At 48.7% G+C, this 288358-nt stretch overlaps 3 protein-coding genes across 3 annotated transcripts; 2 read left to right on the top strand and 1 right to left on the bottom strand.

The window, feature by feature from the left end:
- The first annotated feature begins 16509 nt into the window (after nucleotides 1-16509).
- On the top strand, nucleotides 16510-27154 carry LOC142301920 (interleukin-1 beta-like). The gene is made up of 4 exons (XM_075342965.1): nucleotides 16510-16695; nucleotides 20047-20217; nucleotides 23285-23424; nucleotides 26211-27154. The coding sequence occupies exons 1-4, from the start codon at nucleotides 16560-16562 to the stop codon at nucleotides 26421-26423; spliced, it is 660 nt and encodes a 219-aa protein (XP_075199080.1). The 5' UTR covers nucleotides 16510-16559; the 3' UTR covers nucleotides 26424-27154.
- A 33393-nt stretch (nucleotides 27155-60547) lies between these two features.
- Nucleotides 60548-141875, top strand: CKAP2L (cytoskeleton associated protein 2 like). The gene is made up of 9 exons (XM_075342963.1): nucleotides 60548-60626; nucleotides 65468-65534; nucleotides 78937-78997; nucleotides 81292-82343; nucleotides 102798-103005; nucleotides 103190-103345; nucleotides 106356-106419; nucleotides 106502-106667; nucleotides 140768-141875. Exons 1-9 carry the CDS (start codon nucleotides 60596-60598, stop codon nucleotides 141036-141038), a joined length of 2076 nt encoding a protein of 691 aa, XP_075199078.1. The 5' UTR covers nucleotides 60548-60595; the 3' UTR covers nucleotides 141039-141875.
- An 8606-nt stretch (nucleotides 141876-150481) lies between these two features.
- On the bottom strand, nucleotides 150482-273963 carry LOC142301918 (cytosolic purine 5'-nucleotidase-like). The gene is made up of 18 exons (XM_075342962.1): nucleotides 273743-273963; nucleotides 268670-268743; nucleotides 268040-268157; nucleotides 252801-252896; nucleotides 242978-243069; nucleotides 236270-236327; nucleotides 189817-189910; nucleotides 179591-179644; nucleotides 178564-178647; nucleotides 178443-178484; nucleotides 166464-166571; nucleotides 163205-163271; nucleotides 162911-163081; nucleotides 160964-161015; nucleotides 159926-159986; nucleotides 155134-155310; nucleotides 153464-153559; nucleotides 150482-151308 (listed from the first exon to the last, which is right to left on the bottom strand). Exons 1-18 carry the CDS (start codon nucleotides 273865-273867, stop codon nucleotides 151198-151200), a joined length of 1680 nt encoding a protein of 559 aa, XP_075199077.1. The 5' UTR covers nucleotides 273868-273963; the 3' UTR covers nucleotides 150482-151197.
- Nucleotides 273964-288358: the final 14395 nt, after the last annotated feature.

The following is a 288358-nucleotide window of genomic DNA, read 5'->3' as shown; positions in this document are numbered from 1 at the left end:
CAGTTCATGGTAAAACAAGCGGCAGTAGGGCGAGGGGGTTCAGACCGGGTCCCGCAGCCGCGATGACCGACCCACTAGGGGTATCGGGGCGTGGATCACTCACCCTCTCTTCCACCACTTCCTCCTCGTGTCTCCACACGGCCGCTATGACCTCCGCCATGTTGGTCTCCCACTCCTCCAGGAGGAGCTGCATCTTGACCTGCAGCCATTGTTGGAGCTGCGCGGTCCAGATCTCCACCCACGCCGCAGTTCCAGGCGCGGGAGCTACGGTGCTTCGGGACGACATGTACATCCTGCTGGCGGCCTCTCCCAGGAACAAGATAGCCGCAGAGTCCTGGCGTCCCTTTATAGCCGCGGCTACATGCGGCCAGTCGCCATTTCGTCCCCCCTAGTTTCTTTCTGGCCCCTCCTCTATCGGGGCGGGGTCTTGGCCTTCGCGCCTCCACTACTCGAGGAGACGCTCGAGCGGGAACTCTTCGCGCCCAAGATGGCGGCTTTTCAAATTTTCCGGCCGGACACCTCCGGCGGTAACAAGGCGCACCTCTACCCAACGGCAGAGCGGTAAGATCCTGTTCGTGACGCCAAGTTGTCGCGGGTGGAGGAGGGGACGCTGCGCTCTCCCACTGCTCGGGTCCGGCTGCCGCTGCTGCTGCGGCTGCTGCTGCTCGGTGGTGGCTCAAGCGGTGGGCCGGATCCCGGGGACTCGAGCGGCGCTCCTCGCCCGTGAGTGAAAAGGGGGGGGTTGGTTTTGGGGATATTGTCCGTGACGCCACCCACGGTTGTGGTGATTGTGTGGACACCACCGCTGCTCTGGATGGGGATCCCGGGAGCGGTGACAGGGAGCAGCTTTGGTTGTTAATTCTCCCCTCCGTGGGTAGGGGGTTGGTTGTCCCGGGGCCCGGTGATGGGGTAGGGATGGATGACAGGCGGGTTGCGGGGCTTGATGAGGTGCAGGGGCAGCGCTGTGCCGCACGGCACGGAGGTACTCACTCAGCCCAATGATGATGACACAGTTCACGGTAAAGCAAGCGGCTGGATGGACGGGTCCCTCGGACGGCTGCGGTGTTGTTGCTCCCTGCAGGTTAGCGGTGACTGTCTTTTCCCTGCACCTACTCTGTCTGTACGGTTTCGATGGGTTCCCACCGGTAACCCGCTCCCCGACTTGGATATGGGCCGGAGGAGCCCCTTTTGCCCGCAGGCGCTGGCCCTGAGAAACGGTTGCCTTGGCGGTGGCGGTGTCTCTCTCACTGGGATGGACTGTTGCCTTCTCTCTGGACTTGACTGTTTGGAAACCCGGAGGTCCCCTTCACTAACGGATTCGGCAAATTCACGGCGACTCCTAGCCTTGCCGGGGTCCGAAAGGCCCCTGCCACTGGTGCTGGCTTCTCTTTGTGTACTGGTCCGGTACCGCCGGGCCACCACCCGTCCACGGTCCTTACGGTAGACTCCAATCGGCCACTCCTGCAGACGGTCACCACCGTCCGCCAACCTTGCTGATCTGTCCGGGCCACACACCCGGACCAACTTCAGGCTCTTTAGCTGTCACTTTTCTCTTTCTACTTTCACTACTTGACTGCTCTCTTTCCTCTCCAAAACTAATCTGCCTGGTTTTCCCGCCTCCAGGACTGTGAACTCCTCGGTGGGCGGGACCAACCGCCTGGCCCACCCCCTGGTGTGGACATCAGCCCCTGGAGGAGGGCAACAAGGGTTTTGTGTCTGACCTTGATGTGCCTGCTGGGAGTGTGGGGTGTTGTTCTCTGTGGCCCCTGGCTTGTCCAGGGCGAAACATTCCTCCTTAGTTTAATGCAGACCGTCCTCGGGCTGCCCGTCCAACACCGGTTTTATTTTCACCAACTGGAAAATATGAAAAAGGTAAAAACGGTAACAGACTTACAATTATATTAACATCTTCCCACATCGGGAGGTACTCTTACTTAAACGTTACGGTAACGGTTACGGCTTCCGCTCTCACCCACCCAAGCAACCTGGCCCTGATGCTGCCCCTAAGCAAACAGGCAGCACCCCTTGACCCCAGTCCTGCACAAGTTGCCCGAGCGGGTTCTGTCCTTTCCAGGGGACCCACGTCCATGGGGAGCCCCTGGAACCCCCAGAGGATTGCCACCGGTTCCGGTGGTGGCTGGGCCCCAGCCTGCTCCACTGCGGGCCCTCCCTCCAATCTGCCTCTCTGGAGGCGGTAACGGTAGAAGCTGTAACAAAACATTATTTACAAGCCACAAGTTTGTGGTTGCCTTGCAAGTTCTCAGGCTTGTTCATAGAAGTTTCTATGCAAGGTGAAGGGGGTCCCAACGGGGACCAGTTGCCGGCTACGACCGGTTCCAAATCAAGTTGCAATCAGGTGACTTTCCATGGTTTCATTCACTTATCATTCATTTATCATTTTCAAAAACTTTCAACTTTTAAACACACACTGTTCATGGTCCCAACGGGGACGGTGACAACGGTACTCCGCTGCCCTTACTCCGACTCTTCGGTGTCTGCTGGGGGAGAGGGTGCGGCAGACACCCGGGCCTCCTGGCTGCCCCTCAGCTTGGCATCCAGCGCAAACCACCCCCTCTCCCCACAGTGCCGGGTATACTGCACCAAGTCGCCCCGCATCAGGTTGCGGCCTGGGTGCTCTTCTGGCAGGTGAGCATTAACATCCCGCTGGGCTATGAATACTTCAACCTCCAGGCCCGGTTCATAAATGAATCCATAGCCCCGGCGGACATCAAACCGCCTCACCTGCCCCTCATACAGCGGGCCCCGGACACGGAAGGTTGCTTGTCTCAGGCTCTCCTTCTCCCGGATTGTACGGGCCACCATCTCTGCCTTCTTCCTTTCCCTCTCTTCGATTTCCGGGCCCAACGGTACTGGCTCTCTATCCCAATATGGCGCTGCTGCGAGCTCCGGCGCACGGGTCGTGCCCCGCGAGACCTTTTGGACACTGCCCACTGCTGGTGATCTGGGCGGAAGGTCCCGCGGTGACTTGGCCTTGGACGCCGCCTTGCAGCGGCAACCCGGCGCAACCTCAGCCGAGGTGTGGGGGATGGGCACAGGGGCTTTCCTCTGCTGGGCCTTTGGCACGGAACGGGCTGTCGGCTCCGACTCGGGGAATCTCTCGGGGGGTGCCTCCTGTTCAGGCTTCGGGGCCTTCCATGGGAGCACCTCCGGTCGGCAACGGGCTCCGGCTACAGGTCGGTTCGCCTGGGCGGACATGCTGGGTATCGCTACCGGTTGCGGGGGTAGTGGGCCTAGTGGCGGGGCCACGACAGCCTGGACGGGTGGCGAGGGAGGCAGTAGGGCGAGGGGGTTCAGACCGGGTCCCGCAGCCGCGATGACCGACCCACTAGGGGTATCGGGGCGTGGATCACTCACCCTCTCTTCCACCACTTCCTCCTCGTGTCTCCACACGGCCGCTATGACCTCCGCCATGTTGGTCTCCCACTCCTCCAGGAGGAGCTGCATCTTGACCTGCAGCCATTGTTGGAGCTGCGCGGTCCAGATCTCCACCCACGCCGCAGTTCCAGGCGCGGGAGCTACGGTGCTTCGGGACGACATGTACATCCTGCTGGCGGCCTCTCCCAGGAACAAGATAGCCGCAGAGTCCTGGCGTCCCTTTATAGCCGCGGCTACATGCGGCCAGTCGCCATTTCGTCCCCCCTAGTTTCTTTCTGGCCCCTCCTCTATCGGGGCGGGGTCTTGGCCTTCGCGCCTCCACTACTCGAGGAGACGCTCGAGCGGGAATTCTTCGCGCCCAAGATGGCGGCTTTTCAAATTTTCCGGCCGGACACCTCCGGCGGTAACAAGGCGCACCTCTACCCAACGGCAGAGCGGTAAGATCCTGTTCGTGACGCCAAGTTGTCGCGGGTGGAGGAGGGGACGCTGCGCTCTCCCACTGCTCGGGTCCGGCTGCCGCTGCTGCTGCGGCTGCTGCTGCTCGGTGGTGGCTCAAGCGGTGGGCCGGATCCCGGGGACTCGAGCGGCGCTCCTCGCCCGTGAGTGAAAAGGGGGGGGTTCGTTTTGGGGATATTGTCCGTGACGCCACCCACGGTTGTGGTGATTGTGTGGACACCACCGCTGCTCTGGATGGGGATCCCGGGAGCGGTGACAGGGAGCAGCTTTGGTTGTTAATTCTCCCCTCCGTGGGTAGGGGGTTGGTTGTCCCGGGGCCCGGTGATGGGGTAGGGATGGATGACAGGCGGGTTGCGGGGCTTGATGAGGTGCAGGGGCAGCGCTGTGCCGCATGGCACGGAGGTACTCACTCAGCCCAATGATGATGACACAGTTCACGGTAAAGCAAGCGGCTGGATGGACGGGTCCCTCGGACGGCTGCGGTGTTGTTGCTCTCTGCAGGTTAGCGGTGACTGTCTTTTCCCTGCACCTACTCTGTCTGTACGGTTTCGATGGGTTCCCACCTGTAACCCGCTCCCCGACTTGGATATGGGCCGGAGGAGTCCCTTTTGCCCGCAGGCGGTGGCCCTGAGAAACGGTTGCCTTGGCGGTGGCGGTGTCTCTCTCACTGGGTTGGACTGTTGCCTTCTGTCGGGACTTGACTGTTTGGAAACCCGGAGGTCCCCTTCACTAACGGATTCGGCAAATTCACGGTGACTCCTAGCCTTGCCGGGGTCCGAAAGGCCCCTGCCACTGGTGCTGGCTTCTCTTTGTGTACCGGTCCGGTACCGCCGGGCCACCACCCGTCCACGGTCCTTAAGGTAGACTCCAATCGGCCACTCCTGCAGACGGTCACCACCGTCCGCCAACCTTGCTGATCTGTCCGGGCCACACACCCCGACCAACTTCAGGCTCTTTAGCTGTCACTTTTCTCTTTCTACTTTCACTACTCGACTGCTCTCTTTCCTCTCCAAAACTAATCTGCCTGGTTTTCACGCCTCCAGGACTGTGAACTCCTCGGTGGGCGGGACCAACCGCCTGGCCCACCCCCTGGTGTGGACATCAGCCCCTGGAGGAGGGCAACAAGGGTTTTGATGAAACTGTTGTCAACATACAAACATATCATTTGTGCAATTACAATACATAAACATCATTTTCTCAATGCCGGGATAACATCCAGAAATTGTTACATTACTAAATTTCTTGGAATTCTTCAAATTATCTTTGTGATATTACCATACAACCACTTATAAATTATAGGTCAGAATTCCCACTTCTTTTGACTTCCCGTATCCTAATATACTCATTCTCCTTGTGTGTCTATTGTCTTATGAATTATTGATAAATCTTTTCATATAAAAAATGAAACTAGAAAAATGCAGATTAATGTTCAGAAATGAAAGAAAGAAGAGGAAAGATACAAGCATAAAGAAGAGGAAATTAGAGAGAAGGGTGGAGAGGGGGGAAAGCAAGAAAAGCAAAGAAAAAAGGGGGGGGGGAATGAGACTCCCCACCGTTTCTCAGTTCAAAAAGCTCGCCAAACTCTCCACAAACTCTGGGGACTCCATGAACATAATCCATGGTCTCCAAACTGTAGTAAATTTTTCTGTGTTCCCATTTAGTTCTGCTGTCAGCTCCTCCATTCTCTGGAGGTTTGTCATTTCCTCCAACCAATCCAGCACCGTAGGGCATCTAGTCTGTTTCCAAAATCGTGGGATAATCATACGGGCAGCCGCCAGGCAAAATCGCAACATGTCCCTTTTTTGTGTTTTAATAGCTCCTGGGAGCATAGAAAGAAGAGCAACCTGGGGGGATTTTTCTACTTCACCTCCGCTCATCTTTTTGTACAGGTAGAACACTGAGTCCCAAAAGGGTTGCAGCTTAGTACAGCTCCACCATATGTGTAGCATTGTACCTGTGTCTGTGCCACACCTCCAGCACACATCAGACACAGAGGGAAATATAGCATGTAATTTAGTCGGGTAATGGTACCACCTTGTGAGAATTTTATAACTTTTCTCTTGAGCGGCGCACGCCAAGGAAAGCTTGTGGGTCCACAAGTACGCTCTGCTCCAATCGTCCTCTGGAATATCCTCTCCCAGTTCCTCTCCCCACCTACAGACAAAGTGAGGTTTATCCACCCTATTTCTCTGGTTCAGCATTTTATAAATGAGTGAGATGCCATGTCCAGGTGATGAGCCCTGTAAAAATATTTTCTCAAAAGGAGTAGGGGGTGTCCTCATCCTTCTCTCCCTGTCCTGGCACGAGAGGAAAGATTTCAACTGCATATATTCCATCCAGGAAATCTCTTTCCCTGTGGCCTGCATGGAAATATAAGTTGGTAGGGTGTGTCCCTGGAGCACGTGACAAAAACGAGTATCATCCGCCCGAGTAAATCCCCCGAATCTATGGGAGTGGAGTCCTGGGGGGAACTTCTTATTACCGAATACGGGGGTAAGTGGTCCCTGCTCCTGAGAGAGAGATCCCTTTTTTATCTCTCCATCCCACATCCCCATCGCTGTCCGCGTGAACTCCATTCCTTTCGCTATCTGGATCCTACTTTCTTTCTCTAACCATGGAAGTAAATGTAAGGGAGTTCCCAGCACATCCTGTTCAATCACCACCCATTGTTTCGAATTACCATGAAAATGCCAGTCCAGTAATCTCGTTAGGATAGCTGCCTTGTAATATAATTGAAAATTTGGGAGCCCCGCCCCCCCGTCACTTTTGTGTCTGGTCAGAGTTTTAATTCCTGTTCGGGGTCTCCTGTTCCCCCAGACAAACCCAGACAAGGCTGTCCGGATCTTGGAGAAGTAACTTAGCGGTAGCTGTATGGGTATTGTCTGAAACAGGAACAGGAACCTCGGTAACACATCCATTTTTATCGCGTTTATACGCCCAAACCACGTCAATCTCTTTTTGTCATATTTCTTTAAGTCCCTGATTGTCCTTTCTAATAAGGGGAAAAAATTGTGATGTACAATTTTTGCTGGATCCCTAGGTACCATAACTCCCAGATATTTTAAAACTGACGGTTGCCACTTAAAAGGGAAGTTTTGTGATACTCTCGCAAGGTCTTCTGCCGATAAAGTCACGTTCATGGCCTCTGATTTGGAAAAATTTACTTTGAAGTTGCTTAAGTTGCCAAACTCTTCGAACTCCTTGAGCAAGGACGGGAAGGATATGTGTGGTTGGGAAATGAACATGAGAAGGTCATCCGCGAATAGAGCCAGCTTACGGTTCTCCCCACCCGCCTCTATCCCGTGGATGCTTGTGTTGTTTCTCAGGGCGACCGCAAGGTGCTCCATGACTATGACGTATAAGAGGGGCGACAGTGGACATCCCTGTCTCGTTCCATTGTGGACCAGAAAGGATGATGATAGAAACCCATTTGTCCTCACTTTTGCTGAGGGTCTCGTATACAGGGACGCAATTCTGCCCAAAAATTTCTGACCCAAACCCACCTGTCTCAAGGCTGCCATCATAAAGCTCCAACTGACCCGGTCGAAGGCCTTCTCCGCGTCCACTGAAAGTAAACACATGGGGAGAGACTGAGCCCTCGACCGAGCCATCAGGAGGAACAATTTGTTGGTGTTGTCCCGTGCCTCCCGGCCTTTTACAAATCCCACCTGGTCCGTATGTATTATCCCAGGCAGGGACAGGGCAAGTCTGTTGGCAAGTGCTTTAGAGAAAAATTTCAAATCTAAATTAATCAGTGAGATGGGTCTGTAATTTGTAACCAGCAAGTGGTCCTTTCCCGGTTTGGGGATAACACATATGTGTGCTTCAAGAGACTGCGCTACCCACTGGGAGTTTTCAGATATGGAGTTAAATACTTTGGTCATGAACGGGGATAACTGAGTCTGAAAAATTTTATAGAACTTGGGGGTAAACCCGTCCGGACCTGGGCTTTTGCCTGAGGGAGAATCCCTGATAATAGATGCCACTTCTGTCTCTGTAAAGTCTGCTTCTAGGTTTTCAACCTCAGTATTGGGTATAGTCGGCAGGGCTGTTTTAAGTATGTAATCATTTATTTTAGTCTCCAAAGCTTGTTGTGGCATATCCCCAAATTTGCCCCTTATGTTGTAAAGGTCACTATAATATTTTTGAAACTGGTCCGCTATGTGGATTGGGTTCTGAGTCAAAAGGCCGTCCGATTTTTTGATCGTAGGGATGTGACTGGGGTCCCCCCTCGGATGTAATAACCTAGCTAGTGGTCTGCCACATTTGTCCGCATATTCATACATAAATCTTTTTAGTCTATTCCTGTGGCGCTCGTATTGTCGGTCCAGAATGGATTTAAGTTCCTCTCTGTTTTTAACTAGCTCTGTCAGTGTCACCGGGGATAATGTCTGCTTATGGATCTTCTCTAGGTCTGAAATATTCTGAAGTAGAGACAGAATAGTTTGGGCTCTCTCCCTCTTAATCCTAGCCCCATGTTTGATCAGAATCCCTCTCAACACACCCTTTAGTGTCTCCCATTGAACAGGTAGGGTAGTAGTGTCTCCTGAGTGTATCTCCAAGAATTCATCTATTGTGTTCTGCAGGTCTTTCAAGCATCCCTGGTCCCTCAGCAGACTATCATTCAACCGCCAAGACCATGGCCTCCCAGGCCCATCCGGCATAGTGAGGCTCAAAAATATGGGGGCATGATCTGACCAAGAGATACTGCCTATAGAGGCCTGTATCTGCCATGTCAGGGCCTTCTGACTTACAAGGAATAGGTCTATGCGGCTGTACGAAGAGTGAGCCGGGGAAAAATATGTGTAGTCACGGTCTACTGGGTGTAGTGTTCTCCATGCATCCACTAATCTGAGTTCCTGTATACAACGTTTAACCTTCGTTAGTTTCCTTATTGAGAGAAAGTTATGTCCCGACGTTGTGTCTACCTTAGGGTCCAAAGTGAAGTTTAAATCACCGCCTACGATCACGGTCCCTTCTGCGAATTCATCCAGTGATGACAGGAGAGAGGAGCAGGTCGTCGCCGGATCTCTATTCGGTAGATACCAATTGACAATGGTAAAGATGGATGAGTTAACATTAATTTTCAGGAATATAAATCTTCCCTCCGTGTCCACCCGTGTATCTAGAACTGTGTGCACTAGGGACTTATGGATGCCTATGGACACTCCCTTGGATTTTGACTCTGGGTTGGAACTGTGGACCCAGTTAGTGTAATATCTGTCTCTAAAGATGGGGAGGTGGCCCGTTTTAAAATGTGTTTCTTGGATCAATAGTATATGGACTCTTTTTTTGTGCATGTCAAAAAATATCTGGGAGCGTTTTTGCGGGACATTAAGTCCCCTCACATTTAGTGAACCCCAATTAATCTGCGTCATTCCAATGCGGAGGAACGGTGGGGACTCTAGGAATAGGTTCGGGGATTAGGGAGAGAGAGATGTGCAGGCAAGTAGGATAGGAAGAGCAGGGAAAGAGAAGAGGAAATAAAAGAGAAGAGGTAAGAAGGTTGAGAATACAAAAGAAACTACCAACAAAGCAGTAGAAACCAAAGGCAAGGAGGTCAGAGTGCCTCCCACCTGCAAGGTCACAACAAGACCCTAACGTCGGGTCTAAAAAGACTAAAAGTAACTGTATAGGTATGAGAATACCAAACTGTCTAACCTAGGGATGGTGAGACTACGCCACTCCTTTATGGCGTGTTATCCCAATCAGGGAGGGAACTTTCTACAAAGGAGCCCCCTGCCCCGGACTAACAATAAGCAATTATTCAACTTAGTTTGTCAGCCAGAGCCCTATATAATGTGAGGACACAAGGTCTAGAGAGAATAATGTGCTATACACAGTACGGGGGTGCCCCCCGCCCCCTCTTCCAGGAAGGCGGGAGGGAACCCCCCCCCCCTCATAATCAGAAAGACTTAATCCCCCTGGCAAAAAAATTATAGCAAAACTGGGAGGTACATTCTATTGAGAAACAACCCAATGAATTTTTGTTTATAAACCAATAACTCCTTAAACATCAGACTGGTCTTCCTCTTCGAGGGCCACGCATCCGATCCCCATCTGGGGCAGCACCCCATACCCCCATTGGAAACACCGGCCATTCCTCTATAGGCACCAACGGAATGTCCAGGGCTGCAGCAAACGATGGCATATCAGTCGGGTTCCTAAGAACATGCATTCTTCCCGCGTGTCGGACCTGCAGGCGGAAGGGAAATCCCCAGCTGTATTTATACTCATACGAACGGAGCATGTCCAGGAGAGGTTTCAGTGCTCTCCTTCTTTGTAAAGTGAAACGGGATAAGTCCTGCAGAATCTGGACTTGGCTCCCCTCGTATGATGGTGAAACTCCACTGCGCAACTTAAACAGGATGGCCTCTTTAAGGACATAACGGTGGACCCTACAAATCACATCTCGAGGTCTGTCATTCTGTGTAGGTCTAGGGCCAAGCGCTCTATGCACTCTGTCTAGCTCCAGGGGTTGGCTTGATGGTTCACCCAGGATCTCATTAAACATCACTTGGAGGGCTCTCTGGAGATCCTTAGGTTCAACAGACTCTGGTAAACCCCGGACCCTTAAATTGTTTCTCCGGCCCCTGTTTTCAGCATCGTCCATTGCTTCCACCATATATTGTATTTGGCGGGAGTGTTGATCCAAAATGGCCCCTTGTGCCTGAGTTTTGTCTTCTATATTCTGTATTTTAGCTGCCTGTATTTGGTTCTGAGTGTCCACTCTTTCCACCTCCCCCCTCAGGGCTGACAGCTCTGTGCGGTACGCCTGTTCCAGCCTTGCTATATATGTCTCCATATCTTCTCTGGTGGGCATAGAAGAGATGTGTGCCCGGATTTCATTAAGTTCTGTCAGCACTCCTGGTTCATGTGATCTTATTGTACTTGTGGCAGGCTCTAACTCTGCTTGCATTTCCATATCATACACACTTTGACTCAGGCTGTGTCTCACTGAAGATAGGAGATTTCCACTAGCAGGGCCCTGTTCCCCATTTGCAGCATTAACAGCCTCTGCTTGAGATTTATTATTGTCCTCCTTCTGTGACAGGGGTAAGGGCACCTCTCCCCCCTCCTGAGGCCTCCCCACTGCAGGTCTGCAATCAGCAATGGTGGGGGTTGTACCCATGCTCCCTGCTCCAGGGATCTCCTGTACCTGAGACCTTGTATACTGGCTGTCTGGGGTTATCAGCTGCCTCTCCTCCGCTGCCCGGGTGGTTTCCTCTCTCTGTCTCTGCTGCTGCTGGGGCTTCCCCTGCCTCTCCATCTTGGGAGATGTCTGCAGTGCTGTCCTCTGCTTCGGCCCGGTAAGGAAGCCTCTAATTCCCTTCTCCTCTGTCCGTGACGCTCCTCTGCTGGGCCCCTGGGAGCTCTCCCTTCTCCTGCGCTGCATATCCTTTTCTTCCAGGCTCTTGGGCTGGTTTAATTGTCAGTAATGTAGTCCGGTGGCAGGAGCTGAGACAAACACGTCCTCACTCCTCCATAGCCAGGACACGCCCCCTCGGCAACAAGGGTTTTGTGTCTGACCTTGATGTGCCTGCTGGGAGTGTGGGGTGTTGTGGTGTTGTTCTCTGTGGCCCCTGGCTTGTCCAGGGCGACACAAGAGCACCGTCGGTAAGAAGCATGACAATTGCAATATCAGGGACCGGAAGTGACTGGGCATAAGTGCTGGGAGACAGTGAGCAGGATAGCCTGGAGTTAGTGGGCGGGAGTAGAGATAGGGTGGGCGTGACCATCTTAGGTGGCTCAACGTTTCATTTTGCGATGCAGTGGAATAAATATTAATTTTCAAGTCAACGTGGTCATGGAGGTTTTTTATAATAGAAGCGGGGGTTAAGAATCATTTAATTATGAAAGGGGGGCTTTACCCCCAGCACCCTTCCGCATGGGGGTCTTACCACCAGACCCCTGATTCTATTATAAATAATTCCATCATCACGTGGACTTACACCTATTATTTTCGCTCCCGCCCACTAACTCTGGCTGATCCCCCCCCCCCCAGCTTCGCCCACTATCTCCGGGCAGTCATACCCAGTCACTTCCGGTCCCAGATACATAAAGTATGTCCAACTCCTTACAAAGATAAGTAATAACTTATTCAATCCAAGCAATAGGACCCCCACCATCATGAGAATGAGGATCAAGACACCCACCATCATGAGAATGAGAATCAGAGCACAGGTGAAGAGGAGAGATTAATTTCTCCATCTTGTCAATTGCCTGTGTCAGTGTATTTTGCACTGCACTCAGATGTCATCAGTGCAGTCTGATGTTTCACACGCACCCATAGACTTGTATGGGTGCACATGATTCGACATGTATTGCCAATCAGAGCATGGGGCGATTTTTTTTCTCATACTGAATTGGCATGTGAAAAAACACTGATCGGATAGCACTCTTGCGTATTATACAGTGGTGTGAGTCAGCCCTGACACAGACACCAGTCCGCCGCTCCACTCATTCTCTATAGGACTGCCAAAATAGCACATAGAGAATAAATGGAAAGGCACTCAAGCCTGTTGACTGCTGCTCCATTCTACGGCCAAGTTCACATGTCCAGTAATCATCCAGTGGAACAGATCCAGCAGCAATTCAGGCAAGAAAGTAGCGCAGACACAAGTTGTGTCCGTTTTCAAAAAGTAAACTTTTGCAGGATCAATTTTTTTAACATGGGAGTCTATAGAAAACAGATCATCACCTGATTGCCATTAAGCCATCCTTTTCTATTTCCTTTATAAGGGCTTGGTTCCACTTGCGTTTTGCACAGAAACATTGGATTGCACTCGCACCAGTGCAAAACTATGGGGCAGTGTCCATCTGCAATTGATTTCTCATGTCATATCTGCAGGAGAAATGAATTGCAGCATGCTGCATTTTGCAGAGAGTCTCGGCTCACGCACCCCTATACAAGTCTATGGGAGCGTGTGAAACATCACACTGCACTCGCATGTCATCTGAATGCAGTGCGATGTACGCAGAGACAGGCCGCGGAGGAGATGGAGAAAGTGCACCCTCCCTCTCCTCTGCAGCTGTGATCCGATCGCAATATTGGCTCACATTCGCAGAAGAGGGTCATTAACATATCTCTTCTGATGCTCTCGCATTGGAAGCTATGCGCAGGTAGTACCGAAGCCTAAATGATTTTTTTTTTTTCTTAAAATAGTAATCAGTTATTGGATCTCTTTTCCATAGACTCTGATGTTAAAAAAAATGGATCTTGCAAATATAATTTTTTTTCAAAACGATCAAGAAAGTTGTGTTTGAACTTTTTTGACCAACGGATCCGTTCTAACGGATCATTACTGGACATGTGAACTCAGCCTTATGGTGTTAGACCCTCAGAGATCAACGTATCATTTATTTTGTGGATAGGTGATAACTAGGGATGATCGAATACTTCAAATATTCGGCTTTGCGAATATTTGCCGAATAGGTCGCCGTTATTCGACTATTCGCGAATATTCGATGCACAATGTAAGTCTATGGGTAACACGAATAACAACTATTCGGAACTATTCGGGCTTCCCATAGACTTACATTGCGCATCGAATATTCACATAGCGGCGACCTATTCATCGGATATTCGCGAAGCCGAATATTTGAGGTATTCGATCACCCCTAGTGATAAATTCTTGTCTCCAGACAACCCCATTAAGTTTTTCTACTGTGCCCGACATTTCCCATTCCTTATGTAAAATTGGAGTCACAAACTACAGGAGTTATTACATCTCGGACAGTTTTATTGGGTTGGGTTAAAACAAAATCCAGAAATAATGATCCCCCAGTAGTGAATTCCCCACCTTTCTATTGAAATACTTCTCACATCCTAAAATTCGAGTTTCATGCGCACATGACAGAAGATCATAAGGAAGGGTGTGTGTGAGGGCGGAGGCAAAAAAACCCAAAACTCCTGCCTTACGTAAGACATTCACACTCTATAAAACAAGCTGTAAGGACAGGAAGGTCACGAAAGCTGATAATTCCAGCACCTGGAGATAAGATCTCCCCTGAGGCTTGTTTTCCAGTAACAGAGGTAATGGCTGACGTCCCTGTATTCCCAGCATCGTCTTGTCTATTGTGCACAATACATTGATTATTTTTTATCTCTACAGATACAATGGCAGAAGTTCCAGATTTCTGTGATCTCCCCATGGACATCAGGTAAATGCTGATTTCTTTTATCAGGGCCCCCTTATTTACTTTTAAATTTGCTGGAAACCATCATCAAGCAGGTTTACTGCTGTTGACAGATCTGATTCTGATTTGTCTATGATGTCTAAACTTAAAGCAATATTAATAAATACGCTCCTGCGTCTTTACAGCTTATGTGAAAATTATTTTCTAAATTCTTTTCACATTATTACCTTTTACAATAAAAATATATATTTTTTTATTATTTATATTATTATTTTTTAATTTTTTTTTTGTTTCTTTTGCTTTATAATCAATGTTTGCTTTTTTTTCAGTGAAAATTATGAAGAATTTTATGACAATGATGTCCACAATATAATGAAGGTAAATTACACTTCTTGTGAATTTATGTTTATGATGATTTAGAGATATTACAGTGAGCAGTTTTTGCTCTTATTTTATTCCGAGTATTATGGGGATTTTTTTGTTTGTTTTTTCACCCGATATACAATTCCTGAAATATACATTTTTTTTTATTACGTTCATTTAATATGCTATTTTTTATGGTCTTTACCAAGGAAAAGCTGGTGTTACTCACAGGGTAATTATACAGAGCAGCCTAAAGACCCGCCCTAGAGGATCCAGTGAGCCACGCCCCCTTGTAAAGACCATAACAATTAGCACTAAATAAGAGGCATAAATCACTGGAATATCATGGCAGAATTGATCTGTTTAGAAATCATTATTTTCAAGTACCCTATTATGATATTCTGCGCTAACAGAGGGAAGCCCCTTGTTCAGGACCTGCACCAATGAGCAAAGAATGTAAACTCTCAATCTCTAGAACAGGGGTCTCAAACTCAGATGGGTATATGGGCCGCACATAGAAAATAAATTATTTGGGCGGTCGCATTTCTTGCAAGTCACATTTTTATTGATACCATATATTTTTTCCTATATACCTTTTGGATCACTTTTTTGAATTTTCTCTTCGTTTTTTTTTTTATTTTTTTTAATGGCATTCACCGTATGGTTTTATAACCTGAATCGTTATGGATGTGGCGATAACATGCAATTTTTTGTTTATTATAGTTGATATTTAAAAAAGTATTTTAATGGTAAAAAAATCCATGATTTATGTACAATTATTTTTTTTTTACATTTTATCCCCTTCTTGTAAGTAATATAATTTTGCAATTTACCCCCTATAGTAATTTAGGCCACAATCTTGTAGCGATTTTTTCCCATGGAGTCCTCATCTTGTAGTAATGTCGCCATCCTAGTCCTGATCCTGCAGTAATGTCCTCATCCTGTAGCAATGTGCCCATCCTTCTACCCATCCTGTAGTAATGAGCCCATCCTTTTCCCCATCCAGTATAGTAGTAATGTGCCCATTCTTGTCCCAATCCTGTAGTAATGTGCCTATACTTGTCTCCGTCCTGTAGTAATGTGCCATCCTTGTCTCTATCCTGTAGAAATGTGCCATCTTTGTCCCCATCCTGTAGTAATGTGTCCATCCTTGTCCCCTTTTGTAATGTGCCCATCCTTGTCCCCATCCTGTAGAAATGTGCCCATCCTTGTCCCCATCCTGTAGTAATGTGCCCATCCTTGTCCCCTTCCAATAGTAATTTGCCCATCTTGTAGTAATCTGCCCATCCTTGTCACCCTTCCTATAGTAATATGCACCATCCTTGTCCCTGTACTAATGTGCCCATCCTCTTCTCCTTTCTCTAGTAATGTGCCCCATCTTTGTCCCCTTGTAATAATGTGCCCATTCTTGTGCCCATCTTATAGTAATGTCCCATCCTGTAGTAATTTTCCCTTATATGTAGTTCTTCGTATACACATTTTAAAAAAAAATCTTCTCACCTGTCCTTGGTTCCTTCGGTGTCCTCTTCTCTGCTTCTTGCAGCCCGCAGGCCCGTGGATCCCATGATGTTGATGATCGTGGGTAGTGCTGGGGGCTGCTGTGGTCAGCTCTTTATTTCATTTTAATGAACTGCTGGCACCGCGCAGAGGGAGGCTCCCTGCAGAACTATACTTAAGGCATCCGCTGACCAATCACAGGCAGCAGCTGGTATAGGTTTATGATGTCAGCTGCTGGCCTCTGACTGTCCGGCAGCTGCCATTGGATTAGGGCTGCAGAGAGCTTTGCGCGGCGCTAGCAGTTCATTCAAATGAAAAAAAGCGCTAACTAATGTGGCCCAAGCACCGGCCGCGATTGTCACAGGGTCCAAGGGTCTGCGGGTTGCAAGAAGAAGCCTGAGGGGCCACATGCAGCTCGTGGAGCGTATGTTTGAGACCCCTGGTCTAAACCCTGTAGATTCATGCTTTACATAGATTGCCAAAATTGCAAGGTTTGTCAAATCTGTGTGAGCCTCTAAGGACAGAATACATTGTCATGTCCCCAAGTATTACATATAACTACAGTTAATACGATGCAAATTAAATAAAGTAAACAGGCCCTTTAAGACCATTAACATGATGCAAATATGTCATTTTATTCTCAGGTCAAAAGGTATCCATACAGCCATGAAGGCCAGATAAACTATATTTCCAAAATAAAGCCGGCCATGGGAAAGCTAAAAAAATCATTGCATTTGATCACGAAAGTGAAAGCATTCTCCACAATTGTGAAGAAAAATGGAGGACTAGTAAACCAGCGCTATTTCTACGATGATGACTTGCTGACTCCAGTCCTGGTAAATGGTAAGATTATCTGAATATACATATATAATTCATACTCACACTGAGTTACTTAAAGGGAATCTGTCACCAGGTTTTTGCTACCTCACCTGAGAGCTAAATGTTCTTGGTGCAGAAATCCTGAATCCAACAATGTATCACTTAGATTACTGGGTGCAGTCATTCTGACACAATCATAATTTTTAGATTTAGACATGTAGCAGAGCTGAGAGAGCTAACCACGCCCACACCAGGCTCTCTATAGGGGTTGTACACAGACAGTGAAGTGTCAATCAAAGGAGGAGGCGTGGCGGACTGCAATGCATGTGACAATGATAAGAGTCCTGCTGCTTAAACAAACATAGTAACTAAGCAACAGATTGGACCTTAACAAGACAGGCATCACTGAATTATCTGTGTTAACCCTTGCAGCATGCTGGCTTCAGCTTACATAGCAAAAACCTGCTGATAGATTCCCTTTAAAACGCTTCTACCCACACAGTTTTCAAATTTTTGTTGCCTCAATTTTTCATCGCTGCTTTCCAAGACCCATAAAGAAAATGAAAGAAAACATTTTGTGGTGTGAATTTGAAAAAAAAACTCTTTTTTTTTTCTTGTTACTTAAAAAAAAAAAAAAAAAAAAAATTGTCACCATACTCTTAGACCCATTATTTTACTTATTTTTTTTTTTTTTCATCAATAGAGCTCCATGGACTTGTTTTTTTTTATAGGATGAACTGCAGTTTTATTTGATCTGTATTATTTTATGTGATGAATGCCAAAATAGGGTGATTTACATTTTTCATGTTTGTGGGTATTTTATATCTTCAAAATAGTTTGGGTTTTTTTCCATTTTTTTTTTTTGGTCACACCTGGACCTGCCAACGCATGATTGCTGGTAACATACACTGATAATCATATGTATTGCAGTGTATTTTGTTTTCATTGTACTAACATGGCAGACATAGGGGCTTTAGCAAGACCTCAGCTGCCAAAATAACCCATCCACAGCCCATGATCAGAGCTGGAAGGCTAATGTGGTGACGGAGGGTTCTCCCCTTTGTCATATTGCTTAGATGCTGCAATCATTACTGACTTTGGCATAAAAGGGTTACACTGTTACATTCTGTTTCAGCTTCCATTGCTGCAGTTAGAGGTGTGTGTGTCGGCTGAATAACACAGCCAGCATCTGCCGTGTACTGGAGAGTAGAGATCTAGGGTAAAAAAGCACAATAGGGATTTTTCTGATGATTCACAAAAAAAAATACAGGGTGCCTTCTCACCTGATTCAGCTGTGTGGTACACAACAATTGAGAATGTATAGTGGAGGCCGAATAGCCATGGGCAATGCCACCGTATAGACAAAATGAAATGGAGAAGTATGTTGTTTCTCTGTGCTGCCGTTAAAACCGGATAAGAAGAGTCAGAGATTCCGAGACATGTTCTGTATGGTTTATTATGTACGGGTTTCAAGGCTAACCAGCCACTTTATCATGATACAACCATAATGGTTGCATCCTGATGAAGAGGCTGAATAGCCTTGAAACACCAAGATAATAAATCATACAATACATATCTTGGAATGGTGGATCCTGATGAAGAGTCTTGATAGCCTTGAAACGCATAGATAATAAACCATACAGAACATATCTCAGAATGGTTGTATCCTGATGAAGAGGCTGGATAGCCTTGAAACGTGTAGATAAACTATACAGAACACATAGGAATGGTTTTATCCAGATGAAGAAACTGGATAGCCTTAAAATCCACAGATAATTAATGACATAGAACATATATCAGAATGGTTGCATCGTGATAATAAACCATATGGAACATACCTCAGAATGGTTGCATCTTGACGAAGAGGTTGGATAGCCTTGAAATATGTAGATAATAAGCCATACAGAACATATTTTGGAATGGTTTTATCCTGATGAAGAGGTTGTATAGCCTTGAAATGCGTAGATAATAAACCAGCCAGAACATACTGTATTTCGGAATTGGGCTCGATCGCCTTGAAACACATAGATAATAAACCATACAGAACATATCTTGAAATGGTTAAATGGTTGTATCCTAATGAAAAGGCTCGATAGCCTTGAAATGAGTAGATAATAAACCATACAGGACATATCTCAGAATGGTTGGATCCTGATGAAGAATGTTGATAGCCTTGAAACGCGTAGATAATAAACCATACAGAACATATATCGGAATGGTTGGATCCTGATGAAGAGGCTGGAAAGCCTTGAAACGAGTAGATAATAAATCTACACAGAACATATCTCAGAATGGTTGTATCCTGATGATGAGGCTTGATAACCTTGAAATGCGTAGATAATAAACCATACAGAAGACATAACGGAATGGTTGGATCCTAATTACGAGTCTTGATAGCCCTAAAATGTGTAGATAATAAATCATACAGAAGATATCTTGGAATGGTTGAATCCTGATGAAGAGTCTTGATAGCCTTGAGACACGTAGATAATAAATCATACAGAACATATCTCGGAATGGTTGTATCCTGATGATAAAGCTTGATAGCCTTATAGTGCGTAAATAATTAACCAGACAGAACATATCACGGAATGGTTGGATCCTGATGAAGAGTCTTGATAACCTTGAGACACTAGATAATAATTCATACAGAACATATATCAAAATGGTTGTATCCTAATGAAGAGGCTGAATATCCTGAAATGTGTAGACAATAAACCATACAGAACATATCTCGGAATGGTTGTATCCTGATGATGAGGCTTGATAGCCTTGTAATGCGTAAATAATTAACCAGATAGAGCATATCTTGGAATGGTGGTATCCCGATGAAGAGTCTTGATAGCCTTGATTCATGTAGATAAATATATATAATTATTATAAATAATAAACTATACAGAACATATCTCGAAATGGTTGAATCCTGATGAAGAGGCTCGATAGCCGTTAAACATATAAATAATAAACCAGACAGAACATATCTTGGAATTTCAGACTCTTCTACAGTTTCAATAGCAACACAGAGAAACCCCATACTACTCCATTTCAGCCCGAAACCTGCTCCATTGGCTCATTGTTCTTTATTGGGGGTATCTAAGCTTTAGGAGATGATGTGCAGCAGATGAACACTGCACCTGGGTTTGTACAAAACAGGCAAGAAGAGCTCCAGCATCAAGTATGGAAGAGGGATGAGATGCGACATGAATTTGTGATAACACAGATGAGCTGAAGATACAGAAATGCAGCCTAGTAGCCAACTGCAGATGATTTTTTTTTCTTCTATTGTGGTGACGTTTTTGTGTAGACCACAGATTAAGTGCATTTAACCCGGTCTCTTTTTTTTTTTTTTATTTTTTTTTTTTTTTTTTTTACCAGAAAACATTACCATCAATAAAGTCGAGGTGGAAGATGCCCCTAGAACTAGGTTCCTGCACAGAAAATCATCGCAGCACAATATTCGAGACTCAAAACAGAAGTCCTTGAAAATGGAAGGCAATGACTCTATTGTGGCCTTATTTTTGGAAGGGGAGAATGTGCAGCTGGAAGGTAAGTCATACTTCCCCTGACACTCTGTGGTCCATGTGCCCGCTGTAAAGCCGATCCATAAGTGCTCTTACCAATGTGGTCAGTGTAATTTACAGAAAGTTATATAAATATAAAATCTACGATGAAAAAGTAATAGCAAATATGAAAAAAATTAATGTTTTTTTACTCAATAGAATTAACACTCTCTCGACATCTGCTATACATGCACAGTGGATGTCAGCTGTCATGTATGCTGGGTGTTGCTGTATCATACAGATGGCACCTGCCTCTAACAGGAACAATATGGGACCAATTCTGATCGCTGCTGTTTGACTATATACAGTTAGGTCCAGAAATATTTGGACAGTGACACAATTTTCGCGAGTTGGGCTCTGCATGCCACCACATTGGATTTGAAATGAAATCTCTACAACAGAATTCAAGTGCAGATTGTAACGTTTAATTTGAAGGTTTGAACAAAAATATCTGATAGAAATTGTAGGAATCGTACAAATTGCTTTACAAACACTCCACATTTTAGGAGGTCAAAAGTAATTGGACAAATAAACCAAACCCAAACAAAATATTTTTATTTTCAATATTTTGTTGCAAATCCTTTGGAGGCAATCACTGCCTTAAGTCTGGAACCAATGGACATCACTAAACACTGGGTTTCCTTCTTTCTAAATGCTTTGCCAGGCCTTTACAGCCGCAGCCTTCAGGTCTTGCTTGTTTGTGGGTCTTTCTGTCTTAAGTCTGGATTTGAGCAAGTGAAATGCATGCTCAATTGGGTTAAGATCTGGTGATTGACTTGGCCATTGCAGAATGTTCCACTTTTTTGCACTCATGAACTCCTGGGTAGCTTTGGCTGTATGCTTGGGGTCATTGTCCATCTGTACTATGAAGCGCCGTCCGATCAACTGTGCGGCATTTGGCTGAATCTGGGCTGAAAGTATATCCCGGTATACTTCAGAATTCATCCGGCTACTCTTGTCTGCTGTTATGTCATCAATAAACACAAGTGACCCAGTGCCATTGAAAGCCATGCATGCCCATGCCATCACGTTGCCTCCACCATGTTTTACAGAGGATGTGGTGTGCCTTGGATCATGTGCCGTTCCCTTTCTTCTCCAAACTGTTTTCTTCCCATCATTCTGGTACAGGTTGATCTTTGTCTCATCTGTCCATAGAATACTTTTCCAGAACTGAGCTGGCTTCATGAGCTGTTTTTCAGCAAATGTAACTCTGGCCTGTCTATTTTTGGAATTGATGAATGGTTTGCATCTAGATGTGAACCCTTTGTATTTACTTTCATGGAGTCTTCTCTTTACTGTTGACTTAGAGACAGATACACCTACTTCACTGAGAGTGTTCTGGACTTCAGTTGATGTTGTGAACGGGTTCTTCTTCACCAAAGAAAGTATGCGGCGATCATCCACCACTGTTGTCATCCGTGGACGCCCAGGCCTTTTTGAGTTCCCAAGCTCACCAGTCAATTCCTTTTTTCTCAGAATGTACCCGACTGTTGATTTTGCTACTCCAAGCATGTCTGCTATCTCTCTGATGGATTTTTTTCTTTTTTTTCAGCCTCAGGATGTTCTGCTTCACCTCAATTGAGAGTTCCTTAGACCGCATGTTGTCTGGTCACAGCAACAGCTTCCAAATGCAAAACCACACACCTGTAATCAACCCCAGACCTTTTAACTACTTCATTGATTACAGGTTAACGAGGGAGACGTCTTCAGAGTTAATTGCAGCCCTTAGAGTCCCTTGTCCAATTACTTTTGGTCCCTTGAAAAAGAGGAGGCTATGCATTACAGAGCTATGATTCCTAAACCCTTTCTCCGATTTGGATGTGAAAACTCTCATATTGCAGCTGGGAGTGTGCACTTTCAGCCCATATTATATATATAATTGTATTTCTGAACATGTTTTTGTAAACAGCTAAAATAACAAAACTTGTGTCACTGTCCAAATATTTCTGGACCTAACTGTAAAGGGGTTGTCTACTACTTTTTTATTGATGGCTTATCCTTAAATAGGTCATCAATGTCTGATCAGCTAAGATGCAACACGCAGCACCCCCGCTGATCAGCTGTGTTCAGTGCCGGTGGTGGCAGGTGGACTGTAATGTTCAGTTACGGAGCTGTCCTGTCTCTTCTGATAGCGGCCATGGCCGGGTACTTCACATCTACCTTCCATTCAGATCAATAGTCGCTAGGGGAAATATCTCTACTGTCGCTCAGAGATTCTAAGGGCCCACAGATGTCTATGGGTGCCATACATGGACCCAAACATGCATGGATCTTTGGGAACTTCTAGTTAAATGTGTATTGGAGCATCCATCCTGAACTTCTCTCAACAGATGATGTTGGGTTATATGAGAATCGGGTAGTATTAATTTTAAGGCTAGGACACACGGCAAGTAAAACGGTCTGAGTGAAATGCGATACAAAAATTGCATTCCATTCGGACCCATGTTACTTTATGGGGCAGTCCCTATCTGCGATTATTTTCTCAGCCCTAATCAGACCGAGAAAACAGTCTCATCATGCTGCGGGTATAATCCGATCCATATTCACTCGCACCCATACAAGGTTATGGGTGCAAGTGAAACATTGCACTGCACTCGGATGACACCGGAGTGCAGTGCGATAATCGCATCAGCTGCCAATCAAGAAGATAGGGAGATTAAACCCTCCCTCTTCTCCTCAGTGCCCGCCCTATTTTCTGTAGCTGTGATCCGATCGCAGGATTGCATCACAGTGGCATCACACTTGGCTTACACTCTCAGCAGAGTGGGAGCTAGCTATCGCATCCAATGCACTTGAATTGGATGCCATACGCTTGTGTGGCCTTAGCCTTAATGCCCAACCCTTTTTGTTATTCAGGATAGAAGTCTCTGCCACAGTTGTCTGGCAGCAGCTCTCTCTGACTCTCCTTTGTAACAACATGTGGCTGTCCGGCTGAGAGCTCATGTGTTTGGGGTGTCAGGAGAGATACTTGAATGTTCTGCATAATCAGGAGTCAAAACTACCTTTTATACCGTGTACACAACCTAACAATGGTGTAATGTATTTCTTTGCAGTAAACCTAAAGGTGGAAACTTACCTCACAGAGAAACCTGATAAGGACAACCTGCCAGTCGCACTGGGGATTGTAGGCTCCAATCTTTATTTATGCTGTACTACAAATGAGGGGACCACAAATGGGGTGCTCAGGCTCACGGTGAGTATCTTAACCTAAAATATAATGAATTTGCTCTTCAGACACTACCTGTCACCTGTCTGGGCTCATCTATTTTACTAAATACTTACTCTTTCTATTAAATATCCACGCCTTTTTTTTTTATTTTTATAACTTCATGGTATTCCTCCATGTGTATGATTTCACAACTGAGAATTATCATTCCCTTTGTCAGAGTCTAATACTGTCTGCTCTGATATGACACTGGCTACACCAGTTTTTGAATTATTCATTACCGGGGGGAAAAAAAAATTATATATACAGTATATATATATATTATACTAGCTGTACTACCTGGCTTCGCCCGGGTTAATAACCGCTGTTAACAAAATAGAATATATTAACAAAAATGTATTCTGCACACAAAAACCAGAAAACAAATAGATAGAAATGTAAATTATTAAATTGTTGCCTATATTAACCAATCAGAGCTCAGATTAATTAACTGTAGCAAAATAGAAGCTAAGCTGTGATTGGTTGCTATTGGCAGCCTGATAAATCTCCAGGCAACAGAAAGCCCTCCCCCTGACAGTATATATTAGCTCACACATACACATATAGACAGGTCATGTGACTGACAGCTGCCGTATTTCCTATATGGTACATTTGTTGTTCTTGTAGTTTAGCTGCTTATTAATCAGATTTTTATTTTTGAAGGATAATACCAGACTTGTGTGTGTTTAGGGCGATTATGTGGTGAGGTTGGTGTATGTGTGGTGAAATGTGTGCTGAGGGTGGTATATGTGTTCAAGTACGTGGTAGTGTGTGGCGCATTGTGTGTGTGTGTGTTCATATCCCTGAGTGTGGTGAGTATCCCATGTCGGGGCCCCACCTTAGCAACTGTACGGTATATACTCTTTGGCGCCATCGCTCTCATTCTTTAAGTCCCCCTTGTTCACATCTGGAGCTGTCAATTTGTCCTCAACACTTTTCGTTTCACTTTTTCCCCATTATGTAGATAGGGGCAAAATTGATTGGTAAATTGGAATGCGCGGAGTTAAAATTTTGCCTCACAACATAGCACCCGGCGCTGCCCGGGATAGTAACTGTCTCTGTTTCTCTCCCATTCTCTGTCTGTCTGCACCTCTGTATATATCTCTCTGTCTCCCTCTATCTCTTTGTCTGTCTCTCTGTCTGTCTCTTTCCCTATCTCTTTCTCCGTATGTCTCAATCTCTTTCTCCGTCTGTCTCAATTTCTTTCCCTGTCTGTCTCTTTCCCTGTCTATCTCTTTCTCCGTATGTCTCAATCTCTTTCTCCGTCTGTCTCAATCTCTTTCCCTGTCTGTCACTTTCCCTGTCCCTTTCCCTGTCACTTTCCCTGTCTGTCACTTTCCCTGTCTGTCACTTTCCCTGTCTTTCCCTGTCTCTCTATCCCTCTCTTTCCCTGTCTGTCTCTTACCCTGTCCATGTCTGTTTCTTACTCTGTCTGTGTCTGCCTCTTTCCCTGTGTATGGCTCTTTCCCTGGCTGCATTGTGACATGCCTACATTCCATATAAGGGCGTGGCTGCGCATTCTTCTGAAGTTCTGGCTGCACTGTGGCTCCCAGCTCCATTCGCTTTAATGGAGGCAGGTTTTTTGGCGAATAACTGTAAAGCGTGGGGTTAAAATTTCCCCTCGAAACATAGCCTATGACGCTCTCGGGGTCCATACGTGTGAGTGTGCAAAATTTTGTGGCTGTAGCTGCGACGGTGCGGATGCCAATCCCGGACATACACACATACACACACACACACACACACACACACACACACACACATATATACACACACACATTCAGCTTTATAGATTTTATATATATATATATATATATATATATATATATATATATATATATATATATATATATATATACACACACACACACAGTTAGTGCATCCTTGAAATTTTTCCAAAATATTATAGTAATTACACATTTTCTTATACACATGTTTGTCTCCTTTGTGTGTATTGGACCAGCACAAAAAAAAAAAAACAGAAAAAAAGCAAATTGGACATAATTTCACAGAAAGTGCGAAAAATGGGAAGGACAAAATAGTTGGCACCTTCCCAAAACTGTGGGTAAAAGTTCACTTCAAGCATGTACTGTTTGTTCATACTCACCCGTGGCAAGTAACATCTGCGGGCAATATCAAAATCACATCTGAAACCAGATAAAATGGGGAGAAGTTGACTCAATCTTTCCATTGTGTGTCTATGTGTGATACGCTAAGCACGGAGAACTGTCTGAGGATTTGAGAACCAAAATTGTTAAAAAATATCAACAATCCCAAGTCAATTTCTAGAGATCTTGATGCTCCTTTGTCCACGGTGCACAACATAGTCAAGACCTTTGCAACCCACAGCACTGTATCTAATCTCCCTAGACAGCAGTGAAAAATTGATGGTCACAGGATAGTCTCGATGGTAGAGAAGACATAAAAAAAGATAGACTACAGTAAGCCAAAATCCTTCTGGGAAAGCTCCTTGTGGATGGATGAAGGTGCCAACAATTTTGTCCAGCTCGTTTTGGGGGTTTTCTGTGAAATTATGTCCAATTTGGCTTTTTTTTTTCTCTTCTTTTGTGTTGTTCCAATACACACAAAGTGAATAAATCTGCATAACAAAATATGTATAATTGCAAAGATAGAAATAGTTCACTTTCTGGAGCCAACACCTTAAAACATACAGTACATTGTGTGTCCTTTAGCTTTTAGATGCACCATAAATGTATGAAAAATGAAATACTCAGAATCTGAGCTAATTTTTTCATTTTGTTTCTTTAATCCAGGAAGTTGACGACATAAAATCAAAAGTCGATGATGACTTGTTACCCTTCATCTTCTACTACAGAAAAGTTGACAGCCACAACAATACCTTTGAATCGGCCGCCATCCCTGGATATTATTTAAGCACATCTCAAGATGAGGGTGAGAAATTACATGTAAGACCGGGGAGCGAAGTCTTCATCAGAGAGTTCAGACTGACGCCAAGTTTAATTTGAGTGCAATAACTCCTCCATCATTTCATTTCGGCTCCTCAAAAGCTAAGTCATCTGCGCCTCCACAACCATGTCAAGAGGGACATGTGGGAATTTCCCAAAACGCCTCCATAACATTGGCAACCATAGGAGAACAACTCAGTACAAGCTGACCCTTCCATGCACACCCCACTATAGGAGTGTGACACAATGCTACCATGTCTGCTGAGGAACTATTGCACTAAACCCAATGCCATATGTGTTTTATTGATTGAACTGTGCAATGTAGGCAACAGAGTGACAGTTTTATGTGTAGGCTATAAGATTATATTATATGGCACACTGCAAGGGGTTTAATTGTAAGGTATGGCACAGGGTACCTGTCACGTGGTGCGGGGCAGTAGCTGTGAGCAAGGCAGTCATCTCTGACAACTCAATACATTATATAAAGTCCTGGCTGGATGTGTTGTCTTGTAATATGTGGGCGCTACACCTTTGCAGGCCCCATAATGATCCATGACACCCACGTTGTGCAGCTCTGCTTATTAGCCAGAACTTAGGTCTGCTTCCACTGCATGCTGGGTCCTATCTGACCTCCTGAAAGGAAACTGTCTCTTTCCCTTCACGCTAGGCCCTCCCACTCTGGGCTAGTTTAAACATTAACTCTAACTCTCCCTACTGTCGTGCAGTATACAATCTATCACTAATAACACACGTCACAATACACATCACACATAATAACAATACTTGTGTCTTCAAGGGGGAATCTGGGCAGTACTGTATGTCCATCTTCTTATACACCATCCATCCTGAAGTATGCCCTGCTTCCATACTTCTGCTCACATTATTAGATTTAGAAGATCATTGTTCTGGGCAGCAGGACTGTCCTGATCGATATTACACAACTTAGAGGCACACCACACCATTAAGGTAGATGGGGCTCCTCATCCGCAATGCCTGCTGCGTGCTTTGAGAAGGTATCTCTCAGAATTTCTATGGTTTTCTCATAGGTAACAGAATAGGTTATATCATATCAAAGGGGGTTTAAAGGTTTAGAAACTAGAGAAACACACCTCTTTTTTCATTTTTTTTATTAAAAACAGCACCACTACTTACAGGTCCTGAGTGGTATTGCAGCTTAGTCACATTCTTTTCAATAGAGGAAAGCTGCAATACCAGGCAAGATCTGTAGTCAGGTGTGATGGTGTTTTTTGGAAATAACAGTATTTTTTTTTTTAAACTTCTGGACAATCCCTTTGACAAACACTTTCGTAAAGCTTTACTTCTCATTTAGAGAAGAAAAAAGAATAACTTGATAAAGAGGTTTTTTTTTATATATATATTTATGGCTGTATTTATATTATGTAAAAGGTTGCAATATTTTGTATTGTATTTAATGTTATTATTATTTATATTATTATATGGATGGTCATTTGTACAATTATTGTCATATTGTTTTTATGTTTTAAAAATGAAGAAATAAAACACTAAGATTTGATGGTTGCAATTATTTTATTTATAGTGTCTGGTGATTAAATATAGAGGCGTGCTAACATGCTAAGAGGGCGACTATTTGGGGGAACTATCGCCCTTGTGACTAGTCCCTGCACTCATTAGCATATCATAAGAGATCTTTAGAATTTTTCTAAAGATCTCTTATGATATGCTAATGAGTGCAGGGACTAGTCACAAGGGCGTTAGTTCCCCGAACTAGCCGCCCTCTTAGCATTGCTATGCTACTAGATGCAAGGACAGTTAGGCAGGAATTAGAAATATGCATCCAGAACTGCTCGTGGTTCACTTTAACAAATATATTCATTGTGTTATTTAAAATTTTTGATAATTTTTTTATATCACAATATTTAAAAAAAAAAAATAAATTGACACTTACCACTAAGCCTAATACTAGACTCATAGTTCCTGTTCTGTACAGAAAACTTTTCAGTCTTTTTAACATCACAGATAAGATTTCGACTGGTAACACATCTATATAGAGCAGATAATATAGAATACACAATATTTGATACCACAGCTCACCTCCATCCCCTCCTATACAATAACTGATGATACCCCTTTATACAATAGCTAATGCTAGATCATAATAGTTGATGTCACAGCTCACCTCCCCTACCTTTAAAATAACAGTTAACACCTCAATATACAGCAGATAACACAAAATTCACCATTCACAGTAGATGATTTCACAGCTCACCTTCTCCTCCTGTACAATTGTCAAGGGTGTGTGTCACGCTCCCCGTGTCCCAGCACCACTCCTTACCCACTGATCCACTCCATGTGTCCACCAGTCATGGGTGCCGCTCCCGCTCCTGCTCCCCTGAGTCCTGCTCCTGGTCTCAGGAGTCTGACTCTGAGTATTGGCCTCATGGTTCTGTATAGGACCAGGCCGCGCCCACTCTCCTGGTCTTATAGGCCCAGCACACCTGAAGCAGGAAATGACATAGGGCTGTGCTGGGTATATAAGACTGGCCTTTCCATGTGGGCGGGGCCTGATCAACGTGTCCGGAAGCTTGTCTTTTGAGCTAGGTGCTCAGGTCCCCTTGTGCTGTGCCCTGTTACTGTTTGTCTCTTGCTACCGGGTACCTGTGCCTGTTTCCAGTATTTTCCTAAAGAACTCCGTGACCCTGGTTACACCCGTCCCGGCCACGCCAGTGCTCCGGCTGCCGTGTACCCTGCACCCCGGTGGGGCACTCGGTCCAGAGGATCCACCTCCTGGGCTTACCAGTCCTCCCGGTCCTGACAGATTGATCAGGCCATGGATCCCGCTGGAGCGCAAACATCCGAGCTGGCTGAGCTGCGCCAGGAGCTGGCACAACAGCGTGAAACCCTGACCCGGATGCTGAAATTCCTGGCGTCCGTGGACCACCGGTTATATACGCTGCAGACCGCCGCCTCGTCTGAGTCCACGCAGCAACCAGTCTCTACGTCCGAACCCGTTGTCTCTGCGGCCTCGCAACTCCGCCTCGCGGCACCGCCTCGCTATGCTGGGGACCCCAAGAACTGCCGGGGGTTTTTGAACCAGTGCTCGCTGCACTTCAAATTACTCCCGCACCTCTTCGCTTCCGATCAAGCCAAGATAGCCTTTGTGATGTCCCACCTGGAAGGCGAGGCGTTGGCCTGGATAAATCCGTTGTGGGAGAACGAGGATCCGGTGACGACCGACATCCGGGAATTCCTTCAGGCTTTTCGAAGTACCTTTGATGAACCGGGACGCAGTACCGCGGTTACCTCCTCGCTCCTCCGGCTACGCCAAGGAACCCTGACGGTGGGCCAGTACGCCATCCAGTTTCGCACGCTTGCCTCCGAGCTAGGCTGGAACAACGAGGCATTGACGGCAGCCTTTTGGGAGGGCCTGTCAGGCCGTATTAAGGACGAATTAGCCGGTCGTGATGTTCCCCGTACCTTGGATGCTTTGGTATCCCTAGCCACCCGGATTGACCTCCGTTTCCAAGAGCGAACCAAGGAAGTATCCCGGGAGAAACGACCAATCCGTCACATCTCCGTTCCGCAGAGGTCTACCGTTCCCCCGCCACTGCCGTTCTGCGATTCTACTCCTGAACCTATGCAAATAGACCGGCTGAGCCAAGCCGAGCAACGCCGTGCAGAGCGACTCGCCCGGGGCCTGTGTTTCTACTGTGGAAGCTGTACACATCTGCTTCGTTCTTGCCCGGAGAGACCAGGTAGACCCCAAGTCCAAGGGATGGTGGGAACCGCCACCCTTGGTACCGGAATCCCTTCAGTCCCAGTTACACAGACTGTCCAGGTCACGACCGAGAAAACCCAGTTCACGGCAGAGGCTCACATTGATTCGGGAGCAGCGGGTAATTTCATCCTACAAGCTACCGTGGACCGTTATCGGATACCGGTCATCCCGCTTGCAAAACCCCTCTGGTTCGCCTCCGTGGACGGAAAACCACTATACGAACCTGTCCGGTACACCACCGAACCCGTGAGACTTTGTATTGGTGCCCTGCACACTGAGACTATCGCTTTATATGTCATCCCGAGAATGGCTCCCGCGCTCCTGCTGGGTCTGCCCTGGCTACATCTTCATGACCCTGACATTAGTTGGCGCTCTGGCGCAATCACTCGCTGGAGTCCCTCGTGCCATGATAACTGTCTACAGCCCGTTCCTCAGCCCCTGGCACCTGACCCTGTCATCTCGCAAGAAGGAGAGGAAAGGACGCAGTCCAGCGTTGTACCACAGATCCTGGCACTTATGCCTGTGGTGCCACCAGAACCCGAAGTGACGACGCACTCCAGCGTCGTTCCACCGTCCCTGACGGTTGAGACTCTGATGCCACCGGCTACCGGGGATGAGTCACTGTCCTGTGCCCGGTCCGAGACGCCCGGGCCGGTCCTCCACGATGCCAGTCCTGTTTCTGTCGATCCTCCTCTTCCCGTTGCCACTGCTGGTAGATCGGCTAAGCGCCGTACGGCTAAGAAGGCGGTACGGGGTCAGCGGTCCTTCCCCGCCTTTGCGTTAGGTCCCGGTCCGGTGTCTCGATCCGGGGTGCCCCTGGGGTTCTGTGCTCGGAGGGGGGGGCTTAGAGGGGGGGGTACTGTCACGCTCCCCGTGTCCCAGCACCACTCCTTACCCACTGATCCACTCCATGTGTCCACCAGTCATGGGTGCCGCTCCCGCTCCTGCTCCCCTGAGTCCTGCTCCTGGTCTCAGGAGTCTGACTCTGAGTATTGGCCTCATGGTTCTGTATAGGACCAGGCCGCGCCCACTCTCCTGGTCTTATAGGCCCAGCACACCTGAAGCAGGAAATGACATAGGGCTGTGCTGGGTATATAAGACTGGCCTTTCCATGTGGGCGGGGCCTGATCAACGTGTCCGGAAGCTTGTCTTTTGAGCTAGGTGCTCAGGTCCCCTTGTGCTGTGCCCTGTTACTGTTTGTCTCTTGCTACCGGGTACCTGTGCCTGTTTCCAGTATTTTCCTAAAGAACTCCGTGACCCTGGTTACACCCGTCCCGGCCACGCCAGTGCTCCGGCTGCCGTGTACCCTGCACCCCGGTGGGGCACTCGGTCCAGAGGATCCACCTCCTGGGCTTACCAGTCCTCCCGGTCCTGACAGTGTGTCACAGGTGACAGACAGTTATGTGGTTTCTGGCAATAGAAGGTCACAGAGTTTGGCTGCGCAAAAAGCTCCCTGACTAGATTTCCCTCTGGGTTTTCATCTCTTCCCCTTTAGGACCCAGAAAAGCTCTCCTTTCATACAGCTGCTAATTATCAATATTCACCTTGTGCTTAAATACACCCATCTTTACTGGCCTTGTGCTGGTGATATTATTCAGTTCTTTCAAGCTCTGGTTGCAAGCAGGTGGCTTGTACTCATCTGTGGTATCATTGCTGAAACTTTACTGAACTTCTACTGTGGATAAGTAGTTCATACACTTTAAACCTGTGTGTCCTCCTTGTGTCTTCTTTAGTGTTTAGATGGGATGACATAGAGCTCAATCCATCCTCTCCCTATTAGGGTCTAGCACTAGGGATAATTAGGATCAGGAATCCAGCTCAGCGCATAGGTGCGGAACCTATCTAAGGTGATGAGGGATCCCAGGGACCAGTGGTAGGTTTGGTCAGTGCTCACCATCTCCCCCTTCCCTAGACGCAGGGTTCTCCTTCTCTTCCCTTTTGCATTCGCTTGGTACTCCCCCGTACCTAGCGTGACCACAATGACTGATAACACTATTACTGTACAGTAGATAACACAGGATCACCTCCCCCTCCTGCACAACAGATGACACCTCTATATACAGTAGATGCTAGATAACAGTGCTGTCACAGCTCACCTTCTCCTCCCTTTTATAGTGTCTGATAACCCCTCTATATTCAGCTGATATCACAACACAGGACCTGCCACTGACAGTGATGTCACAGCTTAGTTTTGATGAGATGATGAGAATTTAGTTGAGTTTCTGCTCCAAAAACTCAGTGTAAATTGGGTTTCTTGACATTGATTTTCAGAGGGGGAAAGAAACTCACCAAACTCTTCTCAAAACTTAGTTATGCTGATGTAGTAATCTAAGTACCCCGTTAATTTTTTTGCAATCCTTTGCATTGATTCGGTATGACATTGTGGCCGTTCAACCAAAAAATGTTGGGTACCCCTGTTCTAGAACCATAGGGAGAATATCAGTGTAAGATGCCATAGGGAAGCACCATACCATGTGAAGACTATCAGCGGGAATGGTAGGAAGACATATCTGTTCTAAAAAACCCCCAAAATTATTGAGGTCAGAAAGCTAAAAGACAGTGCAATAAATACGATTTGCCGGCATGTGTGGGGTCTCTGTGACCGAGTTTATTAGGCAAGAAGCATAGAAAGCAAATAAAAAATGCACCCGCAGCTGAATCTGTGGGGAAATGTGCGTGGAAATAGGAAGTTACCCAAGCGGATTCCAGTCTCATAATGCCAGGGTATGGCTTTAGGCAATAAATGAAGAAATCCTAGAAGTGAGGACACAAAATGATGAAACCGCTGCTGACGTCAGAACCTGTTGTTTACAGCTCAGGTTATATAGGCAGCACTTATAGCGCCCCCTAATGGATGCCAGTGGAAAAATGGATGATACAGAATCTGCTGACATCTGCATTCTTCACGTCCGCTGTTCTGAATATTGCCGGCAGCACTTAGTTTTTCCAGCTGATGACAGGATCTGCCACAAAGGCTCGAAAGCAAATGTGAATGCAATCTTGCCGACACACAGGGGCGCATTTACCAAAACTGCACTAGAAAACTGAGGGGCCCAACATTAGGAATTACTTGCAATGTTTTGAAGAGTAAACTGGGACAGATATGACGCCATTAATTAGAATATGCTTCTAACTAAAGACGTTCCTGAGTCAAACAGAAGATGCGCTTTCTGGAACACTTAAAAAAAGCCACAAAAAGTTGGCGTTTCCTGTAGTTGTTTCCTCTTAAAAAACCTGGCAGATTCCTCCCAGTTTAGAGGAAACCTGTCGGCCATCTTTTAGACCCCATACTACTGTCCTCTGTGTAAAATCCTTGTAATGCTGATGACGTCCTTACCTTTGCTTTAGGCCCCCTTCACACGTCCGTGAAAATCACGCACGTGTTTCACGGACGTGTCAAGGGTGCGTGTTCCCCTCCGTGTGCCGTGTTTATGGCCCTACGTGTGTTCTCCATGTGTTATACGTAATAACACACGGAGAATGGAAAGCCCCGCCTTACCTTTTTCTTCCGGACCTGTCTGTGGTGCTGACTGACAGCGTCCAGCACAGGCCACACCCCGCTGACGCTGCTTCCGGCCCCCAGTGAAAAAGATGCGTTGTTCAAATTCACTGGGGGACGGATGCAGGTGAAAGCCGCGGCAGACACTGCAAGGCTGGTGGAGGTGAGTATGTGTTTTGGTTTTTTTTATTTTAAAATAGCACGTGTGTTTCTCCGGCGCGTGTCACGTGAGCCCGCATCTACACTACATCCGTGTGGTACGTGTGCGGACCACGTGACACCCGTGCTGCCGGAGAAACATGGACATGCATCCGTGTGGAGCACACGGGCTCATGTGTGCACCACACGGAGGCACGGGCCAATGGCTAAACATGTGGGTGCACAGAAACCCATTGATTTTAAAGGGTTTACGTGTGCCCGTGTCTCCAGTACATGCGGACACGGACCTAGCACGTACCGGAGACACGTGCGTGTGAAGGGGCCCTTATAAGCCTGTGTCTCCGGTTTATAGAACCTTAACAGTTGTGCCACGCACAGACTAGGGGTGGTCTGGCAGGAGGCCAAATACACAACAAAACAGGGGTAACACCACAACAAACAAGGGGTACACCGGGGACACTTTAACAACTGTGGGCTCTAGCACTCCTCACTTACCTGCCGCTGTATCCTGCACTCCTATCCAGTTCCTATACAGGTTCCTCGCCTATCGCCTAAGCTCTGAGACGTCTCTACAATAGTCCCTGGCTAGGGAGTGGGCAGGTGATGGACGCTAGCCTCACTGCTGTACTGAAAGAACACCCCAGAAAAGGAAGACAGACGGGGGAAAACACCATAACAGATTGCTGCAGTCAGCACCACGACTGCAGCCACACCAGCAACTTAGTTACGAGTTTAAGCAGCCCCTTCCAGCTCCAAGACCAGCATCCAAATGAATCAAGACTAACCGGCACCCTCTGCTGGTAGCAGATGGTATATAAGTGGAGTAGTTGTGGTCCAGACCGGAAACACCTGAGGTGAAACTAGGCCTGATTTCTGGCAAGGAATACTGCCATTAACCCTACAACTGTCAAAGGAAAAGAAAACCTGTTTAAATAGCAGAGTCTCACAGGGGAAAGTGAGACTCTAACCCAAAACCTGTCACTAAATTCAAAAAGCAAGAACCAACCGTGATAAGTTTACAGTGAATGTAGCTACTCTCTTCATATCAGAATTTTGGGCTGTAGACATGTATCACCTATAAAAATGTTGATTGTCTGTGATTTTTTGATTAGTTGTTCATAAAAAGTAAAGAAATGAAGTTGGCAACCCTGTTCCACTACAATCTGCATTGTCAAGCTGCCACCAGGGGGAGCTGGAGTTCTGCAGCAGAAGACACTACACGGAGAAACAAAAACCAGGAAGTGGATGCACAGTGTGTGCTCGTACACTGCCTCACAGCACAGCTGGGGAGCAGAGCTGCAGGGCGTGCGAGGAATGGTCAGACGGGCCGGGTCAAGCACAGTACGGGCAAAAGGAGGACCGGAGGAAAGAGCAGAAGCGGAGTCGAGGTTAGGCCGAGGTCAGTATCAGAGGAAGCAACCGAGTGGGGAGGTAGGAGAGGGGACAGAGGAATGGGGGAATGACTAGGGCATGGAATACAGACAGGGCACGGGGGCACAGGCACAGACGGATCAGGATAACACTTACAGGACCAGCAATCACAGACAAAGCAGCGCTAAGCTTATAGCCAGCGCTGGTTCACTGGAGATGTCAGTTTTTAAAGCATCCAAACTCCGGAAGTGAGGCTCGGGAGAAGGCTCTGCCACCTAGCCATGTGGACGGGGAGGCAGAACCGTGACATGCATATTCCCTATTCAGGATGCCCAAGAATCTAGTTACAGCTGTTTTTATTTTCATACCAGTTGGTTATTAAAGATATAGCTCCCAACCACCCAGGATCTGGCAGGGCAATCCCGATTTTAAGGGGCTGTTCTGAGAACTCAGGGTAATGTCTCGACTTTCACTCACTTTGTGCATCCAGTTGTCTTCACCACGTGTATTAATTGCTCCGTAGTTCCTCCTCCTTCCCTGAGTCCGGGGGAAGGTCCAGCAAGTCTCTGTTCTCTACACACGGTACATTAAAAAAACTCATTCCTCTCTTTTCATGAAGTCTGATTTCCCTGGGAATCGAAACACCAACCTGTCCCAGTGGCGGCAACAGCAAAGCTATGACCAGTGGCCGCACTGACAAGTATAGGAAAACTTTCTGTACTTAAATAGGATCTAAGGGGTAACATTTCTCCTTGTGGAGAGTGACATGCCTGGCATGACAGTGTAAGGAGGCTTATAGGCCATGCAATTCTCCTCAGGAAAATTAAATATACAAATTGCCTCTTCATAGAAAAAGAGGACTTCATCTCTAGTGCCTCCTATTAGAAGTAGCAATCTTAAAAGTCGTTATCGACCCTTAAATGAGCTTTGCCATGACTTAGGATAGAAGCCAAGCCAGAATCTCAATTTGCAGACATGGCATCTTAGGGTATTGTCCCTCATCAGTGCAAAGTATGACATCTGGTTTGGCTAGGTGAGAGGCTAAGACTGGGATCTAAGGAATAAGGTTTTTCCTTGTGGAGAGTGAAATGCCTGGTCTGGCATGCTAGCATGAGGAGACTTAAACGCCTTGCAATTCTATGATGGGAAATTAAATATTCAAATTGCATCTTCAGAGATGAAGAGGACTTGAACTCTTGTGCTTTTATCCTAAATCATATGGCAAGGATCGTTAAAGGTTCGATATTGACTTTTAGGAATGCTACTTTCAATAGGTGACACTAGAGTTTAAGTCCTATTCCTCTATGAAGAGACATTCTGCATATATAATTTCCGAGAGGAGCATTGCAGGAGTTTAAGTCTCCTCATACTGTCATACCATACTTGGCATGTCACTCTCCACAAGAAGAAGCCTTACTCCTTAGATCTCCAAAAGGATAAATCTTGCCCAATACTCAGAAGCCTCTGAAATAGTCAAATCAGATCTTATGCTTTGCTCTGATGAGGGGTCAACACCCTGAAATATGTGTCTGCAAATTGAGAAACATATGGGTTAATATTGACTTTTAGGATTGCTGCTTCCAATAGGTGACATTAGTGGTCAAGTCCTCTTCCACTCTGAAGAGGCAATTTGCATATTGTACATTGTATTCTGCTTCTTTACAGGCAGATTGTACTGGTACATAAGGATATATGTTTATATACCTGTGTATTAGAGGTAATATAAAAGTCAGAGATTTTTTATTCCTACAAAATTACTAAAACAATTACAATAATGACATTTTAAAAACACTTTTTGAAAGAAAATAAAAATAAATAATCATCAAAAATCAGCTAATAATAGAAATACCAGACATATTTGGTGTTGATTAAATCAATAAAAACAGTAATAAAAATGCAACACTCAGGCTGTTTTCACGGGTAGCGTAAATGCTGCATTTTTTTTTTGGTGGGGGGGGCTTGCTTTATTTCTGCTCATTTTCCGCAGCTGTCCGCACCGCACTACAAATAATAATGTACTCTGATTATTGTGGATTTTATACATTTTCTCCCTTATTTGGTACGTTTTGGTGCAGATTTGAAGCAGTGTTTTTAATGCTACTTTTTGAGTTGAGAAAAGTTCTGATGTTTTTTTTTTTCAAGCTCGGCATAAAAGTTATAAACAAAAAATTGCACCAAAACTGCACAGTTCAGCAGCGTCTTTAGCTTCACCGAGGGCGGAAATTTCATGAAATTTCATCCACTTTGCTTGGTACATTTAGGCCGTGTTCACATGTAGAGTAAATGCTGTACTTTTGTCTCTGTTTTTTTTTTTGTGCAGAATTTCTGCTGTGTTTAATTGTCGAAGCAGAGTGGATGTGATTTCATGAAATCTGCGCCCTCTATTTGTCTAAATACGCAGTTTTGGTGTGGTTTTTTTCTCTAGTGGTTTCTATGTGGAGCCTGAAGAATACTTTCACGTAGCGGTTGTGAACCAACTATGCCACAAACTGGGCTTCCCTGGAGGGGCGTAACTATGTGCCAACTTTCACCAGAGCCTCTAATGATGAGGATGGGCTCGGTTGCCGGAAGACACCAGGTACCATTTCAGGGCAGTTCCCCCCCCCCCCCACCGGTACTACAGCAGCTGACCCAAAGGTCAGGGACGCAGGTACAGAGGGCAGGCAGGATGGATGAGATAGTGAAGGCTGACTGACTGGAGTATGTACAGTAGACAGGCTGGACAAGCAGATAATGGAGGTAGGCAGGTTGGGTAAGCAGACAGGCAGGACGAAATCCAGAACATGGACAGTCAGGTCAGGTATACGTACTGTAGACGGGCTGGCAGAATGGCAGAACAGGTTCTGGATCCCAGGAAGGGTTCAGAATCAGGGTTTCACTAGTAGGGGCTCAGGTACACAGGAGTATGGATTCAGGATCACAATGGTACAGGTTCAGGTACACAGCAGTGTGGGTTCGGATTCACAGGAGTATACAGTACAGACCAAAAGTTTTGACACACCTCTCATTCAAAGAGTTTTCTTTATTTTCATGACTGTGAAAATTGTAGATTCACATTGAAGGCATCAAAACTATGAATTACCACATGTGGAATGAAATACTTAAGAAATAAGTGTGAAACAACTGAAAATATGTCTTATATTCTAGGTTCTTCAAAGTAGCCACCTTTTGCTTTCATTACTACTTTGCACACTCTTGGCATTCTCTTGATGAGCTTCAAGAGGTAGTCACCGGAAATGATCTTCCAACAGTCTTGAAGGAGTTCCCAGAGATGCTTAGCACTTGTTGGCCCTTTTGCCTTCACTCTGCGGTCCAGCTCACCCGAAACCATCTCGATTGGGTTCAGGTCTGGTGACTGTGGAGGCCAGATAATCTGGCGTAGCACCCCATCACTCTCCTTCTTAGTCAAATAGCCCTTACACAGTCTGGAGGTGTGTTTAGGGTCAATGTCCTGTTGAAAAATAAATGATTTTCCAACTAAATGCAAACCAGATGGAATAGCTTGCTGCTGCAAGATGCTGTGGTAGGCATGCTTGTTCTGTATGCCTTCAATTTTGAATAAATCCCCAACAGTGTCACCAGCAAAGCACCCCCACACCATCACACCTCCTCCTCCATGCTTCACGGTGGGAACCAGGCATGTAGAGTCCATCCGTTCACCTTTTCTACAAAGACACGGTGGTTGGATCCAAAAATCTCAAATTTGGACTCATCAGACCAAAGCACAGATTTCCACTGGTCTAATGTCCAGTCCGTGTGTTCTTTAGCCCAAACAAGTCTCTTCTGCTTGTTGCCTGTCCTTAGCAGTGGTTTCCTAGCAGCTATTTTACCATGAAGGCCTGCTGCACAAAGTCTCCTCTTAACAGTTGTTCTAGAGATGAGAAGGTGTGTCCAAACTTTTGGTCTGTACTGTAAGTTCAGATTAACGGGGCCAGACAAAGCTATTAGCAGGTGTGAGAGAACAGAATCCATTTTGTTCTTACAGAAACCATCTAGTTTTAAAACTGAATGATGTCATAGGGCTCAGCTAATAACGGATAGGTGGGCAGGTTTCACATTACTATACACACCCCTGCGGCTCTTATTGGTGTATAGTTCGGAGAAGTTATTTCTTTGTTTGAGGTACTATATAAACTGGTCACATGATGTAGTAAAGCAGAAACTTTCAGTACACAACAAAGCGAGTGTGCTGCAATGATTTCCCTAGCGTTAGTAAAACATTATAAATTTGGAGTTCCAATGGCATAGAAGGAGTGTATTTCACTCACAGAGGCACAGATACTAACTAGAAACTAAAGTTGCCCAGTCACTTCCCTAGCCATAGGATGGGGACACTTCCACTTTAAGAAGCGCACACATCATAAGGACGTTGGCAGGAGACCTACAAGACATGCAAGCCCTGGGAGCTGGGAGTTGGGACAGGAGGAACACATGGGTGGCTGCGGTGCTGAGTGCATTGACATCCATGCCAGGAGGGCAAAGCGGAGAAGTGCAGGGTTGTCGGCATTACAAACACGCATGTAAAAACCTGGAGTTGCTTTAAAGGCATCAAATAAACAAGGAAACGCTTTAAAAAATGCAGCAAAAATGTAATAACCAGAAAAGATTGTTATTGTGTAGTTTGGTGCCGACACCTGCAGAAAACATGAAGATAAAAATGCAGCAGTTACACTATGTGTGAACACGGCAATAAAGAAGGAACGAAAACAAGACCTCTTATAGTGAAGCTACAGAAAAATAAAAAAAATTCTAGCAGCTACAGCTCAGTATAAATAAACTAAAAATAAATCCATAGGTCCCATCCATCCTAGATACAGCGGGAAAGTCCTAGATTTGAGTCTACTACATGCTATCCCAGGCAGTCTGAAGAATGTCCTTCATTGCTGTAAGGAAGTAGATGGGATAGATGCACGTCTTATAGAGTGTCTGCAAGAGAACATCGCTATGTACTGCTCAGAAATGACAGAGAAAGGACAAGAAGGAACTTAAAGGGGTGGTTCACCCATTTTTTTTATTTTCTGTCGAAGTTCTACTTACAATTCTAGGCGTTTTCTCCATTGCCTTGTATTTCCATTTCTGGCACTGAGCGGCGCTATCCTGCATGCTCAGTGCCTGTCACATGACCCCCTGGAGCTGTGGCCGCCAGCATCCTCTGACGTCCCGGCATTTCCGGGCTCTCAAACAAGACGGGTACGTCACAGGATGCCGGCGCCACTCAGATTGAGTGACAGGGCTGTGGGCGGTGACTACCGCACGTCACAGCTCAGCATCGAGGGGAGGATCCGGAGGACGTCACTGTGGAGCCGGCTAAGCGTCCTGCAGATGGTGAGGCACGGGGCGCCAGTGTGCAGTGCAGGGGGGGGTCTTCAGCTGAAACCCCCCTGCACGTAAGTATGTGATCACACTGTCCACCCGCCCGCTCTGCTGCGATGTCAGGAGAGCGGCCGGTGTCGGGCAGTGTGATCGTGTGCTCCTCCCAGCAGCAAGACACTGACAGGCATGTCACCGCTGTGCTCTGCCATCTGTCCTGCTGCATGGGACCAACTATCTGCACTCTGTCACCTGCACCACAAGTCACAGAGTGGAGGCAGTTGGTGACAGAGCACCTCTGCCCCCCCCTCTGCTTTCCCCACTCTCTTCTCCCCCCCTCTCTCTTCTCCCCCCCTCTCTCTCTTCTCCCCCCCCTCTCTCTCTTCTCCCCCCCCTCTCTCTTCTCCCCCCTCTCTCTCTTCTCCCCCCTCTCTCTCGTCTCCCCCCTCTCTCTCTTCTCCCCCCTCTCTCGTCTCCCCCCTCTCTCTCGTCTCCCCCCCTCTCTCTCGTCTCCCCCTCTCTCTTCTCCCCACCTCTCTCTCTTCTCTCCCCCCTCGCTCTCTTCTCCCCCCATCTCTCTCTTCTCCCCCCCTCTCTCTCTTCTCCCCCCCTCTCTTTCGTCTCCCCCCCTCTCTCTCGTCTCCCCCCCTCTCTCTCGTCTCCCCCCTCTCTCTTCTCCCCCCTCTCTCTCTTCTCCCCCCTCTCTCTCTTCTCCCCCCTCTTTCTCTTCTCCCCCCCTCTCTCTCTTCTCCCCCCCCTCTCTCTTCTCCCCCCCTCTCTCTCTTCTCCCCCCCTCTCTCTCTTCTCTCCCCCCCTCTCTTCTCTCCCCCCTCTCTCTTCTCCCCCGCTCGCTCTCTTCTCCCCCCCCGCTCGCTCTCTTCTCCCCCCCCGCTCGCTCTCTTTTCCTCGCTCTCTCCTGGCATGGTCAGTACAGAAATCTCTCCATCGTGGAGGGGTGAGAGAGAGTAATAAACATGGAGTCCCTACTGTGTCTGTGTATTTATTTCTAATAAAGTATTTTTCTCTGTGTGATGTCTTTTTTTTTTTTTTAAACCCTTTGTTGTGTTGGAGATTCTTAATGGCCAGGTTAAACTTGGCCTGACATTAAGAATCTCGGGCTTTATACCAGCTGGTAAAACATAGCTGGTATTAACCCCTTATTACCCAGCGTGCCACCTGCCACCAGGGCCACTGGAAGAGTTGGATACAGCGCCTGAAGATGGCGCTTCTATGAAAGCGCCATTTTCTGGGGCAGCTGTGGACTGCAATTCGCAGTGGGGGGCCCAGAAAGTTTGGGCACCCTGCACTGTGGATTCCAATCCCCAGCTGCCTAGTTGTACCTGGCTGGACTCAAAAATTTGGTGAAGCCCACATCATTTTTTTTTTTTTTTAATTATTTCATGAAATTCATGAAAAAAAAGGGCTTCTCTATATTTTTGGTTCCCAGCCGGGTACAACTAGGCAGCTGGGGGTTGGGGGCAGCCCGTAGCTGCCTGCTGTACCTGGCTAGCATACAAAAATATGGCGAAGCCCACGTCATTTTCTTAAAAACGTTTTCAGGGAAAAACCTTTATAAAAAAAAAAATGCTTCCCTGCATTTCTATTGCCAGTGAAAGTAACACCAAGCAGCGGGGGCTAGCAGCCAGTAGCTGCTTTGGTTACCCATAGCAATATAAAATGCAGCGGGAGCCCACAAACAATGTGATTTTTTTGTTTTTTTATTTTTAATGAATTTTTTTTAAAAAAAAATCGGCATGGGCTTCGCCCATCGAGCACCAGAGCATTTTACTGCTCAATTCATCCCAAGTAATCAGATGACTCCAGTGTCGGCCGATTACTTGTTCTGTGTCCCCCTGCATCCATCGCAGCGTGTACGGGCTGTGAGGTCAGCGGAGTGGAGACAGTGACATGCTCTGCTCTGACACATAGTGTGCTGCATGTCACTATCTTTCTCCACTCTGGTACTTGTTGTGCAGGTGACCGGATGCTACATGTCACTAACTGTCTCCACTATGGGACTTGTTGTGCAGGTGAGAGTGTATACAGTTGGTACTATGCAGCAGAAATCACAGAGTGGGGCAGTTAGTGACATGTATCATCCGGTCACCTGCACAACAAGTCCCAGAGTGGAGACAGTGACATGCTCTGCTCTGACACATAGTGTGCTGCATGTCACTATCTTTCACCACTCTGGGACTTGTGCAGGTGACCGGATGATACATGTCACTAACTGCCCCACTCTGAGACTTGTTCAGGTGAGAGTGTATACAGTTGGAACAATGCAGCAGAAGTCACAGAGTGGAGCAAGTTAGTGACATGTATCATCCGGTCACCTGCACAACAAGTCCCAGAGTGGATACAGTGACATGCAGCACACTATGTGTCAGAGCAGAGCATGTCACCAACTTGCTCTGCTCTGTCACCTGCGGTGCTGCATGTCACGTTTTTGCCGCGATTCGGTGCCTTTTTTGCTGCATTTTTGCTCACTGCGTTTTTAATCAGTGCACAATGCCATTAAAGATTGTTGATGAAAAAAATAAAAAAGGTCTGATGTCATTTCCTTATTCAAAATATTCATTGTATGCAGGAGAGCAGACAGCAGCTGCAGAACTACAAGGCTCAGCATCCTCCATCCAGGACTGTATGCAGTTTTTTACCCAAAAAGAAAAAAAAAATGACATGGGCTTCGCCATATTTTTGTATGCTAGCCGGGTACAGCAGGCAGGTACGGGCTGCCCCCAACCCCCAGCTGCCTATTTGTACCCGGCTGGGAACCAAAAATATAGAGAAGCCCTTTTTTTTTTTAATTATTTCATGAATTTCATGAAATAATTAAAAAAAAAAATGACGTAAGCTTCGCCTAATTTTAGTGTCCAGCCGGGTACAACTAGGCAGCTGGGGATTGGAATCCACAGTGAAGGGTGCCCAAGCTTTCTGGGCACCCCCACTGCGAATTGCAGTCCGCAGCCACCCCGGAAAATGACGCTTTCATAGAAGCGCCATCTTCTGGCGCTGTATCCAACTCTTCCAGCTGCCCTGATGCCGGGTGGCTAGCTGGGTAATAATGGAGTTAGGGCTAGCTGTATATTATCAGCTAGCCCTAAGCCCGAAATTCATGGTGTCACGCCAATATTAGACATGGCCACCATGAATTTCTAGTAATGATAAAAACACAACACACAGAAAAATATTTTTATTAGAAATAAAACACAACACAATTAGTGACTCCATCTTTATTGAAATAAAGAACCCCCCTCCGCAGTAATCCTGGGTTAGGGTCCCGCGCCGTCCAATCAGGATCCAATATCATCTGATCGGTTTGCTGGAAGGCAAAGCGATCAGATGATGTGTCAGGTTAAACTACGTGAATCACATGACACATCAGCTGATTGTATAAAAGCCGATTATACAATCAGCTGAAGCATCAGTGCAAAAAAAAATAATAAATAAATAAATACACACGTCTATGCTGATTACCGGTAGCTCCTGCAGCGGAGTCTGATCCTGGCCCATCACTGCAGGAGCGGCCGGTAATCAGCTGATGAAGTCCCCTGACGGCAGGATCAGCTGATAGCCGGCCGGGCGCGAAAAAGCCGGCGACACCACGAGAATCGATCAGCTGATGCGTCAGGTTACTGCATCAGGTGATCCACCGCCAGGTCCTGCAAGCTTCGTGCGTGCCCCGGGGAGACTGCACACAGCCGAAGTGGCGGGACCGAGACAGGGGCTGGAAGCAGGCATGGCACCGGGACCCTGCAGACAGGTGAGTATGACATACACACACACATACACACTCACACACACACTGTATATACGCACACACACTGTACATACACTGTATATATGCGCACACACACTTTCTTCCCCTGGCTGTGTAGAGCTGCTGCTGTCTCTGTATGATTGATCTCAGTGCATCCACTGGGAAGAGGCAGGGAGGAGGGTTTGGGTGGGAGCAGAGTGGGTGTATTAGACACAATAGGTGTGTTAGATAAGCCAGACACCGCCCTAGAGCCACAAAGAATTCTGGGACTTGTAGGAACTGAACACAGGAAGTCAGAGGAGAGATTAACCCCATCAGAGCTGGAGCCAGCAATGACCGTGTGCTGCTAGTGCACAATAAAAGGTAATTTTGCTGAAAAAACATAATAGATGTGTTGAGGGGCACATATTAGCAAGATTTATCAGAAAAAAAAAAATCAGTTTTGGTAACTGGACAACTTCTTTAAGAGAGAAGTGCATGTTTCTTCAGGGGAGAGATTGGAGGAGATATCGAGTCAGGTGACAGCTGTGGTGCAGTTACTAATTATAAAAGGCTTTGGAGAGCCAAGAAGGGGTGTTGTTGGTGCCTGGACCTGTAGTAGGATGGTCGTGTGAGCAGTGGAGTGCATTTACAGCCACAGACCTGAGACTAGATTCTAGAGAAGATCCGAGATCAAATCTGAGAGTAGACCCAAGACCAGATCCTAGAGAAAATCCGAGACCGGTTTCGAGAAAACTCCTGTGACCAGATGCTAGAGAAGATTCAAGACCAGATCCAAGAGAAGACTCAAGATGTGTTTTGAGAGAAGACCTAAGGCCAGATCCTAGAGAAGATCTGAGACCAGATCTGAGAGAAGACGAGAGCCACAGTAATCATGGACCATGCTGCTTATAATGATGAGATCACATCACAATTAAATAGATATAATGGTAAACAGGAGAAAAACGGGTATATGCCGCGCTTAAAAACCACTGAGTTGGAAGTAATATAATATTTCTCTTTTATTTACAGCATTCCTACGCGTTTCAGAGACAACAGACCGTCTCCTTCTTCAGGGAAAAAAGAAATCATCTGTGATTTCTTTTTTCCCTGAAGAAGGAGACGGTCTGTTGTCTCTGAAACGCGTAGGAATGCTGTAAATAAAAGAGAAATATTATATTACTTCCAACTCAGTGGTTTTTAAGCGCGGCATATACCCGTTTTTCTCCTGTTTACCATTATATCTATATCGTGCTTATGGGGCCGCTGCTTGAACCACGCGGACACTCACATGCCTTTGAAGGAGTTGTGACTGGCACAACCCCACCAGGTGAGTGTTACTGTACCTTCTCTAACATCATATGTTATATCAGATAAGACCCTATTGCGCCCTTTTGTCTCCCCATTTTAGTTTCATCACAATTAAATAATCATAGTGTATATTTACCCTTATCTCGCAATCTCACATCTGAGATACGTGTAAAAATACAAGCTATACTTGAACAGGCAAAGTGAATGAATATCATAGATGCCAAAACATCAGAATTTTTTTACCAAAATTGATCCCATCATACCAGTTTTTTATGTTCTTCCAAAGATCCATAAAAGACTGGATAGACCACCCAGCAGACCGATAATGGCATCAGCGGCCTTTATCCTTTTACCCCTATATATCCTAAGAGAGATCCCCCTTACTCCTTTGGTCAAAAATACTCCATCTTTCATTCTAGACACAGTAGCATTTATTGATTTAAGGGTCTCGGACAGTTACCCAGAATTGCCATAATGGTAACTTTAGACATGAATTATATACCTCTATACACCACTACAAAAGTATGAAGGCGGTGAAACAGCTATTGGATCAGTCTGACAGTAAACCATCACTGATAACCTTCCTCATGGATCTCCTTAAAATAGTTTTGACAAAAAACAAATTTGTATACAAAGATGCACTTTACTTACACATAAAAGGGACAACCATGGGCTCTAATGTAGCACCACCATATGCCAACTACTACATGTCCTGGTTCAAAGAGCAGTTTTGGCGCAGATACATATACGATATTTTTTGTCTATCGGACATCACCAATGATCAGCTAGACTTAATTTGATTTGCCCGGGGTTGCAATTCATTATACACAGAGATTTACACAATCAACTTTATGGACACTGATTAAGAAGGAGATAGACTATTATTTATCCATTGATCTTTTTGTGAAAAGCCCTGACCAGAACAACTTAAGGTCCCGTCACACACAACGAGATCGCTAACGAGATCGTTGCTGCGTCACCATTTCTGTGACGCAGTAACGATCTTGCCAGCGATCTCGTTATGTGTGACACCTACCAGCGATCAGGCCCCTGCTGTGAGATCGCTAGTCCTTGCTGAAGGGTCCGGACCATTTTCTTCAAAGGTGATGTCCTACTGGGCAGGACACATCGCTGTGTTTGACACCTAACAATGACCTCCTATATAGGTCGCTCATCGCTATACAGGTTGCTCATCGTTACTGCATCGTTGGTAAGGTCTGACTGTGTGACATCTCACCAGCGACCTCCCAACGACTTACCAGTGATCCTTATCAGGTCGCATCGTTTTCGGGATCGCTGGTAAGTCGTTAAATGGGACGGGGGCTTTACTGCTTTATGATAGTTGTCACTCCACAGCGGTCAAAAAAGCTTTTCCAATTTCCCAGTTAAACCACATAAATAGGATAGTAAGCCAACCGGAGATCTGCGCGAAACGTCTCAATGAAATGGAAAATAAGTTCCTACAGAGAAGTTACCCATCATCTGTACTTAAACAATGACAACACAACACACGGTCAGGTCAACATCAGGATACATCCCATAGAATTCTTTTCATCCAGACCTTTCATCTTTTTTTCATAGAAATTATCAAACAGATCCGCAAACACTGGCCACTACTACAAAAAAAGTTACCTGGATATTGCAGAGTTCCAGACCCCCTCATTGCCTTGTTTTAGAAGACCGGCTAATTTACGGCATAAATTAGTCAGGTCAGATGAGGGATCAGCACTCAAGATACCAAGGCAACAATTCATACTCCAAAAGAAAGGGGATATTTCCATGTCTTCAATGTGCACAGTGCACTAACGTCTTAAGAGGAGATAAAATATTCCCCTCCCAAAGAGGGAAAGACATCTCGATCAAAGGCTTCTTTACCTGAGAGTCCCACTTTGTAGTGTACACAATATAATGTCCCTGTGGCAAGGTTTATGTAGGGCAAACAGCTCAATCTGTGAAAGATCGTATAGCCCAACATAAATCAGCCATACTCTACCGATGCCCTATCACTTTCACATGGCTGGCCACACGTTTTCTCAGTTACGATACCAGGCCCTGGAACAAATGGAAATCAGTAGAAGGGGTGGGAATCGGACCAAACAACTTACATATAGGGCGGCCTTTTGGATCCATTGTCTACAAAGCCTGGAACCAAAGGGACTCAATTTCAACTATGATGTTATGAGTTTTTATTAGTGCTGTTTTATATATTACTTTCTCTTTTTTTCCTAATATCAAAGAACATGAATCCACTACAGAGGGGCATTCATCATACAGCTCTTTCTGTTCAATTTCTCCTTTTATTACTTCTTCTTTTGCTTCATTATGTCTCTTTTTATGTTTTACTTCTTTTTTATCTTTCCTGTATTATTTTAATTCTCCTATTCATACTAATAGGTTTCTTCTTTATTATGGCATCCCTGATCGAGCAGTGATTACATTTCCATATAGCAGCCTTTTCTATATTAATGTCTCCTTTGGCTTCTCCTTTCCATGAGATCACAGTACAAGCTCCCTGCGTTCCACACTTGCATTCCAGCTGATATGACGTCACTTCCAGTCTACATCCGTCCAGGAGACAGGAGCGTTGTGCGTTCCACGGGTGCGTTTCAGCCAGCGATACTTCACCTCTGGTCCCACCCACCAGAGACAGCAGCACTATTCATATGCGCTCCACGTCTGTGTTCCAGCCACCGCAACATCACGTCCGGACTCCCAACATCACTTCCGGTCTCCAGTGGGTGTTGCCCCTAATCAATGCACACTTCCACTCCTGCTCCTTTCATAGCAACCGTTACCTGCTAGCTATTTAAACCTCATCAGGATGATCCACTATGGCGCACTTCACTAGGGCTATTATCTCCCTCACTCTCTCATGCTAGGTGCGGGGAAGTACCAAGCGTATGGCGAAAGGGAATGGAAACCATGTGGCTAGGTAGAGGGAAAATGGTGACCCCCCCACTGACCAAACATACTGCTAGTCCCTGGGGTCCCTTACCACCCTAGATACTGTAGGTTCCGCACCTATGCACCGAGCCGGATACCTGACCCTGGGTATCCCTAGTGCTGGGCCCTAAATAGGGAGCGGATGGGATGAGTGTCTCGTCAACCCCACTAAACAACTATAGAAGACACAAGGTAGACACAATCAGGTAGAAGTTCAGCAGAGCTTTCAGCAACAATATCACAGATGAGTACAAACACCTGCTTACAATCTCGGCTTGAAGGAACTGAAAATATCACCAGCACTATCCAAAGGAAGGAAGGAAGGGGTATTTAAACACCAAAGGAATACTGATAATCAACAGCTGGGTGGAAGGTGAGCTCCAGCTGGGTTCAAAAGAGAGAGAGATGAATCCAGCAGGAAAGCTACCTATACCATTGAATACTGATAGCAGAAACAATGGAAAGTCAGGGAGCATTCTGCACAGCCAAACGCTGTGACCTTCTATGGCCAGAAACCACATGACTGTCTGTCACACGTGACACTCCTGTGACACTCTTATGGCGCTGCATTCTGTTCTATTTAACTCCTGGCAATCCGGTAAGAATGTCACTTCTATTTACATTATACAAGTATTCTGTTGTTTGCTTTTTCCTTTTTTCTTCATTTTTTCCTCTTGTTTTCCCCTCTGTTTTCTTGCCTTTGCCTTTTGCACTTTTACTTTTTCTTACTGATTTCTAGCCTTAGTTCATAAGTTACTTTACATTTCAGCTGTATCTGCTTCCCTCTAGTGGTTTCTTTTCGAATTGCATTATCTCATTCGTATTGCACCACGTTTCTCTATAACATCAGCATTATACAGATACCAGTAACTATTTATATGATAGAGGTATAATGTATGCAACATACTCCTGGTGAGATTTTTTTGGGTATTCTAATTTTTCAATGTTTTCCTCAGCAACTCTAGTCAGAACTAAAGAATTTCTTGTCTGTATATTTGTTGTCTGTACATACGGTACATGTGATCACATTGCAATACAAACAGAATATTAATTGTTTTCTTCTACTGTTTGTAATTCTAATCTGATGAAGGTACAAGTTAAAGACCGAAACGTTACTGTTTATTTCATAGATTGCAATCACCAATAAATTAAGTTTTTTACTTTCATTACTGTGGGAGAGCCAAATTTATTTATTGTACAGATCCAAGAGAAGACCCGAGACCAGATCCTAGAGAAGACCTGAGACCAGATCATAGAGAAGACCCGAGAACAGGTCCATAGAGAAGACCCGAGATCAGATCCTAGAGAAGACCTGAGATCAGATCCTAGAGAAGACCCGAGTCCAGATCCTAGAGAAGACTCGAGACCAGATCCTAGAGAAGACCCGAGGCCTGATCTTAGAGAAGACCCAACACCAGATCCTAGAGAAGACCCGACACCAGATCCGAGACTAGATCATAGAGAAGACCCGAGACCAGATCTTAGAGAAGACCCGAGACCAGATCCTAGAGAAGACCTGAGACCAGATCCTAGAGAAGACCCGAGACAAGATCATAAAAAAGACCTGAGACCAGATCATAGAGAAGACCCGAGATCAGATTCTAGAGAAGACTTGAGATCAGATCATAGAGAAGACCCGAGATCAGATCATAGAAAAGACCCAAGATTAGATCCTAGAGAAGACCCGAGATCAGATCCTAGGGAAGACCTGAGACCAAATCCTAGAGAAGACCCGAGACCAGATCATAAAAAAGACCTGAGACGAGGTCCTACAGAAGACCTGAGACCAGATCATAGAGAAGACCCGAGATCAGATCCTAGAGAAGACTTGAGATCAGATCCTAGAGAAGACCCGAGATCAGATCCTAGAGAAGACTTGAGATCAGATCCTAGAGAAGACCCGAGAGCAGATCCTAGAGAAGACCCGAGACCAGATCCTACAGAAGACCCGAGATCAGATCCTAGAGAAGACCCGAGATCAGATCCTAGAGAAGACCCGACACCAGATCCTAGAGAAGACCCGACACCAGATCCTAGAGAAGACCCGAAACCAGATCCTAGAGAAGACCCGAGACCAAATCATAAAAAAGACCAGAGACGAGGTCCTACAGAAGACCTGAGATCAGATCATAGAGTAGACCCGAGATCAGATTCTAGAGAAGACCCGAGTCCAGATCCTAGAAAAGATCTGGACTGACCGGCCAGGCGGGTCAGATAGCACTATATACATGCATCATGTGACATGCACCCATATAGTGCTAACTGACCCGCCTGGCTTAGTGTTGTGCGTCATTTATAGGCCACAATTCAGACACTGTGCATCTCGCTTATCTGTGTGAGATGCACCTGTATAGTGCTGAATGGCCCGCCTGACCTGGGTTTCTGGCATCATCTATAGGTCACAGTTCAGACACTGTGTATCACACCTATCTATATGATGGGCTCCCAGTTCAAGCCTTATTAGTGTGCAAGTTTTTTGCTAAGCAGCTGCCCCCTCCCCTCTAGGTTGAATGCGTTGAGTGGCTGTGACATCAGCATCTTGCACCTGGGCTGCAGACGTCTTCAAGAGGAAGGTCTACCACATTCTGTTTGTGTGTACATCATCTGGTCTGGCATCTCTGGTAGGTGAATATACGGTACTAAGTGGGGACTGAGGCCGCACTTCAGAGTGCAAGGCAGTTAGCATGCTGAGGCTGCAGTCACTCACCAATTGAGATTTGCAGCCTAGTGGGTAGTATCACTGGCTCCCGTTAGGTTCTGTGTAACCTATAGAATAACAACGGTATTGGGTATAGTAGTGACACTGATGTCTCCTGGGTGGGGATATTAGGACTAAGACATCAGCGCCAGTAGCCGTTAATTAAGGAGAATCTGTCAGCAGATTTTTTTGCAGCATAATGTAGAGACAGAGACCCTGATTTCAGCGATGTGTCACTTACTGAGCTGTTTGCTGTCATTATGATAAAATCAACGTCTTCATTGCTGAAGATCTAGCAGTTATTTTAATATGGAGTTCTATACCCCGCCCACAGCACTGATTGGCAGCTTTCTGCCCATATACTGTGTACGCAGAAATCTGCTCATGAATATGCTGGACTACCTTGTAGCACGCCAAATAGTCCTCTAATGATAATCTACTGCCGATTAAACTGTGATTTTATCAAAACTACACTAAGCAGCCCAGTAAGTGACACATTGCTGGGATCAGGATCCGGATCCTTGTCTCTACATTATGCTGCTCTCAGATTAGGTGGCAAAAACCTGGTGACAGATTCCCTGTAATGATAAATATAAAAGGATAGTATATTTATAGCATTGTGTTTATATCCTCTTTATCTAAATTGCTGTATTTTCTTGTAATATAGTTTGTTTCTTGGCAAAAAGAAAACTATATCTAGTCAGGTCAACACGTTTATGCGAAGGTTCATTGTGGTAAATGATAGTGCCATCAGGAACAAGGAAAGGGAAGGGATTCCAGCAACTGGGATCTTCGTAAAATCAGCAAGAAATAACATAACACACCACAGTGTACATAGACACAACTCACACAATGAATGAGGATTAAATCTGAAACGCGTTTGCATGTACTGCTACTGGTTTTGGTTATGGATATTTGATCTACAATTTTATTTATGGATTCAATAAGTAAGGATTTTATGAGGATCCTCGTTGCTGGAATCCCTTCCCTTTCTATAGTTCGTGTCTTTGCCATCATTTTCACTACTCCTTGATCCAGAGCCAAAAACATCTTTTCTTCATCTGTGTCAAGTAAATAAAATGTTGTTGGTTCAACTCCCAGTCTCCTCATTGTCTGCGCTGTTGCACTTTCATACCTGTTTACACTACTACCAATGCCCTTCTGACATCTCCTCCTGACAATCTGAATTTTTAGATTTAGGCATGTAGCAGAGCTGAGAGAGCTGTCCCCACCCACACCAGGCTCTCAATAGAGATAGAACACGGACAGTCAGGTGTTATTCGCAGAAGGGGGCGTGCCTGACCGCCATGCACGTGACACTGTAGTCCAAGCAATGATTACTATTGTCGTGTCACCTCCAGAAGGCCAAACCTTACCCCTTAGATCCCAGTCTTAAGGGAGCTTTACACACAGCGACATCGCTAGCAATGTCGCTCGTGAAAGCACCCGTCCCCGTCGTTTGTGCGTCACGGGCAAATCGCTGCCCGTGGCGCACAATATCGTTAGTCCCTGTCACACTACTTACCTTCCTAGCGATGTCGCTGTGGGTGGCGAACTGCCTCTTTTCTAAGGGGGCGGTTCGTGCGGCGTCACAGCGACGTCACACAGCAGCCGTCCAATAGAAGCGGAGGGGTGGAGAGCAGCCACATGGAAGTCACGCCCACCTCGTTGCCGGAGGACGCAGGTACGGTGTTGTTCGTCGTTCCTGCGGTGTCACACATAGCGATGTGTGCTGCCTCAGGAACGACGAACAACCTGTGTCCTGCAACAGAAACGACATTTTGGAAATGGACGACGTGTCAACAATCAACAATTTGGTGAGTATTTTACATCGTTAGCGGTCGCTCGTACGTGTCACACGCAACAACGTCGCTAACGAGGCCAGATGTGTGTCACGAATTCCGTGACCCCAACGACATCTCATTAGTGATGTTGTTGCGTGTAACGGGGCCTTAAGTCAGTGTCCCCACAATCAGTATTTGCAGCATTTTGGACGCAGCATCCTTCAGCTGCATCCAAAACGCTGCGTTGTACAGTAGAAGAAATCCCGTGCCAACTGTGCTTCTTTTTTCCGCAGCAAACACTGAACTGTGGAGCGTCTTTCCAGTCCGCAGCATGTCAATTGTTCGCTGCGGATTTGCATGCATCCTCCGTAAGCGAGAGACGGTAGCGCACTGAACCCTGATCGTGGGTACAAGCAGCTGTGGTCTCCTGCGGAGGACACTTGCGGCCCTGCAGGTCAGGACCCGCTGTGTTCTGAACGCAAAGAGTCCTGATCGTGGGCACATACCCTTAACCTCTCACCTAGCAAAATCAGATCTCATACTTTGCACTGATGAGGGGCAATACCCTGAAACACTGTTGTTAAAGGGTCTATAATGACTTTTAGGATTGCTATTTCCAAAATTTGGCGCTAGAGATCAAGTCCTCTTTCCCTCTGAAGAGACAATTTTCACATCTGCTGCTTAAAGGGAAGCTGTCAGGTGTAATATGCGCCCAGTACCACGAGCAGTTCTGGGTGCATATTGCTGATCCCTGCCTAAAGGCCACTTTACACACAGAGATAAATCTTTGGCAGATCTGTGGTTGCAGTGAAATCATGGATCAAATGGAATCCATTTGTACACAGCCACAAACCTGGCACTGATTGTCCACAATTTCACTGCAACCACAGATCTGCCGCAGATTTATCTCTGCGTGTAAAGTGGCCTTAACCGTCCCTGTATACAGTAGCATAGATAAAGGGATATTTACAAAAAGTATTTCTAAAGATCTTTTACCGTATGCTAATGAGCGTGGGCACAAGCCACCTGGGCGTTAGTTCCCCGGCCACTCGCCCTCATTAGCATGTTAGCACGCCCTTGTGGATGTGCTATCATGCTCATGAATACGCAGCGTCACAGGATGATCACACTCACCTCTCTGCCGCTATCGTGTCGACGGGGAATTTTAGCTCAGTGGGCATGATCCCTAACTTTCGCCATGCACACTATGAAGCCGGGTCTACGCATCCTGGCTTCAAAATTAAGTAGTGCACATGACATGCGTGGGTTACACCCTCGCCTGTTAACCCCTTAGATCACGCTGTGAAACTCTGGTAGCGCGATCTAACGCACTCTGGCGGGGATCGCATCGCTCCCTGCCGCCATTGGCGGCTCCGTGACATGTTCACAGGGCGCCAATGGGTTGGCATGGCAGTGTGGGGTCAGATGATGACTCCTGTCGCTGCCATCACTCATTTTCTGTGAATATTTGCAGAGTGCTGCCTCTCACAGTAACACAGCAGTTCTCCTGATCAGAGGGATGCTGAAGCACTGCTCTAATCAGGAGAAGGGATCGTAGTGTACAGGCATAAAGTCTCCTAGGGGGACTAGTATATTCAATAAGAAATGTGAAATAAAAGGCTTTAAAAAATATGAAAAAAAAATCAAAGTTCAAATCACCACCCTTTTGACCCCATTGAAAATAACAGTAATAAAAAATGCACATATTTGGTATAGCCGCATTCAGAGGGCATATTGAGGGAAAAAAAAACATCAGAATTACATTTTTTTTGGTCGCCGCAACATTGCATTAAAGTGCAAAAACAGGCGATCAAAACATCACATCTACCCAAAAATGGTATACAGTCGTTCCTCGCTATATCGCGGTTCACTTATTGTGACTTCACCGTATTGCGGGTTTTTAAATATATATCTAATTCTGTATCACGGAATTTTCGCTATATTGCGGGATCTTGCGGTGTCCTGTACAGTGCTGTATTCCATTAGTGGATGAATACCGCACTGTACACAATGGAAATGCAGTACTGTACGCCACTACTTACTGTAAGAGCGTGGGAGTTTATACGAGTGTGGGAAGGGGTTACAAAACCTTAAAATATATATATAAATCATATAATAAATATAGCGCCGCTACTTCACAGCTTTTTACCTGTTGTGGGGGTCTCTGGAACGTAACTCCCGCGATAGGTGAGGAATCACTGTAATTCAAAATGTCAGCTCCAGACGCAGTAAATAAGGGATCGCTGAGCCCCAGATCCCGAAAAATAAGAGCGCTATGGGTCTAGGAAAATGGCGACAAGAGCGCAATTCTTTTTTATGGGGGGACAAATTCTGAATTTCTTTTCACCACTTACATAACAGTAAAGCTATACATGTTTGGTATCTACGAACTCGTACTGACCTGAGGAATCATACTGATGGTCAGTTGCACCATATAGTGAACATAACGAATAATAAAAAAAACAATAATGCAGTTGCAGTTTTCTTTGTAATTTCCCTGCACTTGGAATTTTTTTCCTGTTTTCTAGTACAATATGGGCATTCATATTAAAAAAAAATTACATTCCCAATATATATTGTGTGAGTATCGCACTAGCTTGCTAACTAATGCACTGTGCTTTGGCCTGACTGTGGATCCATATTGTAGCCGCTTGTGCAATGTATTGAAATTATTTATATAACCTTGGGGTAAAACTGTTTATTCTTTATGGGTAGATAAAAGGGTTTTTTGGATGCAGGAAAAGATGATTTTTACCTATATTTATTGAATATTCTTATCCCTTTGTGATACCCCCTGCTCTGTGGCCTCCCTTCCAACAGTCTCGCACCCCTACAATCTATTCTAAACTCTGCAGCCCGCTTAATCCACCTGTTCCCCCGCTACTCCCCAACCTCTTCTCTCTGCCAATCCCTTCACTGTCTTCCCATTGCCCAAAGACACCAGTTTAAAACCCTAACCATGACCTACAAAGCCATCCACAACCTGCCTCCTCTTTACATCTGTGACCTAGTCTCCCGGTACCTACCTGCACGTAACCTCCAATCCTCACAAGATCTCCTTCTCTACTCCTCTCATCTCCTCTTCCCACCATCGCATCCAAGATTTCACCCATGCCTCCCCCATACTCTAGAATGTGCTGCCACAACATATCAGACTCTCGCCTACCTTGACAAGCTTCAAAAGGAACCTGAAGACCCACCTCTACCGACAAGCCTACAACCTGCCATAACCCTCAGTCTGATATAACGCACACGACCTCCTCCATCCTCACCTACTGTATCCTCACCCATCCTTGTAGACTGTGAGCCCTCGAGGGCAGGGTCCTCTCTCCTCCTGAACCAGTCTGTGTCTTGTATTGTTTATGATCATTGTACTTGTCCCTATTATGTACACCCCTCTCACATGTAAATCGCCATGGAATAAATGGTGATATAATAATAAATTATATTAATAATTTGTAATTTTTGTGCTGTAAATATCAATTCTATTTAATTTTTTTTATTTAATATATTTTTAGGGGTTCCTTTATGGAATTAAATATATTAAAATAATAATAATAGTTTTATTCATGTATATAGCGCTATTAATTCCACAGCGCTTTACATACATTGGCAACACTGTCTCCATTGGGGCTCACAATCTAGAGTCCCTGTCTGTATGTCTTTGGAGTGTGGGAGGAAACCCACACAAACACGGGGAGAACATACAAACTCCTTCCAGATGGTGTCCTTGGTGGGATTTGAACCCAAGACCCCAGCGCTGCAAGACTGCAGCGCTAACCACTGAGACACCACAAGACTCAAGTGCTAACCACTGAGCCACCATGCCGCCCATAAATAAATAAGTTATCTATTTATAATAAGGAGCCTTATATTATACTTGTCACGCTCCCCGGGTCCCCTGCTCTGCTCCCCGGCTCACCTGCCACGCTCCCCGGCTTCCCTGCGTCGCTCCCCGGTTCCTCTGTCCGGCGTCCGCCGCTCCCCGGTCTCCAGCCTCCATTGCCTGCGGTCCCCAGGCGTCCTGGTCCCCGCTCCCGGCGCCCGTCGGCTACTCAGCCCCAGCCTGGCTCTCCTGTTTCCTGCTCACCGCTCCCTGCCCTGGCTTCTGGCACCCGGGCCTCGCGCATGCGCATTAGGGCGCGCGCGCGGTCATTGACCCTCTCTTAAAGGGCCAGCGTCCACTGACAGGAAATTGAACACACAGGTACAGGGTATAAAGGGGTTTAGTGTCCAAGTGGGCGGGGCCTGTTCTTCGTGTTTCCTAAGCTAGGAGTCAGGTCTCCTTGTGTCACTGTGATATACTCACCTATCTCTCTTCTAAAGCCGCTCCTGCCTCGCCATCCGGTCCTGCCGACTCCCGAACCCCGAACGCTGACTATCTGCCATCCCGTCAGTCCGTTCCATCTCTGATCCCTGTGGTGACCCGTCCTCTCGCTCCATCGGTTCCGGACTCTGCCTGACAACACCTCGGCCTCCGAACCTGAGCTCCGTCACCCGGACTACCATCTGTGACTCCGTGGTCCCAGGGACTTCACCATTCTACTCTGTTGCACGGACTGTCCTGCTACCTGTAGTGCTCCGGCTACCGGACTCCTTGCCTTCAGGAAGGTGTTCGGCCCAGTGGATCCACCTCCTGGGTCTGCCCGTCCATCTGGCCCTAACAATACTATATATATACTCTCTGATTTGGATGCAGCTTGTGCAATATTTAGTGAATCTTGGGGCATATGTGGGAGTCTGACGTTCTTGTGGGGTATTGATTTTTGTATAAATATTTATTCTACTTATAGATATTATTTATTTATGAGTGCTCAAGTGGATACTCCATGAGAGATTTTTTTTCTCCCATACCCATTGAATATTTATATCCCTTAAAGGAGTTGTCCGACATTAGCTTAACAAAAATTTTTGAGTTTATCTGTGCTGTATTGTCATATAAATCACACCTACATTGTTATTTTTTGTTTTCTAACTTTTGTTCCTCTTGAATTCACCCTTTATTCTCTGCAGCTCTTGTTTACATTCAGATCCAGCAAACTGACCACTTCCTGTGCAAAACCTCCCAGTCACAGCTGGCACTGCCCGGCCTCAGTGTCCTGCCTCGCCCCCTGCCCGCCCCCTGCACACACATTCCCTGTCAGTATTCTTCCCCAGCACCTGACCTGGTATCACTACAGCATTGCAAATAACAGCCCCACATCAGGCTCTGCACTGCACACATATGGCTCTGCACCGCACACATATGGCTCTGCACCGCACACGCCCACATATGGCTCTGTACCGCACACGCACACATATGGCTCTGCACCGCACACGCACACATATGGCTCTGCACCGCACACGCACACATATGGCTCTGTACCGCACACATATGGCTCTGCACCGCACACATATGGCTCTGTACCGCACACATATGGCTCTGCACCGCACACATATGGCTCTGTACCGCACACATATGGCTCTGCACCGCACACATATGGCTCTGCACCGCACACATATGGCTCTGTACCGCACATGCACACATATGGCTCTGCACCGCACACATATGGCTCTGTACCGCACATGCACACATATGGCTCTGTACCGCACATGCACACATATGGCTCTGCACACGCACACATATGGCTCTGTACCACACATGCACACATATGGCTCTGTACCGCACACGCACACATATGGCTCTTAATTAATAAATAATAATAATAATAATATGGCTCTGTACCACACACGCACACACATGGCTCTGAACACGCACACATATGGCTCTGCACACGCACACATATGGCTCTGCAACCCCCCCCATCCCCATGTGGAATACATACTCACCCGTCTTTGGTCCCCGCCGCTCCTGCACGTTCGCGCGCTGTCTGTGCTCTGGACATATCAGCACAGTAGTGACGTCACCGCTGTGCTGAAGAGAGCACAGACAGCGGGAGGGACAGTGATGAGAAGCAGCGCAGCTCTGCTTCTCATCAGCACTTTCAAATGTACCGGCATCTGTGATCTGTGATGCCGGTACATTTGAATGTGTGATCCTGAGCAGGGGCCTGGTGCTGGCGCTGACACCACGACAGCTGCCGCCAGGCCCCGCCCCCAGGTCACGGACCCCACAGCAGTGCAGGGGGAGGTTACTGGAGAGTAAAAGAGGTGCGGGGGAATGTGTGGGAGGGTGCAGGGAAGGGGGCGGGGCTCATCGCACTGTACAGCCCAGCAGGGCGGCGACATGCTGTTTCCACATTTGCATGTCAACATGGCCCTGCCCATGTTGACATGAAATGACCGGAAGCAGCAAAATCGCGGCAGGAGCGGTCACATGACCACTCTGAGCCGGGGGAGAGGGGCTGACAAGCAGGGCAGGTAAGTGCTCTCTATCTACTTACCTGCCCCAATGTAGCCCAATAGGGAAATAAAAAAAAAAGTCAAAATAAGCCGGATAACCCCTTTAATGTAGGTCATCAATTCCCCTGCGTTTATTTTGAGTAACTTTGTCATTGATTTTTAATGCAATAAACATTTGGTGTTGTATAGATACTTTTTAATTGATTCATTGTTAATAAAATAAAATATTTGGTATAATTACTCATTTTTCGCGTTGGCTGATTTAGTACAATATGGGGCAGAATGAATGGTGTCTTTCAAAAGTACAACTCTTCCTGCAAAAAAAAAAGGTCTCATAAAGCAATATTGACAGAAACATAAAAAAGCTTGGGCTCTTGGAAGAAAGGGAGGAAACAATGGAAAATCGCCGGGGGTGAAGGGGTTATTCCTATTCAATGTTCTGCTCCAGATCCAGTTTGTTAAAGAATAACCCCCTGAGTTATACTCACCTTCCCCAGGTCCACATGTGAATCTCAGCTCCCGGTGCCTGACACTGACATCTAGTCCACAGCCCAGAAGCCGATCAGTGAGCTCAGTGGCTCTGCAGGGGCTGTCTCCCGGACACACGCAGAGCTAAAAGACTCAGACTCAGCGCTGGACCTGGGGAAGGTGAGTACAGCCGGTTTATGTTGTAACAAATCAGAGCCAGGGAAAACCTGGTCTAAAAATAGACAACCCCTTTAATTTCTTTCTAGTTATTTCTTCTGCTCATTTCACTTAGGATTTTCCCATAAATTTACACTACATTAATATTCTATTCTTTGCACAATAGTATAATATTGTAGGGTATTATAACATTATCCATCTTCTATGAGGCAGAGCCACAGTAAGGGCATCATAGGTGTACAAACATGGCGGACACGGCCTCCTGCAGCTTTCACCATCCTCCGCGGCTGCCATGACAACGCTATTGCAGTTGGGGAGGGGGTCAGGAGGGGCAGCTTCCCGATTCCCCGCGGCACGTTGTACGCGGGTACCGGCTTGACACCGTTAATAACTTACCGGCACAAACCACGCCCCTTCACAATTACTATCCAATCAGGTGTAATTGTGAAATGCGACCAACAAGCTACGCTGTACATTCACATTGCAGTGGTCCAATCAAGAGCTCTGTTGTTTGTTATTATTGTCAATAAAGTTTAATTGAAAAAAAAAAAATAGCAAGAACGTGATTGGCTGCTCGTGTCTAGAACGCAGATCCTTATTGGCTGCTCAGTTTGAACCACGGCGGTTACGAAGAGAGTGAATTTCAGCCGCGACAGCAACACCCGAGAAATATAATGGAAGCGATGAAGAAGCTGACGGCACAAGGTGAGCGCAGTCACGTGGGGTGGAGTGCCCGGAGTCTGCCGTGCCCCGTCTCCCATAGTGCCCCATTACCCCCCTCCTCTCAGCCGCTATCCGCCGGACCTGCGCTGTCCTGAATGTAGAGTGGGCTCATAGTCACTGCTCCATGCATTGTCTATGGGACGGCAGGAACTGGCAGTGGTCAGCGTGTTCTCCCACAGTCCCATAGAGCATGCATGGAGCAGACGTCAGGCAAGACGGGGCAGAGCACAGCTGGGGTCACCGGGAGCCTCCGTGCTCAGGTTATCCTCTATGTTGGGAGTAACCCCCTTTATAGAGGTTTTCTGCTGTTCTATGACATGATCTGTGACCAGTTTAAAAACTAGTCCAAAGCTGTGGGGCATTTTATTCAGTATCTGTACAAGGGGGCGTGGCTCACAGGGTAATTATGCAGAGCTACCTAAAGACCCGCCCCTGAGGATCCTGGGAGCCACACCCCCGCTCCATTGAAAAAGCCAAGCCCACCATAGAGCAAGAATGGAGTGTCGGTCGCACATACAAACTACCCCTCCCATTTTTTTGGGGGGATAAAATTGCCCTGTTCTGCTAAGTGATGTGACGTGAGGGTCCGGCCTGCCCGAACCCGCACCAGTCTAGGAGTTATCACTTCATTTTTGAATAGATGATAACTCATCATTACCTGACAACCGCTATAAGGCTATCTGTATGTAAATACGCATGTTTTGGCAGGAAAAAAAGCAGCTGAAAAAAACACTTTGGGCTTTTTTTCCATGCTTCTTTTTGTGCGTTTTTTAGACAGGGCGACCGGGGGGGTTCAGGCACTGTACCCCCGCGATCACCGACACGTCACAGGCTGATCTTACAGCTGGGACCCGGCTCCAGGTTTTTGTCAGCTCTGGGCAAAAGAGTATCAGAGGGCCCCATGCACATGCAGACACGCACATACACAGATATGTATGCATATATACATATTTAAAGACAAAGTCACAAAAATATTAATGCCCTAAAAAAAGTGTCCCCTAAAAAGTAATAATGCCCCCTGTGCACCTTAACAGTCAAAATATCCTTAGTGCCTCTATAACAATAATGCTTCTTAAGGCTGGTTTCAGACGTCCGTGTTTTCGGTACGTGTGACATCCGTTTTTATCACTGATGTCACACGTACCCATGTTATTCTGTGATGTGCCTCACACGTCCGTGTTTGCACACGGACCGTGTGACCTTTCATGACCCCGCACGCACACACACAGGCATCACGGATGTCACACGGATCGCACAGTGATGTGATCCGTGTGACATCAGTGTAAAACATACCGGAGAAAATATGGGTCTTGTTAATAAAAAGATTTTCTTTATTTACCTCTCTCCGGCTCTGCTGCCTCCCGCTCCTTATCGCCACTCATACTCACTGAATATTCAGTGCCCTGTGGAGCTGGAAGCGGGGACAGCGCCTGGGGACTTCAGTGCCAGGGACCGCATTGCTGGGTAAGTATACAGGTGTGTGTGTGTGTGTGTGTGTGTGTGTATGTATGTATGTATGTGCTAAGTGTGTGTGTCTGTGTGTGCGTGGTGAGAACCTAGAAGCCTGAACATTGCGGGGACAGCATCGGGGACTCATCATAGTTCCCAGTGAACTCTGATGAACCCATGAAGCTGTAGCGCAGGGGTCATCAGAGTTCATTGGGAACTCTGATGACCACCTGGATGTCACTGTGCTTTGTGAATACTCACCTGTCCCCGCGGTCCTCGGCGGTGTTGTACCCAGTGCTGTACCCGCGATGCTCCGGCTTCCTGAGTGCGGTGAATAATCGATGAATATAATGAGTGGCGGTCAGGAGCGGGAGGCAGCAGAGACTGAGAAAGCAGGTAAATATGAAAAATCTTTTTATTTCACAGACCCGTGTTTTCTCCGGTACCTGTCACACGTATGCAAACACGGATGTCACACGAATGTCACACATGTGACCATAAGCATGCGTGTGACTGGTATCTGATTAAACACGGACATCTGAAACCAGCCTAAAGTGAACCTGTCAGGTCCCCTATGCACCTAGAACCACGAGCAGTTCTGGGTGCATATTGCTATTCACTGCCTAACCGTCCCTGTATACACTAGCATAGATAAAGGGATCTTTAGAAATAGTATTTCTAACGATCCTTTATGATATGCTAATGAGCGCAGGTGCACTATAATACTTTGATCTGCCCTACTCAGGGAAGATCAAAGTGCGCCTGTCCGGGACCTCAGTGCCGGCTTATGTGGATGATGTAGGACGCGTCATACACCCAGGCTTCAGACGAAGGAAGACCAAGATGGCCGAAAGAGGAGGCGCTGGACCCGGAGAACGGAGGCACCCATACGACCAGTCTACCGCACCGCCCTGCTAGGCGAGTATTATAAAGTCATTTTTACGTTCTTCACAGCGGCCTGGACTCTAAGGCTATGTGCGCACTTACCGGATTTTTCGCGGATTTTGCCGCGGATTTGCTGCATGTTTCGCTGCAGAAAATGTTCATAACATCTCTGCAGTGAATCACCAGCAAATCCTATGGAGAAAAAAAATCCTGTGCGCACTGGGCGGAATTTGACAGCTGCATGTTTTGCTGCGGGAATCCCGCAGCAAAAACAAGTGCATGTCACTTCTTTTCCGCACATCGCTGCGGGATTTCACTCCATTGACTCAATGTTAATCATGAAATCCCGCAGGGAATAACGCAGGCAGCAAATTCTGTGCGGTTCACTGCGTTTTCCTGCGTTATTCCCTGCGGTATTTTGCGGTTTACCTCCGGTAATGTACATCACTTGCTTGCGGTTTTGCAGGGAAGTGATGTCATTACAGGAACAGGAAGTCGTGCAGAGTAAACAAACACACAGATCACACACAGACATCACAGACATAGAACACATAGACACAGACACATAGAATACACATAGAAAGAAAACGGAAATATAGAAAAAAAAGAACGTGGGCTCCGCTGCATATTTACCTTCCAGCCGAGGTAAGCACACAGCGGCGGCCCGGTATTCTCAGGCTGGGGAGGGAGAGGGGCAGGGGTAATGTCCCCCGCCTCACTCCCCCTCCGGCAGCCGAGAATATCAGCCGCAGCTGCCCCGGCACTGTCGCATACATTATGCGGCACTGCCGGCGTGTCCTCGGCTCTTCTTGCCACCGTGTAGCAGTGGTGACAAGGTAATACAAGGGGTTAATGGTGATGGGGGATCACCGCCATTAACTCCAGGCTTGATCATGGCAGCGTCTATGTGACAGCTGACATGATCAACCCGTAAGTAAAGTGAAAAAAACACAGACACCGAAAAATCCTTTATTTTAAATAAAACCAACAAGCTTCGTTCACCATTTTATTAACCCCTCCCAAACAAAGCTCCGGCGTAATCCACACAGCTCCGGCTCTGGCGTCCTGCACTGCTGACATCCAGCCGCGACTGTCACAGACACAGGCTGAATGCAGCAGACAGCAGAGGTAATTACCGGTCATTTCCCACGGCCGGTAATGTGAACTCACTGCCGACCGTGGGAAATGCAGCGATCTGTCTATCCCTCTATCTATCTATCCCTCTGTCTGTCTATCTATCTATCCCTCTATCTATTCTTCTGTCTATCTACTATCAGAATTAAATGTATTTTTTTTTTTTTTTCTTCAATGTGCTTTATTGCATTGAATGCAATAAAGCACATCCCAACCCGCACGCGGCAATACCGCGGTAAAGCCGCGGCAAACCGCATGCGGTTTTCGGGTGCGGTTTCCCGCGGTTTTTTACCGCGGGTGCGGTAATCTTTGAGAGGATGCGGAATTTTCTCAAGAAAATTCCATTTCCCAGTGCGCACAGAGCCTTATACAGTATTCTAACATGCTGTGTATATATAAGAGCACACTGGTAATGGCCACAGCTTATAGTCACCAAATCTGGTGACAGGTTCCCTTTAACCCTCTAAATGCTGCGTTCAGGAGGCAGGGAGAAGAATCTGTTACTTCTCCCTGGTGATCGGGTCCCTTTAATGCAATCATAGGGACCTGATCACTGCCATGGTAACCCTGGGTCATCACCATGACGACCCCCAGGTTTCTAAGGTACGGATCACCTCACAGACCAGGGCACCTACGTCAAAGGAGCTCCCTCCAGCAACGTCCCGCGGTAAAGACCTCGAGGCTTAGGTACAGGAAACCCCAGTGATGTCACAAGGCGAACAGAGTTCATACTGGCGGATCTGCAGGAAACCTCAGTGATCCACCGGCATGAACTCGATTCACCTTGTGACATCACCAGATTTCTCTGCAGTAGGTCCCGCGGTACAGACCACGAGATGAGGCTGCAGGGAACCACGGTGACATCAAAAAAGCCATAAACACACAAAAAAAGCAACATGCGTTTTTCCTGCGTTTTTCACTGACTCCATTGGAGTCAATCCGGGGAAAAAACAGAAACAATTGACACGCTACTTATTTTTCAGCAACAAAAACTGCAAGGAAAAAAAAAGCAGCGTATGCACGGGAAGTCAGGATTCTCATAGACTTTGCTGGGAGGCTTTTTTCTTGCTTTTATTGACTAAAGAAGGAAAGAAAAACGCACCGAGGACAAGAGGCCTAATAATGGGAGCAATGTATATGAGAGGTAAAAGACGCTGTCATTCCATCCACATTGTTTAGCGCGGAAAAAAGGGCTATGGAGCGGCCATGTAGGCAGATTCCCTCAGGGTAATGATATTGTGAACCCCCGTATAACAGCAGATCTGAGCGAGGGGCTACAAAGCTCCTATAGAGTCTGGTGCTTTACATGATGTGTGTACAGACCGTATATATGACATCCGTCTCTGTCATTGCAGAAGAGCTCCGGTTGAAGCTCCATGAATACTTGGCTGCAAAAGGAAAGCTGAAGCCTCAAAACAGCAAGTAAGTGTGCGCTTATTGTGGCTATGAGGAGGGTGAGCTCATCATGGGGGATGTGCGCTTATAACAAGTCATCGCCTGTGCACTGAAGAAGCGATATCTTAAAGTGAACCTGTCACCTATAATATGCGTTCTGACCTATCAGCAGACGCATGTGTGCCCTAATTACACCTCCCTACCCATCCCTGTGCTGTAAAATTGTATAATATGAAAGTAATAAAAAACGTTTTATTGCCCTGCTATTTACATAGGAAATATGAAGGTATTTGGTCCCATAGGCGGCGCCTTGCCCCTGCATATTTTCCGTGATATCACGCCCCTGTGTCACGATACCATGGAGTCACATGAGCGACGTCCCCGTCGCTCATTCTATCCTGCGCGCTTTACGGCAGGCTTCTCTTCCGGGTTCTCCTTGTCAGTTTCAGACGCGCACTGCGTATGTGCAGTGCGCGTCTGAAGCCGGCGAGTGAACACCCGGGAAAGAAGCCTGCCACAATGCGCGCAGGATAGAATGAGTGACGGGGACGTCGCTCATGTGACTCCATGGTATCACGCCCACAGGGGCGTGATACCACGGAAAGTATGCAGACGCCCATAGGGCAAGGCGCCGCCCCTGTTACCAAATACCCTGTTATTTACATAGGAAATGTGAAGGTAATAAAACGTTTTTTATTACTTTCATATTATACAATTTTACAGCACAGGGATGTGTGGGGAGGTGTAATTAGGGCACTCATGTGTGCTGATAGGTCAGAACGCATATTGTAGGTGACAGGTTCCCTTTAATGGTCGGGGAGTGTCCGATGGTGGGAGCCGCACTGATCCGCAGAAGATCCTACAGTGGAGGCAGGTCACATGAGTGCGGCTTCCCGCCTGCTGGCGGCTGAGTGCGGCTTCCCGCCTGCTGGCGGCTGAGTGCTGCTATCCACCACTGATGGCATCTCAGCGCTTTGTCGTTTTTTTCATAGACCTATCCACTTGTGTAGGCGGGCACGTTTGGTCTGCAAAGTTCATCAAACTCGTACATGTAGGATTTGTTTGTTTTTGCATATCATCAGTCTGCAAAAAAAACAGAAATGTGAAATATATATTAGACAAACGCAGACATTATTATTATTATTTTTTATTATTATAGCGCAATTTATTCCATGGCGATTTACATGTGAAAAAGGGGCATACATTATAGCAGAAGTCTCAAGCCCGCGAGCCGCATGCGGTCCCTCAGGCTGCTTCGTGCGGCCCGCAGGCGCGTGTGCCACTGTTCACTATCGCGGCCGGTGCAGGGGCCGCAGCCAGTCTGTGCTTTATGTCAGATGAAATGTTTGCCCGGGGATGCGGCCCCTGCACCGGCCCCGATAGTCACCGGGGCACAGGCCTGCAGACAGCAAGAAGCAGAGATGAGGCAGCCGAGGGAACGCGGGACAGGTGAGAAGAATGGTGTGTTTTGTTTTTTGTGTATGTGAAGGACGGCACATTAACCCCTTAGCGACCTATGACGTACTGGGTACGTCATAGCTCCCTGGTACTTAAGGACCCATGATGTACCCAGTACGTAATGGCGAAATCGCAGCCCCGGTGGCTGCGATCGATGCAAATACCTTAGATTCGGGGAGGAGGGGATCTCTGCCTGACCTCAGGAGGGGTGGTGTCTCCTCCCCAGACCTACGGAGGCTGTGATTGGCTGAGCGGCGTTCGTCAGCCAATCACAGCCACTGTAATGTTTTAGCCATTGAAAATGGCTAAAACATTGAAATCCAGCCATGATCAGTGCAGCTGTAGCCCTGATCATTGGCTGGAGCTGGGTGACCTCTGTTTCACCCGCCCCCAGCTCTGATTGGAGAGACCGGCCTTGTGACCGATCCCTCCAATCACTGTGGATCTGGGTCCGGAGACCGCCCCCTCAGCTTCACTCCGGCATCTGTGGCAGCGGAGGAGAGTGACCGGTAAGTTATAGCCACTGCCCCCTTTCAGCCGCCGCCGTCACTGCCCCCTTTCAGGTGCCGCCGTCACTGCATCCTATTCGCCACTGACCCCTTTCAGGTGCTGCCGTCACTGCATCCTATTCGCCGCTACTGCCCGCTTTCAGCCGCCGCCGTCACTGCATCCGATCTGCCGCCGCCATCAGGATCCTTTTGAAGCCTTTTTTTTTTTTTTTTTTTTTTTTTTTTTTAAGGTGTTGGCTTTTCTTTCAATAAATTATCTAAGATTCAGAAATCCCCATGGCTGCTTCTACATAAATGCCCGACTTCCATGATATAATATCTCTGTAGAGTGAACTGTTTACACTTTCCATAAATTTCACCTAAAAGCCAAATATCCCTAAGTTTTTGTGAGTAGTATATATTTAAACATGTAATCCACAATGGCTGTGATGATGTTAAATGTTACCATGTGCACCTGGGGTATCTCTATGACTAAGGTCAGGGGTGACCCCCGGAAACACGTATAAGGCATTCATGATGAAGCAACACAAGTATCTTTTAATGGAGTTATAAATAAAGAAAATAATTTTTAAATTTACTCACGGAGGTCCCATCTTTGTTTTTCCTTTTTGTCCAAGGTAAGGATTTAATCAGCATTAAAGGGAATCTGTTAGCAAGTTTTGCTATGGAATCAGAAAGCAGCATAATGTACGTACTGAGACCCTGATTCCAGCAATGTGTCACTTACTGGGCTGCTTTGAAAAAATATAGAGGGCTGAGTTTCATATGGCCAAACATAGTTCCAAAAAAGATGACTAGTACACCCATATAAATAACAAATATTTATTACAAATAATTCACATATAAATAGGGGTACTGTAATTAGAAAAACTGGATTCATAAAAATACAAAACAGTGAAGGGTTAAAGAGCAGACAGAGATCACCCTTCCAGGGACCCAGACAGCATTAATCAAATGTTTTATAGGCTAAGGAGGAATAGGAAGATCTGTCCCTCAACTGTCTAAAGGCTTCCCGTTCGTACATCTTAACGGGCCAGAGCACCATATAGTGATATAATAGTGATTGTTGAGAATGATAGTAGTATAAATAAATAAGAAATAAACTTATTCTCTGTGAATGGGGACATCTGTTATAATATATGTCACTTTATGGATTATATGGAGTTCTAGTACGATGTATGTCACTATATGGAATCTATGGGTTATATTTTCCTGGTCATTCCTTACGTGATGAAATTGCTGTGTGTAAGAATGTCTATTGATCTGGTGACCCCATTCGGATCCACCTACATGTCCCTGATTCATTTGTGCCTGATTTTTGTTGTGGTACCGGCATATAAGGGTGTATGTGTTTCTATGGCCTGGGATCAGTGTTTGGTTCATCAAAATCCTCGGGTAGGATGACGTGACCTCAGGCCATTATGTATGAAACTCTGCATTCTGGTGCTGGTGCCTGGGCGCTAATCATGGGCACGTAGTGTGTGCCTTTATTATCTCTTATAACGATTAGGGACATGTGGTGGATCCGGGGAGTCCTTTGATGTTGTTATTTATATTTCTTTGTCGCTCCATTGGGAGACCCAGACAATTGGGTGTATAGCTACTGCCTCCGGAGGCCACACAAAGTATTACACTCAAAAGTGTAAGGCCCCTCCCCTTCTGGCTATACACCCCCAGTGGGATCACTGGCTCACCAGTTTTGTGCTTTGTGCGAAGGAGGTCAGACATCCACGCATAGCTCCACTGTTTAGTCAGCAGCAGCTGCTGACTATGTCGGATGGAAGAAAAGAGGGCCCATACTAGGGCCCCCAGCATGCTCCCTTCTCACCCCACTTTTGTCGGCGGTGTTTGTTAAGGTTGAGGTACCCATTGCGGGTACGGAGGCTGGAGCCCACATGCTGCTTTCCTTCCCCATCCCCTTTCGGCTCTGGGTGAAGTGGGATCTTACCGGTCTCCAGGCACTGAGGCCGTGCTCCATCCACAGCTCCTGGGAATCTGCTGGACATGGAGCGGAGTATCCTCAGGGACATGGCCCTGCTACGTTGAGGTACTCTGTGTCCCTGTGGGGACCGCGCACGGACACACGGCAGCATTGCTGGGTGTGTTAGTGCGCCAGGGACGGCGGCGCTGCCCGCACTAGTGCCATCGCACACTACAGCTTGCTGGGTGTGTTAGTGTATTAGGGGACTACCGCGCTAACCGCCGTTGCCATTTTTATTTCGGGCGCGGCTGGGACTTGTGGTGCGCCGGGGACTTCCGCGCCGACCAAGGCTTATATGCCGGCCGCGCTTATCACTCGAGTCCCCGGCTTGCGCGGCCTAGTCTCACTTCGTTTCCGCCCACAGACCTGCCAGTCAGGGTAGGGGCGTGACGCTGCACAGCACGGCAGCGCTGAGAGCTGAGAGCTGGAGTATGCTTTGCATACTCCACCCCTCTCACTGGATGCACGGTGAATCCGGCAGCGCTGAGAGCTGGAGTATGCTTTGCATACTCCACCCCTCTCACTGTGTGCACTGTGAAGCCGGATTCCCGCATTTTCTCAGGCACGCCCACGGCTTCCTCCTCTACACAGGACGCCGGCAGCCATTCTTGTCAGTGTTTTCTGTAGCGACAGAAGAGACAAGTTTAGGAATCCCTGGCAGGGATTCGGATAGTCACACAACCGCTGTCACCAGGCGTTAAGCAGCACCTGTGGGGCTGACTCCACTAGTGCCGAAGTGCACATATACATATATGCTTATTCACTATGCATTGCACTATTTAGCTGCATTTTTGTATATACCCTCCTTGATTGTGCGGAGGACATAACAGCATATTGTCTGTGTAAAACAGAGGTGCAGAAGCACATGTTTTCTATGCAGCCGGTACAGCATGTACGGCTATATGGCCGGCAGTGTACATAGACCCCCATTGTATACTACGGAGTCTCTGCTAATCGTCAGGACATGGGGACGGAGCCTGCAGTTTTTACTGACAGATTTTCTGAGACTATGGCTATGATACTAGAAGCCTTGCAGTCCAGACAAGTCTCTCAAATCCATGGCCACTGTTCATTCATTATCCATGGTCCCCCTCAGTGGGAACAACTTTGAGCTCCGAGGAGTCATGTGCTTCCCAGAGTGACGGCTCTGACACGGACGACAGTCCCAGATAGTCTGAGAGGCTCACTATGAGCGGCCATCGACTTCATCACACTAGTCAGGGTCCCAGCAAGCGGACTCTCTGTGTGATGTGGCGGAGGTAGCTGCTCAAGATCTAATCCTGAGACCGCTCTCAATCTGGATACACCTGATGGTGACTCCATAGTCAATAATCTCATAGCGTCCATCAATAGAATGTTAGTTATTTCTCCCCCAGCTCCTCCAGTGGAAGAGTCAGCTTCATAGCAGGAGAAATTCCATTCACGTATCCCAAGCGTAAATTAAATACTTTCCTTGACCACCCTGACTTTACACAGGCAGTCCAGGAACACCACGCTTATCCAGTTAAGCGCTTCTCCAAACGGCTGAGGATACACGTTATCCCTACCCCCTGTCGTGGGCAATGGCTGGACCCAGTGTCCCAAGGGGCATCCTCCAATCTCCAGCTTGCAGCTAGATCCATAGTTGCAGTGGAAGATGGGGCTGCACTTAAAGATGCCACTGACAGACAGAGGGATCTCTGGTCGAAATCCATCTATGAGGCTATCGGCGCGCTGTTAGCTCCAGCATTCGCAGCCGTAGAGGCACTCCAAGCTACTTCAGCTTGTCTTACACAGATGGACACGGTCACACGTACATCTGTTCCGCAAGTGTCATCCTTAACCGCTCAAATGTCTGCATTTGCGTCTTATGCGATTAATGCTGTCCTAGACTCTACGACCCGTACGGCAGTGGCGTCCGCTAACTCCGTGGTTTTACGCAGGGCCTGGGTGTTAACTGAATGGAAGGCAGATTCGGCTTCCAAAAAAGGGCTTAACCAGTTTGCCTTGTTCTGCTGACCGACTGTTTAGTGTGCGTGAGATGTAATCATTAAACAGTTCAAGAGTAAGGATTCTTCCTTACCTCAGCCCAGACAAAACAAACCCCAACATACCAAGGGACAGTCGGGGTTTTCGGTCTTTTCAAGGCTCGGGCAGGTCCCATTTCTCCTCGTCCAAAGAGGACTCAAAAGGATCAGAGGAGCTCAGTTTCTTGGCGGGCTCAGTCACGCCCAAAAAAGACAGCCTGAACACCCGCTTCCAAGAGGCTTCCTCATGACTTGCGGCCTCCTCTTTCCGCATCCTCGGTCGGTAGCAGGCTCTCCCGCCTTGGCGATATTTAGCTGTCACAGGTCAAAGACCGCTGGGTGAGAGACATTCTGTCTCACGGGTACAGGATAGAGTTCAGTTCTCGTCCTCCAACTCAATTCTTCAGAACTTCTCCACCTCCCGACCGAGCCGATGCTCTTCTGCAGGCGGTGGGCACTCTAAAGGCACAACGAGTGGTGACCCTCGTTCCTCTTCAGGAACAAGGTCACGGTTTTTACTCCGAATTATTTGCGGTGCCAAGAAAGGACGAGTATTTCCGTCCCGTTCTGGATCTAACACGGCTCAACCAGCTCGTGAACACCAGGCGGTTCCGGATGTAATCCCCCCGCTCCGTCATCGCCTCAATGTTTCAAGGAAATTTCCTAACATCGATAGACGTCAAGGATGCTTATCCCCACGTGCCGATTGATCCAGAGCTCCAGCGTTTCTACGCTTTGTTATAAGATGCGAACACCTTCAGTTCGTAACTCTGCCTTCCGGCTGGCGATAGCCCCACGGGTCTTCGCTAAGGTCATGGCAGCAGTAGTACCAGTCCTGCAATCTCAAGGTCACTCTGTGATCCCGTATTTGGGAGATCTACTGGTCAAGGCACCCTCTTAAGGAACATGCCAACACAGCCGAACGTTGCGCTGGAGACTCTCCAGAGTTTCGGGTGGATCATCAACTTTTCAAAGTCAGATCCGACCCCGGGCCAATCACTAACATATCTAGGCATGGAGTTTCATACTCTCTCAGCGATAGTGAAGCTTCCGCTAGACAAACAGCGTTCACTACAGACAAGGCTGCAATCTCTCCTTAGGATCAGTCGCACACATTGAGACGCCTCATGCACTTCTCACGTAAGATGGTAGCAATGGCGGCAGTCCCTTTCGCGCAGTTTCATCTGCGTCCACTACAATGGGACATTCTCCGCCAATGAGACGGGAGGTCGACGCCCATCGACAGAGACGTCTCCCTTTCTCAGGCGGCCAAAGAATCTCTACGGTGGTGGCTTCTTCCCACCTCATGGTCAGAAAAAAGGTCCTTCCTACCCCCATCCTGGGCGGTAGTTACGACAGGCACGAGTCTATCAGAGTGGGGAGCAGTTTTTCTCTACCACAGGGCTCAAGATACGTGGATTCAGCAAGAGTCCACCCTTCAGATCAATGTTCTGGGAATCAGAGCAGTGTATCTTGTCCTACAAGCCTTCCAGCAGTGGCTGAAAAGCAAGCACATCCGAATTCAGTCGGATATCTCCACAGCGGTGGCATACATCAACCACCACGGAAGAACACGCAGCCGGCAAGCCTTCCAGGAAGCCGGCGGATTCTGACGTGGGTGGAAGACACGGCATCCACCATATCCGCAGTTCACATCCCAGGCGTGGTAAACTAGGAAGCAGACTTCCTCAGTCGCCAGGGTATGGACGCAGGGGAATAGTTTCTTCACCCGGACGGGTTTCAGGAGATCTGTCGCCGCTGCGGGATGCCGGACGTCGACATAATGGCGTCACGGCACAACAACATTGTCCCGGCTTCATAGCACAGTCTCACGATCATCGAGCTCTGGCGGCGGACGCCTCAGTTCAACATTGGTCGCAGTCCCGGCTACCTTATGTGTCCCACCTCTGGCATTGTTGCCCAGAGTGCTGCGCAAGATCAAGTCCGACTGTCGCCGCGCCATCCTCGTCGCTCCAGATTGGCCGAGGAGGTCGGGGTTCCCGGATCTGTGGTACCTCACGGTAGGCCAACCGTGGACACTACCAGACCGACCAGACTTGCTGTTTCAAGGGCCCTTTTTTCCATCTGAACTCTGCGGCCCTGAACATGACGGTGTAGCCATTGAGTCCTGGATCCTAGCGTCTTCAGGATTATCTCAGGAGTGGTTGTCACCATGACGCAGGCCAAGAAACCAACGTCCGCCAAGATCTACCACAGATCGTGGAAGATATTCTTATCTTGGTGCTCTGCTCAAGGAGTTTCTCCCTGGCCATTTGCATCGCCTATTTTTCCTTCTTTCCTACAATCTTGGTTGGAAAATGGTTGGTCGCTCAGCTCCCTTAAAGGACAAGTCTCAGCGCTATCTGTATTTTTTCAGAAACGCCTAGCCGACTTCCGCAGGTACGCACGTTCCTGCAGGGAGTTTGTCTTCTCATCACTCCGTACAAGCGGCCGTTAGAGCTCTGGAGTCTGAACAAGGTTCTAATGACTCTCTTGAAGCCGCCTTTCGAGCCTTTGAAAGTTGTTTCCCTTTTCTGTCTTTCACAGAAAGTGGCCTTTCTAGTAGCGGTCACGTCTCTTCAGAGAGTGTCCGAGCTAGCAGCGCTGTCATGCAAATCTACATTCCTGGTCTTCACCAGGACAAGGGGGTTCGGCGTCCGATTCCGGACTTTCTCCCTAAGGTGGTATCCCACTTTCATCTCAATCAAGATATCACCTTACCTTCTTTGTGTCCTCATCCAGTCCATCAATTGGAAAAGGATTTGCATCTGTTGGATCTGGTGAGAGCACTCAGGATCTACATTCCCGCACGGCGCTCCTGTGCCGCCCGGATGCACTCTTTGTCCTTGTCGCTGGTCAGCGTAAAGGGTCGCAAGCTTCCAAATCCACCCTGACTCGGTGGATCAAGGAACCAATTCTTGAAACCTACCTGGTCGAGTCTGCACACTTTTACCAAGCATTATCAGGTGCATACCTACGCTTCGGCAGACGCCAGCCTAGGTAGACAAGTCCTTCAGGCGGCGGTTGCCCACCTGTACGAAAGGGCTGTTTGACGGCCCTACCACGAGGTATTCTTTTACCCACCCAGGGACTGCTTTTGGACGTCCCAATTGTCTGGGTCTCCCAATGGAGCGACAAAGAAGAAGGGAATTTTGTATACTTACCGTAAATTCCTTTTCTTCTAGCTCCAATTGGGAGACCCAGCACCCGCCCTGTTTTCTTAGGGTTTTTTTCGGTACACATGTTGTTCATGTGAATGGTTACAGTTCTCCGATGTTTCTTCGGATTGAATTGGTCTTTGAACCAGTTATTGGCTTTCCTCCTTCTTGCTTTTGCACTAAACTGGTGAGCCAGTGATCCCACTGGGGGTGTATAGCCAGAAGGGGAGGGGCCTTACACTTTTGAGTGTAATACTTTGTGTGGCCTCCGGAGGCAGTAGCTATACACCCAATTGTCTGGGTCTCCCAATTGGAGCTAGAAGAAAAGGAATTTACGGTAAGTATACAAAATTCCCTTCTTTTTTCATATATTCCTTATTGGCTTCCCCCACTGAGGGTATCACCGTAGAATAGTGGCTGACATCTTCACACTTAAAGATATCTATGATGGTCTCTCCCCCTTTTTTTTCCACCTGACTATAACGTAACTATGGGCAAATCCCTGTATTTATATCTGGACTTTACCAGAACTTAAGATGGCCGCGCGCATATTACGTGCCCTGATGATGACGTGACACCCTCTCCACACTATGGGCAAAAACCCGTTACTTACATGGGGACTTTGCCACTACCCAAGATGGCCGCGCGGGCTTCGCATGCCCTGTGCTGCCTGCAGACGCGCGCGCACTGAGGAGCTCCGGCCGGTGGGAAGTGACGTTCCCATTGTGAACGTCACTTCCGCCGGGAGACCCGGAAGTGACGCGCGCGGTGCGGGCACAGTCACAGCGCATGCGACAATTAGACGGCGGCTATCTGGAATCAATTATGGTGGGTATAAATACATGGGACACACCGCACTGGGTCACATCGCCCCCCGAAGAAGCACCACAAGCGAAACGCGTCGGGGCGTTTCTCCCCTTTTCCTGACCGGACCCTGGACACAGCCACCATATAGATACATAATATGGGTAAGCAGTCGTTCTAATCCATGTATAACTTACTGGCTCCTTTGTGTGTCATACTTTTTGGTGGGCCTCACTAAGAGACCTTACCACATGGGTTGCGCAGTATGTTTACCTATATAAAACATTTGATTAATGCTGTCTGGGTCCCTGGAAGGGTGATCTCTGTCTGCTCTTTAACCCTTCACTGTTTTGTATTTTTATGAATCCAGTTTTTCTAATTACAGTACCCCTATTTATATGTGAATTATTTGTAATAAATATTTGTTATTTATATGGGTGTACTAGTCATCTTTTTTGGAACTATGTTTGGCCATATGAAACTCAGCCCTCTATATTTTTTCATTGCGATTTTGAGTGGCCTTTTATATTGTACTGAACATCAATCTGTCTCCCTATCTATTTTTTTAATGGGCTGCTTTGTGCAGTTTTGCTAGAATCCCTGTTTTCTCTGCTGTAGAAGTAGCAGTGATCAAAATGCTGAGCTGTGTATAACCCCGCCCACACCACTGATTGGCAGATTCCTGTGTACACTATCAGCAAGCTGCCAATTAGTGGTGAGGGCAGGATTACACGGATTAGCTGGACTACTCTCCGCATCAGCTATAGTGATGATCTTCCGCTTATAAAACACTGATTTTGTTGAAACTACACTACACAGCCTAATAAGTGACACATCCCTGTAATCAGTGTGTCTGCCCCTACGTTATGCTGCTCTTAGGAATAAATAGTAAAAACGTGCTGAGAGATTCCCTTTAAAGAACCATCACACACATGCCATTAATTAGGGTTATACAATTCTAATCCTTGGTGTTCATAGATTGTGGTGAGGAATGTCTATTTGTGCATTTTACTCCTAAAAGGTTTGGTATTTTATCGGCACAGTTTCAGCAGGCCGCAGTGTGTATCTCAGACTTTCTTGGTTCATGATCGCCCTTATTTATTACCGTCCTTGGATTATAAGATGTACCCCACATTTAGAGGGGAAAGAAAAGGTTAAAAATAAAAATATGGGGTCCATGTTATAATTCGGTGGTGTCTTACTGGGGGTGGGGGCTGGCAGCGGTGATAGAGCGGGGTTAGAGGAGGCAGGGGTGGTGCTGGAGTAGGGCGATGCTGTGGGCGGTGTGGCGGGTGTCCATGATGCTCGCTGCGGGCACTGTGAGGCGGGAACATCCAGAAACTGATGGCGGTGCGGGCTTCAAAGAATTGGCGTATGTGCAGATTGAGCCATCAGCATAATGACAAGCGGAGATCTCGTCTGCGTACGTGCCACCTATGGGGGCCATTTTCCTTAAGTCCGCTGCTGGGAGATCAGTGGACCAGAGGTAGCACGTGCGCAGATGAAGTCTTGAGCTGAGAGCTCATACTGGGCTTGCGCCAACTCCAGGCGGCATTATTTGAAGCCTACATTTTCAGAATGGCCCCAGCCTCACCGTCCACAGTATAGCGCACAGCCCGCAGCATCGCCCCAGCCTCACCGTCCACAGTATAGCGCACAGCACGCAGCATCGCCCCTGCCTCACCGTCCACAGTATAGCGCACAGCCCGCAGCATCGCCCCAGCCTCACCGTCCACAGTATAGCGCACAGCCCGCAGCATCGCCCCTGCCTCACCGTCCACAGTATAGCGCACAGCCCGCAGCATCGCCCCTGCCTCACCGTCCACAGTATAGCGCACAGCCCGCAGCATCGCCCCTGCCTCACCGTCCACAGTATAGCGCACAGCCAGCAGCATCGCCCCTGCCTCACCGTCCACAGTATAGCGCACAGCCAGCAGCATCACCCCTGCCTCACCGTCCACAGTATAGCGCACAGTCCGCAGCATCGCCCCTGCCTCACCGTCCACAGTATAGCGCACAGCCAGCAGCATCGCCCCTGCCTCACCGTCCACAGTATAGCGCACAGCCAGCAGCATCGCCCCAGCCTCACCGCCCACAGTATTGCGCACAGCCAGCAGCATCGCCCCTGCCTCACCGTCCACAGTATAGCGCACAGCCCGCAGCATCGCCCCTGCCTCACCGTCCACAGTATAGCGCGCAGCTCGCCTCTGCCTCCTGTGACCATTCTCCACCACCCCCAGTAAGCTACATTTGGATTATAAGACGTACCCCTCGTTTTCTCCCAAATTCTTGGGAGGAAAAGTGTGTCTTCTAATCCAAAAAATACGGTATACCGTAATTGTTGGGAAACTCCTCTGTCTGTATACCCTGCGCACATAAGGGAGGGTTCATCTGTGATCCATAGAGAGGTTTTCTTTTACATGTAGACTGATCGATGCGGGGGATGATTTGTGGTCGCGCACAGTGGCTGCTCATGATGTGGGAATGTGCCCTTTGAGCAGACTCCTATCCCTCATTGATGGTGTATATGCTGTCGGGCTGCAGGTTACCTCCAAGCTATGTCATTTGTGGGTTCATGATGGCGAGATGATGCTGACTCCCTGTTGCAGTGGCCATTTCTCGTGTCCTGTTTCAGGGCAGTACAATACAGTGGAACCTTGGTTTACGAGAACAATCCGTTCTGGGAGTGTGCTTGTTAACCAAGTTACTTGTCTAGCAAAGCAAGATCTCCCATAGGAAATAATTGGAATGCAGACAATTCGTTCCACAACTTGTTCAATGTCCCATCCTGGTCCCCTATTGTGCCATTCCACACACGCACACACATATTATGCTCACATTACCTTCCGTTCCATCGCCGGCCTCCTGGTTCTTGTAGTCCGCAGGTACAGGATGTGTATCGGGTAACCATCGCGACCGATGCCGGAGCTTCGCTGCCAGAGCACTGACGTCAAAGGCAGGAGCCGCTTGCCTCTGATTGGTCAGCGCTGCTTTTGATTAGCGGCTGACAGCAGATGTCCCTCTATCGTCGCGATGGTTACCAAATACACATCCTGTTCCGGCGGACTACAAGAACCAGGAGGCCGGCGAGGGAACGGAAGGTAAGGTGAGCATATTATGTGTTTGTGTGGACTGCAAGAGCGGGTCAGAGCGCGGTGAAAGTACGGAACCGGAAGTGTGTGCGGTGAGTATTTGCTCGTAAACTGAGTTACAAATTTACAGCAAGCTTTGCTCGTATAGTGAAATATTCACACACGAGGTACTCGTAAACTGAGGTTTCGCTGTACTGGTTTTCCACTGGTTGGATCTGAAACCCCCAACGTTATCGGAGAAGTGTAATTACAAGAAAAGGCCGAGTGCCAACAGAAGAACACATTACCCCAGTGCGACCTATGCTGCGTCCTCCATTGATTTCTGATTCTCATCATTTCGTCGGTGATACATATAGTTAGGACCCGGGTGATGACCGCTCTCTGAATTCTTACCAGTGTTTATTTCCATGTCTTTGTGCAGGCCGTATCTAAAAGATTGCACCAATCTACAGAATAAGCGGCCACAAACGTCTTCTAAACAGGTATGTGAGCAATAATTTCAAGATTCTTTTTTTTTTTTTTCTTCAAAGACCCCATTCACATTGCATTCTTCTCTTCATTTAGTGGGCTCCTCGGGGCTTTTGTCCGAACCCCTCGCAAAACGGGTTTCAGACGTATGTGCCAATAGGGCCATTGACTATAATGGTGCAGACGGAATCGCCGTGTGCTCTGTTGTGCACCATTTTCGGGTGTGTACGGTTTCTGGAGGTGGACACTCAGTCATCTCTGGAAAGCGTATACTCCCGAAAATGGTGCACGACAGAGGTAGACCAATGATGCAGACAGTCAATAGCCCCGTGTGCCCCTGTTTACATCCGAAACCCGTTTTTTGGGGGGAATTTGGACGCACACCCTGACGGGACCACGGAACGGGAAGAGGAACGCAGTGTGAATGATGCCTAACACTGATGCCCACTATTCAGGAGAGGAAAGTCTTTTCAGTGTGACAATAAAAAAGAATCAGATCCCACTAATTTTAGTGAATCCACTGACATTGTAACCCTCTTTGTACAGCGGATGTGCACACTGCCTGTATGGAGCGGTCTTGGGAGCTGAGCACCCTCCGTACAATGCGGCTGCTGACTGTGTTATGCACCGAAGCCCAGGAGTAAGGTGCAGCAGTCTAACCTCTTGGTCAATCACTTAGAAAATCCACTCCTCATCATTGACATTGTAACCCCAACAAGGACAAGCTGTTGGATTATGGAAATCACAGGATGGATAGACGTGATGCTGATCTAAAAATGATGGAAAAATACAAATAATATTTTCAAGACATTATGATGGAGTATGAGCGCCACGTGCAGACATTTTCACCCTTACAACCTTGACTGCCATCAATGAGCTTTTTAATAGTTGTCTGAGAAATGTTCCGCTGAATGCTGTTAGGTAAATCATCAAGATCCGCCGCTGGCAGCTCTCTTTGCAATTACTGATGAATCACGTCCTAGGTGTGCTCGATAGGACACCAGTCCAGACACGCTGCAGGTCTTGGTAGCACGTTTTGGCCATGCAGGCTGCTCATAGTAGTACGAGTAACATGTAACGTGATGTTGCTGTATTGGAAAAAAACATCTGATAACCCTAGTTCCACCACCAATCATTGTAACACCGAGCTGATCGTGTAGTTAGAATGAAGACTAGAGGCAACTGGCTATTACACTGGCAGCTGCCAGCGGTGGATCTTGATGACTTGTCCCAAGTGCATTCAACACAGCAAAACATTTCTCAGACAACCATTAATAACCTCACTGATGGCAGCCACGGCGTCTAGGTGCAGGGAATTCTGCACGTGGCGCTCGTACTCCATTCTGAATAAATTTACATGTTTTGAAAATTCTACTCAGACAACCCCTTAATCCCTATGTTTCCTCATAATAACATAATAACACTTAGAGCTCGCTCACACCACTGTATACATCGGAGAAGGGCTATCCAATTTTTTTTTATTTATTATTTTTTTTTTTAAGCAGATAGCACTCTGACCAATGTTATCCAAAAGGGCAATGCTGATGCTCGATTTTGTTTTTTATTTTATTTTTTAATTTTATTTATTTATTTTTTGACTGAATAATTTGTCAGTAATAAAAATTAAATCAGACGAGACTCATTCAAGTTTGTTGGTCCGTAGAAATCATCAGACTGCACTTTGATGACATCTGAGTGCAATCCGATTTCCACAGACTCGCATAATGAAGATGTTCTACGATTCTCTCATCCGATCACACTAAGCTGACACGATGAACAAACTGAGATCCGAGTATGATTAGCATAATCATCCCAATTCTCTTGGATGAGAGAATCTATGGTCGGGTGACCCCCCCCCCCCCCGGCCTCATACTCTCCTCCGACGCCATTCCAGCAATGTCGGCACTAGTTCTCCCAGGGATCACCTGACATTGGCCACAAGGATTGTGGGACACAATAGTCAGCAGTGGATTCACTCTCTTCTCGTTTGCATAAATCAGACATTTGGCGGAAACGAGAGCTGCAGCTGCTTTATCACCCCTTACGGATGTTAGTTATGTCAAAAGGAGGGGAGAGTAAAGCCAGCAATGTTATGCGATCCCCGGGAGAGCTAGTGCCGACATTGCTGAAATGGTGTCTGCACAGGAGGAGAGTTGGGGGGGAACATTAATGGTAGTAAATGTATTGGGATGTTAAATTTATATTACATATACATTGTCTTATGTACATAAAGACAGAAAATGGAATTTGTGTGTGATTTATATGGCGTTTTGTTAGTGTGTGACACTAATAATTGTATTATTTTTAGATCAATGAGAAATCTGCTAATAAAAGGTCACATTTCCCTCTCGAATCAAATAAAAGCAAAACTTCAAACGTAGGATCCCATCCCCATAAATCGGGTACAGGGACAATCCCCAATCAGCAATCAGCCAACAGGACTGTGAATAAACCATTATCCAGAAACCCTCTGCCACCGAAAGCCAGTGTCCCAAGGGTGATCCCTCACCAGCGACACCAGACCGTAAGGACATTACACCCGCCATCCGTCCCCATCTCCCGTGCTAAGACTGATGAAGGCTCCGACGTCACATTAACCGTGGTAGTGACCAAAAATCAAGATGGGAACAAATCTGAAATCCATGTGATGGACAAGACTTCACTGACCATGAGAGGTCGGCATCCACCAGGGCCGGGCGCAGGTAAAACGTCCAAGAGCGGAGACCAGAGGAAAGCTCAATCCAACCAACTGGCCGTAAGTAAATCCGTCACACAGGCCTCCGGGGCGAAAAGTCTCCCTCATGATTGTAAGACCAGTAAGCCTGTGGCCAGCGGTGGACACATCCGTATAGTTTCTAGATTAAGCCTGCCTGGAGCTAAAAGTCAAAGTGCAAAAGAAAGAAGTTTCCTGATTAAGTCTTCACGCAAAGATGGCACAAAACAACCACTCAATGTGCGCAAGGATCAGCCGGAGGGTAATCGTCAGCAAACCACTCATTCTACCAAGCCCACCACAACGCAACCAGCGATCATGGCTCCTAAGAAAAAGAGGACCGCTCCTGGGCCTGCTCCTAAGATGAGGCCAGCCATCGTGGATTACTCCTTAATGAGACTTTCCAATACTCGAAAGAGTCAGCCTCTGACTAAGCAGGCAGGACCTCGGAGAAGCACAGTGACCACTGGATCCAACAAGGCGGTAGATGGATCTAAGGATCTGTACAGTAAAAAGGAAGGAGTCAAAGAGAAAAAGCAAGGTGTGACTGGTGCAACTAAGGGAACCACCACTAAGCCATCCAACCTGACGGCCCCCGACACCAGCAGCAGACCACAGACACCCTGCATGACTGCCGAAGACCGCAAGTAAGTGTCCTAAAATCTATACTCAAGGGGTTGTGTAGGAAGTAATCATGATTTCCCTCTACTCCCCATGCGGGTGGACGGTCATGTTGGCACATATATGCTATTTGTACACCGCGTGCAGAATTATTAGGCAAGTTGTATTTCTTTATCGCTCCATTGGGAGACCCAGACAATTGGGGTGTATAGCTTCTGCCTCCGGAGGCCACACAAAGTATTACACTTTAAAAAGTGTAACCCCTCCCCTCTGCTATACACCCTCCCGTGCATCACGGGCTCCTCAGTTTTATGCTTTGTGTGGAAGGAGGCACACATTCACGCAAGCTCCACGTTTTAGTCAGCAGCAGCTGCTGACTATATCGGATGGAAGAAAAGAGGGCCCATAACAGGGCCCCCGGCATGCTCCCTTCTCACCCCACTCTGAGTCGGCGGTGCTGTTAAGGTTGAGGTACCCATTGCGGGTACACAGGCAGGAGCCACATGCTGTTTTCCTTCCCCATCCCTTAGGGGCTCTGGGAGAAGTGGGATCCTATCCGGTCATCCAGACACTGGGACCGGTCTCCCTCCGCAGCCCCTGGGGGAATCTGCCGGACAGGAGACGGAGTATCGTCAGGGACATGGCCCTGCATCCACAGGTACTCTGTGTCCCCGTTGGGACGGCGCATAAAGCACCTTAGGCCCAGACGCTGCAGCGACTGCGGCGTGGGTATGGGTCCGGGACTACCGCGCCGACCGTGCACTGCCAGCCGGCCGCGGTTTTAACTTTAGTCCCCGGCTTTTGCGGCCTAGTATGGGATTCTCCCGCCCCCAGGCCTGCCAGTCAGGGAAAAGGGCGGGACGGTCGGTATGACGCCGACAGTGAGGGCTGGAGTACACTGAGCTGTCCTCCGCCCCCCTCACTACTCACGCTGGGGCACCAGATTCCACAGATGTACTTTTTCAGGCGGTGAACACTCTGAAGCCTCGATGTCACAAGGAGACTTCCTAGCATCACTTGACATCAAGGATGCTTATCTCCATGTGCCGATCGCACCCGAGCTTCAACGCTTTCTGCGTTTCGCCATCAGGGATGAACACTTTCAGTTCGTGGCACTGCCATTCGGCCTGGCGACAGCCCCACGGGTCTTCACCAAGGTCATGGCAGCAGTGGTGGCGGTCCTACAGGGCCACTCGGTGATCACTTACCTAGACGATCCTCTAGTCAAGACACCCTCCTGGGTGGCATGTCAACACAACCTGACCATTGCTCTGGAGACTCTCCAGGGGTTCGGGTGGATCATCAAAATTCCAAGGTCAAAACTGACATCGACCCAATCACTGACTTATCTCGGGATGGAGTTTTATACTCTCTCAGCGATAGTGAAGCTTCCGCTGCATAGTCAGCGTTCACTACAGACAGGGGTGCAATCTCTCCTTCGAGTCCAGTCACCCCTTGAGGCGCCTCATGCACTGTCCCAGGAAGATGGTGGCAGCAAGGGAGGCAGTTCCCTTGCGCAGTTTCGTCTGCGTCCGATTCTATCGGACACCGCAAATGGGACAGGAGGTCGACGTCCCTAGACAAGAACGTCTCTCTTTCCCTTGCAGCAAAACCTCTCTTCAGTGGTGTCTTCTTTCCACTTCTTGGGCGAAGGAAAAATCCTTCCGGCCCCCAGCCGGGGCTGGGGTCACGACGGACGCGAGTCTGTCAGGGTGGGGAACGGTCTTCCTCCACCACTCGGCTCAGGGAACCTGGACTCCGACAGAGTCCTCCCCTCGGTTCAATGTTCTGGAGATAAGGGCAGTGGATCTAGCCCTAAGGGTGTTCCAGCGGTAGCTGGACGGCAGGCAGATCCGAATTCAGTCGGACAACGCCAAGGCAGTTGCGTACATCAACCACCAGGGCGGCACACGCAGTCATCAAGCTTTCCGAGCAGTTCGGCGGATGCGGCTGTGGGCGGAAGCCACAGCCTCCAACATCTCCGCAGTTCACATCCCGGGCGTAGAAAACTGGGAAGCAGATTTTTCTCAGTCGCCAGGGCATGGACGCAGGGGAATGGTCTTCACCCGCACGTTTTTCTAGAGATCTGTTGCCGTTGGGGAACGCCGGACGTCGATCTAATGGCGTCTCAGCACTACAACAAAGTCCCGGCATTCATGGCTCGGTCCAAGGATCACAGAGCTCTGGCGGCAGACGCGCTAGTTCACGACTGGTCGCAGTTTCGACTGCCTTATGTATTTCCTCCTCTGGCACTACTGCCCAGAGTGTTACGCAAGATCAGGTCAGACTGTCGCCGCGCCATCCTCGTTGCTCCAGACTGGCCGAGGTGATCGTGGTACCCGGATCTGTGGCACCTCACGGTGGGTCAACCGTGGACTCTCCCAGACCGACCAGACTTGCTGCCTTAAGGGCCATATTTCCTTCTGAATTCTACGGCTCTAATCCTCACTGTGTGGTGGCTCCTAGCGTCATCAGGGATATCTCCAGATGTCATTGCCACCATGAGACAGGCCAGGAAACCAACGTCCGCCAAGATCTATCACAGGACTTGGAGGATCTTCTTATCCTGGTGCTCTGCTCAGGGTTTTACTCCCTGGCCATTTGCCTTGCAAAGGGTGGCCTTCCTAGTGGCAGTCACATCACTCAGAAGAGTATCTCAGCTGGCAGCGCTGTCATGCAAAGCCCCCTTCCTGGTGCTTCACCAGGATAGGGTGGTTCTACGTCCGGTCCCGGACTTTCTCCCTAAGGTATCCCCGTTTCGTCTTACCCTCTTTAAGTCCGCATCCAGTTCACCAATGTGAAAAGGACTTGCATTTATTAGATCTGGTGAGAGCACTCCGGCTCTACATTTCTCGCATGGCGCCCCTGCGCCGGTCTGATGCGCTCTTGTCCTTATCGCGGACCAGAGTAAGGGATTTCAGGTTTTCAAGTCAACCTTGGCTCGGTGAATCAAGGAACCGATTCTTGAAGCCTACCGTTCTTTTGGGCTTCCGATTCCTGCAGGGCTGAAGGCCCATTCTACCAGAGCCGTCGGTGTCCTGGGCATTGCGACACCAGGCTACGGCTCGGCAGGTGTGTCAGGCGGCTACATGGTCGAGTCTGCACACTTTCACGAAACACTATCAGGTGCATGCCGATGATTCGGCAGATGCCAGCCTAGGTAGGCGACTCCTTCAGGCAGCAGTTGCCCACCTGTAAGAGAGGGCCGTTTTTCGGCTCTTTTATCGAGGTATTCTTTTACCCACCCAGGGATTGCTTTTGGACATCCCAAATGTCTGGGTCTCCCAATGGAGCCACAAAGAAGAAGGGAATTTTGTTTACTTACCGTAAATTCCTTTTCTTCTAGCTCCTATTGGGAGACCCAGCACCCGCCCCTGTTCCCTTCGGGCTGTTGTTCTTTTGTGTACACATGTTGTTCATGTTCAATTGTTCTTTTGGTTCATGGTTTCAGTTCTCCGAACATCCTTCGGATTGAATTTACCTTAGACCAATTTATAAGTTTCCTCCTTCCTGCTTTTGCACCAAACTGAGGAGCCCGTGATGCACGGGAGGGTGTATAGCAGAGGGGAGGGGTTACACTTTTTAAAGTGTAATACTTTGTGTGGCCTCCGGAGGCAGAAGCTATACACCCCAATTGTCTGGGTCTCCCAATAGGAGCTAGAAGAAAAGGAATTTACGGTAAGTAAACAAAATTCCCTTCTTTAGAGGACTTTTTTTTTTTTTTTTTTTTTTTTTTTTTTTTTATTATTATTATTATTGATCAACAACTATGTTCTCAATCAACCCAAAAGACTCAAAAATATGAAAGCTTAATATTTTTAGAAGTTGGAGTTTTTTTTTGTTTTTTTTTTTTTTAGATTTGGCTATCTTAGGAGGATATCTGTTTTTGCAGGTGACTATTACTGTGCAGAATTATTAGGCAACCTAATAAAAACCAAATATATTCCCATCTCACTTGTTTATTTTCACCAGGTAAACCAATATAACTGCACAAAATTTAGAAATAAACATTTCTGACATGCAAAAACAAAACGCCAAAAAATTAGTGACCAATATAGCCACCTTTCTTTATGATGACACTCAACAGCCGACCATCCATAGATTCTGTCAGCTGCTTGATCTGTTTACGATCAACATTGTGTGCAGCAGCCACCACAGCCTCCAGACACTGTTCCCAGAGGTGTACTGTTTTCCCTCAAGGTAGATCTAACATTTTATGAGGGACCACAGGTTCTCTATGGGGTTCAGATCAGGTGAACAAGGGGGCCATGTCATTATTTTTTCATCTTTTAGACCTTTACTGGCCAGCCACGCTGTGGAGTAGTTGGATGCATGTGATGGAGCATTGTCCTGCATGAAAATCATGTTTCTTCGGCGCTCCATTGGGAGACCCAGACGATTGGGTGTATAGCTACTGCCTCCGGAGGCCACACAAAGCATTACACTAAAAAGTGTAAGGCCCCTCCCCTTCTGGCTATACACCCCCCGTGGGATCACGGGCTGCTCAGTTTTCAAGCTTTGTGCGAAGGAGGTCAGACATCCACGCATAGCTCCACTGTTTAGTCAGCAGTAGCTGCTGACTATATCGGATGGAAGAAAAGAGGGCCCATGCTAAAAAAGGGCCCCCAGCATGCTCCCTTCTCACCCCACTCTTGTTGGCGGTGTTTGTTAAGGTTGAGGTACCCATTGCGGGTACGGAGGCTGGAGCCCACATGCTGTTTTCCTTCCCCATCCCCCTGAGGGCTCTGGTGAAGTGGGATCTTACCGGCCTCCAGACTCTGAGGCCGGGCTCCATCCACAGACCCGGAGATCCTGCTGGATACGGAGCTGGGTACCGTCAGGGACAAGGCCCTGCAACATTCAGGTACTCTGTGTCCCCGTACAGACGGGCACAGACACACTCCAGCGTTGCTGGGTGTTCTAGTGCGCCGGGGACAGTAGCGCTGCGCGCTTAGGTTATACTCACTGCAGCTTAGCTGAGTGAGTTTATGTGTGGGGAACTACCGCGCCGGCCGCCATGGAGACTGCGGCGCGGCTGAGACTTGTGGTGCGCCGGGGACTTCGCGCCGACCGTGCTTTTACGACGGCAGCGCTTATAAATCTAGTCCCCGGCTTCTGCGGCCTAGTTACGTTTCGTTCCCGCCCCCAGCCCTGTCAGTCAGGGAAGGGGAGAGACGCTGTACAATAGTCAGCGCCGAGGGCTGGAGTCTTATTTACATACTCCAGCCCTCTCACTGGGCACAGTGGGACGCCAGTTTCCCGCTCTTTGTCTGCAGCACGCCCACGGCCCGCCCCTCTTCACAGGACGCCGGCAGCCATTCCTGCACGCAGTCTGAGCTGGAGAACGGACATAGCCCTGGGAGACCCAGACAGGGGATTCTGGCGACCACACAACCGCTGTTAAGCGGGCGGTAAGCAGCACCTAGGTGCTGACCTCACTAGTGCCACAGTGTTGTTTTGTGTACTTTTGTCTGTACCTATATATTGCACTGTACGGTCGCTTCTTGGCTTATACCCCTATATTGCTCTGAGGAGACAACAGCATGTCATCCGCAAAAAGCAAGGGTGCCAAGGCACGGGCTTTATATGCTGCCTGTACCGCATGTGGGGCTGATCTACCGGCAGGTTCCACTGACCCCCATTGTGTGCAATGTTCGGTCCCTGTGCCACTTCGTCAGCCGGAGTCTATGCTAGTAGTGGCCCAGGCAGAGACGCCTGTGAACCCTGCCCCGGTGACGGGGACAGAGTTTGCAGTTTTTGCTGATAAGATGTCTGTGACTATGACAAAAATTCTAGAAACTTTGCAGTCCAGGCCGGTCACTCAGACCATGGGCACTGCTGATTCAATGTTCCCCGGTCCCCCTCAGTTGGAACTAATCCGTGCTCCAAGGGGGTCCCAGGCATCACAGGCTGAAGGCTCTGACTCGGACGACAGTCCCAGGCAGCCTAAGCGAGCTCGCTGGGAGAGACCCTCGGCGTCATCACGCTGGTCAGGGTCTCAGCGAGAGGATTCTCTGTATGATGAGACAGAGCTAGGTGATCAGGAGTCTAATCCTGAGACTGCTCTCAACCTGGATACCCCTGATGGTGACGCCATGGTGAATGATCTTATAGCGGCCATCAATAGACTGCTGGATATTTCTCCTCCAGCGGAGGAGGCAGCAGCACAGCAGGAGAAATTCCATTTCAGGTATCCCAAACGTAAATTGAGTACTTTCCTGGACCACGCTGACTTCAGAGAAGCAGTCCAGAAACACCATGCTTATCCAGATAAGCGTTTCTCCAAACGTCTTAAGGATACACGTTATCCCTTTTCCCCTGACGTGGTCAAACGCTGGACCCAGTGTCCAAAGGTGGACCCCCCAATCTCCAGGCTTGCGGCTAGATCCATAGTTGCAGTGGAAGATGGGGCTTCACTTAAAGATGCCAATGACAGACAGATGGACCTTTGGTTGAAATCTGTCTATGAAGCTATCGGCGCGTCGTTTGCTCCAGCATTCGCAGCCGTGTGGGCACTCCAAGCTATTTCGGCTGGTCTGGCGCAGGTGGACTCTGTCATACGTCCATCAGTGCCGCAAGTGGCGTCCTTGACCTCGCAAATGTCTGCTTTTGCGACTTACGCTATCAATGCGGTCTTGGACTCTACCAGCCGTACGTCAATGGCGTCCGCCAACTCTGTGGTTTTACGCAGAGCCTTATGGTTAAAGGAATGGAAAGCAGATTCTGCTTCCAAAAAATGCTTAACCAGTTTGCCATTATCTCAAGACAGACTGTTTGGTGAGCAATTGGCGGAAATCATTAAACAGTCCAAGGGTAAGGACTCTTCCTTACCCCAGCCCAGATCAAGCAAACCTCAACAGTGGAGGGGACAGTCGAGGTTTCGGTCCTTTCGAGGTTCGGGCAGGGCCCAATTCTCCTCGTCCAAAAGGACTCAGAAGGAGCAGAGGAGCTCAGATTCCTGGCGGACTCACTCACGCCCAAAGAAAGCAGCCGGAGGAACCGCTTCCAAGCCGTCTGCCTCATGACTTTCGGCCTCCTCTCTCCGCATCCTCGGTCGGTGGCAGGCTCTCCCGCTTTTGCGGCATTTGGCTGCCACAGGTCAAAGACCGGTGGGTAACAGACATTTTGTCTCACGGGTACCGGATAGAGTTCAGTTCTCGTCCTCCGCCTCGGTTCTTCAGAACTTCCCCACATCCCGACCGAGCCGTTGCTCTTCTGCAGGCGGTGTGCTCTCTAAGGGCAGAAGGAGTGGTGATCCCTGTTCCTCTTCAGGAACGAGGTCAAGGTTTTTACTCCAATCTGTTTGTGGTGCCAAAAAAGGACGGCTCTTTCCGTCCTGTTCTGGACCTAAAACTGCTCAACAAGCACGTGAAAACCAGGCGGTTCCGGATGGAATCTCTCCGCTCCGTCATTGCCTCGATGTCTCAAGGAGATTTCCTAGCATCAATAGACATCAAAGATGCTTATCTCCACGTGCCGATTGCTCCAGAGCACCAGCGTTTTCTACGCTTCGTTATAGGAGACGAACACCTTCAGTTCGTAGCCCTGCCATTTGGTCTGGCGACAGCCCCACGGGTTTTCACCAAGGTCATGGCAGCAGTGGTAGCAGTCTTGCACTCTCAGGGACACTCGGTGATCCCTTACTTGGACGATCTACTTGTCAAGGCACCCTCTCAAGAGGCATGCCAACACAGCCTGAACGTTGCGCTGGAGACTCTCCAGACTTTCGGGTGGATCATCAACTTTTCAAAGTCAAATCTGTCACCGACCCAATCACTAACATATCTTGGCATGGAGTTTCATACTCTCTCAGCGATAGTGAAGCTTCCGATGGAAAAGCAGCGTTCACTACAGACAGGGGTGCACTCTCTCCTTCAAGGCCAGTCGCACCCCTTAAGACGCCTCATGCACTTCCTGGGGAAGATGGTGGCAGCAATGGAGGCAGTCCCGTTTGCGCAGTTTCATCTGCGCCCACTTCAATGGGACATTCTCCGCCAATGGGACGGGAAGTCGACGTCCTTAGACAGGAAAGTCTCCCTTTCCCAGACGGCCAAGGACTCTCTTCAATGGTGGCTTCTTCCCACCTCATTATCACAAGGAAGGTCCTTCCTACCCCCATCCTGGGCGGTGGTCACGACAGACGCGAGTCTGTCAGGGTGGGGAGCAGTTTTTCTCCACCACAGGGCTCAGGGTACGTGGACTCAGCAGGAGTCCACCCTTCAGATCAATGTTCTGGAAATCAGGGCAGTGTATCTTGCCCTACAAGCCTTCCAGCAGTGGCTGGAAGGAAAGCAGATCCGAATTCAGTCGGACAACTCCACAGCGGTGGCATACATCAACCACCAAGGCGGGACACGCAGTCGGCAAGCCTTCCAGGAAGTCCGGCGGATTCTGATGTGGGTGGAAGCCACGGCCTCCACCATATCCGCAGTTCACATCCCCGGCGTAGAAAACTGGGAAGCGGACTTCCTCAGTCGCCAGGGTATGGACGCAGGGGAATGGTCCCTTCACCCGGACGTGTTTCAGGAAATCTGTCGCCGCTGGGGAAGGCCGGACGTCGACCTAATGGCGTCCCGGCACAACAACAAGGTCCCAACTTTCATGGCACGGTCTCGCGATCACAGAGCTCTGGCGGCAGACGCCTTAGTGCAAGATTGGTCGCAGTTCCAGCTGCCCTATATGTTTCCCCCTCTGGCACTCTTGCCCAGAGTGCTACGCAAGATCAGGTCCGATTGCCGCCGCGTCCTGCTCGTCGCCCCAGACTGGCCGAGGAGGTCGTGGTATCCGGATCTGTGGCATCTCACGGTCGGCCAACCGTGGGCGCTACCAGACCGGCCAGACTTACTGTCACAAGGGCCGTTTTTCCATCTGAATTCTACGGCCCTGAACCTGACTGTGTGGCCATTGAGTCCTGGATACTAGCATCTTCAGGATTATTTCAAGGGGTCGTGGCCACCATGAGACAGGCTAGGAAGCCCACGTCTGCTAACATCTACCACAGAACGTGGAAGATTTTCTTATCCTGGTGCTCGGCACAGGGAGTGTCCCCCTGGCCATTTGCATTGCCTACTTTTCTTTCCTTCCTGCAATCTGGTTTGGAAAAAGGCTTATCGCTCGGCTCCCTTAAAGGGCAAGTCTCAGCGCTATCGGTATTTTTTCAAAAGCGTCTAGCACGACTTCCTCAGGTACGCACGTTCCTGCAGGGGGTTTGTCACATCGTCCCTCCGTACAAACGGCCGTTAGATCCATGGGATCTGAACAGGGTACTAGTTGCTCTCCAGAAGCCGCCCTTCGAGCCTCTGAAGGATGTTTCACTTTCTCGACTCTCACAGAAAGTGGCCTTTCTGGTAGCGGTCACGTCTCTTCGGAGGGTATCCGAGCTGGCAGCGCTGTCATCCAAAGCTCCCTTCCTGGTTTTTCACCAGGACAAGGTAGTGCTGCGCCCGATTCAGGAGTTTCTCCCTAAGGTGGTATCCTCTTTTCATCTCAATCAGGATATCTCCTTACTTTCCTTTTGTCCTCATCCAGTTCATCGGTATGAAAAGGATTTGCATTTGTTGGATCTCGTGAGAGCACTCAGAATCTACATTTCCCGCACGGCGCCCCTGCGCCGCTCGGATGCACTCTTTGTCCTTGTCGCTGGTAAGCGCAAAGGATCGCAGGCTTCCAAATCCACCCTGGCTCGATGGATCAAGGAACCAATTCTTGAAGCCTACCGTTCTGCTGGGCTTCCGGTTCCATCAGGGCTGAAGGCCCATTCTACCAGAGCCGTGGGTGCGTCCTGGGCATTACGACACCAGGCTACGGCTCAACAGGTGTGCCAGGCAGCTACATGGTCGAGTCTGCACACTTTCACCAAACATTATCAGGTGCATACCTACGCTTCGGCGGACGCCAGCCTAGGTAGAAGAGTCCTGCAGGCGGCGGTTGCCTCCTCGTAGGGGAGGGCTGTTTTGCAGCTCTAACTTGAGGTATTATTTTACCCACCCAGGGACTGCTTTTGGACGTCCCAATCGTCTGTGTCTCCCAATGGAGCGCCGAAGAAGAAGGGAATTTTGTTACTTACCGTAAATTCCTTTTCTTCTAGCTCCAATTGGGAGACCCAGCACCCGCCCTGTTTCCTTCGGGATTTTTGTTTTTTTCGAGTACACATGTTGTTCATGTTGAACGGTTTCAGTTCTCCGATGTTACTTCGGATTGAATTTGTTTAAACCAGTTATTGGCTTTCCTCCTTCTTGCTTTAGCACTAAAACTGAGCAGCCCGTGATCCCACGGGGGGTGTATAGCCAGAAGAGGAGGGGCCTTACACTTTTTAGTGTAATGCTTTGTGTGGCCTCCGGAGGCAGTAGCTATACACCCAATCGTCTGGGTCTCCCAATTGGAGCTAGAAGAAAAGGAATTTACGGTAAGTAACAAAATTCCCTTCTTTTCTTGAACGATACCTACTTCTTCCTGTACCATTGTTTGAAGAAGTTGTCTTCCAGAAACTGGCAGTAGGTCTGGGAGTTTCACTCCATCCTCAACCCGAAAAGGCCCCACAAGTTCATCTTTGATGATACCAGCACCCCACCTCCACCTTGCTGGCGTCTGAGTGGAGCTCTCTGCCCTTTACTGATCCAGCCTCTGGCCCATCCATCTGGCCCATCAAGAGTCACTCTCATTTCATCAGTCATAAAACCTTTGAAAAATCAGTCTTAAGATATTTCTTGGCCCAGTCTTGACGTTTTATCTTCTGTTTCTTGTTCAAAGGTGGTCGTTTTTCAGCTTTCCTTACCTTGGCCATGTCCTGAGTATGGCACATCTTGTGCTTTTTGATACTCCAGTAACGTTGCAGCACTGAAATATGGCCAAACTGGTGGCAAATGGCATCTTGGCAGCTTCACGCTTGATTTTCCTCAATTCATGGGCAGTTATTTTGCGCCTTGTTTGCCCCACACTCTTCTTGCGACCCTGTTGGCTATTTGCCATAAAACGCTTGTTTGCTCCAGGGCTGTGGAGTCGGAGTCGTGGAGTCGGAGTCGGAGCTCATTTTGGTGGAGTCGGAGTCGGAGTCGGTATAAAATGCACCGACTCCGACTCCTAAAATATATAATAAATTGGGGACAGGAGTGCAATGCAGAATGTGCTGAATATTTTACTAAATAATAACATTTAGTATAATGCTTATATTTAAGTGAAAAATGTATTGTAGTACAATGTGAACATCAGACATTTAATTGTTTTTATGATACAATAATCAAGATATTTGGATAGAACATAAAATATATTTATTGGAATACAACTTTAGAACACAAAAAACTGTAATAAATTGTAAATATGTAATACACTATGTAATATACAGTAGATTACATATATATCTTGTGTGTGTATATACACTGTATATACATATATATATATATACAGTGTATATACACACACAAGATATATATGTAATCTACTGTATATTACATAGTGTATTACATATTTACAATTTATTACAGTTTTCTTTTTCGCTCCTAATTGGGAGACCCAGACAGTGGGTGTATAGCTACTGCCTCTGGAGGCCGCACAAAGAACTACACTTAAAAGTGTAAGGCCCCTCCCCTTCTGGCTATACACCCTCCCGTAGGAGTACGGATTCCTCAGTTTTAGCTTTGTGCGCAAGGAGGTCAGACACGCACGCATAGCTCCATTGTTTTTAGTCAGCAGCAGCTGCTGACTATGTCGGATGGAAGAAAAGAGGGTCTATACAGACTCCCAGCATGCTCCCTTCTCACCCCACTTATGTCGGAGGTGTTTGTAAGGTTGAGGTACCCATTGCGGGTACGGCGGCAGGAGCCCACATGCTGATTCCTTCCCCATCCCTTTTTACAGGGCTCTGGGTGAAGTGGGATTTACCGGTCTCCAGGCACTGAGACCGGGCTCCATCTACAGCCCCTGGAGAAGATGCTGGATGGAGCGGAGTACATCAGGGACATGGCCCTGCTTCCTTAAGGTACTCTGTGTCCCCGTGCATTTGGCGCTCACACCGCAGCATGCTGGGTGTTGTAGTGCGCCGGGGGACATCAGCGCTGCGGCGCCTGTGCCATGGCCTCATTCAGCTTAGCTGAAGCAGGCACACTTATGGGAATCGGCCGCGCCGGCCGCTGGGACTGCGGCACGGCTGGCACTTGTAGTGCGCCGGGGACTTCAGCGCGGCCTGCGCTTTTACGGCGGCCGCGCTGATAACTACAGTCCCCGGCTTTTGCGGCCTGCTTCCGTTCGTTCCCGCCCCCAGACCTGCCAGTCAGGAGAGGGGCGGGACGCTGCCCACGTCTAGACTCGGTCGCGCCGGCCGCTGGAACAGCGGCGCGGCTGGCACTTGTAGTGCGCCGGGGACTTCAGCGCGGCCCGCGCTTTTACGGCGGCCGCGCTGATAACTCGAGTCCCCGGCTTTTGCGGCCTGCTTTCGTTCGTTCCCGCCCCCAGACCTGCCAGTCAGGAGAGGGGCGGGACGCTGGCCAGTGCATCAGCGCTGAGGGCTGGAGTCGTTTTTACATACTCCAGCCCTCACAGTCAGCACAGAGGGGACACTGTTCCCGCACTTTTGTTGGGGAACTCCCACGGACCGCCCCTCTCCACATAAGCCGGCAGCCATTCTTGCTGACACGCTGAGCTGCAGAGGGGAGCCGGGGAGACCCAGACAAGGCATTCTGCAGCCTCTTACCCGCTGTTCAGCGGGCGGTAAGCAGCCCTCAGGGCTCACCCCCTCTTGTGCTCGTAGTATTCTTAGTATTTTGTTGCTACAAATACTTGGTATTACATAGCGCTGGTCGCCCTTTGGCTATAGACTCTCTCACATGCAGAGAGCCAGCAGCATGTCGCCCGTAAAACGCAAGGGTGCCAAGGCACAGACATTATATGCTTCCTGCACCGCATGTGGGACTTTTCTACCGGCAGGCTCCACGGACCCCCATTGTGTGCAGTGCTCGGCCCCTGCGGCGCTTGCACAGTCGGGACCTCTGCTGGACGTGTCCCAGGGTGTACCACCTGTGAATGCTGTCCAGGTGACAGGAACTGAGTTTGCAGCTTTTGCTGACAGAATGTCTCTCACTATGTCACAAATTCTTGACACATTGCGAGCTAGGCCTGTACTTCAGACCACGGACACTGTGCATGTATTGCCCCCTGGTCCCCCTCAGCTCCTAGCTCCGGGACGGGCATCTACACCTCAGGGTGAAGACTCTGACTCGGACGATGGCCCCGGGCAGCCTAAGCGGGCTCGTTATGACGGGCCTTCACATTCATCTCAATGGTCTGGATCCCAGCGGGATGAATCTATGGGTGATGAGGCGGACGTAACTGATCAGGATTCTGATCCTGGGACCGCTCTCAATCTAGATACACCAGATGGTGACGCCATAGTTAATGATCTTATATTTAACATCAATAAGATGTTGAATATTTCCCCACCAGCTCCTCCTGTAGAGGAGTCAGCTTCGCAGCACGAGAGAATCCATTTCAGATACCCTAAGCGTACATTAAGCACTTTTCTGGACCACGCCGACTTCAGAGACGCAATCCAGAAACCCCACGCTTATCCTGAAAGGCGTTTTCCTAAACGACTTAAAGATACACGCTACCCTTTTCCCTCTGAAGTGGTCAAGGGTTGGACCCAGTGTCCAAAAGTGGATCCTCCAATTTCCAGGCTTGCAGCTAGATCCTTGGTTGCTGTTGAAGATGGAGCGGCACTTAAAGATGCCACTGACAGGCAGATGGAGCTCTGGCTGAAATCCATCTATGAAGCGATTGGAGCGTCATTAGCGCCTTCTTTTGCGGCCGTATGGGCACTCCAAGCTATCACGGCCGGGCTTGCGCGAGTCGACTCAGTCACACGTGCATTTGCCCCGCAGGTAGCACCATTGACCTCGCAAATGGCGGCATTCGCGTCGTACGCGATTAATGCTGTTCTGGACGCTACAAGCCGCACGGCAGTGGCGTCAGCCAACTCAGTTGTTTTGCGTAGGGCTCTGTGGTTGAGACATTGGAAAGCAGATTCTCATTCCAAGAAGTGCTTAACCAATTTGCCTTTTTCTCGTGACCGATTGTTTGGAGAGCGTTTGGATGAAATCATCAAACACTCCAAGGGTAAGGACTCTTCCTTACCGCAACACAGACAAAACAAGCCCCAACAGAGGAGGGGTCAGTCTGGTTATCGGTCCTTTCGAGGACAGGGCAGGTCCCAATTCGCCTCGTCAAAAAAGACTCAAAAGGACCAGAGACGTTCAAATTCTTGGAGGTCTCAGTCACGCCCAAAAAGACCAGCCGGAGGAACCGTTGCCAAAACGACGTCCTCCTGACTTGCGGTCTCCGATGCCCACACCCGCGGTCGGTGGGAGGCTGTCCCACTTTGGCGACATTTGGCTAGCAAACGTCAAGGACCGTTGGGTGAGAGATATTCTATCTCACGGGTACAGGATAGAGTTCAGTTCTCGTCCGCCAACTCGTTTCTTCCGAACTTCTCCACCACCAGACCGAGCCGATGCTCTGTTGCATGCGGTGGCCGCTCTAAAGGCGGAAGGGGTGGTGACCTCCGTCCCTCTTCAGGAACAGGGTCACGGTTTTTACTCCAATCTGTTTGTGGTCCCAAAAAAGGACGGATCGTATCGTCCCGTCCTGGATCTGAAGTTGCTCAACAGACACGTAAAAGTCAGGAGGTTCCGGATGGAATCCCTACGCTCCGTCATAGCCTCAATGTCTCAGGGAGATTTTCTAGCATCAATAGACATCAAAGATGCGTATCTCCACGTGCCGATTGCACCAGAGCATCAGCGTTTCCTACGTTTCGTCATACACGACGAGCACCTACAGTTCGTAGCGTTACCCTTCGGTCTGGCAACAGCCCCCCGGGTCTTCACCAAAGTCATGGCAGCAGTAGTAGCTGTTCTGCACTCGCAGGGTCACTCGGTCATCCCGTATCTAGACGACCTGCTTATAAAGGCATCCTCTCAAGAAGCATGCCAACACAGTCTGAAGGTGGCGCTAGACACTCTCCAGACTTTCGGGTGGATTATCAACTTTCCAAAGTCTCATCTAACCCCGACCCAATCTCTGACTTATCTTGGCATGGAGTTTCATACTCTATCAGCGATAGTGAGGCTTCCACTGGACAAGCAGTGCTCGCTACGGACTGGAGTGCAATCTCTCCTTCAGAGCCAGTCGCACTCACTGAGGCGCCTCATGCATTTCCTAGGAAAGATGGTAGCAGCAATGGAGGCAGTCCCGTTCGCGCAGTTTCATCTGCGCCCTCTCCAATGGGACATTCTGCGCCAATGGGATGGGAAATCGACGTCCCTCGACAGGACTGTCTCCCTCTCTCAGACTGCCAAGGACTCTCTACGTTGGTGGCTTCTCCCCAACTCATTGTCACAGGGAAAGTCGTTCCTTCCCCCGTCCTGGGCAGTGGTCACGACAGATGCGAGCCTATCAGGGTGGGGAGCGGTGTTTCTCCACCACAGGGCTCAGGGGACGTGGACTCAGGAAGAGTCCACCTTGCAGATCAATGTTCTGGAAATCAGAGCAATCTATCTTGCCCTGCGAGCCTTCCAACAATGGCTGGAAGGCAAGCAGATTCGGATTCAGTCGGACAATTCCACGGCGGTGGCGTACATCAACCACCAAGGGGGAACACGCAGTCGCCAAGCTTTTCAAGAAGTCCAGCGGATTTTGACGTGGGTGGAAAGCAGAGCGTCCACCATATCTGCAGTTCACATCCCAGGCGTGGAAAACTGGGAAGCGGACTTTCTCAGTCGCCAGGGCATGGACGCAGGAGAATGGTCCCTTCACCCGGACGTGTTTCAACAGATCTGTTGCCGCTGGGGGTCGCCGGACGTCGATCTGATGGCGTCACGACACAACAACAAGGTCCCAGTTTTCATGGCACGGTCTCACGATCACCGAGCGCTGGCGGCAGACGCCTTGGTTCAGGATTGGTCGCAATTCCGACTCCCCTATGTGTTCCCACCTCTAGCATTGTTACCCAGAGTTCTCCGGAAAATCAAGTCCGACTGCCAGCGAGCCATACTCGTCGCTCCAAATTGGCCAAGAAGGTCGTGGTACCCGGATCTGTGGCATCTCACGGTAGGCCAACCGTGGGCACTACCAGACCGTCCAGATCTGCTGTCTCAAGGGCCGTTTTTCCATCTGAATTCTGCGGCCCTGAACCTGACTGTGTGGCCATTGAGTCCTGGATCCTAGCGGCCTCAGGTTTATCTCAGGGAGTTGTTGCCACAATGAGACAGGCTAGAAAACCATCCTCAGCTAAGATCTATCACAGGACGTGGAAGATATTCTTAGCGTGGTGCTTGGCTCAAGGGTTTTCTCCCTGGCCATTTGCATTGCCAATTTTTCTTTCCTTCCTGCAGTCTGGGTTGGAAAAAGGTTTGTCCCTTAGCTCGCTTAAGGGTCAAGTCTCCGCGTTATCCGTATTCTTTCAGAAGCGCTTGGCACAGCTTTCTAAAGTACGCACGTTTCTCCAAGGAGTTTGTCATATCGTTCCTCCTTACAGACGGCCATTGGAACCCTGGGATCTGAACAAGGTTCTCCTTGCTCTTCAAAAGCCGCCTTTCGAGCCCTTGAAAGAGGTTCCCCTTTCTCGGCTTTCACAAAAGGTAGTTTTTCTTGTAGCGGTCACATCTCTTCGAAGAGTGTCCGAGCTGGCGGCGTTATCTTGCAAATCTCCCTTCCTGGTGTTTCACCAAGACAAGGTAGTACTGCGTCCAATTCCAGAGTTTTCTCCCAAGGTGGTTTCTTCCTTTCATCTCAATCAGGATATCACTTTGCCATCTTTGTGTCCGCATCCAGTTCACCAATTTGAAAAGGGTTTACATCTGTTGGACCTGGTGAGAGCACTCAGGATTTACATTTCTCGCACGGCGCCTCTACGCCGTTCGGATGCGCTCTTTGTCCTAGTCGCTGGTCAGCATAAGGGATCGCAAGCTTCCAAATCCACCCTGGCGCGGTGGATCAAGGAACCAATTCTTCACACATACCGTTCTGCTGGGCTTCAGATTCCATCTGGACTGAAGGCCCATTCTACCAGAGCCGTTGGTGCGTCCTGGGCGTTGAGGCATCAGGCTACGGCTCAGCAAGTGTGCCAGGCGGCTACCTGGTCGAGTCTGCACACGTTTACCAAACACTATCAAGTGCATACCTACGCTTCGGCAGACGCCAGCCTAGGTAGACGGGTCCTTCAGGCGGCGGTGGCCCACCTGTAGGAAGAGGCTGTATGACAGCCCGTTCATGTGGTATCTTTTTACCCACCCAGGGACTGCTTTTGGACGTCCCACTGTCTGGGTCTCCCAATTAGGAGCGAAAAAGAAGAAGGGAATTTTGTTTACTTACCGTAAATTCCTTTTCTTCTAGCTCCAATTGGGAGACCCAGCACCCGCCCTATCTGTTTTTAGGGTTTCGTTTTTTCGGGTGCACATGTTGTTCACGTTGTTTCTTAAGTTCTCCGATCTAGTTATCGGATTGAATTTGTTTTTGAAACTGTTATTGGCTTTCCTCCTTCTTGCTTTGGTACTAAAACTGAGGAATCCGTACTCCTACGGGAGGGTGTATAGCCAGAAGGGGAGGGGCCTTACACTTTTAAGTGTAGTTCTTTGTGCGGCCTCCAGAGGCAGTAGCTATACACCCACTGTCTGGGTCTCCCAATTGGAGCTAGAAGAAAAGGAATTTACGGTAAGTAAACAAAATTCCCTTCTTTTGTGTTCTAAAGTTGTATTCCAATAAATATATTTTATGTTCTATCCAAATATCTTGATTATTGTATCATAAAAATTATTAAATGTCTGATGTTCACATACACATATTCATGTACTACAATAAATTTTTCACCTAACTATAAGCAATATATGTAGGAGTCGGAGTCGGAGCCGGAGTCGGAGCCGGAGTCGGAGTCGGTGCAAGAGAATTTGAGGAGTCGGAGTCGGAGTCGAAGGTTTGGCTTACCGACTCCACAGCCCTGGTTTGCTCGGTGATCACGCTTCAAAAGTTTGGCAATTTCAAGACTGCTGCATCCCTCTGCAAAAGCTGAAAAATAAGGAGCGCTGATAGTGTAATACCAACAGATCAGTGAGGTAGATCAGGAAAAATACACTCGCCTGAAATGGTTGTGATAGTCACAACCACTGATAGAGCATAGGAGGATGGCGTCTGCTGCAGCCCCACGTGGATGTGCATACAAATCAGAGTGAAAAGGGGGTTAATGCCGCGCATCAGCCAAAATGAAGATGTAGCACGTTGATGTTATAAACGTATTCTTTTATTCCATCGGTCTACGCGTTTCGAGGATATACCTCTTCTTCAGGAGTGCATCAACATAGTAACTTACTACGTAGACCGATGGAATAAAAGAATACGTTTATAACATCAACGTGCTACATCTTCATTTTGGCTGATGCGCGGCATTAACCCCCTTTTCACTCTGATTTGTATGCACATCCCTCTGCAAGACCTCTCACAATTTTGGACTTTTCAGAGCCCGTCCTATCTCACTTTTGACCCATTTTGCCAAAGGAATGGAAGTTGCCTAATAATTAAGCGCACCTTATATAGGGTGTTGATGTCATTACACCGCACCCCTCCTCATTACAGAGATGCACATCACCTGATTTACTTAATTGGTAGTTGGCTCTCAAGCCTATACAGCTTGGAGTAGGACAACATGTATATAAAGCATCATGTGATCAAAATACTCATTTGCCTAATAATTCTGCACACAGTGTATATTTGCGGTCACGTACCGACTAGATTCTCATCCACTTATCAGTATTTTAGTGGAAGAGAGTCTAGTCGCTGCGTCCCTGAACTTCCCTTCTAATTCTTTATTTACCATGATTGCAACAATGATGCCCTATATCCTCTGTGACCACTGCAGCCAATCGCTGGCCTCAGTGATCTTGTTCCATATGCCTCTTTAGGCTAGAGATAGGCTGCAGTGGTCTTGTGATGTACCTCTGAAAACAAGTACCAGTGGAAAGATGGCGGCAGAGCGGCTGTAGTTAGTAATGCCTGTTTTATTAATAGTAATGAGCATACACATATTAGGCGTCCCCAACATCCTAGTCACATGCCATAGTTCTGTCACTTATGGCTAAAAATTAAATAATAACCATGGCTTAGGCTGAGTTCACAAGTCCTGTAATAATCCATTAGAACGGATCCAGCAAAAATCTATTGGCAAAAAAGTTCTGCAGACACAACTTTGTTGTCCGTTTTTAAAAAACTGTTGTCTGCTGGATCCGTTTTTTTTTTTTACATTGAAGTCTATGGAAAACGGATCCGTTAATTAGTTCTTAGCGGGGACAATTCCCCAGACTGTCATGTGTGTCCATATTTGTGCATATTTTGCAGTGTTTCAGAGCAAAGCATAACTGCTGCAAAAAATGCAGGTAGTGTTTGATTAATTCTGAGCCGTGGTCCGGACAACATGAATCCATTGTTCTTTACTCACCGTTCCCCGGTCCGTGTGTGAGTCTCCGCCACTGATGTGTATCTGCAGCGCTGATGTAACATTGACAGCACTGCAGACACTGAATGAGCTCAGCAGGCAGATGGCACGAGTGCTCAGACCAACTGAGCTCAGTAAGGAGATGGCACCAGCGGCTCGGACCAACCGAGGTCAGCAGGCAGATGGCACCAGCCGATCGGACCAACCGAGGTCAGCAGGCAGATGGCACCAGCCGATCGGACCAACCGAGGTCAGCAGGCAGATGGCACCAGCCGCTCGGACCAACGGAGGTCAGCAGGCAGATGGCACCAGCCGCTCGGACCAACCGAGGTCAGCAGGCAGATGGCACCAGCCGCTCTGACCAACCGAGGTCAGCAGGCAGATGGCACGAGCCGCTCTGACCAACCGAGGTCAGCAGGCAGATGGCACGAGCCGCTCGGACCAACCGAGGTCAGCAGGCAGATGGCACGAGCCGCTCGGACCAACCGAGGTCAGCAGGCAGATGGCACCAGCCGCTCGGACCAACCGAGGTCAGCAGGCAGATGGCACCAGCCGCTCGGACCAACCGAGGTCAGCAGGCAGATGGCACCAGCCGCTCGGACCAACCGAGGTCAGCAGGCAGATGGCACCAGCCGCTCAGTAAGGAGATGGCTCAAGTTGCTCGGACCAACCGAGCTCACTAATTGGCTGCAGCGCTGTCAACCATGATGGTCTACAGGAGGCTCAGTGTTAGACCTGGGGAGAGGGAGGAAACCATAGTCTGTTCTTTTTGCAGAAACTGCAGCCGGGAGGCAGGGAAAACTTTGTTAAGGTGACCAAACACATTAGAGTAACATCAGCCAAACCGGTGTATTACATGGTCAGCATGATGACTTCTTTTTGTTCTCAGGGCAAATGTAGCATTTCCCCTCTCCCCATTGTAATCCGATGTTCAGATATGAGACATTGATAAGATTTAACATCCCGATGTACAGACTGGTTGTAACATTCTTATTTTCCCTTTTATAAGGAGGCAGTTACAGGAGTGGCTAGCCTCCAAGGGGAAGTCCTACAAGAGGCCGCCCATGGCGTTGCCACCAAAGAGGCCACCCACAGCGAAAAAGCAAAACCCATGTAACCGTTCTCTGTGGGATGGTATCGAGGAAGAGGAGGAGCTGCTGGCTCTGTCAACCAAAATCGGCCAAACACTTAGCGAGTGTCTTCAACTCATTGAGAAGGTAAACGATCTCCACCAGGCCTTGTCTATGGGAATCCTGCCTACAACATCTCGTCAAAAAATAATGGGACCATTTGCTCTGTTACTGTGTTCTGATAATATTCTGGTAATATCTCCGCGCTCTTTACAGGGCATACCATGAATCTGTGTATCTCCTATATTCACTGATGCTGCTTTATTTGAAGGGATTTCCAGGAGACGATATTCGCGCAGCACTGGACAAGGTCCCTGAAGGAAAGAAGTTTGCAAAATACTGGGTGTGCGAGGCCAGGCTGCTGGAAAGGGAAGGCGTCTATGATGTCATTGACGTCTACAAACAGGGGGTGCAGTTTGGGGCCACGGTAAGTTCCAGCCACTATTGGACATTACACAGCGGTAAATCGCTTTGTTTAATCTAAACCCATTAGGACCATTTTTTTTTGTCTGCATTTTTGTTTTTTTTCCCCTCTCTAACAAGAACCCTAACTTTTTTTTTTTTTTTCCATCTTTCGGTCGAATTAACCAGCCCTGTATGAGGTACAGGGCTGTGTGATGCGGGCTTCAGAAACATGGCGCCGGAGATAAGCGCTGTGCGCAGAGGCCCACTCCGGCGCCGTGTTTCTGAAGATTAGATATTTACATACAGCCAGAGGGAGGGAGGGAGGAACAGGCAGCGCGGGGGGGCGGGGAACACGTGCATAACCCGCCCGGACATTAACAGAGAGGTGCACACGTCAATCAAAAAGTGCACGAAATTTCAAACTTTATAAAAGATGAATTTCACTGCCTAAACACCCGAGCTGCACCCTGATGGTATGTACACACTGTGCATGATAGTGCCAGTACTGCACTGGCTGCAGCTTATACACGAAAATCCTGATGATTGGTTCCCTTTAATGCCAGCAACTCACTTCAGTGTGTACATGGGGCCATGCACCCCAGTTACCTGCTGATGTCAGGTGTCATCTAATCCAAAATGAATATTCACTGTTCCCCATACGCAAGATTATGAGGGTTAGGAGCAGTGGATATTCATTCTCTTTAATAGCAGCCACCACTTTTCACTCCAGTCGCCGTTTTCCTGCAGCAGCGACCCTGCTCCTGCGTCCTGTGACCTGCTCCACCGCTGCCACGCCCACACAGCGAGCCAGGCGCATCCAGCCTAGAAGATGCACCCCATACATTCCTCCCAAATTTGGGGGGAGGAGGGGGATTGTCTTAAAGAAAATATGGTACTTGTGAACAAGAACACCATTTCAATTGCGGGGAAGAGGTGAAAAAGAAAAAAATGCAATTCACAATTGCTTTTGGGGTTCATCTGTTACTGACATAGCACATCATTGCCAGTATACGTTCAGTAACAACTTAGTAAAGTACACAGCAGCACTTGTTTTAGTGGAAAGATCTCGTTCTTTCACTTGTGAGAGCGGCTGCATAGGTTTGTGGATTCCACCCTGCATGCTGGAATCCCACAACCCAGAATCGGGGGGCATTAGGGCACTTATGAACTTTTTTAACACTAACATATTTACTATAATCCCCAATCTAGGGCTACCCACTCTCTCATTAAAGGGAATCTGTCACTACTTTGACCTTTCTAACTTATTAATATGGGCATACAGGTAATGGGATGCTGACCATAGTCTTACCTTTCTGCCTCATAGCACATGCCTTCTTGTTGAAAAATCATCTTTCATATCTTTATGCTATTTGAGTTCTTCCAGGCTATGGGGTGTTTGTTGCACGGAAGATAGCCTGCCTCCACACTTTATTAATGTTGTTTTTGCCGCCTACCTGTGACGTGTAGTTTCTGATCTGAAATACCGCCCCTGCTCTGTAAATGTCCTGACGTTAGCCTGTATTGTTCCACCCTCCAAAGGAAGTAGGGATAGCACTTTTCCACAGGGCGCCGGGGATCACTGGACGGAAAGTAGCAGTGACTCCCTGGTGCCTGCGCAGAACAGTTAATGAAGCCAATGCCCTTCGGAGGGCGGAACAATATAGGCTAACATCGGGACATTTACTGCACAGGCGCAGGATTTCAAGCTGTGACGCTAATAGGCGGCGAAAACTATGCTAATGAAGTGTGAAGGCAGGGTTAGGCTATGTGCGCACAGTGCGTTTTTCGCGCGTTTTTCGGGTGCGTTTTTGGCCTCAAAACTGCATGACTTTGCTTCCCCAGCAAAGTCTGAGTTTTCATTTTTGCTGTCCGCACACAACTTTTTTTTTTTAAGCTGCGTTTTTGAGCTTGAAAAAAAAAATGGAGATGTCAATTCTTTCCTGCGTTTTTCTGCGTTTTCCCCCCATGCAATGCATTGGAAAAACGCAGAGATCAAAACGCAGCCAAAAACGCACCAAATCGCGGTAAAAACGCATGCGTTTTTTGACGCGTTTTTTTTCGACGCGGGTGCGTTTTTGTGCGTTTTTAGTGGCCAAAACCGCACAAAAACGCAGCGTCAAAAAAACACACTGTGCGCACATAGCCTTATCTTCCGGGCAGCAAACTCCCCATAGCCTGGAATAACTCATTAGCATAAAGCAATAAAAGATGATATTTCAACTACATACAGGTAAGACTATTGTCAGTATCCTACTACCTGTATGCCCAAATTAACAGTTTAAGAAGGTCAAAGTTGTGACAGATTCCCTTTAAATAAAAATGGGCCGACCAAGAAAACATGTGATATGTCAAAAGTTTTAATCACTGAAGTTCCAGGTCCTAAAACCCCAACCTATGGCTAAAATGAAATGAGACCACCAAGCACTTCTCTCCTTGAGCGGATGAGGTTAGATGAAGATTGGCTTCTATGCTTTCTATGAAGCCATCCTTAGCTTTTACGACTTTCTGATACTCGGCTGAGCGTTTCTGCCCCTTTATTTGGGCCATTAGTGAGGATCTCAGCAGGTGGACCTGCATAGATTTAAAACATTCGTCAAAACTTATTTTTAAGTGCAGTTCCTCTTTTGAAGGCACCTTAAATTCCAAATTAGCTAAGAGCTAAGTGCCATCGAAGACATTGAGGTCTTGTATAGGCCTCACTCCTCTTACTGAACTATGTGGTTTTTGGGTTTTTTACTATAGGAGTTTTCTTATCTCATAAAGTGATGGTAGATCAGTAAGAGATGACATTGCTTTATGATCGGATGTGGTCTCCTAAGATTGGAGGGGCCATGTTCTGCTATAGACCCTTCCAATTCGTACCTCCGCCATGAGTGGAGCTTCGGACTAGGTCCATCCCCTTGGAGGAACGGGGAAGTAGTGCTAGATCGGCTCTGCATTACCTTTTATTCGTAGATGTGGAGTCGCACAGTTATATAGCGATGGTGTACAAGCCTAGGTGCACTAATATATATTAACTCTCTATTTCACAGCCAATTGATGAGCTGCGAGATGCTGTGTTTGACATCATGAAGAACATGAACAAGAAGACGAAAGGTGATTGATGTTCCTATATTGTTATTGTCCTACACTGAGGTGGGGGGATACCTATATAATGCTCTTGACTTGTGTTCCTTAGTGGTCACATTTGGACCTTTACCAGCTGAGGAGGAGAATGAAAACTATGAGCACATCCCATTATCTCCATATATACACTGTACAGAAGAGGCAAAGACCCCCTGCACAGGAACAGGTGTATGTGACCAAGGCTCTGCCGTGAAGCTCCAGGTTGCAATTTTTTCCAGGTAATGCCCATTCATCACACTGAGGACCACAGAAGAAGTGGGAGCAGGGTCAGAAAAGGCAAAACTTCCCTATATCTGACTCACTATAGCAGCTAAAGACTGCTGAAAGTCGGCCATTGAGTAGATGTGACCTGATATTGTGAGTCCCATATATCCTTGGCCGGTTTACAGACCGGATATTGCTTCACCAATGTCTCTTCAGTTCCAGCTAATCATTGTACAGTTCTGCCCATATCTACCGTGTTTCCTCGAAAATAGGACAGTCTTATAATTTCTTCAGCGCTCTATTGGGAGACCCAGACGATTGGGGTATAGCTACTGCCCTCCGGAGGCCACACAAAGCACTACACTAAAAAGTGCAAGGCCCCTCCCCTTCTGGCTATACCCCCCCGTGGTATCACGGGTTCTCCAGTTTTCAAGCTTTGTGCGAAGGAGGTCAGACATCCACGCATAGCTCCACAGATTTGAGTCAGCAGTAGCTGCTGACTATTTCGGATGGAAGAAAAGAGGGCCCATATAGGGCCCCCAGCATGCTCCCTTCTCACCCGTGGATGGTGTTGTAAGGTTGAGGTACCTATTGCTGGTACAGAGGCTGGAGCCCCACATGCTGTTTTCCTTCCACATCCCCTTGTAGGGCTCTGTGGAAGTGGGATCCTGCCGGCCTCTAAGCTCTGACGCCGGGCTCCATCCACAGACCCAGTTGCACCTGATGGATATGGAGCAGGAGTACATTCAGGGACATGGCCCTGCATCATACAGGTACTCTGTGTCCCCGGCAGGCACAGACACACTCCGGGCTGGCTGGGTGTTGTAGTGCGCCGGGGACCGTAACGATTGAGTTGGTGTTCCTGCAGTTTACTGGGGGACTTTTGTGTTGTGGGAACGCAGCGCCGACCCCCACTGGACCGGCGGCGCTGCTGTGACTTGTAGTGCGCCGGGGACACGCCGACCGCGCTTTTACGGCGGCGGCGTTTATAAATCCAGTCCCCGGCTTTTGCGGCCTAGCTCCGCTTCGTTCCCGCCCCCACCCTGTCAATCAGGGTAGGGGAGAGACGCTGTTTCGCAGCAGCGACGAGGGCTGGAGCCTGATTTACATGCTCCAGCCCTCTCACTAGGCACAGAGGGAAGCAGGCTTCCCGCTCTTAGTCAGGAACGCCCAGGGCCCGCCCCCCCTCCTCTCCCAGGACGCCGGCAGCCATTACATGCAGTCTGGCTGGAGGAAGGACGCAAGGCTCTGGGAGACCTGGACTAGGGGGCTTTTGGAGACCACACACCCGCTCTTAAGCGGGCGGTAAGCGGCATTTCAGCTGGCCCCTCTAGTGCCTCAGTGTGTATTGGTGTACTGTGTCACCAGATATATATATTTATTTATTTCTTGCACTGTGAGGTCGCTTCCTGGCTGGATACCCCAGATCGCTCTGAGGAGGCAGCAACATGTCATCCACAAAACGCAAGGCTGCCAAGGCTAGGGCTGTGTACACTGCGTGTGCTGCATGTGGGGCTGCTCTACCAGCAGGTTCCAAAGACCCCCATTGTGTGCAATGCTCCGATCCGGTGCTGCTTCGCCAGCCGGAGTCCGGAGGGGTAGTGACCCAGGCTGAGACGCTTGTAAGTCCTGCCCCGGTGTCAGGGACAGACTTTGCAGTTTTTGCTGACGGAATGTCTGTGACTATGGCAAAAATCCTTGAAACTTTGCAATCCATGACTGGGGCTCAGTCTATGGACACGGCGAGGTCTCTGTCCTCTAATCCCCCTCAGTTGGAATTAATCCAGACTGCAAGGGGGTCCCCGGCTTCCCAGGCTGAGTATTATGACTCAGATGATAGCCCCAGCCACCCTAAGCGAGCTCGCTGGGACAGACCCTCAACGTCATCACACTGCTCAGGGTCTCAGCGCAATCAGTCGCCCTGTGATGCGTCTGACGAGAGTGATCAGGAGTCTTATCCTGGAACCCCTCTCAATCTGGATACCCCGGATGGGGACGCCATGGTAAACGAGCTTATCTCAGCCATCAATAGACTGTTGGATATTTCTCCCCCAGCTCCTTCAGCAGAAGAGGCAGCTGCAGAGCAGGAGAAGTTTCGTTTCCTCTATCCCAAGCGTAAATTGAGTGCTTTCTTGGATCACTCTGACTTCAGAGAGTCAATCCAGAAACACGACGCTCATCCAGAAAGGCGTTTCTCTAAACGTTCTAAGGATACACGTTTTCCTTTCCCCCCTGATGTGGTCAAGCGCTGGACCCAGTGTCCAAAAGTAGACCCCCCGATTTCCAAACTTGCAGCTAGATCCATAGTTGCAGTGGAGGATGGCGCTTCACTTAAGGATGCCAATGACAGACAGATGGACCTTTGGTTAAAATCTGTCTATGAAGCTATCGGCGCGTCGTTTGCTCCAGCATTCGCAGCCGTATGGGCACTCCAAGCTATTTCAGCTGGTTTAGCAAAAGTGGATGCTATCATACATCCAGCGGTGCCGCAAGTGGCGTCCCTTACCTCGCAGATGTCTGCGTTTGCGTCTTACGCTATTAATGCGGTCCTAGAATCTACCAGCCGCACCTCAATGGCGTCCGCCAATTCGGTAGTTTTGCGCAGAGCCTTGTGGTTAAAGGACTGGAAAGCAGATGCTGGTTCCAAAAAATGTTTAACCAGCTTGCCTTTATCTAGAGATAGACTGTTTGGCGAGCCATTGGCTGACATCATTAAACAGTCCAAGGGTAAAGACTCTTCCTTACCCCAGCCCAGATCAAGCAAACCTCAGCAGAAAAAATGGCAGCAGAGGTTTCAGTCCTTTCGAGGTTCGGGCAAGACACAATTCTCCTCGTCCAAAGGGACTCAGAGGACGCAAAGAGTCTCAGATTCCTGGCGGGCTCACGCACGCCCCAAGAAAGCAAATGGAGGAACCGCTTCTAAAGCGGCTACCTCATGACTTTCAGCCCCCCCCCCCCCCCGCATCTCCGGTCGGGGGCAGGCTCTCCCGCTTTTCCGACATTTGGATGTCACAGGTCAAAGACCGGTGGGTGACAAACATTTTGTCTCGCGGGTACAGAATCGAGTTCAGTTCTCGTCCTCCAGCTCGGTTCTTCAGAACCTCCCCACATCCAGACCGAGCAGATGCCCTGCTGAAGGCGGTGGACTCCCTAAGAGCGGAAGGAGTAGTGATCCCTGTCCCTCCTCAGGAACAGGGTCGAGGGTTTTACTCCAATCTCTTTGTGGTTCCAAAAAAGGACGGCTCATTCCGTCCTGTTCTGGACCTAAAACTGCTCAACAAACATGTGCACGCCAGGCGGTTCCGGATGGAAACCCTACGATCTGTCATTGCCTCAATGTCTCGAGGAGACTTCCTTGCCTCAATAGACATCAAAGATGCTTATCTCCACGTGCCAATTGCTACAGAACATCAACGTTTTCTACGTTTTGTGATAGGAGACGACCATCTTCAGTTCGTAGCTCTGCCATTCGGTCTGGCGACAGCCCCACGGGTCTTCACCAAGGTCATGGCGGCAGTGGTAGCAGTCTTGCACTCTCAGGGACACTCGGTGATCCCTTACCTAGACGATCTACTGGTCAAGGCACCCTCTCAAGAGGCATGCCAACTCAGCCTGAATGCTACGCTGGAGACTCTACAGTCTTTCGGATGGATCATCAACTTTCCAAAGTCGATCCTGTCACCGACCCAATCACTCACGTATCTTGGCATGGAGTTCCATACTCTAGCAGCGATAGTGAAGCTTCCGCTGAACAAACAGCGATCACTTCAAACAGGGGTGCAATCTCTCCTTCAGGGTCAGTCGCACCCCTTGCGGCGCCTCATGCACTTCCTAGGGAAGATGGTGGCAGCCATGGAAGCAGTTCCCTTTGCGCAGTTTCATTTGCGCCCACTTCAATGGGACATTCTCCGCCAATGGGACGGAAAGTCAACGTCACTAGACAGGAAAGTCTCCCTCTCCCAGACGGCCAAGGACTCTCTACAATGGTGGCTCCTGCCCACCTCATTGTCTCAGGGAAGATCCTTCCTGCCCCCGTCCTGGGCAGTGGTCACGACAGATGCGAGTCTGTCAGGGTGGGGAGCAGTTTTTCTCCACCACAGGGCTCAGGGAACGTGGACTCCGCAGGAGTCCACCCTTCAGATCAATGTTCTGGAAATCAGGGCAGTGTATCTTGCCCTACTAGCCTTCCAACAGTGGCTGGAAGGAAAGCAGATCCGAATCCAGTCGGACAACTCCACAGCGGTGGCATACATCAACCACCAAGGAGGGACGCGCAGTCGGCAAGCCTTCCAAGAAGTCCGGCGCATTCTAATGTGGGTGGAAGACACAGCATCCACCATATCCGCGGTTCACATCCCAGGCGTCGAAAACTGGGAAGCAGACTTCCTCAGTCGCCAGGGCATGGACGCAGGGGAATGGTCCCTTCACCCGGACGCGTTTCAGGAAATCTGTCGCCGCTGGGGAGTGCCGGACGTCGACCTAATGGCGTCCCGGCACAACAACAAGGTCCCGGCATTTATGGCGAGGTCGCGCGATCAAAGAGCTCTGGCGGCAGACGCCTTAGTACAAGATTGGTCGCAGTTCCGGCTCCCATACGTATTCCCGCCTCTGGCACTCTTGCCCAGAGTCTTACGCAAGATCAGATCCGATTGCAGCCGCGTCATACTCGTCGCCCCAGACTGGCCGAGGAGATCGTGGTATCCGGATCTGTGGCATCTCACGGTCGGCCGACCGTGGTCACTTCCAGACCGACCAGACTTACTGTCCCAAGGGCCGTTTTTCCATCAGAATTCTGCGGCCCTGAACCTGACTGTGTGGCCATTGAGTCCTGGATCCTAGCGTCTGCAGGATTATCCCAAGGAGTTGTAGCCACAATGAGACAGGCTAGAAAGTCGACTTCTGCTAAGATCTACCACAGAACGTGGAAGATTTTCTTATCCTGGTGTTCCGCTCAGGGAGTGTCTCCCTGGCCATTTGCATTGGCCACTTTTCTTTCTTTCCTGCAATCGGGGTTAGAAAAGGGCTTGTCGCTCAGCTCCCTTAAAGGGCAAGTCTCGGCACTATCCGTGTTTTTTCAGAAGCGTCTAGCACGTCTTCCTAAGGTGCGCACGTTCCTGCAGGGGGTCTGTCATATTGTGCCCCCGTACAGGCGGCCGTTAGATCCATGGGATCTGAACAGGGTACTAGTTGCTCTCCAGAAGCCGCCTTTCGAGCCTCTGAAGGAAGTTTCCTTTTCTCGCCTGTCACAGAAAGTGGCGTTTCTTGTTGCGATCACATCGCTTCGGCGAGTGTCGGAGCTGGCAGCTCTGTCATCCAAGGCTCCCTTCCTGGTGTTCCACCAGGACAAGGTAGTGCTGCGCCCCATTCCGGAGTTTCTCCCTAAGGTCGTATCCTCGTTTCATCTTAATCAGGATATATCCTTGCCTTCCTTTTGTCCTCATCCGGTTCACCGGTATGAAAAGGACTTACGTTTGCTAGATCTGGTGAGAGCACTCAGAATCTACATTTCCCGCACGGCGCCCATGCGCCGTTCCGATGCACTTTTTGTCCTTGTCGCTGGTCCGCGCAAGGGGTTGCAGGCTTCTAAAGCCACCCTGGCTCGATGGATCAAAGAACCAATTCTAGAGGCCTACCGTTCTGCGGGGCTTCCGGTTCCTTCAGGGCTAAAAGCCCACTCAACCAGAGCCGTGGGTGCGTCCTGGGCATTACGACACCAGGCTTCGGCTCAACAAGTGTGCCAGGCAGCTACCTGGTCGAGTCTGCACACTTTCACCAAGCATTATCAGGTGCATACCTATGCTTCGGCGGATGCCAGCTTAGGTAGAAGAGTCCTGCAGGCGGCAGTGACACCCCCGTAGGGGAGGGCTGTTTTGCAGCTCTAACATGAGGTATTTCTTTACCCACCCAGGGACAGCTTTTGGACGTCCCAATCGTCTGGGTCTCCCAATAGAGCGCTGAAGAAGAAGGGAATTTTGTTACTTACCGTAAATTCCTTTTCTTCTAGCTCTTATTGGGAGACCCAGCACCCGCCCTGTTGTCCTTCGGGATTTTTTTGTTGTTTGCGGGTACACATGTTGTTCATGTTGAACGGTTTTTTCAGTTCTCCGACGTTATTCGGAGTTAATTTGTTTAAACCAGTTATTGGCTTCCTCCTTCTTGCTTTGGCACTAAAACTGGAGAACCCGTGATACCACGGGGGGGTATAGCCAGAAGGGGAGGGGCCTTGCACTTTTTAGTGTAGTGCTTTGTGTGGCCTCCGGAGGGCAGTAGCTATACCCCAATCGTCTGGGTCTCCCAATAAGAGCTAGAAGAAAAGGAATTTACGGTAAGTAACAAAATTCCCTTCATTTTTGCCCTGAAAAATGGGCTAGGGCTTATTTTTGAGGTAGGGTTTATTCTAGAGGAAACACAGGTTGGGGTTACGTTCCAGCGCAGGTCTTCCAGTTCGTGACCTAGTGAGCATGATTACGGGGTCTTCTGTCTTCTTTCTTCTCTTTTGGGGGTGTCCACTGTCTATAATAAAGTGTTCTTAAGTATTCTTTACAACTTTTTTTGCTGCATGGACACATCATTATTGAACCATGACTAAGGCTTACTTTCAGGGTAGGGCTTATGTTTATGCATTACTCCGAAAAGCAGGGCTGTGGAGTCGGTAAGCCAAACCTTCGACTCCGACTCCTCAATTTCTCTTCCACCGACTCCGACTCCTACATATATTGCTTCTAGTTAGGTGAAAAATTTATTGTAGTACATGAACATGTGTATGTGAACATCAGACAATTAATTATTTCTTCGGCGCTCCATTGGGAGACCCAGACGATTGGGTGTATAGCACTGCCTCCGGAGGCCACACAAAGCAATTACACTAAAAAGTGTAAGGCCCCTCCCCTTCTGGCTATACACCCCCAGTGGGATCACTGGCTCACCAGTTTTCTGCTTTGTGCGAAGGAGGTCAGACATCCACGCATAGCTCCACTGTTTAGTCAGCAGTAGCTGCTGACTATATCGGATGGAAGAAAAGAGGGCCCATATGGGGCCCCCAGCATGCTCCCTTTTTACCCCACTTGTGGTTTGTAAGGTTGAGGTACCCATTGCGGGTACGGAGGCTGGAGCCCACATGCTGTTTTCCTTCCCCATCCCCCTGGGGGGCTCTGAGGAAGTGGGATCTTACCGGCCACCAAGCCCTGAGGCCGGGCTCCATCCACAGACCCATAGAACCTGCTGGATGTGGAGCGGGAGTGCCGTTCAGGGACAAGGCCCTGCAACTTTCAGGTACTCTGTGTCCCCGTATGGCAGGCCACGCACACCCCAGGCTTGCTGGGTGTGCTAGTGCGCCGGGGACTGTAGAGCTGTGCGCTGGGCTTATAGTCCCCGCAGATTACTGGGGGACTTTATGTGTGTGGATCGCCGCGCCGACCGCCCCTGGAGCGGCGGCGCAGCTGCGACTTGTAGTGCGCCGGGGACGCGCCGACCGCGCTTTTACGGCGGCGGCGCTTCTAACTTTAGTCCCCGGTTTTTCTGCGGCCTAGCTCCGCTTCGTTAACGCCCCCCACCCTGTCAATCAGGGTAGGGGAGAGACGTTGTTCAATCGGCAGCGCCGAGGGCTGGAGCACGATTTACATGCTCCAGCCCTCTCACTGAGCACAGTAGGACACAGGCTTCGCGCTTTTTCTCTGTGCACGCCCTAGGCCCGCCCCCAGGCTTGCAGCTCCCCAGGACGCCGGCAGCCATTATACACATGCAGTCTGGCTGGAGAACGGACGCAGGCTCTGAGGGACCCAGGCTAGGGGTTTCTGGCGACCACACACCCGCGCTAAGCGGGCGGTAAGCAGCACATACGTGCGGCCCCACTAGTGCCACAGTGTTATATTTGTGTACTGCACTGTAAGGTCGCTTCTTGGCTGTACACCCTATATTGCTTTGAGGAGACAACAGCATGTCATCCGCAAAACGCAAGGGTGCCAAGGCACGGGCTGTATACACTGCTTGTACAGCATGTGGGGCTAATCTACCAGCAGGCTCCAACGACTCTCATTGTGTGCAATGTTCAGTCCCAGTGGCACTTCGTCAGCCAGAGCCTATTGTGGTGGTAGCCCAGGCAGAGACGCCTGTGAACCCTACCCCGGTGACGGGGACAGAATTTGCAGTCTTTGCTGATAAAATGTCTGTGACTATGACAAAAATCCTGGAGACCTTGCAGTCCAGGCCAGTTGCTCAGACCATGGACACCGCTGTGTCTATGTTCCCCGGCCCCCCTCAGCTGGAATTAATCCGTAATTCAAGGGGGTCCCAGGCATCACAGGCTGAGGGCTCTGACTCCGATGACAGTCCCAGTCCGCCTAAGCAAGCTCGCTGGGAGAGACCCTCCACGTCATCACGCGGATCAGGGTCTCAGCGAGAAGGGTCTCTATATGATGGCTCAGAGGTGGGTGATCAGGAGTCTTGTCCTGACGCCGCACTCAATTTGGATACGCCAGATGGTGACGCCATGGTAAATGACCTTATAGCGGCCATCAATAGGCTGTTGGATATTTCTCCCCCAGCCCCTTCTGCAGAGGAGGCAGCTGCACAGCAGGAGAAATTCCATTTCCTGTATCCCAAGCGTAAATTGAGTACTTTTCTGGACCACTCTGACTTCAGAGAATCCATCCAGAAACACAATACTTATCCGGACAAGCGTTTTTCTAAACGCCTTAAGGATACACGTTATCCTTTCTTCAGCGCTCTATTGGGAGACCCAGACGATTGGGGGTATAGCTACTGCCCTCTGGAGGCCACACAAAGCACTACATTAAAAGTGCAAGGCCCCTCCCCCTCTGGCTATACCCCCCCCGTGGTATCACGGGTTCTCCAGTTTTAGCTTTGTGTGCGAAGGAGGTCAGACATTCCATGCATAGCTCCACAGATTTTAGTCAGCAGTAGCTGCTGACTATTTCGGATGGAAGAAAAGAGGACACATATAGTGTCCCCAGCATGCTCCCTTCTCACCCCTGGATGGTGTTGTAAGGTTGAGGTACCTATTGCTGGTACAGGGCTGGAGCCCCACATGCTGTTTTCCTTCCACATCCCCTTGTAGGGCTCTGTGGAAGTGGGATCCTGCCGGCCTCTCAGCTCTGATGCCGGGCTCCATCCACAGACCCATTAGAACCTGATGGAGACGGAGCAGGAGTACGATCAGGGACAGGCCCTGCATCATACAGGTACTCTGTGTCCCCGGCAGGCACAGACACACTCCGGGCTGGCTGGGTGTTGTAGTGCGCTGGGGACCGCAACGTGGAGTTGGTGTCCCTACAGATTACTGGGGGATTGTTTGTGTTTGGGAACGCAGCGCCGACCCCCTCTGGACCGGGCGGCGCTGCTGTGACTTGTGGTGCGCCGGGGATCCGCCGTCCGCGCTTTTACGGCGGCGGCGGTTATAAATTTAGTCCCCGGCTTTTTGGGCCTAGGACGCCGGCAGCTCCGTTTCGTTCCCGCCCCCACCCTGTCATTCAGGGTAGGGGAGAGACGCTGTTCGCTAGCAGCGACGAGGGCTGGAGCCTGTTTTACATGCTCCAGCCCTCACACTATGCACAGAGGGAAGCAGGCTTCCCGCTCTTGGCCAGGAACGCCCAGGGCCCGCCCCCCTTCCTCTCTCGAGACGCCGGCAGCCATTACATGCATGCCTGGCTGGAGGAAGGACGCAAGGCTCTGGGAGACCTGGACTAGGGGCTATCTGGCGACCACACACCCGCTTTTTAAGCGGGCGGTAAGCGATTTTTCTGTGCTGGTCCCTCTAGTGCCTCACTGTGTGTCAGTGTACTGGGTACATATATATAGATATTGTATTTCTTGCACTGTGAGGTGCGCTTCTGGCTGCATATCCCAGATCGCTCTGTGGAAGCAGCAACATGTCATCCTCAAAACGCAAGGCGGCCAAGGCAAAAAGGGCTGTGTATACTGCGTGTGCTGCATGTGGGGCTAATCTACCAGTAGGCTCCGATGACCCCCATTGTGTGCAATGCTCCGACCCGGTGCTGCTTCGCCAGCCGGAGTCAGGAGAGGTAGTGACCCAGGCTGAGACGCTTGTAAGTTCTGCCCCGGTGACAGGGACGGACTTTGCAGTTTTTGCAGATAATATGTCTGTATCTATGGCAAAAATCCTTGAAACCTTGCAATCTATGCATGGGGCTCAGTCTCTGGGCACGGAGAGGCCTCTGTCCTCAGGTCCCCCTTACTTGGAATGTATCCAGCCCACAGGGGGGTCCCCGGCTTCACAGGCCGAGGATTATGACTCAGATGATGGCCCCAGCCACCCTAAGCGAGCTCGCTGGGAAAGACCCTCGACGTCTTCACACTGCTCAGGGTCTCAGCGCAATCAGTCTCCCTGTGATGTGTCGGATGAGAGTGATCAGGAATCCACTCCTGGAACCCCTCTCAACCTGGATACCCCGGATGGGGATGCCATGGTAAACGACCTTATCTCAGCCATCAATAGGCTGTTGGATATTTCTCCCCCAGCCCCTTCAGCAGAAGAGGCGGCTACGGAGCAGGAAAAGTTTCGTTTCCTTTATCCCAAGCGTAAATTGAGTGCTTTGTTAGATCACTCTGACTTCAGAGAATCAATCCAGAAGCACGACGCTCACCCAGAAAGGCGTTTCTCTAAACGATCTAAAGATACGCGTTTCCCTTTCCCCCCTGAGGTGGTCAAGCGCTGGACACAGTGTCCAAAGGTAGACCCCCCGATTTCCAAACTTGCAGCTAGATCCATAGTTGCAGTGGAGGATGGCGCTTCACTTAAAGATGCCAATGACAGACAGATGGACCTTTGGTTAAAATCTGTCTATGAAGCTATCGGCGCGTCGTTTGCTCCGGCATTCGCAGCCGTATGGGCACTCCAGGCTATTTCAGCTGGCTTAGCAAAAGTGGATGCTATCATGCATCCAGCAGTGCCGCAAGTGGCGCACCTTACCACGCAGATGTCGGCGTTTGCGTCTTACGCTATCAATGCGGTCCTAGAATCTACCAGTCGCACCTCAATGGCGTCCGCCAATTCGGTAGTTTTGCGCAGAGCCTTGTGGTTAAAGGACTGGAAAGCAGATGCTGGTTCCAAAAAATGTTTAACCAGTTTGCCTTTGTCTAGAGATAGACTGTTTGGCGAGCCATTGGCTGACATCATTAAGCAGTCCAAGGGTAAAGACTCCTCTTTACCACAACCCAGAACATCCAAACCTCAGCAGAAAAAGTGGCAGCAGAGGTTTCAGTCCTTTCGAGGTTCGGGCAAGATACCGTTTACCTCGTCCAAAGGGACTCAGAGGACGCAAAGAAACTCAGATTCGTGGCGGACTCACACACGCCCCAAGAAAGCAAATGGAGGTACCGCTTCCAAAGCGGCTACCTCATGATTTCCAGCCCCCCCCCTCCGCATCGCCGGTCGGGGGCAGGCTCTCCCGCTTTTCCGGCATTTGGATGTCACAGGTCAAAGACCGGTGGGTGACGGACATTTTGTCTCGCGGGTACAGAATCGAGTTCAATTCTCGTCCTCCAGCTCGGTTCTACAGAACCTCCCCACGTCCAGACCGAGCAGATGCTCTGCTGCAGGCGGTGGGCTCCCTAAGAGCGGAAGGAGTGATTATCCCAGTCCCTCCTCAGGAACAAGGGTAAGGATTTTACTCCAATCTCTTTGTGGTTCCAAAAAAGGACGGCTCGTTCCGTCCTGTTCTGGACCTAAAACGGCTCAACAAACATGTGCACGCCAGGAGGTTCCGGATGGAAACCCTCCGCTCTGTCATTGCCTCAATGTCCAGAGGAGACTTCCTTGCCTCAATAGACATCAAAGATGCTTATCTCCACGTGCCAATTGCTACAGAACATCAACGTTTTCTACGTTTTGTGATAGGAGACGACCATTTTCAGTTCGTAGCTCTTCCATTTGGTCTGGCGACAGCCCCACGGGTCTTCACCAAGGTCATGGCGGCGGTGGTAGCAGTTTTGCACTCTCAGGGACACTCGGTGATCCCTTACCTAGACGACTTATTGGTCAAAGCTCCCTCTCAGGAGGCATGTCAGCACAGCCTGAATGCTACGCTGGAGACTCTACAGTCTTTCGGATGGATCATCAACTTTCCAAAGTCGATCCTATCACCGACTCAGTCACTAACGTATCTTGGCATGGAGTTTCATACTCTAGCAGCGATAGTGAAGCTTCCGCTGGACAAGCAGCGGTCACTACAGACAGGGGTGCAATCTCTTCTGCAGGACCAGTTGCATCCCTTGCGGCGCCTCATGCATTTCCTAGGGAAGATGGTGGCAGCCATGGAAGCAGTTCCCTTTGCGCAGTTTCATCTGCGCCCACTTCAATGGGACATTCTCCGCCAATGGGACGGGAAGTCAACGTCCCTGGACAGGAAAGTCTCGCTTTCCCAGACGGCCAAAGACTCTCTACAATGGTGGCTCCTTCCCACCTCATTGTCTCAGGGAAGATCCTTCCTGCCCCCATCCTGGGCAGTAGTCACGACAGATGCGAGTCTGTCAGGGTGGGGAGCAGTATTTCTCCACCACAGGGCTCAGGGGACGTGGACTCCGCAGGAGTCCACCCTTCAGATCAATGTTCTGGAGATCAGAGCAGTGTATCTTGCTCTACTGGCCTTCCAACAGTGGCTGGAAGGAAAGCAGATCCGAATCCAATCGGACAACTCCACAGCGGTGGCATACATCAACCACCAAGGAGGGACGCGCAGTCGGCAAGCCTTCCAAGAAGTCCGGCGCATTCTAATGTGGGTGGAGGACAGAGCATCCACCATATCCGCGGTTCACATTCCAGGCGTAGAAAACTGGGAAGCAGACTTCCTCAGTCGCCAGGGCATGGACGCAGGGGAATGGTCCCTTCACCCGGACGTGTTTCAGGAAATCTGTCGCCGCTGGGGAGTGCCGGACGTCGATCTAATGGCGTCTCGGCACAACAACAAGGTCCCGGCATTCATGGCGAGGTCGCGCGATCAAAGAGCTCTGGCGGCAGACGCCTTGGTTCAAGATTGGTCGCAGTTTCAGCTCCCATACGTGTTTCCGCCTCTGGCGCTCTTGCCCAGAGTGCTACGCAAGATCAGATCCGAGTGCAGCCGCGTCATACTCGTCGCTCCAGACTGGCCGAGGAGGTCGTGGTATCCGGATCTGTGGCATCTCACGATCGGTCGACCGTGGTCACTGCCAGACCGACCAGACTTACTGTCCCAAGGGCCGTTTTTCCATCAGAATTCTGCGGCCCTGAACCTGACTGTGTGGCCATTGAGTCCTGGATCCTAGCATCTGCTGGATTATCTCAGGAAGTCGTTGCCACAATGAGACAAGCTAGAAAGTCGAATTCGGCTAAGATCTACCACAGAACGTGGAAGATTTTCTTGTCCTGGTGCTCTGCTCAGGGAGTGTCTCCCTGGCCATTTGCATTGCCCAAGTTTCTTTCCTTTCTGCAATCGGGGTTAGAAAAGGGCTTGTCGCTCAGCTCCCTTAAAAGGCAAGTTTCGGCACTATCCGTGTTTTTTCAGAAGCGTCTAGCACGTCTTCCTAAGGTGCGCACGTTCCTGCAGGGGGTCTGTCATATTGTGCCCCCGTACAAGCGACCGTTAGATCCATGGGATCTGAACAGGGTACTAGTTGCTCTCCAGAAGCCGCCCTTCGAGCCTCTGAAGGAAGTTTCCTTTTCTCGGCTGTCGCAGAAAGTGGCGTTTCTTGTTGCGATCACATCGCTTCGGCGAGTGTCTGAGCTGGCAGCTCTGTCATCTAAGGCTCCCTTCCTGGTGTTCCACCAGGACAAGGTTGTGCTGCGCCCCATTCCGGAGTTTCTTCCTAAGGTCGTATCCTCTTTTCATCTTAATCAGGATATTTCCTTGCCTTCTTTTTGCCCTCATCCGGTTCACCGGTATGAAAAGGCCTTACGTTTGCTAGATCTGGTGAGAGCACTCAGAATCTACATTTCCCGCACGGCGCCCATACGCCGTGCCGATGCACTTTTCGTCCTTGTCGCTGGTCCGCGCAAGGGGTTGCAGGCTTCTAAAGCCACCCTGGCTCGATGGATCAAAGAACCAATTCTAGAGGCCTACCGTTCTGCGGGGCTTCCGGTTCCTTCAGGGCTAAAAGCCCACTCCACCAGAGCCGTGGGTGCGTCCTGGGCATTACGCCACCAGGCTTCGGCTCAACAGGTGTGCCAGGCAGCTACCTGGTCCAGTCTGCACACTTTCACCAAGCATTATCAGGTGCATACCTATGCTTCGGCGGATGCCAGCTTAGGTAGAAGAGTCCTGCAGGCGGCAGTGACACCCCCGTAGGGGAGGGCTGTTTTGCAGCTCTAACATGAGGTATTTATTTACCCACCCAGGGACAGCTTTTGGACGTCCCAATCGTCTGGGTCTCCCAATAGAGCGCTGAAGAAGAAGGGAATTTTGTTACTTACCGTAAATTCCTTTTCTTCTAGCTCTTATTGGGAGACCCAGCACCCGCCCTGTTGTCCTTCGGGATGTTTTTTTGTTGTTTGCGGGTACACATGTTGTTCATGTTGAACGGTTTTTCAGTTCTCCGATGTTATTCGGAGTTAATTTGTTTAAACCAGTTATTGGCTTCCTCCTTCTTGCTTTGGCACTAAAACTGGAGAACCCGTGATACCACGGGGGGGGTATAGCCAGAGGGGGAGGGGCCTTGCACTTTTAATGTAGTGCTTTGTGTGGCCTCCAGAGGGCAGTAGCTATACCCCCAATCGTCTGGGTCTCCCAATAAGAGCTAGAAGAAAAGGAATTTACGGTAAGTAACAAAATTCCCTTCTTTCCCCCTGACGTGGTCAAACGCTGGACCCAGTGTCCAAAAGTGGACCCTCCAATATCCAGGCTTGCAGCTAGATCCATAGTTGCAGTGGAGGATGGGGCTTCACTTAAAGATGCCAATGACAGACAGATGGACCTTTGGTTGAAATCTGTCTATGAAGCTATCGGCGCGTCGTTTGCTCCAGCATTCGCGGCCGTGTGGGCGCTCCAAGCTATTTCAGCTGGTCTGGCACAGGTGGACTCTCTCATACGTCCAGCAGTGCCGCAAGTGGCGTCCCTAACTACGCAAATGTCTGCGTTTGCGACCTACGCTATCAATGCGGTACTGGACTCTACGAGCCGTACCTCAATGGCATCCGCCAACTCTGTAGTTTTGCGCAGAGCCTTGTGGTTAAAGGAATGGAAAGCAGATTCTGCTTCTAAAAAATGTTTAACCAGCTTGCCATTATCTGGAGACAGACTGTTTGGTGAGCAATTGGCGGAAATCATTAAACAGTCCAAAGGTAAGGACTCCTCCTTACCCCAGCCCAGATCAAGCAAACCTCCACAGAGGAAGTGGCAGTCAAAGTTTCGGTCCTTTCGAGGCTCGGGCAAGCCCCAATTCTCCTCGTCCAAAGGGACTCAGAAAGAGCAAAGGAGCTCTGATTCCTGGCGGGCTCACTCACGCCCCAAGAAAGCAACCGGAGGTACCGCTTCCAAGGCGGCTGCCTCATGACTTTCGGCCGCCTCCCTCCGCATCCTCGGTCGGTGGCAGGCTCTCCCGCTTTTGCGACATTTGGCTGCCACAGGTCAAAGACCGGTGGGTAACAGACATTTTGTCTCACGGGTACAGGATAGAGTTCAGTTCTCGTCCTCCGCCTCGGTTCTTCAGAACTTCCCCACATCCCGACCGAGCAGATGCCCTTCTGCAGGCGGTGAATTCTCTAAGAGCAGAAGGAGTGGTGGTCCCTGTTCCTCTTCAGGAACGAGGTCAAGGTTTTTACTCCAATCTCTTTGTGGTGCCAAAAAAGGACGGCTCATTCCGTCCTGTTCTGGACCTAAAACTGCTCAACAAGCATGTGAACGCCAGGCGGTTCCGGATGGAATCCCTCCGCTCAGTCATTGCCTCAATGTCTCAAGGAGATTTCCTAGCATCAATAGACATCAAGGATGCTTATCTCCACGTGCCGATTGCTACAGAGCACCAACGCTTTCTCCGCTTCGTGATAGGAGACGACCATCTTCAGTTCGTAGCTCTGCCATTTGGTCTGGCGACAGCCCCACGGGTGTTCACCAAGATCATGGCGGCAGTGGTAGCAGTCTTGCACTCTCAGGGACACTCTGTGATCCCTTACTTGGACGATCTACTGGTCAAGGCACCCTCTCAAGAGGCATGCCAACTCAGCTTGACTGTTGCACTGGAGACTCTCCAGACGTTCGGGTGGATCATCAACTTCTCAAAGTCAAATCTGTCACCGACCCAATCACTAACGTATCTTGGCATGGAGTTTCATACTCTCTCAGCGATAGTGAAGCTTCCGCTGGACAAGCAGCGGTCTCTACAGACTGGGGTGCAGGCTCTCCTTCAAAGTTAGTCGCACTCCTTAAGACGCCTCATGCACTTCCTCGGGAAGATGGTGGCGGCAATGGAGGCGGTTCCGTTTGCGCAGTTTCATCTGCGCCCACTTCAATGGGACATTCTCCGCCAATGGGACGGGAAGTCAAAATCCCTGGACAGGAAAGTCTCCCTTTCCCAGACGGCCAAGGACTCTCTGCAGTGGTGGCTTCTTCCCACCTCATTATCACAGGGAAGATCCTTCCTACCACCGTCTTGGGCGGTGGTCACGACAGACGCGAGTCTGTCAGGGTGGGGAGCAGTTTTTCTCCACCACAGGGCTCAGGGTACGTGGACTCAGCAGGAGTCCACCCTTCAGATCAATGTTCTGGAAATCAGAGCAGTGTATCTTGCCCTACTAGCCTTCCAGCAGTGGCTGGAAGGGAGGCAGATCCGAATTCAGTCGGACAACTCCACAGCGGTGGCATACATCAACCACCAAGGGGGGACACGCAGTCGGCAAGCCTTCCAGGAAGTCCGGCGGATTCTGATGTGGGTGGAAGCCACGGCCTCCACCATATCCGCAGTTCACATCCCCGGCGTAGAAAACTGGGAAGCAGACTTCCTCAGTCGCCAGGGCATGGACGCAGGGGAATGGTCCCTTCACCCAGACGTGTTTCAGGAAATCTGTCGCCGATGGGGAAGGCCGGACGTCGACCTCATGGCGTCCCGGCACAACAACAAGGTCCCAACCTTCATGGCACGGTCTCGCGATCAAAGAGCGCTGGCGGCAGACGCCCTAGTGCAAGATTGGTCGCAGTTCCGGCTCCCTTATGTGTTTCCACCTCTGGCACTCTTGCCCAGAGTGCTACGCAAGATCAGATCCGATTGCAGCCGCGTCATACTCGTCGCCCCAGACTGGCCGAGGAGGGCGTGGTATCCGGATCTGTGGCAGCTCACGGTCGGCCAACCGTGGGCACTACCAGACCGACCAGACTTACTGTCCCAAGGGCCGTTTTTCCATCGGAATTCTGCGGCCCTGAACCTGACTGTGTGGCCATTGAGTCCTGGATCCTAGCGTCTTCAGGATTATCCCAAGGGGTCGTTGCCACCATGAGACAGGCTAGGAAGCCCACGTCCGCTAAGATCTACCACAGAACGTGGAGGATATTCTTATCCTGGTGCTCTGCTCAGGGAGTGTCTCCCTGGCCATTTGCATTGCCTACCTTTCTTTCTTTCCTGCAATCTGGGTTAGAAAAAGGTTTGTCGCTCGGCTCCCTTAAAGGTCAGGTCTCGGCGCTATCCGTCTTTTTTCAGAGGCGTTTGGCACGCCTTCCTAAGGTGCGCACGTTCCTACAGGGGGTTTGCCATATCGTACCCCCGTACAAGCGGCCGTTAGATCCATGGGATCTGAACAGGGTACTAGTTGCCCTCCAGAAGCCGCCCTTCGAGCCTCTGAGGGAGGTTTCACTTTCTAGACTATCACAGAAAGTGGCTTTTCTGGTAGCGATCACATCTCTTCGGAGAGTGTCTGAGCTGGCAGCGCTATCATCCAAGGCTCCCTTCCTGGTCTTCCACCAGGACAAGGTAGTGCTGCGCCCCATTCAGGAGTTTCTCCCGAAGGTGGTATCCTCTTTTCATCTTAATCAGGATATCTCTTTGCCTTCGTTTTGTCCTCATGCAGTTCATCGGTATGAGAAGGATTTACATTTGTTAGATCTGGTGAGAGCACTCAGAATCTACATTTCCCGCACGGCGCCCTTGCGCCGTTCGGATGCACTCTTTGTCCTTGTCGCTGGTAAGCGCAAAGGGTCGCAGGCTTCTAAGGCCACCCTGGCTCGATGGATCAAAGAACCAATTCTTGAAGCCTACCGTTCTGCTGGGCTTCCGGTTCCATCAGGGCTGAAGGCCCATTCTACCAGAGCCGTGGGTGCGTCCTGGGCATTGCGACACCAGGCTACGGCTCAACAGGTGTGCCAGGCAGCTACCTGGTCGAGTCTGCACACTTTCACCAAACATTATCAGGTGCATACCTATGCTTCGGCGGACGCCAGCCTAGGTAGAAGAGTCCTGCAGGCGGCAGTTGCCTCCCTATAGGGGAGGGCTGTCTTGCAGCTCTAACATGAGGTATTCTTTACCCACCCAGGGACAGCTTTTGGACGTCCCAATCGTCTGGGTCTCCCAATGGAGCGCCGAAGAAGAAGGGAATTTTGTTACTTACCGTAAATTCCTTTTCTTCTAGCTCCTATTGGGAGACCCAGCACCCGCCCTGTTGTCCTTCGGGATTTTTGGTTGTTTTTCGGGTACACATGTTGTTCATGTTGAACGGTTTTCAGTTCTCCGACGTTACTTCGGAGTGAATTTGTTTAAACCAGTTATTGGCTTTCCTCCTTCTTGCTTTTGCACTAAAACTGGTGAGCCAGTGATCCCACTGGGGGTGTATAGCCAGAAGGGGAGGGGCCTTACACTTTTTAGTGTAATTGCTTTGTGTGGCCTCCGGAGGCAGTGCTATACACCCAATCGTCTGGGTCTCCCAATAGGAGCTAGAAGAAAAGGAATTTACGGTAAGTAACAAAATTCCCTTCTTTTATGATACAATAATCAAGATATTTGGATAGAACATAAAATATATTTATTGGAATACAATTTTAGAACACAAACTAATAAATTGTAAATATGTAATACACTATGTAATATACAGTAGATTACACATATATCTTGTGTGTGTATATGTATGTGTGTGTATGTATGTATGTATATATATATATATATATATATATATATATATATATAATTATATTACATATTATATTACATATTTACAATTTATTAGTTTTTTGTGTTCTACAGTTGTATTCCAATAAATATTTTATGTTCTATCCAAATATCTTGATTATTGTATCATAAAAACAATTAAATGTCTGATGTTCACATTGTACTACAATACATTTTTCACTTAAATATAAGCATTATACTAAATATTATTTAGTAAAATATTCAGCACATTCTGCATTGCACTGCTGTCCCCAATTTATTATATATTCTAGGAGTCTGAGTCGGTGCATTTTATACCATATACGGATAAGGCTGCACATCAAACTTAGATAATAGTATAATGCCTCAAGCATATGGGCAAATATTGAAAAATACAATGAAAAATGCTACTTGCTGACTTGAACATGTGAATAATGAATTGCATACCTGCCATGAATATTAGGAAAAGGAGATATTTAGCAATCGCATTGATCAATGTAACTGAGCCCCAAAACCTCGTCAAGGTATATCTCTATATTGGGGTCCCTAGCTCTGTGACCCTAACTGTGTGTCATCTCATTGCAATTAAAAACTGCTATGGGTGGAGAGGGGTAACTAAGGACTTTCTTATATAGGAGATGGAAAAAACATGGCCGAAAGGGGCGGAGCTGTGTTCACATTCAGAAAAAAAACTACATATAACTGAATAGGATAACTGAAGTGAGCACTAATATATATATTATGAGTGCAAGCCAAAAATTACATACTATATACGGATAAGGCTGCACATCAAACTTAGATAATAGTATACTGCCTCAAGCATATGGGCAAATATTGAAAAATACAATGAAAAATGCTACTTGCTGACTTGAACATGTGAATAATGAATTGCATACCTGCCATGAATATTAGGAAAAGGAGATATTTAGCAATCGCATTGATCAATGTAACTGAGCCCCAAAACCTCGTCAAGGTATATCTCTATATTGGGGTCCCTAGCTCTGTGACCCTAACTGTGTGTCATCTCATTGCAATTAAAAACTGCTATGGGTGGAGAGGGGTAACTAAGGACTTTCTTATATAGGAGATGGAAAAAACATGGCCAAAAGGGGCGGAGCTGTGTTCACATTCAGAAAAAAAAACTACATATAACTGAATAGGATAACTGAAGTGAGCACTAATATATATATTACTAGAAGGTGGCCCGATTCTACGCATCGGGTATTCTAGAATTTACGTATTGTGTAGTTCATGTATGATTTTTGTTATATATATATATATATATATATATATATATATATATATATATATATATATATATATATATAGATGTTGTTGTGTGTAGTTACCAAGTGTTTGTGTAGGGGCTGTACATGTTCTGGGTGTTGTCTGGGTGTGACGGGGGTGATAGCGGTGTTGTATGTGTGTTGCGTTGTTTGTGGAGCGCTGTGTGTCTGTAGCGTTGTGTGTGTGTGTTGCACGGTTTGTGTGTGTGTGGTGTGTTTTGGGGGGAGGTATGTGTTGTGCGGTATGTGCGTATATTTGTGTGTGCCGCGGTGTTTGTGTGTTGGGTGTTGTGTGTGTGCAGCGTTGTCTGTGTGTGTGGGTGTCTGTGTAGGGCAGTTGTTTGTGGTTCCCAGTGTGTGTGTGTGTGTGGTGTGTTGTGCAGTGCGCGCGCGTGTGTGTGTGTGTGTGTGTGTGTTGGGGGGAGGTGCGCACTCCCAAACGTGCTCCATCCCCCATGCAGCGCACTCCCCATCGTGCTCCATCCCCCATGCAGCGCACTCCCCATCGTGCTCCATCCCCTATGCTGCGCACTCCCAAACGTGCTCCATCCGCCATCCTGCGCACTCCCAAACGTGCTCCATCCGCCATGCTGCGCACTCCCAAACGTGCTCCATCCGCCTTACTCCGCACTCCCCATCGTGCTCCATCCCCGATGCTGCGCACCCCCCCATCATGCTCCATCCCCGATGCTGCGCACCCCCCCATCGTGCTCCATCCCCCATGCTGCACCAGCATCAGCCTCTCTGCCCCCAGCATCAGCCTCTCTCCTCCCAGCATCAGCCTCTCTCCTCCCAGCATCAGCCTCTCTCCTCCCAGCATCAGCCTCTCTCATCCTAGCATCAGCCTCTCCTCTCTGTCCCCAGCATCAGCCTCTCTCCTCCCAGCCTTCCTCCTCCCACCCTCCCCCAGCATCAGCCTCCCTCTCCCAGCCTCCCCCAGCATCAGCCTCTCTTCTCTCAGCCTACCTCTCCCAGCCTCCCTCCTCCCAGCCTCCCTTAGCATCAGCCTCCCTCTCCCAGCCTCCCCAAGCATCAGCCTCCACCAGCATCAGCCTCTCTCCTTCCAGCCTCCCCCAGCATCAGCCTCCGCCAGCATCAGCCTCTCTCCTTCCAGCCTCCTCCAGCATCAGCCTCCCTCTCCCAGCCTTCCCCAGGATCAGCCTCTCTCCTCCCAGCCTCCGTCCTCCCAGCCTTCCCCAGCATCAGCTTTCTCCTCCCAGCCTCCCTCAGCATCAGCCTTCCCCAGCATCAGCCTCTCTCCTCCCAGCATCAGCCTCTCTCCTTCCAGCCTCCCTCAGCATCAGCCTCCCCTTCCCAGCCTTCCCCAGGATCAGCCTCTCTCCTCCCAGCCTCCTTCCTCCCAGCCTCCCCCTCCCAGCCTCCCTCAGCATCAGCCTTCCGCTCCCAGTCTCCCCCAGCATCAGCCTCCCCAAGCATCAGCCTCCACCAGCATCAGCCTCTCTCCTTCCAGCCTCCCCCAGCATCAGCCTCCCCAAGCATCAGCCTCCACCAGCATCAGCCTCCCTCGTCCCAGCCTCCCCCAGCATCAGCCTCCCCCTCCCAGCCTCCCCCAGCATCAGCCTCTCTCCTCCCAGCATCAGCCTCTCTCCTCCCAGCATCAGCCTCTCTCCTCCCAGCATCAGCCTCTCTCCTCCCAGCATCAGCCTCTCTCCTCCCAGCATCAGCCTCTCCTCCCAGCATCAGCCTCTCCTCTCTGTCCCCAGCATCATCCTCTCTCCTCCCAGCCTTCCCCAGCATCAGCCTCTCTCCTCCCAGCCTCCCCCAGCATCAGCCTCTCTTCTTCCAGCCTCCCCCAGCATCAGCCTCTCTTCTTCCAGCCTCCCCCAGCATCAGCCTCTCTCCTTCCAGCCTCCCCCAGCATCAGCCTCCCTCTCCCAGCCTTCCCCAGGATCAGCCTCTCTCCTCCCAGCCTCCGTCCTGCCAGCCTTCCCCAGCATCAGCTTTCCCCTCCCAGCCTCCCTCAGCATCAGCCTTCCCCAGCATCAGCCTCTCTCCTCCCAGCCTCAGCCTCTCTCCTTTCAGCCTCCCTCAGCATCAGCCTCCCCTTCCCAGCCTTCCCCAGGATCAGCCTCTCTCCTCCCAGCCTCCTTCCTCCCAGCCTCCTTCAGCATCAGCCTTCCCCTCCCAGTCTCCCCCAGCATCAGCCTTCCCCTCCCAGCCTTCCCCATGATCAGCCTCTCTGCTCCCAGCCTCCTCCAGCACGCCGTGCTCCTCTGCCGACACTCACACACCCGATCGCATCCACTCACACACACCCGATCGCATCCACTCACACACACCCGATCGCATCCACTCACACACACCCGATCGCATCCACTCACACACACCCGATCGCATCCACTCACACACACCCGATCGCATCCACTCACACACACACACACTGACGATATCGCACATACGCGCTCACACTCACAACATCCGGAGATACCACATGCCTCTGGCCATGTGATCCTCCGTCAGGTCCTGGAAGGTCACAACAGCACAGTATCGAGGCCGAGAAGCAAGCGATATCGCCGGATGCTGTGAGTGTGTGGATGCGATGCGAGGTGTGTGTGAGAGTGAGTGTGATCTGATGTGTGTGTATGTTTGTGTGTGTGCTGTTATGTGTGTGCGTGTGGATCTTGCAGGACCTTGATGCGCTTGTAACTATGCGAGCATGGTTACCAACGTATCCACACCACTCCCGTGCGAGCGGGGGCCGGGGGGGGGGGGGGGGGGAGAGTACAGTACTCACCTCCGTGACAGCCGTGTCAGTTCGGGGAATGCGCGGGGGGGGGGGGGGGAGTACAGTACTCACCTCCGTGACAGCCGTGTCAGTTCGGGGAATGTGCGGGAGGAGGGGGCGGGGCCAGAGCTAGCGTGCATTGCGTGAGGGGGGCGGGGCGTGCCGTGGCCGAATTGCCAATGCCTGCAGGGTGCCGGGGCGAGAGGCCAATCTGTGGGGGGGGCGGAGCCTGGGCGAGCGGCTGGCCAATCCGTGTGGGGGCGCAGCCTGGGCGAGCGGCCAATCCGTGTGGGGGGCGGGGCCATGGCGAGCCCAGCGGCCAATCAGCTTTGTGTCACCGTAAGGACACAATTTTGGAGCATGACAGACAGACAGAATAAGGCAATTATATATATAGATGAGTGCAAGCCAAAAATTACATACTATATACGGATAAGGCTGCACATCAAACTTAGATAATAGTATAATGCCTCAAGCATATGGGCAAATATTGAAAAATACAATGAAAAATGCTACTTGCTGACTTGAACATGTGAATAATGAATTGCATACCTGCCATGAATATTAGGAAAAGGAGATATTTAGCAATCGCATTGATCAATGTAACTGAGCCCCAAAACCTCGTCAAGGTATATCTCTATATTGGGGTCCCTAGCTCTGTGACCCTAACTGTGTGTCATCTCATTGCAATTAAAAACTGCTATGGGTGGAGAGGGGTAACTAAGTCCTTAGTTACCCCTCTCCACCCATAGCAGTTTTTAATTGCAATGAGATGACACACAGTTAGGGTCACAGAGCTAGGGACCCCAATATAGAGATATACCTTGACGAGGTTTTGGGGCTCAGTTACATTGATCAATGCGATTGCTAAATATCTCCTTTTCCTAATATTCATGGCAGGTATGCAATTCATTATTCACATGTTCAAGTCAGCAAGTAGCATTTTTCATTGTATTTTTCAATATTTGCCCATATGCTTGAGGCATTATACTATTATCTAAGTTTGATGTGCAGCCCTATCCGTATATAGTATGTAATTTTTGGCTTGCACTCATAATATATATATTAGTGCTCACTTCAGTTATCCTATTCAGTTAGGTGCATTTTATACCGACTCCACCAAAATGAGCTCCGACTCCACAGCCCTGCCGAAAAGGACAAAAATTCCTGTGAGGGCTTATTTTCGGGCAAACACTGTAGTTGCTCTGGAATGATAAACTTTGGACCATACACTAATGGGCAGTACATGTAAAGTCCACATGTGTCTGCCTTTCATTACAGTAATCCAGAAGGGCAATGTACATGATTCTCCATAGACTTTGGGGTTGTTTGTGATCTTTGTTCTCCAGGGTTCTGTCAGGCGCTCTGCGGCAGGCAGCTAAAGAGGAATCTGCACTATCTATGAGAAGACAATGCCAAACCTCCATGTCTAGGACATGGAAACTTCACCATAACACTTCAGATATTGGATGAGCAAAGCTCCATTCACCCAAAACCCAGTGATGGTTAAGAAAATATCTTAATACTGCGGTGTCCCCTTCATTCATATTGGATTGAGGCTGGCAGTATGGCTCTGTAACACCCCGTTGTTGCCTCATCTAAGACACATGCCAATGTAGCTGCAGAAAGAAAAAAGGGAATGTATTTAAAGGGAATCTGTCATGTCCCGAAACTACCTGTAGATATACAGTCATGGCCAAAAGTTTTGAGAATGACACCAAAATTATATTTCTTCGGCGCTCCATTGGGAGACCCAGACGATTGGGTGTATAGCTACTGCCTCCGGAGGCCACACAAAGCATTACACTAAAAAGTGTAAGGCCCCTCCCCTTCTGGCTATACACCCCCCGTGGGATCACGGCTGCTCAGTTTTCAAGCTTTGTGCGAAGGAGGTCAGACATCCACGCATAGCTCCACTGTTTAGTCAGCAGTAGCTGCTGACTATATCGGATGGAAGAAAAGAGGGCCCATACTAAAGGGCCCCCAGCATGCTCCCTTCTCACCCCACTTTTGTTGGCGGTGTTTGTTAAGGTTGAGGTACCCATTGCGGGTACGGAGGCTGGAGCCCACATGCTGTTTTCCTTCTCCATCCCCCTGAGGGCTCTGGTGAAGTGGGATCTTACCGGCCTCCAGACTCTGAGGCCGGGCTCCATCCACAGACCCGGAGATCCTGCTGGATACGGAGCTGGGTACCATCAGGGACAAGGCCCTGCAACATTCAGGTACTCTGTGTCCCCGTGCAGACAGGCACAGACACACTCCAGCGTTGCTGGGTGTTCTAGTGCGCCGGGGACAGTAGCGCTGTGCGCCTGGGTTTTACTCACTGCAGCTTAGCTGAGTGAGTTTATGTGGGGAACTACCGCGCCGGCCGCCATGGAGACAGCGGCGCGGCTGAGACTTGTGGTGCGCCGGGGACTTTGCGCCGACCGTGCTTTTACGACGGCAGCGCTGATAAATCTAGTCCCCGGCTTCTGCGGCCTAGTTACGTTCGTTCCCCGCCCCCAGCCCTGTCAGTCAGGGCAGGGGAGAGACGCTGTACAGTAGTCAGCGCCGAGGGCTGGAGTCTTATTTACATACTCCAGCCCTCTCACTGGGCACAGTGGGACGCCAGTTCCCGCTCTTTGTCTGCAGCACGCCCACGGCCCGCCCCTCTTCACAGGACGCCGGCAGCCATTCCTGCACGCAGTCTGAGCTGGAGAACGGACATAGCCCTGGGAGACCCAGACAGGGGATTCTGGCGACCACACAACCGCTATTAAGCGGGCGGTAAGCAGCACCTAAGTGCTGTCCCCACTAGTGCCACAGTGTTATTTTGTGTACTTTTGTTTGTACATATATATATATATATATATATTGCACTGTACGGTCGCTTCTTGGCTTATACCCCTATATTGCTCTGAGGAGACAACAGCATGTCATCCGCAAAAAGCAAGGGTGCCAAGGCACGGGCTTCATATGCTGCCTGTAGCGCATGTGGGGCTGATCTACCGGCAGGTTCCACTGACCCCCATTGTGTGCAATGTTCGGTCCCTGTGCCACTTCGTCAGCCGGAGTCTATGCTAGTAGTGGCCCAGGCAGAGACGCCTGTGAACCCTGCCCCGGTGACGGGGACAGAGTTTGCAGTTTTTGCTGATAAGATGTCTGTGACTATGACAAAAATTCTAGAAACCTTGCAGTCCAGGTCGGTCACTCAGACCATGGGCACTGCTGATCAGGGCTGTGGAGTCGGTAAGCCAAACCTTCGACTCCGACTCCGACTCCGACTCCTCAAATTCTCTTGCACCGACTCCGACTCCGGCTCCGACTCCGGCTCCGACTCCGACTCCTACATATATTGCTTATAGTTAGGTGAAAAATTTATTGTAGTACATGAATATGTGTATGTGAACATCAGACATTTAATAATTTTTATGATACAATAATCAAGATATTTGGATAGAACATAAAATATATTTATTGGAATACAACTTTAGAACACAAAAAACTGTAATAAATTGTAAATATGTAATACACTATGTAATATACAGTAGATTACATATATATCTTGTGTGTGTATATACACTGTATATATATATATATGTATATACAGTGTATATACACACACAAGATATATATGTAATCTACTGTATATTACATAGTGTATTACATATTTACAATTTATTACAGTTTTTTGTGTTCTAAAGTTGTATTCCAATAAATATATTTTATGTTCTATCCAAATATCTTGATTATTGTATCATAAAAACAATTAAATGTCTGATGTTCACATTGTACTACAATACATTTTTCACTTAAATATAAGCATTATACTAAATGTTATTATTTAGTAAAATATTCAGCACATTCTGCATTGCACTCCTGTCCCCAATTTATTATATATTTTAGGAGTCGGAGTCGGTGCATTTTATACCGACTCCGACTCCGACTCCGACTCCACCAAAATGAGCTCCGACTCCGACTCCGACTCCACGACTCCGACTCCGACTCCACAGCCCTGCTGCTGATTCAATGTTCCCCGGTCCCCCTCAGTTGGAACTAATACGTGCTCCAAGGGGGTCCCAGGCATCACAGGCTGAAGGCTCTGACTCGGACGACAGTCCCAGGCAGCCTAAGCGAGCTCGCTGGGAGAGACACTCGGCGTCATCACGCTGGTCAGGGTCTCAGCGAGAGGATTCTCTGTATGATGAGACAGAACTAGGTGATCAGGAGTCTACTCCTGAGACTGCTCTCAACCTGGATACCCCTGATGGTGACGCCATGGTGAATGATCTTATAGCGGCCATCAATAGACTGCTGGATATTTCTCCTCCAGCGGAGGATGCAGCAGCACAGCAGGAGAAATTCCATTTTAGGTATCCCAAACGTAAATTGAGCTCTTTTCTGGACCACGCGGACTTCAGAGAAGCAGTCCAGAAACACCATGCTTCTCCAGATAAGCGTTTCTCCAAACGTCTTAAGGATACACGTTATCCCTTTCCCCCTGACGTGGTCAAACGCTGGACCCAGTGTCCAAAGGTGGACCCCCCAATCTCCAGGCTTGCGGCTAGATCCATAGTTGCAGTGGAAGATGGGGCTTCACTTAAAGATGCCAATGACAGACAGATGGACCTTTGGTTGAAATCTGTCTATGAAGCTATCGGTGCGTCGTTTGCTCCAGCATTCGCAGCCGTGTGGGCGCTCCAAGCTATTTCAGCTGGTCTAGCGCAGGTGGACTCGATCATACGTCCATCAGTGCCGCAAGTGGCGTCCTTGACCTCGCAAATGTCTGCGTTTGCGACTTACGCTATCAATGCGGTCTTGGACTCTACCAGCCGTACGTCAATGGCGTCCGCCAACTCGGTGGTTTTACGCAGAGCCTTATGGTTAAAAGAATGGAAAGCAGATTCTGCTTCCAAAAAATGCTTAACCAGTTTGCCATTATCTCAAGACAGGCTGTTTGGTGAGCAATTGGCGGAAATCATTAAACAGTCCAAGGGTAAGGACTCTTCCTTACCCCAGCCCAGATCAAACAAACCTCAGCAGTGGAAGGGACAGTCGAGGTTTCGGTCCTTTCGAGGTTCGGGCAGGACCCAATTCTCCTCGTCCAAAAGGACTCAGAAGGAGCAGAGGAGCTCAGATTCCTGGCGGACTCACTCACGTCCAAAGAAAGCAGCCGGAGGAACCGCTTCCAAGCCGGCTGCCTCATGACTTTCGGCCTCCTTTCTCCGCATCCTCGGTCGGTGGCAGGCTCTCCCGCTTTTGCGGCATTTGGCTGCCACAGGTCAAAGACCGGTGGGTAACAGACATTTTGTCTCACGGGTACCGGATAGAGTTCAGTTCTCGTCCTCCGCCTCGGTTCTTCAGAACTTCCCCACATCCCGACCGAGCCGATGCTCTTCGGCAAGCGGTGTGCTCTCTAAGGGCAGATGGAGTGGTAATCCCTGTTCCTCTTCTGGAAAGAGGTCAGGGTTTTTACTCCAATCTATTTGTGGTGCCAAAAAAGGACGGCTCTTTCCGTCCTGTTCTGGACCTAAAACTGCTCAACAAGCACGTGAAAACCAGGCGGTTCCGGATGGAATCCCTCCGCTCCGTCATTGCCTCGATGTCTCAAGGAGATTTCCTAGCATCAATAGACATCAAAGATGCTTATCTCCACGTGCCGATTGCCCCAGAGCACCAGCGTTTTCTACGCTTCGTTATAGGAGACGAACACTTTCAGTTCATAGCCCTGCCGTTTGGTCTGGCGACAGCCCCACGGGTTTTCACCAAGGTCATGGCAGCAGTGGTAGCAGTCTTGCACTCTCAGGGACACTCGGTGATCCCTTACTTGGACGATCTACTTGTCAAGGCACCCTCTCAAGAGGCATGCCAACACAGCCTGAACGTTGCGCTGGAGACTCTCCAGACTTTCGGGTGGATCATCAACTTTTCAAAGTCAAATCTGTCACCGACCCAATCACTAACATATCTTGGCATGGAGTTTCATACTCTCTCAGCGACAGTGAAGCTTCCGATGGACAAGCAGCGTTCACTACAGACAGGGGTGCACTCCCTCCTTCAGGGCCAGTCGCACCCCTTAAGACGCCTCATGCACTTCCTGGGGAAGATGGTGGCAGCAATGGAGGCAGTTCCGTTTGCGCAGTTTCATCTGCGCCCACTTCAATGGGACATTCTCCGCCAATGGGACGGGAAGTCGACGTCCTTGGACAGGAAAGTCTCCCTTTCCCAGACGGCCAAGGACTCTCTTCAATGGTGGCTTCTTCCCACCTCATTATCACAGGGAAGGTCCTTCCTACCCCCATCCTGGGCGGTGGTCACGACAGACGCGAGTCTGTCAGGGTGGGGAGCAGTTTTTCTCCACCACAGGGCTCAGGGTACGTGGACTCAGCAGGAGTCCACCCTTCAGATCAATGTTCTGGAAATCAGGGCAGTGTATCTTGCCCTACAAGCCTTTCAGCAGTGGCTGGAAGGAAAGCAGATCCGAATTCAGTCGGACAACTCCACAGCGGTGGCATACATCAACCACCAAGGCGGGACACGCAGTCGGCAAGCCTTCCAGGAAGTCCGGCGGATTCTGATGTGGGTGGAAGCCACGGCCTCCACCATATCCGCAGTTCACATTCCCGGCGTAGAAAACTGGGAAGCGGACTTCCTCAGTCGCCAGGGTATGGACGCAGGGGAATGGTCCCTTCACCCGGACGTGTTTCAGGAAATCTGTCGCCGCTGGGGAAGGCCGGACGTCGATCTAATGGCGTCCCGGCACAACAACAAGGTCCCAACTTTCATGGCACGGTCTCGCGATCACAGAGCTCTGGCGGCAGACGCCTTAGTGCAAGATTGGTCGCAGTTCCAACTGCCCTATGTGTTTCCCCCTCTGGCACTCTTGCCCAGAGTGCTACGCAAGATCAGGTCCGATTGCCGCCGCGCCCTGCTCGTCGCCCCAGACTGGCCGAGAAGGTCGTGGTATCCGGATCTGTGGCATCTCACGGTCGGCCAACCGTGGGCGCTACCAGACCGGCCAGACTTACTGTCACAAGGGCCGTTTTTCCATCTGAATTCTGCGGCCCTGAACCTGACTGTGTGGCCATTGAGTCCTGGATACTAGCATCTTCAGGATTATCTCAAGGGGTCGTGGCCACCATGAGACAGGCTAGGAAGCCCACGTCTGCTAAGATCTACCACAGAACGTGGAAGATTTTCTTATCCTGGTGCTCGGCACAGGGAGTGTCCCCCTGGCCATTTGCATTGCCTACTTTTCTTTCCTTCCTGCAATCTGGTTTGGAAAAAGGCTTATCGCTCGGCTCCCTTAAAGGGCAAGTCTCAGCGCTATCGGTATTTTTTCAAAAGCGTCTAGCACGACTTCCTCAGGTACGCACGTTCCTGCAGGGGGTTTGTCACATCGTCCCTCCGTACAAACGGCCGTTAGATCCATGGGATCTGAACAGGGTACTAGTTACTCTCCAGAAGCCGCCCTTCGAGCCTCTGAAAGATGTTTCACTTTCCCGGCTCTCACAGAAAGTGGCCTTTCTGGTAGCGGTCACGTCTCTTCGGAGGGTATCCGAGCTGGCAGCGCTGTCATCCAAAGCTCCCTTCCTGGTTTTTCACCAGGACAAGGTAGTGCTGCGCCCGATTCAGGAGTTTCTCCCTAAGGTGGTATCCTCTTTTCATCTCAATCAGGATATCTCCTTGCCTTCCTTTTGTCCTCATCCAGTTCATAGGTATGAAAAGGATTTGCATTTGTTGGATCTCGTGAGAGCACTCAGAATCTACATTTCCCGCACGGCGCCCCTGCGCCGCTCGGATGCACTCTTTGTCCTTGTCGCTGGTAAGCGCAAAGGATCGCAGGCTTCCAAATCCACCCTGGCTCGATGGATCAAGGAACCAATTCTTGAAGCCTACCGTTCTGCTGGGCTTCCGGTTCCATCAGGGCTGAAGGCCCATTCTACCAGAGCCGTGGGTGCGTCCTGGGCATTACGACACCAGGCTACGGCTCAACAGGTGTGCCAGGCAGCTACCTGGTCGAGTCTGCACACTTTCACCAAACATTATCAGGTGCATACCTACGCTTCGGCGGACGCCAGCCTAGGTAGAAGAGTCCTGCAGGCGGCGGTTGCCTCCTCGTAGGAGAGGGCTGTTTTGCAGCTCTAACTTGAGGTATTACTTTACCCACCCAGGGACTGCTTTTGGACGTCCCAATCGTCTGGGTCTCCCAATGGAGCGCCGAAGAAGAAGGGAATTTTGTTACTTACCGTAAATTCCTTTTCTTCTAGCTCCAATTGGGAGACCCAGCACCCGCCCTGTTTCCTTCGGGATTTTTGTTTTTTTCGGGTACACATGTTGTTCATGTTGAACGGTTTCAGTTCTCCGATGTTACTTCGGATTGAATTTGTTTAAACCAGTTATTGGCTTTCCTCCTTCTTGCTTTAGCACTAAAACTGAGCAGCCGTGATCCCACGGGGGGTGTATAGCCAGAAGGGGAGGGGCCTTACACTTTTTAGTGTAATGCTTTGTGTGGCCTCCGGAGGCAGTAGCTATACACCCAATCGTCTGGGTCTCCCAATTGGAGCTAGAAGAAAAGGAATTTACGGTAAGTAACAAAATTCCCTTCTTTCACATGATCTGTTGCCCTCTGGTTTTTAATTGTGTTTGTCTGATGTTTACATCACATACAGAAATATAATTGCAATCATATTATGAGACCAAAAGGTTCTATTGATAGTTAGAATGAGTTAATGCAGCAAGTCAACATTTGCAGTGTTGACCCTTCTTCTTCAGGACCTCTGCAATTCTCCCTGGCATGCTCTCAATCAACTTCTGGAGCAAATCCTGACTGATAGCTGTTTATTCTTGCATAAGCAATGCTTGCATTTTGCCAGAATTTGTTGGTTTTTGTTTGTCCACCCGTCTCTTTATGATTGCCCACAAGTTCTCAATGGGATTAAGATCTGGGGAGTTTCCAGACCATGGACCCAAAATCTCTATGTTTTGTTCCATGAGCCATTTAGTGATCACCTTTGCTTTATGGCAAGGTGCTCCATCATGCTGGAAAAGGCATTGTTGGGCGCCAAACTGCTCTTGGACAGTTGGGAGAAGTTGCTCTTGGAGGACATTCTGGTACCATTCTTTATTCATGGCTGTGTTTTTAGGCAAGACTGTGAGTGAGCCGATTCCCTTGGCTGAGAAGCAACCCCACACATGAATGGTTTCAGGATGCTTAACAGTTGGCATGAGACAAGACTGGTGGTAGCGCTCATCTCTTCTGCTCCTAATAAGCTGTTTTCCAGATGTTCCAAACAATCGAAAAGGGGATTCATCTGAGAAAACGACTTTACCCCAGTCCTCAGCAGTCCACTCCCTGTACCTTTTACAGAATATCAGTCGGTCCCGGATGTTTTTTCTGGAGAGAAGTGGCTTCTTTGCTGCCCTCCTTGAAACCAGGCCTTGCTCAAAGAGTCTCCGCCTCACAGTGCGTGCAGAAGCACTCACACCAGCCTGCTGCCATTGCTGAGCTAGTTCGGCACTGCTGGTAGTCCGATCCCGCAGCTGAAACAGTTTTAACATACGGTCCTGGCGTTTGCTGGTCCTTCTTGGGCGCCCTGGAGCCTTTTTGGCAACAATGGAAACTCTCTCCTTGAAGTTCTTGATGATGCGATAGATTGTTGACTGAGGTGCAATCTTTGTAGCTGCGAAACTCTTCCCTGTTAGGCCATTTTTGTGCAGAGCAATGATGGCTGCACGTGTTTCTTTAGAGATAACCATGGTTAACTGAAAAGAAACAATGATACCAAGCACCAGCCTCCTTTTAAAGTGTCCAGTGGTGTCATTCTTACTTAATCATGACTGATTGATCGCCAGCCCTGTCCTCATCAACACGCACACCTGTGTTAATGGAACAATCACTAAAACAATGTTAGCTGCTCCTTTTAAGGCAGGAATGCAATGATGTTGAAATGTGTTTTGGGGGTTAAAGTTCATTTTCTTAGCCAATATTGACTTTGCAAGTAATTGCTGTTAAGCTGATCACTCTTTATGACATTCTGGAGTATATGCAAATTGCCATTAGAAAACCTTAAGCAGTAGACTTTGTACAAATTAATATTTGTAACATTCTCAAAACTTTTGGCCATGACTGTAGAGTTAATCTGCACGTAAATCCTGCCGGACAGCTCCACGGGAGCAGCAGCTACAGGGAGAAAATTAACTTGTATCCTCCCTGCAGCCACTTGCTTCCAATCATCAGAGCGGTGCTAGGAGTGGTTACCATCTCTGTTCATTATACAGTGAGTGCACTGTAACCACTCTCTGACACTGTGATTGACAGCCTAATTGGCAGTGTGTGTGTGTGCATTGCTGATGGTCAGTCACCGTCTTGGGTTGGGATTATGGTGCACTCACTGTGTAGTGACTGTGACCACTCGGCACCGCCCCGATGAATCGAATCAAACAGCTACAGGGAGAATATAACTTGGTCCACTACTTGGACAACTCCTACCCCCTAAAAATAAATAAGCCTATACTCCTCTTCGGTCCAGCCTTAGTTCCAGCGATGTCTGAAGCCGCGTTCTTGACATCATGATACGCGAGCCCTGCAATTAATCAGCTCCCAGCCTCTGTCTCCCTGCCTTTCACACTTGAGCCGGATGTGAGCGCAGCGCTGACTTTCTGCTCAAACGTCTGAAGGCGGGGTGAAGGAAGCCGGTGCTGATTGATTGCAATGTCACATGGGTCCAGGGATTGCAGCTTCAGACATTGGTGGAATCGTGGCTGCACCGGAGGTGAGTATAGGCTTATTTATTTTTACGGGGGCGAACAAGGGGAAGTAGTGGACAACCCCTTAAATTTTGCAGCTGCTCTAGTAAGTCAGCCAGGATTTTACCGCTATTTACCTGACGGTTTAACCCTATATCTGCAGGTAAAAAGCAGTTTCCGAAATGACAGGTTCCCTTTTAAAATGTGGGGTGTCCAGCTTTGTGATGGATATGTGACCATATGTGTCTAGGTTTTCACGCTGTCCCTTATCTCCAAATAGCAAGAAGATGATCCCTGGAGAGGGGCAGGAGTGGAAGCGTCTTACCCCAGTGAGGAGGTCGGTGCGGATCCATCAGTCAGCGTCGCAGTACCCAGATGTGGTACAGGAACATGACACTGTGGTGTCCTCTTTGGAAGAGCTCCTAGACAAGGCTGATACGGATGCCTACTTGTACATGAGGAACGAGGCTCTGCCAGAGGAGGCAGACCACAATGTCATTAGCTTACCGAAGAAAGACCCCACAGAGGATCAACACGAAGCACCAGTGTGATGGCGGCCGCCGGGCCGTGACATCTACCCAGCAGCTACACATGACTGTGTACGTCAAGCCGTCAGTTCTCGGGACTGAACACTGTCCGCTTTCATGAAAAAGACAACTGCACAAATAGTATCAGGACTATGGGTGGTCTACTGCCATCTGCTGGCAGGGCCCTGAGCATGACGATACTATATACACTGTGCTGTCAGATGAAATATATACAGTATGTTTTAACACCCTAATATATTACATGTAGCAGATTTTGCTATTGATCTGTAAGGAACACTTTATTTTTTTATGTAAAGGCTCATTCAGACCTTCAGATATGCAGACTTTCCTGTATGATGTGTCCCTCCCTGTAATACATGCTGGATGTGAGGCCCGTGTGTCCCTGAGGCGGCTGTCGTTATAGCTTTAATATATCAGCTCAGCTTCATTCCTGGAGGGATTTCTCTGTCTACAGATGTATGGTGGAATCTCTCCTCCCATGTATTGACAGCCACTGATGAATGTGGGATTCTCCCTCTTCTCTCTGTACAGATTGGCAGGGATGGACTTTGGTTCCTACCTGCATACAGTACATGGCTGATATGATCTCCCCTTCCTTCCCCAGTAAAAGTCCTTGGCTAGTTCGTCCTCTTCTATCTTGATCGCTTTCCCCCCTCTCCATGCATTGGCTATAAATAAAAAGGCCAATATCTCTGGAGCCATATGGCATGTAGTTAAAAAAAAAAAAAAAAATACAAACCTGAGTACTTAGGAGAACAGTAAAAATAAAATATGAAACTAGACACACTTTACGTGTGACATGTTCAAATTAAAGGGAACCTATCAGATCCAATATGCACCCAGGACCACAAGCAGTTCGGTGCATATTGCTGATCCCCGCCTAACCGTCCCTGTATCAAGTATCATAGATAAAGGGATATTTAGAAAAATTATTTCTAAAGATCCTTTATGATATGCTAATGAGTGCAGGGACTAGTCGCAAGGGTGTTGCTTCTCTTGGCTAGTCGGCCCCCTTAGCATATAAGTACACCCCATGTGGACGTGATAACATGGTAATGCATGTGCAGCGACAGAGGATGGTCAATCACCTTTGCTGCCATCGAGTCCTCGATTTCAACTCCATGCGCATGATCCCGGACTTTTGGTCATGCGCACTGCATGGATTTGAAACCAGGACTTCTACACCTGATTTCATAGTGCCTACGACCGAAAGTCCGGGATCATGCGCATTGAGCCAAAAGGACTTGGACACGATGGCAGCAGAGAGGTGAGCGTGACCATCCTCTGAGACTACGCACTGATTAGCATGTTAGCACACCCACAGGGCGTGTACTTATATGCTAAGGGGGCCAACTAGCCAAGGGGAACTAACGCCCTTGCGACTAGTCCCTGCGCTCATTAGAATATGATAAAGAATCTTTAGAAATACTTTCTCTAAAGATCTCTTTATCTATGTTAGTGTATACAGGGACGGTTAGGCAGGGATTAGCGATATACACCCAGAACTGCTCGTGGGTCTGGGCGCATATTACACCTGACAGGTTCACTTTAAGTGAGCAAGTTTCAATTTCAGAACATTGGAGAACAAATAGTATTTGCTTGGTGTCGCTATTCTCCTAGACCCACAACATTATAATTTTTCATTGATGGATCCGTGTGATGGCTTGTTTTTGACTTTTTGGTTGTTTTTTTTTGTGAGGTTACCTGACATGTTTATTGATACCACTGTGAGGTACATACAACATTTAATGTCTTTCTATTGGATGTTTTGAGGGAGATGAGGCGACCAAAAAGAAAAACGCAATTCTGGTTTTCAATTTTTCTTTATGGTGTTTGCCATACAGGATTATTTTTTTATATTTTGATCAGACTTACAGGTGCGGCGATACCAAAGATGATTGTTTATTTATTTTTATTGTTTTTTTTTTTTATTTTTTTTTTGTTGGTTCTTAGAGGATTTGAACCTGCGACCACACTATTGCAGTATATAGGGAAAAACAAGGTCTCCTATGAAGCTCAGCCTATGGCTGGGCTTCACAGGAGTACCAAGATGTAACCATGAAGGCCTTTAGCAGGCGTCCAGTGGCCATGGTAGCTCAATCACATTATAGGGGGCTGATAGGGGGTTTTGTGTACCTGCACAGACAACCGGTCTATTTAAAAAGAGCCTGTCCGGTGCAATATGCACCCAGAACCACGAGCAATTCTGAGGGCATATTGATGTAGCATCAGCATGATCAGAAATATATTTTATTCCTTGCAGCTAGTCCCTGCGGTCATTATCATATCATAAAGGATGTTTAGAAATACTTTTTCTAAAGATCTCTTTATCTATGCTGCTAGCTAGATACAGGGACAGTTAGGCAGGGATTAGCAATATACACTAAGAACTGCTTGTGGTTCTGGGTGCATATTGCACCTGACAGGTTCCTTATAAAAACGATCAGAAATTGACAGCAGCATCTAAATGGTTAACGGCCAGATGTAGCTTCAACTGTGAGACATAGAAGACATCTACCGCGTGTGGAAGGTGGAATAAGCTCCTTATGACTAAGAACTTTATTTGATTTTAACTTTTAGTCCAAAACGCATCAAGTTACCCCATGTAGTAATGTTTTTTCATCCTTTATTTCAACATGTTAAAATCTGTACGGAGAAACCAAAGGTTTTTTTTTTTTTTTCATTTTACCTGGGATTGGTGCTGGGCCCGTTCCTTCACTCTTTAAGCTCCTGAGCACCCTCCACAGTTGTGGATTCCTGCCCAAGATGTTTATTCACGTCCTAATGTGGGAAGAGATTAAAATAAGAAGCTTTCCTTACCCCTGCTTCTTTGGTGGTTTCTCGAGACCAGAAGGGATGACATCCTGTCCATTGAGTCATTCGACTTCCTAACCCAGTGTCAATCCCAACTGGCCGGCAGCCAATCAATAGCCTTCAGTCACATGACTATACAGGTTCTCATCATTTCTGGTCCTGGGGAAAACCGGAGTAGTGTGTGCAGCGTCAGGGGGGTTCAGAGAGAGAACACTTTTTTTTTTTTTTTTTTTTTTTTTTTTTTTATTAACCATCCCTTGCCACTGTAAAAAAAAAAAAAAAAGTGGTGGAAAAATCCTTTTTATAAGGTAACTATCATTAAATAAATATGTATTTTGTAAACGATAGTTACCCTTTAAATGAAATATTGCCGCAGTTTGCACGTTGCATAATTTTTACATAATTGGATATGGAATGCAGCCATAGAAAAGGCTAACATTTTACAACTAGTATTTTTAAAATAAATCAACCAGGTTTTATTGCAATGTACCTGCATAATATTAGTTTTTCTTATTAAAAAGTAAAGCTCTGGTGACTTGAAAAAAATAAAATTCTACTTTTTTCAAACCTTAGGACTGTTTTCAGTTTTAATCTCCATTTTCTGATTTGCGGTTTGGCCTTTGTAGGAGATTGTGGCCAAATGCACCCAACAAGTTCACTATGTTTGCTAGAAAGGGGTGGAAATCATAGCTGAAATCTTCTCCGGTTTATTGCTGGAATAGATTTATGATGCTATTTTATTATATTTATTTATCTTATTTTTTTGGGGAGGGTTTATAAAGCCAGGGACGGTCCGGTGGGATGGAGGTGACCGGTAAATGATAAGAAATGATCTTTCACAGTTTACGGAAGACCTGGAGCAGAGGCGAGAAGCCACAGGAGATCAAATCTAATGGGGGATCAGTCGCTTATTATTATTATTATTCATTTATTATTCTAGCTCCATTTATTCCATGGCGCTTTACATGTGAAAGGGGTATACAAAATAGGGACAAGTACAATAATCATAAAACAATACGAGGCACAAACAGGTACAGTAGGACAGAGGTCCCTGCCCGCGAGGGCTCACAGTCTACAAAGGATGGGTGAGGGTAGAGCTGGTCGTGTGGCGCGGTATCAGACTGAGAGTTCCGGCAGGTTGTAGGCTCGTCGGAAGAGGTGGGTCTTCAGGTTCCTCTTGAAGCTTTTCACGGTAGGAGACAGTCTGATATGTTGTATATTTGATATTCGGGCGACCGGGAAAGTTTTTCTCCAGATAGTTCGCATGGATTGGATGTGAGGAGGAAAGTAGAGTTTCCGTCTGTCTGAGCTTTGGTCCAGCTGAAGAAGGTTGACTCCTGCTGCCCAAACCAATTTCAGCCAGGTATAGTTTACTCCAAACGTTTCAGAGAAAACACAATTTGAAGATCCGCCTCGGACTATAGGGAGACCTGACTAGTCCCGTGCTGTCTTTTCTCCCGCACCGCTCTAGATGATTGACTGGTCTCCCCTTCTGTGTGCACCACTAGATACTGGACGAGAAGAAGCAGCATTGGAGTACTCTGAACTCTTCTTTTGGTCTTCGGACGAATCTTCAAGCTATGTTGTCTCTGCAACCGACATAGGCTGTCACACTGTAGAGGGATCAGTATTCTCATTTTCACAAGGAAAGACTAGAAGCAATGGGATGAAACTGATGGGGAGGAGACACCGATTAGATTATAGAAATTTTTTTTTGACAGTGAGGGTGATCAACGAGTGGAACAGGCTGCCACGAGAGGTAGTGAGTTCTTCTTCAATGGAAGTCTTTAAAAAGAGGTTGGACGGACATCTGTCTGGGATGATTTAGTGAATCTTTCTTTGAGCAGGGGGTTGGACTAGATGACCCAGGAGGTCCCTTCCAACTCTAATATTCTATGATTCTATGACATTTCAGACTTGAAAGAGAACCTGCCATGGGATTTTTGCTAACTATAGTACAGACCAGGCCATATTGCCGCTTTTACACTGATTAAAATGATACCTGCGGTGAAGAAATCCACTTTGTAGGTTTTGTGTAATAACTGTTTGACATTTTCTTGTAACCATAGCTTTGTGCATTGGGGCGAGACTGTAGGCAGGGTCTTCAGCTTTTCATGGCCCCTTCGCTGTGTATGGTGTTTTATCTTCTTCCTTATTTAATGGGGTTCTACACTGCTTGGAGAACCCCCTCCTGATTCCACATTTCCACCAGGTAAAATAAAGCCTATTCTCACTTCCCGTCCCAGCGCCATTCCAGTGGTGGCGTGGTTCACGTTCCCAAAGCTCAAGTAACTTTTGAGGTCACACGGGAGCAATCAACACGAAGTTAGCGGCAGCCGCAGTTCACACTTATTGTTGGATAACTAGTTTGCCTAAGGGTATGTGCGCACGTTGCTTTTTACCTGCTTTTTACCTGCTTTTTCTTCTGCGCTGTTTAATGCCAAAATGGATGTGTTCTTCTATTCAAGCAAAGTCTATGGGAATTTGGGTTTCTTGTTCACACTATGCTGTTCAAAATGCTGCCTTTTTGTGGCAGAACTTTGGTCAAAAACTCAGCTTTTCAAAGAAGCAACATGTCAATTGTTTTTGCCATTTGAGTTTTGCACTGCAAAGCTGAGTTTTTGACCAAAATTCTGCCACAAAAAGGCAGCATTTTGAACAACATAGTGTGAACAAGAAACCCAAATTCCCATAGACTTTGCTTGAATAGAAGAACACATCCATTTTGGCATTAAACAGCGCAGCAAAAAAGCAGGTAAAAAGCAACGTGCGCACATACCCTAAAGGCGGGAAGAGAGAATCCGGCTCTGATTGGATGCGGCGCTCATGTGACATCACAACATCACGTGAGCCCCGCCACCGCTGGAACCACGCCGACCGCGGAGGTGAGTATAGACTTTTTCATTTTACCTTGGGCAAATGTAGAATAAGAAGGATTGTCCTGGTAGTGGGCTACCCCTTTCATTTTCCTGCACGTGTCGTCCTAGCTGCGGGCGGCCATTGCACATTGATCTCCTGGTGGTCTTCAGTAAAATTGCTCCAGTGACTGCGCATGCGCAGACTGAGATCTTTGCTCTTTGATCTTTATCTCCTAGAGATAAGGGTACGGTTCCATTTGCAAATAGCTTCTGATGCGAGAGCATTGGAAGCGATATGCTAATGACCCTCTGCTACGAGTGTCAGCCAAGCGTTATGTGATCTTACGATTGTATCACAGCTGTGGAGAAGAGTGAGGGAGCACTTTCTCCCCATCTCCTATGCTGCATGTCTCTGTGTACATCGCATTGTGGTCAGATGCATGCGAGTGCAGTGGGATGTTTCACACATCGCACTGTGGTCAGATGACATGCGAGTGCAGTGGGATGTTTCACACACCCCTATAGACTTGTATGGGGGTGCGTGAGCCGAGACTCGCTGTCAAATGCAGCATGCTGCGATCCATTCTGCATGCCGCTATGGCATGAGAAATCAATTACAGATGGACACTGCCCCCATGGTTTTGCACTACAGTGAGAGCAATCCAGTGTTTTTTCGGATTGCACTCGTCCCTGCAAAACGCAAGTGGAACAGAGAACTAAACCTGAGCATGCACCAGCGCCGTTTTACTGAAACCTTCCAGGAGATGAATGTGTGCAACTTTAACCCCTTAACGCCATGGCTATTATCTGTTTATGCGCTTTTATTTTTTCCAAGAGCACAACCTTTTTTTTCTTTTTCTTTTTCTCAGTATAGCCGTATGAGGTCTTGTTTTCTGCGGGACGAGTTGTATGTTTGAATTACACCATATTGTACTGAAAAACGGAAAACGTTGAAAAAAAAGTGCAATGCACAAGTTGTTTTGTTTTTTTTATTTACTGTGTTTTTGGTAAAACTATTTGGTAATACTGACATGGTAATATAATTCCCCAGGTCAGTACAAGTACGTGGATCCCAAACATGTATAGTTTGGTTTTTTTTTTATTAACCTTTTTACTTTTCGGAAACAGGCTTCTTTTTTGCACCCTGAGCTGACACTTTTTTTTTTTTTACCGAGACCATTTTGCGCAGATATGTTGGTTTTTTTTTTATAATTATTGTATCTTATTGCAATGTTGTGGTGGCCAAAAAACAAAAAAAAACCATTTTTTTTAATTATGCTGTTTAGGGATCGAATTAATTTATTGTATATTTTGATCGGACATTTTTGAGCAGAGCGATACCAAATATGTGTATTTTCTTTGTTTTATTTTCAAGGGGGTGGAATTATTTTTTTATTTTTTTTTCTCTCCTCTGTTTCGTAGCTATTAGCAGAGTATTAACACTTTTAAGGAGTTAACATTTCAGTGGTGGTCATGGATATATAATGGGGACATACAAAATAGTCATACAAAATCTTTTGAAGTTTTTTATTTTCAGACTCTACTACAATAAGTATTACATGCATTTAAACTCATTAATTATGCGTTGAAATATTACCTTCTACTATTGGTTTAACTAGAAATATAAAAAAAATCTAAAGATGTATAGAAAATGAACTTGTCCTGCATAATATAGAGGAGCTAAGTATAATGAACCCGTCATATTGATAATGGCATCTGATGTGCAGGCCCGATGTCTCCTGTATATGACTGTACTGTAGAGGTAGCTGTCAGTCACTAGTAGGACCGCCTACTGGACTCTTAAATACAAGCACTAGGGATTTCAATGAAAAAATACAAGTAAAATTGAATTTTTGATTACAATCTTATATCTTCTGCTCAGCGTCTCCTTCTCTATACCGTGCTGTCCACAGATCGCACTGCATGTAAACGTGGCAGATTCCCTTTAATGTTGTGTGCCACATTTCTGACTAGTGGTCCTGGGCTCTCTGCATCTGCTATCAGGCCGTGATTGAAGGATTATCTGAATATATTAAAGGCATCCGGGACTTATCTTTCCTTAAAATATCAACATGAAATTAGTAGAGGTCTGATATTCTGCACCCCCCTGTGGTCAGCTGTTATCCCCATCCACAGCTTATAGAAGTGTTAGATTCACCACTAAACGGCTGCTGCATTCCCTGCCTCTGCTTTTATACAGGCTGAGATCGTCTGTACTGATTAACTTCCATTCAAATCACAGCTACTTCACTGTACACGGAGCTGTGCTATTTTGGCTCCATATTGTGAATATCTGCCCATTGTAGGACCTGCAAACAGCAGTGGAGATGTCGCTCGTCAGACCCCATGCTATTAATTATTTGCACTAAAGATGCTCCTGGTCAACATCTTTAATTGGGTGGCAATTATATTACCTGTACAGGTTATTAATTATTTCTGCTGCTGAAAATGATTTAATGTAATTGTCAGGAGTGAGCAGCCCCGCTTTGGATTATCAGCGCCGTGAAGTTAACCTCCATTGCTGAGACTTTGTGTAAATGATCTATTTTTTTCGGCAACACTGCTATTAAAAAGCAATTATAGTCTTTCAGAGCCATGTACCACGCTGGACATAATTGTTAATAGGGGTCTCTAATTTGCTCTGCGACCACATGAGAAACAGACCTAAAATATGGAGCAGGAACGCACAGTGACCAGCACAGCACCAGCAGGAGAGGCTCTCCGCTGTCCAATTGTGGGCAGGGTTAGTCCCTTTGGCTCTGGGACCAAACCCTACAGAAGCACCTCACCGTCTGGACAGACAAAGAAGACCCAGGCTTTTGTTTCTTGACTGGCTGCACATTTACACAATGTCTTCCATCTTCTGAAGCCGGCGTGCATGACGCATTCTACGTCATCCACTCCAGGCCGGCATTGAGGTCCTGCGCAGGCGTACTTTGATCTGCCCTACTCAAGGCAGATCAAAGTATTGTAGTGTGCCTGCGCAGGACCTCAATACCAGCCTGGAGTGGATGATGTAGGACGCGTCATGCACCAGGCTTCACAAGAAGGAAGACGAAGATGGCCGAAATAGGACCTGCCCATCCCGGAAAATGGCGCCACCTATCTGACTGTTTTGCACCGGAGCGACCTTCTCAGTGAGTATCATAAAGTGATTTCTATGTTCTACAGCACAGCCTGTGCTCTTATATACAGCATTCTAACATGCTGTATAGAAGAGCCCAGTGGTAGCTGCAGCTTATAGGCCCCAAAACTGGTGACAGGTTCCCTTTAAAGGACCCTTCTAGTAATGTGCATGATTATGAAGAAGCGGAGATCTGGGGTTTTCACTTGTGGACCATGTCACTAAGCTTAAAGGGAACCTGGCACCAGATTTTGGCCTTCTAAACTAAAACTTAACACCTTAAGCAGCACCTGTGCTGCATTCTATAAAGGTGCACGTTACCTCCTGATTCCCCCCCCCCATAGTCCCCAAAAATACCTTTATAAAATCCCCCGCCATATATGTAAATTGTCCGGTCCAGTCCGTTGGGCGACCTATTCTGTATTTCTATTCCTCCTTTTGCACTAAAAAGGCTAAAGGAGGGACAGGAGGCGCAGATTAGGACGCCCATCAGACAATTTACATAACAGGAGGGAGATTTCATAAAGGTATTTTTGGGGGTTACAGGAGGATTTAGTGGATAACGTGCACCTTTATAGACTGCTGCAAAGGCGCTAGTTTTAGTTTAGAAGGCCAAAATCTGGTGACAGGTTCCCTTTAAGCTTAGTGACATGGTTCACAAGGGACAACCCCAGATCTCCGCTCCATCATTGTCATGCACATTAGAAGGGTAATTCTTGTAACACAGGATAGATAATAAATGTATGTTACTGACTATGATCCTCATACTGAGACCAGGGGCCCAAAGTCACACAGCTGGATGAGCGACCACCACTCCTATAAACAGTAAATGCAGCCGTGGCCGCACATGCTCCATCCCTTCTGATCCATTCACCCTCTTTCTTGTGATTAGTGGGGTTCTCACCTCCCATACATCTATCAACATGACTCAGGATAATCTATAGGTTTCCAATGCTACATGATTACATTTTCGGAGTTTGGAATCGCTAAGTGACTATACCTGTATCAGTGGTAACAACTCTTAAGGAAATTAAATTTTGGAAAAATTACACCTTGTAACGAGTCACGGACGTCTAATTAGGGCGGGTGACTTTTTTTTTTATGGAGGGCAATTATTTATCTGCAATGATATCAGTGCAACAAACAAATCTGCCATTTATCCTGCGCTCGTGCCCTTCTTGCTTGAAGACCAGGCGTTATATATTGTAAACCTGTGTTCTGTAAACTGAGTTCAATCCTGTAACAATTACAACTCCCAACATTTTTCTAAGCGCGGTGTGTGATATTGCTGCTCCAGCCATTATGAGTTGTATAGCGAGTATCTGATCCCACAATATGTGCGTGTGCCTCCGATGGCCGCTCAGGGCTAGTACAGCATGACACTCGGGGGTTTTCGCTCTGTTTCAGGCTTTAATGCCGGTGAGTCTTCAAGACTTATCCTGGCAGCGTTCACCAGCTGCAGCCAATCGTCCTGAACCTGGGTTGGAAAAAACAAACTGGTGGCAGGTTACTTTACCCAAAGACGGAGGCAGATTGTCTAATCCTGGTCACTATTTAGACACCGCAGATCAGTGGCTCACACTGATAAACTTGGTGTATCTTCATGCTGGGTCTGGACGGTGGCTTTGGATCCGATGCCGGTAACGTTTGCCGTCCGCACGGCTACATTGCAGCGTAATGCACATGATCGGGGTCTCATGGCCATATGCAATGTATCGCTCCGTGAAAAGCAAGTCATAAAAAGTCGGAACCAGTTGGATATTCAGTGACTTGCTTATATCCTGCCCCATTCGATTGCATTATGCAGCGATATGCAGCGGCGTACAGCAATGTATGGTGGCGGACAAAGTCACTGTGTATCCACAGCCCAAGACACATTTGATTAACTTTATCCCACCTCTAGGTTGGCTTACTTTGTGCCATCTTTTTGCACCTTAATTTTGGCACAATTTGGTGCAGATTGAAACATCTTAAGCCCCTTTCTAGCAAAGCTGCACCACTCCCCATGACCCCTTTGAGATACAGTGTAAATACATGTTAGAACTGTATCTACCAATTTGTGTCAAAATTTTCCAAAATTTTGCACATTTTCCTCCAAACTCAAGGCGCCCGCACAATAGTAAATCTGTCCCAATATCTGCATAGAAACCCGTTATCCATCCAAGAAAATAATTACCGTATTTTTCAGATAAGACGCATTTTTCCTCCCAAACATTTGGGAGGAAAACAAGGGGAGCATCCTAAAATCCGAAAATAACTTACCGGGAGGTGGACAATTGGCGGGGAGCTGTCGGTGCGTGCGAGCGGCTGCCTCTCTGTGCAGGTGGGCGGGCAGCCTGCTGGCTGCCACTCTGTGAGGGCCGCCGGCTGGCTATGCAGACTGCAGTGGCTGTGCTGGCAGCGGAAGCAGCGGTGGCTGTGCGGCGAGTGTCCCAGATGGTCTGTCCGCGGTCCGGGTTTTAAATGATGGTGCCCCGAGTCAGCGCGTGCACAGATGGCGCTCTTCGATGAGATCTCCATCTGTGCACACGCCGCTCCCGGCGCCATTTCTATGAAGCCCGGACTGCCGACAGAGCATCTGGGACACTCTCCGCACTTTCCTGCTCCACAACACAACCACCGCAGCTTCTGCTGCCAGCACTGACCCACTGCCGCCACTGACCTGCCGCCGCCAGCACTGACCCCCCACCGCTGCCGCCAGCACAGCCTTTGCCTCCTGTGACCCTGCTCCTTCACCGCTGCTGCCCCCCTCCGGTAAAAGTGTGTGTCTTAAAATCCGGTGCGTCTTATAAAATTAAAACTATGGTACATTATGCAATTTTTAGAATCAAAGTCAGTACCAGGCAAAGGCAAAGGTTGACATACATTTGACCCCCTCGGCACAGACTGGCACCGCCATGTATACATGAAAGACTGGGTATGCCGCCATCATGAACACATTGAACTCATAACTAGAGTCAATTTTATTTCTCTTTATACCCAGTTATCCATGTTGCTCAATACTCAATATTTTCTTATGCGGGCTTCACACGGTACGATCTATCGTGCGATTGCACGAGTGATCGTACCCGCCCCCGTCGTTTGTGTGTCACGGGTAAATCGCTGCCCGTGTCGCACAAAGTCGTTAAACCCCCGTCACATGTACTTACCTGCTGAGCGACCTCGCTGTGGGCGGCGAACATCCTCTTCCTGAAGGGTGAGGAACGTTCGGCGTCACAGCGACGTCACACAGCGGCCGCCCAATAGAAGCGGAGGGGCGGAGATGAGCGGGACGTAAACATTCCGCCCACCTCCTTCCTTCCGCATAGCCGGCGGGTGCCGCAGCACGCAGGTAAGCTGTGTTCATCATTCCCGGGGTGTCACACGTAGCGATGTGTGCTGCCCCGGGTAGGATGAACAATCTGCGCACATAAGATTAAACGATTTTTTAAAAATGAGCGACGTGTACACGATACACGATTTACAACCGATTAAGAGTCGCTCTTAGGTGTCACACAAGACGGTGTCGTGAACGATGCTGGATGTGCGTCACGAAAACCGTGATCCCGACGACATATCGCACGATAGATCGTCTCGTGTGACGCCCGCATTAGTTCTGACCACATCGAAGGTCATGGATGTCCTATACTCACATGTTCCCTTTTGATGTATTTCAGATGTTGACCGAGAACCTTGCTGGCATCTGCTCCGTCCACACTTACTTGGTCCATTGTGGATTCATGTGGCATCTGGAAATAATAATATATGAAGAGCTGTCAAGGTTGTGGTATTAAATTATTAATAACATAGATACCTAATGTACTACCATGTCCAGTATCCACTCCAGTCCTCAATCAGCCAAACCAAGGCGGTGTTGACTTTTGGACCTGGCATCCTTGGCACCTCTTGTACTTACCAGGCCCCACAGCGTCTGTGGTGATGGAGGACTGGCCGCTGGATCAGGGCAGTGTGAACCCTCTTGCATTAATTACTACACAAGATCACATTTCCTATTCTGACTTTATTTAAGTTTGCATTTCTGATACTGCCAAAATGCCTCGAAGATTTGTCTGAGTAGAATATTTTATTGGGTTATCCTAGTAATGCCCATCTTTAGTGACCATCCAATATTTAGTTTCTGCTACACACACAAAAAAAAAAAATTAAAGGGGCAATATGTAGGGTGCTGGCCTCCGAGAAAACCCCTCAGGGTTTGGATACCTATAGCCTGCCGGCAAGCATTGTCTTTCTGCATAAACTAGCTCATCCCAAAAGCATGGCAGATTACAGAACAGCTGGGGTCTCCCATTGCAGATTTTACATTGTGGCATAGGGTTTTTATTCTTTAAATTCTCCAGTGTGTAGTTATTATCATATATACATGTTATAGTGCTATGCTGCTAGCTGGGTGAGATTCCAGGTACAGTAGAGCAGGACTGTCACCAAAAGGCACCACGTAGCGGTTGGGTTAAAGGGGAAGTGACAGATGTGGGAAAAATGTTGGTTGGGAAGTCTCAAGAGGAGCCAGTGTAGAATAGGCTTGAAGTGTGAGAAGATGTGGTCTCGGTCCGACGGCCAATCAGGGAACCCTGAGGTAACCTTGAGCAGTCAGGAGCCTACGGCTCACCCTGGTAGCCTAAGAGAGTCATCCGGCTAGAGAGCTGCCGGGGCCCTGAATTGGACAAAAATAAACAGAGTCAGGGGGGAGGAGACACAGACCCCGAAGCTTGAGGACGAGACCCAAGATAGCGGAGGGCAACAGGTCGAGTAGTACCCCAAACTGAGAAGAAGGAAGGCCATGTCTGTCATAACGATGTGAAGAGTAAATGTGAACGTTTCTGGTTGGCTAAGTGAACTCTTGTGTTGCGTGTGTTACTGTATACGATGAGAACTGACGATGGGGTGATGGATACTGGCTTGAAAAAACCAGTAAGTGTCATGCACCCTACCCAAAGTCACATTTGCACACAGAGTCTCCTTGGGAAAGGAGGACCAGCACCTTCCTTTAGGGGGACACCATTCTGAGCTTTAATTTTGGAGTTTTCTCACACATATTGCTCCACTGACTGCTATGTGTCGCCATACAGTGTAGGCATACATCAGGTATTGGCCACCAAAAAAAAAAAGTACATCTCATGGTTTGTCTTTTTTTATGTCCTTGCCTGCTATAAGTGCGTGAATTTTTTCCCTTTCCAAGTTCGCGTCATGCTAACACCAAGTTCCCATATACTGAACCTTTTCCTGTCTTGATGTGGTGACTATATAACAACATGAATATCAGATACACGAGATGCACATGACCAGGTCTAGTCCAGATACAAACCAGTACGGGAAGAGCCCGGAACACGTAGCTGAAGGAATAATACAGGAGGTTCAGGAAGGAGGCAGCGTACAGATCAGCGTAACGTATCAGCTGGCTGGAGAAGAGTGTCTGCTGGGAGCCACTGCGGAACAGGCTGCCCATCTTCCCGTAACACAGGTCCATCTCTTGGGTAATTTTCTGTAGAGAACGTTACACTTTTACAAGAAAGGCGATCACTTTTGAGCTTCCAATATACATTATAAAGGACAAAAGTATTTGGACTCCCACACTACACCTAACAGGAGCTTTCCTGACCTACCATTCTAAATCACACGTGTTTACGGTACGTGTGGCGTTTGTTTTCACATGTACTGGAGACATGTGTCGCAGGTGGTGGGTGCGCTGCTCAACCGCGCTTGCGGCTCGGGTCCGGCTGCTGCTGCTGCTCGGTGGCTCGAGCGGTGGGCCAGATCCAGGGACTCGAGCGGCGCTCCTCGCCCGTGAGTGAAAGGGGTTGGTTTGGTGATTGAGTTCGTGACGCCACCCACGGGTCGTGGTGAGGTTGGGGCACCACCGCTGCTGGTGACGGGGATCCCGGGAGTGTTGTTAGGGAGCACCTGGGATGTTTTCCCCCTCCGTGGTTAGGGGTTGGTGGTCCCGGGGCCCGTTAAGGGGTGAAGGGAGGGATGCAGGGCAGGTGAGGTGCAGGGTCGCGGGGGAAGCGTGGTGCCGGACGGCACGGTGGTACTCACTCAGCCAAGGATGAACACAGTCTCCGGTAAAACAAATGGCTGAATGGACGGGTCCCGCAGCCGGCTGCTGTGGTTACTCCCGGACGGTTGGTGATGGCTGCCTTTCCCTGCACCCTTTGTGTGTCTTCGGTCCAGATGGCTTCCCACCGGTAACCCGCTCCCCAGCGTATAGATGCTGGAGGAGCCCTTTTGCCCGCAGGCTCTGGCCCTGGGAGCTCTAGCTCTGGCGGTAGCTTTATCTCCCTGTACGGTTTGGACGGTTGCCTTCAATCGGGTCTTTGATGCTAGGAAACCCCGGAGGTTCCCGTCGCTAACGGATTTGAACAGTTTCTCGGCGACTCCCAGCCTGGTCGGGGTCCGCAGGCCCTGCCGGTTTGGTGCTGGCTTCTCTTCGCTCCCTAACTGATCTCTCTTCCTTTCCCGCCTCCAGGCCTGTGAACTCCTCGGTGGGTGGAGCCAACCGCCTAGCTCCACCCCACCTGGTGTGGACATCAGCCCCTGGAGGTAGGCAACAAGGATTTGTGTGTGCGGCTGATGTGCCTAACCGGGGTGTGGGGTGTGTTCTTGCAGTACCTGTGACGACCTGGCTTGTCCAGGGCGCCACACATGTTCATATGGATCCTCGTTAAAATCTATGGTGATCTGCACACCTCCCATGTTTTCACACAAATTGGCCAATTTTATCTGCTAAAGGCTACTTTACACGCAGCGACATCGCTAGCACACGCCCCCGTCATTTGTGCATCACGAGCAAATCGCTGCCTGTGGAGCACAATATCGTTAGTCCCCTTCACATGGACTTACCGGCCTAGCGACATCGCTGTGACCGGCGAACCGCCTCCTTTCTAGGGGGGCAGTTTGTACGGCATCACAGCGATGTCACACGGCAGACGTCCAATAGAAGCGGAGGGGCGGAGAGCAGCCGAAAGAAAGTGACGCCCACCTCGTTGCCGGAGGACGCAGGTAAGGTGTTGTTCGTCGTTCCTGGGGTGTCACACATAGCGATGTGTGCTGCCTCAGGAACGACGAACAACCTGCGTCCTGCACCATCAACGATATTTGGGATTAGAACGACGTGTCAGCGATCAACGATAAGGTGAGTATTTTTGATCGTTAACAGTCGTTCGTAGCTGTCACACGCAACGACGTCGCTAACGAGGACGGATGTGCGTCACGAATTCCGTGACACCAATGATATCTCGTTAGTGATGTCGTTGCGTGTAAAGGCCCCTTAAATATATTATGTGGTTTTCTAAGCAGTAATGCATGTTCACATTGCTGTGTCCACTATTTGCATCCTTTAGCTTTTTCCCTTTTGCATGAGTGCAGCTGTTATTGTGATAATACCGTACTTTTCGTTTTATAAGACGCACTGGATTATAAGACACACCCCAAATTTAGAGGAAAAAAAAAAAAAAGGTAGAAAAAAAATGGGGTCCTTTTTAGAATCCGGTGGTGTCTTACCGGGGAAGTAGGACCTCAGCGGTGGTGGAGCAGGGGCACAGGAGGCAGAGGCGGTGCTGGAGTAGGGCGATGCTGCAGGCGCTGCGGCAGGTGTCCTAGATGCTCTCTTCGGGCGCTGTGAGGCAGGCAATATCCAGAAACTGTCGGCGGTGCGGGCTTCAAAGAAATGGAGCCCGGAGCCTGTGCGTGCACAGATTGCGCTATCGGCTCAATGATGAGCAGAGATCTCATCTGCGCACGCGCCATTTTTATTAAGTCCACTGCTGGGAGATCAATGGGCTTGAGGCGTTGCATGCATAGATGAGATCTTGAACCGAGAGCTCAATCTGCGCACACATTGACTCCGGGCCACTTTTGTTTGAAGTCCTCACCAGTGACATTTTCAGTATGGCCCCTGCCTCACCGCCCGCATCGAGCACCAGCACAGCGCCCGCAGTATTGTCCCTGCCTTCTGTGACCATTCTCCACCGCCTCCCCCGGTAAGCTACATTCGGCTTATAAGATGCACCCCTCATTTTCCTCCCAAATTTTTGAGAGGAAAGGTGCGTCTTATAATCTGAAAAATATGGTATATGTTATGTATGTGACTCGCCCACCCCAGGGCTATAGGACACCCGGTGCCGGGCCGGACTAGTCCGGGGGGGACGTCAGTGGTAGCTGGGCCCGACTCCGTACCCTGGTGGGGTCAATTAATATGGCGAATGCTTTGGGGGTGATTAAAGTTTATAATTCGTGACGCCACCTGTGGTTTGCGGCTATTAAGCCGCCGCTGCTGTATGAGGCCTCTGGGGTAATGGAACAGAAGCAATGGTGTTACTGCTCCCCACAGGTGGAGCTGGACCCCGGGGCACAGTTGGTGCTTGTAAGTGTCTATGCAGTGATGGAAGTCTATGCAATGATGGAAGTCTATGCAGTGGTGATATAGTGCAGGCGAAATAACAGAGGCAACACCAGGGGGTGTAGTTTCAAGTTGTTTACCTACAGTTCCTGGGTTGAAGCACACTGGTGCCTTTGGACTGCTGGAACCCACTGTCACGGACCTCCGCCGATCCCGGGTAGATCTAAGAATAAAAGCCGGTGCACCCCTCTATTGTGTTCCTTTCTTCAGCTGACTTCTAAGCCTTGCCTTTGCTGGATGAACCTGGCTCGGCCTCCACTACAGCCTCCGGGCCGGGGGCTTGCCTGTTGGTAATTTACCCCCTTTCTAGAGGTTCTGCTGTGGGCTGTGGCCCGGGGAGCTTGCAGCTTTCCCTGGGCCTCGGTTTTTACCTTTGGAATTGACTTCTCTTCCTCCAGTTTCTAGGGACCGTCCCCTGTATGCAGCTTGATCCCTCCACCTGATGACTTTGTGGAACAGGCCACCAGCTTGGAAGCTTTGCAGTGGCCCTGGAATCCCTTCTGTTGTTCTGCTGTGGTGTCACCTGAGCCTATCTGGGCCTCAGGGTCTTCACCAGGAACTCAGCTCTCTTCAGTCTTTTCTTGAGGTAACTACCTCCTTCTCCTCACAGTGTTCACTCTCTCACTCCCTGAGGTAAACTGAAACTAACTGATTCCTGCTTCTACTCTACTTTCTGCTGGCTCCTCCCACCCACCCAGTTTCTAGCCTCCACCCTATGGGAGAAGGGATGGGTCTTACGGCCCCTCCCAGCATGCAGCATGGGAGGGTAGCTGCCACTATCCCCGGTCCCTGTGTATGCCTAACAATGGGTGTAGTGCAGATTTGCCTGTGAACCGGCGTTTACTCCTTTCCTTACCCAGGATGGGACATCAGACCTCTGGCTGGGGTGCAATGTCTCTGTGGCGACGGAAGCCTCTGGGGCGCCACATATGCACCAATTCAGACCTTCAGGTTAGGAAGTGCCGGTAGTTTCTTTTTTTTTTTATGTTAGTAAAGGCAGACAGCATGGAGAGGGGCTGGAGGTTATACACCGAGTGGCCTGAGGTTATACACCGGGGGGCGGATGTTATACACTGGGGGGGCCGAAGGTTATACACCGGGGGGCTGGAGGTTATACACCGGGGGGCTGGAGGTTATACACCGGGGGGCGGATGTTATACACCGGGGAGGTGGGGGCGGAGGTTATACACCGGGGGGGCTGGAGGTTATACACCGGGGGGGACAGAGGTTATACACCGGGGGGGACAGAGGTTATACATCGGGGGGGACAGAGGTTATACACCGGGGGGGACAGAGGTTATACACCGGGGGGGACAGAGGTTATACACCGGGGGGCCGGAGGTTATACACCGGGGGGCCGGAGGCTATACACCGGCGGGCCGGAGGTTATACACCGGCGGGCCGGAGGTTATACACCGGGGGGCGGATGTTATACACCGGGGGGCGGATGTTATACACCGGGGAGGGGTGCCTGAGGTTATACACCGGGGGGGACAGAGGTTATACACCGGGGGGGTGGAGGTTATACACCGAGGAGCCAGAGGCTATACACCGGGGGGCCGGAGGTTATACACCAGGGGCAATGGGACTGAAGGTAAAACCTGAATTTGTCCTCATACTTTTGTCCTTGTATTGCATATATGAGACAGACAGACATTTACATATAACTGACTCACAGGCAGCAGAGGGGTCACATTACCTGAATCTTCCTCTGAATGGAGCTGATATTTGGTTGCTCACCGCTGCCGCTGTCTATGTGTCTGGATAAAACATGAATATACAAGTATTATTAGATAACTCGGCTGATTGTAGAAATTACGGCAAATTATTACCTGTGTATTCATACTAGAAACAATGCTCCTCTAATATACAGAGAGACGGTTTCTGCTCATCTGTCACCTGCTCATCTATCCCATGACTCCCCATGTCTCTATGTCAGCCTCGGGGCCTAGAAATAAGTCATCATTACTTAGTCAATGTCTTGGGAGATGTTTTCTATTTTATAATTCCAGTACTTTGCTTTATCTGCTGTTCTGTGATCCTGCAATATAACATCAGGTTACACAAGAAAAAGGTAAGGCCATTATTAGCCTAGTTTGTGTCTAAAGGGTAAATATTATCTTTAATGGGAATCCGCCATCTAATCTGAGAGCAGCATAATGTAGAGACAGAGACCCCGATTCCAGCGATGTGTCACTTACTGGGCTGCTTGCTGTAATTTTTATAAAATCTTAGTTTAAATCAGCAGTAGAATATTACTAGAGAACTAGTATCTACTGCCAGGTAGTCCTCCACATTCATGATCTGTATAACCCCTCCCCCACCACTGATTGGCAGCTTTCTCCCTATACAGAGTGTACACAGAAAGCTGTATAATGTGGTCTGTAATCATAAATTAGATAGGAGGAGCTCAGAAATTGTCAGATAAAAGTTACAAATCCTACAGTCGGAATAAGCTCACTGACAGATTCTCCGTTAACTCATTCTATAACCAGCAATAGATAGGGCAACCCAGATTCAATAACAGGCAAACCGTGCAATATTTTTAATAAAATGTAATTGCAAAAGTAATTTTCAGCCAAAAATATATGGTTTAATGGATAACCCAGTCAAAGCACTACAGTCTCACTATTGATCCTGAAGAGCCCTTTGAATAAGGTGATTTATGGCTGTATACCTACAATATATGCTGTAATATACAGGTGACACAGAGTGTATATCTAGACTGAAGACTTACTCGTACAGCTGACCAAGGAAGATGTCCAGACTCTTCAACTCATTGAAAAGCTCTGAAAAAAATATGATATTTTCAAAGGTAGGTACTGTGTTTCCCCTAAAATAAGCCCTAGCAGGAATTTTCGCCATTTTCGCCATTTAAATATAAACCCTACCCCCAAAATAAGCCATAGTCACAGTTCAATAATAAAGTGTCCATGCAGCTAAAAAAGTTAAAGAATATAGCAGGACACTTCAATGAAGAGAGAAGACACCCCCAAAAGAGAGAAGAAAGACCCCGCAATCGCACTCACCAGACCCTGAACAGCTACAGCTGTCAGGTGCCGACAGAGTATGGACTCTCCCACACTGATCTGCGTTGCTGTCAGGTACGCTCACGCACATGCATCAGGTGCGGGATCCCTCCGCTCTCACACACACACATCCGATCGCAGTAACATCACACACAGACAAAGACCTGTGGTGGAACGCATCGAGGACCTGTGGTGGAACGCATCGAGGACCTGTGGTGGAACGCATGAAGCAGGTCTTTGTTGCGTTTCACCGCAGGTCCTCGTGTTCCACAGAATCCCAGGTCCGCCTGCTGGCCGGAAGCAATACGGTATCACTGGATATGTGTGTGTGTGTGTGTGTGTGACGTTACCGTGATAGTCTCTGTGTGAGAGAGAGTGAAGGGATGCCAGCCGGAAGCAGGGAAGAACTGCTGTGGAAGGCAGGAGGACCTGGGAGCGAAACAGATGTCCGGGGTCTGGTGTGATTCTCCGCACACATCAGGTCCAGGATCCCTCTAGTCACACACACACACTCACATGAGGACCTGTGGTGGAACGCATCGAGGACCTGTGGTGGAACACATGAAGCAGGTCTTTGTTGCGTTCCACCGCAGGTCCTCGTGTTCCACAGAATCCCAGGTCCGCCTGCTGGCCGGAAGCAATACGGTATCACTGGATATATGTGTGTGTGTGTGTGTGTGTGTGTGTGACACGTTACCGTGATCGTCTCTGTGTGAGAGAGAGTGAAGGGATGCCAGCCGGGAGCAGGGAAGAACTGCTGTGGAAGGCAGGAGGACCTGGGAGCGAAACAGATGTCCGGGGTCTGGTGTGATTCTCCGCACACATCAGGTCCAGGATCCCTCTAGTCACACACACACACACTCACATGAGGACCTGTGGTGGAACGCATCGAGGACCTGTGGTGGAACGCAGAGGACCTGCAGTGGAGTGCATGAAGGAGCAGGCCTTTGATGCGTTCCACCACAGGATCTTGCGTTCAACAGTGTGCCAGGTCTCCCTGCCAGCCGAAAGCAGTACAGTACCACTGGATGTGTGTGTGGGTTGTTACTGTGATCGAATGTGTGTGTGTGTGTGTGTGTCGTGTGTGTGAGAGTGGCGGGATGTTAGCCGGACGCAGGGGAGAACCACTATGGAAAGCACGAGGACTGCTGAGAGTGCCCGCTGTGAAAGGCAGGAGGACCTCAGAGAGACAGAGATGTCCAGGGTCTGGTAAGTGTGATTCTCCTGAGGGCTATCTGCCTTATTTTGGGGGTAAACTTAACCTCAACCCGTATTTCCTCTAAAATAAGCCATACCCCAAAAATAAGCTCTAGCACTTTTTGGGGGCAAAAAATAATATAAAACACTGTCTTATTTTTGGGGAAACACAATACTTCTAAATATTTTACTGTGAAAAAAGATGCCTTGTCTTATGAAAGCTGGTCTTTAGTCTACAGCTAAGTCAGGGGATTCCATCTTCATAGACATGTGAATATTCTTGACTGGGTATAAGGACCAGGTACTCCTGTTCCTAGGATTCTGGGGGGGGCGCCAGCAGTTCTATTTGGCATATGTCATAACCAGATAATATACCAAACAGGTCGACTGAGCAAATAACCCCTTTAAATTGAATGTGCTAGATACATCTAAACCCCAGTCTATAGGCGAGTACCCACCACTCTTCTCATTCCAGATGTTCAGCTCTTTAGCCAGTTCGGGCACCACTAGAAATGTTCTCCATCCCTGCCTTTTTTTAGACTTCAAGATATCACCAAAGATGTGGTCCCCAACATACAGAATGTCTTTTCCTTTTACCCCAAGGAGATCACATACAATGTCCGAGGAGCCTGAAAAATAGAAAACTCGCCGATCACAATGTGCAGAGAAAACCACCTGAGTGTGAGCATCCGCCAATTACCCCAGTGATGCCCGCAGAGACATATTGGTTTAATAGAGGAAGGACCACCTACCCCCTGAATACACGGCACAGTGCTGGTGGGGGCCAGTGTACGTTCCAATTCGGAGCTTTCCATTATCCTAAAACTCAAAAGTTGAAATTATTAGAGCACTTCATTTACATGTAAGCACAGATTCATCAACATCGGCATTTTGTGTGCCAGCCTTCATGAACATTGCCCTGGAGTGCAATACAGTAAATTCATTAAGAGATGTAACCGGTGTAGAAGGCCAAATGAACCCCTTCTCAGAATAAGGCCAGGTATAGCTTGGCCCAGGCCAGAGTATACCCCGGGGATTAAGTATCCTTGGCCAATCTACACCTCAGGGTGTAAACTAGCCTAGGCCAAACTATATCCCTCCAGGTGGGAATATACCCATCTAACGTGGAACCCAGGTATAGTCTGGCCCAGGCCACAGTATATACCGGGGGATAAACTCTACACCTGGGGGTGTAAAATTGTTTTTTTTTGTTTATTTTTTTGTTTTGTCTCTATTTGGGGGTTTGCCTTGGTCTGTAGCCCTGCTTATTGTATCCGGAAGAGATTAGGACCCTGCTTCACCTTATAGGTGCTCTGGAGAAAAAAGATTCAATACCAAGGAGAGAACTCTGGCACACTACCCCAATAATTATAAGAGCAAACATTTCTGAATCAAAAAGGTTCTTTATTACATGAAAGTCCAATACAAGAAAGTCCAAAACAAAACGTTTCGACCTATAAGGTGATTGACACACAACTTTAATACAAAGTGGACGTTTCATTCCAGACCAGTCCTTTGAAGACACACAGGTACCAACCTGTACATTTTACAGCTATACACTACTATTACTGTCATGTACGTCCGCCGAAGAACGTCTTTGTCTTCACATATCTAACATTACTGACGCATAGGACATAACTGTATGCAACCCCTCTTAAAATACAGACCACGTTTAGTGACATTTAATCCAAGAGGTAGTTATATAACAACATACTCTCAAATGAGGATCACGAACGGAGATACACACTATACAGGTCCATTTGAATCTCATGATATTTTGTGGCTCCGAGTCCCCTTGTGATTAGCTGCCTTGCACCTCTGACCTTTGTCTTACCGCCTCGTGGTACACGCAGATAGTCCTTTGATGAAGACCTTATAGGTCGAAACGTTTTGTTTTGGACTTTCTTGTATTGGACTTTCATGTAATAAAGAACCTTTTTGATTCAGAAATTTTTGCTCTTATAATTATTGGGGTAGTGTGCCGGAGTTCTCTCCTTGGTGCTGCTTATTGTATCCAACCTTAATTTTTCAATTAAAAAGAGATTAAACATAAAATAGTACGGTGTTGTTCCATCAGTGCATAGTTAATGTTAGGTAATGTAATTTGTTATGTATGTTTCTCTATGCTCCGTATGACACCAAACAATTTTCCAATTTTGACAACCATGGAAGACCAACTGCATGACCAGCTTTTGAGATTCTATTCTTCAACACATCAAAAGTACCCCAGTGGATCTATGAACTACCTCCAGAGAAACGTGTCAAAGACATTTGATGAATCGAGGCAAAGCTCTATATAAAGTTGTCGCAGATTGGAGTGATTATTGGTAAAATCAGACAAGCCCATAACAGGCCCCTTAAAAATGAGAAAATTGTGGGAGGTCATCATAACAGAACCTCCTGCATTGTGATGGGATTGTAGGAAATTGGTGCAGTGTTGTATGTCCGCCACTCTGTATAGGGAGGTTGGGCAAAGTAAACATGAGTCACTTCTCTCCTCTATACTTCTGCTGCAGAACAGATTTTGTTCTTGAACTGTCCTGGCTATTTTCCACTCCTGGACTGGCTGGCCTCTGCAGCTTGACTCTTCTCAGAATACACACACTACACTTCACTACTCCTCCTTTGCAGAGACACAAAAACACTTATCTTTCCTTTTGCAGAGAGCAAATATACACTCATTGCTTCCCAGCATCCCCTGGGTTACTGCTGGATACTTCCAGTCTCCTGCTGCTGCCTTAGCTCTATAGTTGCTGTATGATTTTTAGAACATCTGTGCAGTTCCTACTTGTCACAGCAGCTTAGTTCTCATGTCTCTTAGGCTACTTTCACACATCAGTTTTTTTCCATCAGGTACAATCCGGAAAAACACGGGTAAAACGGATCCGGTACTGCATCCGTTTTATCCCCATAGATTTGCATTGTTACTGGATTGTACCTGATGGCTTTGCGTTGCATCCGTTTTTTTAAGGATACGGCAAAATTAGTTAAAGCGGTGGCCGGAGGCAACGTAGCTTGCAACGTTTTTTTGTCCGGCAAAAAAACCGCATCGCGACGCATCCGGCTGCTGCGGCGCATTTTTCAATCCATGCCTATGGACGCCGGATGCGGCGCGATTCGGAAAAAACGCATCCGGTCGCCACATGCGGTTTTTTCCACTGCGCATGCTCAGTAGCGTGCCGCAACCGGAAAAAAACGGACGGGCCGCATGTAAAAACTTATGCAAAGGATGCGGTGTTTTCGCCGCATCCGTTGCATAGGTTTCACAGCCGGATTGAGCCGCACTGCTCAAACCGGATGTGTGAAAGTAGCCTTATAGGGACAATATAGCATTGCACAATGGCCACCAGGAGCACAGCTATATGGGATTTAGTGGCAGCAGTCACACCTGGGTCTGTAGCCTGAGTAGGCCACAAAATAAGACACTGATATTATTAATGGCATGTAGTTGTTGGGGCCTGCTTCCAGATTATTAATTGAGCCCAAGAATCCAGCACCTCGGATGTTTTTCCGTGGAAGACCCCCACCCCCATTTTACATCTCTATGCCATAAGAAGTAATTCTTGCCTGTGCATACAAATGACCCATTCCCCAGTTGGTGCTTTGGTGACTGTGGGAGCGAGCTGAGTATGAAGTCTCATTGGCAGTGACTTATGGAAAAAAGCATTGAAATTAACTTTCTCCTAGAAGAAATTTGTCACTTATTGGAGGCACAAGCCACCATGTAAATCAATATGCAACCCTTTAAGAAGCCGTGAAACTTGGCTAGAGAAATTGGTCAAGCCAGACCGTTGGAGAGCAGGTTTTGCCGGCTGAATATTTAATTATGGATACAAACTAATTTACTCTGTTGAGATCAGATGTGAATAATAAGTTACCAAAAGCCACGTCACCCCTTTGAGAAACAGAACAGCTACAAGAGTAGATGACAAGTGGGAACCCACGTCCTCTGCACTAAGGCTGTGGCTCAAAAACTGCACTAAAAAATGTTGTCTCCATAATGGCTCATACCGTGTTGACTTGGCGAAGAACGGTTCCTTCTGCAAAGAAGAGCGGTTTCCTGGTATCCACAACAATCAGATCAAAGTAAGAGCGCCATATTTTCTTCTTGGGGTCATACTAGCCAAAGGAAGCAGAGAAATAGCAAGATTAATGTACACATTGATCCTACAGTAATCAGCATCATGTGCTCAGGACGAGACTATGAAACAAATCTAACAATGTGATTACACAAAAGAATATGAAGCGCCATATTATATGTCAGATTAGGGTTAGGTGACACAAGGTCGCAATGTCCTGCTGCCACCATGGCAAGTAATTATGGTAAGTAAGCCCAAGTGAAAATTAAGTAGGGTTACAATTCATGTGATGTCACGGCGCGGACTGGGGAATGTCCAACGTGAGGCCAAACACACAACTTAAATAGGGTAGCAAAACGACAAACAAGAGGTACATCGGGGACACTTTAACAACAGTAAACCCTAGCACTAGTGAGAGGAAAGAAGGACAACTCCTTCACTTACCTACCACTGTACCCTTCACTCCCAGCCAGTCCCTATACAGGTTCCTCACCTATCGCCAAGCAGGAACATGAAACCCTGAGTGAACCTACAATAGTCCTGGCTAAGGAATGGGTAGGTAAGGATTATTAGTCCCACCACTCCACTGAAACAACACACCAGACAAGGAAGACAGACAGACAGGAAAAAAACAACAATGAACTGATGCAGTCAGACCCAAGACTGCAGCAACCAAAGAAACTTCAAGAGAGGGCTCCACCAGCTCCTTTCACCTCCAGGCCCAGCATCCACATGAAAGAGAATAAACAGCACCCTCTGCTGGTAGCAGAGGGTATATAAAAGGGACTGGAAGTGGTCCAAACTAGAGACACAAGAGCTCATAATGAGACAGCTTGCAGGCAGGGAATACTGACATTAACCCTCTCTAACCCAAAGTAAAGGAAATACATTTAAATAGCAAAGTTTCACAAGGAAAAGTGAGACTCAGAACCTGTCACTAAACTTTAATAGCAGAGAGATAACTGTGACATGTGACCATTTAAACCAGGGCTAAATAGGACTTGTGGCCATCATAAGCATGGATATGTGAAGGAGGTCTTGCGGTGCATTTTCTGGAGATGTCTGAAATTATCTGCATGATATGACCATTTTGGCTAAAGTTACATGGCAACTTGTGGAGCCCATGACATAAGATTTGCAGTGGTGCATGGCGACATTTCAAGCAATGCTAGTGAAAGGGATCGCACAGAAATCCAGAATGGTATTTCATATATACCAACCTATGCTCCGACTCATTTTTTGGGGATTTTCAATAACTGAATTGGAGAATTAGGCGCCACTTTTCCATCTGGAAAAAAACTTGTCCAGACATATGGCGCAAGAGGAGGGATACACCAGGAAAGATGTAAAGGTAGGCCCTGACACTAGGGAGAGGGGTCACCACCTAACTCACCTGTGGCTAATCCCTTAGCTCCCCAACATCCCTAGATAGGTCCTTTTATCCGTGCGTTGTCATGTTCCTAGGCCCTGGCTGACTCTGGACTAGACCTGACTAGTGAGCAGGCCAGCAAAACATTAGTCTTACTACTAATATAAAGCAAGATGAGGAAGGAAAGACAAACAAGGGAGATGGATTCAATAAAAGGACTTCAATTCTTCTCCAGAGAGGTACTCCACTGGAGAGATAACCACAGCTTTCTCAAGAGACAACTCCTTCACAGGTCAGAATGGAATGAACTATAGCCGGCATATAAAAGAGTAAGGAGTGGGTTTATAAAGCAGAAGGTCGTGGCTGTAGCTGAGATTAATAACTACATGTCAATCACAGCAGGATAGAAAGAAACTTTAACCCCTTCAGCACCAAATTGAATGAAACACGCTCCTAATAAAGACAAATGATGAGCAGGCTTTAACCCCATCACGACCGAGGACATAAGGGGGCTTTACACGCTACAATATTGTTAACGTATTATCGTCGGGGTCTCGGTGTTTGTGACGCACATCCGGCGACGTTAACGACATTGCAGCGTGTGACACGTAAGAGCGACCTTAGTCGAACGCAAAAGTGGTCAAAATCATTCGCAACGGAGAGGTCGTCCTGAATCAAAAAAATCGTTAATTGCTTATTAGCGATGTTGTTCGTCGTTCCAGCGGCAGCACACATCGCTATGTGTGACACCGGAGGAGCGACGAACATCTCCTTACCTCCGTCCACCGGCAATGCGGAAGGAAGTGGGCGGGATGTTACGTCCCGCTCATCTCCGCCCCACCGCTTCTATTGGACGGCTGCCGTGTGACGTCGCTGTGATGCCACAAGAACCGCCCCCCTTAGAAAGGAGGCGGTTCGCCGGCCAGAGCGATGTCGCAGGGCAGGTAAGTCTGTGTGACGGGGTTAAGCGAGATTGTGCGGCACGGGCAGCGATTTGCCCGTGTCGCACAACCGACGGGGGCGGGAACACTCACTAGCGATATCAATACTGATATCGCAGCGTGTAAAGTACCCTATACTGGTATGTCCTAAATCATGTCGGGGTAATCATCGTGGGCTGCTGTGGTGAGCCGGGGGTGATCCCTGCTGATTTCAACAGCAGACATGTGCGGCTAACAGGCGCCCGTAGATCAGCGATGCACCCGCCCCTATTATCCCCTTAGATCGGTGTGACTATACAAATGCATTTTTTACATGTGGTTTTTTTTCAGGTTCTCAATGGAAGTCTATAGATAATAAAACACACCAACAATGCAAAATTCAACAATGTCTTTGGATACACAGTGGGCAGGAGTTTTTGTGAAATCCACTTTACTTGGACAGTTAGGACTGTGTTCACATGATGCAGTTGCAATGTGTGCGGTTTTTTTTTTTGGGGGGGGGGGTTTATGAACTATGCTTTTGTCATGATTTTTCAAAAACACTGTAAAAAGTAAAAATGTTCCAGCTTAAACAAAATACAATGCAAATGCTATGTCTGAACACAGCCTAAAACGCAGCATATTTTATGCACAAAAATTCAGTGGAAAAAAATGCCGTTTTTATGCCATGTGGGCACAATAAACATCACATGCTGTTGCCATCAGCGGTAAACAATAACTGCATAGTCCGTCAGGGATATAACCCGAGTTTCAGATAACTTCGGCAGCTGGTGTTTTTCTATTTCAACAAGTGACCTCCAACACAAATTATCCGTAATGTTCTGCCATTGTCTGAAATAGATCTACTGCCTGTATTTAAAGGGTCCAACAAACCAATTACCCGTAACCCTAGTGGATGTGACCTTCACGATGAAGCACTCCGATGAGAGCAGGAATCCTATTACAAACACTATAGTAATTGTTGTGGCATTACACGGGATTGTGGCGGCATCAGGGTAAGTGTCCGCAGCTGCCGCTTCATCCCGCATTGTTCCTATAATCTGGCACAATTGAAGATTCTTGCACATGATAATCTAATAACTAGCAGTTTGCCCCCGATTGGATGTGGCCCAAGTCCCCAATGACTCGGCAGAGGTGATTAAACCATTACACAGCCCAGGACAGCCAGATGAATGGGATTTATGGTAAGCTCATTCTAGCTATAGGTCATCACTAGTAATGACAGTGGATGGGGTGTCGCGGGAATCCAGCAGTGTTGTATTTCTGCCATCGACAGATCAGTGCCCCTTGTAGGTCCATTCTTTGTCAATACTTGTGATCTGTCTGTGCGACTCTGTGTACTTATATCAGCTGCTATGACCCCCATCTGATCTCAAAGCCCCTTGTATATGTAATCTACCCGCAGGTTGTAAGGGGTACTTCTCACATAGCAAGATCGCTAGCGAGATCGCTGCTGAGTCACGTTTTTTTGTGACGCAGCAGTGACCTCATTAGCGATCTCGCTGTGTGTGACACTGAGCAGCGATCTGGCCCCTGCTGTGAGATCGCTGCTCGTTACACACAACCCTGGTTCATTTTTTAGTTGTTGCTTTCGCTTCCACGTCGCTGCTGGCTGGGGGCTGGTCACTGGTCGCTGGTGAGATCTGCCTGTTTGACAGCTCACCAGCGACCAGGTAGCGACGCACCAGCGATCCTGACCAGGTCAGATCGCTGGTGAGATCGCTGGTGCGTCACTAAAGTGTGATGGTACCCTTAGACTACTGGAGTCCCAATGATCACATCTGAACCACGATCTTGTGATCATTGGATACAGCTGCACTCTCGAATGCTAACAATGAATAAGGACACTCTGGTATTCCATTACTGCTATAGGAATGTTTGAAAAAAAGAGATACTTAGCTTATGTATTGGCCAATTATTATTAATATTATTTATTATTATAGCGCCATTTATTCCATGGTCCTTTACATGTGAAAAGAGATATACATAGTATGGACAAGTACAATAATCATAAATAAAACAAGGCACAGACTGATACAGGAGGAGAGAGGACCCTGCTCACAAGGGATCACAGTCTACAAGAGGAAAGAGGCTCCTGCCCGCAAGGGATCATAGTCTACAAGAGGAAAGAGGACCCTGCCCCCGAGGGCTCACAGTCTACAGGAGGGGAGAGGACCCTGCCCCCGAGGGCTCACAGTCTACAGGAGGGGAGAGGACCCTGCCCGCAAGGGATGATAGTCTACAAGAGGAAAGAGAACCCTGCCCGCGAGGGCTCACGGTCTACAATGCATGTGAGCCCGGTGACCAGCGACAAGGTGATCTCTAATATACCAGAACCCTTACTTAAATGCCTCTATCTGGGATAAAAACCTACATGTCTAGGCAGCTAGGATCCAGCTATAAAGGAGGATGGACACAGCCTGGTTTTAGGGCGGAGTGCTCAGTCTGAAAAAAATGCACTACAAATATGTTCACACCTGTTGGATTTGCGGGTCAGTCGCTTTGACATATTTGTAGGTCATTTTTTTTTAATGAGCACTGAACCCTATAACCAGGCTGTGTCCTTCCTCTTTCATAGCTGGATCCTTTCTATCCAGACATGAATGTTTTTAACCCCGATAGAGGCATTTAAGATAGGTATGTTATAGATCACCTTGTCGTTGGTTATCGGGCTCACATGTGTTGGCCAATACATCAGCTAAATATCTCTTTTTAAAATATTCCTATAGCAGAAATGCAATACCAGAGTTCCGTTATTAATTGTTAGCATTCTAGAATGCAGCTGTATGTATTTTGTAGTTATATTGTGTTTTCAGCTAGCACCTGTTAACGTTCTCACTTGTTGGATGTGCAGGTCACTCTTTTTGACATACTTGTGATCATTGGGACTCCAGTGATCTTAGTGTGGGTAGATCATATATGTTATTTACGGAACAACACCTTTACAGGGGTTCTCTGAGAAATGTGCTAAAATAAATAATACACAGTTAAATATTAAACATGTTTCAAAATACCATTATATGGCAAAAAGGTATTAATTATCTACTGCACTCTGTTAGGATTCCAGGATGGCAGCTGCCATAGTTCACAACCCGTTCTAGAGTTCACGAGACAGAGGTCACATCAGAGCAGGATCCTCTGGTCGCTCACCCTGACAGGACACTGAGCAGAGCCAAACTAAAGGAGAAAATAAACCTCTTTATTTACCGGATTGACAATGAACAACCATCTCAGGCTCCCTGAATGTTTTAGTGCGTCTGTCTCGTGCTTCACGCAGTTTGTCCTACTGTCTGTTCTGCAAGTTGCCATTTTTAAAACTCTGGCAGAGTGCAATAGATAAAGAACACGTTTTTGCCATATAAAAGGTATTTAGAAAAACGTTTAGTATTTAAATGTGTATTATTTTATTTATTTTATTCCATTTCTAGGAAAACCCCTTTAATAGCCAGCTATGTCAAATATATGGGGTAACTACTTCTAATGGTAATTACCATCTGTCCGTTGAGGTTTCTGCAGTCCTTGAATAACAAGCAAATCCTCATTGTAAGGCCCCCTTCACACGTCCATCATTTTGGTATATATGACGTTTGTTTTCATAGGTACTGCAGACACAGACAGACGTAGATCCATTAAAATCAATGGGCCTGTGCCCACATCCTCTTTTCTCACAGACGCATGTACATGTGCTCTACACAGCGACATGTCAGTTTTTTTCTGGCAGCACGGGTGTCACATGGACCACACACTGATGTGATCTGTGTGACATGAGTGTGACATTTACTGGAGAAAACACATGTATTTGAAATAAAAAAAAAAATCTATACTCACCTGTCTCCAGCACTGCTGTCTCCTGCTTCCGGGCCCGCTCACTATACTCATGCATATTCACTGTACCATGGACTCAGAGGCAGCAGCACCAGGGACAGGTGAGTATAGAAGTTTCTGCTGTCTGGGTGTTATCACAGATAGCACACGGAGAGCACATTGACAGCACACGCTGAACACACAGACAAGGAATACGCAGACACGTGTGCACCAGACCACGGACCGTGAAAAATGTACATTTTTATCATGCACGTGTAAAGGGGGTCTAAAGGCCGCTTTACACGCTATGACATCGCTCAAGTGATCTCGTTGGGGGTCACGGAATTTGTGACGCACATCCGGTCGCTTTAGCGATGCCGTTGCGTGTGACACCTATGAGCGATTTTGCATCGTCGCAAAAACGTGAAAAATCGCTCATCGGTGACATGGGGGTCCATTCTCTAATATCGTTACTGCAGCAGTAACAAAGTTGTTCCTCGTTCCTGCGGTAGCACACATCGGTACGTGTGACACCGCAGGAACGAGAAAGCTCTCCTTACCTGCCTCCCGGCCACAATGCGGAAGGAAGGAGGTGGGCGGGATGTTCCTCCCGCTCATCTCCGCCCCTCCACTTCTATTGGGCGGCGGTTCAGTGAAGCTGCTGTGACGTCGCTGTGACGCTGAACGAACCGCCCCCTTAGAAAGGAGGCGGTTCGCCGGTCACAGAGACGTCGCAGGGAAGGTAAGTAGTGTGACGGGTCTGGGCGATGTTGTGCGGCACGGGCAGTGATTTGCCCATGTCGCACAACCGATGGGGGCGGGTACGCATGTGACGCCCTGGGCAAGCCAGGGGTCACAGGTCATAACACCACCACACCCTACACCCCAGATAGGAACACCAAGGCTAACCAAAAATCCTTGTTGCCTTCCTCCAGGAGCTGATGTCCACACCGGGGGGGTGGGCCAGGCGGTTGGCTCCACCCACCGAGGAGTTCACAGCCCTGGAGGCGGGAAAACCAGGCAGTTAAGCTAGGGAAGTGAAGGAGAAGGAAGCGTTAGAGGAGCTTGAGAGAGGAGTTAAAGTGGAAGACTAAGTGAGAGTAGTGACAGAAAAAGGAACAGTTAAGCAAGCCTGAAGTTGGTCCGGGTGTGTGCCCCGGACTGAGACAGCAAGGTCAGCAGACAGCGGTGACTGTCTGCAGGGGAGGCTGCTTGGAGGTTGCCGGAAGGACCGCGGACGGGTGGTGGCCCGGCGGTACCGGAGCGGTATACAAAGAGCAGTCAGCACCATTGGCAGGGGCCTTTCGGATCCCGGCAAGGCTAGGAGTCGCCGTGAATTTGCCAAATCCGTCAGTGAAGGGGACCTCTGGGTCTCCCAACAACCAAGTCCTGATTGAAGGCAACAGTCCAACCATTGGAGAGAGACACCGCCACTGCCAGGGCACCAGTTTCTCAGGGCCAGCGCCTGCAGGGCCCATATCCAAGCCGGGGAGCGGGTTACCGGTGGGAACCCATCGCAACCATCATCATCTTAGGTGCAGGAAAAGGGACCGTCACCGTCAACTACTGGGGAAAAGCAAGTGCAGCCGTCCGTGGGAACCGTCTTTCCAGCCGTGTGTTTTACCGAGAACTGTGTCATCGTCTCAGGCTGAGTGAGTACCACAGTGCCGTGAGGCACAGCGCTGCCCCCGCGTCCCTGCACCCCACCAAGCCCTGCATCACCCACCTCATCACTGGGCCCCGGGACAACCACCCCCTACCCACGGAGGGGAGAACTAACAACTTTGCTGCTCCCTGTCACGGCTCCCGGGATCCCCATACAGAGCAGCGGTGGTGTCCATACAATCACCACAACCGTGGGTGGCGTCACGGACAATAAACCATCCCAAAAACTAATCCCCTTTCACTCACGGGCGAGGAGCGCCGCTCGAGTCCCCGGGATCCGGCCCACTGAGCAGCAGCAGCAGGCCGCAGCAGCAGCGGCAGCCAGACCCGAGCAGTGGGAGAGCGCGGCGTCCCCTCCTCCGCCCGCGACACGCACGCTAGCGATATCGGTACCAATATCGCAGTGTGTAAAGCGGCCCTAACTCTATATTTACACAATCATACTTTCGGCTCATAGGAAAAAAACTGACAACACAGGGACAGAACTCACACGACCAAATTTTATTAAATTAGGCTGACGACAGAGTTTCCATGTGAAAAAAATTGCATGGTATTTCAGATGAGACTCGCCTATACAAATCTATAGGTGCACATTAAAAAAAAAGAATCCCATAAGGATAAACCATATAGATATGATTTGTAATTCTTAACACAGGAAACTGGATTTGGTCTTTTAAATTTCATTTATTGCTGATGTACAAAACAGATGTCACACGGATGACAATACAAATAAAAAGTCATCCATCCATGGATGTGTGAACTTAGCTCATATCTGATGAGTCCGTGTCAGGAGACCCATGGCAGGTCCGGATGTTGTGGTTCATATTCGGACGGTGAATATCAGATATGTGAAACCAGCCCTACGTCGGGGTCAGATGAGCATATGAAAAATCTCTTTGATGAAACTTGCACAATTTTCATCTATATTGTAATCTGTGTGTCCACTTTTAGTGCCCTCGTATCATCCCAATATTATCCATGCGTCTGTTTCTTACATCCGTATGACATACGTTTTTATACACCAATGTTTTAAAATGTACAGGGTCAAATACACTTTTTTATGTTAATAATGGCAATTTATTCATAAAAATCAGATGCTACAGATGATCCCTATAGGATCCAAGTAGATTTGGACACCCATAAACTTGTACAGGTGATTCTCTGTAACGCCCATACCGGCATCCCCGCGCTGTCCTGCCCCACTCCCCCCTGGCAGGGACGTCGGTTCTCTCACCTGCCTGGCCATCCTGCGGTGATCGCTCCGTCCTTGGATCATGCTCCTGTCTCCTGGGGCCTGCGCACAACACACAGGCCTCCTAAGAAATGCCCATTTTCTTAAAGGGCCAGTGCACCCTGACCGAAAGTGCCTCTCAGGTCAGCGGAAAGGTTTCAGGTGTTTAAGGCACTTTTAAGGGAGGTGCCTTGGCAATGAGTTCCTAACTTTGCTAGCTCTCAGGTCCCATTGTGCTCCTGCTGTCTTCATGCTGTGTTCTGCTGATGATTCGTCTCTGTGTTTCAGTGCTTTAACTGTCTGCTGCAGCAAGTATTCACCTACATGATACCCGCTGCTGCAAGTGTACTTATCGGCCACTTCTACCACATCCATCCAGCCAATCATACCGGGCAAATCCACGACTCCACCTGCTGTTGCTACAACCAGAAACTGTAGTGTATCTGTGGTGTCAACTTCCGAGGTATCGCAGATTCCCTGAGGCTGCCCTCTGCCGGCTGCTTACCAGTGCAGGTATTTGCTGCCACCTCCGGTGGCAGTAGTGAAGACTTGGCGGACAGTCCAGGTCACTCCTCCAGGTAAGTGAACGGTACTTTCGGTCCAGTGGAACCACTAATACCATACTCGCCATGCCAGCATAACTAATACCATACTCGCCTCGCCAGCCAGTCTCAACCAATATACGGAATAGAATAGTGCCATGCTGCAATTTTTTTTTACACGTCCACTCTCCAGGTCCACTCTCCAGGTCCACTCTCCAGGTCCACTCTCCAGGTCCACTCTCCAGGTCCACTCTCCAGGTCCACTCTCCACGTCCACTCTCCACGTCCACTCTCCACGTCCACTCTCCACGTCCACTCTCCACGTCCACTCTCCACGGACTCTCTCCATGGACTCTCTCCATGGACTCTCTCCATGTTCTGTCTCTTTGACCTCTCTGTATGTCCACTCTCCATGTCCACTCTCCATGTCCACCCTATATGGACTCTCTCCAGGTCCACTCTCAATGACCACTCTCAATGACCACTCTCAATGACCACTCTCAATGACCACTCTCAATGACCACTCTCAATGACCACTCTCAATGACCACTCTCCAGGTCCACTCTCCAGGTCCACTCTCCAGGTGAATAGAGCTGTCCTATAAACAGCCCTATTGATTCACATTAGTTGGTGTACTGTCTGTGTGCTATCTGATTTTTCCTCCGGCAGCACACGTCCATCTAATACTCTCATTAAAACGAGCCCTTATGGACCGATGTACGTGCCATGCAGGATCTGGAATAAACTGGCTCTGATGAGCACATTTTAATATCTGAATACTTTATTTTTCCTTCCTGTGTATGATAAATTCCCATGTAGTTATCTGCCCTAGTAAAGCATTTCTAGGGAAAGCTTTGGGTTATGAGTGATTTCCTGCCCTCCTTTGAAGTGGGAATTTACGGTAACTGAGGAGACATCCTTAAAATACGCAGATGTTTCAAATACTTGCACCTGTTGTTTTGTTGTAGGACATAATGCAATATCTATGCTGGTCCTCACCTGTCATGGAGATAGGATGCAGCTTCAATCTTATCTCCTCTGAGATGAAGATGGACACATTTACCCCGTGTGGCAAACTAAAGCCTGCTTTACACGTTGCAATCTCGCATACGATATCGTATGCGATTTGCAACGCCCCCATTGTATGTGCGGCACATTCAATTTGTTCAATGTGCCGCACAAACAATTAACCCCCGTCACACGTACTAACCTTCCATACGACCTCGATGTGGGCGTCGAATGTCCACTTCCTGGAGTGGGAGGGACGTTAGGCGTCACATCCACGTCACGCGGCAACCGGCCAATAGAAGCGGAGCTAAGCAGGACGTAAACATCTCGCCCACCTCCTTCCTTCCGCATTGCCGGCCGGGAGCCGCAGGACGCAGGTAAGATCTGTTCATCGTTCCCAGGGTGTCACACACTGCGATGTGTGCTACCCCGGGTACGATGAACAACCTGACGTGCAATTCTAGAGAAATGTACGACGTGCGTGCGATGAACGTTTTACCATTCAATCAAAATCGCACGTACCTGTCACACACTGCAATGTACCTTACAATGCCGGATGTGCGTCACTTACGACGTGAACCCGCCGTCACATTGTAAGATATATTGTAGCGTGTAAAGCGGGCTTTAGGCTCATCCACACACAGGCACAGAAGTGCAGCAAATGTTTCCAAATGTGTTTCATTTTCGGCTATTAGCCATAAGTCGCATGTGATTCACTTTCAGTAAGCTTCAACTAACCCCTTTACCCCCCCGGCGAGTTTTCCTTTTTTTGTTTTTTCCTCTCCTTCTTCTAAGAGCCATAACTTTTTATTATTTTTACGTCAATAGAGCCGTATGAGGGCTTGTTTCTTGGGGGACGAGTTGTACTTGTGAACTATATCAATCATTCTGCCCCCTATTATACTGGAAAATAGTAGTTGATTTCGCCCAGTACAGGTCGGGATCGGCCATCATTAATTCTCAACACCTGCTGCTACTGCAACCTATTGCAAAATTAACCTATTAAAAGACACTCAAAAGCCTGAGCATATAAACAGAAAGTTGTTTTTACACAGATATGCTCATGTTCATTCTTTTGAGCGCTTTTTCAGGTGGGTTTCGGAGTGGACACTCCTGAAAAAGCCATGGAGTGTACATACTCGTAAAGGTTTAGCTAATCGTTAACCAATCAAATTCATTTTAGCTTGATTAGCTGACTTCATATCTGCTGCAGACATCACATGCTGACCTCCTGACTTGCATGGAGGACATCCTGTAACTTCTCCAGAGACCTCCCTATAGATATTAGATGTAACCACATTATAATACCCCTCAGCTACTCATTCTATGGGGTTGTAGGCATCGGACTAACCTTATCTTGAATTCCATCATCAAACAGGTAGGACATGATGGCCTGGAGGAAGGAGACAGAATATGAGGCATTGTGCAGGATATGGGGCAAGCCTAGTGCTTCGAGGATCGGACATACTCACGTTGGTGTATTTGTAATCACTGTTTGTGGCAAGAAAAACTTTTCCCACCTCTCGTAAGCGATTCAGCAGCAAATGCATTCTCTCCTAGAAAAATCATGTATGGCAATCATACAACAAAATAACGATCTTGAGAAAGGATCACGAAACGCGCGTCGGGCCTGGACCGGGGACTACTTTATCCTGCTTATCGGCTTTGGGGGTATGTAATGTAACTGACCCGTGCACCTTGATATGATATCCATGGCGTTTTTCTTATTCTGTTATTACATGACATACGCTCTCAATGATGATGTGAACCACACATAGATGTGATTATTTAGACTAAGCAGGATTTTGTTATTATATGAGGCCCGAGTGGGGCAGGATATCTGAATATTTATTCATCCTGCTTTTCCTTTTGCCCTCGGACTATCATTAACATTTATACTATAGTATTCTTGTAGTGACCCGGTCCCCACCTTGATGAGGTTTACTCGCTCCTTGAACTTGTCTCTTTTTATTTTTGTGACATCTATATTGTGCCACGAGAGTGGCATATACTTTGTTATGTGTTTGTATGTTATTTACACTTTAATAAATCAATTTTGGATATATTATACTCCATTGTGTGTTTTTACACATAGTTGGTAACAAAATAATGATATCTAAGTAAAAAAAAATCTTTTTCCAATACCCTGTTAAAGAATAATGACTAAATAGAGGTGATGTTCTCTCATTCAAGACCCTCATCTAGCCAATGCTCATTCTGGAGGCGAACCATCTCCTAATAGTGGCTGCACCATATCCGTTTCCTATTAATATGAATGAGAGACGGATGTGCCGTACCCGGCCGCGGCCTCTATCAAACGAAGGGGCAGCTCTGGCACTGAATATTTTCAGCTGCCTGTTGCCACCACAGAGAGCATACTGTCTCTTTAAATCTTACAGCCTCATTAATGGACAATGCCTAATTTACGTGGTATTTTATATTAGGAAGAGAAACTGTCCCTGTTTTGTTTGTCCCTGTTTGAAAGGAAAAAAAACTTACGTCTTGGAGAACGTATTTATTCAGATCATTCAGAGTCCTTTCTTTCAGAACACCCTGGGAAATATAGAATAGGGAGAATTCAATAAATTACACAGTCATAACTCCATATTAATAAAAAATAATGGTAACAATGAAAAAGTACGGAAATTAAGTACTGATATCAAATATTTGCCGCAATTTCTATAATTTATCTTTTTTGTCCTTGCAGCCACCCTTAGGCTATGTGCCCACGCTACAGGATTTATCGCGGATTTGACGCGGATTTTGACGCGGATTTAGCGCGGATTTGCCGAAAATCTGCAGCACAGCTACTCCCCAGCCATTTCAATGGCATTTTGGAAATGCTGTGCCCATGCTGCGGATTTTTCCGCTGCGGATTTTGCCGCGGATTTTGATGCGGAACAAACTGCAGCATGTCAATTGTTTGGTGCGGATTTGGTGCGGATTTTCTGTTTTGAATGGGGAAAAAAAAAAAAATAAAATCCGCATCAAAATCCGCGGCAAATCCGCGGTAAATCCGCGGCAAATCCGCGGGTGCGGATTTGCCGCGAAAGTTGCGGATTTTCAGGCAAAAAAATCCGCAGGGACCTTTTACCGTGGACACATAGCCTTACTTTGGGCTCACATACAAATTTACCTTGTATAATGTAAGCTGTTGCTCTCTCTAGACACCTGTTTATTTCTGCCATGAGGTGGTCTGAGCATCTTGCCTCAGGTGACGGTCTGAGATGCCTCCCAATGGGTGACATTTTGCCACCCCTAGGAGTGCGATTTGGATGGTACTTTGAACCGGTTGTTAAACTGACAGCTGGTTAAGAGATTGATTCTGGTGCTATATTCGTCTACTGATGCTGTATTTATGTGTTGATACTGATAGTGTTTCTGATGTTATATTCATGAACTGATGATTATTCTATTACTACATTCGTGTACAAATAGTGGTGTTGTGCTTGTGTGCCACCCCCGTGTCAACAGCCGGGCTGCTCAAATCCGGATCCGCGGTGGCTCGAAGGGTCTCCGGACCTGGGGGTCATTCAACCACTCAAATGAAGGAGGTTTTTACAGGGGATTGTGTTAAGAGTTTGTGACGCCACCCGTGGTATGTGGTAATGAGGAGTACCACCGCTGCAGTTGGGAGTACCCGGAGGAGATAGAGTGGGGCAGCCAGGTGTTAGAACCCTCCACGGATAGGGGAAATGCCTCGGGACTCTGACTGTGTCTGGGGAGTGCCATTGGGTGCGAAGGGGGGTCACTTTCGTACTCACTCAGTCCGGTAAGCTGACATCGACTACTGGATAAACCAAAGTTCTGGATACCGCTGCCGCTGAGGGGAGCTAGTTCGGGTCCCGTCCCCAATGGTGCTGCTTGGTGATCGATGACCTTCCTCCTGGCACTGAGTTTACTTCTCTGTTGGTCCCAGTAGTATGGAACTAGTCGGGCCCCGCTCCCCACTATGGCTAAGTGTGGGAGCTTGCTCTCAGGGTTCACGCTTGGGATTTTCTGGACCAATTTGGTGGAAAGTCCTATCCCCCTCATTGCGCTAGTACCCCGATTTTGGAGTGGGTGGAGAGCGGATCTTGAAGGCTCCGATCTCGACGGCTAAATTGTCAAGTTGCCGGAAGCTACTCCCTGACCTAGGGTCCACGTACCCAATCGTGCCCTGGTCCCAGCCCGGTGATGGTGCAAGGCCGCCAGTTGTCCTCCTCAACAGTTCCGTGCCCCTTGCCACGATCCCCTGCTGGGGGTCCAGCTCCTTCTAGGCCCAGACCACCGTCTGCTACCTAGATGTTTCCAAGGAGCCTGGCTTCTGACCTCCTCTCTCCTTCACTTCCAACACTTCACTTACCTCTCCTACTACTGACACTCCTGACACTCCTGATCTCCCCTTAACCAAGCCCCCAAGTGGGCGACCCTATTCCACTCAAGGCTGTCCACTGGTGTGTCTGGTGGGTGTGGTGCAGAGTGTACCTAGGATTTTAATTAGCTGATGTAGGCAACACCATGTAGTTGGGGACCCATAACCAAGAAGGATATCGATATTGCTCGGGAGGGCAGATTGTACAATACCCTGTGATGACCTGATAGTCCAGGGGTGTCACACTTGTATTTACTGTATGTACTGAAGACGGTTCTGGTGCTGTATTCATGTACTGATGACGTTTCTGGTGCTGTATTCATGTACAGATGTTGCTTCTAGTGCTGTATTCATGAACTAATGATGGTTCTGGTATTCATGTATTGATAAGTTATGGTTCTGTCTTCATATATTGTTATTGGTTCTGATTATGTACACATGTAGGAGTTATTAACATGTGAGATGTCATGCTATGTTAATAAAACCTTATACTGTCTGACAAATTAAAGATGACTACATCTATAGTTGTGTTAGGAGCATTAAACCTTTGTATTTGAAGGCTCATCTCTGCCATTCTAGCTTTCCTGTGCTACAGGCTGAGATTTATAGGAGGTTGTGGTTTGTCAGGGCGGCATGGTCGCTCAGTGGTTAGCACTGCAGTCTTGCAGCGCTGGGTTCCTGGGTTTGAATCCCACCAAGGACATCATCTGCAAGGAGTTTGTATGTTCTCCCCGTGTTTGCGTGGGTTTCCTCCGGGTACTCCGGTTTCCTCCCACACTCCAAAGACATACAGATAGGGAATTTAGATTGTGAGCCCCAATGGGGACAGCATTCCTGATGTATGTAAAGCGCTGCGGAACATGTTAGCGCTATATAAAAAAAATAAAGAAGAAGATTTTTCTTATATGCTGCAATACAGTAGTATTTCATTATAGTTATAAATACATTTATAATATTATAAAAATTTGCATCAAAAACAATATTTTTTAGTCTATGAAAGCTTGATATCTATGCAATTATACCTACAGAATCACAGGTAATTTTTACCACACAATGAATAGTAAAAGCAAACCCCAAAAAAAAAAATAACAGAATTGCAATTATTCTATGCATATTTCTATATCATTGTGGTGGGTGGAAGCCATTTAAATGTTCACTTTGGGCAGAAGAAAAGCTAGACTCAGCACAGTATGGCGATATAGAAGAAGTCTAGTGAAGATTAGTTAAATGAGATGTTAAAGGCTGAACGGAGCCCACAGCGGAGCCATGGGCAAAGTGACTCATGACTGACTTTGAAGGGCAACGAGGGGTTAACACTGGTTGCAGGGAAAGAAAGCGCGGGCTGTGGGGGGTCAGAAGTTTAGGGGGCTGGGTTTAAGTGCTAGGGGTGGTCAGTTGGGAATATAGAATCAGTAGAAGGGGTGGGTACTATCAGAACAGCATGTGAAGCCAGCAGAAAAGGTGCTGAGCCCCCTTCACCTCGTCTCCTGCTGTGACTGTAATCATGGTGATTTAAAACTTCTGGAGCAGCTGCAGGGGGCTGCCAGCAGCGTGGATGGAGCTGCATCAGAGCACAGGTGCTGGAGATATTGGGAGGTTCGGCTGTGGGGGATGCTGCAGAAGATCCACTTCCCCAGTGGGCACGCAGGGCGAGTGTGCCTGACAGTCTGCCACCAGGAGCAGCTCCTGAGGTCTCAGTGGTGCCGCAAGAGCCCCCTCCCCGGGGACCCTCCCTGTCCATCTCTTCATCCTGTGCTTCTAGATGGAACAGGGGAGGAATCTTACAAGGCAGCCGGGACCTGCGGAGGTGGGCGGGGCCTCGGTGTATCATGTGACCGAGGCTCTGGCTCAAGCCTCTAGTGATCAGGGCTTCAACAAGATGGCGGCGGTCCTTCCCAGTGATATACCTGTGGGGGGACTGCTTGTGGTGGCAGCAACTGGACATCCGGAGAAACACTCAGAGACAGAGGTCATCAGGGCAGAGGGCAGCGTGGAGGTCGTCATCGGGGACAGAGGTCAGCGCAGAGGTCGTCATCGGGGACAGAGGTCAGCGCGGAGGTCGTCATCGGGGACAGGGGTCAGCGCGGAGGTTGTCATCGGAGACAGGGGTCAGCGCGGAGGTCGTCATCGGGGTCAGGGGTCGGCGCGGAGGTCGTCATCGGGGACAGAGGTCGGCGTGGAGGGAGTCATCGGGGACAGAGGTCGGCGCGGAGGTAGTCATCGGGGACAGAGGTCGGCGTGGAGGTCGTCATCGGGGACAGAGGTCAGCGCGGAGGTCGTCATCGGGGACAGAGGTCAGCGCGGAGGTCGTCATCGGGGGACAGAGGTCAGCGCGGAGGTCGGCATCGGGGGACAGAGGTCAGCGCGGAGGTCGGCATCGGGGGACAGAGGTCAGCGCGGAGGTCGGCATCGGGGGACAGAGGTCAGCGCAGAGGTCGGCATCGGGGACAGAGGTCAGCGCGGAGGTCATCATCTGGCTGGCGGTCAGCATGGAGGTTGTTTTCAGTGAGGTGGTCAGCGCGGAGGTCATCATCTGGCTGGCGGGCAGCAGGGAGGTTGTTTTCAGTGAGGTGGTCAGCACGGAGGTCATCATATGGCTGGCGGTCAGCATGGAGGTTGTTTTCAGTGAGGGGTTCAGCGCGGAGGTCATCATCTGGCTGGAGGTCAGCGTGGAGGTCGTTTTCAGTGTGGGGGTCAGTGCGGAGGTCATCATCTGGCTGGAGGTCAATGTGGAGGTCATTTTCAGCTCGGTAATGGTTATTGGTAAGGAGGTCGGCGCAGGGATCGGCATCTGGAAGGAGGTCAGCATTGAGGAGGAGGCTGTCGTCATCACAGTAGAGGTCGCCTTTATGTTGGAGGTCCGCAGCACGGAGGGGCTCGTCTTCGCGGATGAGGTCCGTGTCGAGGAAGAGGTCGTCATCTAGGAGGGGATGATCCACGTCCTGGGAGATCGTTCAACAGGTAGTCTGCTCCCTGGTGGTCCCGCTAGGTTTGAGCGCGGCGGCTTGCTGGGGTCTCCCTAAGCAAGCTGCTTAAGCGGCTTGAGTGCCTCAACATCCTGAGGAGAGTCATCGGCTGGAATCGGGTGTTCCGGCTGGTGGGTCCCATGCCCCCGCGCAGCCTGGTGAGTTTAATTATATGTTCTGTGTGTTCATCTAGTGCGATTTTCCTGGGTAGGTGTTTTATTAGGCCCAGGGGAAATGGCGGCGGTCTTAGTTTTAGCATGTTGGGGGGCCTCTGTGGGGTCAGTTAGTAGGGTCTGCAGCATGTTAGGGTTTGGGAAGGAGTTGCCGGAACGTGTGGAGGAGGCAAAGGTCGGGTCAATGGGGTCCCCCGTTTCTGTTTTGGGGGTCGGGCATTGAGGCAGGTCGCCGGTTGGTCATCAAGTTAGGCCACATCTTGTGGTGGGGGTCGCGGTGTCAGGGCAGATAGAGAAGGGTGAGTGTTTTAAACTTTCGATTTTGTTAACTGGCTTCAGGTGTTTGCCATTCTGCAAGCATCCAGGCACACACACAAAAAAAAAAAAAAAAAAAAAAAAGGGGGGGGCCTGAGAATTGTTCAGGGGTGTTCTGCTACAAGGAAGGTTCATTGGTTTTGTGGCGATCACACCCGGTGTCGAAATGATGGGCAGTTCAGGCAGTGGAAGGATGGGTGACACTGCATGAATCCTTGGGGGTCTTGTCGCGCGCGGGGATGGATCTGCGGCGGATCGGTGGTCACGGTGAAGTTGCGGACAATCAGTGCCAGATTTGTGGCTGTGTACAGATGGAGCGGTGTGTCCGGGGTTTCGCTGTGGCCGCGGATCTGCCGGGGATTTGTCCTTGTGTGTGAGGGGGCCTTACGGCTCGTTGAGATACCAGGGTTCAGGCTGCGGTGGGTTCTAGAATCATAATAATAATAATAGTAAATGTATATAAAATATAATAATAATTTTGGTGCGAGGTATCGTGCAGGTATTGGGCGGTTCAGTTTTATCTCTGCCATTTCTGGTTCTGGTGGTTTTTCTTCGTTAGGGGTAGTGCAGAAGAAGGAGCCGAATAAATTCCGGGTCACTTGTGAGTTATCGTTTCTGACATGCCATTCGTTGCCAGGGCGTCCTGACAGCATGCATTTGTTAGGTTGTTTTGGGGATGGTTCATATTTTGTGATCTGGTGTTTACTTATGATTTGCCCTATTTTCTTGTGCCTATTGGAAGGGTTTGGTTCATTTCTAGAATGGGGGGTTGCAGTATGGCTGGGTTGCGGATGATGTCTTACCTCAAAAAAAAAAAAAAAAAAAAAAAAAAATAAGACAACAACTTTCTGTACATGGGGCGGTCAGCTCCCCATTTTTTGCCATCTTTGCTAAGGGCTAGGGCATGGATAGTTCAGCAGTTTGCCAGGAGAGGAAGAAGGGCCCTGGCAATTGTCTGAACATCTTGGGAATCTCCATTGATTCTAGGAGGATGGAGAGCAGGGGGGGATTGAGTACAGGTTACGGGACAAGGAAGTGTCTTTCCTCACTGAAGTGCGCAAAGCGGGTTATATATTTAAAAAAATAAATAAGAAAAATCAAATGCAGTGGCAGACCTTTGGTTGTTGCTGGGCATGCTTTAATTTGCTTTTGCATGTGCCCATAGCCGGAATTTTTTTTCGGGTAGTGAGAAGGTGGCTATGGCGGGGGCAAGGCCCCCACGCTTTGTATACGGTTGCCGGAGGAATTCTTCAACGACCTGGCAGTGGGGGCCAGGATATATTTTCCTGGGTAGTTATAATGGATGGTCGTTAGGGTTTTGAAGCTTGTGGTCTATTTTGATTGTGAACTTTTACTGTAGCGGCAGGTTGGGTTAGTTGACAGAGCTTTCAGCAGGGCAAATGGGGGATGGACATAGAGCCACAATCTTGGGTGGAGGCAGTATTTTACCAAAAATCGGATTTTGTTCGAGTTTTTCTTGGTAGTGGCTAGTTCCAATTGGGGGGACTACTTCAGCAATAAAAACATCAGTTTTCGTTGCGTCAACAGGTGTTTTGGCAACTAATTTTTGGTGTTTCTCCTCCGTTAACAGGGCTATGGAGGCATTTTGGGTTACGGCGCCTTTTTGCTTTAGTACAAAGAAGTACAAAGATAGTGGCAGCGCAGGCACCAGGTGTTTGGAAATTAGCGTTAATGCTCTTTTTCAATGATAGTGGGATAGCTTTTGGTACCTGGCACTAGAGGCAGAGTCCACCAGCTGCAAGTGGCCGGAGGAGCTTTGTGAGGTGGTATTTGGGCACTAGGCTTATTATGCATTACAGTATCCTTTGCTGGGGGTACTAGGTTAGCATATGAGGCGGATTGGTGAGGCAACGGGGGATCGGAGTCAGGAATTCGGCACGGGGGAGTCTGAGGAGGATTTGGTAGGGGCACTGCTGTGTTGGTTACGTAGGGTGTCGGCTGAAGGAAGGTCTGAGGTTAATAATTTATGGCTCAGGACCAATACTGGTTGTAAGTTTCAATGTCTGGTTGATGTCATTAAACTGTTTAGTGCAAATTTTGAGGGATTTGTGGGATGAGTCCTTTAACTGGTGGAGGAAGGTTGAACTAGATGGACCTAGGTCTTTTTTCAACCTAAGTAACTATGTAACTGGACTGGTTAATTGCTTGGAACAGTGGGCACTGCCAAGACCAGTGAGTAATTCCCCCATTTGAGGTGAAGTGGTTTTCGGCTAGTTGTTCTTAGTTGCTCTTTGGGGAATTAGGGGAATTGGTGGCTCCATCGTCAAGTGGAGGTGGCATGTTGAGTCAGGTTGTTGTGGGGTTAACCTACCCCATGGAATGTTTGGTTGGAATGGTCAAACTGAATACATCTTAAATAAATATTAAAAAATGGGGGGGGTCAGGTTGTGAGCAGTAAAGAGGTTGATAAGGCGGTCGGTAGAGTGTTGCAGGGGGTATTTATTTTTGTTGGGGGGGTGATCGCTCAGACCCATTGGTGGCCTTGGGCCTCAACCAAGGTGGAAAAGTGGGGGACTTCCTGCAAAAGTATAATTTAAAAAAAAAAAAAAAAAAAAAAAAAAAGGAAAAATGTTCCCCCCCCCCCCGTTTTTTCTACGTTCTACTAGGCGGTGCACCACTGGTTGGATAATTGGGTCACTGCCCTGAATTCGGGGGGGGCTGATGGCAGATGAGGGGAGGAGTGAGTGCTAGCTGGGTTGGTTGAGAGATCACGTTCTAGTGCTTTGGATCTGGTTCCAGGTATGAGTGGTCTACGGTAACACTGGATTTTCACCATTTTAAGGTTGGATCCTGCCCCCGATGTGCTGGTGTTGCACACGGGTGAAAATGATGTGGGGATATCCCCCTATGGGGGATTAAATTGGAGTTATTTGCCAAGGTTTACTGCAGCTATGCTCCGCCTCCCCGAGAGGTGAAGATGATGCGGTCGGATATTGTGCCTACAAAACCTTACTGGTGGTTCGGTCGATAGAGGGGATCGACAGGACTGAAATTAAGGTGGATAGGGAAGTGGGGAGTTTCTTGGCTTGGAACGGACAGGTTGGCGCGGTGGATGCACCTGTGGTTAGCAGGTGTTCAGGAAGGTGGAGCGAGCGCTTTGTTGGTGGGGTGACTCGCATTATGAGGTCTCAGGTAATGCTCGTGGTGGCGGTAGTGAGGTGGGGTTCTTGGAGTTGGTGGTAAAATGGTGGTGGGGGGTTGTACATCAGGTGGATGGTAACCCCCCTTCTTTTATTTGGAATGGTAATTACCTGGCAGACTTTGGGGCTCTCCAGGGTGGGGTCCCCTGGGAGTCGGTGTTAGGGAAATGGTTTTCCGGTCATGGTGTCCCCGAGCTTGTGGTCGTTTGCGGCTGGGGACAACTCCGGATGGTTTATCAATTTTATGGGAACGTCCGCCAGGTTTTGGAGCTCCAAGAACCCTCCTCGCTTTAAAGAAAGATATTTATTTAATGTCATGTTTGTATAATAAAGGCCGATTTGGCCAAATTATCCAAGCGGGTGTCATGTCATCATTCAAAGGGGAATCTGTGGGATGAAGGGATTAGTGCATAGCGAGAAGGAAGCATCTACAATAGTACAGTCAAGATGTTACGTTAGTAGCTGGGAGCGCAGTGTGCTTAATTCTGGCAAACTTTCAAACATGACGCACTACATTTATTATGTGGTTTAGAAACTTTTTTTTCTCATGTCGGACAGGTTTGTTTGAATTTTGAGAGTAGGAAGGGGATCTAAATTGTGATTCTATGGGCTGCAATTGAGCCCAAATTTGGAGTCACTACGTAAAGAAAAGTAAACCTGTTAAAATAGTGTAAACTTAGACTACACAGTCCCTTTGATAAATATGGTGCTTTTTAAGACTGTCTAGTATAAATTACCACTTTACATGGGCCGATGTCAGAATAGTAATGAGCACTGATTGACCACACGCTGCGGACAAACAATGATGAGCACAGAAAGATTGCGGCTATGATCGTCCTGTCACCGTACAGTATCATGAGCAGGCATAAATATGTAATCACTTGAAAAACGAGCATGTTGCTTGTTCATTGAGCTATAGCCAGCATGTTTATACAGGCAGATTATCAGGGATGATCTCATGTAAAAGGAACATAAGGGACAAAGATAGAATAGAGAGTGAAGTTTAATTAATAACTACCACCCCCTCAAAAAAAAACATTTGTTATGGACACAGATCCCCCATTGATATTGATAATATCAGCCTAATATCCTGTCATTAGCCTGCATAATGACAGCCAAAGCTTTTCCACAGAAATTCCACCAACGCAGTAGACCAAGATCTAGGGGTTCCTCACGAAATTCACAATCAGAACTGTTCTTCATAGCTGTTTGCTAGACCTGGTGCTAATGCATCAAGCTGGCATGCAGCCGTGAGCCACACATCAAGGGCATGCAAGCCACATGTGGCTCCCAAGCTACAGGTTGGGGACCCCTGCTCTAACCCGTTAGTTTGTTTTCACCCAACAGAGCATGAACGCTGACTATATTATTATTTGGAGCTGTTTTATATACACCCAAGTTTACTGGGGGCTCAAATGATCCAGTGGTTCAGGCCTAGGTCCAAGCTTCCCTCCATGGTAGTAAAGGATAACATGGGGTATGATAACCTGGGATTGTTTTGGAAAACTAATGGAGATGCGCCTGTTCCCTACCAGATATCCTGGAACTTTACACAATGGGAAGATCTGATGGCTCAATTACTACGTGAGGCCCGGTCAGTGACTTCACCCATTGACTGTTCCACACCCATACAGAAGGCGTGGTGTAGTGAGAGCTCTTATCTAATCCATATCGGGCTCCTCATGATGTGTTTGTTGCTGACAGCCATGACGAGAAGATAACATTTGAGCCCTCCACACCCTTCCCATGAGCTCACCGAATCATGCATGTAGTCCATGGCGTCTCTCACATCCTGGAACATACTTTTGTAGGACATAAACAGATTGCCGTGTCGATATCCGGTGTCGTAACTACAAGAGAATTCACATACAAATCACTGGCATTTTAAAACATATAAAAATCTTGGGAATATTAATCCTGGGAATGGAATTCCATAATTCCATGAATTTTCCTTTTTGGTGTTGTAATTTCAATGTTGAGGAGTGTAATAAATTATCATAATTTGTATTAAAAAAAAAAAAATGGAGAAAAAAATGAAACAGTAAAAATTCTGTATTTGATTAATTTGCCTTAAACAAAAAAAATTAACAAAAAGAGATCAGAAAGTTTTGTTGACCACAAAGTGATATAACTACAGCTAGTACTGTAAAATAACAACTCTATTGACCTAATAATAAAAAAGTAATACAAAGCAAAAGCAAAGATGGCCGATTAGGACTCTTTTGCCCAAGGGTCAACATAAACCTAGAGTCCTGAGCTGCTGGGAGGAATGGGTAGGGGATTGCCAATAAGCCACTCTCCAAAAACCAGTCTTGTTTCCCTTGTGTGGATTGTACAGGAAGATGCTTCATTTATCAAATGTGTCGTACAGGAAAACGGTTTGTGCTAAACATTCATTTTACTTGAAATGTGTAGAAAATGACTGAGGCCCATCATTTGCTTCCCTGCCAAGAGAAGTAGTGTTGTGTGAGTATGTCCAACATGATGCATTTTGATAGAGGAAGCGTTATACGCACAGAGTAATTCACATGAACAAACATCTAGTCATCTTTTCAATCTTTGGATCTTCCCATCGTGACCCTAAAGCAGTATACAGTGCCTACAAGTAGTATTCAACCCCCTGCAGATTTATCAGGTTTACACATTCGGAATTAACTTGGCATTGTGACATTTGGACTGTAGATCAGCCTGGAAGTGTGAAATGCACTGCAGCAAAAAAGAATGTTATTTCTTTTTTTATTTTTTTTTTTAAATTGTGAAAGGTTTATTCAGAGGGTCATTTATTATTCAACCCATCAAACCACCAGAATTCTGTTTGGTTCCCCTAAAGTATTAAGAAGTATTTCAGGCACAAAGAACAATGAGCTTCACATGTTTGGATTAATTATCTCTTTTTCCAGCCTTTTCTGACTAATTAAGACCCTCCCCAAACTTGTGAAGAGCACTCATACTTGGTCAACATGGGAAAGACAAAGGAGCATTCCAAGGCCATCAGAGACAAGATCGTGGAGGGTCACAAGGCTGGCAAGGGGTACAAAACCATTTCCAAGGAGTTGGGCCTACCTGTCTCCACTGTTGGGAGCATCATCTGGAAGTGGAAGGCTTATGGAACTACTGTTAGCCTTCCACGGCCTGGACAGCCTTTGAAAGTTTCCACCCGTGCCGAGGCCAGGCTTGTCCGAAGAGTCAAGGCTAACCAGAGGACAACAAGGAAGGAGCTCCGGGAAGATCTCATGGCAGTGGGGACATTGGTTTCAGTCAATACCATAAGTAACGTACTCCACCGCAATGGTCTCCGTTCCAGACGAGCCCGTAAGGTACCTTTACTTTCAAAGCGTCATGTCAAGGCTCGTCTACAGTTTGCTCATGATCACTTGGAGGACTCTGAGACAGACTGGTTCAAGGTTCTCTGGTCTGATGAGACCAAGATCGAGATCTTTGGTGCCAACCACACACGTGACGTTTGGAGACTGGATGGCACTGCATACGACCCCAAGAATACCATCCCTACAGTCAAGCATGGTGGTGGCAGCATCATGCTGTGGGGCTGTTTCTCAGCCAAGGGGCCTGGCCATCTGGTCCGCATCCATGGGAAGATGGATAGCACGGCCTACCTGGAGATTTTGGCCAAGAACCTCTGCTCCTCCATCAAGAATCTTAACATGGGTCGTCATTTCATCTTCCAACAAGACAACGACCCAAAGCACACAGCCAAGAAAACCAAGGCCTGGTTAAAGAGGGAAAAAATCAAGGTGTTGCAGTGGCCTAGTCAGTCTCCTGACCTTAACCCAATTGAAAACTTGTGGAAGGAGCTCAAGATTAAAGTCCACATGAGACACCCAAAGAACCTAGATAACTTGGAGAAGATCTGCATGGAGGAGTTGGCCAAGATAACTCCAGAGACCTGTGCCGGCCTGATCAGGTCTTATAAAAGACGATTATTAGCTGTAATTGGAAACAAGGGTTATTCCACAAAATATTAAACCTAGGGGTTGAATAATAATTGACCCACACTTTTATGTTGAAAATGTATTAAAATTTAACTGAGCAACAAAACTTGTTGGTTTGTAAGATTTATGCATCTGTTAATAAATCCTGCTCTTGTTTGAAGTTTGCAGGCTCTAACTTATTTGCATCTTATCAAACCTGCTAAATCTGCAGGGGGTTGAAGACTACTTGTAGGCACTGTACATATTACATACATTGAAAAGAGACCTAGATCCATCAAGTTCAAACTTCTTCCACCATTATACATTCTTTTTCACTAAATCTAATATATAAAGCTGACTGTATGTGTGTGTGGTGTGTGTGTGGGTATGTATGTCCATGTATGTATGTATGTATGTATGTGTGTGTCCGCTAAAGGAATCTGCACCGTCACATTTACAATCATGAAATTTTGCAGAAACACTCCATGTGACTTAGGGGACGTCATAGACTATGTTTTGATGGGAAAATTTTCCCCTGTGCTTTACAGTTACTCTCCAAAAATCCTGCCTCCATTAAAGCCAATGGAGCTGCAAGCTACAGGTCGTTAATCGCAGCTCTGATTGGTTGCTATAGGCAACAAAGGACATTAATAGTATAAGAAGCTTATGTGTGAGGTAATATGATGTCGGTGGGGAGACGGATAGAGACAGGCAGAGAAAGAACAGACTGGGAAAGTGAAAGAGACAAACCTGGAACGAGACAGACAAACACAGACAAAGATAGAGAGAGACAGAAAGAGACAGAGAAACAGACAGACAGGTAGAGAGACAGGGAAAGAAAAAGACAGAGAGACAGACAAAGAGACAGACAAAGAGACAGACAAAGAGACAGACAAAGAGACAGACAAAGAGACAGACAAAGAGACAGACAATGAAAGATACACACAGACAGGGAAAGATGCAGACAGAGAGAGACAGGCAGAGACATACAGACAAAGTGACAGGCAAAGAAACAGACAAAGAAACAGACAGACACAGAAAGACACAGACAAAGAGACAGACAAGGAAAGACAGGGATAGAGACAGACAGGCAGAGAAAGAGATAGACAGGGAAAATGACAGACAAAGAGATAGAGAGAGAGACAGGGAAAGACACAGACAAAGATAGAGAGACATAGACAGACAAAGAGGGAGACAGAGACTGGGAGAGAAAAAGAGAGACAGTTACTATCCCGGGCAACACCGGGTAATACAGCTAGTTATCTATAATCCACAATGTTATGTGCACTGAGGAAATCATCCAGCTCTTTTTTAAAAGCTGTTATAGTATCTGCCATTACTGCCTCTTGTGGTCGGCATTCCACAGTCTGACTGCTCTAACTGTAAAGAACCCTTTCCTATTTAGCTGTTTGAATCTCCTTTCTTCTATCTTTAGCTATTGTCACCTTGTCCTTTAAATTGTCTTTTGGAAGGAATAAGTCTTGTGCCAGTCCTTTCTATTGACCACACATGTATTTATACATTGTAACATGGTGGCGGGCATGTATCATGGAGGTGATGAAGGGGTGGACATATCATTGGTGCAAGCTGGGCAGCTGAATAGGGGCCCAAGAGGTCAAGGGGACCATTTCTACCTCCAAAGCAGGTGGAATTGTGCCTTTTGATGAGTTTGTGAACTTAAAAGGGCCCAACATATTGTTCTTGCATAGGGGTCTTTTTTGTCTTTTTCCGCCAGCAATGTGTCACTGACAAACTCTCCCCTGTAAATAACCCCTTATTCAGTTGTGGGGCGACGGGCTGCTGCACGAGCCCCGGATCCGGCTGCCACTCGAGCCACAGCCACGATCCCAGATCCGAGAGTCTTCAGTAGCCCCCCCGCCGTGTTCTGTGCCCCCGTCAGCGACACGCCTCCTGCTGGATCCTAGGCACCATAGAAGCAGCATGTGAAAGTGAGTTCCTGCGCCCTGCGGGGCCCCCTCTGCTGTGTGTGCGCACCACTCCCACATGGCCCACAAAGCTGGCCATGCATCTATCTATCAAACCATCTATCTATCTATCTATCTATGGCTTGACATTTTGTGAATCCTGCAGAATATTCATTATTTCTGCATAAATTTGACCTAAAACTAGAGCTTTAAGTCACACAAGTCTTAACCCCTTCCTGACCTTGGACGTACTGGTATGTACTGGTAAGGCTGTGTGTAGGGCATTTGATGTGGGCTCACACACTGAGCCCGCATCTTTCTCTGCACATGTCGGCTCAACTGATATATATATCTATTCATTTATATAGCGCTATTAATTCCACAGCGCAACACAGTCCCCATTGGGGCTCACAATCTAAAGTATCTATCTGATCAGCCCTCATGTGCCTCTAACAGCTGCGGGCAGATTGGATATCCTCCTGCGGCTGTTAACTAGTTAAATCCCACAGATAAAACTCTGACAGCGGGATTTAACATGCTCCGGCAGGGAACACATCATTCCCTGCACCCATCACTGGCACCGGGGCGCCAATGGGTTGCCATGACAGCTGGGGGTCAGCTGATGACCCCTGTGTCTGTCATGAAGAAACGTCTTGTGAACACCGGCTGCGAGTGACATTCATAGGAGACTGTGATTTCTGCTGTACAGAGCGGGGCTGATGCTGATCCTGCTCTGTATAGCATAAGTGATCGGAAAATTGCAGCTTCAAGTCCCCTAACGGGACTATTAAATCCAGTATAAAGTGAGAAAAAAAGTTTTTTAAAAAAGATTAAAAAAAACCCAAAAATAACAAAAGTTCAGATCACTGCACTTTTGCTTCATTAAGACTAAAACAAAAAATACACATATTTGGTATCGCTGCATTCAGAAAAGTGCGATCAAAATATAAAATAAATTAATCCGATCGGTGATCAGCATAACAGAAAAAAAAATCCAAATGCCAAGATTATGGGTTTTTTTTTGCCACCGCTACATTATAATAAAATGCAATAAGAGGAGATCAAAGCATCACATCTACCCAAAAATGGTATCAGGAGGAACGTCAGCGCAGGACGCAAAAAATAAGCCCTCACACAGCTTCAGATCCCAAAAAATGAGAACACTACGGGTCTTGGAAAATGGCGCAAAAAGTGATATTTTTTTGTTTTTTACAAACTTCTGATTTTTTTTCACCAATTAAATAAAAGAAAAACTGTACATATTTGGTATCTATTATATAGTATAATGCACCCCTCAAAGTCCTGCATATATTATAATGCACCCATAGTCCTCCATATATTATAATGAACCCTATAGTCCTCCATATATTATAGTGCACCCCATAGTCCTCCATATATTATAGTGCACCCTATAGTCCTCCATATATTATAATGAACCCTATAGTCCTCCATATATTATAGTGCACCCCATAGTCCTCCATATATTATAGTGCACCCCATAGTCCTCCATATATTATAGTGCACCCCATAGTCCTCCATATATTATAGTGCACCCCATAGTCCTCCATATATTATAATGAACCCTATAGTCCTCCATATATTATAATGAACCCTATAGTCCTCCATATATTATAGTGCACCCTATAGTCCTCCATATATTATAATGAACCCTATAGTCCTCCATATATTATAATGAACCCTATAGTCCTCCATATATTATAGTGCACCCCATAGTCCTCCATATATTATAGTCCACCCCATAGTCCTCAATATATTATACTGCACCCCATAGTCCTCCATATATTATAATGCATCTCCCATAGTTTTTTATATATTATTATGCACCTCCATAATCCTCCATGTAGTATAATGTACCCCATAGTGCTCCACCATTGTATTCATTGATTAAAAAAAGAAACAACAAAACAACTTTAAAAGAAAATAACACAATAATCATATCCGGTGATCCACTTATAGGGCACGTACACCATCTTGGATGTAGTAATTGTCTACAACAGATAAATGTTGCATTAGTATTAGGCAATTATAATGACATCACAGGGCACATGACATCATAGACCTCGAATGACATCACAATGGGTATAGAATGTACAAAGTTCTGCATCTGATCCATCTTGTGCCACTAGGACCTGACAGCCGGAAGGAGATGAGTGCAGGTAGGTGGTAGTGATGAGCGAGTACTAAAAAGCTCGGGTGCTCGAAGCTCGGGCCGAGCCTCCCAAGATACTCGTGTACTCGGCCCGAGCAACGAGCCCAATGTTATCCTATGGGAGACCCGAGTATTTTTGTGAAATGACCTCCCGGCAGCATGGAGAAACCCTAAAAATGTCACAAAAGTCTCAGAAGAGTGCTCAAATGACATGGCAACAGCATGGGGAAGACCCCTTGAAGCATTTATCACTCAAAAGTCACAGCTGTGAACAATTTTGTCCGCGTTTTACGCCATTTTTACGGACTCACCAGAAAACCTTCCAAAATGACCCCAAAATGATTTTTCATGGCGGAAATGTTAAGGGCACATACCCAATAGTGAGATAGATCTGGTGTATGTTACTTTTTGAGATCAATACATGAAAGATTTTACGTGAAAACATTGTGTGGCACTCCGATGTCCCTGAGAAGAGACGTACATGAAGGCCTCTTGAGTCTAATGTGCCCATTTTGAGGAAGTGAGTCTTTGTAGTATTTTCCTTTGCCAGGGCAGTCCTAAATTGTGAGGTTCACCAATGCCCCTGCATACAGACGTGCATGAGGGCCTCAAAACATTAAGTGTCCATTGTCAGGAAGTGGGTGTATTATAGTATAGCCCTTAGGCAGGGCAGCCAAAAATTGGGAGGCTCCACATTGTCCCTGGGTAGAGACGTGCATGATGGCCTTTAAACCTGAAGTGCCCATTGTAAGGAAGTGGGTCTATTTCAGTATAGCCCTTTGCCAGGGCAGCCAAAAATTGGGAGGCTCCACATTGTCCCTGGGTAGAGACGTGCATGAGGGCCTCAAAACATTAAGTGTCCATTGTCAGGAAGTGGGTGTATTATAGTATAGCCCTTAGGCAGGGCAGCCAAAAATTGGGAGGCTCCACATTGTCCCTGGGTAGAGACGTGCATGAGGGCCTCAAAACATTAAGTGTCCATTGTCAGGAAGTGGGTGTATTATAGTATAGCCCTTAGGCAGGGCAGCCAAAAATTGGGAGGCTCCACATTGTCCCTGGGTAGAGACGTGCATGATGGCCTTTAAACCTGAAGTGCCCATTGTAAGGAAGTGGGTCTATTTCAGTATAGCCCTTTGCCAGGGCAGCCAAAAATTGGGAGGCTCCACATTGTCCCTGGGTAGAGACGTGCATGAGGGCCTCAAAACATTAAGTGTCCATTGTCAGGAAGTGGGTGTATTATAGTATAGCCCTTAGGCAGGGCAGCCAAAAATTGGGAGGCTCCACATTGTCCCTGGGTAGAGACGTGCATGAGGGCCTCAAAACATTAAGTGTCCATTGTCAGGAAGTGGGTGTATTATAGTATAGCCCTTAGGCAGGGCAGCCAAAAATTGGGAGGCTCCACATTGTCCCTGGGTAGAGACGTGCATGATGGCCTTTAAACCTGAAGTGCCCATTGTAAGGAAGTGGGTCTATTTCAGTATAGCCCTTTGCCAGGGCAGCCAAAAATTGGGAGGCTCCACATTGTCCCTGGGTAGAGACGTGCATGAGGGCCTCAAAACATTAAGTGTCCATTTTAAGGAAGTGGGTGTATTTCAGTATAGCCCTTAGGCAGGGCAGCCAAAAATTGGGAGGCTCCACGTTGTCCCTGGGTAGAGACGTGCATGAGGGCCTCAAAACATTGTTCCCATTGCAAAGGAGCGGGTCTCCTGTCGTTGTAATGTCCATTCTGCAAAGAATGGGCGAAAAAATTTACCACTGGGGGTATACCTGAAACAAAGACCTAACTATTGTAACGGTCATCATGATGGCGCATGAGGAGAAGGAGGAGCAGTCCAGCGATTATCCAAAGTCGAGAAGTGTACCCATGGGTGAGTGGAGGTACATGGCAAACTTTAAATTCCGCTCTCATTTGCTGGTGGTGTGGTGAAGTCTGGCCCAATCCAACCCTTGTTCATCTTTATCAGAGTCAGCCTGTCAGCATTTTCAGTTGACAGGCGGGTGCGTTTATCTGTAATGATTCCACCTGCGGCACTAAAAACACGCTCTGACAAAACGCTAGCAGCAGGGCAGGCCAGGACTTCCAAGGCGTAGAGAGCCAATTCATGCCACGTGTCCAGCTTGGATACCCAATAATTGTAAGGCACAGAGGAATGTCGGAGTACAGTTGTTCGATCTGCAAGGTACTCCTTCAGCATCTGGGCAAACTTAGGATTTCTTGTGGCACTACCCCGCACCTCAGGGGCTGTGGTACGTGAGGGGCTGAGAAAACTGTCCCACATCTTAAAGACTGTTCCCCTACCTCTGGCGGATTGGACTTGTGCCTCTCTCGGCTGTACGCCTCGGTTGTCCACTGATTCCTGACCTATGCCGCTAGCGTTTTGTGAGGGGAATGCTTTGCCTACTTCCGTGAGTATGGCCTTCCGAAACTGCTGCATTTTGGTTGACCTCTCATCCACGGGAATAAGAGACAAAAAGTTCTCCTTGTAGCGTGGGTCTAACAGTGTTACCAACCAGTAATGATTGTCGGCCAAGATGTTCTTAACGCGAGGGTCACGAGACAGGCAGCTTACCATAAAGTCAGCCATGTGCGCCAGACTCTTAACAGCCAGGACTTCAGTAGCCTGACCAACAAGATGACTGAACATGCTGTCCTCCTCCTCCTCCTCCTCCTCCTCCTCCTCATCTACCCTGTCCTCTGGCCAGCCACGCTGAATCGAGGATATGACTGGTGTGCATGTCATATCCTCAATTTGGCCGGAGAGTTGCTCCATGTCTTCATCCTCCTCCTCGTCATAGTCCTCCACTGCACGTTGTGATGAGACGAGGCTGGGCTGTGTGTTATCACCCACACCCACTACTGTTTCTTGCTGCAACTCATCGCGCTCCGCCTGCAATGCATCATGTTTGTTTTTCAAAAGGGACCGTTTTAGAAGGCAGAGTAGCGGTATGGTGACGCTAATAATGGCGTCATCACCACTCACCATCTTGGTGGAGTCCTCAAAGTTTTGGAGGATGGTACATAGGTCTGACATCCATCTCCACTCCTCAGGTGTTATGTGTGGAGTTTGACCCATTTCCCGACGGCTTAGGTGATGCAGGTACTCAACAACTGCCCTCTTCTGCTCACATATCCTGACCAACATGTGCAGAGTTGAATTCCAACGCGTGGGGACATCACACACCAGTCTGTGAGCCGGAAGATGCAAACGGCGCTGAAAGCCGGCAAGGCCGGCTGAAGCAGTAGGTGACTTTCGAAAATGTGCAGACAGGCGGCGAACTTTTACCAGCAGATCAGACAGCTCTGGGTATGACTTTATAAACCGCTGAACCACGAGGTTGAGCACATGGGCCACGCATGGAACATGTGTCAGCTGGCCTCGCCTCAAAGCCGCCACCAGGTTCCGGCCATTGTCACAAACGACCTTTCCTGGCTTTAGGTTCAGAGGTGTGAGCCAGTGATCTGCCTGCTGTTTCAGAGCTGTCCACAGCTCTTCTGCATTGTGGGGTTTGTCACCTATGCAGATTAGCTTCAGCACAGCCTGTTGCCGCTTCGCCGAGGCAGTGCTGCAGTGCTTCCAGCTTGTGACTGGTGTGGAGGGCACAGTGGATGAGGATGCGCAGGAGGAGGAGGAGGCTGAAGAGCATGACATTCCGGAGCTGTAGAGTGTGGGTGAAACACTGACTGAGGTAGGGCCTGCAAACCTTGGTGTGGGAAGGACGTGTTCCGTCCCTCGCTCAGACTGGGTCCCAGCTTCCACAATATTAACCCAGTGTGCCGTCAACGAGATGTAGCGGCCTTGCCCACAAGCACTTGTCCACGTGTCTGTGGTTAGGTGGACTTTGGGTGAAACAGCGTTGTTCAGGGCACGTGTGATGTTTTGTGACACGTGGTTATGCAACGCGGGGACGGCACACCGGGAGAAATAGTGGCGGCTGGGGACCGAGTAACGTGGGACAGCTGCCGCCATCAGGTCACGGAATGCTTCTGTCTCCACCAGCCTAAAAGGCAACATTTCCAGCGCAAGCAGTCGCGAAATGTTAGCATTTAGAACTGTGGCATGTGGGGTGTTGGCAGTGTATTTGCGCCTGCGTTCAAAGGTTTGCTGAATGGATAACTGAACGCTGCGCTGGGACAAGGACGTGCTTGATGATGGTGTTCTTTCTGCGTAGGCAACTGCAGGTGCAGGAGTGGAGGAGGCTTGTTCGCAGGCAGCATGGACAGAGGATTGGCTCGCATGCACAACCAGCGAAGACGTAGCAGTGACATCAGCAAGCACTGCTCCTCGACTCTGTTGTACTTCCCACAAAGTCGGGTGCTTGGCTGACATGTGCCTGATCATGCTGGTGGTGGTCAGGCTGCTAGTTTTGGTACCCCTGCTGATGCTGGCACGGCAGGTGTTGCAAATGGCCTTTTTTGAATCATCTGGATCCAACTTAAAAAACTGCCAGACTCGTGAAGACCTAACATTTGTACAGGCACCTTGTGTCGTCGTGTTGTTACGGGGAACGGTTGCCTGACTTCTGCCTGGGACCACCACCCTGCTTCTTACTGCCTGTTGTGATGCTACGCCTCCCTCCCCCTGTGCACTGCTGTCCTCGCTCTGCATATCCTCCTGCCAGGTTGGGTCAGTTACTGGATCATCCACCACGTCGTCTTCCTCTTCCGCACCCTGCTCCTCCTCCTGACTTGCTGACAATTGTGTCTCATCATCGTCCACCACTTGTTGAGACACGTTGCCAACTTCGTGAGAACGTGGCTGCTCAAATATTTGGCTATCTGTACAGACGATCTCCTCATGACCCACTTCAATATGAGCTGGCGAGAGGCCAGAATGTGTGAATGGAAACGTGAACAGCTCTTCCGAGTGTCCAAGTGTGGGATCATTAATGTCCGAGGAGGACGTGTACTCAGCCTGGTGGTAGGAAGGAGGATCAGGTTCAGAAATGTGCGGTGCAGTATCACGGCTACTGACACTTGACCGTGTGGAAGACAGAGTGTTTGTGGTGGTGCCAATCTGACTGGAAGCATTATCCGCTATCCAACTAACAACCTGTTGACACTGGTCTTGGTTCAAGAGCGGTGTACTGCTGCGGTCCCCAAGAATTTGGGACAGGACGTGCGAGCGACTAGATGTGGCCCTTTGTTGTGGCGAAATTAGAGCTTGCCCACGACCTCGGCCTCTGCCTGCACCACCATCACGTCCACTTCCTTGTTCCTTGCCAATGCCCTTGCGCATTTTGCAATGCTGTGCACTGCTGACGTGTATATTCACTACTTGTGCGTTATATCAAAGTTTCTGGAAATTGCACACCAGTGCACCTGTACGCTGCCACCAACAGGCACACACGTGCGGTTTTAAAAACCAAGCACGGACGCAATAATAACCTAACACAGGTTTTAGGAGCAAAAATTAAGAACTCTGACACTATCAGCCACTGCTGACTGACGTGTATTATACACTACACTTGTGCGTTATATAATAGTTTGGTAAACGCACACCAGTGCACCTGTACGCTGCCACCAACAGGCACACACGTGCGGTTTTAAAAACCAAGCACGGACGCAATAATAACCTAACACAGGTTTTAGGAGCAAAAATTAAGAACTCTGACACTATCAGCCACTGCTGACTGACGTGTATTATACACTACACTTGTGCGTTATATAATAGTTTGGTAAACGCACACCAGTGCACCTGTACGCTGCCACCAACAGGCACACACGTGCGGTTTTAAAAACCAAGCACGGACGCAATAATAACCTAACACAGGTTTTAGGAGCAAAAATTAAGAACTCTGACACTATCAGCCACTGCTGACTGACGTGTATTATACACTACACTTGTGCGTTATATAATAGTTTGGTAAACGCACACCAGTGCACCTGTACGCTGCCACCAACAGGCACACACGTGCGGTTTTAAAAACCAAGCACGGACGCAATAATAACCTAACACAGGTTTTAGGAGCAAAAATTAAGAACTCTGACACTATCAGCCACTGCTGACTGACGTGTATTATACACTACACTTGTGCGTTATATAATAGTTTGGTAAACGCACACCAGTGCACCTGTACGCTGCCACCAACAGGCACACACGTGCGGTTTTAAAAACCAAGCACGGACGCAATAATAACCTAACACAGGTTTTAGGAGCAAAAATTAAGAACTCTGACACTATCAGCCACTGCTGACTGACGTGTATTATACACTACACTTGTGCGTTATATAATAGTTTGGTAAACGCACACCAGTGCACCTGTACGCTGCCACCAACAGGCACACACGTGCGGTTTTAAAAACCAAGCACGGACGCAATAATAACCTAACACAGGTTTTAGGAGCAAAAATTAAGAACTCTGACACTATCAGCCACTGCTGACTGACGTGTATTATACACTACACTTGTGCGTTATATAATAGTTTGGTAAACGCACACCAGTGCACCTGTACGCTGCCACCAACAGGCACACACGTGCGGTTTTAAAAACCAAGCACGGACGCAATAATAACCTAACACAGGTTTTAGGAGCAAAAATTAAGAACTCTGACACTATCAGCCACTGCTGACTGACGTGTATTATACACTACACTTGTGCGTTATATAATAGTTTGGTAAACGCACACCAGTGCACCTGTACGCTGCCACCAACAGGCACACACGTGCGGTTTTAAAAACCAAGCACGGACGCAATAATAACCTAACACAGGTTTTAGGAGCAAAAATTAAGAACTCTGACACTATCAGCCACTGCTGACTGACGTGTATTATACACTACACTTGTGCGTTATATAATAGTTTGGTAAACGCACACCAGTGCACCTGTACGCTGCCACCAACAGGCACACACGTGCGGTTTTAAAAACCAAGCACGGACGCAATAATAACCTAACACAGGTTTTAGGAGCAAAAATTAAGAACTCTGACACTATCAGCCACTGCTGACTGACGTGTATTATACACTACACTTGTGCGTTATATAATAGTTTGGTAAACGCACACCAGTGCACCTGTACGCTGCCACCAACAGGCACACACGTGCGGTTTTAAAAACCAAGCACGGACGCAATAATAACCTAACACAGGTTTTAGGAGCAAAAATTAAGAACTCTGACACTATCAGCCACTGCTGACTGACGTGTATTATACACTACACTTGTGCGTTATATAATAGTTTGGTAAACGCACACCAGTGCACCTGTACGCTGCCACCAACAGGCACACACGTGCGGTTTTAAAAACCAAGCACGGACGCAATAATAACCTACTAACAGGTTTTTTTGGGGAGCGACAATTACAGTACAGACAAGTCAGACACTATCTGGACTGTTTTACACTGTGTACACCAGCCCCAGATATGAAGGCTGGTATACGGTCACCACTACCCTGCCTGCCTGCCTGCCTGTATACTGCTACAATAGTCCTGACAAGGACTCTTTTGGTCACTAGCCTGTATTCAGACCTGGCTATACCCTGCCTGTATATAGCAACAATAGTCCTGAGAAGGACTCTGCTACTGTACTCCGACCTGGCTATACCCTGCCTGCCTGTATACAACTAGAATAGTCCTGAGAAGGACTTTTGGTCACACTGTTTGCAGCCCTGCAACTGAAAAAGCTATAAAGGGCCGCAAAGCTTTCCCTGAATCAGCGACACTCTCCCTACACTCACTGTCAGAATAGCTGTGAGCAGAGCACAGCGCGCCGGCCGATATAAAGGCTCGGTGACGCTGTGCAGGCCGGCCAATCACTGCAATTCCACAACTAACAGGGCTGTGGCATTGCAGTGGTCTGCCAGCCAATCCCTGCATGAGGGCTGGCTCTCAAAAGAGCGCCAACATGCAGAAATGAAGACCACGAGTAAAGCACGAGTATCGCGAGATTACTCGGTCCCCGCCGAGCAGCCCGAGTACAGTGATACTCGTGCGAGTACCGAGTAGTGACAAGCATGCTCGCTCATCACTAGTAGGTGGCTCTTCACTTATCGGGGGAGGGGAAGGCAGCTGAAACCTATTGTAATCAGTTGTTATTGCTGTGGGAAGTAGCGACCCCTACAGGACACATGTGGTATTACGGCCCCTATAATAGGAGGGTGACTATGTAATATGAACGAAAAAAGTCTTCAGCTCACCTGCTGCCCGGACTGCTCAGCCTTGCGGGTGCCAGGATCCCACGGTCTATCCTGACCGGTAGCAGAGATGTGGGAAGGAGAGGGAGAGGGAGTGATCCAGCACAATTCCTCCTTGGTTTAAAACATTTAGGATCTTTATTGAAACTTCTTTAAAAACATGGTGAAGACCGAAAATAAGCTTGCATAGTAAAGGCGCAATTCATGAGGGCTTTACGCGTTTCGGACTGAAAATAAAACCAACTAGTCCTTAGTCATAAGTGTCTCATGAATCCAAAGAAGCTACTGAAATAGACTTACTCATTAAGTGAGGAAAAGGGAGGGGTGGAAAAATGTGTGGAAAAGTGTGTTAATTACCACAGGAAAAAGAGAGAAAAAAAAAAAAAGGGAGAGAAAAATAAGAAGAAAGTTGGAGAAGGAAAGGCAGATAAATAACAGGAAATTCTTAAGCTCTATACGATTGAAACTGCTGTTCCAGGTTATAATAAACATATAAACGATGAATCACACTATATTCAGTAAATACATATTCAATTATAAACGCAAAAAAAAAAAAAAAAACCCTAAAAATCCAGACGACTAATTAGAAAACCGTGCAAATAAATACAATAGTGTATAAACTTATACAGGGAGAATGTATGATATATAGAATGAAAAATGCCAAATCTTTGGCTAGTGTTATGCAGGGAGGTGGGGTGGGAGAAGGAAGGGGGGGGGGGGGGGACGGATGGGATGGGGGAGGGGGGGGGGAGGAAGGGGGGGGGAGAAGGCGAGGGATAATTCCATAATTACGGAATTATGAATTCGCCAGCTGAACCCTGGATATCGTTCATTTTATTATTTCTACTTATTTTTTATTCTTTATTTTTTATTTTTTATAATTTATTTGATCATTGGCTGCAAATTAACACATCTCTATGTGGATAACATTCATAGGGGATGTACAAGGTTGGAGGTTAAAAGCCCGAATTATTTCCCATTTATTATATTAAGGCTGTATTTTGGCATAAGGTTAGTATATTGGGGATCGCGATGATGGATATAATTAAATTATTCTCCTGCCTATTAGATATAGATTAAATATTATAATCTTTTCGTGAATATATTTTTTATTTTTTATTGTTGTCCCTCACATCCATAGCACTGATTATATAACCGTCGATTTTGTAATGGTTACTCCCAAATTAGATATCAAGAGATGGATGAATGAATGAGAGGCTGACGAGAAAAAAAAAACAAAAAAAAAAAAAAACATTCTTATTAGTGATTGGGATACATGCGCAAGTATTAGAATATAGGCTTAACGGCTTTGCATACCTCCTGTATGATAAAATTGGAGTTAAATTTAAGTGATAAAAGTGGGACCAAGTCTGGAATGTAAGGCGTAACCGTAGGGTGAATCTACCAAAAAAGTGGTCATAAATATCCCCATTTGCCTGGGAAATGCTAATGCTAGGTTTCCCTGTCCCTTCATATAAAATGTATTTATAGAATAATAAGTTTATAATGTAGCATGGAGTTGACGCAAAAAATATATATATATATATACCAGGACATTGATATAGATGTTAATTTCTATTTGGTGGTGAACCCAAAATTGAAATAAGATGTACTAGGTGAAGGAAGGGGGGGGGGGGGGGGAGGGGGAGGTGGGGGGGACCAGGGTGGGAGGGCGGCAACTAACCAATGGTACCAAATGGCACTGGAAAGCCTGAATTAATCAAGGGACATATATAATATATAATAATTCGCAAGTTTAATATTTATAATTAACTAGGATCCGAATATGGGGATAAACACAAAAACGATCTTAAAGAGCAGAAACATTAATATTAATGACTCTATTTATTTGGGGATCAGTATATATATATAAGTCTTGGGACACTGGGTGGGTAAAGACAGGTAGGGGGGGGGATCCTGGAAGGGGGGGGGGGTGGGTTGGAGGAGGGCCCCTATGGTGATTGGAGCTGGAAAATAGGGTCCACATAGATTTTAATGTATATGGTTAGAAAATGAAGCGCAAATCTGAACGGTAATTAAAACCGCTCGGATATCGTGAATTTAATTTCAAAATCCATTTTGCTTCAGCCATCAGCAGGGCTTTAAACCAATCGCCTCCTCGTGGGGGTCTGGGAATAAACTCCAAGCCTGTGATTTTCAAGGTGGTGAAATCTGCAGTATGGCATTCTATATAATGCCTAGTTAATCCTGACAAGGAGCGTTTCCTAACCAATGCGGCATAGTTTAGTGAAGTCCTATCCTGGGCGGCAATAGGAATACGGATATGCTCCGAAATCCTGGTTCTCAAGGCTCGAGAGGTGCACCCTACATAAAACTTATTACAGGAACCACACGTAGCGACATAGACTACATGCGTGGAGGCACAATTTATAAAGGATTTAATCGCAAAATTCACCCCATTGTTGTCTATGAAAGATTTATTGTTCTGCATAAATTTGCAGAGACCGCATCTGCTAGATCCACATTTAAAGGATCCTTGCATACTGAGCCAATTTTTATTCGATTTTCCAGTTTTATTGGGAGCATATCTGCTTGGGGCCACTAAATTCCCCACTGTACAAGCCCTCCTAGCCACTATGTTAACTCCAGATTGAAGGATGTTACTCAGAGTATTATCTTGACATAACAGGGGAATAAAACGTAGAATGGCATGTTTAATTTGAAAAAAATCCGAACTAAAGGGTGTGGAGAATGTTATACGGTTGGTGTTTTTAGGGGGTGACGGGTGATCAGCCAACAAAACGGACCTAGTTCGATTGTCAGCAATCGCACTAGCCCTTTTTATGATTGAATCTGAATAACCCCTTTTACTAAGTCTCCCTTTAATGCAGGTGGCCTCTTTCAGGTAAGTTTCATTCGTAGAGCATAAACGTTTGGCCCTTAAAAATTCACCGACTGGTAAATTTTTTTTTACCAGTCGGTGAATTTTTAAAAATCATAAAAAGGGCTAGTGCGATTGCTGACAATCGAACTAGGTCCGTTTTGTTGGCTGATCACCCGTCACCCCCTAAAAACACCAACCGTATAACATTCTCCACACCCTTTAGTTCGGATTTTTTTCAAATTAAACATGCCATTCTACGTTTTATTCCCCTGTTATGTCAAGATAATACTCTGAGTAACATCCTTCAATCTGGAGTTAACATAGTGGCTAGGAGGGCTTGTACAGTGGGGAATTTAGTGGCCCCAAGCAGATATGCTCCCAATAAAACTGGAAAATCGAATAAAAATTGGCTCAGTATGCAAGGATCCTTTAAATGTGGATCTAGCAGATGCGGTCTCTGCAAATTTATGCAGAACAATAAATCTTTCATAGACAACAATGGGGTGAATTTTGCGATTAAATCCTTTATAAATTGTGCCTCCACGCATGTAGTCTATGTCGCTACGTGTGGTTCCTGTAATAAGTTTTATGTAGGGTGCACCTCTCGAGCCTTGAGAACCAGGATTTCGGAGCATATCCGTATTCCTATTGCCGCCCAGGATAGGACTTCACTAAACTATGCCGCATTGGTTAGGAAACGCTCCTTGTCAGGATTAACTAGGCATTATATAGAATGCCATACTGCAGATTTCACCACCTTGAAAATCACAGGCTTGGAGTTTATTCCCAGACCCCCACGAGGAGGCGATTGGTTTAAAGCCCTGCTGATGGCTGAAGCAAAATGGATTTTGAAATTAAATTCACGATATCCGAGCGGTTTTAATTACCGTTCAGATTTGCGCTTCATTTTCTAACCATATACATTAAAATCTATGTGGACCCTATTTTCCAGCTCCAATCACCATAGGGGCCCTCCTCCAACCCACCCCCCCCCCCCTCCAGGATCCCCCCCCCTACCTGTCTTTACCCACCCAGTGTCCCAAGACTTATATATATATACTGATCCCCAAATAAATAGAGTCATTAATATTAATGTTTCTGCTCTTTAAGATCGTTTTTGTGTTTATCCCCATATTCGGATCCTAGTTAATTATAAATATTAAACTTGCGAATTATTATATATTATATATGTCCCTTGATTAATTCAGGCTTTCCAGTGCCATTTGGTACCATTGGTTAGTTGCCGCCCTCCCACCCTGGTCCCCCCACCTCCCCCTCCCCCCCCCCCCCTTCCTTCACCTAGTACATCTTATTTCAATTTTGGGTTCACCACCAAATAGAAATTAACATCTATATCAATGTCCTGGTATATATATATATATATATATTTTTTGCGTCAACTCCATGCTACATTATAAACTTATTATTCTATAAATACATTTTATATGAAGGGACAGGGAAACCTAGCATTAGCATTTCCCAGGCAAATGGGGATATTTATGACCACTTTTTTGGTAGATTCACCCTACGGTTACGCCTTACATTCCAGACTTGGTCCCACTTTTATCACTTAAATTTAACTCCAATTTTATCATACAGGAGGTATGCAAAGCCGTTAAGCCTATATTCTAATACTTGCGCATGTATCCCAATCACTAATAAGAATGTTTTTTTTTTTTTTGTTTTTTTTTTCTCGTCAGCCTCTCATTCATTCATCCATCTCTTGATATCTAATTTGGGAGTAACCATTACAAAATCGACGGTTATATAATCAGTGCTATGGATGTGAGGGACAACAATAAAAAATAAAAAATATATTCACGAAAAGATTATAATATTTAATCTATATCTAATAGGCAGGAGAATAATTTAATTATATCCATCATCGCGATCCCCAATATACTAACCTTATGCCAAAATACAGCCTTAATATAATAAATGGGAAATAATTCGGGCTTTTAACCTCCAACCTTGTACATCCCCTATGAATGTTATCCACATAGAGATGTGTTAATTTGCAGCCAATGATCAAATAAATTATAAAAAATAAAGAATAAAAAATAAGTAGAAATAATAAAATGAACGATATCCAGGGTTCAGCTGGCGAATTCATAATTCCGTAATTATGGAATTATCCCTCGCCTTCTCCCCCCCCCCCCTTCCTCCCCCCCCCCTCCCCCATCCCATCCGTCCCCCCCCCCCCCCTTCCTTCTCCCACCCCACCTCCCTGCATAACACTAGCCAAAGATTTGGCATTTTTCATTCTATATATCATACATTCTCCCTGTATAAGTTTATACACTATTGTATTTATTTGCACGGTTTTCTAATTAGTCATCTGGATTTTTAGGGTTTTTTTTTTTTTTTGCGTTTATAATTGAATATGTATTTACTGAATATAGTGTGATTCATCGTTTATATGTTTATTATAACCTGGAACAGCAGTTTCAATCGTATAGAGCTTAAGAATTTCCTGTTATTTATCTGCCTTTCCTTCTCCAACTTTCTTCTTATTTTTCTCTCCCTTTTTTTTTTTTTCTCTCTTTTTCCTGTGGTAATTAACACACTTTTCCACACATTTTTCCACCCCTCCCTTTTCCTCACTTAATGAGTAAGTCTATTTCAGTAGCTTCTTTGGATTCATGAGACACTTATGACTAAGGACTAGTTGGTTTTATTTTCAGTCCGAAACGCGTAAAGCCCTCATGAATTGCGCCTTTACTATGCAAGCTTATTTTCGGTCTTCACCATGTTTTTAAAGAAGTTTCAATAAAGATCCTAAATGTTTTAAACCAAGGAGGAATTGTGCTGGATCACTCCCTCTCCCTCTCCTTCCCACATCTCTGACTATGTAATATACAGTACATTTATGGGGTCTTCCAGAACATGCTAATTACACTGGCTCCCCACTATGGAGCCCACCCTCCACAACATCCATGTGTATATACATATATGTACACACATATAAATATATACACACAGATATAATACACAGACGGGTGGGGACAACTCCACGTGGCTCATTTTTGGGTAGTTTTGCCATTTTATGTAAACAAATGATGCATTTTGTAACTGAAATCGAGGTACAAATGCTATTACTCTCTGCTGTCAGCTCTTTTGTTAGTGTTGAATCAGTGGATGATCTGGGAGTTGTCATTTACTGTGGTTAGGAGCGGCAATTTGAGTTTTCCTTTAGTAAATAGGGCAATAGATAATATGGATTAAAATAGAAGGGTCCCTTTAAATGTGCATCTCATGATTTTAAAATGAGGCAGGGATTTTACCTATTTATTAAATTAACTTTTCCTTGATGTAGTAAACTTGATCCATAACCGCAGTGACCGTTCTGATGACATCACAGGTCACATGACATCACCAACATTCTGTGACATCACAATTACAATAGAATGTACAAAGTTCTAAACCAGAATCTTTTTGTGTTTTAGCCCCTGACGTCACGAAGGTGACAAGTCCAGATAAGTATCTTGTCTCTGTTTGTCTCTTGACCTGTTTGACTAGCTGGGACCCGGCAGGACCGACCTGGGTGGCCAGCTGGGACCCGGCAGGGCCGACCTGGTTGGCCAGCTGGGACCCGGCAGGGCCGACCTGGGTGGCCAGCTGGGACCCGGCAGGGCCGACCGGGTTGGCCAGCTGGGACCCGGCAGGGCCGACCGGGTTGGCCAGCTGGGACCCGGCAGGGCCGACTGGATTGGCCAGCTGGGACCCGGCAGGGCCGACCTGGTTGGCCAGCTGGGACCCGGCAGGGCCGACCTGGTTGGCCCGCTGGGACCCGGCAGGGCCGATCTGGTTGGCCCGCTGGGACCCGGCAGGGCCGACCTGGTTGCCCCGCTGGGACCCGGCAGGGCCGACGTGATTGGCCAGCTGGGACCCGGCAGGGCCGACCTGGTTGGCCAGCTGGGACCCGGCAGAGCCGACCTGGTTGGCCAGCTGGGACCCGGCAGGGCCGACCTGGTTGGCCAGCTGGGACCCGGCAGGGCCGACCTGGTTGGCCAGCTGGGACCCGGCAGGGCCGACGTGATTGGCCAGCTGGGACCCGGCAGGGCCGACCTGGTTGGCCAGCTGGGACCCGGCAGGGCCGACCTGGTTGGCCAGCTGGGACCAGGCAGGGCCGACCTGGTTGGCCAGCTGGGACCCGGCAGGGCCGACGTGGTTGGCCAGCTGGGACCCGGCAGGGCCAACCTGGTTGGCCAGCTGGGACCCGGCAGGGCCGACCTGGTTGGCCAGCTGGGACCCGGCAGGGCAGACCTCGTTGGGTAGCTGGGACCCGGCAGGGACGACCTGGTTGGGTATTTGGGATCCGGGAGGACCGGCGTGATTGGGCAGCTGGGACCCGGCAGGGCAGACCTGGTTGGGTAGCTGGGACCCGGCAGGGCCGACCTGGTTGGGTAGCTGGGATCCGGCAGGACCGGCGTGGTTGGGCAGCTGGGACCCGGCAGGACAGACCTGTTTGGCCAGCTGGGACCCTGCAGGGCCGACCTGTTTGGCCAGCTGGAACCCTGCAGGGCCGACCTGTTTGGCCAGCTGGGACCCTGCAGGGCCGACCTGTTTGGCCAGCTGGGACCCGGCAGGGCCGACTTGGTTGGCCAGCTGGGACCCGGAAGGGGCGACCTGGTTAGCAAGCTGGGACCTGGCAGGGCTCACCTGGTTGGCCAGCTGGGACCCGGCAGGGCCGACCTGGTTGGCCAGCTGGGACCCGGCAGGGCCGACCGGGTTGGCCAGCTGGGACCCGGCAGGGCCGACCTGACCTGGTTGGCCCGCTGGGACCCGGCAGGGCCGACCTGGTTGGGCAACTGGGACTCGGCTGGGTCGACCTGGTTGGGCAACTGGGACCCGGCAGGGTCGACCTGGTTGGCCAGCTGGGACCCGGCAGGGCCGACCTGGTTGGCCAGCTGGGACTCGGCAGGGCCGACCTGGTTGGCCAGCTGGGACCCGGCAGGGCCGACCTGGTTGGCCAGCTGGGACCCAGCAGGGCCGACCTGGTTGGGCAACTGGGACTCGGCTGGGTCGACCTGGTTGGGCAACTGTGAACCGGCAGGGTCGACCTGGTTGGCCAGCTGGGACCCGGCAGGGCCGATCTGTTTGGCCAGCTGGGACCCGGCAGGGCCGACCTTGTTGGGCAGCTGGGACCCGGCAGGGCCGACCTGGTTGGCCAGCTGGGACCCGGCAGGGCCGATCTGGTTGGCCAGCTGGGACCCGGCAGGGCCGACGTGGTTGACCAGCTGGGATCCGGCAGGGCCGACCTGGTTGGCCAGCTGGGACCCGGCAGGGCCGACCTGGTTGGCCAGCTGGGACCAGGCAGGGCCGACCTGGTTGGCCAGCTGGGACCCGGCAGGGCCGACGTGGTTGGCCAGCTGGGACCCGGCAGGGCCGACCTGGTTGGCCAGCTGGGACCCGGCAGGGCCGACCTGGTTGGCCAGCTGGGACCCGGCAGGGCCGACGTGGTTGGCCAGCTGGGACCCGGCAGGGCCGACCTGGTTGGCCAGCTGGGACCCGGCAGGGCCGACCTGGTTGGCCAGCTGGGACCCGGCAGGGCAGACCTCGTTGGGTAGCTGGGACCCGACAGGGCCGACCTGGTTGGGTATTTGGGATCCGGCAGGACCGGCGTGGTTGGGCAGCTGGGACCCGGCAGGGCAGACCTGTTTGACCAGATGGGACCCTGCAGGGCCGACCTGTTTGGCCAGCTGGGACCCGGCAGGGCCGACCTGGTTGGCCAGCTGGGACCCGGCAGGGCCGACCAGGTTGACCAGCTGGGACCCGGCAGGGCCGACCTGGTTGGCCAGCTGGGATCCGGCAGGGCCGACCTGGTTGGCCAGCTGGGACCCGGCAGGGCCGACCTGGTTGGCCAGCTGGGACCCGGCAGGGCCGACGTGGTTGGCCAGCTGGGACCCGGCAGGGCCGACCTGGTTGGCCAGCTGGGACCCGGCAGGGCCGACCTGGTTGGGCAACTGGGACCCGGCAGGGTCGACCTGGTTGGCCAGCTGGGACCCGGCAGGGCTGATCTGGGTGGCCAGCTGGGACCCGGCAGGGCCGACCTGGTTGGCCAGCTGGGACCCGGCAGGGCCGACCTGTTTGGCCAGCTGGGACCCTGCAGGGCCGACCTGTTTGGCCAGCTGGAACCCTGCAATGCCGACCTGTTTGGCCAGCTGGGACCCGGCAGGTTCGACTTGGTTGGCCAGCTGGGACCCGGAAGGGGCGACCTGGTTAGCAAGCTGGGACCCGGCAGGGCCGACCTGGTTGGCCAGCTGGGACCCGGCAGGGCCGACCTGGTTGGCCAGCTGGGACCAGGCAGGGCCGACCTGGTTGGCCAGCTGGGACCCGGCAGGGCCGACGTGGTTGGCCAGCTGGGACCCGGCAGGGCCGACCTGGTTGGCCAGCTGGGACCCGGCAGGGCCGACCTGGTTGGCCAGCTGGGACCAGGCAGACCGACCTGGTTGGCCAGCTGGGACCCGGCAGGGCCGACCTGGTTGGCCAGCTGGGACCCGGCAGGGCCGACCTGGTTGGCCAGCTGGGACCCGGCAGGGCCGACCTGGTTGGCCAGCTGGGACCCGGCAGGGCCGACGTGGTTGGCCAGCTGGGACCCGGCAGGGCCGACGTGGTTGGCCAGCTGGGACCCGGCAGGGCCGACCTGGTTGGCCAGCTGGGACCCGGCAGGGCCGACCTGGTTGGCCAGCTGGGACCCGTCAGGGCCGACCTGGTTGGCCAGCTGGGACCCGGCAGGGCAGACCTCGTTGGGTAGCTGGGACCCGGCAGGGCCGACCTGGTTGGGTATTTGGGATCCGGCAGGACCGGCGTGATTGGGCAGCTGGGACCCGGCAGGGTAGACCTGGTTGGGTAGCTGGGACCCGGCAGGGCCGACCTGGTTGGGTAGCTGGGATCCGGCAGGACCGGCGTGGTTGGGCAGCTGGGACCCGGCAGGACAGACCTGTTTGGCCAGCTGGGACCCAGCAGGGCCGACTTGGTTGGCCAGCTGGGACCCGGAAGGGGCGACCTGGTTAGCAAGCTGGGACCCGGCAGGGCCGACCTGGTTGGCCAGCTGGAACCCTGCAATGCCGACCTGTTTGGCCAGCTGGGACCCGGCAGGGCCGACTTGGTTGGCCAGCTGGGACCCGGAAGGGGCGACCTGGTTAGCAAGCTGGGACCCGGCAGGGCCGACCTGGTTGGCCAGCTGGGACCCGGCAGGGCCGACCTGGTTGGCCAGCTGGGACCAGGCAGGGCCGACCTGGTTGGCCAGCTGGGACCCGGCAGGGCCGACGTGGTTGGCCAGCTGGGACCCGGCAGGGCCGACCTGGTTGGCCAGCTGGGACCCGGCAGGGCCGACCTGGTTGGCCAGCTGGGACCAGGCAGGGCCGACCTGGTTGGCCAGCTGGGACCCGGCAGGGCCGACCTGGTTGGCCAGCTGGGACCCGGCAGGGCCGACCTGGTTGGCCAGCTGGGACCAGGCAGGGCCGACCTGGTTGGCCAGCTGGGACCCGGCAGGGCCGACGTGGTTGGCCAGCTGGGACCCGGCAGGGCCAACCTGGTTGGCCAGCTGGGACCCGGCAGGGCCGACCTGGTTGGCCAGCTGGGACCCGGCAGGGCAGACCTCGTTAGGTAGCTGGGACCCGGCAGGGCCTACCTGGTTGGGTATTTGAGATCCGGCAGGACCGGCGTGATTGGGCAGCTGGGACCCGGCAGGGCAGACCTGGTTGGCCAGCTGGGACCCGGCAGGGCCGACCTGGTTGGCCCGCTGGGACCCAGCAGGGCCAACCTGGTTGGGCAACTGGGACTCGGCTGGGTCGACCTGGTTGGGCAACTGGGACCCGGCAGGGTCGACCTGGTTGGCCAGCTGGGACCCGGCAGGGCCGACCTGGTTGGCCAGCTGGGACCCGGCAGGGCCGACCTGGTTGGCCAGCTGGGACCCGGCAGGGCCGACCTGGTTGGCCCGCTGGGACCCGGCAGGGCCGACCTGGTTGGCCCGCTGGGACTCGGCTGGGTCGACCTGGTTGGGCAACTGGGACCCGGCAGGGCCGACCTGGGTGGCCAGCTGGGACCCGGCAGGGCCGACCTGGGTGGCCAGCTGGGACCCGGCAGGGCCGACCTGGTTGGCCAGATGGGACCCGGCAGGGCCGACCTGGTTGGCCAGCTGGGACCCGGCAGGGCCGACGTGGTTGGCAAGCTGGGACCCGGCAGGGCCGACCTGGTTGGCCAGCTGGGACCCGGCAGGGCCGACCTGGTTGGCCAGCTGGGACCCGGCAGGGCCGACCTGGTTGGCCAGCTGGGACCCGGCAGGGCCGACGTGGTTGGCCAGCTGGGACTCGGCAGGGCCGACGTGGTTGGCCAGCTGGGACCCGGTAGGGCCGACCTGGTTGGCCAGCTGGGACCCGTCAGGGCCGACCTGGTTGGCCAGCTGGGACCCGGCAGGGCAGACCTCGTTGGGTAGCTGGGACCCGGCAGGGCCGACCTGGTTGGGTATTTGGGATCCGGCAGGACCGGCGTGATTGGGCAGCTGGGACCCGGCAGGGCCGACCTGGTTGGGCAACTGGGACTCGGCTGGGTCGACCTGGTTGGGCAACTGGGACCCGGCAGGGTCGACCTGGTTGGCCAGCTGGGACCCGGCAGGGCCGACCTGGGTGGCCAGCTGGGACCCGGCAGGGCCGACCTGGTTGGCCAGATGGGACCCGGCAGGGCCGACCTGGTTGGCCAGCTGGGACCCGGCAGGGCCGACGTGGTTGGCCAGCTGGGACCCGGCAGGGCCGACCTGGTTTGCCAGCTGGGACCAGGCAGGGCCGACGTGGTTGGCCAGCTGGGACCCGGCAGGGCCGACGTGGTTGGCCAGCTGGGACCCGGCAGGGCCGACCTGGTTGGCCAGCTGGGACCCGTCAGGGCCGACCTGGTTGGCCAGCTGGGACCCGGCAGGGCAGACCTCGTTGGGTAGCTGGGACCCGGCAGGGCCGACCTGGTTGGGTATTTGGGATCCGGCAGGACCGGCGTGATTGGGCAGCTGGGACCTGGCAGGGTAGACCTGGTTGGGTAGCTGGGACCCGGCAGGGCCGACCTGGTTGGGTAGCTGGGATCCGGCAGGACCGGCGTGATTGGGCAGCTGGGACCCGGCAGGACAGACCTGTTTGGCCAGCTGGGACCCTGCAGGGCTGACCTGTTTGGCCAGCTGGAACCCTGCAATGCCGACCTGTTTGGCCAGCTGGGACCCGGCAGGGCCGACTTGGTTGGCCAGCTGGGACCCGGAAGGGGCGACCTGGTTAGCAAGCTGGGACCCGGCAGGGCCCACCTGGTTGGCCAGCTGGGACCCGGCAGGGCCGACCTGGTTGGCCAGCTGGGACCCGGCAGGGCTGACCTGTTTGGCCAGAGCTGGGACCCGGCAGGGCCGACTTGGTTGGCCAGCTGGGACCCGGAAGGGGCGACCTGGTTGGCCAGCTGGGACCCGGCAGGGCCGATCTGGTTGGCCATCTGGGACCCGTCAGGGCCGACCTGATTGGACAGCTGGGACCCTGGCACAGGGGCTTTTCCTGCCTATGTCCACCCCTGATGTACAGCAATACAGCAATATGCAGCAGGACAGACGAGATCTAGGGAAATATCCGATCGCCAGAAATGGGGTCAGGAAGGAATTTTTTTCCCCCCTGAGGTAGAACGCTCCGGGGGGTTTCGTCGCCTTCCTCTGGATCTTTGGGTCCAGTGGCTTTCATCAGGTACATAATGTCCGCAGCAAGTTCTGTGGTCTCCATCGTGGCCAGACTTGAGAGTCACTGTGACCCTTGTGTAAATTATTAAAGGGCCGGTAATATTTTCATTACAATGTTGCTTATTGCTATTCAAATAAAATAAGAAAAAAATATTACATATAATATATTGTGTTGTGTGTTTTACTTGTCTGCACTTCACCCTACACAGTGACAATCGCTCAATACTCCTCAACTAGAGCCAGACATGGCTGCTAATCCGGCATCCAATAAAGTGTCTTATCTGGGACTACAGATTACAGGGGATTACAAGAAATCATGATGCCCCATAATAACAGAAATTCTAATTGCCCCCCAAGAAATAAAAAAAAAAAAAAAATATATATATATATACGGTATATATATATATATATATATATAATCCCCCCACAGTGAGTTTCTCCAGATGCGTAGTATAATGACCCTACTGTACCACTTCCCTCAACTGTCCGGAAAAGTATGGTGACCCCAACACAGTATTATCCCCAACAGCCCTCCATGCAGTACAATGGACCTGGATAAACTATAATGAATATAATGGCCCCCAACACAGACCTCATATAGCCCTCCATAAAGTATAAAGACTCCCTCATAGCCCTCCAAATAATATAATTCCCTATTTTCCACTGACGTCTATGGAGCCAGGTATCCGTATGAGACTGCAGGAGTCCTGTCTTATCACGTACATTTATTGTACATACATGTGCACTGCTCAGCTGTGACACAATCTAGTGCACTCTTATTTTTACCTCTGTATTAGTGCTTCATCATCCAGTGTGGAAATGTGATCTTGTGTACTTTAAAACCAGATGAAGACAATCACTGACGAGCAAAAGGGCAACAAAATTTTGACTTTCAGTCTCCATATCTCATCATCCACGACCGCTTTGAGTGTGAGACGACCTTTATTTTATAGACAATCATCTTGCCTATCTCATACATATTTCACTTGCAACTATTTGGCAAATAATTAATTATACAGATTCTTACACTGTTACTGCATTGTTATTGTTTTGCTCCTGGTAGAGGAAAAATCTTTTACTTCCTGTATACTACAAATTACAACCTGTTCTCAAATTCCATAATAGCTCAGTGTGTTATTGGGTTGATGCACAAGTAAAAGGTCACTGGTTCAAATCGAGGAGCAGCCATGAAGATTTCCCAAGAAAAGAGAAACAGCACCATCCAGGTCATCAATAGCAGTCTATGAGCCAAGAAAATTGCAAAACTGCATCATGTGAGGCCATGATAGCTGGAAGAACAAGAAATAAAGTCCGTCCATTCAAAAGCCAAGAGATGAAGTCCAGGCAAAATATCGGAGTCAACAAGTCAGCTCATCACTAGTTACGAGTACTGAGCACCCGAGCATGGTAGTACTCGCTCATCACTAGTTGCCAAGTACCGAGCACCCGAGCATCGTAGTGTGACGCTCATCACTAGTTCCGAGTATTGAGCACCCGATCATGGTAGTGTGACGCCCCTGGACTATCAGGTCGTAACAGGGTATTGCACAATCTGCCCTCCCGTGCAGTATTCACCTATTTCTTGGTTATGGGTCCCCAACTATATGGTGTTGCCTACATCAGCTAATCAAATCCTAGGTACACGCTACACTACACCCACGAAACACACCAGTGGACGGCTTGAGTGGAATAGAGTCGCCTACCTGGGGGGGTTGGAAAGGAGAGGTCAGGAGTGTCAGGAGAGTGAGAAGTTTGTTGAAGTGAAAGAGAGAGGAGGTCAGGAGCAGGGCTCCTAGGAAGCTATCTAGGTGGCAGACGGTGGTCTGGGCCTAGAGGAGCTGGACCCCCAGTTGCAGGGGATCGTGGCAAGGGGCACGGATCTGTCAAGGAGGACAGCCAGCGGGCTTGCACCATCACCGGGCTAGGACCAAGGCATGATGGGGTACGTGGACCCTAGGTCAGGGAGTAGCTTCAGGCAACCTGACAGTTTGCCCGACGAGAACGGAGCCTTCAAGATCCGCTCTCCACCCGCTCCAGAATCGGGGTACTAGCGCAACAAGAGGGATAGGACTTTCCACTCAAAACGGTCCAGAAAATCCCAAGCGTGAACCCTGAGAGCAAGCTCCCACACTTAGCCATACTGGGGAGTGGGACCCGGCAAGCTCCATACTACCGGGACCAACAGAGAAATAAACTTAGTGCCAGGAGGAAGGTCACGGATCACCAGGCAGCACCATTGGGGCAGGACCCGAACTAAGCTCCCCTCAGCGGCAGCGGTAACCAGAACTTTGGTTTATCCAGTTGTTAGTGCCAGCTTAATGGACTGAGTGAGTACGCAAGTGACCCCCCTTTGTATCCAACGGCACACCCCCTCACCATCACCGAACCCCGGGGTATTCCCCCCCTACCCATGGAGGGTTAGAACACCTGGCTGCCCGATTCCATCACCCCTGGGTGCTCCAAACTGCAGCGGTGGTACTCCTAGGTACCACATACCACAGGTGGCGTCACAAACTCTATAATCCCCTGTAATTATCCCCCCCCCTTCACTTGAGTGGCCGCACGACCCCCGGGTCCGGAGACGCTCGAGCCACTGAGAACCCGGATCTGAGCAGCTCGACTGCTGGCACGGGGGCGGCATGGTAGTGTTCACTCATCACTAGTTACAAGTACTGAGCACCCGAGCATGGTAGTGCTCGCTCATCACTAGTTACGTTTACCGAGCACCCGAGCATGGTAGTGCTCACTCACCATTAGTTATGAGTATAGAGTACCCGAACATGGTAGTGCCTACTCATCACTAGTTACAAGTACAGAGTACCTGAGCATGGTAGTGCTCGCTCATCACTAGTTACGAGTACCAAGCACCCGAGCATGGTAGAGCCCACTCATCACTAGTTACAAGCACCTGAGCATGGTAGTGCCCGCTCATCACTAGTTACGAGTACTGAGCACCCGAGCATGGTAGTGCCTGCTCATCACTAGTTACGAGTACTGAGCACCCAAGCATGGTAGTGCTCACTCATCACTAGTTACGAGTACCGAGCACCCGAGCATGGTAGTGCCCACTCATCACTAGTTACAAGTACCGAGCATGGTAGTGCTCACTCATCACTAGTTTTAAGTATTGATCCCCCGAGCATGGTAGTGCTCGCTCATCCCTAGTTACGAGTACTGAACACCCAAGCATGGTAGTTCCTGTGTCGCGGACAGGTGCCGCTTCCGCTGCGGCAAAGGGGGCTGCTCGAGGGTGCTCGGATCCGGGATCGTGTCTGGGGCTCGAGTGGCGACGGGACCCGGAGCTCCTGCAACCGCCCGTCCTCGCAACAGTGAAAAAGTGGGGTATTTACAGGGGAGATAGTTTCTGTCTGTGACGCCACCCGTGGGTCGCGGTGATGGGATGGTGGCACCGCCGCTGCCTGTTGGGGCCAGTGTCCGGGACCGGTGGTGTTGGGCAGCAAGGTGGTATCCCCTCCACGGGTAGGGTAGGTGTAGTCCCGGGGCCTGGGTGTAGGTAAGAAGCAGTGCTGGGGCGCCATCGGCAGGTTGGACCGGATGACACTGGTGTACTCACGATTAGGAATAATCCACACAGAGTCTGTACTGTAAACCAAGGCCGGATGCCGGTTGCCATTGGAGAGGTGTGCTGGTCCCGCACACGGATTAGCAAAGTAGGGACTCTTCCTCCTGCACTGGTGTCTTGTTGTGTGTCGATTAAACCCGCTTGGAAAGGGAGAAATCCGCTCCCCTGCAGCTTTGTACGTAGAGGGAGCCCTTGCCCGCATATTCTGACCGTGGGATTTTAAGGAGTTCTTGGCGGACACTATCCCCCGCGTTGGGCTTCCGGTTTGCTCTCTCTGGGCTTCTCTCTTTGGGAACAAGGCCTGGTACCTTGTACTGCTGGTCAATTAACAAGAGGCCTGAAGCTTGCCTCGTCCTAGGGTTCAGGTACCCCGCCTGTCCACGGTCTCCGGACCGGATTCCCGCTGTCGGTACCGGCGGGCTACAACCCTGCCCCGGTCCACTTCAGGTCTCCCGCGACCGGATCTCCGTCGCTTGTGGCCCTACACTGCCGTCTGCCACCTAATCGATTTTCCCGTGGTCCAAGGGCTCCAACCCTGACCACTCAACTCCTCTGTCAGACTCCTCACTGTTTGACCCTGTCTGACTCACTCCAACTCCACTCCACTCTCCACTGAACTCTAAGCTCAACTCCCTGGTTCCCACCCCTTGTCACCTCCTAGGTGGGCGTTCCCATCCGCCTGGTCCCGCCCACTGGTGTGTCCTGGCTGTCATGAGGGGGCGAATAGGCTTTTTGGCTGATGTTCCTGTGTGCGGGATGTGGTGTTAATTCCCAAGGAGGCGCCAATTCCTGTACCCGTGGTACAGTCATCTGTGACTACCTGGTTTTGCCAGGGCGTCACACTTGCTCATCATTAGTTACGATTATCGGGCGCCCGAGCATGGTAGTGCTCACTCATAACTAGTTACAAGTACCGAGCATGGTAGAGGATTTCAGATATGTAGCGCCCCTGAGGCTTCAGTCACCACAGGGTACTATGTGACGCCCTGGGCAAGCCAGGGGTCACAGGTCATAACACCACCACACCCTACACCCCAGATAGGTACACCAAAGCTAACCAAAAATCCTTGTTGCCTTCCTCCAGGGGCTATGTCCACACCAGGGGGTGGGCCAGGCGGTTGGCTCCGCCCACCGAGGAGTTCACAGCCCTGGAGGCGGGAGAACCAGGCAGTTCAGTTTAGGGAGTGGAAGGAGAAGGAGGACAGAGAGTAGTGACAGAAAAGGTGACAGTTGAGAAAGCCTGAAGTTGGTCCGGGTGTGTGCCCCGGACTGAGAACAGCAAGGTCAGCAGAAGCAGACGGCGGTGACTGTCTGCAGGAGAGGCTGCTTGGAGGTTGCCGAAAGGACCGTGGACGGGTGGTGGCCCGGCGGTACCGGAGCGGTATACGAAGAGCAGTCAGCACCATTGGCAGGGGCCTTTCGGATCCCGGCAAGGCTAGGAGTCGCCGTGAATTTGCCAAATCCGTCAGTGAAGGGGACCTCTGGGTCTCCCAACAACCAAGTCCCGATTGAAGGCAACAGTCCAACCGTTAGAGAGAGACACCGCCACCGCCAGGGCACCAGTTTCTCAGGGCCAGCGCCTGCGGGCAAAGTAGGGCTCCTCCGGCCCATATCCAAGTCGGGGAGCGGGTTACCGGTGGGAACCCATCGCTACCAACATCATCTTAGGTGCAGGAAAAGGGACCGTCACCGTCAACTACTGGGGAAAAGCAACTGCAGCCGTCCGTGGGAACCGTCTTTCCAGCCGTGTGTTTTACCGAGAACTGTGTCCCTGTCTCAGGCTGAGTGAGTACCACAGTGCCGCGAGGCACAGCGCTGCCCCCGCATCCCTGCACCCCGTCAAGCCCTGCACCGGCCCCACCATCCCTCATCACCCACCTCATCACTGGGCCCTGGGACAACTACCCCCTACCCACGGAGGGGAGAACCAACAACTTTGCTGCTCCCTGTCACCGCTCCCGGGATCCCCATACAGAGCAGCGGTGATGTCAACACAATCACCACAACCGTGGGTGGCGTCACGGACAATAAACAATCCCAAAAACCAATCCCTTTTCACTCACGGGTGAGGAGCGCCGCTCGAGTCCCCGGGATCCGGCCCATCACTCGAGCCACCGAGCAGCAGCAGGCCGCGGCAGCAGCGGCAGCCGGACCCGAGCAGTGGGAGAGCGCGGCGTCCCCTCCTCCGCCCGCGAGAACTTGGCGTCACGAACAGGATCTTACCGCTCTGCCGTTGGGTAGAGGTGCGCCTTGTTACCGCCGGAGGTGTCCGGCCGGAAAATTTCAGAAGCCGCCATCTTTGGCGCGAAAAGTTCCCGCTCGAGCGTCTTCTCGAGTAGTGGAGGCGCGAAGGCCAAAACCCCGCCCCGATAGAGGAGGGGCCGGAAAGAGGCGAAGGGGGACGAAATGGCGGCTGGCCGCATGTGAGCACGGCTATAGAAGCAGGGACGCCAGGACCCTGCGGCTATTGACTGGTTCCTGGAAGAGGCCGCTGCTAAAGATCCTGAGTCCGACCGACAACACCGTGGTCCCCGCGCCTGGCCCCGCAGCGTGGGTGTAAGTCCGGACCGTCCAGCTAAGCAGCCGTCTGCAGGTCCGCATGCAGCTCCTCCTGGAGGAGTGGGAGGCCGACATGGCGGAAGTGGTGGCGGCCATACGGAGACGCGAGGTGGAGGGAGTCTTGGAAGTTAGGGTAAGTGACCCACGCCCCTGTACCCCTAGTGGGTCGGTCATCGCGGCTGAGGGACCCGGTCCATACCCGCTCTCCCTGGTACCTCCCCCGCTACCCGTGTTGGCTGCTGCTGCCCGTCCACTAGGCCCGCTACCACCACCACCGGTAGCGGTACCCTGCCAATCCGCTCCGGCGGACCGACCTGCAGCCGAAGCCCGTGACCACCCTGATCCACTTCCAGGGAAGAAGCCGAAGGCTGAGCCCGTCAGCAAAGATGCACCGAAGGCACGGCGGGGATGCAGCCGCCAGGAGGCAGAGCAGGCCATGTCACAGCGGGGTCCCTCATTACTGAAGGTGTCGGTCGTAGCCGACACGGAGGGACTCTGGCTGGGTCCGTCCCCCGCACACGCTGAACCGGAGCAAACAGAAAGTGCTCCCGGCTGGGAGCGGCGGCAACGGCAGCTGCGTAGGGAGATCGATGCCCGAGAGGGGTGTAGAGCAGATGTGCATGCCCGCATGAATATGGAGGAAGATCACCCGCAGCGAGCTACCATCGGGGTCCACAGCGGTGCACCATGTGAAGGTGGCACTAGAGCCCCGCGATTGAAGACGGACTGCTAAGCCGGCGGTCCTCTGCCTAAAGTTGTCCCCGTTGGGACCACCAGTATGTGTGTTTAAAAGTTTGAAAAGTTTTGAAAAATGAGAATAATAACCGAAGATTGACCTGATTAGCCATGTGATTAAAACCGGTCGTTGCCGGCACTGTTGTCCCCGTGGGGACCATCTAGCTGCATAGAAACTTCTATGGACAGGCCCGAGAACTTGCAGGGCAACCACAAACATTAGTGGCATGTAAATAAAAATCTGTTGTTGCAGCTAACCGTCACCGCCTCCGGAGAGGCAGGTTGGAGGGAGGGCCCGCAGTGGAGCAGGCTGGGGCCCAGCCACCACAGGAACCGGTGGCTATCCTCTGGAGGGGAAGGACAGATCCCGCTCGGGTAACTGGTTCAGGACTGGGGTCAAGGGGTGCTGCCTGGGTTTTAGGGGCAGCATCAGGGCCAGGTTACTTGGGTGGGAGAGAGCGGCAGCCGCAACCGTTTGAAATGTTACGTAACATTTAAGAAATGAACCTCCCGATGTGGGATGAAGTTATTGTATTTGTATGTCATGTTTTTATATCTTTTCAGAAAAATAAAACCGGTGTTGGACGGGCAGCCCGCGGACGGTCTGCATTTTGCTAAGGGGGAATGTGATGCCCTGGGCAAGCCAGGGGTCACAGGTCATAACACCACCACACCCTACACCCCAGATAGGTACACCAAAGCTAACCAAAAATCCTTGTTGCCTTCCTCCAGGGGCTGATGCCCACACCAGGGGGTGGGCCAGGCGGTTGGCTCCGCCCACCGAGGAGTTCACAGCCCTGGAGGCGGGAGAACTAGGCAGTTCAGTTTAGGGAGTGGAAGGAGAAGGAGGACAGTGAGAGTAGTGACAGAAAAGGTGACAGTTGAGAAAGCCTGAAGTTGGTCCGGGTGTGTGCCCCGGACTGAGAACAGCAAGGTCAGCAGACGGCGGTGACTGTCTGCAGGAGAGGCTGCTTGGAGGTTGCCGAAAGGACCGTGGACGGGTGGTGGCCCGGCAGTACCGGAGCGGTATACGAAGAGCAGTCAGCACCATTGGCAGGGGCCTTTCGGATCCCGGCAAGGCTAGGAGTCGCCGTGAATTTGCCAAATCCGTCAGTGAAGGGGACCTCTGGGTCTCCCAACAACCAAGTCCCGATTGAAGGCAACAGTCCAACCGTTAGAGAGAGACACCGCCACCGCCAGGGCACCAGTTTCTCAGGGCCAGCGCCTGCGGGCAAAGTAGGGCTCCTCCGGCCCATATCCAAGTCGGGGAGCGGGTTACCGGTGGGAACCCATCGCTACCAACATCATCTTAGGTGCAGGAAAAGGGACCGTCACCGTCAACTACTGGGGAAAAGCAACTGCAGCCATCCGTGGGAACCGTCTTTCCAGCCGTGTGTTTTACCGAGAACTGTGTCCCTGTCTCAGGCTGAGTGAGTACCACAGTGCCGCGAGGCACAGCGCTGCCCCCGCATCCCTGCACCTCGTCAAGCCCTGCACCGGCCCCACCATCCCTCATCACCCAGCTCATCACTGGGACCCGGGACAACTACCCCCTACCCACGGAGGGGAGAACCAACAACTTTGCTGCTCCCTGTCACCGCTCCTGGGATCCCCATACAAAGCAGCGGTGGTGTCAACACAATCACCACAACCGTGGGTGGCGTCACGGACAATAAACAATCCCAAAAACCAATCCCTTTTCACTCACGGGCGAGGAGCGCCGCTCGAGTCCCCGGGATCCGGCCCATCGCTCGAGCCACCGAGCAGCAGCAGGCCGCGGCAGCAGCAGCAGCCGGACCCGAGCAGTGGGAGTGCGCGGCGTCCCCTCCTCCGCCCGCGACAACTACACCTCACCAGAGGTGCAGTATTCATCTTGGGTAAGGAGGAGGTCATTGCCGGTAATCTACCACATCCATCAAAATACACAAAATACCAGTAACGGCTCGCGCTGCCTGCCATACGGGACAGGACCGGAGCCCATCCAAGAATTCGGGTCCCAGCGTAGCTTCAAGCCCTTCCCACGCCTTAGCTGCACAGCAGCAGGAAACTACTACTCCCAACCTCCCTGTGGGCCTGAGCTCTGCCTGTGGAGAGCTGTACCAACCGAGCTGCACCACCATCGGCCCCCAGAGGAAAACTCTTGCAGCGGCAGCTCCTATTTTAGCCGCACACCACAGGTGGCGTCACGAATAACTACTATCCCCATCATCATCCCCCATTTCTTGACACCGCCGGGGTCACGGAACCGTGCCTAGCTGCTGTGACATCCCAAACCCCCTACACCTGCCCGGTGAGGAGTAACCCCCCAGACACCGTGGGCGCGTCAGATACATACGTACTTAAACCCTTAACCCCTTAACAACCGCGGGCAGTAATATTACATCCTAGCGGTCATAGTGTTACTGCCCGCAGTCTGTCGCCGGCAGCATGCCGCGATCGGCGCACATCTCAGCTGATTTTCACAGCTGAGATGTCTGCCTGCCAGGCACGAGCAGAATCGTTATCTGCTCATGCCGTTTAACCCCTTAAATAGCACTGTCAATATGTGACAGCGCCATTATAACGGCATCGGCGGTAAACATTTACTTACCGCCTGATACCGGAAGTCACGTGACATGATCACGTGACTTCCGGTGGTTGTAATGGTAGCACAGGGTCATGTGATGACTCCTGTAGCTAACATGAATTACTTTTGGATTCACTCGGCCCGGAGCCGAGTGAAGCAGAAAATTAGAATATCTGCTGTTTACAGCTGTATAGCTGTGATCAGCAGATATGGCAGAGCGATTGGATTGCTGATCGCTATAGCCCCCTAGGGGGACTAGTAAATTAAAAAAAAGGGAAAAAAAAGTTTTAAAAAATTTAAAAAAAAAAACCCCTAAAAAGTTCAAATCACTCCCCTTTCGCCCCATTGAAAATTAAAGGGTTAAAAAATAAAAAATATACACACATTTGGTATCGCTGCGTTCAGAAACGCCCGATAATATCAAAATATAAAATCAATTAATCTGAGCAGTAAACGGCGTAGCAGCAAAAAAATTCCAAACGCCAAAATTAAGTTTTTTGGTCGCCACAAATTTTGCGCAAAATGCAATAACAGGCGATCAAAACGTAGCATCTGCGCAAAAATGGTATTGTTAAAAACATCAGCTCGAGACGCAAAAACTAAGCCATCACTCAGCCATAGATCCCCAAAAATGAGAACACTACGGGTCACAGAATATGGCGTAAAACGTGCGCCACTTTTTTCGAACAAACTTCCGATTTTTTTTAACCCCTTAGATATAAGTAAACCTATACATGTTTGGTGTCTACGAACTCGCACTGACCTCAGGCATCACAATGACACATCAGTTTTACCATATAGTGAACACGGTGAATAAAATATCTCAAAAACAATAGTGCTATTGCACTTTTTTTTTTCAATTTTTCTGCATTTGGATTTTTTTTTGCCATTTTCCAGTACACTACATGGTAAAACTTATGATTTCCTTTAACAGTACAGCTCGTTCCACAAAAATGAGCCCTCACATGACCATATTGACTGAAAATAAAAAAGTTACGTCTCTCTGAAGAAGAATGGCAAAAAAAAAACAGAAAGTGAAAAATCGGCTGGTCGTGAAGGGGTAAAAGACCAAGCAGGGGCCTCCACACAGCCTGCTACGCACAGCAGGGGCCTCCACACAGTGTCCTACGCTATGCACAGCAGGGGCCTCCACACAGTGTCCTACGCTATGCACAGCAGGGGCCTCCACACAGTGTCCTACGCTATGCACAGCAGGGACCTCCACACAGTGTCCTACGCTATGCACAGCAGGGGCCTCCACACAGTGTCCTACGCACAGTAGGGGCCTCAATAAAGCCTCCTACACACAGCCTCCTACACACAGTAGGGGCCTCCACACAGAGTCCTACACACAGCAGGGGGTCCCTGTCGGGGGCGGGGGCCAACTTCCCCGTCGCGGGGGCTGCTCGGGGAGATCGCGCTCGGATCCGGTGCCTTCTCCTCAGTGGCTCGAGCGGGCCGAACCTGGGGCTCGAGCAGCGCTCCTCACCCACGAGTGAAAAGGGGGAGGAATTTGGATTTGGGATATATACAGAGTTTGTGACGCCACCCACGGGTTGTGGTGATGGTAGGCACCACCGCTGCTAGTGACGGGGTTCCCCGGGAGCGATGGCGGGGAGCAGCTAGGTGTTGATCCCTCCGTGGGTAGGGGCGGTTGGGCCCGGTAGGAGGTTGGGTTCCCGTAGGATGGGGTTTTCAGGGTTGCGGTGTAGCGTAGCGTGCTGCCGGATGGCACAGGTGTACTCACTCAGACACAGATGAACATAGTCTCTGGTAAACCAAACGGCTGGATGGACGGGGGCCCGCAGCCGGCTGCGGTGTTCTCCCTGGATGGGTTGATGGTGGCTGTCGTTTCCCTGCACCTGTGTTTTGTGTGTGGTGCCCCTGAGCCTTCCGTCGCCACAGAGACATTGCACCTCAGCCAGAGGTGTGATGTCCCATCCTAGGTAAGGACAAGGGTACAGGCAAATCTGCACAAACACTCATTGCTAGGCACATACAGGGACCAGAGATAGTGGCTGCTACCCCCGTGCTGTAGTCAGGGAGGCCGTAAGACCCATCTCTCCTCCCATGGGGTGGGGGCCTAGCAACAAGGAAAGTTTGAGGAGCCAACTAGAAAGTAAGAATAGAAACAGGAAGTTCAAGGTTAGTTAGTGAAGTGAGAGGGAGAAGGAGAGGGAGGTAGTTACCTCAGGAGAGTGAAGAGAAAGTGACAGAGAGAGAAGTTTCCTGGTGGAGATCCTGGGGCCCAGCTAGGCCCAGGTGACACCACAGACAGAGAAGAGAGGATCCCAGGGCCACGGAAGGGCATATTCGCTCGTGGCCTGCTCCACAGGAAGATCGGGTGGAGGGATCAGGCTGCATTCGGGGACGGTCCCCAGACAGAGGGAAGAAAGACATTTCCTCATAAAGTGACACCGAGGCCCAGGGTGGTTGCAAGCGCCCAGGGCCACAACCTGCAGTAGATCCCCTGGGAAGAGGGCAAGATTCCAGTCAGGCAAGCCCCTTGACCAGATTCTATGGTGGAGGCCAAGACAAGTTCATCTATCAAAGTCAAGGCTGTGAAGCCAGTCAAGGAAAGAGACATAAGAGTGGTGCACCGGTATTAACCCTAAGAATTACCTGGGATCAGCGGAGGTCCCTGACAGTCGATCCCAGCATACCATTGGGCAACTGGTTTGTCAACACCTGGACTCAGAAACAGTGAGTAAAAGACCTTGAAACTGCAACTCCTGGTGTCGCCTCCCTTTTGTTCTACACTGCACCGCAATTGCATAGACTTTCATAAGCACCAACAGTCGCCCCGGGATACCGCTTCACCAGTGGGGAGCAGAACCATCCCAGCTACCATTACATCAGCCCCTGAGGCCCTATCCAGCAGTGGCGGCTCCATAGCCGCAATACACAGGTGGCGTCACGAATACAGTATATATTTCCACAAACTTTATTATAATCACCATCCCCACAGCCGTCATATTAGTTGACCCCGCCAGGGTCACGGAGCCGGGCCCTGCCACCGCTGACTACCCCCGGACTAGTCCGGCCCGGCACCGGGTGTCCCAGAGCCCTGGGGTGGGCGAGTCATGTGTCTTGACTCTAATGCCTGAGGAATTTGGATTTGGGATATATACAGAGTTCGTGACGCCACCCACGAGTTGTGGTGATGGTGGGCACCACCGCTTCTAGTGACGGGGTACCCGGGAGCGATGGCGGGGAGCAGCTAGGTGTTGACCCCTCCGTGGGTAGGGGCGGTTGGTCCCGGGGCCCGGTAGGAGGTTGGGTTCCCGTAGGATGGGGTTTGCAGGGTGCAGGGTTGCGGTGCAGCGTAGCGCGGTGCCGGATGGCACTGGTGTACTCACTCAGACACAGATGGACAGAGTCTCTGGTAAACCAAACGGCTGGATGGACGGGGGCCCGTAGCCGGCTGCGGTGTTCTCCCTGGATGGGTTGATGGTGGCTGTCGTTTCCCTGCACCTGTGTTTTGTGTCTTGACTCCAATGCCTGAGCACCGGGAGTGCGCTCCCCGACGTATACGTGCCGGAGCAGCCCTTTTGCCCGCAGACGCTGACCCCTTGGATCTCTGGCCCTTGGCGGTGGCACTTATTCGGAACGGTTGGGCTGTTGCCTTCAATCGGGACTTGGGTGGGAATGAACCCCTGAGGTCTAGACCGCAATCAGAAAATTTGACTAGAGGTTGGCTTTAAGCCTAGTCGGGGTCTGAGTACCCTGCCTGGTGCTTGGCTCCAATCGGCTCCCCGGTTCGGTACCGGAGGGCCACCGCCCGACCCCGGTCCTACGGTTCCGCTGACCTTTGCCAACTCCTGCAGACGGCCACCACCGTCTCCCGACCTTGCTGGACGTGCCTGGGCTCCAACCCAGACACCCACAGTTTTCACTCCTCACTCACTCTACTGCCCACAACGGGACTCTCTGCCTGACTCTCTGACTGACTACTGTGTTTTCCCGCCTCCAGGTCTGTGAACTCCTTGGTGGGTGGGACCAACTGCCTGGCTCCGCCCCACCTGGTGTGGACATCAACCCTGGAGGGTGGCAATAAGGGTTTCATGTGTGAATGGTGTGACCTGTCCAGGGAAGGGGGGTGTATGATGTTGTGTAGTGACCTGTGACCCCTGGGGTCCAGGGCGTCACATCCCCACACAGCCTCCTACACACTGCAGGGGGTCGCCACACAGCCTCTTACGCACATAAGGGGGTCCCCACACAGCCTCTTACGCACAGAAGGGGGTCCCCACACAGCCTCCTACGCTACACACAGCAGGGGCCCCCACATTGTGGTGTGTCACAAGCCTAGGCATGGGAGTGCTGGCTAATGCAAGTACCTAAGTAATAGCAGTACATTATTGGGCAAACCACTATATGAAGCAAGGCCCACATATAAAAGAGACCCTGTAAACAAGACCAAACTGGCCGAAACGTCAAAATAATTGATAGTTTTTTCACCTGGTCCTATATTTTTTCTATTTAACCTCCTCCCGACCAGCCGGTTTTGCACTTTCCATTGTTTGTTTTTTTTTTCGCCACCCTTTTTTCAAGAGCTGTAACTTTTTTAATTTTCCGTCAATATAGCCATGTGATGGCTTGTTTTTTGCAGGACGAGTTCTACTTTTAAATCAAACCATGAGTTTTACAATATAGTGTACTGGAAAACTGTTAAAAAAATTCCAAATGCGGAATAATTGCAAAAAATGCGATTACACAATAGTTTTTGAGATATTTTATTCACTGTGTTCACTATATGGTAAAACTGATGTGTTGTTGTGATGCCTCAAGTTGGTGTGAGTTTGTAGACACCAAACATGTATAGGTTTACTTTTATCTAAGGGGTTGAAAGAAAACACCAGAATTTTGCCCAAAAAAGTGGCGCACGTTTTGCGCCATTTTCCAAGACGAGTAGCTTTCTTATTTTTCGGGATCTATGGCTCAGTGACAGCTTATTGTTTGTGTTTCAAGCTGACGTTTTCATGGTACCATTTTGCCCACATGCTACGTTTTGATCGCCAGTTATTGCATTTTGCGCAAAATTTGCAGGGACAAAAAGCCCTAATTTTGGCGTTAGTAATTTTTTTGCCGCTACACCATGTACCAATTAGGTTAATTGATTTTATATTTTGATAGATTGGGCATTTTTGAACGCGGCGAAACCAAATATGTGTATGTTTGTTATTTTTTTAACTCTTTCATTTTCAATGGGGCGAAAGAGGAGTGATTTGAACTTTTTTTTTTAAACTTTTTTCTATTTAACTAGTCCACCTAGGTGGCTATAAGGATCAGCAGTCTGATTGCTCATTCTCTTCTCCTGATCAGAGCAGCATCGCTCAGATTAGGAGAAATGATCATGACTTGTAACCTGCAGTACTCGGCTGCTGGTTACAGGACTTGAGTCATGTGAGCTACAGGAGTCATGACATGACCCTGTGCTACCATGACAACAATCGGATCCACGTGATCACGTCACATGACTTCTGGTGGTGGCTGGTGAGTAAAGCTTTAGCACGAACGCCACATTTTGCCAGCACCATTTAAGGGGTTAACAGGTATGGGTGGATAGCGATTCCACTCGTGCCTTGCAAGGCACACGTCAGCTGTACAAATCAGCTGACATGTGCGCGGATCCCCTCCGGCAGCCCACAGCAGCCGGTAGGGATTAACACTATGACCGATAGAACATAACTTTACTGTCCGCGGTCGTTAAGGGGTTAATCTATTAAAATGTCATCACGATTTGGCAAAATAGTGTGTGCAGTGTTTTTCCACAGATCCCATAGACATTAAAAATAAAAATAATATTATACTCACCTAATCCTGATTTATAGCACCGCAGCCGCCATCTCCTCTTCTATGGCGATCTGCAGAGGCAGTGCGATGCAATGATGTCACCGCGCTGTCCTCATGGACACACCAATGTTTGCTAGGACGTAGACCTGTAGTGGTCTGCGGCTTAGGAGACGGGCAGTGATAGAGCATAGAGCTCTGTGCTCCGTCACAGGACTGAACGGTACCTGGGGCAATGTGACGCCAACACAGTGCAATGTGGTGGTCGCAGAAAGCTTGGGACTCTGGGCAAGAAGTTAGGGGCCGCAGCACTGGATCTTTGATAGAGGTATAGATAGATAGATAACAGAATGATAGATAGATAGATACAGTCACATGTAAAAGTTTGGGCACCCCTATTAATGTTAACCTTTTTTCTTTATAACAATTAGGGTTTTTGCAACAGCTATTTCTGTTTCATATATCTAACAACTGATGGACTGAGTAATATTTCTGGATTGAAATGAGGTTTATTGTACTAACAGAAAATGTGCAATCCGCATTTAAACAAAATTTGACCGGTGCAAAAGTATGGGCACCCTTATCAATTTCTTGATTTGAACACTCCTAACTACTTTTTACTGACTTAGGGGTACTTCACACACAGCGAGATCGCTACTGAGATCGCTGCTGAGTCACGGTTTTTGTGACGCAGCAGTGACCTCATTAGCGATCTCGCTGTGTGTGACACTGAGCAGCGATCTGGCCCCTGCTGTGAGATCGCTGCTCGTTACACACAGCCCTGGTTCGTTTTTTTATTGTTGCTCTCCCACTGATAAGCACACATCGCTGTGTGTGACAGCGAGAGAGCAACAATCCTGAATGTGCAGGGAGCAGGAGCCGGCGTCTGACAGCCTGCGGTAAGCTGTAACCAAGATAAACATCGGGTAACCAAGGTGGTTACCCGATATTTATCTTCGTTACCAGCCTCCGCAGCTCTCACGCTGCCAGTGCCGGCTCCCTGCTCCCTGCACACTCTAAGCAGCGTGCGCTGGTAACTAAGGTAAACATCGGGTAACCATACCCGATGTTTACCTTAGTTACCAGTGTCCGCAGCTTCCAGACGCCGGCTCCGTGCAAGCGCAGCGTCGCTTGCACGTCGCTGCTGGCTGGGGGCTGGTCACTGGTCACTGGTGAGATCTGCCTGTTTGACAGCTCACCAGCGACCATGTAGCGATGCAGCAGCGATCCTGACAAGGTCAGATTGCTGGTGGGATCGCTGCTGTGTCGCTAAAGTGTGAAGGTACCCTTACTAAAGCACTAAATTGGTTTTGTAACCTCATTGAGCTTTGAACTTCATAGGCAGGTGTATCCAATCATGAGAAAAGGTATTTAAGGTGGCCACTTCCAAGTTGTTCTCCTATTTGAATCTCCTATGAAGAGTGGCATCATGGGCTCCTCAAAACAACTCTCAAATGTTCTGAAAACAAAGATTATTCAACATACCGTAGTTGTTCAGGGGAAGGATACAAAAAGTTGTCTCAGAGATTTAAACTGTCAGTTTCCACTGTGAGGAACATAGTAAGGAAATGGAAGAACACAGGTACAGTTCTTGTTAAGCCCAGAAGTGGCAGGCCAAGAAAAATATCAGAAAGGCAGAGAAGAAGAATGGTGAGAACAGTCAAGGGCAATCCACAGACCACCTCCAAAGACCTGCAGCATCATCTTGCTGCAGATGGTGTCAATGTGCATCGGTCAACAATACAGCGCACGTTGCACAAGGAGAAGTTGTATGGGAGAGTAATGCGAAAGAAGCCGTTTCTGCAAGCACGCCACAAACAGAGTCGCCTGAGGTATGCAAAAGCACATTTGGACAAGCCAGTTACATCTTGGAAGAAGGTCCTGGACTGATGAAACAAAGATTGAGTTGTTTGGTCATACATAAAGGCGTTATGCATGGAGGCAAAAAAACACGGCATTCCAAGAAAAGCACTTTCTACCCACAGTAAAATTTGGTGGAGGTTCCATCATGCTTTGGGGCTGTGTGGCCAATGCCGGCACCGGGAATCTTGTTAAAGTTGAAGGTCGCATGGTTTCAACTCAGTATCAACAGATTCTTGACAATAATGTGCAAGAATCAGTGACGAAGTTGAAGTTACGCAGGGGATGGATATTTCAGCGAGACAATGATCCAAAACACCGCTCCAAATCTACTCAGGCATTCATGCAGAGGAACAATTACAATGTTCTGGAATGGCCATCCCAGTCACCAGACCTGAATATCATTGAAAATCTGTGGGATGATTTGAAGCATGCTGTCCATGCTCGACGACCATCAAAATTTACTGAACTGGAATTGTTTTGTAAACAGGAATGGTCAAATATACCTTCATCCAGGATCTAGGAACTCATTAAAAGCTACAGGAAGCGACTAGATGCTGTTATTTTTGCAAAAGGAGGATCTACAAAATATTAATGTCACTTTTATGTTGAGGTGCCCATACTTTTGCACCGGTCAAATTTTGTTTAAATGCGGACTGCACATTTTCTGTTAGTACAATAAACCTCATTTCAATCCAGAAATATTACTCAGTCCATCAGTTATTAGATATATGAAACTGAAATAGCTGTTGCAAAAACCCAAATTGTTATAAAGAAAAAAGGTTAACATTAATAGGGGTGCCCAAACTTTTTCATATGACTGTAGATAGATAGATAGATGATAGAGGGATATATAGATAGAGGGATAGATACACAGTGTACAGGGCACACACACACACTTTATACATAACACATACAGACAGCACATAATACATTACAGATGACACACAGCACAGCACATTATATGCACATACAGTACATACAGTAGGAGTCTTCTTCCTTCCCAGCCTCCAGCAGAGGAGTGATCTGAAGTAGCAGCTTCTCTAGCCAGAGCAGTGCAGGTGCCCCTCCCCCCTCTCTCTATGGTGAAAACGTGGGAAGACAAGATGCAGAGCACAGAGCAGGGGAGGGCGCCCCCTGCTGGATCCTGGGCACCGCAAGAGCAGCAAGTGAAAGTGAGTTCCTGCTCCCTGCGGCGCCTCCTCTGCTGTCTGCCGGCCAGCACCCTGTGCGACCGACTGCACCATTCGCACGTAGGTAAAGCTGGCCATGGAGACATATTTTACATAGAAAAATGGACAAAAAATTCAGCCTCTAGATGTCTAGTAGAGACATCCCCCAAACTGCAGCAGTAATTGCAGCAAAAGGTGGTCCTACAAAGTATTGACTCAGGGGGGCTGAATACAAATGTACGTCACAATATTCAGATGTACATTTGTAAAATATTTAGAAAACAAGGAATCATTTCCTTTACTCTTCACAAATACTTTCTACTAAAGGCCTCGTCACATGCAGCGATATCGCTAGCGAGCGTACCTGCCCTCGTCGTTTGTGCGTCACGGGCAAATCACTGCCCGTGGCGCACAATATCGTTAGGAGCCGTCACACGGACTTACCTGCCTAGCGACGTCGCTGTTGCTGGCGAACCGCCTCTTTCTAAGGGGGCGGTTCGTGCGGCGTCACTATGCGGCCGCCCAATAGAATCCCGCCCACCTTCTTCCTTCCGCATTGCCGGCGGCTGCAGGTAAGCTGTAGTTCGATGTTCCCGAGTTGTCACACGTAGCGATGTGCGCTGCCTCGGGAACGACGAACAACCTGCGACCTCAACAATCAACGATTTTTTGAAAATGAACAACGTGTCAACGATCAACGATAAGGTGAGTACTTTTGATCGTTAACGGCTGTTCGTTGGTGTCACACGCAACAACGTCGCTAACGATGCCGGATGTGCATCATGGAATCTGTGACCCCGGCGATATATCGTTAGATACGTCGTTGCGTGTAACAGGGCCTTTATTGTTGGCATATCACATACAATCCCAATAAAATACATATCTTTGTGGGTGTAACATGAAAAATGTGGAAAACTTCATGGGGTATGAATACTTTTTTCAGCGCAAGGTATGTTTCAGTACAAAAGGTAAGGTCTGACTGATCGATTTGCTGAAAAATCAAGACGTATGACTCTAAAAAAGCTGTTGCTAGCGTGAAAATTGCAAGACTTCTACTTTTTATTTTTAATATAGATTCTGATATGGAAAAAAAACATTGGCCAAAATAAAAATAAAAAAAATACATATAACACAAAGACCTGGTTCACACAATAGGACATTTTCTGATGACACATTCACTTTAAGAAAAATTAGGCTTTAAGGATCTCCAGTATACAGTGGGAAATAAGATAGCGGTACTTACTTAACATATCGAGGGCAGTCAGTAAAAGAATCCACCAGACAAGCATACAGATAGGTTTCTGTGGAGAGAGACGGCACGGATCATCAGCATGTAAGAAAAAGAAGACGTAACTAATGTGGTTGCAGTAGAAATCAAAAACTGTAAAACTATTCAGATAAATATATTGTTGATCTGTGCCCTCGCCCCCCTCAAAAAAGAGATAAAAGTATCTAGAAATGGGGTTATTGTCGAAAAAATGTGTAGATTTGTTATTGCCGTGTACCAGTTCTTAGGTGCAAATTAAGGTAAGGCACAGAAGAACTGGTGTAAGCAACTAACTTCATACCAAGGTGTGCCAAATCTACTAAAGGCCTCCTTCACACGTCCGTGTTTCCGGTACGTCTGGTGTCCATTTTCACACATACCGGAGTCATGGACACACATTGTCCCATGATAATCAATAGATTTGCTCACAGGACATGGCCTGTTTGTCCTTGTGGAGCATGAACATGTCTGTATGCTCCACACGGCAACATGTTCGTTTTTGTCCGGCAGCATGGATGTCACATGGACTGCACACTGATGTGATCCTTGTGACATCAGTGTGACACGTATCTGAGGACACCTCAGTGAAATTAAATGGATTTTTATACTTACCTGTCTCCACACTGCTGTTGCTTCCGGGTCCCGCTCATTATGCCTCATGAATATCCCCTGTATTGACGGCAAACCCGGAAGCAAGTGTGACAGCAGCGCCGAAGACAAATAAGTATACAAGTTCATGCTGTTTGTGTGTTATTCGGATGTCACATGGATAGCACACAGACTGCACACTGATGTGATCCGTGTGACATCAATATCTGAGGACACCTCAGTGAAATTAAATGGATTTTTATACTTACCTGTCTCCAGCACTGCTGTTGCTTCCAGATCCCGCTCATTATGCCTCATGAATATTCACTGCACTGACTGCAAACCCGGAAGCAATTTTGACAGCAGCACTGGAGACAGGTAAGTATACAAGTTCATGCTGTCCGTTTCGGATGTCACACGGACAGCACACTAAAGCGGGCTTTACACACTGCGACATCGCTAGCATTTGCTGGCGATGTCGAGCGCGATAGCACCTGCCCCCGTCGTACGGCCGATATGTGGTGATCGCTGCCGTAGCGAACATTATCGCTACGGCAGCGTCACACACACATACCTGCTCTGCGACGTCGCTCTTGCCGGCAAACCGCCTCCTTTCTAAGGGGGCGGTTCATGCAGCGTCACAGCGACGTCACACGGCAGCCGTCCAATAGAAGCGGAGGGGCGGAGATGAGTGGGCCGGAACATCCCGCCCACCTCCTTTCTTCCGCATTGCCGGTGGGGGCAGGTAAGGAGATGTTCGTCGCTCCTGCGGTGTCGCAGACAGCGATGTGTGCTGCCGCAGGAGCAACGAACAACATCGCTAATAAGCAGAAAACGATTTTTTGTTTCAGGACGACCTCTCCGCGGCAAACGATTTTGACCGTTTTTGCGATCGTTTAAGGTCGCTCATAAGTGTCACACACTGCGATATCGTTAATGACGCCGGATGTACGTCACAAACACCGTGACCCTGACGATAATTCATTAATGATATCGTAGCGTGTTGAGCCCGCTTAACACACGGATAATTCGCAGAACTCCACAACAGACCATGTAAAAAGTTTGGGGTTTGCATGGATGTGTGATGGGACCAAAGAGTGAGGCACGGGGTTGAATTTTGTAATTTGTGTTTTTTTCTTTAGCTATAAAAACAGACCAATAGATTTGTTATGTAACAGACTTGTATTCCACATTGATTCCCTTTCTAGAATAGAAGAGAACAGAGAATTAAAAAATGCAGGTGTGAACAAAGCCCAATTTTTATGTTTCTCTGTAATGTCTTGGAATTCGGCAGTGGAAAACGATCTATTGTTTAAGGCCATGTATGCACATGGCCATGTAGAGCACAAAATTGTCTGGAATAGATAGCAGACACCATGTCGCATTTGCAGAGCCCTTGATGTGCCTAAACAGTGGAAACCCCCCACAAGTGAACCCATTTTTTGAAGCTAAACCCATCAATGAATTTATCTAGATATGTGGTGAGCATCTTAAACCCACAGAATTTTATAATGTTGAGCCATGAAAATGAAAAAATGTATTTCTACCATAAAAATGTTGTTTTAACGCCAATTGTTTTCTATTTTCACAAGGGTAACAATAGCAAATAGACTATACAATTTGTTGTGCAATTTCTCCTGAGTTTAGGGATACCCAATATGGGCTGGTAAACTACTGTTTGGGCACACGGCACAGCTCTGCAAGAAGGAGCGCTATTTCAATTTTGGAGCGCCATTTTGGCTAGAATAGATTGCAGACACCATGTTACATTTAAAGAGCCCCTGACATGCCAAAAGAGCAGAAACCCCCCACAAGTGAACCCATTCTGGAAACTAGACCAATTAAAGAATTAAATATGAGCTGAGCCTTACTACAATCTTTGGGAGGCAGAATGAACAAATCAACAGCAGTTGAAGAATTGGCTTTATCACTATTTTTTATGCTTTTCACCTTGCGGCATAAGTGAATGGGCGGCTTTATTTCTTATGTCAGTACGATTACAGCGATACCAGATTTATTTAGGGGGGTTTTTTTAGGTTTAGCTACTATCACACTAAAATGCTTTTTTACAAAATAACATTTTTTTGCATCACCGAGTTTTGAAGGCTATAATTTTATTTTTCTGCTAACAGGGCTTGCTGTTAGTAAGAGGAGTTGGAGTTTTTATTGACACCATTGTGGGCCATATAACATTTATTGATCGCTTTCTAGTCTGATTTTTGTGAAGCAGAATCAGGAAGAAACAGCAATGCAAGATTTTTTTTTTTTTTACACAATTCACCGTGCTGTAAAAGTGATAAAACAGCTTTATTATTTGGGTCAGCACAATTACAATGATACCACCTTTATAGTTTTTTTTAATGTTTTGCTGGTTTTACACAGTAAAAACAATTTTATAGAAAAAAAATGTTTTGGCACTGCTGTATTCTGAGAGCTATAGCTGTTTTGCTGTTTGGCAGCTTCTTTTTTGCTGGACTAGATGACTTTTTCAGCAATACCATTTTTATTTATATATGACTTTTTGATCATGCTTTATTCCACTTTTTGTCAGCTGTATGATGAAAAGACAATTTTTGTTGTTTTTTTTATTTACGGTGTTGTTATAGATTAGCTTATCCCGGACTCAAATATATCAAATGTGTTTATTTTTTTTATTTATTTTTGTTTTTAATCTTTTCTTTTCTTTCTTTATTTTTTTTTATATAGCGCTAACATATTCCGCAGCGCTTTACATACATCACGAACACTGTCCCCATCAGGGCTCACAATCTAAAGTCCCTATCTGTATGTCTTTGGAGTGTGGGAGGAAACCGGAGTACCCGGAGGAAACCCACGCAAACACGGGGAGAACATACAAACTCCTTGCAGATGGTGTCCTTGGTGGGATTCGAACCCAGGACCCCAGCGCTGCAAGACTGCAGTGCTAACCACTGAGCCACCGTGCCGCCCCTGTTTTTAAGTAAATAATTCTACATATTTATTGTTAAAATATTTTTTCTTTTTTTTGTTCTTTATTTTCTGATATATTTTTAAGATAAAAAAAATAAAAATCACTTTTTCCCTTTTTTTGCTTAGTCCCTATACAGAACATTAACTTTTATTACTCTGAGTGATAGTATAATGTATTGCAATGCACAGGAATTGCAATACATTATACTAGTCAGTGTGACCCTGACAGAAAGCCTCTAGACCATGCTCCTAGCATGGTCTAACAGGTCATCATAGCTGGCAGATGCGGAGGTCATCATTTGCCATAGCGTTCCCAATCGGGTAGGAGAGGGAGTATACTCCCTCTCTCAGCCAACTAAATACTGCGATCGTTATTGATTGCGGTATTTATGGGGTTAAATAGGCAGGGTTGGTGCAGGCACTGTCCTTGGCTGTGACAGCTGGAGGTCAGCTATAACTTATACTGAGCTTCCAGCGGTGATAATGTGACCACAGCTCATGTGCCGAAATGATCGCCATGATGTAGCTTTACACCATTTTGCGGCAACCCATTCCTGACTATGATGTAAACTTATGACAAATTTCATGAACGTGTTAAAAAAGGTTTCTGTGTTCTTTTTTTTTTTAAATTTGGCAATAGTTTTTTTTCCATACCATAATCGATTAAAAAAAAAATAGAAGTTTAGCAATTTTCACACTGGCCACTCGGGCTTTTTTTAGACTCCACTTCCTGTTGTTTCAAGATATGAACATGTACATTAGCAGCAACGAACAGACTAATGCTAACTTTTGTATTGAAGCATCTAATAAGCGTGTGTAAGGCTATGTGCGCACTGGAAAGTGTATTTTTCTTAAGGAAAGTCCGGACCCTCTTAAACAATCCTGCACCCGCGGGAAAAAAAACGCGCCAAAACTGCAACAAAATCCGCATGTGGTTTTGCTGTGGTTTGTCGCGTTTTGCTGGGGATTTTCCGCAAGTTGGTCCCCGCGGATTTTTACCATTATCTATGGCAAAAACCGCAGGTACTTGCGGAAAAGAAGTGACATGCTCATTAATTCCGCGGAAAATCCGCGGGTATAAAAATACGCAGCATTTTTTAAAACCCATATGATTTGCTGGGTAATGACTGCAGCAATGTTAGACACATTTTCTGCAGGAATTACGCGGCAAATCTGCGGCAAAATCTGTGGTAAATCCGCAGCGTGCGCACAGGGCCTAAAGGTCATTGTGAATGGAGGGAGGCTGAGCTGTGACATCACTTATTGTGATAATTAGACTGTTTTATCCACTGTGTATAGAGTTGTTATCGGTCATTGTAATCCTGTCTCTGTTTATAACAAAAATAGCCCTTTGGTCAGTGTGAAAATTGCAAGATTATTGTTATTTTTTTCATGATCTTTATTAAAAAAAAACAAAAAAAAAAACACATTGAGAAACAAAAAAATACATGTAACGCAAGAACCTGATTTAAACAATAGGTCATTTTAAAGCCACAACATTCTTTTTAAGCTACAGGTAAAGTAAGTGCCAGCACATATAGTGCTGGCAGACATTACAGCATGTGTACATACATCCAAAAATCAAACAGATCGCTGGAAAGTGTTCAACAGTTTTAAGGCCCTGTGACGGGCAAATTATCCTGAGAAGCTAAGCCAACTCTATACAAGACAGGTGCAGGCTGTGTTATACAGCTGGTACCTGCCCCTAACAGCAGCGCCAGCAGCAAGCTTAAACCTGCTTTACACGGGATGACCGATTGTGCGATTTCACAATCGATCGTACCCGCCCCCGTCGTTTTTGCGTCACGGGCAAATCGCTGCCCGTGGCGCACAAACTCGTTTAACCCCCATCACACGCACTTACCTTCCGAACGACCTCGCTGTGGGCGACGAACATCCACTTCCTGAAGTGGGAGGGACGTTCGGCGTCACAGCGACATCATACGGCAGCCGGCAAATAGAAGCGGAGGGGCGGAGATGAGTGGGATGTAAACATCCCGCCCACCTCCTTCCTTCCATTAAGCCGGCGAGTGCCGTGGGACGCAGGTACGCTGTGTTCATTACTCACAATTTGTGAGCGATACTGCGTCGTTCAGAGGTGTCACACGAGACGACGTTGTGCGCTATGCCGGATGTGCGTCACGAAAACCGTGACCCCCAACGACATATCGCACAATCTATCATATCGTGTAAAGCCCGCATTAGGTCGATAATATTTAACTATTTAGATGTCACTATCAATTGACAGTGGTATTGTAATGGTTCCATTGCCGATGAGCACTCCCTTTCCTATCATCTCCATGTAACATGATCATGGAGAGCTGATAGCTTGTTATGGCAAACGAGGGCCTACTAAAGGCCCCATTGCCACCATCTTTGTAAACTAATGAAGCCCAGTCTGTGGCTAGGCTTCATAGAGAACAATAATTTCTCTATGTATTATAAAACAGTAGTATTGCAATATATGGTACAAGTAATCAAATGATCAGAGGTTCTAGTTTCCTACTGGGAATAAAAAATTAAATTGAATTTAGTAATAATAATAAAAAAATTCTAAAAATATTAAAAAAAAAAGAAAGAAAAATGTTTAGACCACCCATTCCTAATTAAAAAAATAAAGAAATAAAAAAAAACATATTTGGTTTTGGCATCTCCATAAAAATCCAATCTATAAAAATATTAAATTAACCCATGTTTAAATTGAATAGAATTGCTGTTTTTGGAGGTTTTTTAAAACTTTTCTTTTTTAATTTTTTTTAGAATTAATTAAACCACTAAGTTGTATAAAAAAAACAACTGTACAAGTTTGGTATCACTATTAATTGTACTGATCTGAGTGATCAAGTCAATTTTACTGCCCCATGAATGCCATAAAATTGAACCCCAAGACAACAATAGCGTAATTGCATTTTTTCCCACATTTCATTATATGTAGATTTTTTTTGATATAGGGAAAATGATCAAACTATAACTGTTATGTCAATGTGACGTCTGTTGTCTGAAGGGGAGGGGGGGGGGGGTGCAAGAATGGAAGATGGCCCAATTCTATAAGGATTAAATGGTAAAATCAGAGAAAAATCCATGTAAACATTCAGTAGCCTGCGTAACACAGCCACATGGCCAAATGACAGACACACGTTCACTTACCTGACAGGTTGAACAGCGTGTTGAGGATGTGATATCTCTTGGTGTCATCTCTTTGGATGAATTTATTGGGGTATTTAATCCAGATCTCAGCCCTGAATAATACAATGGAAGGGATTGGAATCTTTATTACTGTATATTTGTATGTGCTGAAGTATTAGAAGGATATTAAAGGATTATCCCCATCTCCAATATCCTATCCCAATATGTAGTGGGTGTAATAATAAATTTTTTAGCAAATACCTCCAATTATAAATGTAGTATAGTTCTCCTAATATAACCATGTCTCTTACTTCATGTGCAGGGTATTGCTTGACGTCAGGTATTCATGGTTATTCATGGTTATTACCATGAACAACTAAGTAACTAACTATGATTATATTCGTAGTCATAACCATGGATATGTAAGGTCCTGCAATTCCCTGCACATGAGGTAAGTGTCATAGCTAATCAGGAGAACTATACTACATTCCTAATTGGAGGTATTGGCTAATATTATATACTAGCCGTAGTACCCGGCGTTGCCCGGGATAGTAACTGTCTCTCTGTCTCTCTCCCAGTCTCTGTCTGTGTGTCTCTGTCTGTGTCTTTCTTTGTCTGTCTGTGTCTATGTCTCTGTCTGTCTGTGTCTATCTGTCTGTATTTGTATCAGTCTGTCTGTCTCCATCTCTGTGTCTGTCTGTCTCTATCTCTGTGTCTGTCTCTATGTGTGTGTGTGTCTGTCTGTCTCTCTCTTTCCCCGTCTGTCTCTTTCCCAGTCTGTCTCTTTCCCCATCTCTTTCCCCGTCTGTCTCTTTCCCTGTCTGTCTCTTTCCCTGTCTGTCTCTTTCCCTGTCTGTCTCTTTGCCCGGCTGTCTCTTTGCCCGGCTGTCTCTTTGCCCGGCTGTCTCTTTGCCCGGCTGTCTCTTTGCCCGGCTGTCTTTTTCCAGGTCTGTATCTTTCCAGGTCTGTCTCTTTGCCTGGCTGTCTCTTTGCCTGGCTGTCTCTTTGCCCGGCTGTCTCTTTGCCCGGCTGTCTCTTTGCCCGGCTGTCTCTTTGCCCGGCTGTCTCTTTTCAGGGCTGTCTCTTTCCAGGGCTGTCTCTTTCCCCGTCTGTCTCTTTCCATGTCTGTCTCTCTGTCTGTATGTCTCTTTCTGTCTGTCTCTATCCGTCTCCCCACCGACATCATGTTACCTCACACATAAGCTTCTTATACTAACAGTTTATTTTGTTCCTATAGCAACCACTGATAGTTGCTATTAATAGCCTGTAGCTCCCACCTCTATTCAGTTTAATGGAGTCAGGATTTTGGAGAGTAACTGTAAAGCGCGGGGTTAAATTTTCCCGTTAAATCATAGTCTATGACGTTCCCTGGGTCACATGAGGCGTCTGTGCAAAATGTCATGATTGTAAATATGACGGTGCAGATTCCTTTAGCGGACATACACACACACACATACACTCAGCATTAAATATTAGATTATTATTACATCTACTACATATTGGGATAGGATCTTGGAGATGGGAATAAGCCTTTGATTAATTGCACAGAGCGTATATAATACCTGTGTGTACAGGCATTTTTCATGGTCTTTGCCTGTATAGTACCACAAGTAACTTGCTCACTATATGTGATCAGCATCGTGCAACAGTTGTCTTGAAACAAACCAACATCAAAATGCTTTTCATACCTCCAGAAAAATACAATGGATAACCTGGCTACCTTTAAAACTTACCACTGTATGTATGAGCCACCCCCATGGAAGCAGCCGAGCTGCTCGTATCCGGGTTCGCTGTGGCTCAAGGGTCTCCGGACCGGGGGGTTGTGTGGCCACTCAAATGAAAGGTGGTATTTACAGGGGAGTTAATGTATAGTTTGTGACGCCACCCGTGGTGTACAGTAATTTGGGGAGTACCGCTGCTGCCGTTGGGAGTACCCGGGGTGATGAAGTGGGGCAGCAAGGTGTTGTAACCCTCCACGGGTAGGGGGATGCCCCGGGACTTGGTGTGGGGGTGCCGTGGGATGCAAGTGTCACTCTCGTACTCAGTCAATCCAAAATCAGACAATGACAACCGGGTAAACCAAGTCTCTGGGTACCGCTGAGGGGAGCTCGTCCAGGTCCCGTCCCCAATGGTGCTGCCTGGTGATCCATGACCTGCCTCCTGGCACTTAGTTTGACTTCAACTTGATGGCCCGGTAGCATGGAACTAGCCGGGCCCCGCTCCCTACTATGGCTAAGTATGGGAGCTTGCTCTCAGGGCTCACTCTTGGGATTTTCTGGACCGTTTTGGATTGGAAAGTCCTATTCCCCTCGTTGCGCTAATGCCCTGATTCTGGAGTGGGTGGGAACAGATCATAAAGGCTCCGTTTTCCTCAGGTGAATTGTCGAGTTGCCTGAAGCTACTCCCCGACCTAGGATCCGTGTACCCCGTCGTGCCTTCGGTCCCGGACCGGTGATAGTGCTAGGCTGCTGGCTGTCCTCCTCGACAGTTCCAAGCCCCTTGCCACAATCCCCTGCGACCGGGGGTCCGACTCCTCTAGGCTCAGACCACCGTCTGCAACCTAGACAGTTCCTTCAGGAGTCAATACTCCCAACTTCCTCTGAGCTCCCTACAGCTCGAGGGCTGCTTCCAAACCTTCCTTCAACTCCACACTCTACTCCTCTACTGACTACACTCCTCACCTCCCCTCCCTGACTCCCCCAGGTGGGCGACTCTATTCCACTCAAGCCATCCACTGGTGTGCCTGGTGGGTGTGGTGCAGGGTGTATCTAGGATTTGATTTGCTGTTGGAGGCAACACCATTTAGTTAGGAACCCAGAACCATGAGGGAGGTGGAATACTGCACGGAAGGGCTGCTTGTGCAGTACCCTGTGACGACCTGATAGTCCAGGGGCGTCACATGTACATCATATTCTAAATAGGAACTAGTGTTAGACCATGTGCACTCTTTGAGTATTTGGTGAGGTTTTTACCTCAGTATTTGTAGCCAAAACCAGAAGAGGAACAATCAGAGGAAAAGTATAATAGAAACTCGGGCACCCCTTCTGTATTTATCACACACTCCTGGTTTTGGCTACAAATATTGAGGTAAAAAAAACCCCTCACCAAATACTGAGGTAAAAAAAAACCTCACCACATACTGAGGTAAAAAAACCCTCACCAAATACTGAGGTAAAAAAACCCTCACCAAATACTGAGGTAAAAAAGGTCACCAAAAGCTATGTTCACACAGGGTTTTTTTGGTGCGTTTTTTTCCTGACCAAAATCTGATCTTGTGGCAGGAAATCTCCTTTGATTCATCTGCGTTTTTGGTGCGTTTTTTTTTTGTGGCGTTTTTGCTGCAGATTTGGTGCGGATTTGCTGCTTTTTTTCTACAAAATGGGTTTTATCAATGAAAAAACGCAGCAAATCTGCAGCAAAGAATTGAAATGCTCATTCTTTAAAAACCTGACCAAAAACGCAGGTATTTGACAAAACAGTCAGGAAAAAAAACTGATGTTTTTGTTTGTGTGTGTTTGTGCATGAGATTTCAGAAATCACATAGACTTTGCTGGGACTGTAAAAAGCAGCTTTTTATTAGCATAGATTTCCATAAAACCAAGGCAAATCTGCAACTAAAAAAACGCAGCAAAAACGCACAAAAACAAGCCCTGTGTGAACATACCCAAATACAGTGGTAAAAAACTCAAATACTGAGGTAAAAAAAAACCTCACCAAATACTGAGGTAAAAAACTCACCAAATACTCAACGTGTGCACGTGGTCTAATAGTTTATTTTTTAGCAATTAACAAAATGAAAAGTGAATGAAAAAAAGATAAAATCTAAATCAGATCAATATTTGGTGTGACCGCTCTTTGCTTTAAAAACAGCATCAGTTCTTCTAGGTCACTTGTACACAGATTTTGAAGGAACTCGACAGGGAGGTTGTTATAAACTTTGAGGACTAACCCCAGATCTTCTGTGAATGTCGCTTGTGCAAATCCTTGTGACTCCTCATATAATCTGTCATGAGGGTACCACAACAGAGAGTGGTCCCTCCGATTTCTGGTGTCAGGAGATCACAGCGCAGGGCTTCATACACACTTGCTCAGGTTAACACTGCTAGCTGTGCAGATTCTCCTTTATCCAGTGCTGCTAGGGTTAAGTAGATCCTCTAGTCTCCAGTACTCTGAATGAAAGCAATAGCCAGCTGTTGCTAATTAGCTCTGCTATAAAGACTTCCCTCCTAGCTCTGGTAATTGCTTGTGATAGTTTCTGCTTTACTTGCCACTAGAGGGAACCTGTGAGCGCAGGACCAGGATTCCATTAAGAGAACATTTGCTGTAGGATTCCATTAAGAGAACATTTGCTGTGTGAAAACTGAGGTTGTTCCATAGTCCTTTTGGGTTCCTCCCTTCTGGTCCGTTCCTCATTATTACCTCTTGTTGTTTGGAGTGCTTTGTATGATTGCTGTTTATTTTACCCCTGTCTGTCTAATCCACTCTGTGTCTTTAACATAGGGTGGAAACACATCTATGCGAGTAAAATCGGTCCGACTGGGCTGAAAAAAACTCGGCTGATTTTAGTTCACGTTAGGTGCGAGTGCAACGCAAGTGCTATGCTTTTTCTGAATAAATTAATGATTTTACTAGCGTGTGTAATGCGTGTGTAATGCGTATTTTTTACTATGTCATGTGCCATTCAGCGCTGCTACATGGCCGCTGACAGCAGACAGACAGCCATGTAGCAGAGCTGAATGGCAGATGACAGCAGACACAGACAGAGCCGCACAATCAGAATGAACTCGGGTGAACTTCACCCGACTTCTGTCTGTGCCGCGTCCTGATTAGCGGCCACCAGTGAAGGGCTCACCGGTGACCACTAATCCCCCGAGTGACTGAAGTTAGCTGCCCTCTCTCATACTCACCGATCCCCGGCGCCGCGCTGCGCTGCACGGCGTTCACACTGCTCCGGCGGCTTTTACTATTTTGAAAAAGCCGGCCGCTCATTAAACAATCTCGTATTCCCTGCTTTCCCCGCCCACAGGCGCCTATGATTGGTTGCAGTGAGACACACCCCCACGCTGAGTGACAGGTGTCTCACTGCAACCAATCACAGCAGCCGGTGGGCGTGTCTATACTGTGCAGTGAAAAAAATAAATAAATAATTTAAAAAAATGGCGTGCGGTTCCCCCCAATTTTAATACCAGCCAGATAAAGCCATACGGCTGAAGGCTGGTATTCTCAGGATGGGGAGCTCCACGTTATTGGGAGCCCCCCAGCCTAACAATATCAGCCAGCAGCCGCCCAGAATTGCCGCATACATTAGATGCGACAGTTCTGGGACTGTACCCGGCACTTCCCGATTTACCCTGGTGCGTTGGCAAATCGGGGTAATAAGGAGTTAATGGCAGCCCATAGCTGCCACTAAATCCTAGATTAATCATGTCAGGCGTCTATGAGACACCCTCCATGATTAATCTGTAAGTTACAGTAAATAAACACACACACCTGAACAATCCTTTATTAGAAATAAAAAACACAAACACATTCCCTCATTACCAATTTAATAAGCCCCAAAAAGCCCTCCATGTCCGGCGTAATCCATGGACCTCCAGCGTCGCTTCCAGCATGAAGGTGACAGGAGCTGCAGCAGATACCGCCGCTCCGGTCACCTCCAAGCAGCAACTGAGGTGAGTAGCGCGATCTGCTGAGGTGTCACTGAGGTTACCCGGTGGCTGCCACTGGATCCAGCGGTGGCCGCGATTAACCTCAGTGACACCTCAGCAGATCGCGCTGGCTCCCCATCCTGAGAATACCAGCCTTCAGCCATATGGCTTTATCTGGCTGGTATTAAAATTGGGGGAGACCGCACGCCATTTTTTTTAATTTATTTATTTCACTGCACAGTATAGACATGCCCACCGGCTGCTGTGATTGGTTGCAGTGAGACACCTGTCACTCAGCGTGGGGGCGTGTCTCACTGCAACCAATCGTGGGCGGGGAAAGCGGGGAATACGAGATTGTTTACTGAGCGGCCGGCTTTTTCAAAATAGTAAAAGCTGCCGGAGCAGTGTGAATGCCGTGCAGCGCCGCGCCGGGGTTCGGGGAACGGTAAGTATGAGAGAGGAGGGGAAAATGACCGACAGACTGTGAGAGAGGGACAGAGATAGTGACGGACCGACAGAGAAAGAATAGAGACCGAGAGGGAGAGACCGACTGACAGAGAATAGTGATTGACAGACATTGTGTGACATCACTCGTTTCCAGTGTTTTAGGAAACCTGCGAGAAATGTATTTAGAAAATCGGATGTCACTAGGATGGTGTGAGTGCCGTTTCGTGACATCCGATTTTTTACACGCTCCCATAGACTTGCATTAGAGAGACTCGCAGTAGAAACTCGCAAAAAAGCAGCATGCTGCGATTTTTTTCTCAGTCCGATTTGGACTGAGAAAAAAATCGCAGATGAGAGCTGAATCATTCACTAACATGTGTCCGATTCCAATGCGGGATTTTCTCTCAGTGCTCTACTGCGAGAAACTCGCAAGTGAGAAGCAGCCCATAGAGTGAGACTAGCCTTCCGGCTGCCCTGCACACTATACAGGGCTGAGTCCAGGGAAAGAAAGGGATAGGCACACGATCGGCGACGGGGTGATAAAACCCTTATAGGGTCGTTAAAGAGTGCAGGGATCAGCCTCAGGTGAGTTTAGGAGGTGACGCTGCTCCACTTTCCCTAGCGCCAGGGCCCACCATTGTATCTTGTTCCCTGTGTATAGTGGCACTTGACCAGGCTTCCCCTGTACCTGGCGAAACCCCGGTAGTCACTGCGTGACATAATCCCAGACAGTATGACGTGATCACGGCTCTGTGGGGGCCATAATATAACCTCTAGGACGCCTTGTTCTTTATTACGCTAAAGATAATTTTTAATGACATACGTTTGGAGTCATTTTCCGGCTGCAGAATACATTTTGATCAAATCGGATGCCTCCCTATTGGTATTGCTTGCCAAATAAAACCTACATCCACAGAAGATTTGCGGCTGGTTTTTCAAAATGTTTAGAACAACCTTCCTGCCGAGCTCCTTACAAATGTGTAAGAGTCTAATTAGAGGAATTGATGTTGTTTTGAAACCAAAGGTCGGTCACACCAAATGTTAATTTGATTTAGATTTCTCTTTTATTCATTTACTTTGCATTTTGTTAATTGATAAAAAAATAAGCTATTGATGTTTCTATTTTTGAAAGCATTCTAAATGGGCAGCATTTTTTGTACACCTGCCTAAAACTTTTGCATAGCACTGTATAAGCGGCACAAAATATATAAACCGGTTGATACTTACTTTCTAGAAACTGTATAGGAGCTTGTCCTCCAATATAAATTATACCATTTTTGTGGAAATCCGATGTACAATTCAGGAAAAATGTAGTCTAGAAGCCATATGTAAATCAGACTGGGAGTGCACTGGGGGCGTGTCAGTGGCATAGGACACAGCAGGCCAAGTGCATTGACACACCCCCAGTGCACTTCCAATCTGATTTTCATATGGCTGTCATGTGGTGTTTAGTTCCACACTGGAAGGGTGCCACTACAGTGTCAGACACTTCACATTGTAGTGTCTGACAGGCAACCTGAGGTCTCCTAGTTGCTCAGTCTGAGCCGGACGTCGGCTGATTAATTTCCATTGCTCCCCAGCCCTGCAGGAATTAATTCTTGTGGATTTGTGTGCGGTTCCTAAAGCAGGTTGCAAATTACCACCCACAGCTGTCTCTTTCCTATTTAATACTAAATAGGATAACTGAAGTGAGCACTAATATAAATTATGAGTGCAAGCCAAAAAATACATAGTACATAAGGATAAGGCTGCACATCAAAGTTAGATAATAGTATAATGCTATAAGCATACCGAAAAACTTTGAAGCATACAATGAAAAATGCCACTTGCTAACTTGAAAGTGTGAATAATGAAATGCATACCTGCCATAAATATTAGGAAAAAGGAGATATTTAGCAATCACATTGATCAATGTAACTGAGCCCCAAAACCTCGTCAAGGTATATCTCTATATTAGGGTCCCTAGCTCTATGACCCTAACTGTGTGTCATCTCATTGCAATTAAAAACTGCTGTGTGTGGAGAGGGGTAACCAAGGACTTTCTTATATAGGAGATAGAAAAAACATGGCCGAAAGGGGCGGAGCTGTGTTCACATTCAGAAAAAAACTTCATAATACTAAATAGGATAACTGAAGTGAGCACTAATATATATTATGCGTGCAAGCCAAAAAAATGTTTTTTCCATCTCCTATATAAGAAAGTCCTTAGCATTATACTATTATCTAACTTTGATGTGCAGCCTTATCCTTATGTTCTTTCCTATTTAAGGTATGGGAGCCTGTGGTTCTGAATCGATAATATCTGCAGGGATTCCAGTCTTAGTGGAGATCCAGTGTTTGGTGATCTGTAGTTGCTGTTTTGAGTTGTGTGGAAGTTTCCCTGTCGTGCGTTTACTTCCTTCCATTTTCTTTATTCACTGTACAAATATTGTCTCTCCTTTGTGTTTGAGTGCAGTGTGTATGAGTTTTCGTTATACCTTGTCCGCGTCGTTTCTGTGGGGTTTTGTTTTTGTGTTCCTGGTCCACCCCAAGGGTAGGAGTAAGATCAGAGGTCAGACAGGAGTTGGGGTTACACTGGGGGCTCAGACTTTGCTACCATCGAGCCTACCTCTGAGATAAGGGAGAGCACAGGGTCTCAAGTCTGAGGGACAGCTTAGGAGCCCCTGTTCTGTCATTTCTTATCCCATCATAATGGCATCTGGGCTACTTTTCTCTTGACTGCTACATCAGATATCCAAAGTGGAAAGATGTCTGACCTTTTCCCACCTATAAGCACACCTAGGCGAAGACCTGTCAGTCTAGGGGAACATTGTGGGGAGAGGCCACTGGGCACCTGTCTACGACTAGTCAGCCAAGACGCATAGTCAACACTTCAAGGTATATTTTCTCTGAATCGCTGCAGTGTTTCAGAGTGAAATATACATGGCCACAATAACAGAGCTGACAGGTTGCCTTTAACAACCATTTGGTTCAGGAGCAGGCATACTATTAGTGCAAAGTGGGGAACCGCATGGGGGCCCAAGATGAAAGGGGGCGACATCCAACTAGCAGCAAGCAACTTCTGTCTCAGACTTTATTGGGCTGCAAAGAGTCCATGTACTGTTCCTGTACGGGGGCCCTCTTGTCTGTTTCCACCCTTGATTTGGTCCATAGATTGTTTGCATCGGCCCATGTAAAAGCACCTTGAATAACTAGTTATATCGTCGATCATTGTTCATTATGGGCAGAAATAAGCCGAATATAAACCCAGCTTAAAAAGCAAAGGGGATATGGTAATCCAGGGCTTAGCTCCTCTGTCCAGGGCCCCATAGTGATTGCTTTGGCTGCCTTTATGGTATTTATGCCCTTGCTGGGCAGATTTGCTGTCCAGGAACTTCAGAAGTAGGAGATTATAGCACAAGGCCTGGTATTAGCCAGTGATAGCCTGGTTTAGAGAAGATACTCATTAATTTCATCACTAATTAGGCTGTCGTTTGATACGTTCAGTAATTAACTTGTGGAGTCACAGCTCAGCACAGAGAGGACAAAGAGGAGACTTGGAGGAATCCTGGCCAGGGGACAATGGATTATTGTATAGAAATAGTAAACCCTCGGGGATCTTCTGCTAGAATTTAGTATCATGACAGCACCCCACAAACATGTCACTCTGGATCCAGACCCTATTTCAGTCTCGTAGATGAGCCGGAGCATGCAGCGGGCACAGTCACGCCAGTCACCGGTGTGTTTGTCACAGGCCTCTGTTTACTCACCCTCTCAAGAAGCGGAAACCATGAGTGCAGACCAGCACATTGCCATTTGAGTCAACTTTCAGCAAATTTCCATAGAGACTGTCAAACACCAGACCCCTGCCGAAAACACAAGATATGAATATTCATTAACGTGCATATAGTATACATACTTAGCAGCACTAAGACTTTCATTCAAGGTCATTAACGTAGTGTGGGGAGAAGGATCACAGGGGTGATTGCACTGAGTGCAATAGTATTAGGGCTGCAACATTTTAAAAGAAAAAAACTAAAGTAGCAGGGACAGGGGCGGAACAATCGCGGTCGCAGGGGTAGCCATTGCGACCAGGCCTGGGGGTTCAGGGAGCCAGAGAACCTCAGCCAGTGGCACATCGCCAATAGCGGCAGGCCACATGACCACTATGAGACCTGACCCGCCCCCCCACCTCTCCGTGGACCTCCCGCTGTTCCCTCTCTCATCATTCTCCAACTGTGTCTGCGCTTTGACCTATCAGAACAGCGAAGCGCGATGACGTCACTACTACTCGCCGCTGTGCTGAGATGTGCAGAACGCCAGAACAGATCAGAGCAGCGGGGGAACAAGAAGTGAGTATGTATTTAATCACAGTGGCCAGACGACTAAGGGGGTGCATTAAACGAGATCAGTGTTATATGCTACTACATGGGGGCTGCATAATGATATATGGGGGCTGAATTATACTATATGGGGGCTACAAAATAATATATAGAGGAATATGGGGTGCATTATAATATATGGAAAACTATGGCAGTGCATTATAATAAATGGAGGACTATGGGGAGTGTATTATAATATATGGAGGACTATGAGATGCATTATATAATATGAAGGACTATGGGGGATGCATTATAATATATGGATACATATGGAGGGTGCACGGTACTCAAAACTAGTGATGAGTGGGCACTACCATGCTCGGGTGCTCAGTACACGTAACTAGTGATGAGTAAGTACTACCATGCTCGGGTGCTCCGTACTCGTAACTAGTGATGAGCGAGTGTGTCGCCCCAGGGATGTCGCTCCAGCTTCAGGGACGCCACAGGGTCTTCTTCTAATATGGTAAACAGGTATGTCAGGTTTTGTATGTGTCGTGACGCCACTCACGGCTTGTGGTCAGGGATATGGATAACCGCCACTGCAGATTTTATGAGTGTCTGGGGCTGATGGGGTCTGCAGTCAGATAGTGTGGCCTCCCGTGAATGAGGCAGGCCCCAGGGGCTCAGGTGGGTAGGATAGCGGGTCAGGAATAACTCAGGCTCAGTCCAAAAGTCTTTCAACTGCTTTTTTTTACTCACTCAGATGTTGTTGTGGTGAGCTGACCCGGGCGATGCTGTGATTAACCAGGTAAGAACCAGGAGCTCCTTCAGGCCAGTCTGAGAGTAACAGGTTAGCTCGCCTTCCTAGCAGTTCTGTGTTCGGATAACCCCCTGACTTGAAGTACCGTGGGGGTCTATCCAGGGAGTCGCTACTGCCTTTTCTCCCCGTTTTGGACCGTTTGCCAGCAGCGTGGACCAGGTGAGATGGCTTCTGGCTCTGTCTCCTTATGGGTCCATGCGTTGCTGCTGAGGCTCGGACTCTGTGTAGTTGGTGAGGTGTCGCGGGCGGAAGAAGGGACGCTGCGCTCACCCACTGCTCGGGTCCGGCTGCTGCTGCTGCTGCTCGGTGGCTCGAGTGATGGGCCGGATCCCGGGGACTCGAGCGGCGTTCCTCGCCCGTGAGTGAAAGGGGGTGGTTTGGTTTAGGGATATTGTCCGTGACGCCACCCACGGTTGTGGTGAGGTTGTGACACCACCGCTGCTCTGGACGGGGATCCCGGGAGCGATGACAGGGAGCAGCTTGGATGTTGGTTCTTCCCTCCGTGGGTAGGGGGTTGGTTGTCCCGGGGCCCGGTGAGGGAGGTAGGGATGTATGGCAGGCGGGTTACGGGGCCTGGTGAGGTGCAGGGTCGCGGGGGCAGCGCTGTGCCGCACGGCACGGTGGTACTCACTCAGCCAATGACGAATGCAAAGTCTCCAGTAAAACAAACGGCTGGATGGACGGGTCCCACAGACGGCTGCGGTGTTTCTCCTCCCGGCAGGTTGATGGTGACTGCCTTTCCCTGCACCTGTGTTGTGTTACGGTTCCAATGGCTTCCCACCGGTAACCCGCTCCCCAGCTTGGATGGAGGCTGAGGGAGCCCCTTTTGCCCGCAGGCTCTGGCCCTGGGAACTGTAGCCTTGGCGGTGACTGTGTTTCCCTCTACGGTTTGAGCAGTTGCCTTCAATCGGGTCTTGACTGCTGGGAAACCCCAGAGGTTCCCTTCGCTAACGGATTTGACAAATTTAACGGAGACTCCTAGCCTTGTCGGGGTCCGTAAGCCCTGCCGGATGGTGCTGGCTTCTCTTTACTCTCCGATCCGGTACCGCTGGGCCACCGCCCGTCCACGGTCCATACGGTTTGCTCCAATTAGCCTCTCCTGCAGACGGTCACCATCGTCTGCCAACCTTGCTGTTCCGTCCGGGCCACACACCCGGACCGCCTTCAGACTGCTCCTCTACCACTTTACTTCCTCTCACTTCCACTTCAAACTCTCAACTCTCAACTGCTCTCCTTTTCCCGCCTCCAGGACTCTTTGCTCCTCGGTGGGCGGGACCAACCGCCTGGCCCACCCCCTGGTGTGGACATCAGCCCCTGGAGGAAGGCAACAAGGATTTTTGTTTGGCCTCCGTGTGCCTAACCGGGGTGTGGGGTGTGTTGGTGTAGTTCTGTGACGACCTGGCTTGTCCAGGGCGCCACAGAGGTACTTGTAGTTCCCCTCACCGACAGGTTTAGCAGATCGTTAAAACGGGGTCTGCTCTAGGGACCTGTTCCCCCTACGTGTCTAGTCACCCTGGACACTTCTCTCTGACTGACCAGGTGACCATTCTCCCCTCGCCAACTGTCACTACACCGCTCAGGGTCTAACTAGTGTGAGCGCGCGTATCCGTTAGCAACCGCCGCTCACCACTACCAGACTGGCTCGCTCCACTCCTTTCCTGACAACCTCTGCACTTTAGCTCCCAGCCCCTCCACTAAACCCCTTGAAAAGAATTGAAGGCTAGCCCTCTCTGGAGACTACCCAAGGGCCCCCTCTAAAGGTGTGGGAGACCTTGTTGCTATCTGTCTGTGCGTATGTGGCGCCCTGGACAAGCCAGGGGCCACAGAGCACAACACCCACACACCCCACACTCCCAGCAGGCACACCAAAGCCAGAACACAAAACCCTTGTTGCCTTCCTCCAGGGGCTGATGATCACACCAGGGGGTGGGCCAGGCGGTTGGTCCCGCCCACCAAGGAGTTCACAGTCCTGGAGGCGGGAAAACCAGGAGATTGAGTTTGGAAGTGAAAGTGAGCAGAAGGAAGTAGTAGTTGAGCAGCCTGCAGTTGGTCCGGGTGTATGGCCCAGACAGATCAGCAAGGTTGGCAGACGGTGGTGACCGTCTGCAGGAGTGGCTGATTGGAGTCTACCGTAAGGACCGTGGACGGGCGGTGGCCCGGCGGTACCGGACCGGTACACAAAGAGAAGCCAGCACCATCTGGCAGGGGCTTTTCGGAGCCCGGCAAGGCTAGGAGTCGCCGTGAATTTGCCGAATCCGTTAGTGAAGGGGACCTCCTGGGTTTCCAAACAGTCAAGTCCCGACAGAAGGCAACAGTCCAACCGAGTGAGAGAGACACCGCCACCGCCAAGGCAACCGTTTCTCAGGGCCAGCGCCTGCGGGCAAAAGGGGCTCCTCCGGCCAATATCCAAGCCGGGGAGCGGGTTACCGGTGGGAACCCATTGGAACCGTACAGACATCTTAGGTGCAGGGAAAGGCAGTTGCCACCAACCTGCTGGGAGCAACAACACCGCAGCCGTCTGTGGGACCCGTCCATCCAGCCGTGTGCTTTACCGAGAACTTTGTCTTCATCATTGGGCTGAGTGAGTACCACCGTGCCGTGCGGCACAGCGCTGCCCCCGCGACCCTGCACCTCCCCAGGCCCCGTAACCTGCCTGTCATCCATCCCTACCCCATCACCGGGCCCTGGGACAACCAAACCCCCTACCCACGGAGGGGAGAATTAACAACAAAGCTGCTCCCAGTCACTGCTCCCGGGATCCCCATCTAGAGCAGCGGTGGTGTCACCAAAATCACCACAACCGTGGGTGGCGTCACGGACAATATCCATAATCAAAACCCCCACAACCAATCACTCCCCCCCCCTTTTCACTCACGGGCGAGGAGCGCCGCTCGAGTCCCCGGGATCCGGCCCACCGCTCGAGCCACCACCGAGCAGCAGCAGCGGCCGCAGCAGCAGCGGCAGCCGGACCCGAGCAGTGGGAGAGCGCAGCGTCCCCTCCTCCGCCCGCGACACGTACACACCTCATTCTGGCCTTTAGGATTACCTGGAAGTACTGTCCCAGCATGGGTGCAGTACTCAGTGGTGCCTGACCGGGTCAGGGGCGCCACACGAGCACTACCATACTCATGAAATTGGGAATTTATTGTTATATTTACACAGGGTTAGGGTGCATATTATTTACCTTGTCCTGAGCACGGCCATCTCTTATTACGCAATGTTTAGCACAACACAATGATGCTTTATCTCTAGTTTGCAGATGCAACGAGGGAATGCTCCATTCTGATCTGTAACCGCACAATCTTGCAGAAAACAATGGTGCTCGCTGATAGTGCTACACGGGGCTTTATCGTGACCGTGTATTACAGCGTAGCACTACGTGATGTGCACACGAGAACATAACACTGTGTCCTGTGTGCGGCAGGATAATCTTATCAGTAAGAGCAGATCATGGTAGAAAGGAGCGGTGACGTCACACAACACGGCCGGATGGGATTACGCACCTAAGCAAAATGTTCAATCGCGCTTTAGTAACACAACAATGTTATTCTCTAATGCCACAGCTCTGTGAATGGAAACATCCGCTATATACAATGCGCTGCACTACACCCCCTGCAGGTGTGACGGAGAACTACAACTACTGTATAATGGGAGACACGAGTGGAGGGTTGGTCACTGATGGGCATGAGCCAGCAAATGAAAATGATTTGCTTTAGCAGCAAGTCAATACTCGTATTTCCACGCCACGATCAGATGAACAGAAGAATCTCGCAAATGTATGTAATAAACTATAAAGAAAAACATCATGAAAAATGCCACTAAGCAAGTCATAAAAAAGTCTAGGTGTCACAGTGTGATAAAAAGACATAAATTATTTAGGACATGCTGCAATGAGTGTGTATAGGTCATAAAATAGAAGATCTTGCTATGGGCAAAGTGATATTTTTAGCTAAAAATAAATAAATTAAAAAATATATAAAGGCACCTATTACCCAAAAATTGCACTAAAATGCCACAAACCAAAACTATGCATACCGTGTTTTTCCAAAAATAAGCGCTCCCCCAAAAATAAGTCCTAACAGGAATTTTCAGCATTTTTGGTGTAAGACTTAAATATAAGCCCTAATTGTGGTTCAATAAGGAAGTGTCCATGCAGCTAAAAAAGTTAAAGATACTGCAGAACACTTCAATGTAGAAAGCAGACACCCCCAAAAGAGAGAAGAAAGGAGACAAAAGAGCCCATAATCAAACTCACCAGACGCCGAATGGCAGGACCTGCGGTGGAACGCACACCCATCATATCGCACACCCATACATCAGATCGGACACTACACATCAGATCACACCCGCACCCACATCAGATCGCACACCCACACCCACATCAGATCGCACACCCACACCCACATCAGATCGCACACCCACATCAGATCGCACACCCACACCCATTAGATGAAACACCCACACACGTCAGATCGCACACACACACCCACATCAGATCGCACACCTACACCCACATCAGATCGCACACCCACACCCACATCAGATCGCACACCCACATCAGATCGCACACCCACACGCATTAGATGAAACACCCACACATGTCAGATCGCGCACACAATCAGATCGCACACCCATACACATCAGATCACACACACACACGCACATCAGATCGCACACCCACATATATCAGATCGCACACCCATTAGATCACACACCCACACACATCAGATTGCACACACAATCAGATTGCACATCCACACACGTGAGATCACACACAATCAGATCAAACACCCACACACATCAGATCGCGCACACAATTAGATTGCACACCCATGCACATCAGATTGCACACACAATCACAATCAAGGCTGATTGCCTCTGGCTGGCAGGGGAACCTGGGACGCAGTGCATTGGAGCGTGAGAAGCTGCATTGGAAGGTATGAAGGACATGCGGGGAAAGTATTCATGCGTTCCACCGCACGGCCTCTATGCGTTCCACAGAGAAGAATGTGTTGAACGTGTTGTAGAAATTTCTGGAACTGTTCATGTCGCGGGCGGAGGAGGGGACGCTGCGCTCACCCACTGCTCGGGTCCGGCTGCTGCTGCTGCTCGGTGGTGGCTCGAGCGGTGGGCCGGATCCCGGGGACTCGAGCGGCGTTCCTCGCCCGTGAGTGAAAGGGGGGTGGTTTGGTTTAGGGATATTGTCCGTGACGCCACCCACGGTTGTGGTGAGGTTGTGACACCACCGCTGCTCTGGACGGGGATCCCGGGAGCGGTGACAGGGAGCAGCTTGGATGTTGTTTCTCCCCTCCGTGGTTAGGGGGGTTGGTTGTCCCGGGGCCCGGTGAGGGGTAGGGATGGATGGCAGGCGGGTTACGGGGCCTGGTGAGGTGCAGGGTCGCGGGGGCAGCGCTGTGCCGCACGGCACGGTGGTACTCACTCAGTCAATGATGAATGCAAAGTCTCCAGTAAAACAAACGGCTGGATGGACGGATCCCACAGACGGCTGCGGTAGCTCTCCCGGTAGGTTGATGGTGACTGCCTTTCCCTGCACCTGTGTTGTGTTTACGGTTCCAATGGCTTCCCACCGGTAACCCGCTACCCAGCTTGGATGGGTGCTGAAGGAGCCCCTTTTGCCCGCAGGCTCTGGCCCTGGAAACTGTAGCCTTGGCGGTGACTGTGTTTCCCTTTACGGTGTGAGCTGTTGCCTTCAATCGGGTCTTGACTGCTGGGAAACCCCGGAGGTTCCCTTCGCTAAAGGATTTGACCAGTTTTACGGCGACTCCTAGCCTGGTCGGGGTCCGTAAGCCTTGCTGGATGGTGCTGGCTTCTCTTTGCTCCCCGATCCGGTACCGTCGGGCCACCGCCCGTCCACGGTCCTTACGGTTCGCTCTAATCAGCCTCTCCTGCAGACGGTCACCACCGTCTGCCAACCTTGCTGTTCCGTCCGGGCCACACACCCGGACGCCTTCAGTCTCCTCTGCTACCACTTCACTTTCCAAAACTGATCTGACTCCTTTTCCCGCCTCCAGGACTGTGAACTCCTCGGTGGGCGGGGCCAACCGCCTGGCCCACCCCCTGGTGTGGACATCAGCCCCTGGAGGGAGGCAACAAGGATTTGTGTTTGACCTAGATGTGCCTATCCGGGGTGTGGGGTGTGTTGTTGTAGTACCTGTGACGTCCTGGGTTGTCCAGGGCGCCACATTCAAGTTATCAAAATGGATCTTGCAGAAATCCATGTGCATGCCACCCGAATCCCACTCATAGTTGTAGAACTGATTTTCAGTTCCAAAAAATGTTGAAATCCACTCTGTAGCCCACCATACACAATGCTTCTGCTGACTGTTCGGGTAACAGCCATTTTTAGCGCTCCCATACACAGGAGCGCTCTTGCGTTCTCTATCAGAAAAGTGTTGATCTGTGTCGACGGCTTATTTCCAGGAGAACAAAGTGATTGGCAATCCAGTATCAGACATGCCCGATCAACATCGCGCCCCAACAATCAGTTGGATGGCGCCCCCACATACATTTAAGTGTTACGAACAGACATTAGGAGATCCAGCTAACGTTTGTCTAATGTGTAAGGGGGTCTAAAAGGGAACCGGTCATCAGGATTTTATGCCCCAGCCTAATGGCTTGTATGTAAAGGCGTTTAATGCTGAGTAAATCCTTGCCTTTCTTGTAGAAATCCATTTTGCTGATGTAGAGAAATCCATATCTAAAATTATATGCTAATGCGTTGTAAATGCGGTGGGGCAGGTACTGTGAAAAGCGAGGGCACCGGGCAGTAGACGCGGAAAAAGGGTATCCCTCCGGAGGGCGCCCCCGCCCCATTTCACAGGAAAAGTGCTGTGTTCCTGGCTGGGTGTGTGGATAGGTGCGGGTGCTGTTCATAACTTTAAGGAAGCCACATGTTGCCGCTATTTTGGGCACACCAGGACCAGATCGTGGAGACAATGGAGACGCAGGCTGACAATTCTTATTGAACAACAGTCTTTTACTTACAGTCTATGGATGACAATTACACAGAAGACGTAGCGGGTACATTTGTTATCGGACCTTCCGTTAGCACAAAACAGCATTAAACACGCTTTCTCCAAATTCACCTCAGTTATTATTGTCCTGGTTGTTCCCAGACCTTCTGCCACCATCTTTGCATAACAAAACGGCACAAGAAAGCCATTGTTGTACACCCGCGGTTCTGTGTCCTCCAAGCCACAAGAAATAATGACCCTATCGGATCTGCTGCACAATACTGTATACTTATTTCATGTGCAACACCGTTTTGGCCAGTTACGTCTGAGCTGTAATTACTTGGGGCCTGCTACTAAGCGTCTACCTCCAGGCCCTCCCAAAAGGGTCGGATTTTGTGTCTTTATGTCACACTATGGGCGTTGCAAGCGCGTTCAGACCAAAAAGGAGTCTAACATGCAACAAAAAAAACACCAAAGCAACACCACAAACAAGGAGGAACATCATAAACACAATAAAACGGAGGTCCCTGCCGCTAGGGAGAGGGGTGAGGGGGCACTTCCTGAACCCACTTCAAGCTGACTCCTGAGCTTCCTAGCATCACTATACAGGTTTTTTCAATCTGTCGGCAATCAGGATATTTTGGGCCCTTAGCTGACCTAGTGAATAGGTCAACAATGCACTAGACTCGCCACTGCAATACAGAAACACAAGGGAAGGAAACAAACAAAGGAAATACTGCAACAGAAAAAGTCCGGCTTCTGAAACACTTCAACTCAGCTCCTTCCACCAAGGGGGCCAGTATACAAATGGATTTGTATCAACAGCAGGGATTGCTGGGTAACATCTCTATTTAAACCTGATGGGCGTGACTACAAAGTAATTGCAGCTGAAGAACTTGGCTGGAGACTGCTGGAGAAGCTGCCAGCTGCAAAACGGACATTAACCGTTTAGGTACTAAAGGAAACAAAACCACATTTGAATGCAGTCTCAGACAGAGATAAAGGGCTCCAGTCCTCAATCTGCCACTAGTCTCCAAAAACAGGGGGACGATCGTGACACTTTACCAGTCTCAGGTTCAGTTGTTGATCTCTGTTCTGTGTTACAACCACCACCCGTGCGTCTGTTCGTTCTCTCACGCTACTCTTGTCTGGTCTCAATGTTTCAGCCTCCACAAGTCACCCACAGAATGTGACTAAAACACAACTCTGCAGCCTGTACATCCATCCTACTCATCAGTCGTTCTCTGTCTGAATTTTAAGACGAAGTTTGTCTTTTCCCTAATGACTGGCTCCTCTCCTTGTGGGCTAATCCCACAGTTTAACTGCTTCTTGCCTGCAGTCAGTTACCAAAACATCCAACGTAACCTTTTACCTATATTCTTATAATGGCTGGCCACTAGATGGCGACATTTACTTGTAGACACTAGACATCATTATACTACATTGCTTAACCAACATGGCTACATTTTTACATTACACTAAATCTTAAGGGGGTTTTACACATAACGATATCGCTAGCAATGCCGCTCGTGAAAGCACCCGCCCCCGTTGTTTGTGCGTCACGGGCAAATCGCTACCCGTAGCGCACAATATCGCTAACACCCATCACACGTACTTACCTTCCTAGCGACGTCGCTGTGGGCGGCGAACAACCTCTTCGTTAAGGGGGAGGTTCGTTCGCCGTCACAGCGACGTCACACAGTGGCCGAACCAATAGAAGCGGAGGGGCGGAGAGCAGCCGCATTAACGACATGCCCACCTCGTTGCTGGAGGACGCAGGTAAGCTGCTGTTCGTCGTTCCCAGGGTATGACACATAGCGATGTGTGCTGCCTCAGGAACGACGAACAACCTACGACCAACGAGATTTTGAAAATGAACGACGTGTCAACGATCAACGATTAGGTGAGTATTTTTGATCCTTAACACTCGCTCGGAGCTGTTACACGCAACGTCGTCGCTAACGACATTCGTGACCCCGACGACTTATCGTTAGATATGTCGTTGCATGTAACGGGGCCTTTAGGCCGGTTTCACATTTGCGTCATTTTGACAGAAACGGAATCCAGCACAGATGTAGTACAGTTCATTCATTTACAGTGGAAGCGTGACACCATGTGAACACATGCGGTTGTGTATGAAGCATACAACCGCATGGTGTCGCGCTTCCACTGTAAATGAATGTAACTGTACTGCATCTGTGCTGGATTCCGTTTCCTTCAAAACGGCGCAAATGTGAAAGCGGCCTAATGCATTCCTATACCTTACATTACTTTCCTTCATAACATTAGTTTATATCTTATTACGTTTACAGCTCTGGCAGAAATTAAGAGACGACTGCATAGTTTTATAAAATTCATCTTCTCTACATGTCTGACAGCCATTCCAGCATCAGTTGAATTCCAACCACAGTCGCCTCATTCTACTTCATGTGCTTCTGATTAGGAAATCACCTGAACCAAATCTTATTTATCAAAAAAAATTATATAAAAACACTGCTGTGGTCTTCACAATCCTCTTGCAATAGGACAAGCTGGATGGCGAAACAAGTGCTAGTAATATCCCAAAAGTAATAGGAATGAAAAAATAACTTTTAACCATGCCAAAAGAGTTGGAAAGAAAAATCTTGAATGAGGAAAAGAAGGGCTCAATTCTGGCTTTACTTGCAGAGGGATACAGTGAGCGTCATGTTGCCTCCATCCTTAACATTTCTAAGACAGCAGTCCATTATAACAAGGTCAAGCAGCAGACATTGGGGACAACAAAGCTACAGACCGGCAGAGGGCAAAAGCGACTCTGCACTGTCCGGGATGACGTCATCTTATTCGAAAGTCAGTCAGCAACTGCAGGATGACATCAAGTGAGCTACAAAAGGAATGGCAGCTGGGGTGAAGTGCACGGCAAGAACAGTTCCTAACAGCCTCCTAGGGGCAGGGCTTAAATCATGTAAAGCTAGAAAAAAAGCCTTTCATCAATGAGAAGCAAAGGAGAGGCAGGCTGAAGTTTGGCAAAGACCATAAGGATTGGACCATAGAGGACTGGGGTAAGGTAATCTTCTCTGATGAGTCTAATTTTCAGCTTTGCCCAACACCTGGTCATCTAATGGTTAGACAGAGACCTCGAGAGGCGTACAAGCCACAGTGTCTTGCACCCACTGTGAAATTTGGTGAAGGATCGGTGATGATCTGGGGATGCTTCAGCAAGGCTGGTATTGGGCAGATTAAACTTTGCGAACGACGTATGAATCAAGCCGCATACAAGGATATCCTGGAAAAAACAGCTGCTCAGGCAATGTTCTCCAACTCTGAAGACTGTTTTTTCCACCAGGACAATGCGCCATGCCACACAGCTAGGTCAATCAATGTGTGGATGAAGGACCACCACATCAAAAACCTGTCATGGCCAGCCCAATCTCCAGACCTGAACTCCATTAAAAACCTCTGGAATGTAATCAAGAGGAAGATGGATAGTCACAAGCCATCAAACAAACAAGAAACGCTTACATTTTTGCGCCAGGAGTGGCATAAGGTCACCCCAAAGCAGTGTGAAAGACTGGTGGAAAGCAGCCAAGATGTATGAAAGCTGTGGTTAAAAATCATAGTTATCCTACAAAATATTGATTTCTGAACTCTTCCTGAGGTAAAACATTATTAGTATTGTTGTTTCTAAATGATTATGAACTTGGTTTCTTTGCATTATTTTAGATCTGAAAGCAATGCATTGTTTTGTTATTTTTACTATTTCTCATTTTCAGAAAATAAATACAAAAATTATTGCTTGGAAATTCGGAGACGTTGTCAGTAGTTTATGGAATAAAAATAGAACAATTTATCTTTTACTCAAAAATATACCTATAAAGAGAAAAATCAGAAAAACTGAAAATTTTGCAGTGATCTCTTAATTTTTTTCCAGAGGTGTATGTGTTTATGAACACTTTTTCAGGGGTGTCTTCAGGGGTAGGAACTCGACCAACATACAACTGCATTACAGCTCTCCTGCTTCTCTCCGTATTCCCTATCTCATGTGTCTAATTGACCGATCACTAAAATATTAGTGTTCCATTCATTAGAAGGCAGACGTCCGGAGGTGAAGAGGCAGGAGAGATGTAAGTGCAGCGCCCGCCAACTGCACTTACAACTCTTTAGCATATAATATCAGCTATGGATTTCTCTAAAACAGCAAAACAGATTTCTACAAGAAACATAAGGATTACTCAGCATTAAACACCTTCAGTGGATTTTCTGTAAGAAAAATTCACTGCCTTTAAAAGTACCAGCATTGCGCATGAGACTTTTAGAATCTGCAGCGTGTTATTTTATACCGCGGATGTCATTGCAAAGGTTGAAATCTGCAGCTTAACGGCACCTTTATTTTGCAGAACAATTTTTCTACATTATTTCTGTGTAAAAGATCCACGGCCAAAATTCCATGTGAGTAATGGCATTTTTAACTGCACCAAAAAATGCCTTATATGAACAGAGCCCAAAATGTTCCCATGAAGATATGGCAAAAATGGCAGAACCCTAGAATGTGTGTGTAATTGTTAGGTTCCTCTCACACTTTGTTCTTCTCCAAATTCAGTGGTCCTGTCGGGGCTTACGACTGAACCCTCAGCAAAAGGGGATTCGGATGTATGGGCTGACTGGGCCATTGTGTATATTGGTGCAGAAGGAGGCGTATACGGATGAAAATGGTGCACGACATACATCCAAATCCCATTTTGCGGGGAGTTCAGACATAAGCCATGACGAGATCACTGAATGTGGGGAAGAACACAATGTGAAAGTGTCCTTAGACCTTGGATTACCAAAAAAGAGACCATTGCACACTGCAGTGCTAAGATATATGTAACAATGAATATGGGAATATAGACATTCATTACTGCTATGAAAAACATGTAAAAAATGATATACTTAGCACACAAAAATGGCCAGTTTTATGTGAGCCCAACAGCCAATGCCAAGGCGACCTCTTATTGTTGGGTCTCTATCAAACTAATGCCTCTCTTTGAGTTAAAAAAAACCTACAATATATAGGCGAATAGGAATCTGCTACTAAAAAATGAAGATCGCCTAAGGCAACTGTCTCCTTTTTGTTACCGTTTAATTTTCAGTTGGCACCTGTTCACATTACAAAGGTAGGATGTGCTATCAGTCTTTTTCTTAGCTTATAGGGTCACGCCTTCTGAATGAGAATTCCTGCTCCTCATCCTTAGTGTCTTAACTCTTTATTAGCATGTTCCTATCTGCCCATAAATTGTAGTTTTTTTTAACACAAAAAGAGATATTAGATTGATATGGACCAACAATAAGAGGTCGTCTTGGCGTTGGCTGTGAGCACACAAAATTGGCCAGTTTTATGTGAGCCCAACAGCCAATGCCAAGGTGACCTCTTAGAATTAAGATCGCCTAAGGACGAGGACAGGTAATTAACTTTTTATTAGGAGGTTCTTAACCACCTATATATTGTATTTTTTTTTAACTCAAAGAGATGCATTAGTTTAACAGGGACCCAACAATAATAGGTCGCCTTGGCATTGGCTGTTGGGCGCACATAAAACTGTCGATTTTTGTGTAAGTATCTTATGTTTTACATGTTTTTCATAGCAGTAATGAATGTCAATATTCCCCTATTCATTGTTCCACATATCTTAGCACTACAGAGTGCAACTGTCTCCTTTTTGTTACTGTTTTATGCTCAGTATGCACCTGTTCACATTAGGCTAGGTTCACACTTCCGTTGTTTTGCATCAGTCACAATCCGTCGCCTTGAGGAATTACGGTATCCTGCAAAATATTTTGCAGGAATCCAGTTTTTCCCCATAGACTTCTATAAGTGACAGATTGTGACTGATGATGCTGCGTTGCATCCGCTGCGTCGCGGTCAGTCGTTTTTTAACTGACCGCTGGGCGGGAGCAACACAGCCTGTAACGTTTTTTTGAGCAGCACAATCCGTAGGATTTTGCTGCGCATGCTCTCTCTGGCTCCCTGCACCCGTAACCAGGATACACAACGGGTTACCAAGCAATGCGCTTTGGTTAGTTACCCGATATTTACACTGGTTACGGGTGCAGGGAGCCAGCGCTAAGCGGTGTATGCTGGTAACCAAGATAAATATCAGGTAACCAAGCAAAAAGTGCTTTGCTTATACCCTATATTTAGGGAGCCTGACACTTCCCCGCTCGGCTCCGCCCCCTCCCGCACTCAGCATGTACACACACACACACACACATACACACACACACACATACACACACACACACTCACACTCACACACTCACCTGTCCCCAGCCCTGCAGTCCCCGCGGCACTGATGACCTCAGTGCCACGGCCCCGCTCTGCTCCACCCACCCCGAACTCCACCCCCTTGCGCTCCGCCCCCCGCACACAACGGAGTCCGACAAAGAATTCTGTTCTTTGTCATCCATTGTACAGCGCTTCAGTCACATGCGTCAAGCAACGCATGTGACTGATGCAAAACAACGGAAATGGGAAATTAGCTTTAGAAAGTTAGGAAGTGCCATCAGTCTTTTTTCTTAGACCTTGTAGTGACATTTTCAAAATGTAATCAAAAGGACACTGCAAAATGAAATTGCTTATGATGGCATAATCCTTTAACTGAGATATTCAAAACTGGCCAGCTTTTGCAAAAAAAAAAAAATACAGTGATTTCGAAGATTTGGTAGCCAAATATATGATATGAGAAGCCCCGGTCATCTCATGTTATCTATGAAGTTTCTCTGGACATTGGATATGTACATAAGGAGCAGTTGACATATAGACCGGCCTCAAGGATTAGACATAAGTAAACATTCTCCTTCTGCAGACAGGTGGACGGTAAGATGGACAAGCGCTTACTCAGAAATCCTAATAAGTCAGAAGAATAGACACAAACCTGGTCGGGAAGTTTGGATCATACTTATACTCCAGAATTTCATGGGGATATCCAATGGAAACCAGCCTGTCCAGCAGAAGCTCAAAGCAAAGTTCTTCATAGTCTGGGGACCGATACACTGGGGGGAAAATCAGAGTAAAGTAAATACATATAGTATATAATATCTGTCTATGGGATCTGCAGCAATGGCAACAGTTCAGGAAATTTCTTGCTATGTTAATGAATGCAATTTAAAGGGGTTGTCCACTATTTTACACTGATGGCCTATCCGTATGTCTATTAGGCTGGGGTTCGACACCCCACAACCCCGCCGATCAGCTGTTCTCGGTGGCAACAGGAAATACTCAGTACCGGAGCTGCCCCGTCTTCTGATAGCGGCCTCGGCCGGGTACTGCACATCCAGCTCCCATTGATTTGAATGGGAGGTAGATGTGCAGTACAATGATGAGCTATCCTAAAGATAAGCCATAAATGTAAAAGTAGTGGACAACCCCTTTAGTTGCAAGGAAATATGAGCTAAAAACCACAACGTTCAATCTGTGAAACCAAATATTTCGCCATTAATGTCAACTTTTGTACATAGATACCAGTGTATTATATTTAGGGGGAAAAAAAACACCCACAACTTACTTGCCAAAGTATAATCCATATCAAATCCGAAACATTTTATTTTTTCCAGGCCCAAACTCCGATTAACGAAAATCCTGCAAAGATATAAATACAAATAGTTATTCCCACCAGCGCCCGGACAGATATCATTTTAGAGTATGTGTTAAGGCCACTTTACACACAGAGATAGATCTGTGGCAGATCTGTGGCAGATCTGTGGCAGATCTGTGGCAGATCTGTGGCAGATCTGTGGCAGATCTGTGGTTGCAGTGAAATTGTGGACAATCAGTGCCAGGTTTGTGGCTGTGTACAAATGGAATAATATGTCCATGATTTCACTGCAACCACAGATCTGCCAAAGATTTGTCTTTGTGTGTAAACTGGCCTTTAGTGTAGGAGGTGGTCGGACACCCCACTACTACGATATACGGTATATAATGTATATTAAAGCTGATGTTTTATGTTGCTGATAGTGTGGATGACTGGAGATGTAGCAGAGCCGGAGCAGTGCAGCAATTGGCGCCCTCTTGCGACAGTTTTAAGTGTTTTATTGCATATTGTATTTTAGTGTATAATGTGTATTTCATAGTGTAATATGTCATGTGTGGCTAATGCATAACCGGATCATGTAAAGTATAAGGATGTTAAAGGGAACCAATCACCAGGATTTTCGTATATAACCTATAGCCAGTGCTATACTGGCACTATCAGGCTGATTCTATACATACCTGTAGTGGTCAGCTCGGATGTTTAGGTTTTGAAATCCAAGAAAGTAAAGTTTATAAAATCAGCAGCTTCTTGAGTGACAGCAGCTGAGGATCAGACAATATCTGGGGGGTATTCATAGTTATCCCCTCCCCCTGTTAGAATTAGCATAAGTGTTATAAAATTGATGCAACTTTTCACTTGCAGGACCTGTGTGAGGTCATACCCATGTGACCAGAAGGGGCGGGGCCTCAGCCAACAGAAAAATGTTGATTCCTGATATCAGCTTTGTTGGCTGAGGCCCCGCCCTTTCTGGTAACATAAGTAATATACAAAATTGTCTGTTTTTCATTCATAAGAGACAATTTTTCACTCTTATTGTCATCCGTGTCATCCATTCGAATTGCATCGAGTTTTCCCATGAATAATTAAATAAGTAATAAAAGTTAGATAATTTCCTATGTTCATAATTGTAGTGAAGCCATTAAAAGTGCATGACATACAGCGATCCATTTTTTGAGCACCCATTGACTTATAGTGGCCGAGTGATACATTCTGCGATTTTTGCCACTGGTCTGTATGTAAAAATGTCCATGTGATCTATCATATTGACTTGCATTGGTCCTTGTGCTGTCTGTGTGCTACCCGGTTTGCATACGGACAGCACACGAATATTTAAACTGATTTTCCACCTTCGTGGATAATCTTTTTCTTAATTAAATGCATGTTATAAAGCATTTTTGCAGTTGGGATTCATTAAAGATTTTGCATCATATTCCTCCTACAGCCTCCGTATAACATAGTCTGCTGCTGGCTGCAGAATGAGTTAATGAGTTGGCCATATTATCTTTACTTGGTGGAGGAGCATGTGACATAACCGATGCATCCTCCATGTCCAATTGAAAACCTCACATAAGAAAATTGCTGATGGACAGATGTGGTTACATGCTCCCCCATTAGCAGCCATTTTTTGGACAGGAGAATCCCGAGAACCAGATTCTGCAGGACAACGTCATGAATCGAAAGCAGGTGCTCATGCTTGACTTTCACTCCAGTCATTGTCTATGGGATGGTAAGAGAAATCAGACCAAAGCCTTCTGTTATTTCTAGCAGTACCATAGACAATAAGTGGAGCAGTGGTGCGCAATCGCATACTCAACCTCTGCTCCAGTCAGACTTGGTTCTGCACAGGCACATTCTTGAGAACACAAGAGGTCCCAACAATCAAACCCCCATGAATCAGAATGTTTCCTATGAATAGGGTTTCGCTTTACATTTTTGGAAACCCCCCTTCAAGAAATATACAACACTATAAGGAATGTTGGTCATAAAGTGTAGCCTCCATCTGATTGGATCAAGTAAGCCCAATATAGTCTGAGGCCATTTGTCCATCACGGTACTGATGGAGGATCATTAGCTTTTAAGAATCAGCCAACTATTCAATGTGTATATGAATATACTGACTTAAACATGCCCAACCCTTTCGAAAAAATAGCTACCATGTAAAGCGATGTATTCCTTTGTCTCCATCGCTCGGTCTGGCTCTGTATAGGTGGGGTTTGCAACAATAGCTGTCAGAAGCCCAAGTATTCAGCCACGGGGGAACACTATTCTCCTTAAGGAGACTTTGCAAGCCAGTCTGGCTGCCAGGTAAGGGGACTTATAGCTGCAATGCCCCTAAAATTCCACGGGGGAACACTATTCTCCTTAAGGAGACTTTGCAAGCCAGTCTGGCTGCCAGGTAAGGGGACTTATAGCTGCAATGCCCCTCTGGGAAATATTCAAATTGTCTCTCCAGTAAAGGAGACAAACTCTAGCACAGCGCCACCTATTGGAAGTAGCGATCCTAAAAGTCACAAGTGGATTTTTGACAATCCTTTGCAATATGACTCAGGATATATAAGTATTCAGCCAATTATTCAACATATTGGGAAACTTAAAGGGTATTCTTAACATCAATCTTCAGAAGCACACCCCTCCCCTGCCTCCTGCGTGGCTGGGATGGTGAGCTCCTGATGATTGATCGTTGCCTCCGCGGCATCAGTGCGCCAGCTTCATCACAGCACTTGCAAGCTCAATAGTAAAGAGTCTGCAAGTGCTGCACTCATTACCTAAAAGACAGACCATTTTGATGGCGGCAGTGACTGGTAACCTAGGCAATGAGCAGTAACAGTATAAAATTAAAAATCCCTCTGTTTGGCTGAGTACTTCTTCCATTTATTTAATTCAACTGGAAAGATGAAAATAGTTTTCAAGTAATCCGTTTTTTTATATTTCCTATTGATAACTACAGCACCCTTTCTACCAAACATTCATGTTATTGGTATGAATGGTGGGAGACAATACAGTGCCCTGCGAAAATATTCACCCCCTTGGCTTTTTACCTATTTGTTTGTTACATTACAATCTGTGTTTAAATATTTTTGTAATCCCATTTGTGTATGATGCATCAGCAATAAATAGTTTCAGTTGGGGAAGTGAAGTGAGAAAAATATAGGCAAAAATTAAATTCATGGAAAAAATAAATAAAAATTGCTATGTGCATATGTATTCACCCCTTTTGCTATGAATCACCTAAAAATTTATGATGCAAGCAATTCCCTTCATAAGTCACATGCTTAGTGAAAGGAAGTCCACCTGTGTGCAATCGAAATGTCTCATGTCTGTCAGTATATACACACTTTTTCTAAAGGCCACAGAGGCTACAACACCATTAACCAAGAGGCACCACTAACCAAACCACACCATGAAGACTAAGGAGATCTCCAAACAATACCATAAAGACAAAGGAGATCGCCAAACAACACCATGAAGATCAAGGAGCTCTCCAAACACCACATGAAGACCAAGGATATCTCCAAACAACACCATGAAGACCAAGGAGATCTCCAAACAACACCATGAAGACCAAGGAGATCTCCAAACAACACCACGAAGACCAAGGAGATCTCCAAACAACACCACGAAGACCAAGGAGATCTCCAAACAACACCATGAGGACGAAGGAGATCTCCAAACAAGCCAGAGACAAAGCTGTTGAGACATACAGGTCTGGGTTCTAAAAAAATATCCCAATCTCTCATGATTCGGAGAGCACCATCAAATCCATTATCATCAAATGGAAAGAACATTGTACAAAAACAAACCTGCCAAGAGAGGGCTACCCACCAAAACTCTCAGCCCGGGCAAGGAGGACATTATTCATAGAGGCAGCACAGAGACCAAAAGTTACCCTGAAGGAGCTTTAGAGTTCCCAAGCAGAGGCTGGAGTATCTGTCCATATGACCACAATAAGCCGTGCACTCCATAGAGCTGTCATTTAAGGAAGAGAGTCCATAAAAAGCCTTTACTTACAGCCAAAAATTGGAAGGTTCAATTTGATTTTGCCAAAAGACGTGGGAGACTCCCCAAATGTATGTCGGAAGGTACTGGGGTCAGATGAGACAAAAAAATGTAAGTTTTGGCCACCAAGGTAAATTTGGCACCAAACTAACAGAGTTCATCACCCAAAGAACATCATCCCCACAATAAAACATGTTGGTGGCTGCCTCATGCTCTGGAGATGATTTCCAGCAGCAGGGACAGGGAAAATGGTATAAGTCAGGGGGAAGATGAATGGTGCGAAATACAGGGATATTCTTGAGCAAAATCTGCTTCAGTCTGTCAGTGATTTGAGACTGAGACAGAGGTTCACCTTCCAACAAGACAATGGCCCAAAGCTACTGCTAAAGCAACACTCAAGTGGTTTAAGGGGAAATGTGTAAATGTATTGGAGTGGCCTAGTCTCGGCCCAGAACTTAATCCAATTGATAATCTGTGGTCAGACTTGAAGATTGCTGTTCACCAAGGGAAACCATCTAACTTGAAGGAGCTGGAGCTGTTTTGCCTTGAGGAATGGTCAAAAATCCCAGTGACAAGATGTGCAAAGCTCTTAGAGAGTTAGCCAAAGCGACTTGCAGCTGTAATTGTCGTAAAAAGAGGCTCTACAAAGTGCTGACTTTGGGGGGGTGAAGAGTTATGTACACTAAAGTTTTCAGTTATTTTGTTCTATTTGTTGTTTGCTTCACGATAAAATGAAAACCAAATGTTCACAGTTGTAGGCATGTTCACCACATGATCTCACGCAAACCCTCAAAAAAAATACACAGCGAAATTCCAGGTTCTGAGGTAGTAAAACACAGAAAATGCAAAGGGAGGTGAATACTTTCACAAGGCACTGTATGATATTGGACATCTCTGTACTCCTCCTGGAGGAAACAAAAATCCAGTATATCCTCCAGCGAGGCCACGGCACTGGAAGATTATCCATCTTGTCTTCCGTTGTGTAAAAACCTTCTTTGTGATTATTAGGACTTCAGTAATAGGACATACTGGCCACCTGGCACTCACCTGTGGTGGTAATCTTTCTTCAGTGTCCGGAAATCCATACCATTAGTTTCGGTGGAGCTGAGACAGTGGTCATGGAGCTGGCGCCCATCGGTACCCATGTTATGCTCTTTACTGATGCTGCCCATGGCCAAACTGCTCTCTGTGCCAGCTGAACGCTCGGAGCTGTTCTCACTGTGCGCTCAGTACCATGTCACTAAAGCTGAATGAACACCCAAGTCCAAGGGTCTATCTTATGCTGCAGATCATGTTATCAGAAGGGGACAGCCGCTGCCTCATCCCTCCCTCCTACTCCTGTTCCAGCAGCCCCCTCCTCTCTCCCATTCCTCCGCTTCCCAATTCTCTCACTAAGTCTCATTCAGTCTTCCCCTGCACAGTCTGTCACATACACAACTTGTCTATCTATCTTCCTCCCATTTCATCTATCTCATCGTTTCACATGACCGCTCATTTTTGTCGTATATCGCCTTCCTCTCATTGTTTTCTGAAATAAGAAGATAAAATTTCACAAGTTTGCATTATTTCACGAGCCCTCCAGGTGTGTCACAATAGTACCTATTAGTACTACACCTCTCAAATGTTCTGTTGTCCCATATAATTCCAGACTTCAGATAGCAGCGTGTCATGAGGTACTGACCTTTGTTATGAGGTGTTTGCTGTAGGGTCACACCTTAACTGGCTGGCCATGCTGGGCAGCAAAAGACGACTTCTTATTTTACGATGTTATTGGTGGCCAACCTTGAGGAAAGATATTGTGGTGTTCGTTTCTGCCTATCCCTCGTGCACATGAAACAAGACCCCGAAACAACTTGACACCTTTTACCACTTCCTGCACCTTCTGCTCCCTGGCAAAACATTGCTATGGATTTTATCACAGATTTTCCTGTGTCTTCTGGATACTCCGTCATCTGGGTAGTGGTGGACCATTTCTCAAAGATGGCTCACTTTACCCCTCGGTCTGGTCTACTATCTGCTCCCATGTCACAGAGAAGTTCATTCTGCATATCTTCTGTCTCCACGGGTTGCCACTTCACATCGTATCCGGTAGGGGCATCTAATTTACATCCACCTGTAAGCTGCTGAATGTGTGGTGCCCTGGACAAGCCAGGTCGTCACAAGAACTGCAACAACACACCCCACACCCTGAGATAGGCACATCAGTCAGACACAAATCCTTGTTGCCTCCCTCCAGGGGCTGATGTCCACACCAGGTGGGGTGGAGCCAGGCGGTTGGCCCCACCCTCCGAGGAGTTCATAGTCCTGGAGGCGGGAAAGGAAGTCAGATCAGATCTGTTAGGGAGAGTGAAAGTGAAGGAGTAAGAAGGAGTAGTAGAGGAGCAGACTGACCGTATCCGGGTACGTGGCCCGGGCACCGAGAGCAAGGTAGGCACACGGTGGTGGCCATCTGCAGGAGAGGCCGATCGACGCGGAACCGTAGGACCGGGGACGGGCGGTGGCCTGCCGGTACCGAACCGGGGAGCGAAGAGAAGCCAGCACCATCCGGCAGGTCCTACGGACCCCAACCAGGCTTGGAGTCACCGTAAAACCGGTCAAATCCGTTAGCAACGGGAACCTCCGGGGTTTCCCAGCAGCAAAGACCCGATTGAAGGCAACCGTCTAAACCGAGTAGGGAAAGACAGTCACCGCCAAGGCTACAATTCCCAGGGCCAGAGCCTGCGGGCAAAAGGGGCTCCCTCGGCATCTATCCAAGCTGGGGGGCGGGTTACCGGTGGGAAGCCATTGGGACCGAAGACACATAACAGGTGCAGGGAAAGGCAGCCACCACCACCCGTCCGGGAGTGACCACCGCAACCGGCTGCGGGACCCATCCATCCAGCCGTTTGTTTTACCGGAGACTCTGTATTCATCATTGGCTGAGTGACTACCACCGTGCCGTCAGGCACCGCGCTGCCCCCGCGACCCTGCACCTCACCAACCCTTGCCTCCCCCGACACCTCACCGGGCCCCGGGACCACCAACCCCTACCCACGGAGGGGAAGACAACATCCAAGCTGCTCCCCACCATCGCTGCCGGGATCCCCGTCAATAGCAGCGGTGGTGTCCAACCTCACCACAAACCATGGGTGGCGTCACGGACCATACCCTCAACAACCCCAAACCACCCCTTTCACTCAAGGGCGAGGAGCGCCGCTCGAGTCCCCGGATCCGGCCCACCGCTCGAGCCACCGAGCAGCGGCGAGCAAGCAGCAGCCCAGAGCCGGACCCGAACGCGGTGAGCGCAGCGGCGGCGTCCTCCCCGCCCGCGACAAATGTATCCCTGGACTTCTCTTCTGCTTATGACACACCCAGGTCGGGGTCATGGGGGGACTCATTACCAGGCCTCAGTTTTGGGAGTTTGGAACAGGACGTAGCGTCGGAAAGACCCGCTTTTGTGACCCCGACGGTGTCATCAAATAAAGGTGTAGGGGATAATGTTATGTTCGTGACCAGTGGCGTAACTAGAGTTGGATGGGCCCCGGTGCAAAGTTTAGACCTGGGCCCCCCCTCCACATACACAGACACTTGGGGTAGGGGATAATGACACTGACACTCGGGGTACAGGATAATGACACTGACACTTGGCTCTCACCCACAGCACCCTGAAATCCCTCTATCAGCACCCAGCTTTCCTATGTTCTGATATTTATCTTGTCCTCAGCACCCAGCTTTCCCATATCAGAGCATGAGAAAGCTGGGTGCTGAGAGATGTATATCAGAACATGGGAAAGCTGCGTGCTGAGAGATGTATAGCAGAGCATGGGAAAGTTGGCTGCTGAGGGAAAGAGCCTTTTTCCCTCAGCACAAAACATTCCCATCCCATACTTGTATCTTTGTCCCCCCTGTATAAAGTTCTCAAAATACTATAACAGCCCCCACATAGCCTTCCAAATAATTGTATAAAGGGTCCCACATAACCCTTCATATAATAGAATGCAGATACATAGCCCTCCATATATTATAATGCACCCCCATAATCCTCCATGTATAAAGTAGCCCTTCAATTATAATGCATTTCCCATAGTTCTCCATGTATTAAAATTCACCCCATAGTTCTCCATATATTATACTGCACCACATAGTCCTCCATGTTTTATAATGCACTTCCATAGTCCGTGTATAAGGTAGCCTCCATAGTCCTCCATATATTATAATGTAGCCCCCATAGTCCTATATGTATTATAACACAACCCCATAAAACTTCAGATGGTATTATGCAGCCCCATACTCCTCCATGTATAATTCACCCCTATATTCAATGTATAAGGTGTCCCTTCATTTTGTATTATACAGCCCCCCCCCCCCCCGACCTCCATTTTAATGCAGCCCTATAGACCTCCAGTATAATGCAGCCTCATAGACCTCTATGTATATTACACCTCTATATTCAATGTATAAGGTGTCCTTCATGTTTATTATGCAGCCTCACCAGGCCTCCATATATAATAATGCAGCCAACCTCTCCAGGCCTCCATGTATAATATAGCAGCCAGCCTCCCAGGCCTCCATGTATAATATAGCAGCCAGCCTCCCCAGGCCTCCATGTATAATATAGCAGCCAGCCTCCCCAGACCTCCATGTATAATAATGCAGCCAGCCTCCCCAGACCTCCATGTATAATAATGCAGCCAGCCTCCCCAGACCTCCATGTATAATAATGCAGCCAGCCTCCCCAGGCCTCCATGTATAAAAATGCAGCCAGCCTCCCCAGACCTCCATGTATAATAATGCAGCCAGCCTCCCCAGGCCTCCATGTATAATATAGCAGCCAGCCTCCCAGGCCTCCATGTATAATATAGCAGCCAGCCTCCCCAGACCTCCATGTATAATAATGCAGCCAGCCTCCCCAGGCCTCCATGTATAATAATGCAGCCAGCCTCCCCAGGCCTCCATGTATAATAATGCAGCCAGCCTCCCCAGGCCTCCATGTATAATAATGCAGCCAGCCTCCCCAGGCCTCCATGTATAATAATGCAGCCAGCCTCCCCAGGCCTCATGTATAATAATGCAGCCAGCCTCCCCAGGCCTCCATGTATAATAATGCTGCCAGCCTCCCCAGGCCTCATGTATAATAATGCTGCCAGTCTCCCCAGGCCTCCATGTATAATATAGCAGCCAGCCTCCCAGGCCTCCATGTATAATATAGCAGCCAGCCTCCCCAGACCTCCATGTATAATAATGCAGCCAGCCTCCCCAGGCCTCCATGTATAATAATGCAGCAGCCTCCCCAGGCCTCCATGTATAATAATGCAGCCAGCCTCCCCAGGCCTCCATGTATAATAATGCAGCCAGCCTCCCCAGTCCTCCATGTATAATAATGCAGCCAGCCTCCCCAGGCCTCATGTATAATAATGCAGCCAGCCTCCCCATGCCTCCATGTATAATAATGCTGCCAGCCTCCCCAGGCCTCATGTATAATAATGCTGCCAGCCTCCCCAGGCCTCCATCTATAATAATGCTGCCAGCCTCCCCAGGCCTCCATGTACAGTATCATGCAGCCTCCCCACCCCAGGCCTCCTTGTACAGTATAATGCAGCCTCCCCACCCCAGGCCTCTGACTCGCCCACCCCAGGGCTATGGGACACCCAGTGCCGGGCCGGACTAGTCCGGTGGTAGTCAGTGGTGGCTGGGCCCGGCTCCGTGGCCCTGGCGGGTGTCAGTAAAATATGTGGCTTGCTTGTTAATGGTTGTGTTCGTGACGCCACCTGTGGTATGCGGCTAATAAGCCGCCGCTGCTGTGTGAGGCCTCCGGGATGATGTTATAGCAGCTATGGTAGTACTGCTCCCCACAGGTGGAGCAATGCCCGGGGCACAGTTGGTGCTTGTGAAAGTCTATGGTGCTGTGTGACTAACACGGTGCAGGGCCGACAGGCGAGGAAAGAACCAGGCACAAACAACAGTCTCTTTACCTTTTCCTCTTTTACTCTGGGAACAGTCCAGTCCTGGGAGACCGTTACAGGTGGTGATGGGGATCCGGTCGGCCTGGAAGTACTTGGGGTGATCTTTCTGGCCAGCTGAGTATGAGGCCTACTCCTGTACCTTTCTTGGTGATGATAGGACCCTGCTTCTCTGAATCCAGCAATGGCCCTCTTCGCTGCTGGGACCAATAGCACGTCCCTTCCCTCTGTAGGTGGCTGCGCAGGCCCACTCCCTGGTGTTTCTCCGCTGGGGTCCACACCGGGCCCTGATGCTGCAGCTGTACCTTGGATGTGTCTGGGCCAGGGGCTTGCAGCTCCCCTGCCCTTCGGATTTGGCTACCAGGGACGGATTTTATACCCTGGCAACCACAGACTCCGATGTCCGAGTCTCTCTGCTGCCTCTCAGCTACTCCTGCTTCTCTGGGCCAAACTGCTCCAGCTCTAGGCCCCAGATTCACAGGACAGCTCACTCTGTGTCTGTTCACTTCTGCTGCTCCCTACAGACTAACTAACTCCTCCCCCAGGTCAGGCTTAAGGAAGCTCCCTGAAACTTCAGGTTCAGAGCTCCCCCTACTGGCCTGAGGGAGAAACTGCGGTGGATGTTAACTTACTGGCCAGTAGATTTCCCCATTACCTCCAGGCTCAGCATTAACCCTCAGGAGGACAATGCCGTTGTGGCGACCAGGTCCTAGGGCGCCACACTCCCCCTTAGTTAAATTCAGTACTCCCGGACTGTAGAAACAAAACATAACATGTCATACATTTCATCCCAATATGGGAGGCACATTCTCTTTAACGTTACAATCTTAAACATTTCTATAAGAGTCCAGTGTGGCTCCCTGCCGGGTGTCCATTACACTGCTCCATGGGGGACCCGCCGCGATCAAACCCCCAACGTAGGCTCTGGGCGTGCGTCAGAGCATTGATGACCCCACTCTATGCACGCCGGACGGGTTTTTCTTCAGGGGTGTTGAGCACACTGGTGCTAACTATGAACAATTTAGGTGTTGGCCACCCATAGTCCAGTGGCCCAATTGTCCATTTTCGCAATCAAAGAAAAAGAAAACATTTTGTGCACAACATGACAGACATTTTGCATAACTATTTACACTCTAATAAGTACTCTTTACTTTATACAGTAGACTCCCTATACCTTAGAGGGGGTTGTCCCCGAGTGCTGCGCTGGGACCTACGTAGCTCTGGTGTTTGCCCCTGACTACGTGGTGCGTCTTCTATCTCAGCACTACAGGTGGGCCTAACCCCAATAGGTAAGCGTGATGGTTGCCTTTGTGGTCCAGGAGTCGCCAAGGGTATGACAGGTTCACCACTGACAGGGGGTTGATCCTCCTGTTCCACTGCTGGCGTGTCATCTCGTGCTGGAGCGGACGATTCTTTAGGTGGATCCGGAACCTTTTCTGTTTCTGGCTCGACCAACTGCGGAAACGCCAAAACTGGTACCACTATGGCATTGTTGATTCGGGTCCAAGTTTTGGGGAACTTCCCAAGGATGGTTTGAATCATCTCCCCTTCTTTCTCTTGACTTTGGGGACTTCCTTGTACTCCTTCCATTTCTCTTTGGATTCGGCACCGTTCAGGGCACGCTTTCAGGCGGTCTCGGGAAATTGCTTGACAGGTCTTGCCTTCATCTTTGCTTATGAGGCATACCTTACTATTGTCAAAGTTGGAGGGGATAATGGTGTAGGGCTCGTTTTCCCACTGATCATCCAACTTATGCGTCTTCCGCTTCTTCTTGAGGACTTGTTCTCCAGGTGCTAAGGGAGTTGCTGGGGCTGTTTGATTGTAATGCTGTTCTTGTCTCGTTCTTGCTTGAGACAGGCTCCTTTCCACGCACTCCTGGACCTTACGGTACCGCTGCTGCCGTTCTGCATCCCAATCCTCTATTTCTTGAACCGCCTCAGGCGACACAGTCCCCATCTCAAAGTCTACAGGCAACTTGCCTGGTCTGGCTCGCATCAGGTAAGCGGGGCTGCAGTTGGTCGAATTCACTGGGATGTGGTTGTACAAGTCTACCAGATCTGGCAACTTTTCTGGCCATTGGTTCCTCTCTTCCAGCGGTAGGGTCTTCAGCATATCAATAACCACATGGTTCATTTTCTCGCACAGTCCATTGGTCTGGGGGTGGTACGGTGTGGTTCGAATTTTCTTACAACCGTACATGTTACAGAACTCTTGGAACACTTCAGCCTCGAATGCAGGACCCTGATCCGTCAGTACCCTTTCCGGATAGCCGTGCGGTCGACAAAAGGATGCCTGGAACGCTCTAGCTGCCGTCCTGGCTGTCTGGTCCTTCACAGGCACTACTACCAGGAAACGAGAGTAATGGTCCACAATGGTGAGGGCGTACACATAGCCTGACCGGCTTGGTGTTAACTTCACGTGGTCCAGGGCCACCAACTCCAGGGGCTGCTTCGTGACAATTGGCTATAGGGGAGACCTTTGGCTGGCATCATCCTTCCGCCTCAGGTTACACGGGCCACAGTCTCGGCACCACTTCTCGATCATCTTTCTCATGTGCACCCAATAGAACCGATCACGGAGTAGGGCCTCCAACTTCTTCCACCCGAAGTGTCCTGCGTTATCATGATACGCTGCTAGGACCATTGGAGCATCCCTCTGCGGAACCACTATCTGCCAGACAAGTTCATTTGTTCGATAGTTGACATATCTCTTGCAGAGCTTGCCCTGGTAGGTGAACAGTCGTCCCCTCTCCTTCCACAGCTGCTGGGCTTCCTCTGGAGCGTCTGGGCCAAGATGGGTCTCAGCTTGCGCTAGCTTCTCTTTGACCAATCGCACGGCCGGGTCACCATTCTGTGTTTCTTCCCAATTATGGTGGAGTAATGGATTGACCGAGACCTCGTGCTGGTTTAAGCGCTTCACTCCCACAGCATGCTCACACTGTGAAACACCCTGGTGATGGAAAGCCGGTAACTCTATCTCTTCGAGTTCATCCAGGTCTTCTCCAGACTCGGGTAAGTGAGGCATTCTGGACAGCGCATCAGCATTGTTATTCTTCTTGCCAGCCCGATACTTGATGGTAAAGTCAAAGTTAGACAGCCGGGCCATCCATCGCTGTTCCATCGCACCTAACTTGGCTGTTGCCAGGTGTGTCAACGGATTGTTGTCCGTGAAGATGGTAAACTTGGCCGATGCCAGATAGTGCTTGAAGCGTTCAGTCACTGCCCACACAATAGCGAGGAACTCCAGCTTGAAGGAACTGTAGTTTTCTGGATTCCTTTCCGTGGGCCGAAGCTTCCTACTGGCGTACGCTATTACCCTCTCTCTGCCTCCCTGTACCTGGGACAGAACTGCTCCCAGTCCCACGTTGCTGGCGTCTGTGTACAGTATAAACGGTTGGCTGTAGTCAGGGTAGGCCAGAATTTCTTCTCCCGTGAGAGCCCCTTTCAGCCGGACAAAGGATGTTTCCAGTTGGCTGCCCCATTCAAATGGAGGGCTCTGCTTCTTAGCCTGCTTCGGCTGGCCCACCAGGAGATCTTGAAGGGGCGCTGCTATCTTGGTGAACCCATCAATGAACCTTCGGTAGTAGCCCACCAGTCCAAGGAACTGCCGCACCTCCTTCACCGTGGTGGGTCTTGGCCAGTCCTTAATTACCGTGACTTTCTCCGGATCAGGTGCCACGCCTTCTGCGCTGACCACATGACCCAGGTACTGTACCTTTGGCTTCAAGAGGTGACATTTGGACGGCTTGATCTTCAGGCCATATTTCGACAAGGACTCAAACACTTCTGCTAAGTGCTTCAGGTGGTCCTCATAAGTCTTGGAGTAGACTATTACGTCATCCAGGTACAGCAGCACGGTTTCGAAGTTGTGGTGGCCCAAGCAGCACTCCATCAACCTTTGGAATGTCCCTGGGGCGTTGCAGAGCCCGAATGGCATACAATTGAACTCACAGAGACCCATTGGTGTCGTGAATGCAGTCTTCTCCTTGTCCGCCTCTGCCACGGGAACCTGCCAATACCCACTGGTGAGATCCAAGGTGGAGAAATAGTTAGCTGACTTTAAGGCTGTTAGTGACTCCTCTATTCTGGGTAGTGGATAGGCATCTTTATGTGTAATGCGGTTAATTTGCCTGTAATCTACACACATTCTCATTGTACCATCTTTTTTCTTTACGAGCACTAGTGGAGCTGCCCAGGGGCTACAACTATCTCTGATAACCCCAGCCTCCTTCATTTCCCGTAACATTTCCTTGGCACACTGATACTGTGCGGGGGGTACAGGGCGGTATCTTTCTTTAATGGGATGATGATCACCCGTGGGGATTTGATGTTGAACCCCTTTCACCTGCCCAAAATCTAGGGGGTGTTTGCTGAAGACCCGCTCGTACTCCTGTACCACCCGGTAAACCCCATGCTTTTGGTGTGAGGGGGTGGAGTCGGTGCCCACATGTAATTTTTGGCACCAGTCTTCCGGCTGCCCCTTGGAGCCATTGTCTTCCGCCTGGTCGGACGGGATCAAGGGTTCCACTGCTTTAATGGTATTGTTGCTGACAGTGTACAATTTTGCCACAGTGGCATACCGGGGCAATTTGGCCTCCTCCTCCCCACAATTCAGGACACGGACGGGCACTCTCCCCTTGCGGACGTCCGCTACCCCTCTGGCTATCAGGACTCCAGGCCTACTGTCTGAATACATTGGTTCCACCAAGGCATGGTAATCCTGACCCTTGAGGCCTATTGCTGCCCGACACCATATCAACATTTCACTTCTTGGGGGTATTACAATGGGGAGGGGGTCACTTACCCTCACACTGCCAATTTCTCCTCCGGCCAGCTCTACCTGCTGCCTCCTCATCAGGGCTCTGATCTCCCTCTGTAGGGCACGCTGCTGCCCGGAGCTGGCAGTTTCAGACGCCTGTTGTAACAAAATTATCACTTCGGCAATACAATTTTCTATCACATTTGTACCAATGGTTAGCAGTGGGTCAGATTCTTTGCGATCAATATCTACAATTATCATCCCCTGACATGGCAATTCCACCCGCCCCACTTTAATGGTTACTTCTTTGTACCCAATCTGAGGTAAGGGCTGACCATTACTGGCCACAATTGTTAAATCATCATCTGGGCCATGGTCAATGTCTGAATCGGCCCAATATCTTTTGTACAGTTTGTGGGGGATGGTTGTTACCTGGGACCCCGTATCCAGGAGGGCATTCAAAGGGATTCCATCCAGCACAATAGGAAGGACCGGTCGTCCTCCCACATACTTGCTGCGGCTGGGGGTTGAGCGGGCTTCCTTACACCTGGGGGTCGGCTCCTGGCCCCAGGCTCGGCCCATTTAAAGGACAGCGTCGTGCAATGTGGCCCGCCTGGTTGCAGTTGCGGCAGATCGGTTGTCCTGTTGAATCGTACCGGTCTGTGTCTCTGCCTCGGGTCGGCGGAATCCTTCTCTGTCGCATCCATGGGACGTCCTCTGGGCTGGAGGCCAACTCGATTTTCGCAGGCGAGGGGGTCATTTGTAGAGACTGCACGGTCTTGGCAAGGGCAGCCACAGTCTTGGTCAGCTCCTGGACCTGTTGTCTGAGCTCCGCAGTGGGATCCTTATCCAGGGACTGCGCCTCAGCCCCTGCAGTGGCTCGTGTTGCAGGCACCACCCCGGGGTACGTGATAGCAGGAGGCCGGAGGGGTACTGGGTCATTCGGCGTAGATTCTCTCAGTACCCTGATGGCCTGGTCCTTAAACTTGGCAAAGTCCAGAGCAGGGTTCTGCAGGACCAGGATACGCAGCTGGGTCCTGTGGGCATCTGACAGGAGCCCCTCTATGAACTGCTCAGTTAGGAGTTTGTCTTCTTCACGTACACTCTCTGGATCCACCTGTTTAACTGCTTTCAGGGCCTCTTGCAGGTTTAGGGCATAGTCCCTTATGCTGTCTGTGGCCCGCTGCTTGCACCCAAAGAATCTCATCTTTATCTCTGCTGCGGTGCGAGTGTCAAACGTACTCTTTAGCTTGGCCAGTATCTGGGCTGCTGTCCCTTTATCTGTATCAGGCCATGACTTCGCTTCACGCTGGGCTGCGCCGGCTAGCTGTCCCATTAATATGCCCACCTTCTGGCTCTCAGTCAGCGGATACACCCGGAATAAGCTGTGCAGGCTTTCTCTGAAGTCACTCAAGGTATGGGACTCCCCGGAGTACTGCGGCAGCCATTCTGCTCCCGGTATGTATGGCATGGTGATCGGCATTACCGGCGCTACAGTGGGGGCCGGGGCGACGGCGACTGGGATTGCTTCTGCTGGTGCTGCGGCGTCTCGGGCTATGGCAGCCACCTGCCCTCCCTCTGAGTCGGACATCTTCCTCCCCCTTAGTGAACCTTACCAGGCTCCGTTCACTTTTCAAATTTTCTTCCGGGTCGCGCGGGGTTAACAGCGCTCTGCTCTGATGGCGCGCTCCCTTCGCGCTCTTTGTCAGGCACGCCCCCCTTCTTCCTGCGCTCGGCGAGGCTAATGGCGGCGGTGGTCTGCAGCCAGTACACAGTCTTTTAAGCACAATTCCGGCAGGCGCACAGTACCCGGTGGGACCGGGCACGAAATCCTGTTCGTGACGCCAAAAGTTGACTCGCCCACCCCAGGGCTATGGGACACCCAGTGCCGGGCCGGACTAGTCCGGTGGTAGTCAGTGGTGGCTGGGCCCGGCTCCGTGGCCCTGGCGGGTGTCAGTAAAATATGTGGCTTGCTTGTTAATGGTTGTGTTCGTGACGCCACCTGTGGTATGCGGCTAATAAGCCGCCGCTGCTGTGTGAGGCCTCCGGGATGATGTTATAGCAGCTATGGTAGTACTGCTCCCCACAGGTGGAGCAATGCCCGGGGCACAGTTGGTGCTTGTGAAAGTCTATGGTGCTGTGTGACTAACACGGTGCAGGGCCGACAGGCGAGGAAAGAACCAGGCACAAACAACAGTCTCTTTACCTTTTCCTCTTTTACTCTGGGAACAGTCCAGTCCTGGGAGACCGTTACAGGTGGTGATGGGGATCCGGTCGGCCTGGAAGTACTTGGGGTGATCTTTCTGGCCAGCTGAGTATGAGGCCTACTCCTGTACCTTTCTTGGTGATGATAGGACCCTGCTTCTCTGAATCCAGCAATGGCCCTCTTCGCTGCTGGGACCAATAGCACGTCCCTTCCCTCTGTAGGTGGCTGCGCAGGCCCACTCCCTGGTGTTTCTCCGCTGGGGTCCACACCGGGCCCTGATGCTGCAGCTGTACCTTGGATGTGTCTGGGCCAGGGGCTTGCAGCTCCCCTGCCCTTCGGATTCGGCTACCAGGGACGGATTTTATACCCTGGCAACCACAGACTCCGATGTCCGAGTCTCTCTGCTGCCTCTCAGCTACTCCTGCTTCTCTGGGCCAAACTGCTCCAGCTCTAGGCCCCAGATTCACAGGACAGCTCACTCTGTGTCTGTTCACTTCTGCTGCTCCCTACAGACTAACTAACTCCTCCCCCAGGTCAGGCTTAAGGAAGCTCCCTGAAACTTCAGGTTCAGAGCTCCCCCTACTGGCCTGAGGGAGAAACTGCGGTGGATGTTAACTTACTGGCCAGTAGATTTCCCCATTACCTCCAGGCTCAGCATTAACCCTCAGGAGGACAATGCCGTTGTGGCGACCAGGTCCTAGGGCGCCACACCTCCATGTACAGTATCATGCAGCCTCCCCACCCCAGGCCTCCATGTACAGTATCATGCAGCCTCCCCACCCCAGGCCTCCATGTACAGTATCATGCAGCCTCCCCACCCCAGGCCTCCATGTACAGTATCAGGCAGCCTCCCCACCCCAGGCCTCCATGTACACTATCATGCAGCCTCCCCACCCCAGGCCTCCATGTACAGTATCATGCAGCCTCCCCACCCCAGGCCTCCATGTACAGTATCAGGCAGCCTTCCCACCCCAGGCCTCCATGTACAGTATCATGCAGCCTCCCCACCCCAGGCCTCCATGTACAGTATCATGCAGCCTACCCACCCCAGGCCTCCATGTACAGTATCATGCAGCCTCCCCACTCCAGGCCTCCATGTACAGTATCAGGCAGCCTCCCCACCCCAGGCCTCCATGTACACTATCATGCAGCCTCCCCACCCCAGGCCTCCATGTACAGTATCATGCAGCCTCCCCACCCCAGGCCTCCATGTACAGTATCAGGCAGCCTTCCCACCCCAGGCCTCCATGTACAGTATAATGCAGCCTCCCCACTCCAGGCCTCTGACCACCGTGTACTCACTTATATATATATAAAAAAAAAAACAAGTACTCACCGCTCTCCTCCTTCCACTGCTGCTCTGTCCTGATGTCTCCTTGTTCCACTGCTGCTCTGTCCTGACGTCTCCTTGTTCCACTGCTGCTCTGTCCTGACGTCTCCTTGTTCCACTGCTGCTGTACTCCCTGCTCTCCTCCTTCCACTGCTGCTCGTCCTCCCCTCTCCTCGTTCTCCCGGTGCTGCGGTCGGCGTCCTCCCTCCCTGCGCTCTGTGCACTCAGCACAGCAGTCGCACAGGAGTGACGTCACCGCGCAGGCACAGGGGGAGAATGATGATGCAGAGCGGCGCCGGCCGCTCTATGCTTCATTATTACTGTGCGCGGTGATGGGGGAGGGGGGCCCCGGTGCCGCCGCTGACATCGGGCAGGAGGGCCCGGTGTCGGGGGCGGCAGCGGGTCATATAGTGGGCGCGTGCACTGTGACAGATCAGCGCAGCTTCTCTCTCATTGAGAGGAGCTGGCTGCTGATCTGCCGGGTCCCCGCGGGCCCCAAACCGCCCGGGCCCGGTCGCGATGGCGACCGCTGCGACCGCGGTAGTTACGCCACTGTTCGTGACTACAGCACCTGTGGTGTGCGGCCAGGTATTAGCCGCCGCTGCGGAAGGGTTTCTCTGGGGATGATAACGCAGCTCAGATGGCACAGCTCTCCACAGGCAGAGCTCCGGCCCCAGGGAGGATGTGGGGGAGTAGTAGTCCCCTGCTGCTGTGCAGCTGTGGCGCAGGAAGAAATGGACGACACAGGGGTTGCAGTTCAAGTTCTTTACTCACTGAGTTGTCGCCACCTTTGTACTGCCGGACTTCGCTGTCAATGGCTCCAGCCGATCCCGGATGGTTCAGAGGCCAGAACCAGTGTTTCTTTCTGTGAGTCCTTCCTCCCTGCGCTGTGTTGTGTGAGTCCCTGCGGCTTGAAGCTTCCCTGGGACCCGAGTCATGGGAATGGTTCCGCTCCTGTCCCGTATAGCAGACAGTGCGAGTCCATTACTGGTGCCGCCCTTGGGTTACGACTCCTGGTTCTATATGCTGCTTTGTCCCGGGATCTGTGTGTGGGCCAGAAGACTTGAAATCCTCTGCCCGGCAGATTCTGCTGGCAGGACATGCAGTGCCCACCAGCCTACGGCTCCACACCCTGAAGTGTGCACCGGTCCTTAGGGGACAATTAGCTCTCCCCTCAGCGCAGTGTTCTCCTACGTCTCATTTGTTTTCCGGTTTCTGTTCAACAGCTGACTGTCTGTGGGTATCTGTTCCCCTCCTCTGGGTCCCAGGACAAATTCCTCCAGCCGCCCATCCCAGGACCCCTCTCCTGCATATCTGCTTCTTCCTCCTCTCTCCTCAGACTGTCACTTCTATGTCCTGTGTGGAAATGCACCTCAGTGTGTGTGTGTTTGTCGCCTTGCTGCCCTGTGACAAGCTCCTCCCCTGTGACA

This window comes from Anomaloglossus baeobatrachus, chromosome 4 (genome assembly GCF_048569485.1).
Source record: "Anomaloglossus baeobatrachus isolate aAnoBae1 chromosome 4, aAnoBae1.hap1, whole genome shotgun sequence".
Taxonomy (NCBI): domain Eukaryota; kingdom Metazoa; phylum Chordata; class Amphibia; order Anura; family Aromobatidae; genus Anomaloglossus; species Anomaloglossus baeobatrachus.
Note: the sequence above shows the minus strand (reverse complement) of the source record. Positions and strands in the feature narration are given on the sequence as shown.

Bases quoted from the DNA above. Each gene is read 5' to 3' on its own strand.
- LOC142301920 (XM_075342965.1), top strand. From the start codon at position 16,560: ATGGGAAAGCTAAAAAAATCATTGCATTTGATCACGAAAGTGAAAGCA. The intron at 20,218-23,284 runs GTAAGTCATACT...ATTTCTTTGCAG, and splicing joins GGAGAATGTGCAGCTGGAAG to TAAACCTAAAGGTGGAAACT. The intron at 23,425-26,210 runs GTGAGTATCTTA...TCTTTAATCCAG, and splicing joins ATGGGGTGCTCAGGCTCACG to GAAGTTGACGACATAAAATC.
- CKAP2L (XM_075342963.1), top strand. From the start codon at position 60,596: ATGGAAGCGATGAAGAAGCTGACGGCACAAG. The intron at 60,627-65,467 runs GTGAGCGCAGTC...CTGTCATTGCAG, and splicing joins GAAGAAGCTGACGGCACAAG to AAGAGCTCCGGTTGAAGCTC. The intron at 65,535-78,936 runs GTAAGTGTGCGC...GTCTTTGTGCAG, and splicing joins CTGAAGCCTCAAAACAGCAA to GCCGTATCTAAAAGATTGCA.
- LOC142301918 (XM_075342962.1), bottom strand. From the start codon at position 273,867: ATGGGCAGCATCAGTAAAGAGCATAACATGGGTACCGATGGGCGCCAG. The intron at 178,485-178,563 runs GTGAGTATGTCC...TCCTTCCTCCAG, and splicing joins GTGATTACAAATACACCAAC to GCCATCATGTCCTACCTGTT. The intron at 163,082-163,204 runs GTAGGTGGTCCT...TCTATTTTTCAG, and splicing joins CTGTGCCGTGTATTCAGGGG to GCTCCTCGGACATTGTATGT.